The sequence below is a fragment of the Ursus americanus genome, chromosome 32, assembly GCF_024610735.1.
Source record: "Ursus americanus isolate L20-20 chromosome 32, mUrsAme1.1.p, whole genome shotgun sequence".
NCBI classification, from domain to species: Eukaryota; Metazoa; Chordata; class Mammalia; order Carnivora; family Ursidae; genus Ursus; species Ursus americanus.
The window spans coordinates 3984687-4207698 of NC_142158.1; the positions used below are offsets into that span (position 1 = coordinate 3984687).

Consider the following 223012-nt stretch of genomic DNA (forward strand, 5'->3'; position numbering starts at 1 on the left):
TAAGTGGACATAATGCCAGGTAGCGAAGGTATTTCCAACATCTCAAAGTTTTTGGACAACGTTGCTGTTCATTAATAACTGCTTCCATTGTTAAAGCATTTAGTTCAGGCACTGTAGTGAGAGTTTTAACCCTCAACACTGAGGTAGACGAACTCAGTATACGAACATTCAAGTTCTGTGAGGATAAATACCTTGCCTAAAGGAATCATTTAAAGCTTGACAAGCTCTTATTGCCAATCTACACAAAAAGTACTCGTATGCTTCTCACAGAATGTATTCCATCCCAATGCTATGTACTTTGTAAACAACCTCCTTTGTCCTTTTCTTCATTTGAAACTACATATGGGAAATCCCTATTAATTCACCCTCTTCTTATGCCTCAATATACATACTCTGTACTATATCCTACGTGAAACACGTGAACAGAAAGTTTCACAACCCTTGGCTTTTCTTCCCTGTGTCTAAGTGGATGTTCGCCTGGCCCCACTTCCCTAGAGAACAATCACCCACCATTTTCAGCATCCAAGAAGACTCTGATCATACCAGCCAATTGGGCCTTTTCCTGGTTAATCATACCCATGTGGGGAGCTTCCGATACTAGGTTCTCACACCATGATCAGAAGTACTGGGTAAGAGTATCTGGAAATCAATAGTCCCTACAATGAGCCTGACGTACAATCAGACTTGGGAGTAAAAACCTCAATCATCTCAGTCTTGAGAGAGAAATTCAGGGGCACCTGGCTGGCTCAGTGAGCAGAGCAACTGACTCAATCTTGGGGTCGCGAGTTTGAGCCACACACTGGGTGTGAGGCTTACTTACAAAAAAAAAAGTCTCCTTGTTTCCTCCATGATAGCAGAGGATTAGAAAGAAAACAATATAAAACCACAGAAGTGGACACACTTTCTAGAGCCTGGTTGTACTTCATTCTTCCCAGATACACACAATGCTCAACAAGCTGAAGTTTATTTCTCACACACACAAGTCACGTCTGACCACTGAGAAAAGCTATTTACATAAAACATCATAGATTAAAAATACATAGTATTTGTATTTTCATACAACGGGGTCCCAGGATTCAAACAAGGAGGTTTGATTCCAACTCTGCAGCACAGAGTGGTTTGCTCTGCTACGAAGAACTCTAGCGGAGGTCAACTCGGGCTGCAAATTCCTCAAGGTCACATACGAATGCCCTTCACACCGCCGGCTCTGCGCCCGTAGAGGAAGACACGGCTTCTTCAGCACACGCGCCCACATCTGCGGCTTCCACGCCCGTTGCCTCGCCGGTTTCCTCTTCCCAGTCACGTTCCTGACCAACGGGTGACTCAGAGTTACCCAGGGGTCCCCCGTGCAGTCTCTTTGGAAAGAACAAACCAACAATGTACTGTAAACACTGGAAGGCCCGAGTCTGCTAGCAGTATGCTGATACCACCGGCCCGCCACGCTCTAACGAGGTCCTTCTCCTAATGTCTCTCAATGAAATTCGCTGACCATCAGTCAAGTGTTCTGTCGACGTCTCCACCATGCCGGACCCCATTTCAGCAAAGTCACAGTGCCTAACGATTCGCTCGTTGTTTTAAAGCACTGACATGCCTTTGCAGACCACTTGAGTCAGTGCTTCTCAAGCGACCTAGAGTGAAGGACCAGGTTCCCTGATTTCCAGTGTGCTGTGGACCAACACTTTCACGGCAGTGAAGAGAGCTATTACAGTACTTCCAAATGAAAACGTCAAACAGTCATTCTGTCATGGCTTATAATGTAAGCAATTCAGTACCAGAAAAGCTTTTATTTGAAAAACTTTCTTCCTATCAGCAAGATGATTTCTTTGCAAACATGAGTACGTTTAAGACCTTTTTTTAGTCCAAGACTGTAAAATAACAGTCATCAGGCTAATTCTTTTTTCTTTAAAGATTTATTTATTTATTGGGGGAGGGGGACATGCAGTGGGAGAGGCAGAGGGAAAAAGAGAGAGAAACTCCAGCACTCCTTGCTGAGTTCGAAGCCCGATGTGGGACTTCATCTTAAGACCCTGATATCATGAGCCGAAACCAAGAGTTGGACACTTAACTCACTGAACCACCCAGGCGCTCCCTGCACCCCAGGCTAATTCTTATAAGCACATTTGCTTCTTCCAAATTAAAAAGTCAGGTAAGACCACCAAACTTATTTAGTGTACCAATTAAAAATTCTATAAATGACAGTAACGTCACACTGGCATTAAAGTTAAATTAAAACCTGTCTAAAAACTTGTCAACTGTGAAACAAAAATTTTCCATATTTAAGTAAATCCCTTTTTATATTTCTACAAAACAGATGTTTCTTTTGCTTCATAATAATAATATCTAACAGTTACTGGGCTGCTCTTACGTGCAGGGACTTCTCTCCACTTTCACCATTATGACTCCTTATTCTCATGACAAGCCTACGAAGTACGTACCATTACTCCCATCTGACAAAACACATAAGCTGCTTGACTCAACAAACTTTATGGGGCTGGGCAGGGAGCTAAGACTCACACCCAGGACATCTGATTCCAGAGCCCACACGCTTACTGATTACGCCGCCACCTCAAATGATTAGAAAGTAGAGGGTTCCGCAGCAGGTGATGTTGAAATCCCTACCTCGATCACCTCCGCCAGGTACTGCACATGCTCTGCTACTTCTGCCAACTCTTGATTTTCCTTCTTCAGGCGCGCAATTTCACTGTCCTTTTGTTCAATTTCTTTATGAAGCTATACGACATAAATACAGTTCAGTATTCCACAGATCGGCTATGCTACAAACCAAATCAACACGCCTCCAAGTCTGCAACTGACAGACACATTCAGCACAAAGCTCCTAACAGTGGTGCTAGCGTTGGCCCTCGGTGAGCTGCTTCTGTGCGATTCTGGTAACCGCTCCCTTTCTAATTACATTTTCCTTAGACCAACACTAAAGCTAGTTCGTACCACTCTACCCAAGCAGAAGGAACGTCATCCCGGAACGTTACAGGCCGCCACAGATTATATTCAGTACCTACTTTCTCATTTTCCTTAAGTGCTTCATAGAGAGCCTTCCTCCGTTTTTCTGCCACTTCTTTCCAATATTGAGAGGATGGATTTTCTAAAATAAATTAATGTTTTCATGTAAACCTTGAAAATAATTACTATCGTATGCTGCTGTAAAAACCCAGTGATTTTTCTACTAAAAAAAATGTTCCCACAATGCTTATAGACCATCACTAGCTTCCTCTGTTGACCCCCTGCCATTATGAGAAGAGCGAGTACGTACGACAGGCTTCCTGTCTCCTTCATTCTCCGCTATGTGCAATTTCCTTTCTTCAAATTCATTCTCTACATACCTGTCTTCTGAAAAGACGATTTCCAAGTCTTGTGACACTTAAGACAATCTAATATCAGAGCTGTCATATTAATCACTATCCTTTTCTTTAATATTTCATCCATATTTGAATCTTAGCAAACAGTAAAGCTTTTCCAAATTCACACAAATTTTAAATTATCAAAACATTTGGGTAAAATATCTAATAGTGTCTCCAGATTAAGAAGCTGTGGGCAGAATTCATAATAGTATAATCAATGATTTGTTATTTTATTCAATGTTTAAATACTAGTTACTAATAGTAATAATTTAAATATTAAGTTATTTATCATAACTAAGAAATTTAAGATAAAAGTTACATATTTTTTCATACCTGCAATCATTAGATCAAACGCTTCTTGAGTAACTTCACTAAAATTTTTGTTTTCACTATGTTCTGGGACATTAACAAGTCCAGAGCTGGAAGCCTTAGATGGTAACTGGTCGTTCCAATGTTTCCTTTTGGACAAGCCTTTAATCAACTATAACGAAAATACACACATCAATCTCATTTATTTTGATTTAATGAACGAGAAAGTTGGGTGGTTTTGTCACGTACGTATTAAAAATAGAGCACTCCTATGTCTCTATCTGTTTGAAATCTTTGGATCTTTTAAAAGAATCACACAAATTTAAAACTCTATCAAAATGTAGTTATTTTTAGGAATTTTATTTGCAGCAACTATCCTAGATTAGACTTGGGTCTAAGGCTTAGCTGAAATTATTTTTACTCTTTTAAATAACTGAGTACCACAGAAAGGCAGTGTTTTCAGACCTGCAAAAGTCTAGACACCCTCAGCTGTGATTTTATGCTTTACAGACAGGGGTAAATGAATGAATCTAACATTTTATTCCCAAAACATTAAACATTATTCCTGTATTCATCCATAACTTCTTAATCATCCCAGTGCTACGGCAGGTCTTCATACCAAGTCTGCACTTCCTAAATTGAACCATCAATACAAAAACCATTTTGTGAGAAACACACAATAGTTATTCTTGAATTATTTCCAAGTTTCAATGATTTAGGGATCTCTGATCAAGGAAATCTTGAAAATGTTTCCTTGATACTAACTAAAGTTAGTATCATCTGTACCCTATTCTAGCCCGATAACACATACCTCATTTTCTCTTCCCACAAGTGATCCGGCTGCAGAAGGCTGAATCATCTTCAGAGTTCTTCTTGGGACAGGACTATTCTAAAAGTCAACATAATTTATTATCTGGTTACTCAGTTGCTATATGGGTTAATACTCCTACTATAATTTAGGGAAAAGGAAACACTAAGAATACTAGTATTTGGTCTGCTATATAATATTATATATGAGCAATATATTGGTTTTTTTCAACTAGCAAACTTGTTATTTCCCTAAAATTATAAAGTTTAAAGAAATCCTAATGGATCACATTACCCAAACTTGACACAAGTAGCTTTTCTCCTTCCATTTCAATACATGCTGTATTATAGTCATCTTGTCAACTAATCGTATCTAGTTACAAGATAAAACATTTCTAAGCTCTAATACCTCAGACCATATGTGATGAAATTGCAGTACAACAGCAATATGTGTATTCCCTCTTAAAAAGATCTGCCACACAGAAACTAGAAACTTACCAGACATCATAACATCTATGGTAGAAACCCACAAAAGGGGTAAACTGGGGGAAAAGGTTGCTTACACTGCAAAGTATTTCTTCCCCTACTCAAAAAGATTCACCTCACGCTTCCTTTAAGTAGTGACTATCCCCTAACACATTTATGTGCATTCACCCAAGGAGTACAATTTTCAAGAATGTATCTTCCACAAAACCAAATACACATCTAAGAGGAACCCCCCGACAATCTTCAGAAGCAGTTCTGCTTCAAGCCCAGTCATCAGGAGCCGGCCACAAAGTCAGTGCCAGAGGCACACTGGAATGCTGTGACTTGCCCACACTACTTGGAAAAAACACAGCCTTCCTTAGAACATGTAAATAGCTTCCCGTATATTTCCTGATCTGAAAGCTCTCTCTCTTTTTGCAAAAAATCATTAGTTATCCTGCCGCCATGGGACAGCAAACAATGGTGAACGCTCAAACAAGGGCCGCAAGAACACGACACCCAAGAAGCGTGAGAAAGTTACTGCTTCCACGCTGTACTTCATGGCACGAGAGCTCACCTTTCCCACGGGACAGTTTCTACTGCTGATTATTATCTCACTCTTGCACTGAAGAACAAATGCCAACTACTCTGAGAACAAATATTACAACAACATTTCAGAGGTAATTTAGATTATAGATGAGTCAACAGTCTCCAGGCAAACAGAAGAAAACCTAACTCTGGACCCTTAAGAATAGGAGGTGTTAATTTACTTAAATGCTTGCTACTAATAATGGCCAAAGAAGCCAGATAAATCACTGTCACATACAAAATGACTATTTTCAAGGTTAACTTTTATACATGTGAGCTTGAAGCACCCAGCCCCCAAGACGGAATATGGCTATCAACCTTTTCTTTACACACATCAGGCATCAGAATTAACAGACTCCTTAGAGCCAAGAGGTTCAGGTTCTTAGGTATGAATGGGTGCTAGTCTTTTTAGAAAACCATCTGAGATTCTGGGAACCCTTCTTTCTCTCAAAAAAATTTTTAAAAAGCACACAAGAGCATTACACGAAATTTTGCATAACTGGTAGGAAACCCATAAACTCCTATAATTCACTCTTATAGATCTAGTTTTAGTCCAATTTCCTTCTTTTACAGAGATATATAAACTGAGACTGGGATGCTAAATAATTCACCCAAAGTCACAGTTTTGGAAGCTAAATCAAGAACCAAACAGAACCCAGTCCTTTTATATCCAAGATAGTTGTACTCTAGCTAGTAAATAGATTTTTCTTTAGATATAAGAATCTGCTGAAATAATATAAACTGTCTGGGATTTGCCTCAAAATAATTAGGTGGCTCAAGGAGGAGTGAATGAAAACGTAGATGAAACAAGATTAGCCATATACTGATAACTGGTGAAAATTTAGATTATTACACTGTTAACTAATATTTGAAAATTTTCATAATAAAAAGTTTAAGCACACACACAAAGTTCAGTGGGAAGATGTCATCATCCTAAATGGAAAGGGATAGACTCAAATTATCAATGCACAGTATTATTTAAGAAAAATAATGTAAGGACGCTAAGGCAAGGTAAACCATCTATCAGAAAGCATCTGCTATCACTTATGAAAGGCTTTTATTTACTCTATTTAATTTAAATCTGCAAAATGATAGTCTTCCTGAAGATGTGGTCTTGTGGCCAGGAATCCTTACCCTCTAAGTTGTGTGGCAGAACCTTGGTAAGTTGTAAATTCATTTAGAACCTTAACAGCAAAGTCAGTCAAAGTTACAAATTCAAAATTAAACTCTGTTCTTATTGTTATACAAATAAATATTTGGGGTAAGATTTCCAGTGACGGCATCGTATTGGGATTCAAAAAGTGTAGCAAAACAAGCAGGTGCACTGGTAATGAGTCTGATGTTCTCTGGACACATGTGCACTGTAACACAAAATGTGTCTCTGTGGTCAAAGACACCAATTCTCAAGATACAAAGGATTTTAATAGAGTCATTTTATAAAATGTAGGAGTGGAAAGAAAGCAATCACAATCTTATTTACAGAGAATCCTAAGGAATCTACTAAAAAACTACTAGGTCTAATAAACAAGTTCAGCAAGGTTGCAGGATGTAAGATCAAATTTAAAATGCAAAAATCGACTGTCTTCCATATAGTAGCAATAAACATGTAGAAAATTTAATTCAAGAAATAATTCTATCTATAGTAGCATTAAAAATAAAATACTTAAGAAAAAACTAAAAGGACTATAAAACTCAATACTCTGTTAACTACCAAAACATTGTTGAAAGAAATTAAAGAAGACCTAAACAAATGGACGGGGCACCTGGGTGGCACAGCGATTAAGTGTCTGCCTTTGGCTCAGGGCGTGATCCCGGCGTTACGGGATCGAGTCCCACATCAGGCTCTTCCGCTATGAGCCTGCTTCTTCCTCTCCCACTCCCCCTGCTTGTGTTCCCTCTCTCTCTGGCTGTCCCTATCTCTGTCGAATAAATAAATAAAAAATCTTTAAAAAAAAAAAAAAAACAAATGGAAAGATATCACATGTGATGGGATCACAGAACTTACTGTTCAACCATAATTAATTTTTTAAAAATTCTCTACTGTTACTTGTCCTCTGGTTAAAAGTTCGGCACTTCAAAGTTTATAGAAACAATAGCCAGATTACATTTAGTTAAATTATGTCAAAATGCTTCTAACCACATGCTTTCTCCAACAAATGAAAGTGATTCTATCACATACCTTTACATTCTCTTTGACTCCTTCTTGTTTCTGCTTCATACTGGGATTCATTATCCACCTGGTGAAGCACAAAGAACTAGTAATTCATGAACAGAAAATGGTTTGAACCTGAAGGTGGAGTTTATATTTTTTTTTTTGGTGAAAGTTTTACAATCATAGAAATCATACTACTGTATGGTGGAACTACTATCTTTTCTCACTGTATCCAAACTCAGCCCTATCAATGACCACAATGACTAAAGTTAGTGACTCTTAACCATCGACATTAAACACACACACACAATAATTCTGGTTTGGAAACATCCTGTTACAACAGGAAAATTAGGTATTCTAAACAAATTTACAAAACACTGTGGTGCCCTGGATTAAACAGAGGGCTCAAAAAAATCTGAGAAATGGTCACCAAGAAAGGCAAAAATGGTAAATGGTAACCAGGTACGCAGGTATGCTCAAGTCTGTCCTAAAGAATAGCATTCTAGGGGCGCCTGGGTGGCTCAGTGGGTTCAGCATTCGCCTTTAGCTCAGGTCATGATCTCAGGGTCCTGGGATCCAGCCCCACATTGGGCTCCCTGCTCAGCTGGGAGTCTGCTTCTTCCTCTCCCTCTGCCCCTCCTCCCTGCTTGTGCTCTCTCTCTCTCTCAAATAAATAAAACCTTAAAAAAAAAAAAAGAATAGCATTCTAACTTTGCTGTTTCAAAGGCAGTTTCAAGCTATAATAAAATTGGCTCTGGTAACTAGCAATACATTAGTGATTTAATATCCCATCTAATGAGATTACGTATTCACATTTGTAGGGAATGTTTAACCATCACCATGAACCGAGACACTTCGGGAAGCAAGGAATAGGCAGCAGAAGATAAAGGGATTATCCAATGTGGTTAATCAGACTCGCTCCAAACCCAACCTCTGAACCTCCTGGACAGGTCTGTGCCTGCCAAACACATCTCCTTGATTGCTGTAGATTATGCCTCTAATCGGTGCAGCGGCTTTCAAACTTCGACTATGACTCACCTCCTGTTCGTACATTTACGCCGTGCCCTAGCACAAGCACAGCCGAGAAAGTTTAAAATCCCCTAATTGTATGATGCACCCTATTTTCACTTCTATCTTATGATAAGCAAATACTGGCTGGGACCCACTAAACGGAGCAAATGTTTTTTTCAAACTGCAGGTCGCAGCCCGGGATCCCCAAATTGTTTACTTAGTCACGAACACTGTTTAGAAAAATGTAACTGAAGAGACGAGAAAACACCGAGCGCATAGCGTGTGAGGTGCAAGTACTGCTTCGTGAAACTTCTCATTCCTTGTTTGCATCCCGAATTGCGATGTACGAGACCTTTAAGTGTCATGGTTCAAATAGGTGGAAGCCCCTGACCAAGTGTAGTCTTTCCTAGGTTCATCACTCTGGTCCGCAGCCCTGCACCCTCCCCTCTCTGCACGGGGCTAGGTCCCCAGGAAACGCAGATGAACGGGAGACACCAGGTGACCAACCCCGGTCGTTTTCAACAGGCGACGCAGGACTCAGCGACATTCCCCGGGGGGCCCAGGCTACGGGCCCCTCGGACCCCGGCCAGCTGGAGGCCCACGGGGTGGAGGTTCCGCCTCACCCCGACAGCCGGGGACAGCCAACCCCCCGACGCGGCGAGCCGGAGCTCCCACCCCAGGCCGGGGGTCCGCCGGGCTCGGGGCGGCGCGCCGGGGCTCCCACCGGGGCTCCCACCCGCGCTTCCACCGCAGCGCACGCGTCCGGGACGCGCCCGCCAACCAATCGGGAGCGCGGACAGGAGAGCGCGCCAAAACCGACCCAGCCAATGGGGCAACCCTAGTCCGCGGGGCCCTGCCTCCCCCGCGCTCCCCGCAACGTCCACCCGGGCCCCGGCTGGGGCCCGGCAGCCGTCACGGCAGCGGCCCCACGTACCCACCTCCTTCACACTTAACGGACGGGAGCGCTCAGTCCCGTAGCGGACGCAGGAGCTGTAGCAGCAGCACCTTCCACACCGTCCACGGCCGCTGGAAAAGGCTGCGAACTCCGCCCGCCTGCCACGACAGCCACGTGACCAGCTGACGCCAGATGGATCCAGCGAATCGCCTCCTGACTCCGCCCCTTCGGCCCCGCCCCTTCCTGCGCCTGCGTGGTTGCAGTTGCGCGGATTGGGGCAGGGAAGGCCAGGGTTTTCTGCCCGGGGACAGTTCGCTGCCCTCTGACCTTTCCTCGGAGTTATCCTCTCGGTGCGGCGCTCTCCTCTTATTGCCCTTTGCGAGGGCAGGAGGCGGGGCAAGCCCTCCCACTAGACCCGAAGTCCGGAAAAACAAACTATTGTACAGAACAAACACGGCGTACCTTTCGGCAGAGCCGTGACTGCGCGGACCCCCGATTGTGTTACGGCGCTTACGATTCGGCTGTGTGCATCCTGACTGCGCTGCGGTTCGGTGGGAGGTCAGGAGGCCTGACTCGGCCCTCGGTTGCTCCTGCAGCCGCTCACCGAACGCCCGGCATGCATCCAGGACTGGTCTGGCTCCGGGAGTACAACACTTACTGCAGGCTTAAGGAGCAGGGACCCCTTAGCAACACCTCTAGCTTTGTTTTATCATTATTCTGCGAAATCCTCAACTTCCCTGTGGACATAGTACGTTTAGGTTCACCGGAGTCTGGTCTTTTGTGGACATCTACCGTAACGCAAGTCTGTTTTCCCATTCCTTAACTTTTCCTGGGATTTTCATTCTCGGAGGAATATTCCCCGCACCGCGCACAGCGCCGCTTTCTGGCAGAGCTGTCTCACCTGTGCGCGCACCTGCCCGCGTCCTCCCTCTCTCCCCGGGTTTCCCTTCCACCGAGCTCACAATGTGCAGAACACAGTCCTGTGATCCTGGCTTTGTTGGGGCGAAATACATAAAATCTAAATTCACAAAGGAAAGAGTCCATTGATTGGAAAAGTATCAGTGGACCGGATTTCCAAAGTGAGAATCCTGATGACCAGTGCTGAGTACAAGCACGGTGTCGTTTGATTTGAAACACCAGCCAGTCCAAATAGTAACTCTGACTTCCAGTTTCTTCATTCAGCCGCGAGATAAAAAGGGATCACTGGAAAGATCCCAAATGGGTAAGTGTTTACAAAGTTCTATTCAATTAGCTTGTACTAGGTAGAGTATAAAGCAGAGTTCATAGTGTTGTTTCTTAACCAAAAAGCTGGGAAAGACAAATCTCTTCCACGTGAAAATGGTAAGCAAACCAAGGAGGTAGAATCATGAAGTCACCAAAAAACCTAAGGAGCAGTAAGGGAGTTGGTGATTTTCACGAAGCCCACGTACCCAAATGTTATCTGTAGTTGCTACTAGTATTGCTTGGTTTTGGAATGGAACCTTATACATTTCAGCATTGTTTGACTTTTTTTTTTTTTTAACTCAACATACCAAAGGAGATGATGCCTACTTTAGGAAAAATCGTGAGGCTCCCAGAGTCTAAAACAACCGTTTTCCCAGCTTAGGTTATATCCTTTTTGCTTTGCCTGCTAAGTGATTAACTAGTTAATGTGACTGATTCAGATCTGTACCTGCCCTCTCCAGTTGGGTGGCCACTCGTCAGACAGTGACTATTGAGCACTTGAGATGTGGCTAGTGTTCATCGAAATATGCTATAATGTAACACACACTGGATTTCAAAGATTTAGTGAGAAAAGAATGTAAAGCATTTCCATAATTTTTTGTATTGATCACATGTTGAAATGATACTTTGAATATACTGAGTTGAATGCAAGTGTTGTTAAAATTCATTTCATTGGTTTCATTTTACTTTTTAAAATATGGCTACCTGAAAAAAAATTAATGATAGATGTGGCTCACGTTTGTGTCTCACGTTGTACTTCAGTGAGACGTGACTGTGCTTAAATACTGCAACGTGCGTTATCCCACTGAATCCTCTTAGTAGCCCTGTCAGGTATACGTTTTCTACTCCCTTCTTCACAAGACCGGAGGCTAAATTACAAGCCCAAGATCTCAGACCGCTAGCCAGTGACAGACTGAGACTTCAGATCTTTTGACTTGCAGTCCACATATGAAAAGAGAGAGGTTCTGACAATATTCCTTACTCCAGAGTCAGAAGATCCTTAAGCTCCCAAACTTCTGGGAATGTCTCTACAACGTACACTTTCATACTGTTTTTGAAGAACAAATTTATAGGGAAAACAGTTTTGTAGGAATCTGGAAGAAATTGACAAGTGGTTGTCATTTGATTAGAATTTGGCTCTAGACATCCACATATCCTGTAGTCTTACCTGCACTAAGGAAACCATGGGTATTGATCGGATTAAGAAGATGCAGTAACATTGGCTCACGGATAATCCTTCAGTTGACTGCAATGTTACACTGCACAAGTTTTAAAAAAAATCATGAATGTTTTTCTGTAATCTATTAGCCACTTCTAGGGGAGCACAGACTCCGTTGCTGTGCATTCTAGAACTGTTTGTTCGTGTCTTGCCTAAGAACATTTATAATCAGTTTACCGAAAGAGAAGGAAGGAAAGAAGCACAATAATGAACTGTAATAGAAAAACAAAACCAAGTCATTTAACATGATATAAAGAATAATGATAAATTAAGATGTTAATGAAAGGCAGTAGGACCAACTGAGGAGACATGTACCTTTTTAACAATTATCCTTTATTAAGACTAAACCACATTCCTGAGGTTTTTAGCCAGAGTTCAGAAGTTGCCTATTACATGATAATCCCTATTTTTCTGGGGGAAAAAGCTTCCCTGGGGGAACACATAACAATTTATTACATTCTTTTCAAAAAGCTCTTATAGGATCATTTGTAGAGTGATCTAGTTCCTCCACTCTGAATTATATTCAAATAGTTGAATTTACGTTTTAGGTTACCTGAAATGTGCACAAAGTTGAAAAAAATGAGAGCAGAAAAGAAATTCAAACAGTTTATCAGAATTAGGGTTTTAATTTTTTAATTTTAATTTTTTTATTTTCCTAAATGGGCTCTAGACCCAATGTGGGGCTTGATGGAGAACAAGAGTCTCATATTCTACCAACTAAGCCAACCAGGCACCCTGGTGTTTTTATTTTTAAGGTAACATTTTAATAATTAATAACATGAGATACATACTAATTTTAATGATGATAAATCAGCTTTAAGATAAAAGGCAGTAAACAGGTGATTATAAAGTACCAAGGAAATGAGAAAACACGAAGTGAATGCAGCCCAGGATGAACATACACCTTGTAGTTAAGCCATTATATGTAATTTTTCTTCTCATTGTATTTGTATTTTTAAATTTTTTTTTAAAGCTTAACTTCTTTTGTTCTCACTTTCTTTCATTCATTTTATCTAAGTAATCTCTACACCCAACATGGGGCTCAGACTCATGACCCTGAGATCAAGAGCCACACGCTCCTCCAACTGAACCAGCCAGGCGCCCCATAAAATTTATTATTATTTTTTAGTAATCTCTACATCCAGTGTGGGGCTCAAACTCAGGACCCCGAGATCAAGAGTTGCATGCTTTTCCTACGGAGCCAGCCAGGCGCCCCAGTGTATTTGTATTTCAAAAGGGTATTTTAATTTTCACCTTTCAGAACAGTGAGTATTGATCCTGAGAAGTTCTCATTATTTATAAAAGACATATCTGGGTCTGCTAGCTGTCATTTACATAAAGAAACTGCCGAAATTTCACAGTGGGCTGTCAGTGTTCCTTTTTCAAGACAAGTGCATTCCAAGCAGAAATTTTCTTATTTCTCTCTCTTTCCTTTGATATTTATTTACATTTTATTTCTTAAACCCTGACCATTTCTTTTTTTTTTTTGTTAGATTTTATTTATTTATTTAACAGAGATAGAGACAGCCAGCGAGAGAGGGAACACAGCAGGGGGAGTGGGAGAGGAAGAAGCAGGCTCACAGTGGAGGAGCCTGATGTGGGGCTCGATCCCATAACGCCGGGATCACGCCCTGAGCTGAAGGCAGACGCTTAACCACTGTGCCACCCAGGCGCCTCAAACCCGGACCATTTCTGAAAGGATTTGGGCATGGAGAAATTTTTCACAAAATTCACAGAGTTAATTTTACAAAGGTTAACTTGTTGAGTCAGCTTATGTGATGAGAATGGATTGGGACTACATAAGGGAGGACGGGTGTATTAGGTATTTGTTCAAGAGAAACAAAACCAGTAGGATCGATATAGACAGAAGGAATTCTCCCACATGATTATGTCAGCTGGCAAGTCCAAAATCTGCAGAGCCAATGTCCCAGTTTGAACCTGAAGGCCTGAAGCTCCTATGTCCCAGTTCAAAGGTCATCAGGCAGGAGAATTCTCTCTTATTGGGGGAGATTGAGGGGATGGGATTGGGGGAGGGTTTCATCTGATTGGGTGAGGCCCACTCACATTACAAAAAACAATTTGCTTTACTCAGTTTACTTATTTAAGTGTTAATCTCATTCAAAACACCCTCACAGAAACATCCAGAATAATGTTTGACCAAATATCTGGGCACCACATGGCTCAGTCAAGTTGACCTAAAATTAGGCATCACAGTGGGAAAGAAAGCCTTGCCTGGACCTTGACTGAGGGTGTACTGGGATCCGCTTCGAATGGGAAGGCTTGGAAGTACAGTACAGCCCATGCTCAGCTGATGGGTTAGTAGGAACATCTATGAAGTAGGGAGAGCAAATTATGCCTTAGGTCTTCTTAGTTTCAAAGGAACCAAAAACTGTGAAACATTATGTTCAGATGAAGGATTGTAGCTCTGTTTTCTAGTGGCAGACATTGGCTCCTTGTGAGGTCTGTAAGGGGAGGCTCTGTTCCAAGCCTGTCTCCTGTCCTTGGAGAGGGCACCTTCTCCCTCCTCCTCCTCCTCCATGGGTCTCTGTGTCCAAATTTCCCCATTTGTAAGGACATCAGTTATTGGACTAGGATCTGCTGTAGGCTGAATGTTCGTGTCCCTCCAGAATTCTGAAACCTAATCCCCAACGTGATACTATATGGAGGTGGGGGTCTTTGGGCAGTAATTATAAATGGAATCAGTGCCTTTATGAAAGAGACCCCAAGGAGCTCACTCCATCCACCATGTAAAGACACAGTGAAAAGGTGGCCAAGAAGCACCAGGAACCAGGCCCTCACCAGACAGAATCTGTAGGCATCTTGACCTTGGACTTCCCAGCCTCCAGAACTGTGAGAAATAAATGTTTATTTAAGTCCCCCAGTTTCTGGTATTTTTGCCAAAATAGCCAAGAGTAAGACAAGCTCTACCCTATTGTGTTCACTTGATTGCCTCTATAAGATCCCGTCTTCAAATAAGGTCACATTGTGAGGCACTGTGAGTTAGGACTTCAACCTATGAATTGGGGGAAGGGGGGCACACAATTCAACCCATAAGAGAAAGCTTTTCAGCTTTCCTCGTCTACCCTGCTCAACTGCCTGCTCCTCACTTCAGAGTGAGTAGCCAGCATGCACTCCAGGCCTGATCAGAGCAGTACCCGAGCAGTCCTGCCATGTGTGCGGTCTCTTCCTTTTTGTGGTCATTTCATTTCAACTTTATTGTATTAGAAGCAGAGCTAAGCAGTGCCTACATTTTGAAAGGACTCTCATGCTGCTCTTGATCTTAGGGTCCTAAGTTCTAGCCCCATCTTGGGCACAGAGCTTACTTAAAAAAAAAAAGAAAACTTTAAAAAGGCTCTCAAGAGGAGGAAAACCCTTTGAAAATCCGTTCATCTTGTTCTTAATGAAAAGAATACATTTTTAAAGGGTTTTTTTTGCACTATAATATTTATTTTTTGTTATGATTATTTTTTTAATTAACATATAATGTATTATTGGTTTCAGAGGTAGAGGTCAGTGACTCATCAGTCTTACGTAACACCCAGTGCTCATTACATCACATGCCCCCCTTAATGTCCATCACCCAGTTTCCCCATCCCCCCACCCCCCTCCCCTCCACCAAACCGTAGTTTGTTTCCTATGATTAAGAGACTCTTATGGTTTATCTCCCTCTCCGGTTTCCTCTTGTTTTATTTTTTCCTCTCTTCTCCTACAGTCTTCTGTTTTGTTTCTTCAGTTCCACATATCAGTGAGATCATATGATAATTGTCCTTCTCTGACTTATTTTGCTTAGCATAATACCCTCTAGTTCCATCCACGTTGTTTCATATGGCAGAATTTCATTTTTTGATGGCTGAGTAATATTCCATTGTGTATATCTACCACATCTTCTTTATCCATTCATCTGTTGATGAATATCTGGGCTCTTTCCATAGTTTGGCTATTGTGGTCATTGCTGCTATAAACATTGGGGTGCGGGTGCCTCTTTGGATCACTACATTTGTATATTTGGGGTAAATACCCAGTAGTGCAATTGCTGGGTCATAGGATAGCTCTGTTTTCAACTTTTTGAGAAACCTCTATCCTGTTTTCCACAGTGGCTGTACCAGTTTGCATTCCCACCAACAGTGTAGGAGGGTTCCCCTTTCTCCGCATCCTCACCAACATCTGTTGTTTCCTGACTTGTTAACTTTAGCCGTTCTGACTGGTGTGAGGTGGTATCTTATTGTGGTTTTGATTTGTATTTCCCTGATGCCAAGTGATGTTTAGCAGTTTTTCATGTGTCTGTTGGCCATTTCTATGTCTTCTTCGCAGAAATGTCTGTTCATGTCTTCTGCCCATTTCTTGATTGGATTATTCTTTTGGTGTTGAGTTTGATAAGTTCTTTATAGATTTTGGATACGAGCCCTTCATCTGTCATTTGCAAATATCTTCTCGCATTCTGTCAGCTGTCTTTTGGTTTTATCAACTGTTTCCTTTGTTGTGCAAAAGCTTTTTATCTTGATGAAGTCCCAATAGTTCATTTTTGCCTTTGTTTCCCTTGCCTTTGGAGCCCTGTCTAATAAGAAGTTTCTGTGGCTGAGGTCAAAAAGGTTGCTGCCTATGTTCTCCTCTAGGATTTTGGTGGATTCCTGTCTCACATTTAGGTCTTTCATCCATTTTGAGTCTTTGTGTATGGTGTAAGGAGATGGTCCAGTTTCATTCTTCTGCATGTGGCTGTCCAATTTTCGCAACACCATTTGTTGAAGAGATTGTCTTTTTTCCATTGGATATTCTTTCCTGCTTTGTCAGAGATTAGTTGACCATAGAGTTGGGGGTCCATTTCTGGGTATTCTATTCTGTTCCATTAATCTATGTGTCTGTTTTTTTGTCAGTACCATACTGTCTTAATGATTACAGCTTTGTAATAGAGCTTGAAGTCTAGAATTGTGATGCCACCAGTTTTGGTTTTCTTTTTCAACATTCCTTTGGCTATTTGGGGTCTTTTCTGGTTCCATACAAATTTTAGGATTCTTTGTTCCAGCTCTGTGAAAAAAAGCTGATGGCATTTTGATAGGGATTGCACTGGAAGTGCAGATTATTCTAGTTAGCATAAATATTTAAACAATATTTGTTCTTCCAATCCATGAGCATGGAACGTTTTTCCATTTCTTTGTCCTTCCTCAATTTCTTTCATGAGTGTTCTATGGTTTTCTGAGTACAGATCCTTTGCCTCATTGGTTAGATTTAGTCCTCGGTATCTTATGGTTTTGGGTGCAGTTGTAAATAGGATCGACTCCTTAATTTCTCTTCCTTCAGTCTCAGTGTATAGGAATGCAACTGATTTCTGTGCATTGATTTTATATCCTGCTACTTAGTGAATTCCTGTAAGAGTTCTAGCGATTTGGGGGTGAGGTCTTTTGGGTTTTCCACATAGAGTATCATGTCATCTGCAAAGAGTGAGTTTGACTTCTTCTTTGACGATTCGGTTGCCTTTTATTTCTTTTTGTTGTCTGATTGCTGATGCTAGAACTTCTAGTATTATGTTGAGCAGCAGTGGTGATAGTGGGCGTCCCTGCTATGTTCCTGACTGAGAGTTGTTCCTGATTGATAATGATATTTGCTGTGGACTTTTCATATATGGCTTTTATGATTTTGAGATATGCTCCCTCTATCCCTACACTGTGAAGAGTTTTAATCAAGAAAGGACGCTGTACTTTGTCAAATGCTTTTTCTGCATCTATTGAGAGTGTCATACGGTTCTTGTTTTTTATTTATATAATGTATCACATTGATTGATTTGTGTATGTTGAACCACCCTTGCAGCCCAGGAATAAATCCCACTTGGTTGTGGTGAATAATCCTTTTAATGTACTGTTGGATCCTATTGGGTAGTATTTTGGTGAGAATTTTTGCATCTGTGTTCATCTGGGATATTGTTCTGTAATTCTCCTTTTGGTGGGGTCTTTGTCTGGTTTTGGGATCAAGTTAATGCTGGTCTGATAGAAAGAGTTTGGAAGTTTTCCTTCCATTTCTATTTTTTGAAACAGCTTCAGAAGAATAGGTATTAATTCTTCTTTAAATATTTGGAAGAATTCCCCTGGGAAGCCATCTGGCCCTGGGCTCTTGTGTGTTGGGAGATTTTTTATTACTGCTTCAATTTTCTTGCTGGTTGTGGGTCTGTTCAGGTTTTGTATTTCTTCCCGGTTCAGTTTTGGTAGTTTATATGTCTCTAGAAATGCATCCATTTCTTCCAGATTGTCTAATTTGTTGGCATATAGTTGCTCATAACATCTTCTTATAATTGTTTGTATTTCTTTGATACTGGTCGTGATCTCTCTTTCATTTATGATTTTTATTTATTTGGGTCCTTTCTGTTTTCTTTTTGAAAAGTCTGGCTAGAGATTATCCATCATTAATTCTTTCAAAGAACCAGCTCCTAGTTTTGTTGCTCTGTTTTACTGTTCTTTCGGTTTCTATTTCATTGATTTCTGCTCTAGTCTTTGTTATTTCTCTTCTCCTGCTGGGTTTAGGCTTTATTTGCTGTTCTTTCTCCAGCTACCTTAGGTGTAAGGTTAGGTTGTGTATTTGAGGTCTTTCTTGTTTCTTGAGAAAGGCTTGTAGTGCTATATACTTCCCTCTTAGGACTGCTTTTGCTGCATCCCAGAGATTTTGAACAGTTATGTTTTCATTTTCATTTGTTTCCATGAATTTTTAAAATTCTTCTTTAATTTCCTGGTTGACCCATTCATTCCTTAATAGGATGCTCTTTAGCCTCCATGTATTTGAGTTCTTTCCAAATTTCCTCTTGTGATTGATTTCCAGTTTCAAAGCATTGTGGTCCAAAAATATGCAGGGAATGATCCCAGTCTTGGTACCAGTTGAGACCTGATATTTGACCCAGGATGTGATCTATTCTGGAGAATGTTCCATGTGCACTAGAGAAGAATGTGTATTCCGCTGCTTTAGGATGGAATGTTCTGAATATATCTGTGAAGTTCATCTGGTCCAGTGTGTCATTCAAAGCCCCTGTTTCCTTGTTGATCTTCTGCTTAGATGATCTGTCCATTGCAGTGAGGGGGGTGTTAAAGTCCCCTACTATTATTGTATTATTATTGATGTGTTTCTTTAATTTTGTTATTAACTGGTTTATATAATTGGCTGCTCCCATGTTAGGGGCATAAATATTTACAATTTTTAGATCTTCTTGTTGGATAGAACCTTTAATTATGATATAGTGTTCTTTCTTATTACAGTCTCTTATTACAGTCTTTGGTTTAAAATCTAATTTGTCTTGCTTTTTTATCTAATCTGATGCCCTGTGTCTTTTGATTGGGGCATTTAACTCATTTACATTCAGGGTAACTATTGAAAGATATGAATTTAGTGCCATTGTATTGCCTGTAAGGTGACTGTTACTGTATATTGTTTCTGTTCCTTTCTGGTCTATGTTACTTTTGGGCTCTGTCTTTGCTTAGAGGATCCGTTTGAATATTTCTTGTAGGACTCATTTGGTGATCACAAATTCTTTTAGTTTCTGTTTGTCCTGGAAGCTTTTTATTACTCCCTCTATTTTGAATGAGATCCTAGCAGGATAAAGTATTCTTGGCTGCATATTTTTCTCATTTAGCACCCTGATTATCTCATGCCAGCCCTTTCTGGCCTGCCAGGTCTCTGTGTCTAGGTCTGCTGCCAGTCTAATGTTTCTACCCTTGTAGGTTACAGACCTCTTGTCCTGAGCTGCTTTCAGGATTTTGTCTTTATCTCTAAGATTTACAAGTTTCACTATTAGATGTTGGGGTATCGGCCTATTTTTATTGATTTTGGAGGAAGTTCTCTATGCCTCCTGGATTTTGATGCCTGTTTCCTTCCCTAGATTAGGGAAGTTCTCTGCTCTAATCTGCTCCAGTATACCTCTGTCTCTCTCTTTTTCCTCTTCTGGGATCCCAATGATTCTAATATTGTTTATGTTTCAGATTCTCCCCTTGTGATCTAGTAGTTGTTTATCTTTTTTTTCTCAGCTTCTTTAGTCTCCATCGTTTTCACTAATTCTCTCTTCTACCTCATGTATCCTAGCAGTTAGAGCCTCCATTTTTTTATTGCATCTCATTAATAGCCTTTTTGGTTTTGACTTGATTGGATTTTAGTTCTTTTATTTCTCCAGAAAGGGATTTTCTAGTGACCTCTATGCTTTTTTCAAGCCCAGCTAGTATCTTTATAATCGTTATTCTGAACTTTAGTTCCAACGTGTTACTTATGTCCATACTGATTAGGTCCCTGGCAGTCAGTACTCCCTCTTGTTCTCTTTTTTGAGGTGAGTCTTTCCATCCTATCGTTCTGTCCAGAGAAGAAGAGATGAACAAGAGAATAAAATATTAAAATGGCGACAATGACCCGAGAGAAATATACACTAGACAAATCAGAAGAGACCCCAAACTGGGGGCACCTGGGTGGCATAGCAGTTAAGCGTCTGCCTTCGGCTCAGGGCGTGATCCCGGCATTATGGGATCGAGCCCCACATCAGGCTTCTCCACTATGAGCCTGCTTCTTCCTCTCCCACTCCCCCTGCTTGTGTTCCCTCTCTCGCTGGCTGTCTCTATCTCTGTCAAATAAATAAATAAAATCTTAAAAAAAAAAAAAAAAGAAGAGACCCCAAACTGAAAAAAATAAATTAAAATAATTTTTTTTAAAAAGAAGAAAAGAGAATATAATCCCTTAGATTATAGAGCAATAAACTGACTCTTGTGTGTGTTTTGGTCTGTTTGTTAGAAAACTAGATCCCAAAATTATAAAGAAAGAAAAACTTATATATGTACAAAAATAAAATTAAATATAATGAGAGGATAGACTGTAACAATAAAAATGAAAATTGAAAGATAAGAAAAAACAAAAGAGAAAAAAGCAACAACAACAAAAGGGAAGGGATATACACAGACAGGTAAACAAAACAGAGCCGTACGCTATCTCCTGAATGTATTTTGGTTTGTTAGAGGAAACAAAATCTCAAAATTGTAAAGAAAGAAAAACTTATATATATATACAAAAATAAAACTAAATACATTGGAAGAACAGGATAACTCTAAAGATGAAAATTAAAAGAGTTTAACAAAAAAAAAAAGAAGAAAAACAAGATGAGAAAAAAAGAGAATATGATCAGACAGGTGAGTAGAGCAGAGCCATACACTAGATTTGGGGTATATTTTGGTCTGTTAGAAGAAACTGCATCCCAAAATTGTAAAGAAAGAAAAACTTAGGTATATACAAAAATAAAATGAAATACAATGAAGGCATAGAATTTAACTGTAAAAATGAAAATTAAAAAAGATTTTTAAAAAGAGTTGATAAAATAAGAAATTTGTTGAAAATGGAAAGAGAAAAAAATGTTTTTAATTAAAGTTGAAAGACTAAAGAATCATGGGAAAAAAGCCATGAGTTCTATGTGCTGTATTCCCCTAACGCTGGAGTTTTGTAGTTCTCATTGATCGGTAAACTTGGTCTTGGCTGGAAGTTCTTGCCGATCTTCTGTGGGAGGGCCCTCTTGCAGTGATTCTCAAATGTCTTTGCCCCAGGTGGAACTGCACTCCCCTTGCCAGGGGCCAGGCTAAGTAATCTGCTCCAAATTGCTGTATGTGGCTTCTGTTCCCTGAAGGCTTTCCGTGCAGCTTTAGAGGATGAGCATGAATTTGGCAGCCTCCCAGTCTCTGCCCCGGAGCCGAAAGCTCAGGCCCCACTCCTCAGTGCGCCCTCAGAGAAAAGCAGCCATCACTCCTGTCTCCCTGGTCTCTGTCTGTACTCCATGCTCACCTGGCCTGTGACCGAGCATTTCTATCTCAGGCAAACGGCCCATTTCCAGTCTCCAAACCGTGCAGACTCCTGGGGCGTGCTCCTGCACCTCTCCTCCCAGGGGAGGAGTTGGGGGTCTCCCCGGTTCTGCCACTTGCTGGGCCCATTTGGGGAGCAGTTGCCCAGTAGTGCCCCGGGTCCTGGTTTATGGCAACCAGGAGCTGCGAGCCCACTCCTGAGCTTGCCGATTGCAGCCAGCTTCCCTGCTCAGATGCCCGGGAGCTCTTCCGCACCCATACACCCCTGGCCTTCCTGTGACCCTGGGGATCCTGAGACGACACTGCCCCAGCTAGGATTCCACCCAGCTTCTCCACGTCCCCCACTGGAGTAGACTTGCAAGAGTTCTGATTTTGTGCTCCTCTGCTCTGTCACTTGCCGGTGGCCGGCTGACGGAGGCTCCCTCCCCCCTCGGTCTATCTTCCCATATGTGGTGTGGGATTCACTTCTCCCTACCTCCTCCCTTGCAGAAAGCAGTCGCTTTTCTATTTGTAGAGTTGCAGCTATTCTTTTCCTAGATCTCCAGTTGAGTTCACAGGTGTTCAGAATGATGTGGTAGCTATCTAGCTGAATTCCTGGGACCAGATGAAACTAAGGTCTCCTACTGCACTGTCTTGGACTCTTCCCTCAATTTTATTTATTTATTTTTTTAGAAATCTTTACACCCAACACAGGGCATGAACTCACGACCCCAAGATCAAGAGTTGCATGCCCTTCTGGCTGAACAAGCCAGGTGCCCCAAAGGGAATAATTTTTGAATGAGTTTTGAATATGAGGTCAGAATTTCAGCTTTTGACCTCATACGTCGCCAACCTCAGGAAGTTCTGTCTTCTATGGTAATATGTTTATGAACACACAACATGTGTTCCTGTAACAGACCTGTCTGGAAATCTGGAGTAAATGTAAATGTAATACAGGAGTTATAGGATTTTATTCATGGACATTAGCAAAAAGCAGGAGGCTCATGAAAGATGAATGAAAATAATAGCATATATAAAAAAAAAATTGGAGATAGCGGGAAAGCTTAGGACTAGGTCAAAGGAAAATGGCCAGACTTGAGTTCGGAAAAAGGAAGGAGACCTTCTGGGTATATAGCTTCCCAGTGCAGGAAGAGTCTTGGTCAATAAGCTGTATTACATTTTCTAGTCTCCGTAGCTCTTGGGGATAGGTTTCCAGCAGCAGTAAGAGAACAATTCTAGTCTACCTCGTGGGAGAAGTTATATCCGTTATTATAGGTTTTAGCTTAGTAGAATATCTCAGGCTGAACGTGGCAGACATAAACTGGTTAACTTCAGGATAAGGGGAAGTTCCTGGGATGGGAAGAGAAGAAACCACGTGGACAACTCTGGGGACTCAGACAGCAGGCGTCCTTACCCTGTGTCTCCAGGATCCTGCTGTTCATGTGATGCCGCTCCAGGGACGGTCTCTGTGTCCCTGTGAGGGCTCAGGCATTAAATATAGCAAGATCACGAAACACCACCACGCTTACAGGTCGGAGGTAAAATGGCGACGAATGAACTTAGAGTGGACCTTTTAACTGAGCCGGGGAAAGGTTCTTCAGTCACTGAGCACTAAACCTGTCAGTTCCTTCTTGTCTGCGAAGTAGGATGAGAATGAAGATGTTTCTCAGGAAAATGAAACGTGGTGACCAGGTGACCAGCCCAGAAAGTGAGCCCGGAGTATTGAAAGTGGAAAACATAAGGACATATTTCAGGCTCTCAGAAGTAGTTGAGGCCAAGGACAGTTTTTGAGGGTCAAGGAAATGTTCTATATCTCGACTGTGGTGGTGGTTATGAGACTCTATATAATTACCCAAACCCATAAACTGTGCACTTAAAATAGGTGAATTCTATTGTATATAAGTTATATTGTAATAAAGCTAGAACATAAAGAAGCTGAGGTAAGGTAGGCAGGTCCCTAGGAGAGACCTCCTGGATGCTGGGGAGAATAGAGATAGAACTCCCTCACTCATGGAAGGTTAGAGCCCGCCTTGTCAGCCACCGAGTGTCTGCGCATCAGCAGGTAGCAAACCAGAGGGCAGAGCTTGGCTGAGGGAACCATCAAGTGGCCCAGAGTCTGAGAAAAGTCAGCAAAGATGGCGTCAGAGCACCTGAAACCAAGGAAGGGCATCCTTAAAGCCACATCATTTTATTTTATTTTATTTTATTTTATTTTATTTTATTTTATTTTATTTTATTTTATTTTTATATTTTATAAAATAAAATATTTTATATTTTATATTTTATTTTATTCGTTTCATTTCATTTTTAAAGCCATGTAACTTTAATTCTGTCGTAACATTTGTATCTTTAATAAAACATTTCACATACGCCATTTCACTTTAATCAGCACAAAAACCTGCTAAGTGAACAATGCAAATATTACCTGTCCGTCACACAGAGAAACCGTGAGCAGCAGGGCTGCTGTTCAGGAGGTGTGCCAGGCACCAAGTGATTGCCTCTCGGCTCCAAATTCACTGTCCTGTCATAGAGGGAAGATTCCCAAGTTCCACAGCGACTTCCTGCTAATGTCGCTTCCCCTCCAGTGAGGTCTGGATCCCAGAGAGGAGGAAATTCCTTAGGTGCTCTTCCTCAGCACCCACGGAAGCGAAGAGAACTCTCAAGAGTGCAGTATAAGGAGCGCTCTTGTCCTGCTAGCCCAAACCTGGCATTCAGTGCAGAGCCACCCGTGCTGAGATTTGGACCTTGTTGGAGAGGGTATGCCAGAGGCAGGAAGTCCTGTGGTGCTGCGCCCAGCGAACTTGCTGGAAATCCCTCTGGGCTTGCCTGAAATCCACCCTCGAAGGTGCCAGAAGAAGCTGCTCACTGGATGGTGTGTGCAGAGACCAGAGACGGTCTACTGCAGTATTGCCCCAGGGGCGGTGGGGGCACCAAGGAACCGTTGGCTGCTGGGTGCTGACAGTCTCTGCAGCCCGCCCTCATCAGCACTACCCGATATTACCAGGAAAACTGAGAATGTAGTTTACTCAGCAAAATCTCCTTCTACGTATCAATGGCCAGGACCGCTGTTGTGCTAATGAGTCACCGTCCAGTGACCTTGGGGAATGTTGATAACTGTGCACCTGTGAGCTCACACAGACACTTAATCTTCTTTAGAACTTGGTTCTGACCAAGTCCTTCCCTCTAAGGAGTAGGAAGAATAGCTCGTTTTAAATCAGATTGTCCTTCAGTCTCCCCAGAGTGGAGTTTATTCTGTACTATTTATTATGACCAAGAGACTAGATCCAAATTGCCCAGAGGCTGTCAGGAAATCAGAAGTCCTTCATCTTAGTCCCCAGTCACCTCACTTAGGCACTGAGCTGCTGGTAGGGACATTGCGTGGGACTCCCTAGCCTTGGGGAAGCCCCCAGAAGGCTCATCATCCCAGGTGAAGCTGCCATCTGAGAAGATGGTGGAGAGTGTGAACTCTCTCTGCTCCTAAATTTTCTAATATGAGAATGTCGAGAGTTCAAAATTTAGTTTTCAGATCACCAGGGTTATACTTACAAATGAAGATTCATTGGCTTTTTCCTGGAAACCTCTTTAAAGGTAAAGGTACCACCTACAACGTATTCTTGCTCCGAAATTGAATCCGAATTGGAAATCTATTACCAATTTAAGGAGATACTGGAGTAGAGAATTATGTTAAACACCATGGGGATGCCATCAGCAAAATCCAAAGTATAGGAAATTCTACAGAACAAATAATCTGTGTCTTTCCAACAACTAAATGGCAAGATTTTTTTTTTAAAGTAGCAAGAAGGATTTGTAGAGTAAAAGAAAAAATATTAACAAATGCGACTTGTGGATCTTGTTTGAATTAACCAACTATAAAAAATAATAAGGGAAATCTAGACACTGTATATTTTATGATGTTAAGATATTAGGTATGACAATGGTATTGTGGGTTCCACTCTAATAGTAAATAGTATTTGTAGTTTAATGGTATATCTGGTATTTGCTTTAACATCAATCAATGTAGGAAGGAAGGGTAAAGGTGTAAATCAGGTTTTCCTAACATGGGTACTATTGACATGTTGGGCCAAAAAACCCCTTGTTGTGTAGCATCCCTGGCCTCTACCCACTAGATGCCAGGAGCTCTCCTCTGCGGTGATGAACAGAAGTGCAGACGTTGAGGGGCACCTCGCTGGCTCAGCCAGTGGAGTGTGCGACTCTTGATCTCGGTGTTGTAAGTTCTAGCCCATGGTAGGTGTAGAGATTACTAAAAAAACAAAAAAAAATCTTTATTTTTTAAAAAGATTTTATTTTGTTTATTTATTTGAGAGAGAGAAAGAGGAAGCACAAGTGAGGGGGAGGCGAGGGAGAGGGAGAACAGGCCTCCTGCTGAGCAGGGAGCCCGCTGTGGGGCACAATCCCAGGACTCCCAAGATCGTGACATGAGCCGAAGGCAGACGCTCATCCAACTGAGCCACCCAGGCGTGACCAAAAAAAAAAAAAAAAAGTTAAAAAAAAATGCAGATATTGACAAATACCCCTGTGAGGAAAATCACTCAGTTAAGAGCGTTTGTCTAAATAAAACCGTATTGGCATTGTGTTGATAACAGTTGAGGCTAGCACATATGCATACGCGAGAATTTGTTATTTTATCCCCTCTACTTTTATATATGTTTGAAACTTTCAGTGATTTTTTTTAAAATAGTACCTTAAAAAGGATTAAACAAGGAGTGGGGGGGGTTGGAAATATTGGAAAATATTTGGCCATAATAACCTTGGCAACCACAGATTTTCATACCAGTTTATTTTTGACAAGCCATTTGATGTGCTATAGGCACAGCTAAGAGAAGTGAAGTGGCGAAACATTATCGAGGGAGGTTGAAAATGTATGACTCGAGTGATATTAAAAACTATGTAGCATATGTATATAAGTCAGCTGTTTTTAGCGGACACCGTTGGTGCAGAATTAAAAGACAAAGGATGGTGTGGATAGTAGCCCATGTGCTGTATGTGGGCCTTTAGGTATGTTTTGTTTAGCCTGTATATTAGTGGCCTATACATTGTCTTAAAAAATTGAATTTATCGTCAACATCTTAAAAACTGGGTGATTTCCATAAGCAGAGACAAAAGGCAAATGACAAGCTGAGAGAAAATGTATGCAATGTATTTCACAGATAAAGGCCTCATTTCCCTAATTTATAAAGAGCTCTAAAAATACTGAAGGAAAAAAAAAAGCCACCAACTCAGTGGGAAAAAGGACAAAAGACAGGAACAGAGAGCTCAAGGAAGAAGATATACAAATGGTCCTTAAATGTATGAAACAACACTCAACTTCACTCATAATAAGAGGTATGCAAATTAAAACACTGAGAAACTATTTCTCACCTAGCAGATTGGCAAATATAGAAAAACTTGACAACTGTACTTTCAGTAAGCAAAATTCTCAAGCAGCCCCCCATGATACCTGATCTTTGGAGTTATACCCTTGAATAGGTTATAGTGTATGGCAAAGGCAGTTGGATTTTATGAATGTAATTAAGGTTCCAATCATTTGGCTCTAAATCAAAAGGGACATTATCCTGGTGGTCCTGACTTACTAGTGGGGTGCCCTTCAACAGTGGGCTTAGACCTTTCCTGAGGGCAGAGACCTTCTCCTACTGGCCTTAGAGAAGCAGGCCACCGTGAGCGTTACAGCCCCAAAGAAATGAATTCTGCCAACAACCCGAACAGGCTTAGAGTCAGTCTTCCCCAGTGGAGCCTCCAGATGAGAACACAGCCCAACCAACACCTCATTTTCAGCCTTGTAAGACCCTGAGCATGGGGCCTGGCTAAGCTGTGCTCACACTGCTGACACATGGAAACTGAGATAATAAATGTGTTTGGTTTTAAGCTATTAAGAGCACGACAGTTTGCCACACAGCAACAGAGTACTAGTAAAATACTAATAAAACAGAATACTAATAACACACTCTCTAGGTGAGGCTGGGAGGATGCCATGTCCACATGCACATTGACTTTGGACCTAGCAATGCCGCTTCTGGGGGTTTACTCTGAAGGTATGCACCATAAATTGAAAACAACATGTGTGCAGGGCTTTTCAGCACAGCGTGATTTATAACGCCAAACTTTTGGAAACGACCTAAATTCCATATAAGTAGAAGGTGGGTTGAATAAATTGTGGTCTGTCTACACAATGTTACCATACTATGAAGCCATACACAAAGAATTAGGGAGATCTGCGAAATGGAGCATTCCCACGATATGCCATTAAATGAAAAGAGTAGAATGAGAGTGTATATTGCATTCTACCTTTAGTGAAGAAAGCACTGAGAATGCATGTCTCTACTTACATCTTCATAAAAAAGAAAGAGAGGCTCAATCAGGAACTAATGGAAATGGAATATGGTTATTTAATGGGAATGGGGAGGGATGCCTGGGTGCCTCAGTCAAAGTGTCTGCCTTGGCTCAGGTCAGGATTGCAGGGTCCTGTGATCAAACACCACATTGGGCTGCTTGCTCGGCAGGGAGCATGCTTCTCCCTCTGCCTGCCGCTCCCTCTGCTTGTGCGCTCTCTCTTTCTGACAAATAAATAAAAATGAAAACTTAAGAAAAAATAATGGGAGTGGGGAACGGGATGGGGTGTGACTTTTGAGCATCTACTTCTTTAGTTTTGAACTATGGGAATATTTCACAAATGGAAAAGATAAGTAAGAACTCTATTAATGATATGGATGTTGAAGTAGAGGGAAGCAAGCCAATATCTGCAGTTTATTTTGAAATGCTTCAAAAACAAAACAGATGGATGGATACAGGGATGTTTAGATGAATGTGGTAAAGCAAATATAGTAAAATGCTAATGGTAGGCTCTAGGTACTGGGTGTACAGATGTTCCCTGTAAAATTTTTTTCAGCTCAACTGATTGAAAATGTTATAATAAAATGTTGGAAAACATTACGTGAAAATGAACGAACAAAAGCAAACCCTAAAGCAATCCTAACTGTATATTAAGTTGGTAATGTAAACACATAGAGAAAAGAATGAATTCAAGTCCATTTTGAACACTGTACTCTGTGCACTCCAAGTGGAATGTATTTTTTTTATTAGAGAGAGAATGAGTGGTAGGGAGGGGCAGAAGGAGAGGGAGATGCAGACTCCCTGCTGAGCAAGAAGCCCAATGTGGGGCTTGATCCCAGGACGCAGAGATCATGACCTGAGCTGAAGGCAGATGCTGAACCCACTGAACCACCCAGGCGCCCTAGTGGAATATATTTTAAGGACAAAACGTTTCAAAGAAATCTTGAACTTTCCTTATTAGAAATTTCCATTCATGACAGGCTCCTCTGCTTTGAGCCTGCTTCTTCCTCTCCCACTCCCCCTGCTTGTGTTCCCTCTCTCGCTGGCTGTCTCTATCTCTGTCAAATAAATAAAATCTTAAAAAAAAAATTTCCATTCATGATAAGCAGGTCAGTCAGCTCTCCTAAGTTACCATAAATACAGGCCAACAGAATTCTTCCTGAAACAGCCTCTTTGGGTTCAGTTTCAGAGCATAAATAACCTTGTTCACAGTAATTTACCAAAAATAGACGTGGGCTGTAGTTCCAGGAAGAATTTTTATATTACCCAGTAGGTGGCAATACTATCTAATGTAACTGAAAGCAGACCTTGAATTTTAAAGACTCCTACATCTGATAAGCTATATACTATGTTGATTTTCTCACCTATTGAGCGAACTACACTTTCATTAATATCTCTGCAAAGTAATGTTCTTCAGAATTTTAGTAACAAAGAAAAAATAGATCCTACTTCCAAATTCAGAATCACTGGATTAGTAGGGACTGACGTCCATTTATCTACCTCCAACCAGAAGAGCCCTCCTACTCTATTATTTTTTATCTGCCCAAGAAATAGGACATTTCTCAAAGTTCTGTTCCAACATTTAGCATAAAGTCAAGTGGTTCATTCATTCATGTTTCCATTCATTCTTCAAAGAGCAGTTCCTGAGTAATTACCGAATACCAGGTACTGCGCTCAGTATCATGGATAAGACGGTGCCTGCGGACATAGTCCTGCTGCCCTCGATGAGCTTATCATCCATTGCCCAAAATAGAGGAGTCGGTGTGGTTCCTAGTGGCATGGCTTGCTCTATTCTTTGCAGCTCAAGCAGAGGAAAGATCTTACAACCGTAAGACATGGAGACCCCAGTGGGAAAGAATAGACAAGCAAACAATTACAAGGCATAGTAAGAAATGCGTGGGAGTAGGTAGACGGTGCTGTGAGGCACACAGGATGGCAAGAGCCCAGCTAGTCATAAGAGTAGTTAGGGAAGACATTGCAGGTGAAGGGACGTTTTAAACTGAGACCTGAAGCTAGACAGGCAGGGGCCCAATGGGGAAGGATGGAATGGGGGACAAGGGAAGGGCTATGGAGGTTGCAAAAGTTGGAGGGGGAGGGATACCATCTATTCTGATCTGTATCCCCAATACAGTGTCTAGCACACAGTCGACTTAGATTAAACACAACCCTCCCTCTATTGCTGTCACACAATGTGATCTTAGATCTCTCCTCTTCTTTGGGTCTAGGTGTCCTCACTCTGAAGGTACCTGAGATCCCTCGGACATTGTGGAGCGGGAAAGGTAAGGATCTCAGGATCTAAGTCTGAGGACCGATACGTAATACACAGATGGAGAAAAGAGAGCAACCCAAGAGGCAGGAGAAAGCAGGCGAGCGTGGCATCTTAGAGGTGGGTACTGTGGTCACACTGCAGCGGGTTGAGGATAGAGGAACAGGTGAACGTGTGGAACCAGCAAGCACAGAAAACTCTAGAGGAATCTGGCAGGGGAGGGAAGACAAGACAGGAAAATGCTTGAGCATGTTTATATGTTGCTAGAGAGGAGACAGGGAGAGGTTGCGGGGGGCAAGGGAAAAACAGATAAGGCAACCAGAAAGGCGGGAGAGCATGGGAACTAAGCACGGGGACTAGAAGAGGGACGCCCAGAGAGGTACTGAGCTCATTAAACACCCAGAGTGGATTTTTTTTTTAAGACTTTATTTTTTTAGAACAGTTTTGGGTTCACAGCAAAATTGAGCCAAGTACAGAATTTTCCCGAATGCCCTGTGCCCCCATCCCCTGGTTGTCAGCATCCAGGGCGGGAGTGGTACGTTTGTTACAACTCATGAGGCTACTTTGATACATCTTTATCAACCAGAGTCCACAGTTTACTCAGGCTTTACTCTTGGTGTTGTACATTCTGTGGGTTTGGACCAACGTGTCATGATGTGTGTACGTCATGTGACACAGAATATTTTCACTGCCCTGAAAACCCTCTGTGCTCCATGCACTCCTCCCTCCCTTTCCACGACCGCCGGCCACCACTGATCCTTTTCCTGTCTCCATAGTTTGGCCTTTCCCACAGCGTCATGTAGCTGGGACCCTGCAGCACGCAGCCTTTTCAGACTGGCTTCTTCACTTCGTAGCACGCGTTTTAATTTCCTCCATGTCTCTTCATGACTCATTTCTTCTCAGTCCTGAGTAATATTCCAGTGTCTGGATGCACCGGTTTCTTTAGAGTGGATCTTTTTAAACAAACAGTATTTTCAGGAATCGTGAAATGAAGCAAATAGTAAAACGACCAGAAAGCAAATGCAGAAAGTGAAAATTTTCTGTTTTGAGCTTTGTACATATGTGAGTAAGAAAAAATTTTTTGATAAAAAAATTACAGTACAAGGAAAGGGGGAGAGCAATACTTTGATACTTTTGTATTGCATGCAAAAGATACAGTTTAGGGGAAAATACTAAATGGTACCACTGGATATGTTCTTTTTTTTTTTTTTTAAGAGGAGGGGAGGGACAGAGAGGGAGAGAATCTTAAGCAGGCTCCGCACCCAGCGTGGAGCCCCATGTGGGACTCTATCTTATGACCTGAGATCACGGCCTGAGCTGAAACCCAGAGTTGGACACTCAACCAACTGAGCCACCCAGGTGCCCCTGACTGGATCTGAGTCACTTTCCAGTTTTAAACAATTAATTTAAAAAGAGGAAATGTCAACTTTATTTTATTATTATTTTTTTTTTTTTAGGAAATGTCAACTTTAAAGATTTACTCAATTTAGTAAATTGTTTCAAGTATGAACTAAAATTTGTACTTACCAAACACATATATCACACTTCTCCATTTGCGCTGTGTGACAATTTTAAATTTTATTTTATTTTTCTTAAAGATTTTCTTACTTATTTGTCAGAAAAAGAGAGAGTGCCCCAGAGGGGGGCAGGGGCAGAGGGAGATGACATGGGGCTCGATCCCAGGACCCTGAGATCATGACCTGAGCCGAAGGCAGATGCTTCACTGACTGAGCCACCCAGGTGCCTTTACTTATAATCACTGCGCTATCATTTTTCTTTCTCAATTTAGTATTTAAAAGCAAAAATATAGTACGCCAGGGGCTGGACACAGAACTGTACCCAAAGTGAACTGCAATGATTCACTGGATACGTACTCTCCAAACCAGCTGGGTGTGGCTGTGCCTGGGTGTGTGGGATGCCAGCCGCGTAACCACGAGGGCTCTGAACCCCTGCATGGAGGGTACAGTGTTTATTAACGGAATGATAAAAGTGCTCATTTCCAGTTTATACATATATTTTAGGAAAACCCAACAGTAACTGCTACAGTTGTTTGGAACTGACCGGCAAAAGATTGTTTTCAGGAAGGAGTATTTTATCTGATGCTGTGTAGAATTGCCAGCCCATGGCGATGGTTAGAGGACCAGCCTCGCAGTTTGGACAGCTATGCAGTCCACCCGGGGGCAGGCATGAGGGGTGTCCTATAACATCACCCCCTCCGTCCCCCTAGGTCGGCCATGCAGACGTTCTTCCCTGTGGCAGACGGAAAGGCCGGAACAAGGTTTAACAAGGGACAGGCTTGCTGCCGAGGCAGGGGTGGTAGGAGCAAGACCCCCTGGGAGAGAGGGGAAATGGATGCAGGTTGGCAAGTGTCGTGGACTATTAAGGCTCACATACCCTGCAAGAAGGAGACACACATGGGAGTACATGGCACGTAGGTACAGGGCCCAGACATGCTGTAGGAGCCCCCCGCAGCAGCTTGCCAGTCACTCTGGGTCACAGATTAGCAACAGGCCTCTGAGAACTGAGTGAATAAGCTGAGGGTTTTTATTTTTCGATTTTAATTTTATTTAAGTCATCTCTACCCCCAATGTTGAGCTCGAACTCATGACCCTGAGATCAAGAGTTGCATGCTCCACCAACTGAGCCAGCCCAGTGCCCCAAATAACCTGAGTTTTTGAGGCTCTTCCTTTCTGAGTACACCTAAGCGTTTGTGGGCCCTATGAAAGAGAGCGCCTGATTGGGTGGGTCTACCAGTATTCCCCAGCAGGAGCATCCCCACTGGGAAGAGAGCCACTGTACCCTCCTCTTGGAGGGGAGGTTCTCCCACTCCCCCAGCTGCCTTGGACTCCTTCCCGGACAGCAGGGTTGGCTTCTGGCAAAGAGCACAAACCACAAATATTTTACGTAGAAAGCCTGTGTTTGGGACGACTTTCCTCAGAAAGGTCTATGGGCTTGCCAAGAGCCTAGAGCGCAATGGAAAGCTCTTAGGCGCAGTAGAAATGGTTAGAAACAGCTACTATGCAGAAAGAACAGAGAGGAAACCCAGGATTCAGGACCCAGTGGAGGCTGAAGACCGCTTTTGCCAAAGCCTAGAGTAACTTTTTCTGTTGACTTCAGTGGAGAGGGAGGGCAGATTGTTACACTTCTTTAAATCCAGGGTTGGGAAACTTTTTTCTCTACAGGGACAGATACTAAATATTTTAGGCTTTCTTTATTGCATACTGTTTGTTTGTTTGTTTGTTTGTTTGTTTGTTTGTTTTTACCACCCGTAAAAAAAGAAAAACCATTCTTAGTTCTCAGGCAAGACAAAACCAGGCCATGGGCTGAATTTGGCCTGAGGACCATGTTTTGCTGACCTTTACTCTAGATAGTTGACACATTCTTAAACTGAAGAGAAATCATAAGGAATCAATCTATCAGAGAGAGCGAAGTTACTTTCTACCATCCCAAGAAAGGCTATTTTCTTGCAAGAAACTTGATAAATAATTTTGAAATGGATGTATGAAAGAATCACTTTCTTCCTACCGGAGCGAAAAAGAAAAGAGAGTAGTCGTGGGTGAGCAAAGTCCATCTAAGGAGGTGAATGAGAAATGAGAAGAGCTAAGGCCGCGCTACCCTCCGTGGAAAGGAGGAGGCCGGGGAGTTACAGGGTGTCTTATTTGTGTTACAGATTTGCTAATGCAACTTCTTTTCTTCGGAGAATGTATGGGTTAGATATGAAATAGATTTATGGAAAGTAGATTGAAAAAGAAATTCAATGAAAAGGAGCCACATATACCCCCAACCATGTTTATGTTGGATTCAAGACTCCAGAGTGTTTATGAAAATTAGAAAAACAAGCTCCAGTCCCAATCGTGCATGGCTGTGAAAATGAAGAGGAGGGAGGCGTCTGATGGACCAGTGTGAGCACAGAGTTTTCTCAGAAGTTCAGGATTTTAAAAGGCTTGTCGAGAAGATAAAAGGGGGCGTACCTTCCTCAAAATGAATACAATATGAGCAAAACCCTACACAGTGTTGTGAAACCTAGAATAGGTGGAGTTATAGCCTCCCCCTTAGAGGCCTAAGGTTTTTGTGAGCAGTCACGGCCAGGTCAGGACTGGCTGCGTGATTTGGGCCGGTCCAGTGCAAGGTGATCACGGGAGTCCCCGTGTAAAAGAACATTGCTCCTAATTTCAAGATGGTAAGACCAGTGCAAAAACCAAGCACCGGGCGCCCTGAGCAAGTGCTCGGGGGCACGCTCACGAAGCCAGTCTTGGGGGAGGACTCAGGACTGCCAGACCCTACCTCAGCCCAGCCATCTCTGTTCTCTCGAAGGTTCTCAAGATGTGTCAACAGTGTATATAGGAACCTCTACCAGCTTCCCCTTCATTTGTACTGGGTTCCTGTAATGCCCTTTGTAGCTCACTGGTCAACGGGGCTGCAGGACACAATTTAGGCTCAGGACCTAAATCTTTCTGCCAAGCAGGAACTGAGACTGCCTGAAGTTTTACGTAAACAGAGAAGACAAAAACAGCAAATGTCCGACCTGCCTGGAGGGCACCATGTCAGCCAGGGGGAGTAGAAGAGTGCCCTGTGGTGACCCCCCTTCCCCCCCACCAGCAGAGTATCCCAGCCCCTGACCTGGATCCCGGCAATTAGTAGCTTCTCTAGGACAACAGGATGGAGGTGACAACAGGGAGACTTTCTTAGACCTCCCACCCCACAAGGAGGGGAAGGGCTGGTAAAGGCGTATTTGGATTTACAAAGAAACAGGAAGAGCAGTATTCTGTGCTGCTTTGCTGGATTAACATAAATGCCAAGAGATAACAATAAGCCAGGAACATACCCCGTGATTTTTCTTCACCCCCTCGTAAAGCAGCGTTTATAGTAATCTGCCAAGTTTTAACAAAGGAAAGAATTGAGGCCCAATAAGTGTGTGTAAGAGCATCAAATGATAATGCAGGTGTTTAAAATGAATTGAAGTGTCTAGAACTATACAAAATAGGATAACGTAGGAATGGGCCCATATGATCTGAGTCGTGATTAGTCTTTGAGAAATCACAGGACACATGAGGAGAAACTGAAAGACTGGGCAAAGAAACAAATCTCAAATTTTGGGGGAAAAAAAAGGAGAAAGTTTAATTCTGAAAATAGGGACTAGTAAATTTGAAATTTAAATTGTTGGTAAAACTGTGAGCAAACTGCACTACACAAATAGTAAGAATGACGTGGGGACAGAAGCCCACCTGTGTTCTGTAAACAAGTCCCTTCAGTCCAGACTCTCTTAAAAAAGGGGGGTGGTGACGGAGGTGCAATCATCGTGCTAAATCAATGGAATAAAACTGGTAATTCCAGCAAAATGATGAGCAAAACCTAGCATGTTGTCCTTGGGGACAGATAAAGAAATGGGGACAGATGAATCAGCAGTTTAAACCATACAAACTGTGTTGACTAATGAATGTACCAGAGTCAGCCTGTGCAGGTGGTGTCGCACAGATCTGCCCGTCACTCACGTTCCAACGTAGCAGCTTTGCCAGTAATTTACACGTTGGCACAGGAGCTGTGCTCGTCAGGTTTAAAGATTATCCTCAAGCGAGGAAGGGATTCCAGCCTGTATAGATTCACCACTATCTCTACAGGCTGGAATCCCAATTCCAAACCAACAGGTTGATATTTTAACTAGAATAAATGTAAAGAGATATTTTTAGGTTAAAAAAAAAAAAGACTTTTGTTGGAGCGCCTGGCTGGCTCAGTGGGTAGAGACTGCGATCCTTGATCTCAGGGTTGTGGGTTTGAGCCCCAGGTTGGGTATAGCGATGACTTAAAAATAAATATCTAAAAAAAAAAAAATCACTGAGATTAAAAATAAATAAAAAAGATTTTTGTACAAATACAAGAAGGAGGAGACCAGGCTTGGTAACAATTCATAAAGCATACAGAAAACCTGAGAAGATTGCTTATGCATTAAAATGATTGCTTATGCATTAAAATGAAGCAGCCCTGCAGCTCTACAGTGTGATTGTTGAGAAAGCTGATACGGTGTTAAGCCAAATTATCAGAAACAAAAATAATCGTTCATTAAGAAGTTAGTTATGAGCCCTGGCTCTTGAGAGCCAGAATGGCAACCAGTGTTCAAATAGCAGCTCTGCTGCCTTGGGTGACCTTGGACAAGTTGATCTCTTTGTATCCACGCTCCTCTGTTCCTCCCTTTTAAAAATGAGGGTAATGGTAATACCCACTTAATAGGGTTCTTCTGAATATTCAGAGATAATACTTATAAAACCTTTAGATTAGGGGCGTGTGTGTGGCTCAGTCAGTTAAGCGTCTGCCTTCTGCTCAGGTCATGATCCCAGGGTCCTGGGATTGAGCCCCAGTGGGGCTCCCTGCTCAGCGGGGAGTTTGCTTGTCCCTCTCCCTCTGTTCTTGCCCCCCCCACCCCAGCCCCATGCTCGTGCTCTCTCTCTCGCTCATTCTGCTCTCTTTCTCAACTAAATAAATAAAACTTAAAAAAAAAATCCTTTAGGTTAGTATTCTATTAATATTACCTGTTACTGTTCAGTTCTGGACACTTTATATATGTTTGCATGTGTATGTGTGTGACTTTTTATTCAATCATATGTTTATTGAAAAATAACACACATATTAAAATCACATATTTATTGAAAAATAATACATCTATATTTAGCATATATAACATATATCCTAAAAGGTATATGCTGAAAAATTCTCCCTTGATTACCAGTTCTGGTAACCAGAAGATAACCCTTGTTCAGTTTCTTGCATACCTTTCATGTTAAGGTACAAATGGGCACGCTGTTCTATACCTTTGTTTTTCCCCCGTGTACTATGTATCTTTTCGTAGCAGCACATGTCGATCTGCTCCATCCTTTTTTAAACTACATGGTATCTCATTGTGTAGATGTACCATAATTGATTTCCCTTGTCTCCAAGTCCCGTTGAGGTTGTATTCAGGCTTTTGTTTTTGCAGACAGTCTGCCATGGATTTCCTTAGAGCTGGGACACTGGGGTCACACTGAATGCCTTTAAGTCCGGGTATTGTCACTGATTAACTCTGTGGCCCTGTCTTAGCTTTAGGGAACTGTAATCTCCTTAACTGTTAAATGCAAGCAGTCATGGTGCCAAACTCCCAGGGTTCTTGTGAGGATGCGGTGTAAAATGCCTTGCTTGGTCCCTCAGACACAGTAAGCTCTCGACAAATACGAAATACTCCTATCTTTTTGTTTTCCAACTTGATTTACATTTGAGCTTTTCTGTAAGGTGAGTTCTCAGAAGGCATATTGCTAGATCCAAAGGTTCATTTAAAACTGGTAGATAGGGGGCGCCTGGGTAGCGCAGTCGTTAAAGCGTCTGCCTTCGGCTCAGGGCGTGATCCCGGCACTCCGGGATCGAGTCCCACATCGGGCTCCTCCGCTGGGAGCCTGCTTCTTCCTCTCCCGCTCCCCCTGCTTGTGTTCCCTCTCTCACTGGCTGTCTCTATCTCTGTCAAATAAATAAAATCTTTAAAAAAAAAAATAAATAAAACTGGTAGATAGGGGCGCCTGGGTGGCTCAGTCAGTGAAGCATCTGCCTTCGGCTCGGGTTGTGATCCCGGGGTCCTGGGATCGAGCCCTACATCGGGCTCTCCCCTGAGTGAGGAGCCTGCTTCTCCATCTCCCCTCCTCCTGACTCTCTCTCTCTCTCTCAAATTAATGAATAGAATCTTTAAAAATAAATTTTTAAAAAATAAATAAAACCAGTAGATAGCGTGAACTTGTCTCCATGTTGGATCGTCCACTCGCCCCTCTGGATAAATACACACTACCTCTCTCCGCTCTGCGCTGTACCTTCGGAGGATGACCTCTATAAAACCGTATCAGACAGTGTCTTCACCCACCGACTTCTAGTCAGGTTCCCTGTGGGAAACACACGTGCAGGATGCCAGGGTGGGAGGAAGGAGCCCCAGGCTTGCTCCCCTCCCCCTCCCGCCGTGGTCAGAGCTCCCTCCCCTGGCTCCACGGGGGCCGTGGCAGCCAGTTCCTGCAGCTGCTTGGCTTTGCGGCTTCACCAACCCTCGGAGGTGCCCTCAACTCTGAGCACATCTATAAATAATCCTCTCTTCAAACTTCCTTCAGTTACCCTTTCACCATGCCATGTGGCTGGTACGCTAACCAATTTACATGCCCACTAATAAGCTGTGACAATACTTATTTTTACCATACTTTTGGCAATATTGTCAAGTCAAATATTTTTTGAGATTTTACCCAAAAATTCCCCTTGTTTGTTTTTTCTGAGCACCAGTGCTGTTATTTATCTTTTATCACAACACTTCCTGTTGAACTTCAGTTCCCCCCCTTTTTTTTTTAAGATTTATTTATTTATTTGACAGAGAGAAAGAGCACGTGCAAGCGGGAGGGGCAGGGAGAGGGAGAGAGAATCCCAAGTGGACTCGTGTTGAGCGCAGAGCCTGACACGGGCTCAGTCCCACAGCCCCGGAGATCAGGACACGAGCCGAAACCAAGAGTCAGACACTCAACCGACTGTGCCACCCAGGCGCCCCTAAAGATTATACTTTTTTAAAATAATGTCTACACCCAACGCGGATTTCGCACTTACAGCCCAGAGATCAAGAGTCACAGACTCTACGGACTGAGCCAGCCAGGTGCCCATGAAGTTCAGTTTCTTCAAGGCCTTTGCATAGGTTCAGACTGCTATAACAATACCATAGACTGGGTAGCTTATAAAAGGTGGAAATTTGTTTCTCACGGACGTGGAGGGTGGGAAGCCCAAGATCAAGGTGCAGGCAGGTTGGTGTCTGGTGAGAACCCGTTCTGAATTCATGCGCATCCTCGCGTGGTGGGAGGGGCAGGGGAGCTCTCTGGGGAGCGTTGTTGTTGTTGTTGTTGTAAAGTAATCTGGGGCGCCTGGCTGACTCCACCAGAAGAGCATGTGACTCTTCATCTTGGGGTCGTGAGTTTGGGCCCTACGTTGGGTGTGGAGATTACTAAAAATAAATACTTTACCGAGAAAAGTATTCAGGGGCACCGGGGTATCTCAGTCAGTCTTGGTTCCAGGGTCTTAGGATTGAGCCCTGTGTCTGGCTCCCTGCTCAGCAGGGAGTCTACTTCTGCCTCTGCCCCCTCCTAGCTTATGTTCTCTTGCTCACTCTCTTAAAAAAAAAAAAAAATTCATATATCAAGAAAAAGAAAAAGTAAGTTCTATACCAACATGAGACTCAAACATGACCCCGAGATCAAGAGTCACATGCTCTACCAACTGAGCCAGCCAGGCGCCCCTCGGGTCTTTTTATAAGGGTACTAATCACATTCATGGGGACTCCATCCTCATGACCTAATCACCTCCCAAAAGCTGCACCTCCAAATACCATCACTTTGGGAATTAGGTTTCAACACATGAATTTTGGGGGATGCAAACATTCAGCCCATAGCCAATACAGATATTTATTTCTTCAGTATTATATTACTTCAATCTTTAGAGGGCCAATTAAGAATATAAGAAAATCCAGGGGCGCCTGGGTGGCACAGCGGTTAAGCGTCTGCCTTCGGCTCAGGGCGTGATCCCGGCGTTACGGGATCGAGCCCCACATCAGGCTCCTCTGCTGTAAGCCTGCTTCTTCCTCTCCCACTGCCCCTGCTTGTGTTCCCCCTCTCGCTGGCTGTCTCTATCTCTGTCGAATAAATAAAAAAAAAAAAAAAACTTAAAAAAAAGAATATAAGAAAATCCAACAAATTATATTAAGAATTATTGGAAACTTAATACTTCACTCCAAAATATATGCTATTAAGGAATCACTATAAATTTTGTTAGGTGTGATGATGATGCTGTTGGCATATTTTAAAAAAAGGAAAAGCCCCTTATCTTTAGAAAGTATTCCTATACTTATAAGTGAGATGATATGATATCTATCTAGATTTACTTTAAAATGCTCCAGAAGAAGAAAACACAGTGCAGGGAACACATGGAACAAGCTGGGAAATGTTGGTAATCGTTGAAAGTGGGTGGGGGGTAGGTGGTGTTTATTATACCCATTCTTTCCCCCTCTATACCCATTCATTATCTCTGCTGTCATGTTTATTTGAAAATTTCCAAAATAAGTAAACAAGCAAAACCAATGGCAACCAGAAACAAAAAGACAACTAAAAAATTCAAGTAGGGAGAGCATGGCTAACAAAATGCAGCAGGGGTGGGGGGGGGCTCACCTGCCCCGGACTGGCCCCCAGCATCCGCCAGGTCAGCCCTGCCCCACCCGGCGGTCATCAGGGTGACCCTCATTTTCAACAACCTTGGGAAGCAGTGGCTGTCCGCATATTACCTACCCGACTGTGAAGACCCACAACAGCAAACCATCAGGGAGACTTTCCATCTGGTACCGAAGAAAGATGAAAATGTTTGTAAACCTCCTAGAAGGAGGGCTATTAATTTGAGGATCTGACCACAAACTGACTTATGGACATTACACACAGCATTATATTTTGTCTTCCATGTGGATTCTTTAGAGAGCAAAGTTGGTATTTTAGATCTAATTCGGATATTCTTAGAAACATTTGACAAGTATTTTTGAAAATGTCTGAACTGGATTTAATTCTCCCTGTAGACAAGGTTGACAGTATTTTGCAGAAATGGTGCTGGGGGAATGGTATTGGAGACCGACACGAATGAGATTGTTATATATACTGATGCACAAAATACCCTGAAGACATCTGAGGCTGGCGTAGCAGGAGGTCCAGTACATGCTGATCCACTGTAAAGAATATGAATCTTGGGGGCTCCTGGGTGGCTCAGGTCATGATCTCAGGGTCCTGGGATCGAGCCCCGTATCGGGCTTCTTGCTCTTGCTCAGCGGGGAGCTGTTTCTCTCTCTCCCTCTGCCCTTCCCCCCTGCTCCTGCGTGCACTCTCTCTCTCTCAATATATAAAATCTTAAAAAAAAAAAAAAAAAAGATTATGAATCTTCCTGCAATCCCAAGAAATATTAACATTGATGACATAAGTATAAAAATGCCAAGCCAGGCTTCTCTTAGATAAAAAATTAGAAAAGCTAAAAAAAAAAAAAAAAAAAAAGACTATTCCCAGGTAAAATCCAGAGGGAAAGGTCATTTAAGGTTACATGCGTTGTTCACCAAAAATAGGGGAGACTGTTAATTTGTGCTCTTGAATTTAAGTCAAAGTACCATACAGAAGTTGTGTAACATTGAGTAATTCTGTGTGTTTTTGTTTCTCTTCTAATCTGTATTCCTGTGCCCATCAAAGGCCAGCCTCTCATACTGGCCACTACAGTATTTCAGAAAATGTTTCTTTAATTATGTACAACCCAAAATGTTGCTGTTTCGAATGGATTACAAGTGTAGCATTCTTTAATTCTTTCTGCTATTTGTCACAGTTGTTATTTAAAGAATCAAGCATGTATTGCATGAAAACATTATGACCTTTTTCTCTTGGCTAAAATAAGCACCAACGTAACTGGGGGAAAAAATGATCTATGATCTGGGTTCCCTTAAGTATGACTGTGAACATTTAATCATAACTTTTCAGTTGTGATTTTATGTTCACATATTTGAGTATCTCCCAATATTTGTTTACTTATTTATTTATTTATTTAGAGAGTGGGGGGAGGGGAAGAGGGAGAGAGAGAATCTTAGGCAGGCTCCACCCCCATCGAGGAAGTCAACGTGGAGCTCTGTCTCACGACCCTGAGAACGTGCCATGAGCCAAAATCAAGTCGGACGCTTAACCAACTGAGCCATCCAGGTGCACCTCTCCCAATTTTTAAAAGAAAAATTTCAAATGTATATGGCCTATCCACAGATTTCTCATATCCTCTTTATTTTGAAAAATCTTGTAAGTACATGAACATTGAAAGAATACCATTATGAAAGCCTGTGTGCGCATTACCTAGATTAAACAACTGTCAACAACTTGCCATGTTTATCTCGCCGCAGACACTTTGTATGCTTAACTGACCATGTGATAAGGTTCATGACACTTGCTCCTTCTGTTGCTTCCTCCTCCTCCTGGCCCTGCCCAGAACCCTTCACCAACTCCCCTTTCTGCTTGGCCCTTGAATACGGGCATTCTAAATGGCCCCAGCTCCATCCTTTATCTCAAATTAAGAACCAGGACATTTTGTCTCCTATTAAAGGCCTATCAGGCACCAGAAGATGGAGAGAAATTGCTTCCTGTGGGAGAACCCATGAGAATGTCTGGCTCGTGAGCTACTCACTGTTCCTTCCTTTTGACCTTCCAGTCCTATGTCTTCTGGCCTTTGCATGTTTATTGAAAAACTATACCTGGAACTATTCAGAGGAAGGGATGCAGGTAAAAAGCAAAAAATGATTTTGCCTGTTAGAGGTGTAGGGGAAAGATTTGGTGGAGATTAAAGCAGAATAAGTATCATCTTTCTCAATTATAAAGTTGCGGGATGTCATTTGTGCATGATGAAGTTCTGTCTCCCCCCCACCCCCACACATCATCTAAAGTTGACAATTATAAACGCCATTAACAGGTTAAATACACACAGTACACATGGATTTCTGGTCTTAACGCTTCACAGAGCTAATGAATCTGTTTCGCTTGAAAGGACTACATCTAATCCTCTTAGCATCGGAAGGGAAAAGCTTATTCAACTAACTCCCTCTATTACCTTGAGTGAGAGGTGAATGTTCCCTTCAGAACTTCTTTGCTGTTGAGGGGAAATGCTTTCAGTTATGCTGAGAAGAAAGCCTGGGCAGGGGTGAGGTGGACCTTGAGAATGGGAGAGCGAGCGAGAGCATTATACAGCGCTGACACATCAGATAAGGAACAAGGGAGGAGGCTAGCCACGTCCTTGAGTGGGGTGTTTTGTTTTAAATGGAGTAAGAAATTTGGATGTTTCAATGAACAAAGTGCAGAAGGTAAACTAGCATATGAGATGCCCCTTAATAAGCAAGGTATGTTTATTATTGGAAAAGACAAGTTTAAAAAAAAAGGAACTAGCTTAAAAAGCAAGATAGTTTCCTTTTTAATTTTCTATTATTTCCCAAATATGGTAAAACTGTGGCTGCTGCAGATTTAACAGAAGTAAAACAGCTGATGTTAATAGGAAGTCGCAACTGCATTGGTTTTGGTCTTGGTTGGCTTTTTAATTTTCCATTCCCTATTATGTATTGAATACTCTCAAATATCTAGATGAAGGATCTCATTCAGACCTTTTTAATTATAAAATAATCTTGACAGGGCTGCTTTCTTATGAATTCACTGAAACAATTAAGAGGAAGGAATAGTTTTGGGGCGCCTGGGTGGCACAGCAGTTGAGTGACTGCCTTCGGCTCAGGGCGTGATCCCGGCGTTATGGGATCGAGCCCCACATCAGGCTCCTCCGCTATGAGCCTGCTTCTTCCTCTCCCACTCCCCCTGCTTGTGTTCTCTCTCTCGCTGGCTGTCTCTATCTCTGTCGAATAAATAAATAAAATCTTTAAAAAAAAAAAAAAAGAGGAAGGAATAGTTTTAAAAGATATATATCCTGGGATTATAATATACTTTTAGTCTAAAGACTAAACTAATCATTAATCTTTTGTTATAAAATGGAAGCACCGTTGTAATAATTTATCTTGATTTGATTAGCAAAAGTCTAGCACAGGTGATGTCTGAAAAGAAGCTTAGAGTTCAGTTAATGGTAACGTACCCATGTTGGTCCCTCATACTGGCAGCTGTGTTACAGTAATGTGAGATGTTAACCTTGGGGGAAACTGGGTGAGAGTTATATGGGAAACCTGTATTATCTCTGTGAGTTTTTGTAAACATGAAAGTATTCTAAAATAAGTTTATCTTTTAAAAAAAGTTAACATATGATGTTGAGTAAAACAATGGATGTATGGATAATGATCTGCTCAGTATTATCCCAGTGATTACTATAATCATGAAAATTATACGTTAAAAAAGCTTGTTAATTATGGGGCGCCTGGGTGGCACAGTGGTTAAGCGTCTGCCTTGGGCTCAGGGCGTGATCCTGGCGTTCTGGGATCGAGCCCCACATCAGGCTCCTCCGCTGTGAGCCTGCTTCTTCCTCTCCCACTCCCCCTGCTTGTGTTCCCTCTCTCGCTGGCTGTCTCTATCTCTGTCAAATAAATAAATAAAATCTTTAAAAAAAAAAAAAGCTTGTTAATTAAATATTTGACATTTTCTAAGTAAAATCCATGTTAAAATATTCAGCTCAGCTTGTTGATTCTAAACTAACAAGGAGCCAATCAAACACAATCAGATTAAGAGCAGTTCTCTAATATTTTGGGGACTTAGGACATCAGAAATCCTGTCTTTTTTGTGGCTAAAATGAATTAGAGGAGGCCATTTGAACAAAGGAAGGCTATTATCTGCCAGTTCCTCCTGCATTTCTGGTTAATTTTGAAAGAAAAACAAAGAACTGCAGGGGATCGGATGACCACATGTTCCTTCTTTTTCCATTTTCTGGTATTTAGATATTCCTGAACTTAGGGCAATGGTAAGATCCCATTGAGATATAGGACTCTTTCAATAAATAATTCTGTATCTCTCATTGAGGATATCACATGCCTTCTCATTAAGTAAACAGACAGAACTACAGAACCTGTGTCCATTAGGATTCTCATTGGTCTCAGCTCAGTGTTTGACATTTAGTTTGATAGACCAGACAGTGGCCAAGAATGGCCCGCAGGCCACATCTGGGCTGTAGTCTTTTTTTTTTTTTTTTTTTACAGTCCATGAATTAAGAATGGTTTTTACTTTTTTTTTTTTTTTACATTTTTTAAATAATGAAAGAAAAAAAGACCAAAAGGAGAATATTTCATGACACATGAAATGAAATTCAAACTTCAGCATCTGTAAATGAAGTTTTGTTGGAATCCACCATAGCAGGATGGCTGCTTTCCTCCTGCAAAGGCAGAACTGAGTGGTTCTGACAGAGACTGCATGGCTTGCAAAGTCTAAACTATTTACTCTCTGAGCCTTTTGAGAAAAAGTTTGTCAGTCAGTTGGAGACAACTTCCCCCATGCACACACTCCTCCTCCTTGGTTTTTGGACCAGTGTTCTCATTTTTTGGCTTTCCAACTAAGTGCTAATGTGGGATTAAAGCAGCAATGGGGCAGGCTTGGTCTAGTGAGGAAAGGACTAAGAGTGTGTCTAACCAGGAGGGGCCTGGTTAGACACTAACAGGCAGGAAGGTAAGATGTCAGGCACCAGAAGAGTTAATATATGGCCGAAGAGGCTAGGCAGGCAGATAGAAAGGAGGTCCCATGTTAAGAGGTCGGCTGAGGAACAGGAGACATGAGGTGTGAGTGGTCTAGGCAGAGTCTAGAAGGTCAAGGTTTGCAGGAGCTGCATGCACAAGCAGGGTGGCACCAAACCCAAGATCTAATCTTAGGGCAAAGGGGATTGCCCCATTTTACACGGCTATCTGGGGTTGGACAGCCTTAGGTCCCAAACTACTAGTGACATTCAGAAGAATGTCTGTTTAAAAACACAGACCTGAGGGGCGCCTGGTTGGCTCAGCCAGTTGAGTGTCCAGCTCTTGATCTCAGCTCAGGTCTTGATCTCAGGGTGGTGAGTTCAGGCCCTTCGTTGGGCTCCACACTGGATGTGTAGCCTACTTAAAAACGCAGACCTGAGGGGATCTGCATCTTCATTCAGATTAAGTCCTTTGGTGGTTGCTGAGTACGAGATGCTGGATATTAGACTCTGCTACCAAATTTTCCTTAATATTTACTGGCACACACTACTGATTATAAGATGCTGGTCCTTGTATATCTCAGCAGGATAACCTTGAGCCGGAAGCTGGTCCTTCCTTCATGACTAGGCCATGTATCTAGTTCTGTATCAAAGTGAAAAGCCATCTTCTTACCAATCTCCCAAGCAAGAAAATCTCCCTTGTACATCACTGGAAGTTCCAAGCGCCTTTATCCCAATTCCCATTTGACTAGACAGAAAGTACATAGTGAACAATAAATAGGGAGAGGAAAAGTGACAGAAAGAGGAAGGTCATTTAAGTTGTGCTGATTCAATCATTCTTAATAGCCAGTGATAATAGAGCACTTAAAATTCATAAACCAAGTATTATGGAATAGAATTAGTGTATTTTAAAATGTAAAGATAAATACTAAAAAGAGCAGAAGGAGGGAAGCAGTGTTAATACCCTAATTTCAGCAGTGCTCATAGTAGGGAGTCATTCGTCCTGTCTGAAGAAATAGAGGATCATATGTAATATATAAATTTATATTTATAAAGGTATTGACTAGAACAAAAATACAGATAGGTATTTCTTTTTTCTTTTTATGGTTTTATTTATTTATTCGACAGAGAGAGAGACAGCCAGCGAGAGAGGGAACACAAGCAGGGGGAGTGGGAGAGGAAGAAGCAGGCTCATAGCAGAGGAGCCTGATGTGGGGCTCGATCCCATAACGCCGGGATCATGCCCTGAGCCGAAGGCAGACGCTTAACCGTTGTGCCACCCAGGCGCCCCCAGATAGGTATTTCTTTATACCTTATTAGGGAAAACGCCCACATACCCTATAGTCATACCCACACAAGAAAATAGAGTCCGTGGAGTGAAAGATTTAAAAAGTCATAAAAAACAAAACCAAAAACCCCAGAAAACATTTTACAAAATGTGCTGCAGAATTAAGGTCAAACGTTTATGTGTATAGGTTGGATTCACTGTGACAGACACTGTTACCTACCCTACAGCTACCCCCCACTTTTGTTTTGGGGGTATACCCACCCCTTGGGATAAGTCACTAGTGGCCAAGACTTTGTCAGTCTCCCTAACACCTAAGAGTAGCCAGGCCTGTGATCTGTTTGCTTGGCCAGTGAGAGTTGAGGGGACACCCACTGCAGGGCTATTGGGAAATAACATTTTTTCCACAATGGCTTTTACGCTGTTTTCTGCCTTTGAATGTAGCTGAGAGGTTGGGAGCCACGGGAGCCATTTTGAGTTCATGAATCAACCAGAAGAAAGACTGGCAGAGCAGAAGGAAGGAGCTGCACGCTGAGGCCACCGCTGAGCCGTTGAGTGCGCGCCAGCTACCAAACTGCAGAGTGACTCATATCTTTACTTCCAACGTTCATTTCTTTCTGCGTGCACCGAGGCCTCGGTTAATCTTTCTTAGCAGAATATTCCTCTGCAAAGCTTTTAGCCAGCTGCCCTTTGCAGACCACTTAGATCCTTCACTTGGAGCAGAGAATAGTTGATTTTGTACTAAAAATCTTCCTAGCAGAGACTCTTCCTGCCGTTGGAGTATATAAATGGCCCTCAGCTTGTGGGATGGAATTCCAGAGCACTGGAAATGGCAGTGCAATCACAGAAAATGGTTCAGGAAGGAGCTTCTTGAGGGCACATAAAGGTTGCATAGACTGCTCCCGACAGCCCTGAATTCTTTATTCTTATGAGTTCTTAAGCTCCGATAGTCATGGGGTGTTACAACTGCTTGAGGTCTCTTACTGATTTCTTATTGACTTCTATTAAACTCATAATCTCTCTAACAGACTCTTTCCTTCCCCAGGTCCCTCTTCTGTCCCTGACCCTCCCAGTCACTGACTTCCTAATCAGTCTCAAGCTCCCGCAATTATCTTAACCCCTAGTTCCCAAGATATCCACAGCCTCTTGCGCTCCCTCCTTCCTAAAACAAACCCATTCCTCCTGCTCCTGCCCATCCTACACCACCCTGGAGGACTTCCCTGCTTTCTCTCTTCTTCCCACTTCGTTGGCTCCTTCCCCGTTTAGCAGTGGGTCCTTGGATACTCCCTCGTCACTCCCACCGTGCTCTTTCTCCCCGGGGCCTCCCTGACCTCCTAAATGCTCCTCCCTCTCTGTCCAAAGTCTCAACCCACTGCATAGTTGGCAATCCGGTTTCTTTCCCCACAGCTACACTGAAACTGTTCTCTTAAAGGTCAACAATGACCTCTTTTTAGCTAAATCCATTATTCTTTTCTGGTTTCTCAATCTCTTGACCTCTCTGGTGCATTAAAAAAAAAAAAAAAGATTTCTCCTACCTCAAATGCTCTCTTCTTGGCTTCCACATCCTTCTAGCTTGCCGTTCCTTCTCTGTATGGCTTCTCCCCCTCTTGCCCTCCCTCTACTGGATACTCTGTTTCCTCTGCCCCTGGGGCCCTAGGCTCTCTTCGCTCTTTCACTCCAAAATCCCGTCTTTCCTACAGTTGTTACCTTTCTGCCAGAAAGGCCTGTGCCCCTTGCTCACTTAGGGGGCTCCCGCCCTCACTGCACATAGTGCAGAAACTCTTGGCGAGCTAACTCGTACTGTAATTTGACGGTATCTGTCTTCCCAAACTCGCTCCTCCTTCCCATTGTCCAGCCTTGGGTCATGGCATGGCCATTTTCTTCGTCCGTATTAGTTTGACAGGGCTGCCATAGCAAAAACCCGCAGAAACAACAGAGACTGAAGGTGACTAACAACAGAAATTTACTTCCTTCCAGTTCTGGGGGCTGGAAGTCCAAGGTCAAGGTGCTGGCAGGTTTTGGTATCTCCTGCGGCCTCTCCTTGGCGTGCAGATGGCTGCCTTCTTGCTGGGTCCACACACATGCTAGTGTCTCTCCCTCCTCTTAGAAGGACACCAGTCACACTGCATTAGAGCCCACGCCAGTGACCTCATTTGACCTTAGTTAAGACTTGAGGGCCTTACCTCCAAGTGCAGGCACAATTTGGAGTACTGGAGGGAGGGCTTTAACACAGACATGCGGGGGGAATAATTGCATCCATTACAGCCCCCTCCCCGGCCAAAAAACTTTACTGTCCTCTTTACTTACCTCTGTCATCTACCCAGACGTTTGGTCTTCTGGACTTTTCCTATTAAATCTCTTTACCACCAGTCCAGTGCCATCATCAGGCCTGAATCTAGTATAAATTTCCCTGCCTAGTCTTTGTAAAGCCATCTATAATCTGATCCCCCTCATCTTTGCTTTTGGCATTTCTTAAAAAAGATTTACTTATTTATTCTAGAGAGAGAGCACACAAGCAGGGGGAGGGGCAGAGGGAGAGGGAAAGACAGAATCCTCAAGCAGACCCCCGCTGAATGCGGAGCCTGACGTGGAGCTCGATGGTTCAGTCTCACGACCCCGAGCTCATGACCTGAGCCGAAATCAAGAGTCACACAGGTGCCCCTCTTTGGCATTTTTATCAAAACCATTCATGTACGTAATAAAATAGAAGTGATAATATTAAAAAAAAAAATAGTCCTGTCCTAACCCCAGGCCCATTGCCCAGACGTAGGCTTCATGTAGTTTCCTTGATCTAGAATATGCTTGAGTAAATTACTTTCCACCATATTTCTTTTTTTTTTTTTGTTTTTGCCCTGCTGGTTACTCCATAATTCTAAATAGCAATATTATATAAGTATTTTTAAGTTGCATGTATTTTTTTATCTATTTAGACATCCTGCTCTTTATGAAAGATAAGAGTTAGGCTCAGAAACACTGCCCCCATATCATCTCGTCTCATTCTGCCTCCCAATTTTTGATAGCTGTAAATTTTTCGTCCTGAGCTTTATTCTTGCCATCAACATTTGAGAGTATTTCTTAATTCCTTACAAAGTAAAATGAGATTACTAGTGCCCTTGCTCTTCCATTTCTCTTTCTCCTTCCACTTTTCAACACTTTTTAAAGAATTTTTGGAGGGGCACCTGGCTAGCTCAGTTGCTTGGGCATCTGACTCTTGGTCTCAGCTTGGGGCTTGATCTTGGGGTCATGAGTTCAGGCCCTGCATTGGGCTCCATGCTGGGCACAGAGCCTACTTAAAAAAAAGAAAAAAAAGAATTTTTTTATGTGACAGTAATTTTATAATTTATTATTATTATTATTATTATTATTATTATTAAAGTAAATTCTATACCAACATGGGGCAAACTCACGGCCCTGAGATCAAGTCACACGCTCCACAGACAGTTTCTACCAGGTAGATCTGTAAGGTGACATTGTCAAGGATGATCACATTGACAATCTGTATTTAAGAGCTCTGTGTTTATGGGTTTATTCTGAAAGTGTGATGTCAATGCATAGGCCTTACATTATTATGACTACGTAAATATTGTTCACAGTACAGCCAAATGTTGTGCCAGGAGTAGATTTTTTCCTCTAAGATCCATTGTTAACCATCCCTCAACCGTTCAAAACACTGTGCTCTTAACGTCTGTACAAATACTTCCTCTTCTTTCATTCTATCAGTTGCTCAAAAATCTTGCCACATTTTGGTTTGCTTCACGTGTGGACATTTTGCTCTTAGCATTTCTAATTTTCTTTTACCTTATTAAGAGGTATGTTTGTTTCCTAGGATGACTATAACAAGTTATCCCAGACTAGGTGGTTTAATGCAGCATCAGTTTATTCTCCTACAATTCTGGAAGCTGGAAGCCAGAAATCACGGCTTCGGCAGGGCCATGCTGACTCTGGGCTCTGGGGAGACTCCTTTCTTCTTCCTAGCTTCTGGGGGCTCTGGTAGTCCTGGCATTCCTTGTCTTGCATCTTCAGTACTCCAGTCTCTGCTGCCCTCTTCACATGGCCTCCTTCCCTGTGACTGTGTGTCCTTTCCTCTTCTTAGAAGGACCACCCTAAATCCAGGATGCCTTCATCTACAGATCCTTAGCTAGTTATATCTGCAAAGACCCCATGCCCAAATAATGTCACATTTTGAGGTTCCATGCGGATGTGAATTTTAGGCGGGGTACTCTTCAACTCACGACAAGGGGAAAATATGATTGTCTCACTATATTATTAATATTTGGGGGGTGCCTGGGTGGCTAAGTCAGTTGGGTGTCCAACTCTTGGTTTTGGTTCAGGTCATGATTTCATGGATGGTGTGATCAGCCCTGCATTGGGCTCCATGCTCAGTGGGGAGTGTGCTTGAGATTCTCTCCCTCTGCCCCTTCCCCAGCTCACGCATGTGTGCTCTCTCTCTTTCAAGTAAATAAACATTTTTTTAAAATACACAGTAGCCAAAACATGGGAAGAGCCCAAATGTCCATTGACCGATGAATGGATAAAGAAGATTTAATACACACACACACACTGGAATATTACTCAGCCATCAAAAAGAATGAAATCTTGCCATTTTCAATGACATGGATGGAGCTAGAGGGTATTATATGCTTAGCGAAATAAGTCAGATAAAGACAAATACCATATGATTTCACTCATATATGGAATTTAAGAAACAAAACAGATGAACCTAGGGTAAGGGAAGGAAAAATAAAATAACATAAAAACAGAGGGGGAGGCAAACCATAAGAGACTCTTAACTGTAGCAAACAGACTGAGGATTGCTGGAGGGGAGGTGGGTGGGGGGATGAGGTAACTGGGTGATGGGCATTAAGGAGGACACGTGATGGAAGGAGTACTGGGTGTTATACGCAACTGATGGATCACTAAACTCTACCTCTGAAACTAATAATACACTATATGTTAACTAACTTGAATTTAAATGAAGTCAATAAATAAATAAATACATAAATACATACATAAAATAGATATTTTCTCCACTGTAATTTAAGGAAAGAGAGAATTATGATCCAAAACAAATCCAGGAGCTCAAACACTGTCATCACTGCTTTGTTGCTTCCTCTCCATGCTTTGCCTTTGTTCCCTTCTATGCCAGCTTCATGCTCAAGCAAGCTTACCTCCCATGCTGGCAAAGATAAGTTCCAGCATCTCTCCAGGCTCGGGTCTTCTTCACAGACTGTGATCCTAGCAAAAATAAAACTATTTTACTGACAGTTCCAGTAAAATACCCGAGGAAGTCTCTTAACGGACTTTGCTTGGTTCATGTCTGAACAATCACTGTGGCCCAGGGCATGAGGTGAGCTTAGTTGGCCAAACCTGGGTCACCTGCCCACCCCTAATGTTGAGAGGTAGGATGACCCTACCCCATTGATAAGAAAGGGATGGTGTCCTAAGAGATTCTGGGTAGGCAAAAAAAAAACACATGATTCCTTGCAAAGCTGAAAATAGCTTTATCAATAGCTTGATTGATAGTTCAGCTGCACATAAAATTCTAGGTTTATAATTTTCTTCCAGAATGTTGAAAGTAATATTTCATTGTTTTCTTTTATCCCTACATTTCAGAAAAATTTGAAAGTACAGAAAAAATTGAAAGAATTTAATATTGAACACCCATATATCTATCACTTAGATTCTATGATTAACATTATATTTGCTTTATTAAAATCCCTTTATCCATCCCTCTGTTCATCTATTGATCCCTCTTATTTTCTCAGAATTTCAAAGTCACAGACATCCCCGCCCTTTACTCCAGACCCTTCAGCATGCATATTTGTTTACGTTTTTTTCATTTGAGCTAAAATTTATAGACAGCAAAATGCAAAAATTTGAAGTGTACCAATCACTGAGTCTTGACACTGCAACCCAAACCCATATCAAGATACAGAACATTACATCTTCCCTCCTGTCCCTTCCCAGTAAATCCCTGCACCTGCCCCCCTGCAGAGGTAACCACTGTTCTCATTTTTTTCATCATCGATTCGCTACATCTGTTTAGGACTTCATGTAGATGGACTCAAACAGTAGTCACACTTTTGTGTAAGGATTCTTTCATTCAGCATCATGTTTTTGATAATCATCCGTGTTGTAGTCTCTATCCATTCCGTTGTATGACTGTACCACCGTTCATCCATTTTCCGCTGATGGACACACAGAGACTGTTTCCAGTTTCCAGCTATTGTGAGTGAAGCTGCTACACACATTCCTGCACACATCTTTTGGTAGGCAGTTTCCATTTTTCTTGGACAGATGGCTAGGAGTGGAGCTGTGAAGTCATAGAGTAGTTTCATTTTATGAGGACCTTCAGATCTTCTGCCAAAACAGTCTTCCTATTTTCTAGCCCTACCAACAAAGTATGAGAGTTCCGGTAGCTCCGCAACCCTTGCCAACATTCGTTGTCAGTCTTGCCAATTTCAGCCATATTGGTGAGTATGTAATGGTATTTCATTTTGATTTTAGCTTTTAATTCCTAATTTCTAATGATTTTGAGCAGTTTTTCATGTGTGATCCATGTATTTTCCTTTAGGTAGTATCTAATAAAATCTCTCTCATTTAAAAACATGGATTATCTAGAGCAGCTGGGTGGCTCAATCGGTTAAGCATCAGACTCTTGGTTTCAGCTCAGGTCATGATCTCAGGGTTGTGAATTCGAGCCCCACAGAGTCTGCTTGGGATTCTTTCCCCCTTCCTCTCCCTGTTCCTCTGCTCCTCCCCCCCAGTCACACGTACTCTCTAAATAAATAAATAAAACTTAAAAATAAATAAAAATAAAAACATGGATTATCTTTTTTGAATTATAGGGCTCTTTTTTTTTCTTGCAGGTTCTTTATTCTGGATTTTAGAACTTTGTCAAGTCTGTTTTGGAAATATTTTTTTCCCAATCTGTGATTTGACTACTCATTTTCTTAACAATGTCTTTCGATGAATAGAAGTTTTAAAATTGATGAATTTATGAATTCTTCTTTTTATGGCTTTTGCTTTCAGTGCCCTTCCTACCCCCAAGTCATGCAGATATATATTCTCCTGTGTTTTCTTCCATCTTTTTGTTGTAGTTATTATGTTTAGTTGAGATTTCATCTGAGTTTATATGTATGGTTTGAGGTAGGGCTCAGTATTTTTCTTTTTCCTCTATATGGATATCCATTTGTTTTAATACATTGAAGAAAATTTTTTGTGTTTTCTGATATCTAATAACTGCAGATAGCCTGTTGCCAGTCTGATTTTTATTCCTTTGAAGGTGACCTATTTCTTCCCTCTTTCAGTGCTTTCTGGAGCTTCTTTTTTCCTTAGTACATCTAGTATTATCCTGCTAATCTTTCAGTATCCTCTTTCAGTCTGAAGATTCATGGTATCTTAGCTTTGGTAGATTTCCTTCAGTGATTTCTTTTTTTTTTTTTTTTTTAAAGATTTTTTATTTATTCATTTGACAGAGAGAGACAGCCAGCGAGAGAGGGAACACAAGCAGGGGGAGTGGGAGAGGAAGAAGCAGGCTCCCAGCGGAGGAGCCTGATGTGGGGCTCAATCCCAGAACGCTGGGATCACGCCCTGAGCCGAAGCCAGACGCTTAACAACTGAGCCACCCAGGCGCCCCTCCTTCCGTGATTTCTATAATAACTTCTATCCTTGCATTTTCTCTGGGCTCTCTTTCTGGAACACGTATTGGTTGTGTCATGGACCTGGATCAGACCTCTAGTTCTTTTGTATTTTTTCTTTACTTTTTGTCTTTCTCTTTTTTTCTCATGTCATATTTCTACCTTTCTAGAAAAAAATTAAAGTTTGGCAAGCATATTTTTAATTTCTAAGTACTCTTTCTTGTTCTCTAATTGCTCCTTATTTATGGTATCTTGTTTTTAGTTTAGGTATTTATTGTATCTAGACTACCTCCAAAAATATTAGTTAGAGGTTTGGAAAATTATTTTTCTGTTACCCAAATTGGCCCTTGTGAGGTCATCCTTTACTTTTGCTTCTTCTGTTTTTTGTTTTGTTTTTTTCTTTTTTATGTAGCTGATTTCCCTCCTGTGCCCAGTGATGTGGGGGTGTTTTTTATATTTAAAAAAGAGAAAATAAGCTGATTTTTTTAAAGATGCGTTTCCTGTACTATTGCATATAGAGCTGTTTTCCTGCTAGTTAATTACCCAGAAAGCAGAAGAGGCTGACAGGAAGTTCTGTGTTCACGAGCAGAGCTTGCTACATAGGGAAGCTTCCTGTTACAATGAAAAAATGGGGATCCAGAGAGGAGGGCTTTGCTGGGCTGCTGCTACTCACCCCCCCAGCGTCAGCCCATCAGTATTATATAGAAGCTATTGTCTGCTGATTGTCCTTTTCTCATTTCTCATAGCTGTTATGACTTTATTCATTTCAAAAAATTGTATGCTGTTCTTTTTAATTGTGTTTTGTAAGGGAGGGGAGACAAATGGCTGCCATTTAGAACTAAAGCTTCATTCTCGCTTTACTAAATTATTTCCTGCTCTTTCTAAATGGGCGTCTTTCATTGAATTTGGGTTGATATCTTAACTCTCTCATGGATATGCCAGACTAGCACCCACCTTCAGTTATTGTGCTCCTTTTTCCAGAAACGTCCTTCTTCTCTTCCCTCTTCTCCCACCTTAACCTAGTGAAATTCTTCCCAACTTTTGAAGCGAACTTGAGCATATTCGTCCATGAATCCCGTCTATTTAATTCATCTTTCATTGGCCTCCCTTTTATTTTACTGTTATTCAACTCAATGCCTATTGTTCACAGTTCAGCTCTTAATTATACAGTCCAGCATTGCTCACTCTTATTTCAAATGTTTATTATTATGTTGGTAACTATTAAAAAGTCTTTGGGGACAAGAATTTATTTTTCTCTATCCTTCAAAACACATAGCAGAGTATACATATATAATAGGTATTCAATAAGTATTTGTAATTGGTTAACTTCTCTGCTATTTGCAGAAAGTAGATAATAGCTTATATTTCTTTCTGCTGCAAACAGTAAAACACTTATCTTTTAATTGAAAGCTGAATTAGGGATGCTCCATTTCAGGCAAAGGAAATGCTGATTTTTCTTCCCTAAGGAAAAAAAATTTAAGTTATTAAGTGTAAATGTCTGCTGAAAGCCAAATAGATCCACCAAAGTTGAAGCAATTGAAGTAAGAGTGGTTTGGGAGAAGCAAAACAGCAAAATGTGATTTAAAAGTAGACTTTATAGTTTTAAATTTCCATACCATTGCTAGCAATGTCATCTTTAGTTGAAAAGTGGTAGAATAAGAACAGATAATAAGAAATAATATGCTTCTGGGGACACCTGGGTGGTGGAGTTGTTTTGAGCGTCCAACTCTAGGTTTTGGCTCAGGTCGTGATCTTGGGGCTGTGGGATCTAGTCCCATTTTGGGCCCTGTGCTCAGCAGGGTGTCTGCTTGGGTTTCTCTCTTCTTCTCACTCTGCCACCCCCCCAAACCACGAGCTCACTCTCTCTCTCTCTAATAAACAAATCAAAGAAAGAAAGAAAGAAAGAAAGAAAGAAAGAAAGAAAGAAAAGGAAGAAAGAAAAAGAAAGAAAAGGAAGAAAGAAGAAAGCAAGCTTCTGGTAGTAATTACTACTGTTCACCAAATATATCTGCTTCCCTCTCTTCTGGGCACATGGTACGGTTATACTGCCTTGATCCAGTGAAGTTAGGGGTAGCCATGTGGCTTGCTTTGACCAAAAATGAGCATTGGAGTGATGTCACTTTCAAGTGGAAGTTTTCAAAGCCAGCGAGAGATTCGCCATATTCCTGTTCTCTGCTTCAGTGGTTGTGGAAGCATGCGGTATTCCACAATTCCAAATTCCTCAAAGTCTGTAATGAGCAGTCTCCCTGCAGACCTGTTTTGGAAATAGTGTGAGTGATAAACCTTTGTGTTTTAAGCCACGGAGTATAAATTATTGCTGTTCAGGGTCAGCAAACTCCCACCTGTGGGCCAGCTGCCTGTTGTGATGAGATCTGGTTGGAACCCACACATGCACATTTGCTTGTGTCTTGTCTATGGGTGCGTGCATGCTGCAACTGAACTGACTAATTACAACAGAGACCACATAGCCGCTAGCTGAAAATAGTTACTATTGCTCTTTAAGAAAAAGTGTGTTGACCTCTGGCCTAGTCTGTCCTAACTATGGTAGAACTGGAGGTCTTTGGTAAATTCCCTCATGTGGCTACTTTGTTTTGTACACAACACAGAAGATATTTACAGTAGCCAGCCTCCAAGATGGCACCAGTGACCCCCAGCTCTGAACACAAGGGGACTCATACCCTCGTGCACTTCCTTCCCACCCCGATAGAGCTGACTTGTGGAGGAGCAATTTGGGAGTCATGGAGGGTGACTTCCAAGTCTGGGTCATAAACGATGGTGTGGCTTCCATCTCTCTCTGAGATCACTCATTCTGGAACAAGCCACTACCATGTTCTGAGGGCACTCAGAAGTCCTACGGAGAAGCCCATGCGCTGAGAAGCCGAGCCTCCTGCCAGCAGTTATGTGAGTCAAGCCCTTGGATGATTGCAGCCTTGCCAGCGTCTTGATAGCAACCTTATGAGTGACTCCAAGCCCAAATGACCCAATTACGCTACTCCTGAATTCCTGACTCACAGAAATTATAAGATCATAAATGGTTTCTTTTTAAAGATTTTATTTATTCATTTAACAGAGAGAGAGAGACAGCCAGCGAGAGAGGGAACACAGGCAGGGGGAGTGGGAAAGGAAGAAGCAGGCTCCCAGTGGAGGAGCCCGACGTGGGGCTCGATCCCAGGACTCCGGGATCACGTCCTGAGGTGAAGGCAGACGCTTAACGACTGAGCCACCCAGGCGCCTCATAAATGTTTGTTGTTTTAAACCACTAAGTTTGGGGATGATTTGTTAGGCAGAAGTAGATGTTTAATGCACTGTTCAAATGAGAAAGGGCGCTAGTCCTCTATGCTTATACATAGTACATATTTGCACATGGACTTTTACACACACACATGCAGTGTTTTATTATTTTATTACTAGACAGAGAATTTGTGGACTTCGTAATTAGGGTCTACTTGTGTGAATATAGACAAGGTTCCCTTACCTGTGGAAGAAACTATTATACATGTATATATCTTTCCCATTTCCTTCTCAACACCTAATCTTTGTGGAATAGAAAGTGAGATGTTGTCTGAGAAGGAAGGAAAAAGAACTCCTAATATTACAGTATTTCTTGATATGGTAACTGCTCAAATTTGACTTAAGTTCTTTGTATGTAGGAATAGAGTGGAATGAATGGCGCAAACTCTTTGTGGTATTTTACCATTTTATTTCTAAGGTGATGATGCAAAAGTGTCAGAAGCCAGATTTTTCCAATTAACTACTATAACCTTTATATATGCATTAATTGAAATAGTTCATAATAACACCTGGAATTGGAGGAGGGACATATGGAATCCAGAAAGATCTTTTTTTTTTTTTAAAGATTTTATTTATTTATTTGACAGAGAGAGAGAGACAGCCAGCGAGAGAGGGAACACAGGCAGGGGGAGTGGGAGAGGAAGAAGCAGGCTCCCAGTGGAGGAGCCCGACGTGGGGCTCGATCCCAGGACTCCGGGATCATGTCCTGAGGTGAAGGCAGACGCTTAATGACTGAGCCACCCAGGCGCCCCATAAATGTTTGTTGTTTTAAACCACTAAGTTTGGGGATGATTTGTTAGGCAGAAGTAGATGTTTAATGCACTGTTCAAATGAGAAAGGGCGCTAGTCCTCTATGCTTATACATAGTACATATTTGCACATGAACTTTTACACACACACATGCAGTGTTTTATTATTTTATTACTAGACAGAGAATTTGTGGACTTCGTAATTAGGGTCTACTTGTGTGAATATAGACAAGGTTCCCTTACCTGTGGAAGAAACTATTATACATGTATATATCTTTCCCATTTCCTTCTCAACACCTAATCTTTGTGGAATAGAAAGTGAAATGTCTGAGAAGGAAGGAAAAAGAACTCCTAGTATTACAGTATTTCTTGATATGGTAACTGCTCAAATTTGACTTAAGTTCTTTGTATGTAGGAATAGAGTGGAATGAATGGCGCAAACTCTTTGTGGTATTTTACCATTTTATTTCTAAGGTGATGATGCAAAAGTGTCAGAAGCCAGATTTTTCCAATTAACTACTATAACCTTTATATATGCATTAATTGAAATAGTTCATAATAACACCTGGAATTGGAGGAGGGACATATGGAATCCAGAAAGATCTTTTTTTTTTTAAAGATTTTATTTATTTATTTGACAGAGAGAGAGAGACAGCCAGCGAGAGAGGGAACACAAGCAGGGGGAGTGGGAGAGGAAGAAGCAGGCTCCCAGCAGAGCATGGAGCCCAATGTGGGGCTCGATCCCAGGACCCTGGAATCAGGCCCTGAGCCGAAGGCAGATGCTTAATGACTGAGCCACCCAGGCGCACCCGGAAAGATCTTTGAAATGAAATTAAGCAATAATCAAGGGGCAAAAGTCAGCAGAAATGAGGATTAAAGGAAAACTAAATAAATTCCTTCTCAAATGGTATCAGCAGATTTGTCTGGATATCAGTTTGTATGTTTTTAACCCAACATATAAACAAGGGGGGCTAAGTAATATCTTTGGATAATACTGGTAGGCATAAAGCACGAGAAGTAGAAAATAAAAAAACAGAAGTTAGAGAGAGAGAAAGGAGTGAGGAAAGAAAAAAGGTTAAAAAATAAAGAAAATCCATGCTATGGTATGAGTATTCACATGCATATTCCTTGGATTCTCAGCCACGTTCCAAATTCGGGGACAATGCTGGTAACCTGGCCAAATCTCATTTTCCAAGCCTCTGTCTTGCTTTTGGCCTTCAGTAAACAAATAGTCCACTACGAGCCTGCAAACAAGTACTGACCTCCACAGGTTGGGCCCACATGCAGTTAGGCTCAGGCTAAAAGAGAATTAAAAATTAATTAAGAGTTAAGAAACTTGCCACCCCAGTAAAGTCCTCAAAACGTAGTTTCTTTTTATATCATTTTTTTTAAAGATTTTATTTATTTATTTGACAGAGATAGAGACAGCCAGCGAGAGAGGGAACACAAGCAGGGGGAGTGGGAGAGCAAGAGCAGGCTCCCAGCAGAGGAGCCCGATGTGGGGCTCGATCCCATAACGACGGGATCATGCCCTGAGCTGAAGGCAGGCGCTTAACCGCTGTGCCACCCAGGCGCCCCTTTTTATATCATTTTTGTTTAGTAAGCGTGTAACTCTATCGTGGATGGGAAGGCTGTATGTGCTGGAGTATATGCCACGAATAAGCCCTGTTGGACTGTGCAATTTTCTCAGCCCATATTATCATAGTTATCTTAGGTGATAAACCCATACAGTTGAAATTTGGAGACCAGGTCCCTGGTGCCGCTGCTTCTAGGATCAAACTGTAGAGTATCAGAAATAGTTCTCCAGGGCTGCATAGTTTAAGCATAAACTTGTCCTATATCGTGATTATTAAGCTTTGTATCATGAATATGACCAAAAGTCAAGACCATGTCTCATAAATTTAATAGCACTAATGAAGGGACAACATATTCGAGAATTCCTGAAAGATCTAGCATGCTTGCTGGTCATAAATATGAGGGGAGATGTTGAGAAAACCAGATTTTTTCTAAGACAAAAGAAGGTGTGTGCAGACAGCGTATATATTTTCTTAAAGATTTGATTCATTTATTTGAGAGAGAGAGCGAGCGAGGGAGCAGCAGAGGGAGAGGGAGAAGCAGACTCCCCACTGAGTAGGGAGCCCGATATGGGGCTCAAGCCCAGGACCCTGAGATCATGACCTGAGCTGAAGGCAGCCATTCAACCAACTGAGCCACCCAGGCGCCCCAACAACGTGTATTTTAAAGGTGAATTCTCTGGTTCTTTTTAGAAGAGTGAAGAACGATTGTTAAATACTTCATTGGCTTTCTTATTATCCTATATGTATGCTACGTAAGCATATGCTTGAGTAATCATTTCCTGACTCGAACTGAACCCAGAAGAGGTGGCTTACCTGGGGGTCAGGAGATTAGCCTTGGAGCCGTCTGGATTCAGGGAGGAAGCTAGCACAGAATCTTCATAAAGTGTTCTTTTATTAAAAGTGTAACCTGCGGTGGTACCCGCTTTCCAACTAAGAAAATGTTACACAGTGTATGTAATGGTGCAATTTAAATCCCCCAAGGGGAGATTAATCAGGTATTTTTAATCAAGGTGCCACCATCATCACTCCACAAATCCCACTGTTAGAAGCAGCCTAACTCAAAGAAGCCATTTCTAACGTGATTGAGTGCTTTTGCCATAATTCACAAAGGTAAATTTTAACTGAGTTCTATCTGACTTTTATCTGAATTTCATCAGAACATACGGTCATGGCTTTTTAAAAATGTATTTCTTTTGATTATCCTTCCCATTTTACAGCCCTTCCGAACAGTAGAGAAAATTGAGCTAGAAGTGTTTTCTTCCTCCAGGCACATTTCTGATATTTCTTGGCTCATCTCTCTGAGACCTGACACAGACCCACAGCACAGTGTCATAGGAGTCGTTCAGCTGTGACCAAGAATTTCCAATTCTGCTTCATAGTAGTTGAAATGGAAAACTTCATTCTTTACCTCAACATCTGCTCCGTCCTGTGTTTTCATGATTCATGATTGTAGTGCTGTAAAAACTTTTCAGTGGTTCCTTAGATAAGACACCACAAGCATAAGCAACAACAAAAGAGAAAATAGATAAATTGGAATTCATCAAACTTCCAAACTTTTGTGTTCCAAAGAACAGCACCAAGAAAGTGAAAACACAACCCACAGAATGGGATAAGATACTTAAAATCATATATCTGATAAGGGACTTACATGTAGAATAAAGAATTTTTATCCCTTAATAATAAAAAGATGACCCAACTAAAAAAATGGGCAAAATGTCTGAATAGAGGAAACAGCAGATGTTGGTGAGGATGTGGAGAAAGGGGACCTTTACACTGTTGGTGGGAATGCAAGCTGGTGCAGCCACTCTGGAAAACAGTATGGAGGTTCCTCAAGATGTTAAAAATAGAGCTACCCTATGACCCAGCAATTGCACTACTAGGTATTTACCCCAAAGATACAAATGTAGTGACCCAGAGGGCCATGTGCACCCCAATGTTTATAGCAGCAATGTCCACAATAGCCAAACTATGGAAAGAGCCCAGATGTCCATCGACAGATGAATGGATAAAGAGGATGTGGTTCATATATACACAATGGAATATTACTCAGCCATTAAAAAAATGAAATCTTGCCATTTGCAATGATGTGGATGGAACTAGAGGGTATTATGCTAAGCAGAATAAGTCAGAGAAAAGACAATTACCATATGATCTCACTGATATGTGGAATTTAAGAAACAAAACAGGATCATAGGGGAAGGGAGGGAAAAATAAAATAAGACGAAATCAGAGAGAGAGAGAGAAACTGTAAGAGACTCTTAATCACAGGAAACAAACTGAGAGTTGGTCGAGGGGAGGGGGTTGGGGGATGGGGTAACTGAGTGATGGACATTAAAGAGGGCATGTGATGGAATGAGCACTGGGTAGTATATAAGACTGATGGATCACAGACCTCTACCTCTGAAAGCAATAATACATTATATGTTAATTAATTGAATTTAAATTTAAAAAATTAAAAAAGAAATTTCTCCAAAGAAAATAGAAAAATGGCCAAAAGCACACGAAAGGATGCTTCACAGCCTTAATCTTCAGGGGAAGGCAAATCAAAACCACCATGAAATACCACTTCACATACACTAGGATAGCTAGAATCAAAAAGAGGGATAATAACAAGGATGTGGAGAAATTGCAGTCCCCATACACTGCTGGTAGGAATGTAAAATGGTGCCATCACTTTGGGAAACAGTCTGGCAGTTTCTCAAATAGTTAAAGATAGAGTTAACATTTGCCTCAGTAATTTCACTGCTAGGTCAATTCATTTCTCCCCGAAGAGAATTGGAAACATATGTCTCCACAAAAACTTTTTTTTTTTTAAAGATTTTATTTATTTATTCGACAGAGATAGAGACAGCCAGCGAGAGAGGGAACACAAGCAGGGGGAGTGGGAGAGGAAGAAGCAGGCTCATAGCAGAAGAGCCTGATGTGGGGCTCGATCCCATAACGCCGGGATCACGCCCTGAGCCGAAGGCAGACGCTTAACTGCTGTGCCACCCACGCACCCCCACAAAAACTTTTATACAAGTGCTCATAGTAATATTATTCTTCATAGCCAAAAACGAGGGGAAAAAAACCCTTAAATATCCATCAGCTGGTGAGTGGATAAACGAAAGATGATTTATCTGAAGAATATGAAAGCACTAATTGGAAAAGATATATGCACCCCTGTGTTCATGGCAGCATTGTTTGCAATAGCCAAGTTATGGAGGCAACCCCAAGTGACCATCCATAGATGAATGGATAAAGAAGATGTGGTGTTTGGGGTGCCTGGGGGGCTCAGTCGGTTGAGCGTCTGCCTTTGGCTCAGGTCATGATCCCGGGGTCCTGGGATCAAGTCCCACTTAGGGCTCCCTGCTCAGCAGGGAGTCTGCTTCTCCCTCTGCCCTTCCCCCTGCTGTGCTTTCTCTCTCTTTCTCTCTCTCGAATTAATTAATTAAAAAAGAAGATGTGGTGTATAGATATAGTAGAATACATTTCGGCCTTAGTAAAAAGGGAGGTAATCTACCATTGCGTGACATAGACGGACCTTGAGGGTATTGTGCTAAGTGAAATAAGTCAGATTGAAAAAGACAAATTCACTTACAAGTGAAATCATAACAACAAATGAACCAACAAAAGGAAAACAAACTCATAGATACAGAGAGCAGAGCGGTGGTTGCCAGTAGGGAAGGGGGTGGGGGGACTGGATGAAATGGGTAAAGGGGCTCAGCTGTATGGTGATGGGTAGTGACTAGACTTATGGTGGGATCACTTTGTAGTGTATACAAATATCGAATTACAATGTTGTATACCTGAAGCTTATATAATGTTATATACCAATTTGCCTCAATAAAAAATATGAAATATTGAGTGGTCTATTATTCAGCATTAAAATGGAATTAGGTACTAAAGCGTACTACAGCACAACATGAATGAACCATTATGCTTAGAAGCCAGTCACAAAAGAACACACATTGTGTGATTCCATTTATATGAAATATTAGAGAAGGCAAATCTGTGGAGACAGAACATAGACTAGTGCTGTCTAAGACTGAGGGTGAGGATGAAGGGGGGTACCTGCTAATGGGTACGGGGTTCCTTGTTTGGGTGATGAAAATGTCCTAAAACTGTGGTGATGATTGGACAACTCTGAAAATACTAAAAACCATGGAATTTTACTTTAAGTAGGTAAATTTTATGGTGTGTAAATTACACTTGTAATGTAGCTGTTGTTAAAAGAACTCTTCTATGGAGATGACATAGGTACAAATCAGGGCCAGACCAAGAAGCATGAACCAGGGACCTGTTGTCATGGGGAAGTGGTGCGCATGGTGGTGACCGAGGGCCGAGTAGCGGCATTGGCTCTGGAGTTGGGCGGGGGCAGGGCAGACTTGGGGCTTGGGCACCTTCTTCCAGGGAGGAGGCCCAGCGCAGCTGCTGTTGTGACCCAAGACCTTGATCCACATCCACAGATCGGAACATCGGTGTACCAGCCGTCCTCAGACACCGCACTGAGGACAGGTGAGGCAGCTGAGGCTTGGGGAGGTTATGAAGCTTGTCCAGAGTCACACAGCTTGTAAAGGACACAGCCAAGACTCAGCGCCAGCTTGTAAAAATTAAAATGCACACACCTTGGCAAAGTGTTAGGAGAAAGAAAGATGTTTACGTTCCAAAGGCCAGTCGTCCACATCAGTGGCAGAGAGATGAAGAAGGGGCTCATGCTGGAAAGTGTCGCTTCCCAGTGAAGGACTGTGGGCACGCAGAAGTCGATGAGTCAGAAGGAACGCGCATCAGCGAAGATGCCGTGGAAAGGTTGAAAGCTGAAAGGCAGGCCTTCCAAGGCTTCTTTGGAAAAACTGGAAAGAAAGCAGGGAAGGCAGTCCTGTGGGCATCAGCAGGTAGACTCAGATTGTGGATGAAAAAACAAAGACCTCACAGTTGAGCAGATAACACAGTTTCTTCCTGTGGCCCAGATAGGACCTTTGATAGAGGCTTCTCTGACATAAGTCGTGACGGCACCGCTGGGCGCTGGATCTGTCATTGCTTCCTGGCCATCAGGGACACGGGTGAAGGACTGAGCCACGCAGTCGGCTCTGCTTTTGCGCCTGTTTAGAACGGAAGCAGAACAGGAGAAGGAATATGGACTGACTGCTACTTATGATGCCAGTTATGAGAGTTCATTCCATGTCACAGCAGCCACCAAGCAAGCAGTAAGAGACGAGATTATGAAACAAACCCAAGATGCCAAGAAGGGGCCAGGAAGCAGAGAGTATCAGCTCCCCATGCTCACAGATCCCTAGTGCCTTCAGCACACCCTCCCAGGAGCCCTTCTCATCTGCCCCAAGGACCGAACCAGGGATGGGGTAGCGTTGCAATCTCCTGCCTTTCAAGCCACTCAGCCTTCCATGCGCCCGCTGCTCAGCTAGACCATACTGCTCTTGCAGCGCAGCAGTGCCGGTGTGTGAAACCAACCCTTGGGCTCAGACCCCCGAAGCTGCTAACAAGGGAACTGCAGCCACACATTCGGGGACGGAGTGGGGTCAGTGTTCCGGCGCCGCATCTCCTGGTCTCTCCCAGGTTAGTCGCAGACACACTCCCTCCGAGGCTGACCGCTGGTTAGAAGAGGGGTCCGAGAAAATCCAGGCTCAGCAGCCCCAGACCTCAGCTGTCCTTCTGCAGCCAGTTCTCCAGTCTCCTCCACTCACTGCCATGACCCTGCCAGCCTGCCTTTCCCAGGGAATGCATTGCTCACCTCTCAGCCCATGCCAGTGGGTGTGGTCCCACCCCTGCAGCCTGCCCTGTCCTATCCCGTGGCCAATGGGATGCCCTACCCAGCCCCGAAAGTGCCCGTGGTGGCCGTCACTCCCAGTTTGGCACTGCAGGCTACCCTCCGGCCGCCCACCCCCATCCATCTCCTGGCCCGGTCAAGCGGCAGACATTCCCTCAGTCTGAGACAAGCAGGGCTTCTGCTAGTCCCTTCTTGAAGCTGCCTGCTCAGCACCTCAACGGTTCTGTAGCTTTCAGTGGTGTAGACTATGGCAGGTGGTCCTCAGAGATAAGCACGTAGAGGTTCCTGCGGGCACCTGCCCAGTGGATCCTTTCAAAGCCCGGTGGCTGCATTAGAAAGCCAAGTTCAAGCAGCACACTCACCCCTCTCCCACCAGCCCTTTCTCCAGTGACTTACAGAAGACGTTCGAAATTGAGCTTTAAGCAGTCACTGTGGCTTCTGTATTTTGTCTGTACTTAGGCAAGGGCAGGCGCAGAGGTCAAAAGAGCAAAGGGAACTTTGTGTTCCCAATCAGTATACTTTTCACTAATACCAAAGCTCCCAAGGAGCATGTCCAGGCAGAGTTCCATGGGAGGTGATTTTGAGAAAAATGGAAAAAAAAGCCATTCCTAGAGAAGAGCTGTCTTGCAGTTAGGCTAAAGAAGTCAAAGAAATGTTGCCCTCTGTTCCCGTCTGACTCCTTGTAGCCCCTTACAAATTTCTGATAATAGAGAGCCCGAAGTATCTGAACAGGAATCTGTATTTAAAGCATATTTACTGGAATATAAAACAGTATGGGAAGCAAAATGATTTCCCTTTGTTTTTCAAGCCATTCACCCGCCACTCCTCAGTACCAGCCTGTCTTAGCGATCAAGAACATGGTGGCCTGTGCTTGGGCTGGGGACAGGAGGGAGGCAATGCAGAATTCCCAGGAGGGCACATCAGCAGCTGCCCAGCAGAGCTACATTTTAGGGGTAAAGTTGAGCTTTGAGTAGGAGTAAATATTATAAATATTTATCAAAAAAGCCAAAATATTTATTTTTATCCATTAAGAATATTTTAAATAGTTCTCAATATTAAAAAGTTGTAGGAGTTGTAAGTAATCTTGCCAAAGGTAAAAGGATTAGCTGTAAGATTTATCAGTGATGCCAACTGAAGTGGGGGGAAAGGCTGGGACTTGCAGATGGGGCCCCTAGCTTATTTGGTATCGTTCATTTTAAGTAGCACATTGCAGCAACAATCATGCGTATGACCAATAGAGCCACTAGGTTGTAGTTTTAAGAAAATCAGGGGCACATGGGTGGCGCAGTTGGTTGTGTGGGCACCTCTTGGTTTCTGCTCAGGTTGTGATCTCGGGGTGGTGAGATTGAGCCCATGTTGGGCTCCACACTCAGCATGGAGTCTGCTTGAGGTTCTTTCTCTGTCTCCCTCTGCCCCTCCCACTAGTGTGCTCTCTCTCTAAAATAAATCTTAAAAAAAAAAAAAAAGAAAGAAAAGAAAATCAAAGAGCAGTATTGTCCTGGTTTTAAACCCTGTGATGAAATTCTAGTGTCATTATTTTAAGAGGATCAATCTAAATAGACTCTATAGAGAATATGTATTTCCTTTTATACAGTGCAGCAGTTTCCTTCTGTTAATTCTCTACTTCGTTTTAACACTAAGGTGACAATGACAATCATATCAATAGACTGGAGTGCAGATTACTGGTGGTTTGTCATGTGAGTTTTGGTAGGTTTTGTTTTGCCCTTTATGTTTTGTCCCCACAAGTCTTGTGGACATGGAGATTCTAGTTTTATTAGCTGTGTGTGTGTTTGCCCCCCACTTGTGGAGAACAGAACATCCCTGCCAGTTGCAGCCACTGGACCTCTGGTAACGAGAGATCCCATCTCATTTTTACTTTTGAACGTTGGTCTTACAAGCAAATGTAAGGTATATGTATTTATACTGATGAGAATTTATCATCTGCTGTAACAGAAACAAATGTTTGTGGTAGGAAAAAAAAGACATGAACCAGTGTTAATTTTTTAAGTATCTTTTTTTAGTAACCAAATGTTATAAACTACCCTAAATCTTCAGTTGTGATAATCTACAATTATCATTAGTATGTGATTGTGAAAATCGGTCAGGGAAGCACTAACAAAATGTTAGCTTCATCTTTTCAAGGTCAGCAATAATTTGGAAACCGTTCTTCAGTTCTGTACAAGAATTTATATCGAAGGGTGGCTCCCAATTATTCTTTTGGCTCATGGGTGAAAAAAAAAAAGTTACTGCGGGTAATCTATTTTGATTTTCCCAAGTGAAGGGCAGTAATTTGAGGACCCAATAGACTTCTAAATTTCACCACAATGAGTAGTTCAGAAAGGAGCATAGCTTTACTACTGTCAAGTATTGACCTTTGCTGATTACTGACATATAACTGCGTTATCAGCACACCAGGGCTCTGAAAAATGGCACTCAGCGGTCTTTGGAGTCAAGGACGTGTGATTCAGCGAGCGGCAAACGTCCAACAGTACCCTCTTCATATTTTCCTAAGACGGTGAACCACATAGGGGACTTGGACAGAGGTCCTAGAGGATCCCAACAGAAACTGTCTCTTGACACAGGGAGTACGGATTCGCGGGGCAGGTGCAGCTGCCATTCTCCTAAGTCGCAACGGCCACGCTCGCTCCAACGGCGTCTTTGACCTTCCCCAGGGCTTGAGGCCCGCCCTCCCTGCTCGCGCACGTGGCGAGGTGGGGACAGAGCCACGTGGGACCAGTGGAAGACACTCTCCGCAGCAGCACGCTGCTTACACTCCAGGAACTGGAAGTCACTTGTCAGCTTGTTGCTACAAGATCCTGCGGTCGGTTAGAAATCAAGCGCAGACAGGTGACACGGAGATCTTCCCCCGACCTTCCAACACACACTTTTCGTTTTTCCGTCACCCCGCCCCCGCCTTCGCCGACTCTCCGCCTGCAGGCTCGGCTTGGTCTCCAGGCCAGCACTATCAGAGGGGCTGGCCAAAACCCCGGAAGAGCGATTCCATCCGGGTGCTTTGTCCTGGAGCGAGGAGGGCGTGGCTTTATGACGACTGCGGGGGAGGGGCGAGAAGCCAACTCAGGAGCTGGGACAGCCTGATGGAGGGGGGCGGTGGAAGTATGGGTTGTCCCTTGCCACGCCCCGTGGAAGCTCCATACTGCAGGAGAGGGGAGTCTCTAGCCTCAAACTCCCCTTTGAGGCGGGAATATCAACTAAGAAGTCTAACTTCAAAGACTCCCACTTTTCAAAGCTTCTTCAGACCCTCTCGCCCTGCCCTTCTTTCCTCTCTGCTTGAGACCCGGGAAACACTTTCCGCCTCCAGCCTTTCCCCCCCCATCGCCCGGCGCAGGTGGTGGCGGCCCGCACGGTGCGCAGCCGCAGAGGGTTCTGGGCGGTGCCGCTGAGGGGCGTGTGACGCAGCGGCCGTCGCTGCCATTTTAAGTTGTTTGTTCTTGCTTACCTTCTCAAACGCGACTCTGCCCCGGACCCGGGAGGCGCCCGAGGCCGCCGCGGTTTCCGCAGCCAGCGGTTGGGGGGAACGAGGCTGTGCCACCGCGGACGCTCACCCTCCGCTTCGGCTTTCCCCCTCCGGGTTTCCTCGACCTTCCTTCCTGAGAGCCGGAACCCGACCGTGGGGGGAAGAAAGACTCGAGAGCAGATGCTTGAACTGAAATAACTTTATTTTGGGGGGTTTGCTTCGCTGACAGACCCCTTAGCGCAGGGCTCCCCTCCCCTTCCTCCCCTCCCCCTCCGCCGCCAGTACCAATCCTATCCCTCTTTCTCCTCGTTTCTCCTCCTCCTCTCTCTCTCGCCTTCGCCGCCGCCTCCGCGTCCTTCCCTCCGCCGCCGCCCGGGGCGCCGAGCCAGACTATGGGTCCCAGGTGGGGGCTGAGCGGCGGCAGCAGCGCGGGCGGCCCGGTCACAGTGCGCACTGCAGCGGGGATGGAGGGGCTCAGTTGGCTGGTGGTTTTCTCTTGACATGGCTCCTGCCCGTGCTGCGAGCAGCGCCCCCGCCGCCGCCTCCTCTTCTGCCGCCGCCACCGCTCCGCCCGCAGGTTGCGGCTAGAGGGCCCGAACCCCGCCCGAGAGTCGGTCAGTGAGTCCCGGTCTCCGCGGGGACAGGGAGGGGATTTCCCCGTCACCCGCCCCCGCTGCCTCAGTTCCACCCCCTGCCCCTCGGGAAGCAAACTAATGACCCCACCCTAAACTATCCAAACTCGGGAAACATGGTCTGTTCAACGTGAGAGAGAGAGCGAGCTAATCCAGAATCCGGGAACTTCAGGGTTTTTTTTGGGGGGGGGTGGGCTGGGCGTACTTTCAAAAAGTAATTAATATTAACACAACTATTTTCTTTTTTTCCCACTGATCCTTCCCATTTACCCTCTCCCGCCTACTCTACCCGGGCGGGAATTGTTTCCACGATGAAATGAGTGAAAACCTGAGTGATCCTGTGTCTCCCGTGGTGCGAGTGAGTCGCTGCCGCTGAAGGCAAAGGGTGGGGGTGGGACCTGGGGGGTGGAAGGCAGGTGGTCCCTGGGCACTGCCTGGGATCTGGGAGAAGACCCGCCACCTTTGCCTCAGCAATGCTCGCAGGAAGATAAGTTGCACTCCCCACGATCTTGAACGGGGGCAGATTCCTAGGGAAGGCTCCCTTGGGGAATGTAGGACTCATTGCAGGGCTGGGGGTTTTGGGATCCCGGGCATTAATCAGGTCTAACCACAGAGCCGGAATAATTATTATATCGTATTATATACCCCCTTTCTCTCTGCCATCATGATTTTCCATGGCAGCAGCATTAGCAGCCGCCTGAGGGTGAAAATGTGGGTGATGGGGAAGTTGGTAATGACTCCGCTGTTTTTTCTCATGGCTCCTTTGGGCAACAGCTGTCCGCCCCCGGTATACACTGTAGTTGATTGCAGGGAAACCCTGTACCTCTCCCCTTCCTTCTCTACCGATTTTGCACTTTTCTCTTTGCTCACCACCAAGTGTAATCAATAACAAGCACTGACAATACATAGCAATAGTGAAATCTGAAATAACTTAAGAATTAATTAGGTACTACAGCCATGGATCTGGCTGGGTAAAATCCAATTGGATATTTCAGTTTCATTCACCTACCCTGTTTTGGGGGGTTTGGGGGCTTTTCTTTTCTCCCTTTTTCTTTGTAATTTTTTTTTTATTTTGGTATTTGGAAAGCAGGGATCATCACACTTCCCCTTCCCGTTCCTTCTCATAATACCTTCTCTAAAGAGGGGGGGAAAATCCGTATGGATTTGAAGGATTGGACTGGTGTCAGCTGTGTTTTATTGCACACCTAAATCCTGATAATAGGCTTTTCGTTCCCCCCCCCCAAAGCCTTTATTTTGGCGTTTAAGCCAGATGTGTTTTCCAATAAGTTAGTTCCAAGTATTTTCTCCTCTCTTTCTTTCCTTCCTCCCCTTCCTTTTCCCCATAACCCCAAACGTTATTGTCCAAACATGACTGGACAGCAGCTTTTGTTTCTTGACCCTGTAATATGACAGTCTGCTAATATTGCCAGAAGGTGCAGTTTTTGGGTTACAGTCGTGATTTTAGCTATTCAATCATATTAGCAGGAAAAAAATGACTTGTTTCTGTTGTACTTGAGTCTTAAGAAAAAGTGCCCATAGTTTAGTGACAATTTCCAAAGGCTTTAGTACCACCTGTATTTCAAAATGGGGGACCCAAACTCCCGGAAGAAACAAGCTCTGAACAGACTACGTGCTCAGCTTAGAAAGAAAAAAGAATCTCTAGCTGACCAGTTTGACTTCAAGATGTATATTGCCTTTGTATTCAAGGAGAAGGTAATTTAAAATTCTTAATGTGAATTAGCACAAGTGATTTTTGTAAGTGTATATTAAATTATTTGTTACCCGTAAATAACTGCATATTAGGTTAAAGAGTTGTTGACAAAAGTCTACGTGTGTGCTTTAACCTGCACCCTCCCGGGTAGTTCTTTGCATGTGTAGTTGCGGTCTGACTACGAATGGAAGGCTTGAGTACACCTTGATTTGGAAATACTTGCTAAAGCTCAGTAGGGTCCTTTTTAGGTAACCTGGGGTGAGCAACATTGTAAAACTCAATTATGTTTCACAAGAAATTTCATTTATGTGGAGTTACATAGAGAACATTATAGCTGAATTTAAAGATTGTCTGAAGTATGAAGTGGGATATTTGAAAGTGGTGAATTAGAATCAAAATGTTTATATGCTAAAAGTAAATAGTCTGTTCAACCTCATGCTAAGGGTTCCTTTCTTACAGTACATTTGATGAAATATAGTAACTAATTTTTAGGAACAGTTACATACTGAAATGGTTAATTTGTGTTTAGAAGTGCAATTTTTTAAAATTCAAAAGGACCTGAAGAGGAAATTTAAATTTTGAGGGGGCTGGCAGACATAATCAGAATTAATTCCACGGTTAAATAGCAAATAATGAGTTGTGAGTAGTCAAGGAGAAGATGATGAAAGCAGTATTTTTAAACGATGTCTGTTTGACGTGAGATTAGGTTATGAATATAAGGAAATGCTACTTTGAATTTTGCACTTAAGTTGTGAGCTAATTTCAGATTAGAAATATATTCTTAGTGGTATGTACTTAATGTTTGGAAGTTTATCCCACTCTTAACTCTTTTAGAGGTTATTAGTACAGGCATACCTTGGTTTTATTGTGCTTCACTTCATTGCACTCTGCATATTTTGGTTTTTACAAATGGAAGGTTCGTAGCAACCCTGGGTTAAGTAAGTCCATCAGTGTCATTTTCCAGCAGCATTTGCTCATTTCACGTCTATCCGCCACATTTTGGTAATTCTTGAAATGTTTTAGGTTTGCTTCTTATTAACGTATTTGGTATGGTGACCTATGATCAGTTATTACAACTTACTGAAATCATGATGGTTAACATTTTTTAGCATTATTTTTCAATTAAGATATATACATTGCTTTTTGGACATAATGCTTATTGCACACTTACTAGACTACAATGTAGTGTAAACATAATTTTTATATGCACTGGGAAACCAAAAAATTGATTCAGCTACCTATGATACTTGCTCTGTTGCTGTGGTCTGGAACTGAGCCCGCGATATCTCCAATGTATGCCTGTATTTAAGAATGCTCTTAGCAGCTCGAGTATAGTATTGTAAAGTGGTTTCAGAATGGTTTGTTTTGAAGTGATTATCCATCTCAAGATTGGGTAGTACCAGGATTTTACTTCTCCATTTTGTCTTGTTAATCTGTTGACTGCAGAATTGATATGATCAGGTTCTAATTGAAGATATTATAATGTAAGTTCACTTGAAATCCAAGATACAGGTGGTGAGATGAGTTCTTTATATTTAATATGTGAGATGCCCCAAGTTGTACTATCTAGTTCTTTCACACCATACAACCCTGTTTTTACTCTGTGAATGGACAGTACTCAGGCGATTGTCCTGAGTAGTTAATGAGTTTTACAACCTAAATTGATGAGCACTTGGTCACAACTAAATTTGAAGCTCAGTTTGGTAGACTTTTTTTGTTTCATATATTGACAGTTGTTATATAATATCTAAAAGGAGTAATGACCCTTTTAAGGAGTTAAAAATGTTTGTACATCTTTGTTTTTAAACTGCTGAGATTTTAATTTAGCTTATGTAGAATCAGTTAAATGAAAGTACATCAAGAGTAAATCACTTTTTTTAAACATTAGGTATTTCTCAGTGTTTAAGAAATATTGTTTAAAACAAGTTATCTGTTATTGATACCATAATACTATAAAACCATGCAGTAAAACATTCTGGTAATAGCCTATTTGTGTTAGTTGGGTAGTGGGGCTCAGGGAAATAATAGGATCCACCTATTTGAAAATCTGTACAAAAATTATCTGCATTAGTAATTTTGCTGAGTTAGAATAAAGGTACATGGCATTGTAATATGAACTGGGTGTTAAAAGACAATGTCCTACTGGTGGGTTAATACCTTTTTTTTCCTTTTAGAAGAAAAAATCAGCACTTTTTGAAGTGTCTGAGGTTATACCAGTTATGACAAATAATTACGAAGAAAATATCCTGAAAGGTGTGCGAGATTCCAGCTATTCCTTGGAAAGTTCCATAGAGCTTTTACAGAAGGATGTGGTACAGCTCCATGCTCCTCGATACCAGTCTATGAGAAGGGTAAGTTCTGTTTTTCAGTCTTGATTTGGAGGTTTTTGTGAGTTAAGCTTGCATTTTTTCCCCCTAAGTATGGGTAGTTAATATAGTCACGAGTCTCTTTAAAAGTTTACTTCAGGGGCACCTGGGTGGCTCAGTCTGTTAAGCGGCTGCCTTCAGTTCAGGTCTAAAATCTTTTTTTTAAAAAATGTTGACTTCAGATAAAACATGGATAACTTTTCCTATGTGGTATTATGGTGATAATGGTGTGTGTTATTGCTGGGAATAATGTTTTGTATTACTGTTATTAGATTTTTCTTTTTGGGGAGAGAACTAACATCATGCTCCTTATAAATAAGAAACAAGGTAGAAAGTATTATTGTTCCCAACCTTCTAAACTTCTGTAACTCTTTGGAAGTTAAAATGAACGTATTTAAACAAGAGATCCCAATAATTACTGGGGTTGGGGAAGGCTAGAGATAACCATGTACTGGTCTGAAAGAGGTTTATTGGCCTTTGAAAATTAATACACTGAACTCTGATAATAAGGAACAAGAATGAAAAAAAGTTTATAATCAAAATAGCATTTCAGCTGTAATAAGAATGTGAGTAATATTAGAAGTTTCAAGACACCTTTGCTTAAATATTAACTAGGTTCTGATTTTGAAGAACGGAAAAAAAATACACGGACTTCACAAGAAAAAAACATCAGCTTCAGTTGGAGTTTTTACCATGTGCTGATTAATTTAGGTTTTGGTGTGAGGAACATTGAACTGGGTGACTGTAGGTGGACTCTTACAAGATAAAAATTAGAATTAAGCCATGAGCTATTCAGATTATATACTCCTGTTACCTCTTGGAATATAAAATGATACATAGTAGGCCTTTTGTACTTGTAACATGTTTGTATAATCAAACCTATAATTTGTGACATAGCTTGTTATAGCTTTTTTTCTTTGAAAGTAATTTTTTTTTTTTTTTGATCCTTTTATAGGATGTAATTGGCTGTACTCAGGAGATGGATTTCATTCTTTGGCCTCGGAATGATATTGAAAAAATTGTCTGTCTCCTGTTTTCTAGGTGGAAGGAATCTGATGAGCCTTTTAGGCCTGTTCAGGTATTTTATTCTAAGTGTGGTGCGCTGAGTGAGTAAAAACTCCTGAAATAGGGCCTAACTTAAGAAATTGGAGGGGGAATATGCATTATTCTAATCAGTTTTACTTCAGAAGTTGCTCCCATCTGTTTGAATATTGTGATGCAAGAGGAGAACGCATTTGAGTGACAGAATCTCTTGAGAATGAGGTAGTCCTAACTACCCCAGTGTGTCTTTAAAATAATGGTGAGAGAAAATCTTTCAGGGTAGACATTTGTTGATTTGTAGAGGGACCTATGGATGAACTTGAGAAAGTCTCTCCCCTGCACCACACACACTCCTGAAATAATATACTTAACCATCTGGTTCTCAGAAGAATCTGATCTATGAAATGGGTTAAGAAACCCTTTTCCCAGGGGCACCTGTGTTCAGCCTAGGTTGTTAACACACACACACACACCCACACACACACACACACACCCACACACACACCCCTCCCCGGTCCTGGGATCTAGTCCTGAGTCGGCTTCTGACCCTCTCCCCCCAATTCTCTCATTCTCTCTCTTGCTCTCAAGTAAAAGCTTAAAAAAAGAGAGAGAGAAAGAAAGAAACCCTCTTCCAGGCTTCCAGGGGCATTTCAGTGGCTCAGTTGGTTAAGCTTCTGCTTCTCCCTCTCCCCCACTCATTCTCCCTTTCTCTCTGAAATAAATAAAATCTTTTAAAAAAATCATTTTCCAAAAGTAGATTTGTGTATAAAACTGTACAGGAGAGAAGTAAATCTGGTAGTGGTTCTTAAGTAATCTTCCTTGATATTGTGCTAACTTTAGACTTGTCACTTGATGTACTAGACAATTTCCAGTTTTTAAGAGCATTTGCCCAAGTGATATGATCCTAACTTTATTCATAGTACTTTTATATGCAGAGGAGAAAGTACAGTAATATCCACCAAAATGTTAGTTATGGTTAGTTCTAGGTCAGGTATAGCTAACTTTTTTTTATTGTGTATATATACATTTCATAACTCTACAATGATCATACTTTTGTTTACAATCAGAAACCTAAATAAAGACATTTAGACTAATTTTAAGCATACTAAACTACATATCAGAATGCCTATTTTAGGCTAATTGCTTAGAAATATGTAAGTTATTTAAAAAATTTTACATTCATCCATTACTATGAAGCATCTTTATGGTGCTTTTGTTTATGATAGGCAAATTGGTATACTTGTCTTTTCCCCATGGTAATGTTCTACACATCAGCTCAAATAAATTACCGTTCCTTTTTCTAAGATTAACTTGACAGAAGTAAGTTTCAAAGAATAAATATATAGCTTAAATATAGGTAAAAGTATTAACATATTTATGTTTGTATTCAGTGGACAATATCTGACTCACATGAACTTGCTGGAGAATGTAAGTTGGATATAAAAAGCAGGAAGACAGGAGTGGTAAGGCATGTTTATAGTTAACCAGAGCAGGTCTTGCACCTCAACTGTAACTGCTCTCCAGAAGCACTGTTAGGATTTTTATTATTATTTTTTTAACTCAGAAATTTCCATTGGAAAAATTTTGGTCCATTACTCATCGTATTTTTTAAAATTTCTAATACTCTATCTTTCTCTCTCAGACCTTATTTGAAATAGTTGTATTAAAATAGTCTTGTCTCAAGTTAAGTCCTACTTTTTGAAGTCATGGCTGTTTATTGACTGTTGCTTGTAACTAGGCTGTCTCCTGAATACTTTATATACATTTAATCTTCATTTTTATAAGAACTATGCAGATAGGAACCTCCTTTTGCAAAGGAAGAAACTGAGGCAGTTAGAGATTAGGTAAACAGCCCAAGATCATGCAGTTAAGTGGCAGTCAGGACATAAATCCTGTAGAGCTTATGCCCTTAATTCACTCCTATGCTGTATCATGAAAAACCTTAAATTATGGACTGAATATAAGCGCTAAGTAGGATAGAGTTGTAATATCGTGTAATTTTGGAGTTCAGCTATAGGAAACAAGTTCAGTGTAAAGATGAATTTACTTCCCTAGTAATTTAAAATAAATGAATATCCTGAATGAGAAGCTTTAAATATAAATAACTTCTTAAGGCAAATGAGAAAAGGAAACGTAAACTTAACTTGAAAACCTTTTTTTTTTTTTTTTTTTTTTTTTTGTCTTGAAGCACTTGAAAATCTGGATAGTGAGATTTAGTAGGAACCAGAGTAAAGGTGGCTTTTCAGTAACAAGTTCCTGCTATATTCAGAGTACTGTGAAGTGCTGGGAGGTGCTATTAGAATCTCTTCTTTCTCTTTACCCCTAAATGCTCTTGCTGCAGGTTAGTTCTTCATAGTATTCACATATTTCGTTACTTCTGGGCATTGCCTTCATGCCACTTATTAGAGAGGTTTTTTTGTAGTGTGGACTGTTCCTTCCCAAATCTTTGTATATTCAATAGGGAGACAGTGAATGAGTGGGGAGCCGGGGCGGAGAGTGAAGGACAAGTAAACTCACCGATGAGCGTGGAGCCTGATGCTGGGGCTGGATCCCAGGACTCTGAGATCATGATCTGAGCCGAAGTTAGATGCTTAGCTGACAGAGCCACACGGGTGCCCCATGCAGTATTCTGATTTTGACACATTAGTATTTATGTTGGTCTTGTTCCAGGAATGGCATTTCCCAAATTACCTTTTATTAGTGCTTTCCCCAGGGAAAATTACTGTCCTCTTTCAAGGCCCAGTTCAGAATCACCTGCTAATACTGCCCGTAGTGTCCACTGTGTTAGTTATTTCTCTCTCCTTCACATAGCGCTTTGAAGATAAGAACCCATTTTAGGGTTTTACAAATAACGACATCTTATTCTAGAAAAGATCTGAAGCAGGTTAGGTTTTATATTTGCATGTGCTTTGTCCTTTGAGCAGTATAAGAGCCCCTTAAGGGTGGGATAACCTTATTCATATTTTTTGGTATTTAATAACATTCTTTTCCTATATGGAGTGCAGTAAATATTTGAATTTGTGTAGAGGTACAATTGAATATCATATTCATACGGTCGTATGTAGCATATCATCTTAGGTTATGGGTGCTAAAATTCTAGATAGCAGGAACGGATGATTTTTCCATGGTAGTATTTCCTATAGTCTTTGACATAATGGGAGAATAAAAACTGTTTGAATCAAGTGGACTAACAATCTTTCTTCTTTTTTTTTATTTTTTAAAAATAATTCTGCATTATCTAAATACGAGATTGTTTAAGGTTTCTGTTTCTTGAATTCTCCATTAGCCTAGTCATTTCACCCGGCATTTGGTCTCCACAGACATTTTGTGGGAGTATCGAGTTGATCTTTCTCATGTTAGAAGAGTAAAAGAATGTCCTGATTTGGTAATAGTTCTTCATAACTTAAAATTTTTTTAATCTGAAAAAATTGTGCATAACATTTTTAAAAATTTCGAGGGGTTCATATATCCTCAAGCCCATCTGTGTGAGGACTGGAACTATATTTCAGGTGTGGGCTTTGTATTTCATTTAATCCTCTTAACTGTTCTGATGGGTTAGAGCCTATTTATTTTACAGGAGAGGAAGCTGAAGTTTAGAAAAGTTAGGGGATATATACAAGGTCACATAAGTAGTGAGATGTGCAGCTGAGATTGGAATATATTTCTTGGCAAAAGCTATCCATAGCGTGTATTCTTTGTAAATAGAAAGGAGGGAGTTATCCTTGCGCATAAAGAACTAAGTTGGGAATCTTGAGACAAATAAGTTTGAAAAATCTCGTTTTAGGGGCATCTGGGTGGCTCAGTTGGGTAATCACCAGACTCTGTTTCGGCTCAGGTCATGATCTCAGGGTCTTGAGATTGGACTCAGCTCAGCGGGGGGGTCTGAGATATTTTCTCTCCCTCTTCCATCCTATGTTCTCTCTCTGTCTCCCTCTCTAAAAAGAATGAAAGAAAATTTCGTTTTATAGAATTTGGCCTAAAATCATTGAGAATTAGGATCTAGTCACTCTGATGCAGTTTTTCTTGAAGGTCAAGTTCTATAATGGAGTGCTATCCACTAGAACTTTCTGTGGTGAAGAAATACATCTCAGTAGACTGTTCAGAATGGTGGCCGCTGGGCACATGGGATTATTGAGCATTTGAAATGTAGCTGGAGTTACTGGAGAACTGAATTTTAAATTGCATTTAATGAATTAAATTTAAGTAGGCACGATTGGCTCTGCCATATTGGATAGCATATGGATGCAATAGATGTTTCAGGTAGGGTGACATCTTTGTAGTTACATGTAAATGTATTTCTTCATTAGGCCAAATTTGAGTTTCATCACGGTGACTATGAAAAACAGTTTCTGCATGTACTGAGCCGCAAGGACAAGACTGGAATTGTTGTCAACAATCCTAACCAGTCCGTGTTTCTCTTCATTGACAGACAGCACTTGCAGGTAAGCTTTGTTTGTTTAACTACTTAACAGCTCATTTAAAAAGCTAATTTGTTAGGAAACTATTTTCTATGTATGTTAATTAATTCTGTTTTGCCACTTCAGCACTGCATTATTTTTGAAGTTATTTAAAAATCAAACAGTTAATCCTGGGCCTCACCCTAGAACATGCTTCCCAAATTTGCTGCATAGTACAACTACCTGGGAGCCTTTAAAAGTCATGATTCCAGTGTGCAGTAGCGTTTAAGAAACGTTCCTGTAGAGCTTTTCTGTGTCAAGTATGGTCAACATCGTAAGATTCTTCAGTATGTAGAATTTCTTGCCCTACTCCAGTCCTACTTGGTCAGAGAATCTGTGTTTCGAACAACATCCTTAGATGAGTAGTAACACATTCTGTTTTGAGAAGCTTTGGCCCTAGACCTTTAAAAAAAAAAAATCTAAAAGGATGAAATATATCTGTATTTAAAAGATCCGTATGTGTTTTAGAGAGGCACTTCCAATTTAAGCAATCCAGGTATTCCAAATTATTTTTTATTCTCTAGAACATTATTTTCATCAACCTAAACCTGAATATCCTCACTTGGAATTTATAATACATACCTTGTTATTTAACCTTTAAAAATAGCATCATTTTAATTACCATTCATTCACCAAAGGAGTGCCAACTTACTATGTGCCAGGCGCTGTACAACGGTGAACAAGACAGAAATTCTGTCCGTGTGGATTCCTACTCCATTGTAGGGGAGGCAGTAGGGCAGAACGGTATGCAGTCGGTGAGTGCTCAGAGGAAGTGGGTGCGGGTGTCTAAGCTGTTGGGTATGAACTCTGATGCAAAGGAGGCCTCTCTGAGAAGGCGGTTTAAGTAAAGACTTTTAGAAAAGTATTTGTGATACTAATTTTGCTTTTTTTTTTTTTTTTTTAAGATTTTATTTATTTATTTGGGAGAAAGCAGGAACAGGGAGGGGGCAGAGGGAGAGAGAGAAACAGACTCCCCACTGAGCCAGGAGCCTGAGATGGGGTTTGATCCCAGGACCCTGAGATGATGACCTGAGCCAAAGGCAGACACTTAACTGACTGAGCCACCCAGGCACCCCTAATTTTGCATTTTAGAGCATGGGTTTATTTTTACTTAGAGTCTGCAAGGTAGTAAAAAATACAAAGGTGAGGGGCGCCTGGGTGGCGCGGTCGTTAAGCGTCTGCCTTTGGCTCAGGGCGTGATCCCGGCGTTGTGGGATCGAGCCCCACATCAGGCTCCTCCGCTATGAGCCTGCTTCTTCCTCTCCCACTCCCCCTCCTTGTGTTCCCTCTCTCGCTGGCTATCTCTCTCTCCGTCAAATAAATAAATAAATAATCTTAAAAAAAAAAAAAAAAAAGGTGAATCATACTGTTGTGTTCAAGAAAAAAAAAAGGTGAATCATACTGTTGTGTTCAAGGAGCTCAAGACCACTTCGCAAGATTACACATTGACTTTGTATCTTGTAAGAAAGTGTTAAGTAAATGTGGTATTATATGTACAAATAAGAGCTTTGGGAATTAAGAAGAAAGTTGATTTTAGTGGAGGCACCCCGTAAAACAGGAAAACTATGACTTGGTTGGGTTTTGGAGGTTTTCTTTTCCATTTTGTCTTTACCTTAGCTCTCCTATGGTGGATTTTTAAGTTGCCTCATTTTTCATTTTTAACTACTTGTGTCTTTAATTAATTTATTGTGATAATAGTATATAGCAGGCTCTTGACTCATAGGATGGAATCTACAACAGAGACTTTTAGTCTTAGAAGATTTAATAATGACTATATACTAATGTAGAAACGTCATTTTCCTACAAATATATAGATCAGTAATATATAGAAGTGACTGGTGACTTGAAGGAGTTACTTTGTTAAATAAGTAAGTTGTCTCCTGTTTTATATCAATGTCAGATGTTTTCTGTGGTTTATGAAACAAATAACTTAAATCTTTTAATGAAAAGAAAATTGTAAGCTCATAAACTAAATTTGGGTTTAGGTAGGTGACCAGCGGTCAGTCTGTCTGGAAGGCCCTGGTTTTTGTGCTGAAAGTCCCAAGTCCTAGAAACCTCAATCCTCATGGCAAAGTGGGATGGCTGGTATCACCCTCATTGTAGATGCATTTGGTCTTCAGTGCTCTTAGGTCCCCCTTCTTTCAGGATCTGTTCTTGATCTTCCTAAACAGGAGATGTGTTGCCATATTTGCACTATATAGAAGAATGAGGGAACTGATAGGAGAGTGGCCAACACAGGGCCTATTATGTACGAGATGCAAAGAGCTTTACAAGTAGCTCAGTTAATCCTTACAACGATCCTGTGGGGGTAGGTCTTACTACTGCCGTTTTATAGGTGAGGAAATCAGGAAACTCAAGAACTTGACTAGCAGAGGGGCGCCTGGGTGGCACAGCGGTTAAGCGCCTGCCTTCGGCTCAGGGCGTGATCCTGGCATTATGGGATCGAGCCCCACATCAGGCTCTTCCGCTATGAGCCTGCTTCTTCCTCTCCCACTCCCCCTGCTTGTGTTCCCTCTCTCGCTGGCTGTCTCTATCTCTGTCAAATAAATAAATAAAATCTTTAAAAAAAAAAAGATCATCTAGCAGAGATCTTGTGTCCTTTATCATAACCTAAGATGTATAAAAAAGCTAGACCAAATGATAATTTTGGATGGGCAAGTGGTAGAGAGGCACATTCCTGGAGTCTGGATTCTAATCCACATGCAGCCATCTACTGGCTATGAAATCTCAGACCAGTAACTTCTGTGAACGCATGTTCTTTGTTGAGCAAACGATATAAGGTTGTTGTAACATTGAAAATGAAAAAAAATATGTGCATAATGTAAAGGTTCATTACGTATATAGACTGCTTTTGCCTTTTTTTAAGAGGTGCTGTTATGAAAAGAAGGACTTTAAAGGCGGGTCTGGGGGTAGCTTCCATCTTCATTTACTAGCAGTGATGATTTGTGAAGGCACCTAGCACATTTTGCCATAAGTCAGAGGTGAAATAGTAATAGTAATGGTAATACCTTCTCTTTCTTCCAGTCCTTCACCCCAGGTTATGCTTCAGTCTATCTTTTCCCTCACTTCGACTCTGACTACATTTGTTGTCTTTTGTGTATACAAACAGGACTTCACACCTCTATGTAGATCCTGTCTCTGTGAAATGCCTTTAAGCTTACTTTCCATCAGCAAGTTGTCCATGCTTGACTTTCCAGACTTTACATTTTTGTTTTGAATAAATTCTTTAAACATTTATTTAGTTTATAATCATGTTTATTCTTTCTGTATTTTATATGGCAAGGTTTTGTCTTCCTGACGAGACTGAGGTTGCTGTGGGTACAGACCATAATTTATTCCCTTACTCCATATGCTTGTTACTGTGTCCATAAGTGCTTAATGTAATTGTGGGAGATTGACTTCATGTGACAATTGAGCAGTTATGATAAAGCCTTACTAAGATTATTAAAATTATTCCCCTTTCAGACTCCAAAAAACAAAGCTACAATCTTCAAGTTATGCAGCATCTGCCTCTACCTGCCGCAGGAACAGCTTACCCACTGGGCAGTTGGCACCATAGAGGACCACCTCCATCCTTACATGCCAGAGTAGAGTGCTGACCAGCAAAATGGACAAGATCGGAGAGTGCAGCAGCATTTTTTTTTCTTGTTTTCTTACACTTATTCTTTCAGAGTTTAAAGAAAATGGACTCATGCACAGAACACTATGCATTTTGAAACTTGTTCATCCTGGATTTTTTTTTTTTTTTTTCAATTATTTGTGTCTCAGAACTTAAAAAAAATTAGGTGTCTTCTGCACGGACTGTGTGAAAGAAGATGCTTTGCATATTTGCTGCACTGCATCAGCATCTTACTAAAAATGTGAAATGAAAGGACTATTGTACACTGAAATGCTTAAATGTATCTGAAAGCACAAGGTGATACTCATTTTTGATGGTCTTTCCATTTGTGCTGGTTTTTGCCTCTTTGACATCTGCCATCAGTATTTAGAGGGTGAGAAGTGAATGTAAAAGGTATAAATAACATTTAAAAAAACTTAATAGCTTTGCTGTAATCACCGTTGTTCCAGAGCACTGTCAGATTCATTCTAATGACCAGAAGTGGTTGTTTAAAAAAATATATATATAGATACACAACCACGGGAAAGAAATCTTAAATGAAAGAAAAAGCATCTCATTGTAGGCATTCTTGCCTCATGTTTTACTGGGCCATGTTTGTTTCCTGGTACTCATAAATGTGTGTATTTTATTTCTAGATCTCTTTCCCCAAGTTGTCGTTATAAGAGTATTCTGCTGAATGTGGATACAGTTTATACACATTAAAGCAGATCTGGAGTCTGAAGTAGCTAAAGCAGCTATAAAACTGAGAAATACATTCATAGCTGCAGAAACCATGATAGGTAGCGGACTTTCCTTTTTGGTTTTTGTTTTTTGGTTTTAAAGAGAAGAGATTCTTACTACAAAGAAAGAAAATCCAGTGAATTGTGCAGAAATACTGGTTTCTACACCATCCTAAAGGAAAACTTATGAGGGTTTTTTGGAGTAGAAAAAAGTTACTAAAGTTGGGATCTTAAATTGTTTAAAAACCATTGAGTGTCAAAGCTCTAAAAGCAGAACTCATTTTGTGCAATGAACATAAGGAAAGACTACTGTATAGTTTTTTGTTGTTTTTTTCTTTTTAATGAAGAAAAGCTTTGCTTAAGGGTTGCATACTTTTATGGAGTAAATCTGAATGATCCTACTCCTTTGGAGTAAAACTTAGTGCTTACTGGTTTCCAATTGTATTTAGCTTCTGGTTGGAATTTGAAAAAATGAAAACCTAAATAAAATAGGTGAAAGTTCCCTGACTATTCAGGTGAATACACAAAACTTGAAGTGGTAATTTTTTTTTCCAAGTCAATGGGTAAGATGTTACTGATGACCTTGGGGGTGGTTTTACAGTCCATAGTTAAATGGCAAATTCAGAAGGACAAAAAATGGCAGATGGGTTTGTAATTTCAGGAATAGGAATCAAAGACATTTTGTCAGCCTTAACAGTTACCAGGTTGGCTTTGTTCCTTGCCTCATTGTAAAGAAAAATAGATTTTAAAGTAGGCTGTATACCCAGTGTGGGGCTCAAATCATGACCCCAAGATTAAGAGTCACAGGCTTCACTGACTGAGCCAGCCAGGTGCCCCAGAAAAGTATTCTTTATTTCAAAATGCTTTCACATGTTTTCTCATCAGTTGAAAATGAGAACCTATTTGAACCAATGCCTTTGAATGTTAACCATGGGCAGGTCCTGTTCAAAGCTCTGGCCTTAGAACCCTGAGTGGAAAGAGCTACAGAGGTTTAGTAACTTGCCCAAGCTCACATCCAGAGTAGGGAAGGATTTAAGACCAGGCTGGCTGGCTCTAGAATCCAAGCTCTTAACTGTTTTACTATATTGAATTATATTGAATTACACTTGCTATAGTTATTAAGTCAGGCATTTCAGCAGCCCTTGGTTTTTACGTTTTTATTTCAGAATAAATTTAGAAAAGTCGTAAGTAACAGAAAACTCCTGTATAACCTTTGCCCACGTCTTAGCCACATTTTTTTGCAGTTCTTTGACACATCTCTTCTGATTCATTTGAGAGTTTGGTACATACACCATGCATATATCTTTACTCCTTATCCCCTAGTACTTAGAATATGTCCCAAGTACAAGGATATTCTTGCATAACCACAGTAAAGTCACCAAATTCAGGAAATTAACACTGATATACCTTAATCTAGCGTCCATATTCCAGTTTTGTTAATCGTCCTAATATCCTCAGGTCCTGTCCTAATACCCTGTGTTTTTTAATCCCCTACGGTTCACTACAAGGCCCTTGCATTTAGCTGTCAAATCTCTAGTGTCTCATCTGGCCTTTAATGACCTTGACATTTTTGAAGAGTAGGCTAATGTTTTAAAATAGTGTTCCCCATTTTGCATTTGAATGATGTTCTTCATGGTTAAATTTGGGATTGTGCACTCTGGCCAGTACCCAATTCAAGTGACCTCACTCCCTTCTCCAGTTAATATCCAAAAATGTACTGTCACTTTGCTCTTGGTTAATGTTAATTTTGATTGGTCAAGGTGGTGTCCTGTTTTCTGCATTGTGTAGTTAACTGTTTTTCTCCTTGCAACTAAGAAGCAATCTGGGGAACATGGACGTGCCCTTGCTCTTCATCAGGAGCACCACTGATGAATTTGATTTTTGCTGTAACCAGTCTTTACCATGATAGGTGCAAAATGGTAGCATCTACTCCTCCCCTCCACATTTAGCAGCATTCTATCATAAGGAGCCGCCTTCCTGTCTCTGCCACATATTATCTACCTAAATGAAAAGGACGCAACAATTCCCTTTTTCTCAGTGCTGCAGTTTGCATCCTCTCAAACCATTTTCTTGAACATTTGCTTACTTTCAAGCACAAGGTATGTTAACATCAATTTCCCTATCCCAGCCTCCCAGTCCTGAAATCAGCTATTTTCTCCAAGAAGTCCACGTTCCTTTTATTTTTAAAGATTTTGTCAGAGCACAAGCAGAGGGAGCTGCAGGCAGAGGGAGAAGTAGGTTCCCCACTGAGCAAGGAGCTGGACAGAGCTGGACGTGGGACTCAATCCCAGGACCCTGCGATCATGGCCCGAGCAGAAGGCAGCTGCTTAACCGACTGAGACACCCCAGGTTCCTTTTAGAGGGAAATAATTAGAAGAACTGCGTGTCCGCCCTGTGTGCTCACTGCTAACTGGGAAGTCTACATCTGACCTTTGAGCAGACAGCAGCATGATAAACGATAAATCAGCCTTTAACTATGGATAGTGTTTCCAAATTTATTTAACGTTGCTTCCTATATTTCTCTAATAGCTTAATATTGGACTTTAGTTTTAAAGTAATCTCATCTCAAAATGGCCTTGCTAAGTTTTCAGAAACCCTTTCAGCTAAGAATTTTTTTCATCCAAGTATCATCTATGTAAGATTACAAACAAACTGAAGAAGTTTAAAATGAAAAATAGAGACAGTCCCAGCCTATGGCCCACTTGGTTCCTCTGTCATTTTCCCCAAAGAAAATAATTAACTATTTGTGGTTGTGCTAATTTATTTTGACAGTCACGTTTGTTCAAGTCAAATTTACGCTTGGTCTTCATTGCTGGATGTCTTTAGGTCAAACTACTGGGCTCCGTTTCCCAGGTATTTTGTGTGTCTGCCTTGTGCTACTAATTTTCCCGTGGTCTTGTTCATCAGATCCACAGAGGTAAATGCCAGTGTTTTCCCTTGCTTCAGAATATGTGCTGTTATCACTAGGTCTTCTCCTACTTTAGCAGGTGACATGTACCTTGAAGGGAAACAAGTTTAAATATAGTTAACAGCAAATAATTTTTACTTTTTGAATTTTTAACCACAATATTTTAAGAGGGAAAGTTGTGTGCATCTCTCAACTGCCTTCTTAATGTGTTGCTTATTTTCCTCCTCAAAGTAGTTTAGGAACAGTGTCAGGTAGCTTTCTGTCCTATCAAATTTGAATGGCTGGTCCTGACCAAGTTCATCTTCCCCATTCCATATCCACGCAAGTTTCTTTTACCATAAATATGGGAAGGCATTCCCCCCACCCCTTCTTTAAGTTTCCCATCTCATATTTATTTGGGGCTGGTGAAAGATTTCCTACAGCTTTTATTTAATCTACTTAACTTCACGGGTAAAGTATTACCTGGTGCCTATACTGTAGGTCCCTCTTACCTGGGGTCCAGAAGAAGCAGACGGTCCTCCTGTTCTATTGTTAGAAGGTCAACAGTAGCCTAACGCTACAGCCCTGCCTGTCACTCCCCTCACTTCATCATGCAGGCAGTGCATCTCCCGTCCTCACTAGAAGGGTGCACACAGTACAAGGTAATTTAAGAGAGACTGTGTTCATATAGCATCACAATGTATTATGCTTGTTCTATTTTATTATCATTGTTAATGTTACTGTGCCTGGTTTATAAACTTTATCACAGGTATGTATGTACAGAGAAAAACATACATAACGGGTTCAGGACTATCTGTGGTTTCAGGCATCCACTGGGGGTCTTGGAATGTAGCCCTGTGGGTGAAAAGGGGACTACTGGATCTTGTCTGATCAGTGTTTAGGATTCACTCAAGTGCACTGGAGTAAATTCTGCCCTTTAATGCACTCAAAACGATTTAAGAACTATAAGAATTGATATGAGGCCCTTAGAATCCTGGTGACGAGTTGCATATATTTTTTAAGAGACACCTGCCTACTTACCTTAATCATAAGTTGTCACTCATTTATTTTTGAAATACTTATGATAAATCTTTGAGACTTTGTGTTTCTGTTCAAGTGAGTCAGTGTTTGAAGCTCAGGCAGTTCCTGATCGTGACCAGTACTTTGACCACATGTATGTGAAACGATGTTTGACTACTAAAAATTCCTTAGGCTTGTGAGAGCAAAGTTGTATCTCAGGAGATCATGAGATGCAGTGCTCATTTTGAAGACCTCTGCTCTTAACAGAGGCTCCTGAAGCAAAGTGGAGTCATCAGCGGGCCTTACCCTCACCACGTGGAATAAGGTAAGGACTGCAGAACCTTTGTAGATCTTAATTTCAAGAGCTTTTGCCTGTAGTCCTGTGATTGGCTAACTACACCCTCAATTTATTCCGATAGTAAAGAAGGGCTGAATTTTCCTAAGGTAGCCTAATAAAAGATTTACATTGTTTAAAAATCTGATAACTGACATTATTTCCATTGCCCTCGTGTTGCACCCTAACCCTGCCTGTCCCCCCAGCAAAAATCGTTGTGTAGGTGGAAAAAGCAGTTGTCTGGAAGCTAAACCCCTGGGTCCTGCACTCTGATGGACCTGCAGTGGCACTAGTTGATGCTAGAAGTGAATTTTTTTACACTTGAGAAGAGATGACCCCTGTAGGCACTTTCACAGTGGTGAGTGACAGCCTGACCTCTGGGGGACTGCCACCAGATCACGTAGTTGATGTCTGCAGAGCACGTTCGCAGTTGCAGGGAGAGATGCAGGACTGCAAAACTAGACACTTGTGTTCACTTGTTACAAGGCAGTGGCAATGTACACTTTTTGAAGGTTTATCCAACTTCTCTCTGAAGTTTATTCAGGCTTTTTTCCAGGCACTCGGTACAACCCTCAGAAGACATCTGTACAAGTGGCAGTTGTAAGGACTGTGGGACAGTTCCCCCCAGGGTACATAACAGGAGCTGCATGTTCGCTGTCTGGAATGTTTAGGTCATTAGTTCCTCTAGTTCTAGATTCTAAGGCTAGGGGATCTTTCAGGGCACATCTAGAGCTACATTTCAGGACGAGCAGCTCAGGGCCCCTCCAGTTTTATTTATGTTATAAATGTATTCGGTCTCAGTGGTTTGAAGTGAGTTTTCACATTAAAGTTATTTGTAGTACGGTCTGGATACATACGTTATGTTCATATCCACACTGACTCCTGGTGCCCCCCTTTCTGTGCACATCAGAGCCATCGTTGATATGTTATCCACTAAGGTGGCTGTCATACCACCGTGGAGAGTGCCGTATTTATTGGTGTGGACCTCTTCTACTTTCATTTCACAAATCACTTTCCCAGGGGCAGCAGAGACAAGAGTCACCTAAGTGTAAAAAAATAAATAAAAAATTGAACATTCTTTGGTATTAAGAAAGCCCAAACAGCCCGTCAAGAATTATCATGGGATTAAACGGAGTCACTCCAGCGGCACCTTGCTGACTCACCCGGTAGAGCATGCAACTCTTGATCTCTCAGGGTTGTAAGTTCAAGTTCAAGACTGCTTAAAAATAAAATCTTAAACTAAGTCATCCCAAAAAAGTTGATTAGAAATTCAAATAAGTTACCAATATCTCTATGATGGAAATTAACCCATATGTCAATTATTCTTAAAAAGGAATATTTAGGGAAAGAGTAGTTTTCGTTAATCTCCACTCTGCAGAAATATTCTGAGATTTTCAGCCTTATGTGTGACAACCTGACATCTCTTAATGTCTCCACAGAAATTTTGGAACAACAAAGCTAGCTGGTTCCTGTGATCTGTTAACCCATGATAGGTTTAACTTGGATGTTCCCCACTTTTTGCAGAGTAATTTTTATAATGACTTTGTAATGAGCGATTTAAACAATTTAAAAAACACACTGGAAGAAATTCATTAATTCAGTTATTGCTAGAATCAACAAACTTATACCATAAACTCATCTTAAAATAAAAAGCTTAACAATACAATCCAGCAGAGTTGAACTTTGGCTTTTAAGGTCCTGCCCATTTATAGTAGTTTAATGAAAAAGAATTAAGTGTCTCAAGCAAATGGTTAGATTCCAGCTAACTGCTACCTTAGCATTTTCCTATGCGAGGCGCTGAACCAAACACTACTAACATGTGCTACGCAATAAGGAAGGGATAATCTCCATTCTGTAGGTGACTTAAATTCAGAGTGATCTGTTGTTGGGGTCACCTATGATGTGAGAGAACTGATTGAGATCTAGGTCGGTCTTCAGGTCTCCCTCGACACTTAACTATGAAGTCTCTGGGATATACAGTGGCCTTTAAAGGCTCCCACTAGGAAAACACTTTGGAGTTTCACAAGCCACAACTTTAGTGGTTTTCCTGTTGTTTACCCCTGAGAAGTAGGCCCTGAAGTAAAACAGAAACAGAGCCATCCAATATAAATCATCCTAAACAATTTTATGTCATATTGTGCCTAACCCGTACATCAGTGGCAAGTAAATACTAGAACAGATCAAGTGTATTCATACAACAAATGATCTAGCCACAAGATGTCCTCATAAACTAATATACACACCAAGCAGGACGACGGTGTCAACTCCCCTTATTCGGGCATTGACATGAGTATAGCAAGCACTGGCAATGCGAAGATGAATGAAATCCAATCCCTGCTCTAAGGGGTTCACAACCTAAAGGAAGAGGTGAGTACACGGGGGAGGGACTTCCTAGAGACAGAATAAATACAAGTTGCTAGAGGGATATCTAACTTATAAAAGTATGTGTTTTCAGAGAACAGACATTAGTAAGCTTTCTCTCTTACACAGGTTCTCTGCCGCCTTGAACCTGGAAAAGGGGCTACTGGAGAAGGACCGTCCCCATCCCATATGCACTGAGGTCTGTGGCAATGTCTATTCACATCTCCAGATCTTCTCTGCAGGGGGGAAAACACTGACTTGTGTAGAATTTCTGCAGGTGATCTAGATTGGAACCTAGAAGCTGAATATGGAGCCGTTCGCAGGAAGGGACAGTGCCCCGCAGGAAAGTAAACATGGTGAGCCAAGGACCAGCACACAGCTTAGTTGTCCTACGACAGTGACACGAATAAGATGGCAACAAAGAAATTTTAAGTAATCTCTGTTCACTGAGGAACAGCATTCCAGAAATTCCTGCAACTCCTATGGTGGTTGAATAAAAATTACACCGTTTTTTTTTTTTAAAGTGTTCTGTGCTGAATTTAAAAAATATATACATTTAATTTTTATCAAAGCTCTCAGATCACTTTCTGAGTGGAGGACTTGGATAAAAGGGCGATGTAGACAAGCGGTAGAGCATTTCACCAGCATGCCATTTCTGAGTGTGCAGGGAGCATTAAACCTCGACTGCTTCCATGGCAGAAGAAATGTAAATTCACCATTTCCTTGAACTGGTCCTCCATTCACCACTGCTAAAATTACTGATGTTCCAGATATTTGTAGTTGCTCTGAATCGATGCCAAATCCCTTTCCCTTATGGTATCAGCAACTTTTGATGAGTCCATACTTTCACTAATTATATCTTACAAATCTTATTTCTGAGCCATCTAAACTGCCATGTTCCTTCTCTTCCTTAGATTTTTAATTACCAACATTCATTTTATATGAAAAAGCAGTGTAGGGATGCATTCCCCTACCTACCACTCCTTCAGTGTTGTGTCTCATTCTCCAGGCTTATTCAAACACGTATGCGTATATAGGGTTTTTTCCCCCTTCTTTTTATAAAATGACAAAAACGGAATCACATTCTACACATTACTTTGCAACTTCCATTTTTCTCTTCCTGGTGTATCAGCCGTGCCTCTAGCTCCAATCACAGAACTCTCTTTTAATTGCTTTGTGGTATTCCCTAGTATTGGATATATTCAACTCCTGCTCCATATGTATGTTCTTTCCATATTTTTTACAATTACAAAGGTACTTTTATTTGTATAAGATAGATCACCAAAATTAGATAGCTGAGTAAAAGGGTATGTAAATTTTTAACAAGTCTGCCAGATTCCTTTTCAAAAGCAATGAAGAAGAGTGCTTCATTCCCTAATTCCTCATCAGTAATGTATATTATTACTCTGAATTACTCTTTTTACAATATGATAGGCAAAATAATATGGTATCTCACGGTTTAAATTTGCACTAGCCACATTGGGAGTGCTACTGAGCACCCTTTCACGCTTACTGGCTGACTACATCTGTTTTGTAAACAGCTTGCTGATATACTTTGGCCCACTTACAAAACTGTTTTTACAGCTCTTTTTACCATACCTGATTTTAACACCTACTCATAGAGAAATTGTTTTTCAGATAATTGTATTTTGACTTTTATTGTATCTTTTGCCATGAAGAGTTCATATTAGTAAAGTGCAGAGTGCCTGACACATAGTAAATGCTATGAAAATTTTAAGATAAAAATTTCTAATTTTATAAAGTCATACACATCATTTAGTGACATGCTCCTGTGATAATAAATCATTTTTTAAACTGACTCCTTTACATGGAGCTACAAGTGATTTCTTTTATCCATTCTTCTGTGGTTAAACATTTAGGTTATTTCACATTTTTGATATCACAAATAATGTTACAACCAGCGTTTTTGTATCTAGGTCTTTAAACAAAGCTTGCTTATTATTTTCTAGATGATTTTAATGGCCAATAATGAATTTGGAAATATCTGTTGGTATGTCATGTTGACAGATTTTCTAAATAACATCACTGCCCTTTTGTCGTCCATTCAAAGCCTCTTGGCTCTTCTAGTAAGTACAAGGTGTGTTCTTACCTTCCTACCCATTCTTGCAGTCTTCAAGGTTCAGTCCTAAACCTTAATGCTCCTCTCTAGTCTGTGTCCTTCCTCTTGAGACATCTCATTTACTTGCACATCTTCATCTTGTTTCCACAAGGGTGACTCTACACAATGTTACCTCGCGTCTGAACTCCACTCCCTTATTTCTGTGTTGGATTCCACGTAGTCTTTCCAGACCCTAACACAGTGCCTGTCACTTGAAATCCCCAAGGCATGTTCCTCCACAGGTGATATTGTGGGACTTACACATGATAAAGTGAAACATGTTTACTTATGGCAGAACTAGTCAATGTTTTAATATATAAAAATGATAGAACATCTCCACCTATATGAAGTACCTAGAGTAATCAAATTGAGAGGGACGGACGGTAGACAGTGGTTGCCATGGCGGTGGCAAAGGGAATGGAGTTATTGTTTAATGAGTACAGAGTTCCAGTTTTGCAAAATGAAGAGTTCTAGATGGTGGTGATGGTTGCACAACAGTGTGAATTCAATTAATACTGAATTGTATACTTTAAAATGGTTAAAATGGCGAATTTTATGTTATGTATATTTTGCTGCAATTTGTTTTTAAAAAGGGAGGATACAACATCAATGTTTCCTGAACTTTTTATTCATGGGACTCTTTTTTTTCTCAGGGAACATCTGATGGCAGTGGTATGTTCCCTGGATCCCACTTTTCTCCTCTCCCAGGTGATGAACTCATGGAAGGCAAGGGACTGTGGTTGGTATTTCTTCATTATCTCATGGTACTTGGTTTGTTGACTAATTTTAAAGTGATCTTATAGTAAGAGCAGGACATTTGACTGTTAGTTCTTCTATATTAGTGTTTTATAAAAGATAGGTTTTGTGGGTGTTTATAAACACTGAGAAACCGGAGGTTTGTATTTTTTTTTTTTTTTTTTTTACAAAGAATAGCCTTAAAATAAACATGTTCTAAGGTAAGATCTTGTGTGCATTAATTTGACATCTGAACCAGGACTGAGTGCAAAGTGCCTTCTTCAAAAGTCACCATTATTTAGCAGATTTGATATGCTGGTTCTAAACATTTGTCCAAAATCTAAAACTCCCATTGGAGTATTATCAAATTTTCAAGTGTTATCCTACTTTATTCATTGACTTAAAAAAATAATTAAAATGGGGTGCCTGGATGGTTCAGTCGGTTGAGCATCTGACTCCTGGTTTTGGCTCAGGTTGTGATCTCAGGGTTGTGGGATCGAGCCCCACGTCAGGCTCCACATCTCAGTGTGGAGTCTGCTTAGACTCTCTCTCCTCTCCCTCTGTCCCTCCCCACTCCTCAAAAAAAAGAAAAAAAAAAAAACTTCAAAAGAATGAGAGGTTAGCACTCAGGATAGAATTGTCTTTCTTATGTTATCAAGAAAAAAAAATGCACCTCTCTTTTGGTGAGGTGGTTGTCTCTTTTGGGGTAGTTAGCTAGTAGGGCCATTGTAGGATTGGATAATGGGGCAGACTTAAATAGTACTGTACATCTTACTTGCTTCTTACACTCAATAATAAGAAGAGGGGCACCTAGGTGACCCAGTCCGCTGAGTATCTGACTCTTGATCTCAGCCCAGGTCTTGACCTCAAGGTCATGAATTCAAGCCCTACACTGGGCTTCACACTGGCCATGGAGTCTACTTAAAAAGAAAAAGAAAAAGAAGAAACATTATCCCTCCTCATCTTCACAAAAGCACTAAAGTAAGAGCACAGGAAGATCATATATACCCTTACTCCAATTTAGTTTTAACAATACACTTGCTTTAAATGCTTAAAAATAAGCATTCTTGTCTTGAAAAATCTCTAGTTTCCTGTTTAAATAACCAAAGGGCAACTATTTGACATAAAATAATTTCGTCAGTCAAGGACCAGTGAGGCAAGAAACAACATACCAGTTATTTTAACAGAGAATATAAATAATTGTTAACTAGAGATTTAGAAAAAAAATCACATTTTGTTCCACACCAAGACATGTGGGAAGGAGGTGCCACGATCTGAACAACCAAAGTTCAGTGCAAAGACATGGTTTATACTTAGAACAAAGGAGTAGCAATTTATCTAGTTTTACCCAGGACAAAGTGAGTGAGTACGAAGGTTTTTCAATGTCAGCACTGTTGACATTCGGACTGGATGATTCATTATTGTGGAGCGTGGGGGCGAGGGAGCCTGTGCACTGGCAGACAATTAGTGTCTGTGGCCTCCACCCAGTAGATGCCCCCCATGCGGTGCCTCTTCCATCCCACTCCAGTCGTCCTCAGACACTATCAAATGTCCTGTGAGGAGCAAAATTACCCCTAGTTGGGAACCACTGGTTTAGGTCACGTTAACCTTTAAATTTACAATAAAAGCAAGGGAGCCAAGTTCACAACTAGCCTTATGGATCACTACGCATAAATATATATTCTAGCCCAAGCAACTGTGCCCACACAAAACACAAACAACCACAAATCCTACTTTAGATCAAATTAATACAGAGCACCTACAATGGTATTGACCTGCGTGCAGTTAGTGTGATAGCCACTAGCCTGATGTCAGTATTGAGCCCTTGAAACACGGCCAATGGCCAGTATGAACTGAGATGTGCTGTTAAGCGTAAAATTCACACTGGGTTTCAAAGATGAAGTCCCAAAAACAGAATACTCTTGTATTGATTGCATGCTAAAATAGTATAATTTCCAATATAATGAGTTGCTTAAAATACATTAGTAAATTCATTTTACTTACTTTTTGCTCTTTTATAATTATATATATATATATATAGTATGATACATGTGGCTTGCATTTGTAGCTTGCACTGTATCTCTCTACTGGACAGTGCTGGGTCTAGAATCATGGGTACCCCTATTCAACCTTACTACAACTTCTGAGAAACTCTGTACATGAGGTTTAATAGGCATTTCTTCTTGGAAGACATGGTACCACCAATGCCAACTCAGGCATACACAATTTTATGACTGTTACAGTGTATCTGTTTAAGGTATGAGATTTTTAATCAGACCACCCAAAGGCAAATCCAAACCATGGCAAAATTATCATGACAGGACACACACCCAAAATTTGGTTGTTGAAAATTTAACAATGAAAATGGCTATTGATGTTTTTAGGGAATTCAAACTTACCCTTAGTCCAATACTTCTTTTGTTGCATAATCTCTCTCTCAAAAAGTTACTGTTAAAAAGTAGCATATCCTTGGATTTTATAGTGTTTGCTATTTGAAAACATTAAATACATTTGTCTATTATTTTCCATGTTTTTCACAAAAGCCCTTGGATATAATCAGGGAAAGTTACTTACATGTTGAGAAACATAGCCCAAATGTTGTTTCCAGGAGGAAGACTTTGGTCCAACAGCCTACATTCTTCCTACAAATGATGGCAATTGGTCTGTGTTTAAGCTCCTCTTTTACATTATGTATTTGCAAATTTCCCAATACTCTTTCCTAATAAGAAGGAAAACCGGCAGGGGCGCCTGGGTGGCTCTGTCAGTTAAACGTCCGACTCCTGATTTCAGCTCAGGTCATGATCTCAGGGTTGTGGATCAAATCCCACATCCGGCTCTGTGCTGGGCATGGATCTGCTTAATTAAGATTCTTTCTCTCCCTCTCCCTCAGCTTCTCCCTGACCCAACTCCCTCTCTAAAAAGAAAAAAGACAAAAAAAGAAGGAAAACAGGCATGCATTCTTTAAAATATTTAGGAAAAAAACCTAAAGGTTCTTAAGGTTGTTAAATGCCTTCCAAATCTGATATAACCAAGGGCTTCTGTTATTCATGTTTATTTATAAATGATTCCTACCTAACATGATTTCTACAAAGACACTGAAAACTAGGAATCTGGGCTAATCTTTTCATGTGCAAAGGAGACAGAGGCTATCCCTGCCTGACTCCGAAGCACCACGCTACCTGGAATTTGGCTTTCCTACCTTACTGCAATTATTTATTTTCTAATCCTCTAGGCTGCAAGTGCATCTTAAGTGTAGACATTGTCTCATACTGTTTACCTCAGAGCACTATAGGCATCTGTTTGTTGAAGGCTCGAACTTTAAAGCCCTTTCCTGCTCTGAAACCAAGCAATTCTGTCTCCACAACTGATAATCATTTAAACATTCCCTGACTTATGACGGTTTAAGATTTTTCAACTTTTGATGGTGTGACAGCGTTACATATTTCAATAGAAACTTCGAATTTTGAATTTCAATCTTTTCCCAAGCTAGTCATATACAGTACCATGCTCTCGAGATGCTTGGCAGTGGCAGTGAGCTGCACCTCCCAGTCAGCCCCTACAGCAGGAGGGTAAGCAACTAGACTTAAAATTATTCTGTAACTAAGGGTGCCTGGGTGGCTCACGGTTAAGCTTCGGACTCTTGATTTCGGGTCAGGTCATGACCACAGAGCGCCAGGCAGGCTCCATCTCACGTGAGAGCGAGCCCTGCTTTGGGCTCTGCGCTGGACCTGAAGCCTGCTTAAGATTCCTTCTCTCCCCCTCCCCCTCGCTGGCGTTCTCTCTCAAAAAAAAAAAAAGAAAGAAAGAAAGAAAGAAAAGAAACAAATTATTCTGTACCTATATGACCATTCCGTTTTTCACTTGCAGTACAGTATTCAATAAACTACGAGATAGTCAACGCTTTACAAAATAGGCTTGGTGTTAGATGATTTTGCCCAACTGTAGGCTAAGAAATGATCTGACCACATTCAACATAGGCGAGGCTAGTTTTATTAAAATGCACTTTCGATTTACCGTATTTTCAACTGGCAGTGGGTTTAATCCGGAAGGAACCCAATCCTAAATCAGGGCAGATCTGAATTTAGTTATGTACATCCCCCACAAAGGAAACCATGCGCCCGACCTAACATAGAATGACGCTCTACGAAAGCAGTAATCATTACTACTAAGGTGAATTTACCCGGGCAGTCCAAAAGAATCTAGCGAGACACACTCAGCGCAACCCGCACCAAGCATCGTGCATTCTCTAGAAGCCAACGCTTCGACTGCAATACCTTTTCCAAAACTCTATCAAAACCGGGGACACGGGTCATCGACTTCATCAGCTCCAGCACTTCCTGAGTCAAGCGGCTCATCGCGGGCGGCTGCGGCTTCTGGGCACAACGCAAGAAGGAAGATTGGGCAAGCCAGGCGGGGCCCCGAAGTCCGCGAAGGAGCAAGGACACGCAGGGCGAAAGAACCCACGTCCTCTCCGTCCGCTCTGCGCTCGGCGTCTGGCGTGTCGCGCACCCGCCGCCAGCGCCCCTGCAGCTCGCACTCTGACGTCCCGCCCCCCTCCCAGTTGTGACCGCGCGCGCGCACGCGCAGTGAGTCACCCGTCCCCGCCCCGGCCGGCTCTCCCGCGGCGCGGCCGCGCCTATCGCTCTCCGAGGGCGGAGCGCGTTTCCGGCCGGGCGGCTGAGGTGGGTGCGCCGGGGCGGCGGGCGCCTGCGCAGATCCGCGCGTCGGCTCTCCGGCCCTGCTGAGGGGCGCGGTGCGCCCTGGGCGAGCCCATGGAACGGCCGAGGGACTTGGAAGCGGAGCGGGCAGAGGGCGAGCCCGAGGTGAAAAAGCAGCGACTTCTGTGTGTGGAGTTCGCCTCGGTCGCGAGGTGCGACTCCGCCGTGGCTCAGTGCTACCTGGCCGAGAACGACTGGGAGATGGAAGTACGCTTCGTTGCTCTCTTCCTCCTCTTTCCCTCGGTCCGGGGGGCGCCCAGGTCTCACCGCCGTGTGTGTTTTTCAGAGAGCGCTGAACTCCTACTTCGAGCCGCCCGGGCAGGAGAGCGCCGCGGAGAGCCGCCCTCAGACGGCGGCGGCGGGGCCCGAGTCCTGGTGAGGGGGCGGGGGGCGGGGGGCGCGCGGGCCGGGCGGGGGCGCGGGGCTGGGGCCTTCTCCCCCGGGCGCTGCGGGCCGGGAGGGAAATCTCTGAGCGCTTCGGAATGAATGAGGGAGGCAGGGTCCTCTGCTGAAGTCCCCGGCTTCCTGTGTTCATTCATTCTCCCTGCCGGCCGGCCAGGGATGCTCTGCGGTTCTGAAGTCCAGGTGCCTTACGCCTTCCAGCGGTTCAACCACTACCTATCTTTCCCGGCTTGTCTCCTCTCCCCCTCTCTTTCTCCTACCCCGCAAGTTGTTACTGGGAATCAAACTTTCGCTTTCTCCAGTGGGCGTTTTCTCTTGCCTTGCATTCTTTGTAAAGATACTTATTGATGTAGAAATGGTTGGGGTTTGGAGCCCATGGCCAAGGAAATTTTTTTTTTTTTAAGATTTATTTATTTCAGAGGGAGTGAGAGCGCGAAAGCATGAGCGGTGGGAGGGGCAGAGGGAGCAGCAGACTCCTTGCAGAGCTGAGAGCAAGGTCCTGGGGGATCAACACCTGAGCCAAAGGCAGTCTCGTAACTGACTGAGCCACCCAGGTGCCCCAAGGAAGAATTCTTGAGACGTCTTTGGTGAAAAAAAGGTAGCTTTATTAAAGCACGGGGACTGGACCCATGGGCAGAAAGAGCTGGACTGGCCCATTATATGCTTTCACGTTGGGAGGGGGTTAGGGACAGCACAAGCCTTCAAAGTATTTTGGAAGCTAGGTTTCCAGGACCTTGAGGGGGCTAGCTTTTGATAGGAAAAGGTCATTTGTTACTGTCTAATAAAACCTGAGTCATGAGACCCTTCAGATATATTTGTGGGTCATGTGCTTGGGGGATGATTGCCAGCATGTATCTTGGGGGAGAGTGGTAGAGATAGAGGAAGTCTCCAAGGGAATTTTTATATGTTAAAGTAGATTTATAGGATCCTGTGGGGGGTGGCTAAGATTGACTTTTGCTCTTAGCAAAAGTACTAACATCAGCGCAGCTGAGTTCCTAGAGAAAGGTCATGGTGCCTGTTTCAAAGACTTGTCAATGAGCTGTTGGTAGTAAGGAAATTTAATTTTTCTTTTGCCTTTCTTTCCCACATCATTTATTACCTTTGCCTAGAACCTTCTCTTCGATCTTTCAACGCTAAGTAATATTTACCTTAAGGCCCAGCTTAGACATTACTTATCTCCAAGAAGCTTTCCCTGATCTCTCAAGTCTGGATAGGTTTTCCCTTGTAGGTATTCTTAACAGCATTCTGCATGATCCCGGTTATAGTAACTTAGTTTATATTATAATTGCTGTTTAATATTTTCTGTCTCCCACTAAAGTATCCATTTGGCGAAGTCAGTATCTGTTTTACAGATTGTTAATTTCCCAAAGTCTAGTACAATATTTGGCATGTAATAAACTCTGAATAAATGTATATGAAGTTCTCCCAGATATGTGGGCAGCCTGTAGAGTTAACTGTTCATAGTGAAGACACTTTTCTCCGTATGATCTCTTCAGCTGCACCAGTTTACAGATGTAATAAGATCATTTCATTAGGCTCCTTTCTCTGACTAGCCTTTTAGGGGAGTTGCCCCCCTCTCCTAACTGTGATAGAGCTCTGCCTCCCATGTTGTATTTGCCTAGCTCAAGCTGGCCAATCAGATCCTCTCTCCTGGGATTTCCAGATTGGGAGGAAGAGAATTCAGTCTGAATCTTCCTGTGGAGCTGGAACAGTAACATGTTAACCTAGTATTTGTGGGGAAAGTTGAGAATGGTGGTCTGCAGAAGGAGAATGAAGCCGAGGGAGGTTGAGTCAGTGGAGTCAGATCAGGAGAAAACGTTGATTGCACTTCCTCAGGGATAGCTGCATTCCCATACCTGGCTCTGTGACAGGTTTCAGTTTCCTTCTAAATTCCTCTGTTTTGCTTATAGGAGCTTGAGTTACTTTCTGTCAGTTGCAACCTAAAGTGTAACTAGTAAAGAAATTGGAACAAAGGCTCTTGATCTCAAGATGAGTTCAAGCCCTCACTATTTTGGGAGTGGAGCCTACCTAAAAGAAAAAAAAAAAAACAAAAAGTATGTGCTGGGGGTGCCTGGCTGGCTCAGTCGGTAGAGCATGTGACTCTTCATGGTATAGCATGCGACTTTTGATCTTGGGGTTGTAAATTCAACCTCCATGTTGGGTGTAGTGCCTACTTAAAGATAAAATCTGAAAAAAAGAAAGAAAGAAAGAAAGGGAGAGAGAAAGAGAGAAAGAAAGAAAGAAAAAAAAAAAAGAAATGGGAACAGAGGAGGTAGATTCCCTGAAATAGTCCCACAGAAAAAATGTGAATCCAGCCGAGTAATGGTGGCAGGGAGAACCATTAGGAGTTCCCTAACCCAGAATTGTAAACTGGAGCGTTAGTGGCGCAATTGGCAAAACTTGAATAGGTCTTAAAATTACATAATAATGTTGTATCAGTGGTAACTTTCTGATGTTCAGTAATGCTGGGTATATATGTAAGCCCGTCCTTGTTTCTAGGAAATACAAGGGTATTTATCCAGCCATTTCAGAATAAAAAGAGCAAAGCAAGTAAATATTAAAGAAGTGAAGTGTTAACATTTATGTGGGTGAATGGTGAAAAGAATTCTTTTTACTGGTTTTAGTGTTTTACTGAAAGTCTGATATTATTTCAAAATAAGTTAGAATAATAAGTTAAATAGATTTATTGTGGTGGTCACTTCACAGTGTATACAAATACTAAATCATTATGTTGTGCACCTGAAATGAATATAATGTTATATGTCAATTATATCTCAATAAAATATTTTAATTGAAAGTTAAAATATTGACATTAAATTTATTAAAGTTATAAATATAGAAACCTATTTCTTAAATTTATGTATGGTGTATAACTGCTCGGCAGTCACCCTTTAATAATGGTTTGTCCCTCCACACAAATATCTGTGCCATGGTGGGGAGGGTGTGAGGTGGTGTCAGGACCATGGACTGGGAGCATGTGCGTGTGGCCTCTCCAGCATGGTGGTCTCAGGGTAGTCAGACTTCTTAAGTGATCTCTCAGGAGAGAGAAAGTGTTAGAAAACGCTTGAGTGAAAGCTTCGAAATTTCGTATGACCAAGCCACAGAAGTGCCAGGATTTCCTTTCCACCATATTGTTGTTGGTTAAGCAAGTCAGTAAGGGCCAGATTCAGGGGGAGAGGTTTTAGACTTCACCTTTCAAGGAGGGGACTAACAAAAAATTTGCAACTATTACTCACAGTGAGATCTTATTTCATATGTTTCAAACATTTCACATATGATTTAAGGTGACTCCAAATTGGGAAATCTTACACTACGTAGTCTAATTTCAGGTCATAGTTTACAAAATCATTTTAGTGACTGACACATGTCATTGAGGGATATTGAGTCGATTCTAACTATATAAGTGAGCAAACAAATAACACAGTAAGAATGTATTTTTCCTTAGTTGTATGACTTCTGCTTTTCTATAGGCAGATACTTCTGGATTCTTTTAAAATTTATTTATCTGTACAATGAGGGCTACAAATAGTTAGAAAATAATTTAAAATTAATCAGTTCAGAGATAATTGCCGAGTTGTGTTTCATTGTGATCTTGCCAGTGTTGACCTAACGAACGAAGAGACAACTGATTCCGTTAGTTCTAAAGCCAGTACATCTGAAGGGATTCAGCAAGAAGATGGCAGCGTGTTCTCTTTCATTACCTGGAATGTTGATGGATTGGATCTGAACAATCTGCAAGAGAGGGCTCGAGGGGTGTGTTCCTATTTAACTTTGTAAGTATTACTACTTAGGTCCGATGGTAGCATGATAACGTGGCTTACCTATCTACAAAGAGGGTGACGGTCAAGATTATGAGCTTTGGAATCCGATCTGAGTTCAAAATCTAGCTCTCAGAAGAAACCTGTAAAAGAATGGAGAGTGATTGCCTCTGTGAGCGAGAGTGTGGACAAGGTGGGGAGGGAACACTTAATTTTTGTTAGAAGCCTTCTAGTACTGTTTCACTTAATAAACTTTGTAATTATTGCTCTGAAAATGAAATTACCAAAATGGTCTATATCTGCTGCGCACTGGCTCTATGACCTTCTGTAATCCCTTGGGAACCACTGAAGTTCTCGGCAGCTCAGTTTTCTCATCACGGTTAACTGTTTCATGAGGATTAATAACTTGTAAGGCATCTAATGGAGTATACGACCCTTGTAGACTCTCCATATACCGATTTCTGTTGTCAGTGATTCCAGTTCTTTTCACTTTAAAGTGTTATGACGTATGTTTTTCTGACTTAATTTGGTCTTTACGGTATTTATTAAATAGCACAGATCTTTCTCATTTTACAGTTATGAGGTATCAGTACAAACATTGAATATTAGGTGCCCTAGGAGGCAGTAGTTTTGTGTTTCTTTTATGGTGTGGTATTTTGCTAATCTAGGTGTCAGCAAATGAAATAGTATAATACTTGGTATTTATTATAAATTGATGTTTTGAATTAGGTACAACCCAGACGTGATATTTCTACAAGAAGTTATTCCCCCGTATTGTAGCTACCTAAAGAAGAGAGCAAGTAGTTATGAGATTATTACAGGTAACAATTTTCCTGCTACTGTCTTTGTCTTTGAAAAACAGTCAATAAAAGAGATAAATCAAGGTTAGCCAATAGGAGCACACACAAGAAAAAGTAAAAATTTTAAAAAGTTTGAGAAAAGTAAGCCAGACACAGGATACTAGGAAAACCATAGGAGAATATGTTATAGAGCTTAAGATATGTGAAAAGTATTGGAAATGGACGGTTTTTCAGGAAAATGTAAATTGCCAAAATTTGAGACCTGGAGTAGTTTTTTGGTAAAATTAATTTATTAAAAAATTTAAGTGTGATAATTGCATTTTGGTTATACTTTTTCAAAAAGTCTTTCTTCCTTTTAATTGATTTTGGGTTTTTTCCTATCTTTTTGCCCTGAATAGTTTTTTGATTTTCCATCTTGTTGTTGTTGTTGAGTGCATTTAATGTACCACACACTGGCTACATTCCATAACAGTTGGCTAAATCTTATGTTTTCTTTGACTTTCACTTTTACATAATGTGATTTTAATTTTGATTTATTTTAAATTCTCGGTTGCTAAGGAGAAGGTAATCTCTCAGTTTCTGTCTTTTGTGTGTGTGTGTCTTTGTGGGACAACTTTTGTGCATTCTCTTGGGGATTCTTTTTGACTCTTGCTTTAGATTTCTTGTTTTCTGAATACCATGCTATTCCTCCTCCTTGGTTTCCTTCCTTGTTTTATTGGGTCTTTTTTTTTTTTTTCCATTTATTGTGCTAAATATGTGGTAGGAACTTTCAAACTGAAGGATTGTCACCTTCAGTTCTGGAAAATTCTTTCCCTCTCTCCTCCTTCTCTGTCCCCCTCACCCTCCCCTACGTGCTTGCACAGCGCCATTTTTCTAGGCTGCCTGCTGTCCTGCTTGGCCCTCCCTTTCGAAATTTCCCTTGCTTCTTCCTTCTCCTTCTTTCCTCTTTTCCTGGTTTCCCTCTGCTCCAGTAAACCACTTTGCACTTCTTCAGCTACTTTATTTTCTGAAAAACAGTTGGAAGCTTTCATTAACTGCCTTTCTACTTCTATTCTTTTCTCTTCTTACGATTTTATACCTTTCTAAATTTTTTATTCATTTACTATAATTTTTCTAAATGCATGTTACTTTGGCTCAGTGTAAGTCTCATCTACTCTTTCAGAAATTTCTCAAATTTTCTTACTTGATATTGGCATCATTAACTATTTTTGGCACTTATGTGAATTCTTTTTTATTTTTATATTTCTTCAATACATCCAGCTACATTGTGGGAGGGGGCAGGTAAACATAGGGACTCAGTTGGCTATCTTCACCTATTTTGAAATAATAGTTTACTTTGAAGATTCAGATCCATTTAAGTATCTGTACCTGTTATAAAACCTTCAGTAGGGGAACTTGTGATAAACTGCAAATACTCTTGACTTCTCAGCCTAAATTCTTTTCCACAAACATTTGAAGGTCATGAAGAAGGATATTTCACAGCTATAATGTTGAAGAAATCGAGAGTGAAATTTAAAAGCCAGGAGATTATCCCTTTTCCAAATACAAAAATGATGAGAAACCTTTTGTGTGTGTATGTAAGTAATTTTTTTAATTGACTTTTTTTTTTTTTTAATTTAAAGAATGAGTTGTTTCTTATAGTTCCATTGTGGTATCATTTTTTTTTAATTGCCACTAGAGAAAATTTTGTCTCCTCTACATTCTTTTAAATAGTCTTAAAGAACATTGTAAGTTAAGTTTTTACACAAATTTCAAATACAAATTTGTAAACATAAAATCCTGATCCATTAGGTATCTTCCTAAGAATACTCAAGAATTTACTAACAGTTCACATTTGCTTCCTTAAGTTTTTTTTTTTTCCCTAAACGCATCGCATATGATACTCTGTTGTACAATGTAAGGCTTATGAGAATGAATCAAAAGATCTTACTCTCCTAGAGTTTATAGATTAGCAAGGGAAGGATTGCAGTATATAGTAACTAAAATAAAGGAAAGGCATAAGTGCCCCTGGAGGAGGTGTGTGCCATGGAAGTTTAGAGATAACTTTTAGCTAGATTGGTTGTGTTTGTTTTTAATTGAGGTGTAACTGGCACGATGGTTAACGCTTTCAGGTGTTCAGTGCAAGATTGGATGTTCGTGTATGTTGCAAAATGATTACCGCAGTAGTCCATTTAACAGCTGGTGCTGTACACGATCACAAAATTGTTTTCTTGTGATGAGATTAGCTAGGTTGTTTAACGAAAAGTTTCATGAGGGAATTTGTATTTGAATTGAGCGCTGAAAAATATGTAAGATGTCGGCGTTAAGAACAGTCCCGGTGGTAGAACCACCACGCGCAAATTTTGGCAAAGTGCGTATTGCGGGATGTGTGTGTGTATATAAAAGTACGTGAAAAGGGACACATATAAGTATAAATGAACATTATATTCAGTTGGGTGTAGAGGGCATGGAGAGGGGTAGTGTGACAAGAAGTTGGTGAAGTAGGTTGGATCCAAATTATAGAAGGTCATGAATGCCCAGCGTGAAAGAATTTGGACTTGATTCTGCAGGCAGTTAGTTTAAATAATTAACAGATCCTGTGTTATTAGTATCTTAACTGCAAAATGGTAAATGATTCTCAGTCATTCATTTAACTGACTTTTTTTGAGTACCTATGTGACGGGCTCTTGGTAATAGCAGAAAATAAAAGAACCATCTTTGCTTTCAAATGACTCATGACTTTTAAGAGAGAAATAATTATGCTGTAATTCAGTGTAGGGAACTTTAAAACCAGTCTTTCCAGGATGCTGTGGGTTGCTTGGGGACACTGGTGGTGGTGACATTTGAGGTAGGTCTTGAAGTATCAGTGGGCGCTCGCTAAGTAGTCTTCTTCGGGAGCAGGATTAGCATGTTACACCCTGACCGAGGAATAGGAGCACAGTGCTGATTTTGCTTTGGTAAATACATACCAGTCATTTGAATAATCGGTTGATTCTGTTATCAAATTTCAGATTAGTGGTTAGTGAATTTTAACAACTATAATTATTTATCCCGTTGCAGGCAAGTGTGTCGGGAAATGAACTTTGCCTCATGACTTCTCATTTGGAGAGCACCAGAGGGCATGCTAAGGAACGAATGAATCAGTTTAAAACGGTTTTAAAGAAAATGCAAGAGGCTCCAGAGTCAGCTACGGTCCTGTTTGCAGGAGATACAAATTTAAGGGATCACGAAGTGAGTGACAAAGTCAGTCCTGTGCCTGTGGGCAGATTATTGCTGTGGGAACTAACTTAGGTTTCTGTTGACCAAAGCTGTTAAAATGCGTAAGTGACCTTGCGGATGCGATTCATGTGCTGTAGGCCTGGCACTGGGGAAGTGGAAGCGGGAGGAGCTCTTACATTATTGGGGGAACGCAAAAATACTGCATCTAAAACAGACAACACAAAACAATATATGTTGATCAAAAAGAGGGGTATAGAGAAAACAATAAAGAGTTAAGAAAAGATTTAAGTTTATTTGCAGTATCTCAAGTTGCAAGGTGAGAAGAACAGAAAGATTTGGCCATCACAATTGTCCCTACCTCTCTTCTGAGTTTTCTTTTTTCAACTTTTTTTTTTACCCCCTTTCCCTGGTATACCATCTCCAGGGCTGAAACAAAGTCTCTTTCCCCTTAGTTCATTTGAGACACTGGGATTTTTCCGGACCTCTGTAGACTTAGATCATACTAAATGGTGGTAAGTTGGCCTTACCTTTTCCCCCAACTCTGGCTGAACTCACATCAGATTAGAAGTGAAGTGCATGGTGCACTGGGTGTTATACGCAACTAATGAATCATCGAGCTTTACATCGGAAACCGGGGATGTACTGTATGGTGACTAACATAAAAAATCATTTAAAAAAAAAATTAGAAGTGAAGTGAAACATTCATTTCACTGCTACAAGCTCCAGGAGTGGAGGAAGAAGTGAAATGAGAAATGAAAGCCTTTCAGGACTTCCAAAGTGAAGGCAGTAGCCTAAAGAAAGGTGCTGATCTGCTTCTCTGTGTGATTTCGTGCCCTTATACACAGATCATTTTTTTTTAAAAGTCTAACTATTGGGCTGTTTGCAAATCAGTGACTTCATGGTAGCTGTTTTGTGGTACCTGGTTGACTAACTGACCTGCTTAAAAGAAAAATCCTGTTTTTCAACAAATGGTGTTGGGAAAACTCGATATCCACATGCAAAAAAGCAAACTTGCATCCTTGCTTTATACTCTATACAAAAGTTTATTCAAAATGGATCAGTGACCTATAAGTAAGAGCTAAAACTGTAAAACTCTTAGAAGTAAACAAAGGGGAAAAGCTTCATGACATTGATTTGCCAACGACTTCTTGGATGTGACACCAAAAACACAGACAACAAAAGAAAAAAAAAGATGAACTTTATCACAATGAAAAACTTACGTGCATCAGGGAACATGATCACAGAATAAAAAGGAAACCCACAGAATGGAAAAAATATTTGCAAATCCTATAGATGACAAGTGAGTAATAATAATATAATTGATATGCTATGATGTTATATAAACAATTTCTGCAATAAAGAAACAACCTAATTTAAAAATGAGCAAAAGACTTAAATAGACAGTTTTCCAAAGAAGATATACAGATGGCCAGTAAGTACAAGAGAAGATGCTCAGTGTCAGTGGTCAGTATAGAAATGTAAATCAGAGCCATCATGAGGTATTACTTGATATCCATTAGCAGGAGTATTAGCAAAATACCAGAAAATAACAAGTGTTGGCAAGGATTTGGATTAGAACCCTTGTGCAGTGCTGATGGGAATATCAAATGGTATACCTGCTGTGGAAAACTGTGGTGATTTCTCCAAAAACAATTTCCATATGGTCCAACAATTCCACTTCTGGATACATACCCAAAACAAAGAAAAGCAGGGTCTCGAAGAGGTATCTGTACACCTGCATTTGTGGCAGCATTGTTCACAATAGCACAAACATGAAAGCAACCGAAGTGACCACTGACAGATGAATGGATAAACAAAATGTATATACATGCAATGGAATATCATTCAGCCTTAAAGACGAAGGAAATACAACATGCTACAGTATGGGTCAGCCCTAGACATGATGCTAAGTGAAATAAGCCAGTTTCAAAAGGACAAATATTTTACAATTCCTCCTAAATTCCTCTAGTTTCCTAAAGTAGCCAAATTCATAGACAGAGGGTATAATGGTGGTTACCAGGGCTGGGGGAGGATGGAATGGGTAGTTAGTATTTATTGGGTACAGAGTTTCAGTTTGGGAAAATGAAAGATTCTAGAGATGGATGGTGGTGATGGCTGCAAGTTAAGTGGATATACTTAGTGCCATAGATCTGTGCTAACTTCTATGTTACGGATACAGGCATACCTCAGAAATATTGCAGGTTCGGTTCCAGACTACCGTAATAAAGTGCATATCATAATAAAAGTCAAATGAATTTTTTAGTTTCCCATTGCATATAAAATTATGTTTATTCTGCTGGAGTCTATTAAGTATGCACTGGCACTATGTCTAAAAAAACAATGTATGTACCTTAATTAAAAAATACTTTATTGCTAAAAATGCTAACCATTATCTGAGTTCTCAGCCAGTCATAAACTTTTTTGCTGGGAGAGGGTCTGGCCATGATGTGGATGGCTGCTGGCTGATCAGGGTGGTGGTTGCTGAAGGTTGGGATGGCTGTAGCCATTTCTTGAGGTAAGATGATGAAGTTTGCTGCATTGATTGACTCTTGCTTTCACAATTTCTCTGTACCGTCCGTGCCATGCCTTTTGATAGCATTTTACCCACAGTAGAACTTCTTTCAAAATTGGAGTCAGTTCTTTCAAGCCCTGCCACTGCTTTATCAACTAAGTTACATAATACTCTAAGTCCTTTGTTGTCATTTCAGCAGTTTTCACCAGGCGTAGATTCCATCTCAAGAAACCACTTTGCTCATCTGTAAGAAGCAGCTCCTCCTCATTTCAAGTTTTGTCATGAGAGGCAGCCATGCAGTCCCATCTTCAGGCTCCACTTCTAATTCTAGTTCTCTTGCTGTTTCTACCACATCTGCAGTGACTTCCTCCACTGAAATCCTGAACCCCTCAAAGTCATCCATGAGGGTTGGAGTCAGCTTCTTCCAAACTCCTGTTCATGTTGATATTTTGACCTCTTCCCATGAATCATGAATGTTCTGAATGGCATCTAGAATGTTGAACCCTTTCCAGAAGGTTTTCAATTGATTTTGCCTAGATCCATCAGAGGAGTCAGATGTGCTGTCATCCGGGCTTTGTGGTTCCACTTGTAGAACACAGAGTAGATTTAGCATAATTAATTCTTTTTTATTATTAAGCTTTTATTTTAATTCCAGTGTAGTTAACATACAGTGTTATATTAGTTCCAGGTATAAAATGCAGCGATTCGACAATTCCATACAGAGATCGCATCATTCTTAAGGGTCCTAGGATTTTTGGAATGGTGAATGAACACTGTCCGCTTCAAGTCAGCAGCTGCGTTAGCCCCTCGCAAGAGAGCCAGGCTGTCCTTTGAAGCTTTAAAGCCAGGCACTGACCTCTGTAGCTGTAAAAGTCTTAAATGGGATCTTTCCATAGAAGGCTCTTTCACGTACATTGGAAATCTGTTGTTGCGTGCAGCCACCTTCATTAACTCTCAGCTCGATCTTCTGGAGAACTTGCTGCAGCTTCTCCATCAGCACCTGCCGCTTCACCTTGTACTTTGTGTTATAGAGATGGTTTCTTTCCTTAAACCTCATGAACCAACCTCTGCTGGCTTCATGTTTTCCTTCTGCAGCTTCCTCACCTCTCCGCCTTCATAGAATTGAGAGTTAGGCCTTTGTTCTGGATTAGGCCTTGGCTGGTGTGATCTGTCTAGGCCACTGGAGCTTTCTCCGTATCAACAGTAATGCTGTTTAACTATCATTCATGTGGTCACCGGGGTGGCACTTTTAACTTCCTTCAAGAACTTTTCCTTTGTATTCACAATTTGGCTAACTGCTTAGGACAGACAAGAGGCCTACCGTTGGCCTATCTGGGCTTTAGATACACATTCCTCTCTAAGCTTCATCATTTCCAGCATTTGATTTAAAGTGGGAGACAGGTGACTCAATTTCCGTATTGTGTCTCAGGGGATAGGGAGACCTACGGAGAGGAAGAAGAGGGAAAGGCTTGTCAGTGGAGCAGTCAGAACACACATATTAAGTTCACCATCATATGGGCACTATTACAATAGTAACATCAAAGATCCTAATCACAGATCACTGTAACCAATATAGAAATAGAAAGTTTGAAATGTAAGGATTACCACAATGTGACACAGAGACACCAAGTGAGCAAATGCTGTTGGAACAATTGCACCAGTAGACTTGCTTAATGCAGCGTTGTCACAAACCTTTAACTTGTAAAAACCGCAATGTCTGTGGAGTGCAATAAAAGGAGGTATGCCTGTATTTTACCACAATAAAATGTTTTTGAAATCCTGGAATGTGAAGAGGGAGAAGGAAGATTTGATAGTAAATTTCAAATGAAACTGAAGGCAGTTGGCCTTAGTCAATCATATAAATGGTATATGTCTACATTTATAGACTAAAATAGAGTAAGTTTTGCCTACTTTTCAGTTGTGTTCATTTTTCAAAAACTAATAGCAATAAGAGAGGCTGTGGGTTTTCAGCCTTCTGTTTCATCTGCTGCCCAGAGTTAAAAATCTATTTATGGCAGAAGAGAAGGGCAAATTCCAGACCTCTCTGGCTGTTTAGATATTTTTATATTACCTGCTTATTACCATACAGCAAAGTACTTTTTAAAGTATATTTAATATTCATACATAGTCTTGCATTGGTGCATTAATTTGTGACATTCTGATTTGAATTGTTGCACTTAGACATAATAGTGAAACCCTTTTTACTTTAGGAGAAAAAGGACTGAATCTTAAAGAGTTTTCTTTCTCTTTTCAGGTCACCAAATGTGGTGGTTTACCCAGCAACATTTTGGATGTCTGGGAGTTCTTGGGCAAACCTAAGCATTGCCAGTATACATGGGATACACAGATGAACTGTAATCTTGGAATAGCTGCTGCTTGTAAGCTTCGTTTTGATCGAATATTTTTCAGGACAGCAGCAGAAAGTGGCCATATTGTTCCCCAAAGTTTGGAACTCCTTGGGTTGGAAAAACTAGACTGTGGTAGATTTCCTAGTGATCACTGGGGGCTTCTGTGCAACCTAGATGTAATCCTGTGAAATGCTTTTCAAATAAGAGTTTTCTATCTTCTGAGTAATTTTGTTCTGGATTTTTGCAATTGTAATTTCTACCTGTCTGGAAAGGTAGGTTATACGGAGGAATTAATATACTACGTCATTGTAACAGAAGAAAACACTACTGTGATTTTTATTTTGTGGATTGTGTCCTCAAATTTCAGGACTAAATATTGATGTTTATTTAAACTAAAGCATACAGAATATGAGACTTCTTAAAGGCCACCAGGACTGTCTGTGCTTGTAATCAGAGGTGCGGCCGGTTCTCAAGCAGGGCCACATGGTCTCTGGGCAAGCCTTTATAGTTTATTTTTAAAATCAGGCACCCAGTAGTTTACATTTTATGTAAATCCTTAAAAATAAAAATAAGAGTTTATTGTGTTTGGGGGATTGGATCTTTTAATTCAATTATCTTAAATGAAAAAGCCATGATTATGTGCATTTGAGTAGATGGCAGCTATCCTATAGCAGACCTTGTTTTTGTCAGCTAACAGTACATGATTGGTAAGCTATAAATGAATTCTTTCAGTTTGAAATTCCTTCACTTTTTAAAATCCATCTTTGTCAACATGTCACCATTCATGTTGCCAACAGAGGTAAATTTAAGCTTGATAATGATTAAAGTTGGTGTTATAGCTGCATTGGGCTTTTTTCCTAAGAGCAAAATAAGTATTTAAAGAGGAACAGCCTTTTAGTTTTACTTCTTATAAAATTGAATTATTTTACAGGAGAGGATAAGGAGCACTTTTAAATGTGCTTTAAAGAAACTTTTTTCTCTGTAAAAGAAATGTACTTTAAATAAAGAATTTTACTTGTTTATAGTTTGTTAAATTTAGTATGCTTTTGAGCCCATGACGGGATTGAAGTTTTTACCTGCTTCCTGTTTCTGGCCCACTGCTGCTACTCACCTTTGTGTGGAAGAAAACCGCTTCTACGAAGCTTCTCAACCCACCAAGAACTACGAAGCATACATCGACATCCTCAGTATAAAAAAGGAAAGCCAGGAGGAGTAATTAGAATGAGAAGTCACAGAGCCTCATTTTCATTGGGGGTGTCAAAATTAACAGCTAAAACACCTAAAAAAAGACAAACTGAATTTATATATAACATTCCCTTTGTAGTGACAATGGAAGGGAGATTTGTATATACTTATTTAATCATTTCAAATGAGAATGCTAATATCTCCACATACATTATGGAGGCAATAGTTCATTTATATAGGAAAAGGATGTTTCGGGTATAAATTGCTTACTCAATTGGAAGAACAATTGTTGAAAGAACCATACCTTATATCACATTACAAAAAAAATTTAGATGAGTGAAAGGCTAACTATAAAAAATAGAATATATAGGGCTGTGTATTAGATTAAATAATTATCAAGTTGTTTGAAAACCTTGAAAGGAGCATCATTTTTTTTTAAGATTTTATTTATTTATTAGAGAGAGATAGTGACAGAGATAGCGAGGGAGAACAAGGGGGGGAGGAGAGGGAGAAGCAGACTCCCCGCTGAGCAGGGAGCCCCACGTGGGGCTCGATCCCAGGACCCTGAGATCACGACCTGAGCTGAAGGCAGACGCTTCACCTACTGAGCCACCCAGGCGCCCCGGGAGCAACATTTATATGACTCTGAGCGTTCAAGTGAAGTAACTTACCATTTGCTGTTTATAATGACGAAATCTAAGAAATCAGTTTTAACTAATGTGAATAGAAACAATTAAATCACTTTTTTAAAAAGTTTACTTATTTTTAAATAATCTCTACACCCAGCGTGGGGCTTGAACTCACAATCCCGAAATCAAGAGTCGCACACTCTTTTGAGCCAGCCAGTTTCCCTACGAGTTTTTTTTTTTTTTTTTTTAAGTAGGCTCCATGCCCAGCATGGAGTTCCATGAGGGGCTTGAACTCCCAACCCTGAGATCGAGACCTGAGCTGAGATCAAGAGTGGGACACTCAACCGACTGAGCCACCCAGGCACCCCTAAACTATTCTCAACTAATGCAAGAATTAAGAACCTACTAATTTGCACTATCTTGAATTTTTTTACTTCGAATCTCAATTTTTCCAGCATAGGAGGTCTGAGTACCTTACTTCCTTGGGGAAAAGCCAACTCAGAATCTTGTATTTATTTCAGTAGGCTAAACACCACCTTTGCCACTGTGGAATAGATGTGGAATATACTTGAAGCTTGCTAGACCTCAGTTTCTCCCACCTTCAAAATAGGGTAATTCCAGTCTTTCTTGTACAGTTTGGTAAGACAAATGTCCCAACCAACAGCATATAAATAAGAGCAGATGAAGTCAGAAAAGCTATACTAAGGATACATACTTGTATCCTTAATATTTATTACAGTCTCTGGCATGTACCAAGAGCTCAATAAATGCCCATTAAATGCTGAGAAGTGGAGAGGGTCCTAACATTAGGGTCCTAGGGAGCTGACTAACATTTTCATGTAGTACCAAAATAGATTCTAAATTTATATATGTATCAATGAATAGGTATTCATTGTAATGGCACTGATTTAAAAAGATGTTAAAAGTTGAACATCTGGGCTAAGCCCATGTATATTAAAGATCTTTGGGAACAAGCCTGTTGTCTAAATGAGGTTTGTTGGTGCAGTGAGAGGGCACTCGGTATTGTAGAATGCCAGGTGAGAGGAGAAAGGGAAGTGCCTTTTGCAAGGTTTGGTTTCCCACTGAAGGATTGATTCTGTGAAGGTCTTAGGATCGGAAATTGGTCCCTGTTAGTTACTGTTTCGGAGGCAGATCGGAACAGAAAGGGGTTAACTAGAGATTGGGTTCTTTCGGGAGGGGAGGAGAGTGTAGCAACTGGGCATCGCCAGTCTGGGTGGGAATAGCAAAGCAAAGGGGACGGCTGGGGTAAGAAAGCAATAGTCATTTACAGAGAGGATTGTTATGTCATTTATGGTGTGAGTTTAGGAGATGAGTTTCTTCAGGTTCTTCTGATATCTGGGGAAGTCATCCTGATTGCATGACTTTGGGAGAAACACGATTTCCTCTTAACTTGCTTCTGGCTTTATCTGTGTCTTCCAAGCCTGGTCAATGGTAGGGTTGCTTTTTTCTTTTTGGTCCAATCTGATTTCCATTCTTTCAGTCCTGGACAGGTTTTTCTTTCAGTGTTCATTATTTAATTCCCACAATCGTCCTATGTGAGTGCTAATATCTCCATTTTATAATTGAGGAAACTGGGGTTTAGCAGGATTATGTAAATCGTCCAAGGCCCATCCGCAGCCATCGAGAAACCTAGTGTGTATGGTCTTGCTCATTGGGTCTGTGTGACTCAGTGCTGTGTGTTTCCCAGTCATGGGAATGTGCTAGGAATGCTCGAGGAATGCCCCGGCTTCTTTTTCTGCCCTATGTTACCATACCTAGATGCTTGAGCATCTTCGTTATAAGAAAACAGAATAAATGCAAGAAAGAGTCTTTCTCGTGTGTTTTCTGTGGTTCAGATCATCACCTTCCCATAGACGCAAATGTAGTCTAAATACGTTGGGCACCTTTTAACCTAGAACGCATGGAGTTGATGGGGCCCCACCCAGCACCGGCGAACCTAAATCAGAAAGTAGCGCGTGCTCAAGACATAGTAGGGCCCAAAGAGGCTCCTGCCAGAGGAGTGGGACCTATGCTTGCGGGGTACCTTCCCTTGAGGGACACACTCGCAAAGGGTCTTTAACCCAGGTGGTGCGCTCTTGGCTTCCTTGAACCACTCTGGCCCGGGCATATGAAAGGCGGCTCATCCCCGAGGCCGTCTAGGATCATGGCGACAAAGGGAAGGGGTCCGCGAAGGAGAGGAGGTGGGCCTACAGACCGCCCTCCCTCGCAAAAGCCTTCCGCTAAGTCTCGTGCTCCTGGGAGCACCCAGCTGGGCAGGGACCGCGGCCCGCCCCTCGCTAGGGGCGCGTGCGCGCGCGTCGCCGTGGTAACCGCGCGACGAAAAGGCGCTGAATCACGGGCGCGCGCTTCCCCAGCTCCCGCGGAAGCTGCTGCGGGGGCCGGGCGGGGATCCTGGGCTGTGGCGTCCTGGTCAGACAGCGGCTGACCCCCGCGAACGCTGCTGCTGGGTGCAGGCGGAGCGCCGGAGCGGCGGCCGGGCTCACGTTCGCGGCTGGAGGTAAGCGCGCCGCGGTCGCCGCCGCGGGTCGCGGTTTGGACCAGAGTCGCTCCTCCCGGGCTCCGTCCTGGGGAGAGGAGGCGAGGGCTACGCTCGGCGGGGCGGCACCTGCTGTGAGGCAGCAGCGGCGCGCGCCTGCGTGCGTGTGCGAGCGTGTGCGAGCGTGTGTGTGCGCGCCTGGCCGGCAGATGACGCCGGCGTGGAGCAGGTGGGACGGCAGGTGATGCTCCCCGCGAGCCAGCCGCGCCGGCTGGGGCTGTCTGGCGTCCGTGTCGCCTGCAGCCCGGTGGCCCAGTGACGGGAAGCGAGGGTGGCGGGGAGCCAGGTTCTGCCGCAGACACGCAGAATCAGGACGCCCTGAGTTTGGGAGGTGAGTTTCTTCGGGCTCTTCTGGACGTCTCGCGAAGAGCGTTCTCGGATGCTGCGCTGGCGGATTGTTTCAGAGTAGGGTGGAGTCGGGAAAATGTGCGTCTTTCCCCAACCTCGTGAATTGCATTTCTTAGACCTGTGGAATCGCTTTCTTTAAACTCCGTTTAGTGATATTTATGGGATATTTGCTATCATCTGCTAAATTCATTTTGTCCTTGTACCTTACCGTAATCTGAACCTCTTCATGGCTTTTCTCTCTTCCCCTTTGAACTTGCTGCACGGAATGGGTGTTAATCAAGATATTATTAAACAAGAGCATTGGCCTGACATTACGGGAGTCATCGTTCTTTCCATCATCATTTGTCTTAATTATATGGAAAGAGAAAAGAATATGATATAGATACTCATGTCCATTTTTATTGCTAGTTTCTTCATCTAAACATTTTTGTTTCTGGGTTAAATGTTAGGGGTTTAAAGGTGCTTGTGTAAAAAAGTTGAAGGATGTTTTTGATAATAGAAAAAGCAAATCATAGACAACCCTTCTCAAAAAACAAGAATTTCTGAGGTGAACGTTAGTATTGATTCTTTATTCATGAAATGCATGTTCACTGTCTGAACACTCCAAACTGTTTATGATAAGAAGCACAATCATGGAGACCACTGGACTTATGACAAATACAGTATTTTATTTTGTGTTTATTATTTTATACCACTTTTCATATAAATGAGGAAAACTGGAGATAATCAATTCAGTCACAGACTTAGGAGTCATAGAGAAATCTGAATTCCTCTGTAATTTGAAAAGGAGAGATGTGAACATGAATCAAGGCTTTTTAGAACCACAGTAGACTAATCACACCTTGCCATGTATAATGCCAATGCGGGGACTTAATTTTCTTTCAGAAAAACAAAAATAATTCAGCCAAAATCTTTACTATTGAAGTAATTAAATATATTAAAAACATATTTTAAAATAGTCAAAAGAGAGCTTCAGTGACTTTTTAATGTAAAAGAATGGATTTGCTGTCAAATTTTCTTGACTTAATTTTTTCTAGCCAAGCAGAGAAGACACATTTTCTTTAAATAAATATATGGAACCAGGCATGACTCTTTCATGTTGGGGGACAGTTGATGTACATTGCCAGGTCAGGTGGCCTGGGTTTGGTCGTGGCCTTGCCACTTTGTGGCTCTGTCACATTTGGCAAATTCCCTAATCCCTCTCAGCCTCATTTTCTTTATCTGTAAAATAGGGGTCATAATAGGACCTACTTAATAGAACTCCTCTAAGAATTAAGTAAAGTAATGCTTATGGGAACATTTGCTCACTGCCTGGCCTGCAGGAGCACTTCAATAAAAGTTATTATCATTCTTGAAATGAGGTTTTTTTTTTTTCAGGAAATATTTTCTGTCTTCAGAATAACTTGGCAGTAAAAACAGAATTATTTTGATGTGACAGAAGCTTGTTCTGATTTATAAGGTCAAACCATCATAAAATGCATAATTTTTCTTTGCAGTATTCTTATAACAAAACAACAATGCTAAATATAATCACAATCTTAAAGGCATGTAATTTCAGATAATTATATTTAATACCACAGGGAGGGAGTTTTGTTTTAGTAGGCCTAGAGTAATTAGTAGGTTCTTGTTCTGTTTGTTTGCTTTTTTTTAATCTGTATTTTTAGACACTATTCATGTGAATTCAATAGTGAGAAATTATTTTATTTCTAAGCGGTAAAAAGGGTTAGGCCAAAATAACATCTACTTTGGCATCATTTTTCAGACTTTTAACTATTAATAGATGTTTGAGTTTCAGAGCAAAGCTTCTTATAGAAATAATACACAGGTACATAAAGATACAGTGTTGGAGTTTAGCTCTGTGCCATTCCAAATAACCTTGGTAGAATTACGTCAGCTGCTGGAAGTTTTCGTATGTCCAACCAGCTACATTTTCTTTTCCTGAAGTTCAAAAAAGCAAGGGATTCTAGTAAACATCTATTTACTTTAAGCAGTGTAGCTAGAGGAAGGGCATAATTCAGACCTCAACATGAATTTTTAAAGATGGGGTTGTTCCGTGCTGTAATTTAAAGCATCAGAATCATGAGACTCAAGGGGAAATGAACAAATGAACTACAGTGTTGCCACCCACAGATTTTCTGTATTACGTGTTGCAGTTTGTTTCTTCATGAGATGAGGAGGTACAGATTGTTCCTTTCTAGGACAACATGATCCTACTTTTCTAGGATTGTGACTATCAGCATACCTTTCCTTTTTTTTTGGCTATTGTCATTAAACTCAAGTATAGGCTATATAACCGCACTGCCTTCTGGTCAATAGAACATACTTATCTTTCTTCAAAATTTTTCAGAATAACCTCTGAAGATGTCTTACCTTTAAAAGAACTATTATCTTTACCATTTCTCTCAAGCGTATTTGTACTTATCAAGAGGTTGAAATATTTTGTTAGTTCAGCATCTTCAACCTCCTTGTCCTACAGCCACGAAGCCTCCAAATTCTTGGTGTCGCGTGCCTCACATTTTGCTGGAGTCAGGCTTCTCTAGGTAGAGGCCTGAGATCCCCACTCCCTGTCATGTGTGTTCATGCGTCTCTGCTGACTAACGAGTCTTCACCCTCTTGCATTTGGGCTTTTCTATCCACTGCTGTGCTGCACCTGCTTTTGCCAAATCTGGAGAAACTGTTTTGACCTTATTATACCAGTCTTCTTCCACTCACTTGACCATTCTCACTTTTTTTTTTTTAAGGTTCATTGATTTAATTTAAGATTCATTGAGAAAGAGCTAGAGACCGGTTTTGCATTGTTTCTGCCTAGAAGTTTAGCCGTATGCAAGGTACTGGGTTGTCAGAGCGGAGTCCCCGTGAGGAGGCATGCCTTGGCAGTCCCAGGTTGCTTTCCACCTCTCCGTGGCGCGCCTCTGGTTTCTTCTAGCCCCTCGGCGTCAGCCGCTCTAGGCTGCAGTGACATCTGCGAGGCTCTCCGTAGTATTTCACGATGTCGCTAGATGTCCGCCGTCTTTCCTGCTGCACCACTTCGCTGGTGCTGCAGAACAAAATACCACAAGCTCGGGGGCTTCAAACAATACCCATTTATCAGCGTGAAGTAGGGTCTCCCTAGACCCACAGGTTATCAGCTGAGCGCATTCTCATCTGGAGGCTGTGGGGAACACTCTGTGTCCCAGCTCATTGAGGCCGTTGATGGAAGCCAGTCCCCTGTACCTCTAGGGCTGAGATCCCCCCTTCCTGCGGCCATCCCTGCGGTTGCTCTCAGCTCCTGGAGGCAGCTCTCAGGTTCCTTCCAGATCGCTCCCTTCATCATCAGAGCCAGCGACAGAAAGTTTCTGTCCTGCTCAGTGTCTTCTGTCTGACTTCCCCTTCTGTTAGCGGAGGGCTCTAATGATAGGCTCGGATGGCTCCGACGGTCTCCCTGTCTTCCAGCCAACCGATTAGTAACCTTCATTATATCTGCAAAATTATCTTTGCCAAGAATCCTAACGTAATCACGGAAGTAACACCCAGGGATGAGCGTCTGGAGGCCGCCTTAGAATTTCTTCTGTCACCCTTGCTGATTACTGTTTGTCTACCTGACCGTTTTCCTGAGTGCGCGAGGAGTCACAGTCAGCCTTGCGTTTTAATCTTCACTGTGATGCTCCTTCTTCGGTTCTGGTAGGTCCGGCAATAGTACTTGTACTTCTTTTATCATCGTTTGTGGGTCACCACTTTTCCAGAACACAGATTATACCCCAGAAAAAGAGACTGTGGCAGATAAAACAAGACCTCGTGTTCTAGAACTCACTTGGCTTGGAGCAGTGTGTGTTACGGGGAGTGTGGGAGTGTTGTGTCCTGCCTGTTTGTCTTTTGGAAGGAGGGTCCCCACGCTGGCCTGTCACGCTAGTCCCCCACAAACCCGCCTTGTTCATCTGTGTATTCCCAACATTTAGCACCGAGTTCATTCATAACAGCTGTTAAATTAATGTTTTTTGGAGAACACTTTTTAATTCCATGGAACTTGAACATTTTTGTGTTTATCTACCTTGTCTTTCATAGCACCTAATTCCTTAATTGTCCCAACTTACTTTGCCCCTGCATTTGAAACCAAATTGTTTTCCGTCCTTCTCCCTCAATTTTTTCCCCCACTATTGACATTAATTATGTTGTTGGTCTTTTGAACATTCAGGTAAGTCTTCCTCCTCATGAGTAACATACAGTTGTCACGAGAGCATTTATTACATCATAATTCCCATCCCGCTGGTTTTGGGTTATGTTTTTGTTGTGTTTTGTTTTTGCTCCTAGTTTGTTATAGAGTAAGCCATAATTAAGTCATTTTAGTTCTTATATTTCAGACGGGTTTTGTTTTATAATGAGTATTGGAATCTACCTTTGCTTTTTCTTCTAATTCCCAAATATCCTTACATAGTTTTGCCTGTTTATTTTTGCAGATGAGTCATATTAAGTACTTGAAAGCATTTTGCTGAGTTTTGGTTCATACTCCATTTCTTTGCGGACCTAACGCCCTGTCATCTTTGACATCTGTTACCCTCCCAGGACCAACCACGTCTCACCCCCACTTCCGTCATCTCTCTCAGTACGGTCTTCGTAGTTGTGTTGAAAAAGAGATTGATTCTCTGTCGCATCTTTGTCGTGCCCCGGGCCGCGCACCCGTGTCTGTCAGTCTGTGTATTTGTCCGCCGTGCGCAGAGATGCTGCTGCTTGTAAGAAGTTCGCTAATCATCACCGGCCTGATCGCACTAACCCTCACGTCGGTGTTTCATTCATGTGGTGGATTTAATGACTCGGAAACATCTTGTGTTTCTCTTCCACCATTTCACTGGTATGATTCTTACGAAGCAGACAAAGCCGGGGAGGAAGTCCTTTTTCTCTGCCTGTATTTTCTTCCCCTTGTTCCCTGATCTGCCCTTGGGGGCCCCACAGAATCTGCTCACTCCCCATGCCACACCAATGCCCTTCTTTTTTTTTTTTTTTTAAAGATTTTATTTATTTATTTGACAGAGATAGAGACAGCCAGCGAGAGAGGGAACACAAGCAGGGGGAGTGGGAGAGGAAGAAGCAGGCTCCCAGCGGAGCAGCCTGATGTGGGGCTCGATCCCAGAACGCCGGGATCACGCCCTGAGCCGAAGGCAGACGCTTAACTGCTGTGCCACCCAGGCGCCCCACCAATGCCCTTCCTTGTTTAAAACCCAACACTGGCTGGATCGTGTTTCCCGTAAAGCTGTTTGATCTCCTAAGAGGGCGTCATTTTATACTGTAATTGAAAGGCATTCTTCTGTTGCCAGTAAAGTCCTGGGTAATCCTCTGTGTTGATTGGCACAGGTTTTCTATAACTTACTTTACTTTATCAGCTTCCAGGGGAGAAAGTTAGAGCGTAGAATACGGTACTGACACATGGCCAAGTTTTCTCGGTCTTGGCTTGGCCCGTAGCTGAATGTATCGTCTAGATCGCCTCCCATCTCCTTTGTTTGCCGGTGAGGATGTGGGCGCCTGCGAGCCCCTCGTAGACGCAGCAGCAGCGCCCTGTCTCTCCTGCAGGTACTCTGAGCTGCGTGTCCACACCTCTGTCCAGGCCCTGGCCGGCCAGGGGTGAGGGGGTGTGACTCCCGAACAGTTCCTCACCTGCTTTGTCAAGGGAGAGTGCTGGGAGTGAGACAGATCAGGGCTCACTTTTGTCTTCTATGTTCCCTACCCATTGAAAACTTCGAGGCTCGTTTTGGAGAAACTGGAAACTTAACTTCTGAGTGGTGAGCCACGGAACTTCAGCCAATTCACCCAGAATGTTCTGTGCACCTGTTGAGGGTCACAGTCTCTGTATCACCTCTCAGAGTGTTACTGGGAGGCTCAGGCGATGCAGAGTGTGTAAAAGTACTTTGTGAGTATAAGCACTATTATAAATGGCTGCAATATTGATGGTGATGATAAATATTACAAACCATTTATTCCCTTGTTGTTAGAAGGATAGATTAGTAGCTGACAATATTCCACTTTCTTTCCTTTGCTATCACAGGGAGTAAGTGAACTTAATGCCAGAAAGTTAAATTATTTTCTTTTCTTTTTTTTTTAGAGATTGTATTTTTAAGTAATCTCTACGCCCAACATGGGGCTCGAACTCACAATCCTGAGATCAAGTCACACGCTCCACCGACTGAGCTGGCCAGGGGCCCCCAGAAAGTTAAATTCTAAAGGAAAACTTTATGGCTAGCTGGTCCTAGGCCTGCTGATAAATAGAATTGAAAGATTGCCTTCATCTCGACAAAGCAGGTGATGAACTGTTCAGAATTGATGAATGGTTTGCCAAATTCAGAAGTTTAGTAACAAAGAGAAGGAAAAATTCTTCTCTATCCATCAAGATCTTCCAGCTAGACTAAAAATTAAGTTGACGAGAGACAGACTAACAGGAGAAAAAAAATCCAGGTTTTATTACATGTGCACCTGGAGGCCCAATGATGAAACGGAGACCTAAAGAAATTACCAAGGCAGGCAGCTTTTATACTTTTTAGACAAAGAGACAATAAATCTTTGAGAAATTGATAGGATAAAGAAAACTTAACTTTGGGAGCTTGGATTAGTAAGGAATTCTAAACAGAATTTGGGATGGGGTAGTAAATTAGTAAACAGTAACAAGGGGTGTTTATACAGCCTTCTGGGCTCTGAATTTCCTTTCTCTGGTGCTGAGGATGTCTCCTTACCTGCTGGTACAGAGAGGTACCTTTCACATAGGAGATTTATTTCCTGCTTTCAGGGGGCTGGAGAAAGGTCTGAGTGTCCTGGTTATACAGGCTGTCCCTTAAGTCACTTTTATTTAAAATGATCAACATGACAGAGTGGCACGTTTTGGGGCAGCCCACACTTAGACCCTACAGTAATCACCAGCTGTGTTCAGAATTTGACACAAAGCAGATTCACTTTCGTTGACACACATAGCACTGAACCCCTGGACCCAGCTATCACCTCGTACTGATGGGGCTTTCCTGCACAGTCACTGGCCTGCCCTTGCTGGGTGTTTGAAAGGTCCTAATGTAATTATTATAGCACAGGACTAAGCATTTACTAGGTAGCGGTGATGACCCCATTAAGTAAGAATTGAATTTAGGGAGAAATAAAAGTGCTGAGCCAATTGAAAACTAAGCTATTCCCATAATTAGAGAGATAATTTAAGGCCCCATGATGAACACTCAAGGTTTTACCTGCTGGAATTTTTCTTCTTAATGGAGGAGCAGTGTCTCCAGGAGTATAAAGCTGGTGTTATTTGCGGTGTGAGGGCTGTGAGGCAGCGTCTTAATTTTGCAGCAGTTTAGAAAAGGTGGTAAAATATTTATTCTAGCAGTTGGCCGATCGGTGCCCAAATAGATATAAATATAAATGTCTTTTTACCTTTTCTTCCTCCCAGCATATACCCTATCACTAAATGGTGTCTGTCCGTCCTTTGAGTTGTTCTTTCTGCTTTATCCGTCACGCCCAGAATGAGCAGGAAATCACCATGTTCCTTTCTAGCTGTACTGTTTCTTCGACTCCCTGAATCCGAGGTGTTTAGGTGATATGCCCAGGGCCTGCGATCCCCCCTGAGGTTGAAGCCTGCCTCCGAAAAGACAGTTTTTGTCATAGTGGCTGAGAAGTACGGGAGGAGGAATCATAAAAAAAGAGAACATCCCAGGCAGCCTCAGCGGCTAAGTAGTGGAAATAGAAATGCAGCCCTGGCTTGTTGGAGATTGCTAGTTCTGGAAAGCAGGAGTTTGCCAACTTAGCTTTGTTAGTCAGTAAACTGCAAAGGGACAAGCGATTAGCCTGTAGGAAAATGCTGTCCAGCAGACACGTGTGGGTCTCCGAGATGAAGCCCCTTTGGGCAGTTTTCCTTGCTCTCAGGCAGGAGAGCTGCGACTGGCTATTTTTCTGAGCCTGCGGAAGCATTTCACTCCAGCATTATTTATACAAGTCAAAAACATAACATAATAAAAAATTATTATGAAAAAAAGAAATTATAGTAAAATTAACGAAGAATTGTGTATTTAACTGATTCTGGCAATAAACTATATTATTCTCTTACAGAAATACAAAAAAAAATCAGAAACAATGTTGATTGCTTAGCAGCGAGGAAATGGTGAAGTAAATTATAATAAGCACCTCGGTGGAATGTTGTGAAATAACAAAAAAAGAATAATTATGCAGAATGTAACAGCAAAGAGTTGTTTTTGTAGCAGAAGAGTAAATGAAAATACAAACTGTATTAATCTCAGATGATCGCTTCGCTGACGTTAGTGTGTGAATAAACGGAAGGAGAACCTAAAGGAAGAAAACAGTCACTCGTTGGTATGATTTGATCATAACTTTTCTAGCTCACGTTTTTGTTTTGCTGTTTCGAGCCTCGGTCTGGGCAGTGTGCTGGAACTGTGGACACAGATACAACCAAGAAAAGCCAGTTCTTCTGGCGTATACCTCTTTGGGGTTTAGCAATATGTAATTTTTAAAAATCATATTTATTCCCTTGATCAGAAATTTTAGCTCAAATACAGTACAGCGACCAAGGGACAGCCGTGTTTCAGTGCCGAGCATGTCTCTCGTACCTTATTTCACCTTTTTATTTCAAAAACTGGTGTCTGCCATGGTTCAGCGTCACTGTTCAACACCTACAACTTCTGGCCATGAAGAATCCTGTTCTGGAACAGGTGTTTCACATCTTCCGAGCTCCTTTGTCATGGATGCCGCCATGGTTCTGTGTTGGCCTGCAGAGAGGAAAGGAAACCCCCAGTATCTGAAAGCCAGAGTTACTTTTTCTTCTCACCGTAAGATACTTGGCTTCCTTCACCCCTACACTTAGAAAATGCTCTCTGCTCTTGGTACTCCATGGGTTAGGAGAAGGGGGCAAATTCCAGAAAGCCCATCTTTTGAAAAGTACAAAGGATGGTATTCCGGCTTGGACCGTGTCCCCCAAAGATAGGCTGAAGTCCTAACCTCTCTACCTGTGGAATGTGACCTTATTCAGAAACAGAGCCTTTGCAGATGTCATCGAGTTAAGATGAGGTCATTAGGGTGGGCCCTTAATCCATAGGACGGATGTCCTTGTAAGAAGAGGGAGATTTGGACGTGGAGGCACACAGGGAGGACACCACGGGACAACAGAGGCAGAGATGGGAGTGATGTCACCGCAGCCAAGGGATGGGAGGGACTGCCAGCCACACCTGGTGCCAGCAAGAGGCAAGGAAGGATTTTTTCATTATGTCATGTTAGTCACCATACAGTACATCATTAGTTTTTGAGGTAGTGTTCCATGATTCATTGTTTGCATATAACACCCAGTGCTCCACGCGATACGTGCCCTCCTTAATACCCATCACGAGGATAGCCCACCGCCCTGCCCCCTGATTCTGCCCAGCGTCCGAGGGAGCACAGCCCTGCTGACACCTGGATTTCGGACAGTTCCTCTAGAACTGTGATAGGATGGATTTCTCTTGTTTTAAGGCACTTACTTCGTTGCACTTTGTTACTGCAGCCCAGGAAACTAACACAGATGGCAAAATGCAAGGATCGTATTAAATAAATATGTACTTTGCTGAGTACCTCGTGGCAGCATAGAAATGGGGAAGGCATTCTGGACCTTGGCCAGGCTTTTAATAACAACCTGTAGGATGATTTTACCTTTCATAACTTTTGTATGAATCAGATACGATGTATTAAAATTAAAGCCACGTGAAGAAGAGAACTTCGAGGCTAGGTGTCAGGAAAACAGAGGGTTACTTTGAAAAATTATTGCATTGAAAGCAAAAAAATAAAAAGTGAAAATACATGACATTTCCAACCAGTGCTTCCTCTAGAACAAGTTAGACTTCATAAAGGCAAAAATCCACTAATTTATTTACAGAGGAAGTGTTGATTTTTAGGAAGCCGGATGCCATCGTACGATGTTTTCGTGGCTTACGTTCTGCAGTCGTTACGGATGCTGTCTAGCACTACCTGTTTTTTTCCCAACTATTCTGGTGATGTTTTATGCTGTTATTTGTGGTGTTTAATACTTTTTGAATAGTGAATATAGATGACCCACACAATTAAATGTTCCTCTTTCATATCATCTGTGGGTATTAACTAATAGTTGGTCAGATAATTTTGTGTATTTTTAAAATTTGACAGAGCGAGCACAAGCAGGGGGAGCAGCATGCAGAGGGAGAGGCAGGCTCCCCGCTGAGCAGGGAGCCCGATGTGGGGTTTGATCCCAGGACCCTGGGATCATGACCCACAGACACTTCACTGACTGAGCCCCCCAGGTGCCCCCATTTTATCTATTTTTAAGACCATGACATTGATCCCTGAACCAAACTAGCAGATAGATTGCTGGAGGTCCTGGCCTTTTTCTCCAGTTACAGAGTAGCCAGAATTACCATGGTCCTGGATGGAAACCCCAGTTTTCAGGCTATATATCCTGTTGGTTTCTTAATTCTGCCAGGGCCACACTTGCTGTGGATCCCTCCCTGTATCATTCATTCCTTCATCCTGATTTGTTTATCAGACAATGATCATGTCTTCAGGAAGGAAGGACAGATGGAAGGAAGGCAGGAGGGAAGGTGGGAAAGAAAGAAATATGTTTGCCCAGACCTGACCACCCTCCCTCCCAATTTATTCTCACTGTGGTTCTGTCCATGGCTATGACTGAGCTCTAAATAAACCCTCAGCAGAAATCTTGAGCAGGAAATCGCTACGTCCAGCTGGCAGTGATCTCTCATGGTGCATTTCTCCACCGCATACGTAGGGTATCTTGTCGTAGCCTGTCAGCCTGTCACGCTTATAGCATTCTTTCCAGCAACATCCTAATAGCCAACTAAAAAGAAGAGAAAGTCCTCTTTTGTCACTAAAGATCTATCACTGTTATCACTATAGAAAATTTAGAAAACAGAAAAGTAGAAGGAAGAGAAAAACAATTGAGTTCCGCCCACCTGCCCCACTCTTTGAAAGACCACACTTAACGAATTGGCCAGCTGCTTCCTTTCTGAAGTGCTCATGAATGATCTGTTCAGTGTCTCACTCTATCGTGTTGCCGGAGTTTGGCATCCAGATCTCAATCTGCAATTTCTAGAAATCCCCTTTATTGCCTTCCTGAAAATCAGAACTTCTATCTTAGAAGCCTCCTAGAACCTCCTTTTTTTCCTCCTAGAACCTCTCTTTTTCTCTATAATTCTGCACAATTTACCAAGACTAATTACACAGTCAAACCGGCAAACTCTTTGTGTATCTCGAGACATAACTTTATCTGGGCTCCCACTGGAATGTAAGCTCCTCCTACTCTTGCATATGTAAGTGCTCAATACACTTAAAAATTTTGGTTTTTTTTAGAGATTTTATTTATTTATTTGAGAGAGAGAAAGAGAGTACAAGCAGGGGGCTTAGCAGAGGGAGAGGGAGAAACAGACTCCCCACTGAGCAGGGAGCCCGATGCAGGACTCGATCCCAGGACCCTGCGATCATGACCTGAGCTGAAGGCAGACGCTTAACCAACTGAACTACCCTGTGCCCCTAGTACACTTTCTTTTAAATAACAGCTGTATTGAGCTATAATTTACACACCACAGAATTCACCGTTTTATATAAAAGTATAGTATTAGTATATTCACAGACATAACACACCTCACCCTATCTAATTTCAGAAATCTTCATCACCTCATTAAAAAAACCTCATACCCACTAAGCAGTCCTTCCTGTCAGTCCCCGGTACCACTAATTTACTGTCTATTTTTATGGATTTGCCTATTCTGGACACTTCATGTAAGTGGGATCATACAATGTGTATGAGGCCTCTTGTGACTCTCTTTTCACTTGACACAGTGTTGTTAGGATTCATCCCTGTTGCAGCATGCACCTAGTCTTTTTATTGCCAGTAACCTTCCATTGTATGGATATACTGCTGTAAACCACATTATGTTTAGCCATTCTTTTTTTTAAGATTTTATTTGTCTAAGAGAGTGTGTGTGCAAGTAGGGGGAGGGGCAGAGGGAGACAGAGAATCTCGAGCAGACTCCATCCTGAGTGCAGAGCCCCATGTGGGACTCAATCTCATGACCCTGAGATCAAACCAAGAGTCAGCTGCTTAACTGCCTGAGCCACCCAGGTGCCCCTGTTTATCCATTCTTAATTTGGTGCACACTTGGGTTATGTCTACTTTCTGGCTACTGTGAATAATGCCATTGTACCATTTTACATCCCCACCAGCAATGTACAAGGGCTCCAGTCTCTTCACATCTTCCAGACTTGTTTATTAAAGCTATTTGATGATGTCATCTTGGTGGTTGTGAAAGGGTATCTCATTGTAGTTCGGGCTTGCATTTCTCTACTGACTGATAATGTTGAGCATCTTTTCATGTGCTGTTTGGTCAATCTGTGTCTTCTTTGGAGGAATGTCTACTCAGATCCTGTGCCCTTTTTTTTAACTGGGCTATTCGTCTTTTTGTTGTCAAGTTGTAATTCTGGGTAGAAGTCCTTTATCAAATATATGGTCCGTAAGTATTTCCTGCCATCTGTCAGTTGTGTGTTCATGTTCTCAATAGTGTGGTTTGAAACATAAATGTTTAAAACTTTGGCGAAGTCTATTTTGTCTAGTTTTCCTTTTGTTATATGTGCCTTTGGTACCATACCTAAGAAACCATTGCCCAATGCAAGGTCACAAAGACATATATATCTGTTTTCTTCCAAGAGTTTTATAGGTTTCACTTTTATAATTTTGGTCTTTGATTCATTTCAAGTTAATTTTTATATATGGTGTGAGGTAGGGGTCCAACTTCATTCTTTTGCATGTGGCTATCCAGTTTTCCCAGAACTATTTATTGAAAAAACTATTTTTATTCAATTGTTCCACCTTTGTTGAATATTAGCTGACCAGAAATGTAAGGGTTTATTTCTGGATTCTCAGTTCTATCCCATTGATCTGTTTGTCTGTCTTTATGCCAGTGTCATATAGTCCTGATTACTGTAGCTTTGTAGTAATTTTCGAAACTGGTACGTGTGAATCCTTCAGCCTTGTTCTTTTTCTCCCCCAGATTTTTGTGGCTATTCTGGGTACCTTGTATTTCTGTATGAATGTTACAATAACTTTGTGCAAAAAAGACAGTCATGATTTTGACAGGAATTGTGTTGAATCTGTACATCAACTTAGGGAATAGTGCTATCTTAATCATATTCAGTATTCCAATCCATAAAATAGGTTATCTTTCCATGCATTTAGGTCTTTAATTTCTTTAAAATACTTTATGGTTGTCACTGTGCAAATTTTATACTATGTTAAATTTATTACTAAATATTCATTATGATGCTATGGTAAATGGAATTGTTTCTTAATTTTATTTTTGCTTGGTCATTGCTATAGATATACAGTTGACTGATATATTGATCTTCTATCCTGCAACCTTGCCGAACTCTAATAGTATTTTCATAGACTCCTTAGGATTTTCTATATGTGAGATTGTGTCATCTGCAAATAGAGATATTGTTACTTCTTTCTAATCTGGATGCTTTTATTTTACTTTCTTACTGATGTCCCACCTAGAACCTCCAGTACAGTGGAATAGAAGTAGGGAGAGCAGACGTCCTAATCTTGTTCCTGATCTTGGAGGAAAAGCCTTCAGTCTGTAGTGATGAGTCTTCATAGATTCTGTTTATCAAGTTGAGGAATCAATATATACTTGAGAATGAACAGATTTTTATATAATCATTTATATATTCTTTACACTTGTTGCTTTTTCAGTCTTGTTAATAGAGCTATTTCTAATCAGAGGTTATAAAGATATTTCTGTTATATTTTCTTTTAATCATAAAACTTTGCGTTTCACAGGTCTGTAATTCATCTAAAATGTATTTGGTATATGGTTTGAGGTTGACATGATAACTTTATCATTTCTCTAGAAAGCCAATTTTCCCAGCACTGTTTTTATTCTCATTCTACTATCGTCTACTCAGTGGACGATTTGATTGAAACATAAAAGGAAAATAGGACTGGTTACAGGAAGCTGTGCCATGTAACTCTCAAGGCTGAGCACAACTCTGAGTAGGACGGGACCGTGTGGGAAACGACCACAGGTTCATTATTCCTTCCGCGCTGAGGGAAACCAGGAGGGAGCCAGGGTTGCACTTCCAACTTCCAAATCTCACTTGAGTGTATTTCAGCGGTTCTAAACTACATTCAGAAGCCTAAGTGCAAGGAAGTCTGAGCAACATAATTTTTACATTTCCATCTCTACTCTGGGGAGGGATAGATGACAATGTACAAATGGATTCGGAGTGTTAGGGTTTTTCCATTGATCTTCTAAGGGTCATCTTCTGTTTTCTTTTCAATGATTTCCGCTTCTGCACTGCACTGTTTCTCATAGATCGGTTCATTCATCTTTATTTCTCAGGTTGCCTTTTTCTCCCATCTGTTCAAATGTCCTGCCTGCCGTCTCCCTTTCTTTTTATTTTTTATTTTATTTTTTTTATGGGAACGTTAGAAAGGGGAGATAGATCGATGTGCAGTCTGCCATGTTGAACTAGAAAGTTTTCTTTTTATTCTTAGCTTGCCAAAGTTCTTTTAACGAAGCTGATTTCCCCCAGAAAGATTAGCATGAATCTATCTGCTGCATGTGCTGTGTCTCTGGACAGTCCCTGGAATAATGGTGACCTTGTCTCCAGGACCTGCCTCTTTACAGAGATCCGATATTTTGAACATCGAGGATGGAACCATCCCTCTGTTCATCCCAACCATGGAGTGAACCCCTGGGTATTTGGTCTGTTACTACAGCATCCTGGTTCCCTCAAGCTTTGATGATAACATAGGCATGTCAAGTAGTAGCTGTGATTAGAGAACCTAAGACAAGTACCTGTCCCCCCACATCTCCCATACCACCGTCTGCCAGAGGTGCCTTTGGTGCCCAGGAGTCTCCTTATGAAATTGCTAGCATCCTCAGAAAGAATAAGACTTCAAGGCTTCCATAATAGTCACAACCAACACCTCTCCGGAAGCTTGGGTTTATAGAACCCTAAAGGAAAGGAATCGTGGGAGGGGCTGAGGAGGACCTGAGTGAGACCCCCTCAGAGGAGAGGTGAGTGTAACTCTCTGCTTCTCAGCATCCTGTGAGCCAGCTCTGGCTGATATCATGTTGCTTCCGTTTCTTGCTGTGAAATGAAATAGCAGAGAGACTTGGCGGGAGGTGAGTCGTCTGCATGCACGGGCGTAAGGCTAGGAGTTCCTGAGGGATAGGCTGAGGATAGAAAAAGCAAAACACGATTGTGAATGGTCTGCATTTCCTCCACGGGAAGACTGAACAGGCCCTCATGTTTGGAATCTTCCTAGCTAAGATGAAAACTAAGCTCCGGAGTGCTGCAGCCCTGCTTGCAAAAACCGTCTTTGAAAAAAATGCCCAAGTAGGATTGCGTATCGTTGCGTGTCCGAACGTTGGGTTCACGGAGCTCAGCTCTGCTACTCCCCACCACAACGTGGATGAAATAGACGGAGGAGGAATTGCTAACTTTACCCCCCGCCCCACTGGTGTATTATTAACCGAGGAAGCACAGAACAGGGTTTGAAAGCAGGGATGCTGGCCATGTTAGGATTAGCAGAGCTTGGAGTCCGCTTCCTTGTCCTTTCCGTCAGTTGCTGCTTTGATTCAGGCCAGCCCTACGTTTGGTTCGCGTCGGCTGAAGCAGCCGGGGAATTGCCGCGGTGTGATTGGCACCCCTGCTGATGGCAAAGTGGCGCTCTCCATGTCAGAGGCATTACTTTGAGTTCCCCCCTTGCACATGAAGGCCTCCCTGCAGGCCCGTCTGACGGGGTGAGAAATGTTGTTTATAGACTTGTTTGAAGACAGGCCATCCCTCCACCCACACACGTCCCCTCCTCTCCCATTCAGGTTCCTGGCTAGGGCACTTCTCCCCTCTCCTCCCTTTCCTTCCTACAGCAGGCCCCCCTTGCCTGCAGTCGCAGGAACTGGAGTCCACGGGTCCCAGAGGCCAGCCGGCCTCCTGTGATGTCAGCAGGTCAGTAGCAGCCTAGCCCCGCGGCACCCCGCCAGCGCCCCTCACCTTGCTTCATCCGTCTCACTTCATCACAAGGAGCAGGTGACCAAAGCGCATAAGATATTTTGAGAGAGAGATCACAGTCACATAACTTTTATTACACTATTGTTATAATTGTCCTGTTTTATTAATCTCTTGTCATTAATCTCTTACTGTGCCTAGTTTATAAATTAAACTTTATCGTAAGTATGTGTGCCTGGGAAAAAACAGAGTATATACGGAATTTGGCACTATCCGTGGTTTCAGGCTTCCGTGGGGGGGTCTTGGCATGTATCCCCCACAAATAAGGGGGGGGATATTGACACTCCCTCAGTGCTGTTAACCAGTCTTGACCAGCTCTGTGGTCATGATTCTCCAGCTCCTCTCTCTGAGCTCTGCGCAGATTTCTCCCGTGGCCTGCTCAGTGGCTCCACCTGGACTGGACGTCTTGCATTATTTTGGGTCATGGCCACGCCTTTCTTCCCGTTGCTCAATCATCCTGGACTCTCGTCTTTATCTCTTACCCCACACCCTATCCAGCAGCTAATTCTGTAGGCTCTACCTTCAGAACAAAGCAAGACCTGCACCGCCACCACCTTTCTGCGGGACACCGTCCTTCACCGGGATCACTGCAGGACCTCCTCGCTTGTCCCTCTTTCTGCCCTTGACCTGGATTACTTCCTTGACCTCTTCTTCACCTGGATCACTACCTTGTCTCTCTGCTTCTGCCCTTGACCCCTGTGCTCTCTTCAACACGGAAGCCGAGGGAGCCAGTCCTACAGCACTGCCCATCTCAGAGGACAAGCCAGAGATCTCGTATACTGATCCACACGCTGCAGTGGCCTCCTGCCACCTGCCTACCCTTACCCTCCGGTGCTTTCCCTTCTCTCTCCAGGCTGCTTCCTTGCTGTCCCTGGGATACAGGGCACGTTCCCTCCTCAAAGCGTTTACATTCATATGCTCTTCTTTCAGATGCCCACATGATTCATTCTCTCATCTCTTCTAAGTCGTTGCTCAGATAAGACTTTCTAAGGTTGTTAATTCTTCACTGCCTAGTCAAGTCTGCTAGTTAACCCATCTATTGAGGTTTTTGTTTTGTTTTGTTTTGTTTTAAGTAATCTCTATACCTAATGACATGGGGCCGGAACTCACGACCCCGAGATCAAGAGTCGCTCACTCTACTGACTGAGCCAGCCACTGCCCCCTATACATTGAGCTTTTGGGTTTTTTGTTGTTGTTGTTATTGTTGTTTTTTTGTTTTGTTTTTGTTTTTAAGATAGTATTTATTTGAGAGAGGGAGAGAGAGCAGAGCGGGGGCGGGGGGCGGGCGGAAGCAGAGGGAGAGGGACAAAAAGACTCCCCACCGTGTGAGGAGCCCAACACAGGGCTCAATCCCAGGACCCCACGATCATGACCTGACCAAAGTTGAATGCTTAACTGAGCCACCCACGTGCCCCCCGTATTGAGCTTTTGTTAGCAAAGATGATATCCTCTTCTTTTTAGAATTTGTGCTTGGCTGTTTTTCAAATCTGTAAGGGTCTTTTTGTTGTTGCACAAATCTTACACCTTATTATTGATTTCCGTAAACATTTTAAACATCTTATTTTCTATTTCTGTGTGCCGGAATTCTGTTGTCTGAAAATCACCGAGACCTAATCCTCTTGTCTTTTCTGCTGCCTCTCTCAAGGGTGCCTGTGTGTTTTGTAATTTTGAATTCTAGGTTTAGGTTTGTCTGGGTTCTCTCTGGGAGTTAAGGAGAGCTCTTCCAGAAGGATGTATCATTACGTCTGCCAGGTACCCGGGGTCACCACCAGCCCAGGGCCACTTTAAGCTAATTTCTCCTCTTGGGAGACCAAACTTGCAATGAAAAGTTGAGCCAAAACCTGTGGTTGCTAATTCTCGAGAGGGAGTTTTTTCTTCACACAGAGCTCTGGGGCCAGATTTTTTCTTTCTCCTTCATCCTTTCATCTGCAAGGATCTTTCTCAAAGGTTCCTGGCTCCACAACCCCCAGACTTGAATGTGCCCATGGCTCTGACCTGTGCCCTCTTTGTATCCTCAGACTCAGGTCTCCGGGTTCTAGAAATCTGCAGTCTCTCTGGCAGCCCCTGCGTCAGGGCTGGCTTTCCACCCTGCTTTCTAGCCGCCTCTTTGTTTTAGTGCTTTTTCTCTGTGAGCGCAATTATGGATTCAAAAGGGTGTTTTGTACTGTATCGTATTTTCCCCAGTAGCCTCAGTAGTTTAGTGGGTTGCCATCTTGCTAGGAATAGAGATCCAGACTTTTCCCATACATGTATAATACTGTGTTTTCTGTTCCCAGATCGCATCTTTCATGTAATACTGTGTCACGGACTACATGGTAATACGTGAATATTGTATATCCGTGTACTTAATCATACCTTAATATGGGACATTTGGGATCCCAATGTATTATTTATTATTATTATTATTATTATTATTATTATTATTATTATTATTATTATATTGTGCTTTAGTTATGACGAGACTAATTTTATTTAAAAGATTGCTCCTTATTATGATATTATATCTTTCCTACTTTTATGCTATTAAAATATCAATTTTTTAGATGAAATGGTAGGAAACTGGGTTTTTGATGTATCTGTTTAAATATTTATCTATTTGTTTATTGGAGATAGAGTGCATGCAGGGGGAGGGGCAGAGGCAGAGAGAATCTCAACTTCACTCCCCACTGAGCCCCACAGAGCCTGATGTGGGGCTCGATCTCATGACCCTAAGATCTCTCATGACCCTGAGATCATGACCTGAGCTGAAACCAAGAGTTGGGCACTTAACTGACTGAGCCACCCAGGCGCCCCCTCTGTTTAAGTATCTTTGCTGGACTATCCCTTCATCTAATCCCCTAATTTTTAAATTCATTTTCAGTTTGGCATTTTATTTATTTCTTCATAATGTGAGTGATGAGTTTCACTGACTAAGAAACATTTTACAGCTTTGTCGTCACATTTGGGAAAGGAGAAGTGACAGGTACATAGAAAACTAAACAAGTAAGCAAGACATTTATTAACCACAGAGGGACCAAAGTTTTTAAAAGAAAGATGTATGATTATATGCAGTTCATTCAAGAAGAATGTTTACATAGTTATAATAAATTAGACACGTGGAAAATAAAAGTTATTTTAAAAGTCTATTTTGCACGTATGGGTTTTTAGAAAATAAGCTGACATAAATCACCTTATGAAAAATCCACTGCGGTGAGAAATTATCAAGTAAAGTATCCATCTTAAAATCCCATCCTCTGCTGGGACCCTGCTTCTTCCTCTCCCACTCCCCCTGGCTGTCTCTCTCTCTGTCAAATAAATAAATAAAATCTTTAAAAAACTTGTGATTTATCCAAAGTTCACATTGAATTGGGAATCCTGTACGCTTATCCGCTAAGTCTGGCTGCCCTGTTCATCCCGTCCCTCTGTGTGTCCCGTACACTTCCTGAGTATAACCTCGTGTGGGCTCTCTAGTGCTGTTGTGATTTCCTGAGGCTCTCGATGTTGAGTGGATCTCAGCCTCCAGTGACCAACTGTAATACAAGAATATTAACTTTATTTATTTATAAGATATTAAAGACATTCACATGACTCAAAGGGTACAAAAGGCTATTTGCTAAAAAAAAAAAAAAAAAAAAAAGGAAAAAGAAAAGTCTCTGTCCCTGCCCTGTCCCTAGTCATAATAAATATTGTGGTTTCTTGTATGTTCCTCCAGAGGGTAATTCATTTTCAAGCAAATTCATATTTATATTTCCTCCCACCCCATTCCCTTTTTGCACAAATAGTAAAGACCATAATCACTATTCTGCATTTTCTTTCCTCACGTATCAATAGATCTTGCTAGATGCCAGCACGCTAGGAGTTTCCTCTTTCTTCACAAATGCAGGGGATTTCGTCATAGGAGCAGACTGTAAGTTATTTAACGGATTCCCTGCTTACCGAAGTTTGGTTGCTTCCAGCCTGTTGGTTAATACCACTACTGTACCCAGAAGTAGCCTACTGTGCATATGATTGCCTAAGTGCCCAGGCAGGCCCATGGCATAAATTCCCAAAAGTGGGATTGCTGGAAGTACGAAGTGCCGTCCTGCCCTCCAGAGGGACTGTACCAATTACACTCCCGTCCGCGAGGATTGAAAACGCCCGGGTGGCTATACTCTCACCGATAGAAGAAAGCGGGGAGGTTTTTTCATGTATGACCATCTCATAGGTGAAAAAATGATATCCCTGAGTTTTAATTTGTGTTCCCCTTTTTATTACTGACTTTGAGCATCTTTTGAGATGTTTAAAAAGCATTTATATTTTCTTTTCTGTGTTCTTTTCTTTGTTGATGGACTTTCTTTTGGATGATTAATGATTTGAGGGCATTCTCGTTTATTAGGGAAATTATTCTTTGTCTGTAATGTGAGTTGCAGATATTTTTCCCACATCGTTGTTGACACTGACTTTATATATGGTGATGTTTCTATGAAAATTATTTATCCCTACCTTTTATTAATGGGTCATATGTTTTGTTGTTGTGACTTCTGAGTTCGTATCATTCCTAGGTCTTCCTCACTCAAAGATTATGTAGTTATATAATCATATATAGTCTCCTGTAGTTTGTTTTCTTTAAAAAATAACCGCTTTATTGAGCCATAGTTCATATAGCATACAGTTCACCAGTCTGAACTGTGCAGTTCAGTAACTTTTTGTGTATTCACAGAGGGGTGCACCCGTCACCACCATGTGATCGAGAACTTTTTCGTTACCTCAAAGGAAATCCTGTGCATGTTAGAATTTGCGTGCCATTTTACCCCAGTCGGGAGTAAACCCAGGCAACCATTAATTTACTTTCTGTCTGTATAAATGTCTCTTCTGAGTATTCCATACAAATGGAATGATCTAATTCGTGGTTGTTTTTGACTGGCTTCTTTGAGTTGATTTTCGTGTATGGTGTGAGGTAGAGGTCAAATTTCGTTATTTTGCATGTTGATATCTGGTCCTTGCAGTAGCATTCGTTGGAAAGACTGTTCTTTCCACACTGAACTATCTTGATACCTTTGTCAAAAACCAATCCCATGGTTTATTATAGTGCTTTGAGGGTTTTGTTTTTTATGTTAGGAGTTTATCTTAGTAAGGTGTGAGGGAGGCATATAACTTAGTGTTCTTTTCAAAGGTCTAGCCATTTTTCCCCATCTCGCTTACTTTAAGTATCAGTCTTTCCCCCGTTGATTTGACATGCCATTTTTAATCACATCGTTTAGTCTTGTAAATATTTGGACCCATTTATTGAGTATTCTATTCAGTTATCTATTTTTGCACCTAACCAATCTGTTTTAATGATTGTCACTTTATAGTATGTTTCACTGTCTGACAGGACTAATTTCCCCTTATTTCTCTTCTCTTTCAAAAAATTCTTGCCTCCCCTTCTGGTTTATTCTTCCATGTGATCTTTGTAATCAGTTTTGTCCAGTTTCCCATTCCCCCAATTAGAATTTCTGCCAGCATCATTCTTATTGGGAACATAGAAATGTATAGGTTTATTTAGGAAAAACTGACATTTCTGATGTTGATCCTGTCTGTCCAAGAACATCTGTTCAGGTTTTTCTCCATTTATTTCATGTGTTTCCCACAACTTCCTATTTTTTCAAATATCTTGGTGAATTCATTCCTAGGTCTTCTGCTTTTTATTATTTTTTTTGTTTGCTGTTTTTGCTATACTTTTCTGTTATATAATTTACATTCTCTTCTTTTTTTAAAGATTTTCTGTAAAGATTTTATTTATTTATTCGAGAGAGACAGAGAGAACACAAGTGGGGGAAAGGGACCGAGGGAGAAGCAGGATCCCCACTGAGCAGGGAGCCTGCTATGGGGCTCTATCCCAGGACCCTGGAATCACGACCTGAGCCGAAGGCAGACGCTTAACCAACTGAGCCACCCAGGTGCCCCCATTTATGTTCTTTTCTTGTTGCTATATTCTCCCATTATTTCTTCTAACTGGTTATTGTGAATGGTAAAAATTCTAAGAAAAACTAGACACAACTTAATCTTTTGTTTATTTTTTTAATTTAATCATTTGGTCCTCAAGGTTTAAAGATAGACAATTAGGTGTCTTCTTTCTACTGTACAGTCACCTTGTTCACTGTGGGGGAGTGCAAAGTTCTCTGTCATGCATACCAGCAGTCTTGAAATCGCCTGTCACTTAAGTGGTTTTGGTTTTGTTTTTTTTTTGAAGATTTTATTTATTTATTTGACAGAGATAGAGACAGCCAACGAGAGAGGGAACACAAGCAGGGGGAGTGGGAGAGGAAGAAGCAGGCTCATAGTGGAGGAGCCTGATGTGGGGCTCGATCCCAGAACGCCGGGATCACGCCCTGAGCCAAAGGCAGACGCTTAACCGCTGTGCCGCCCAGGCGCCCCCACTTAAGTGTTTTTAACTAAAATACCCATATTTTTATTTAAAATGTGTGCTTACAGTAAACATTAGCTTTTTAAAAAACTAAAATCATTAATAGGTGAAAAATTTGTAAACTAGAAGTCAAACTGTATCAATTTATGCTTTAAGATTAACCTCTTAAGAAGTTTATAATTTAGTTGGAGAGAAAATATACATATACCTGAAAAAATTAATTGCCCCCATAAGGAAGCATATGCTAACCAGCATATAAGTGGTTTCAGAATTCTTGGGCGTATCGGCCACTTTAAAAAATTACTAAATTCTCATAAAGTTTTGGTCTTATATAGTATTTGAAATCTTTTTCTTTTAAACTTTTAAAAAAGAGTTTATTTAATTGAGAAAGAGAGTGAGAGAGAGAGAATAAGTGAGCCCAAGTGAGGGGAGAGGCAGAGGGAGAGGGAGAAGCAGACTCCCTGCTGAGCAGGGAGCCCAATGTGGGACTCGTCCCAGGACCCCAGGATCATGACCTGAGCCGAAGGCAGATGCTTAACTAACTGAGCCACCCAGGCGCCTGTATTTGAAATCTTCTGATAAAGTTAATTTATATATTGGGACCCAGAAAATGGAGGCTGCCCCCTTGGACCAGCCCACATTACAAATCTAAACCTGAGTTACAGGAAACACCTGTCAGAGAACCCTAACACATGCAGGTGGCAGTCCTCCAACTCCGCTTTGGCTAACTTGCCTTACCTAGAAAATAGGACCTGCTAGCCTGAGAAGATGCTGGACCTCCCGGCCAGCCTCCCAGCCTCTCATGCCTTTTGTGCATTGCTGCTTCTGATGCTCGGTAAAACTGTCTCTTGCCCACAATGTCTCAGGAAGAATGCTCCATTGCTTGTGAGGAACTGTACTCCTCCAATCCAAGGACCTTGAACTTGTTGCTAAATTGTATTACTTTTTATTTGACATTCCATAAAGCATCTGTTAACTATGTCTCTGCCATGAGCTTATCTGAACCAAAGCATTTTATAGCCATGAACTGAGCAACAACAAAAATGCCTGAGTAATGTTACTTATTAACTAAAATGACATCTAGGTCCTTATAATAGAAAGTTCAAGATGGGCAGTGGCTTAAAGGAGATAAGTTTATTTCCTCCTCAGAAAAACGCGAAGGTTGGCAGCCCAGGGCTGCTCCGGCAGCTCCCTGTCCATGCTTTCTAGCACTGGCTTGCATTCTCGAGGTTTCTTCATGGTTGCAGAGGGCCGGCTGCTGGAGTGCTGGCCCTCATGCCCTTTCTAGGCAGCAGCAAGATGGAAAGAGGAGGAAGGCAAAAAGAGGCTTCCCTAGAAGTGCTCTCCAACAGTTTTATTTTATATGCCAGCAGAACAATCACACGACCTCACGAAGCGGCAGGCAGAGGAGGCAGGGCTGGAAACGCAGTCTTCTAGCCGGCACTCCACTCCAAATAACAATCTGAGTCTTATTACTAAGGAGTAAGGAAGAATGTCCACTGCAAAGACAAGGGGGTCTTGGCCATGGTCACCCCCACCTTATCCTTGAGCCTCTCTCTTTCTGCCTCCTTGATGCTCATCTTCCGTTTCTTGTCCAGGCCCTGGCACAAGAAGTACTCCATTATTGCCTGATGAAACATTGCTGTGCTTTGCCCCCCCTGGGCCACCCCATTCCTACATGTCATTCGTTCTCTGATCCTGTTCCTGAGCCTTACTTTCATCGTCTCTGAATGATCACTATCATCCAAAGAGAACGACTGCATTTGGGGAAATCTTCCAGCATGGTCTAGGGGTCATGGACAAGACACTCAGAGAAGGAGGGAGGTTTAAGAACAGAATCGGGCCAGAAATATCAGGGGTCAGAAGTATCCACTCTAGGAGCACCTGGCTGGCTCAGTCAGTAGAGAATGCAACTCTTGATCTCAGGGTGGTAAGTTCAAGCTCCATGTCGGGGGGAGAGGTGACTTAAAAATAAAATCTTAAAAGAAAGAAAGAAGAAAGAAATATCCCTCCTATATACCACTTGATAACTTTTTAAATAGCTGCCATGTTAGAATGACCATGTTGAAATACCTAAGACTTCTTTAAAAATGAAAATTATAATTGTATCTTATTAATGCAAAGGTAAGATGTGTTTGGTTTAGGAGAAAGAAAAAATACAGGTAAGAAAGGAAGAAAAAAAGGCAGAGGAACAAAATCATGAAAGGAGGAGAAAAATTATTCTCACCAATTTTCACCTTTGGAGGGAGTTTCTTTCAGATCTTTACGTGCATAAAGTTGATCCATGCAGAGTTTATTTAAGGATATATGGGTTTATACTATTTATAACGTTTTGAACTTGTTTAGCCTTATTTTAAAAGTCCTATTTTATCATTCAGATGCAACTTTACCTTTGACAGAAATTTTCTTTGGAAGGTAGACAGTCTTTCTATGTGAATTCTTAAATATTTTTCTTCCCCTTTACTGAAGACATAAAACAACAGGAAGGTGGGCAAAAGGCAAGCAGCAGGACAGAATGGGACCCTTATCAAGCAAATTAGCAATTCAGAGACTGAACAGGTCAGGAAGGTCTTGGTAAGGAACCCAGAGTGGAATATGCTTACTTTCCAGAACCATAGTTGTGGACGTGGGGGCTGCTGCAGGGAAGGCTTGAGATCTGACTCTGAAACTCGGTTTCCAATGGAAATAAGAACTATTTCAGAGAGCATTGTTATGAGGATCAAATAGGAAAATATGTCAAAACATAATTTAACACACAAAGTACTATCTATATTTAAAAACACAAAACTTATAAACTGTTAGAGCTGAAAAGACTTTTGGTGACATGTGGTCCATATGCCTGTTAATGTTGAGGAAAAGGAGGTCCATTGTTTGCTTGTATTAACGTACTAAATAAAGAGAACCTTAACTATGGTATTGAGACTAGGAAATGCCCTTTTTACTGAGAACTGTTTGCCCTGAGAAAATGACAATGACTTGCTGTCCAGGCACAATATGATTGTGAAAGTACATTACACAAGGGTGTCTGCCAGAGCGCTGAGGGGTTGGAAATGGGGCACAGTCTGTTTGCCAAGCCGTGAACCCCTGGAGTGGTGTCTGCCCAGAGCGGTGCCTTTTCTTAATTTGGACAGAGGTACCCAACGGAATGGTAGAGGACTGGTCTTCATCCATGGGATTCTTGACCAACTCTCCCTAGCTGACGGCAGCATTGCTGTGCTGGGCAGCGTCTTGGGCAGCTGACTGAATGCTCTTACTGGAGACACAACTGCTCTTCTCTTGCCTTTTGGGTAGAGTGAGTGGTCAGTTACTACAGATGGGAGATGGCCAGTCCTCCCCTCTATCCACTTGCCATCTCAAACCACACTTTTCTTGCTGGAGAGAGAGGAAGTTATTGGTGGCAAATTGTTTGCACTACCAGGTTTTCTTCTTCTGGGGTCTTAAGTAGGAAGCTTATGGGACTCTTACTGAATGCTGACATTCCCCACTTGACCTTATGGAAGTTAGTGTTCTGATGGCGTCTGTTATTGTGACACGGAGAAGTGTTATAGCCACCTGCTGACTTTACCTTAGGTCACCTTCACTCCTTTCTGGTCTCTTAGTCTATGTCAACGCAACAACACTAGGCCTTTTGAGGCCCCCTTCTGCCTCCCCTGGGCACGGGCCAGTGATGGTTGCAGGATGGGCAGCAGCCTTATTCCAAGGGGTCAATGGCAGAGCTGTCAGCGAAGTTGAACAGAGGCATTCTCATGATTTGAGTTGTTTCCTGATGAAGACTCAAAAGCAAGGTCTACAGTGATGGGTAGTAAGGAGGGCACGTATTGCATGGTGCACTGGGTGTTATACGCAACTAATGAATCATCGAGCCTTACATCGGAAACCGGGGATGTACTGTATGGTGACTAACATAATATAATAAAAAATCTTAAAAAAAAAAAAAAAAGCAAGGTCTAGCAGTTCTAAAACACTTCTTCCATAGAACGCGGTGTTCAGTGTTGTTTGTAGACTCCTTGTCCTTCCCAGGTGCCTCTGATAAAGTAAATTTGTTATGAGGACCCACAAATGGAGGCTGCCTGAGTGGCCCAGCCCATCGCAAATCTAAACCTAAGTCAGCCTGCCCTTATGGAAGTATCTGTCAAGGACACTGACATACACCAATCACAGTCTTCAGACAGCTTTAGCAAGCTTACCTTACCCTAGAAAATAGTTCCTGCTAGACTTATAAGGAATCCCCCGTCTCCTAGCCAGTCATGCCCTGTTCTCTTGTTGCCTCTTCTAATGCCTGTAGGAGCAGAAAATTTTTCCTTCTACCCTTCTAGATTCTTTGGCTGATCTAATAATCAAACTGACATAAGGCAGATCAACAGGAGAAAAACCAAATTCCTATGTGTGGGAGCCCCGTAAAAATATGAGAATATGAGACCCAAAAAAGCAAGCCAGGTAGTTAAGGCTTATATAACATCCTGAGTTAAGGAAAAAGTAGCCATTTAGGGATACAAAGGGGAGAAAGGCCATTTACAGGAAAGAAGGGGATGTTTGGAATACAAAGGTTGCCCTGTTATACAGGTAAGTTTCTTAGGTAAAAAGCTATCTCTAGTAATAGCTCTCTTCCTGGAAGTGGCTGCCTTTCCAAAGTAAATGTAGACAATTGAGGGGGAGGTATAGAATTTTTCCTGAATCTGCTGGGTATTGATTACCTTTAGTTCAAAATAATCTTCACGCCAAAGTGGCATGCTTTGGGGTGACAAATTCTGCTCCTCCTCATGCTCTGGAGAATTTGCTCTTGCCCACACTCCTTGGGAAGAGTGCTCCAGTGATTTCGAGATACCGTATGCCCCCAATCCATGGATTGTTTTCCCTTGAATAAAGGACATCAGACTCATTTTGAAATTGTTTTAGTTTTGTCATTTGAACCTCTCCTGTCCCCTAGATTACCACATTGCTCTTGAATGATGACCAGGAGGCCTGTGTCAGGGCATAACCCAACTCTTTGTTATCCCTCCTCCCCTTCTTCTACACTCTGAAATTTCTAAATGTCCTGGGTTGCTTCTAGAAAGGGTGGTGGGAGGAGGGAAGACGAGGAGTCTTGTATTCTCCTAAAAGGCCTGAGTGTATGTGTGAAAGGGAAGGGAATAAAGGTGTGGGTGGGGAAAGAATGGTTTGAACTGGAACGACAACCTCGTTTACAAGAACATAGCAACCTGCAACCCCCAGCAAGGTTCTGACACACTCATTAGGAAGCCCTTATCCAGGTGTGCTTACTCCTGGAAGCCTTTGTTACATACTTGGAATAGCAAGTACTTGGAGTCCAGACCTCCTAGTATCAGCTAGTCCTCTTACTCGACCATAGACCCCCAACAGTTAAAACCAGAAATAGACAAGACCCCTTAACTGATGCTCTACCTGAAACCCATTGTTCTTATTCTTGAGGCATTGATGAAGATGTTTTACAATGACTGGAACATTCCAACCACCAGAAAAGCCCTAATAGTGATGTAAGGCCTAGAATTCCATACCCCACATGTCCCCTTCCCCGCCCATGATCGTGTGCTGAACTTCTGACCCCCATCTACGATCACATGCTCTCTACCTGCTCTCTTGCACATACCCCCTCCTCTCTCCCTCTCTCCCTCTCTCCGTATGAAAATTTGTCTCTCTTGCCAGCAGAGAGCTCAGTTGTTAGGGCTTTGAGCCTGCCACCTCCACCTGCTGTGGGCACCCGAAATAAGTCTCTTCCATTCTCTTTTCCAAACCCTTCTCTCGAGTTACTGACTTCTCTTGCAGTAAGTTTACCTTAATTTGTTCAGCAGCAGTGTTGGAAAACCCAGCCAGGAACTGTGTGTTCTGTTTGTCTAGCATCCTTGAGATTCTCTGGGAGGGAACAGGTGAGGCAGTGCCCAGGGATTACCCATTCGTTTCCTGAGTTAGTGATGACCAGTAACACTAGTACTGGTTTTTCAGCCTTGGGCAAATCAGTGGACATTTTTTTTTTTTTTGAGATTTTATTTATTTGACCGACACAGAGAGAGAGCACAAGCATGGGGAGGGGCAAAGGGAGAGGGAGAAGCAGGGTCCCTCCTGAACAGAGAGCCTGATGGGGGACTTCATCCCAGGACCCTGGGATCATGACCTGAGCCGAAGGCAGATGATTAACCAACTGAGCTACCCATGCACCCCTCAGTGAACTTTTTTGAGCTTCAATTTCAACTTTTTTTTTTTTTTTAAGAGAGGTTGAGGGAGGAAGGGCAGAAGGGAAGGGAGAGAGAAAAGCTCAAGCAGACTCCACGCCCGGTGGGGAGCCTATTGTGGGGCTTGATCTTATGACCCTGAGATCATGACCTGAGCTGAAATCAAGAGTCAGACGCTCAACCGACTGAGCTATTCAGGTGCCCCTCATCATTTTTAAAACAGAGATAATAATATTGCCTGGGTTGTTACGAAGATCACATTGAAGAAAGTGCCAGACAAAAATAGAAGTGCCAATGTTACATTTTGTTGACTCTACCATGGTAATGATTATAAGAGGCATCATTATTTTAAATACCACTAAGGAAGAAAAAAAATCCTGTCAGTTATTCACAGCACATCATTTTCTTGTCAGAAAATTTCTGCACATTGAAATAGATTTATTTGGATAGATTTTTATCATAAATCATCCTTGTGCATTTGTAAAAAGGAACTATTAAGTGAATAGAAATTAAGATATTCTTAAAGTTCTGTACAGTCTTGATCTGCTGAAACATTTGTCAAGGTGGTCAGTGCTATCTGAGTTTTTCCCCATACAGCATTGCCTGTGTACCATCATGAGCACTGGGAATGCAATATTTCTTAAAAGAGTGCTTCATACTGTCTTTCTTCCAAGCCTCTGATACCAGTTCTGCATAATCAATATGCAGGCACAAGTAATGGCATTTATTTCCTGCCCAGCACTTGGCCAACTGAGGACATCCTGATTTCAGGGGTGGTACAAGTATGAAAATATGTACCTATTAGAATTGACAAAATATAGTAGTGTGATTGATTTCATCTTATTTCATAGGTTTGGGTTTGTAAGGGAAGCAAGTGTTGGGGATGAAGAATTTCCTCTGCCCTTTAAGGTTCTTCTAGCTGACTAAGAGTCAAATTGACAGGAAACAGATTAACAAGGAGGAAATCAAATTTAATAGTGTATATATGGGGAATCCACAAAGGCATGGAAATTCCAAAGACAGGCAGAACAAGGCTTATATGATGAGCTAAAGAGAGGGGTAGGGGTCTGAGAATACCAAGGGGAGAAAGACAGGAAGGTGGAAGGCAGGTGTTTGGAAACCACAGGTGCCCTATTATGTAGAGAAGTTTCTTAGGTAAAGAGGAATCTTTGTTAATATCTCTCTTCCCAGGGTTCCTGGGAGGCTCAGTTGGATGAGCAGCAGACTCTTGATTTCAGCTCAGATCATGATCTTAGGGTTGTGGGATTAAGCCCCATGTCAGGCTCTGTGCTCAGCGGGGAGTCTGCTTGAGGTTTTCACTCTCCCTCTCTGCCCCTTCCCCTGCTTGCACGTGTGTGTGTGCGCGCGCACGTGCACACGTGTGCTCTCTTTCTCTCTCAAATAAATAAATCAATAAATCTTTTAAAGAAATAGTTCTCTTCCTAGTACAAGTAGGCAGTTGAGAGGAGATAAAAAGCTTTTCCTGAATCTGCTGGGTTTGGATTGCTTTTAATTCAAAATAGTGTTGATGCAAAGTGGCGCATTTTGGGGCTGCCTGCCCTTGGCCCCTACAAAAGCATGAAAGTCTCTGCCTCATCTCAGGAACTGTACTTTCTGTTTGCACAAACTTAGGGTAGATGGTTTGCCTGGAATATGGCCCTGTGGCATTAGGACAGGCTTCCCAGTGACATGAATAAATCATAGAAATAATTTTGTATGTTTCCTCATTTACCTATTCTTTTTCTTCCTTCCTGTCTGCTTTTTGATTTCTTTTGAAGTTTCTGAGTCCAAATCCGGTTCCTAAGAAACATCAAAGGAAGCCTGCACCAGAGGCCTCCCAGGGTCTGTTTGGAAGCCGGCCTCCATCCACTGTGTAAGACGGAATGACACCCTCTACCAGTGTGCTCTCTTCACTGCTGCTGCTGGCGACTGTTGCAGGTAGGAAGCCATCACCCTGGAGACCCTAGCATCACACATGAGCTTCCTGTCTTTGGCTTAAACGACTCAGATCAGAACCAAAACAGATGAACCTAGGGGAAGGGAAGGAAAAATAAAATAAGACGAAATCAGAGAGGGAGACAAACCATAAGAGACTCTTAATCTCAGGAAAAAAACTGAGGGTTGCAGAAGGGGAGGTGGGTGAGGAGATGGGGTAACTGGGTGATGGACATTAAGGAGGGCACATGATGTAATGAGCACTGGGTGTTATATGCAACTGATGAATCATTGACTTCTACCTCTGAACCTAATAGAAAAACAAACAGACCCTAACAGAAAAACAACTCACATCATCCTGAAATGAGGTGCTATGTGTTTGCTTTCCAACAGAATTATTTTACTTATAAAAGGCACAAAGGCAGACCTCCTGCACAAGTGGTTTTCTGGAAACAGGAATTTAAATAGTTTTTTATTGTCATCACAACTTTTGAAAAGATAAAGTCACATTTTATATATACTAGGAAAACTTTATATATTTATTTAAAGTAATTACATAGTCAATCTTTTTGGAAAGCAAATGACCACACTCTCTCTTACCATAAATCTTTATTTTCATATATTCTGCTCTGCTTGCTTACTGTGGACATACCCACGAAATCACTAGTGAACAGCAGTTCTGGTGATCTGTGTCCTGGCTAGGCCAGAGAGGGCTCCTTTGAATTTACCGAGGACTGAGGGCGGAGATAAAGCCAGGGAAACGGATTTGATGTGCATGGATTAGCAAAGTGTGGCGAAGCTGTCATGAGGCTTACCTGTGTTAAAATGAAACAAAACAGAAATTCCACCGAGTAAATGTAAAGATCTAATTAGCTTTATTCAAGGATTCATGACTTGGGCAGCGTTCCTTCTAGAAGGTAGAAGGGAGCTCTAAGGAGCTGTAAAAAATGGAAGAATTTTAGAGGCAGAAGTAGACAAGGTCACCTTCCCTTAGGGAAAGGCAGGCAGATGACCTCAGGAGTAGGGTCAGGACTTTCCAGACTGATGAGTTTCAGTCGCACTCCTGGAAGAGGCTGAATCTGCCGTTACAATCAGGTCATCTCAGTGAGGCTTAATATAAGTGATTCCATTTTGGACCTCTTTCTTTTTAACACTGACAGTGACCCTTGTTAAAATGCAGTTTTACCTGCATCCAGACCTACTGAACCAGCACGCCTAGCAGGTGCGGCTCAGGGGTCTGAAGCAGCTGAATTATCATAAGCCCCATTGTAGAGTATACAGGGGCCCCTTCAGAAAACGCTACCACTGGAAAAGCCCTGTCATTCCCACATAGATTACTAATGCTCGAGCACTTTTTTTTTTCTTCTCTCAAATCCCCACTTTTTCATTCCTTTTTATCTTTTTCTTGTGATTTTTCCATTAATTTAGAAATTCTGAGTTACTTTATTAGTAACATTATTTGCAGTTTGCCTGTCTTCCCTCTCTCTCCTCTCTACCTTTGACAAAATGCTAACCAATGGTTTCATTGACTTGTCAACAGTCATGGAGTGACTATGTCCACATATGGGGCTGGACAGTGTAGAGGGTACAGACGTGGGTGAGTCTTGTCTGGTCTCTTCAAGAGCTTTTGTTGAGTGAGTCTGATAGAGTCTGAAGTAATTATGGCCACTTGGCCCAACAGAAGCATGGTTTTGTTGTTGGAAACCCTCTCAAACTTCTTTATTGAGCGCTAAGACCTCTGCATAAGGTATGTCTGTCCATACAGATCATCCAGGTGATTTTTTTGCAGAACAAAGGGATGTTGGACCCCCAGAAGTGTATGGCAGTCTCCACCTGACTGAAAACTGCTTTAAGCTTTTCCAAGGCTTCTGCCATGGAAGGTTCTCCTTAGCCGCTGAGACAGTTCACTCACTTTAGGATCACAGCCTGCCTTCTGGACAGTGGCATCTGACGCCGTTTTACAAGTTGGCTTTTAGGCTGCCTGGTGGCCAATGCCAGAGATGAAACATGGCAGTTTCTATGGATCGAACTGTCCCAAAGATTTCAAGGGAAATAAAGCCTATCCTCCCATGTGTGTTTGAGAGAAATTTCTAGCTTAGGTCTTCATTTAATGGCCACTCAGGGATGTAGTGGTATCTTTACAAATAAAGGCAATATTTTTGAGAGTAGAGGTGGGAGTCCGAGATTAACTGTCTGCTGTACACCCTTCATCTCTGGGTTTTAGTTAGAGATGCTGTTTTTTTATGTTCAGCTGGAGGTTTTTCTCCCCTCTCTATATCCGATATTAAGCTTTTTGTTAGAAAATAATAGGCTAAAACTATAAAGTAGATTTGCATTTGAGAAAATATCCTTTCAGTTGAATTAGTTTGTTGGTAGCTTATTCATTTGGAAAGACACATATCCATTACATCTAATTCCTATTAAATTGGACCAATTAGACTTTCCTGCAGAGTCAGTGTTTGGCACTGAACAGCCCTTAAAGATTTATAATGATGATCACATGCACACAGGTACGAATGACATGACTCCTGCACTCCGTTTACCCACTTCGCTTCCTCCAGGTAGAAGTGCTCTCTGAGTGTCGCTATGAGGAAAGTAACCGTAATTTATAAAATTGTCAGTGACGAGCCCTCATTAGAAAAAGATCTCTACCAACAAATAAAGAACAGAAGTGACTTTGCCCTTGGATTTCAGGGAATGGCAGTCTGCTGCGGACGGTTCTGAAAATCTCAGTTGCTGTCATTTTGTCTTGTGGGCACCACTGTGTCTGCAGAGCTCGGGGGAAGCGCCGCCCTCATGCCTGCCGTTCGCCGCCTGGAAATATTTGTAGCTGTTTAGAATCTGATGAACGCTGGTTGTTACAGGGGCGCCCGGGTGGCTCTGTCGGTGAAGGGTCTGCCTTCGGCTCAGGTCGTGAACCCAGGGTCCTAGAATTGAGTCACCTGTCATCGGGCTGCCTGCTCAGCAGGGAGCCTGCTTCTTCCTCTCCCTCTGGTCCTCCCAGCCCCCCCCCCCCGCTTTTGTTCTGTCAAGTAAAAATCTTTTAAAAAACCCCAAAATACAGATCTGTATTGAGAACGAGTTTTTCTCTCCTTTGATATTTCCCTGTCAGTTGACCTGTTGACCTATCAGCAGAATAATCTGTGAAATTTTTTTAAAAAAAGCAGTTTAACAGAAATAATATGTTATCTAATGTAAACCTTTATAACTGAATTTTGGGTGAGGACCAAAATATCATGAATAATATAAAAGCAGTACACAGATGGAAAAGAACACTTCTGTTCACTCCATGAAAGAACGTGGAGAGGCTGGAGGGTCCCATGGGCAGGAGGGTGAATCTCAGGACAGACGGCTGGGGGTGAAGGACGGGAGGACGAAGGGTGGACAGGTGCGGCGAGGGAGGGACCGTGAGATAACACAGGGACTTCGTGATGGACCCCCTGGGTGTTGATGTGCTCGCCAGACAGGACTCGCCTCCCTTCCTCATCTGAGACTGCGTTGTTTGCAGGTGGGGCCTGTGGCCCGTGCAGCGAGGGGAGGACGTACGCCAATGCCATCATTTCCCCGAACCTGGAAACGACCAGAATCATGCGGGTGCCTCAGAGCACCCCCGTGGCGGACTGCACGGCCGCGTGCTGTGACCTGGCCAGCTGCGACCTGGCCTGGTGGTTTGAGGGCCGCTGCTACCTGGTGAGCTGTCCCCGCTCGCGGAGCTGTGAGCCCAGGAAGATGGGCTCCATCGGGTCCTACCTCACCTTTGTGCTCAGGCCGGCCCAGAGGCCCGCGCAGCTGCTGGACTACGGGGAGCTGATGCTCAACAGGGGCGCCCCCTCCGGCCTCTGGGGGGACTCACCCGAGGATATCAGAAAGGACTTGCCCTTCTTAGGCAAAGAGCGGGGCGCAGAGGAGACGCCGGAGTACTCGGATGACTACGCGGAGCCTGAGCGAGACCCCTTCCAGCCCCTCGGCAAGCAGCCGCCCGGAGCAGGTGCCCAGGACGCCGACTGGGGCCCACCCCCGGGCGGCCGGGTGGCCGGCAACTCCTCAGCAGGAGACGGCCCTCCCGCGGCGGCCGAGAAGCGGGAGGACCCTGCGCCCCGTCAGCTGGACGAGTCAGCGCGGACTCTGGCCCTCAAACAGTCCTCGGAGAGCAGGTCGTGGCCTCCCTTGGCGACAGCTCCACCTTCAGGAGAGGCATTGGGAAAGGAGACTTCTCTCCAGGAACCACCTGGCAATAGCTCTGGAAAAGAGGTGGGCCTGGTTGCTCAGGGCTGGGGGGCCGGCGGGAGGGGCTGGAGGCTGGAGGCTGGAGGCTGGAGGCTGGAGGCTGCAGGCATGGGAAGACAGCTCTCAGCGCCTCCCAGGTAACAAAATGCCCTGTTCCTCTGCTGTGCCTTCAGGACCGAGTACGTAAAAGAACCGTGTTTCTGCCCTCACAAGCCAGTCACCTCACGACCACTTAGCACTTCTCCCTCGGGGTGCCTCTCCCAGTATCTCAGGAAAACGATGATATTTACTGATGTCCCGGGAGCCAGCCCGTAGGCACAGCACACTTTTCCAAAGAAAACCCGCAGGGTTTGTGTTAGGCCCGCTTCCCCAAACCAGGGCTTAATACCTAACCTGACTGCTGTTCAACCTTCCCCAGGGAGGTAGTCTTAATGGGTCATTCTGGAACTTCGCAGCCTGCACCAGTGAGGTAATCCACTAATGAGACCCTTTTCCCAAGGAGGTGACCCTCCCTGAAATAATCCTTTTTTGTTGTTTGCAATTGCCTTGTCCTGCATTTAAAAACTTTTCTTTTCTGTAGCCCTATGGAGCTCCTTTCTATTGCTAGATAGGGTGCTGCCGGATTCATGAATCTTTCAGTAAGGCCAATTAGAGCTCAGAAACACACTCAGTTGAATTGTGGATTTTTTTTTTTTTTGAGATTTTATTTTTAAGTAACCTCTACACTGGATGTAGGGCTTGAACTCACAACCCTAAGATCCAAGAGTCATATGCTCCACCACTGAGCCAGCTGGGAGCCCAGAATTCTTATTTAACAGACTTGGCGGCAGTCACGGTGGGCTCTGAAGCGCACTGCTGAAGGCAGTCAGGGACCATGGGAAACACAGCCGTGGCGCTCATGGACCCCTTTCTCAGTTCTCTTCCTCGCCTTCCCCAAGGGCCTGGGAAAGCTTCCCTCAGTTCTGGGCTCTGCTCTCCTTGCATTGAGCTCCCGGTCTCACTCGCTTCCCGGAAGTTCTCCTCTGTTGGAATCAGTAGCTCCACACTGAGCACTGATGTGATTTTATGTGAAGTCGGAGAGCCAACGGTCAAGATGGAATTCTTGAGACATTCTCAGTGCAAAAGAGGTGGTTCTGTTCAAGCTCCGGGGCAGGACCCTTGGGCAGAAAGAGCTGCCCTGGGATTGTGAAGAGCCATTGGTTATAGACTTTCCAGTTGGGGGAGTACAGACAAAGGAAGTGTTCAATAGGATTGCCCTGTCTTAAAGACTCCCAGGATCCTGGAGGCCTCCCTATTGTCAAGCTAAGGTTGTTTTTGCCTCTAGCAAAGCATTACCAGGAAGACAGTGGGGGGTTTCCTGGAGGAATGTTCTACCCTGCCTGCCTCAAGTACTTGTCCGTGGGCTGCGGGAGGTAAGGACATTGAATTTTATCTACATTTCCTTTTGCCTTTGTTCTCCACATCAGGACCTGCAGGCACTTTGGACCCCAGGCCCCCATTTGACTGGAACCCTTACCTTGGTTCTGGCCCGGTGGCAGCTACAGCCCCCATTGGTTGAGGTCTGCTGCTTCAGCCCCTTTCCCGAGCCCGGGTTCCACGTTGGGAAAGGTTGGAATTGCGCACAAGCCTTCTCTTGGCCAGGACGCGGTGACGTCACCCGGTACCGGCGCCCGTAGTAAGGCGTGCACAGGCTGGTCTTGTTCTGTGTAGATGGAGTCGGCTGAAAGAAACGGGGTCCCTGCATTCTAAAGCATGAGGCACACCGACTCTGGCACACCTGCCTACTTCGTGTGGAAGGACTACAGTCCCCGAAGCTGCAGACGTCTAGACACACGGCAAAATCTAACTCAACCTGGAATCGCAGTGGCCATTATGAGGAATGTTGCAATGAACTAAGATCTCTTAGGAAGTGCCCTTGGCAGCAAGGATTCCCAAATTAAGCAAACAGGATGGGGATACCCGTTTTAACTGACAGCAGCCTCCAAAAATCTTCAAAATTCCCAAATAGCTTCATTAAAAGACTCATTTCAAAAGGCTAATAAAAATTAAGTACTCTTACTTCTTCCCTCCATCCTCCTTTAATGGAGTACTCGTTCCAGTAGTAGTCTCTCTGAATTGTCTTTACCGGACTGTAAACAAAAGTTGGCCCAGTGAATGACTTTACAGACACCTGGATATCTACTCTTAAAGGAGGGCCCCTTAGGGGCCCTTCCCAGAGTTGAGAAGACTCTGAGGGAATTTCCAGTAGACTGCTACCTTATTCCCCTTAAACAGCCAAGGGACACTAAAAATTAGTGGAAAATCTTTTTATTCATTTTTTTTTTTTTTTTAGATTTTATTATTTGACAGAGAGCACAGCAGGGGAGTGGCGGGCAGAGGGAGAAGCAGGCTCCCCTCGGAGCAGGATCCCGATGCAGGACTTAATCCCAGTACCCTGGGATCATGACCTGAGCCAAAGACTTGACTACCTGAGCCACCCAGGTGCCCCCTAATTAGTGAAAAATCTTGCCAAATTCTGTTAATTACCAGAGCTACAGATGGGACCCTGGAAAAGCCAGACAAGCCAGCGAAGGGGGACCAGACATGGGTTCCCTGCTCAGTGGGGAGCCTGCTTCTCTCTCTCTCCGTCTCTCCCCCACCTCCCCACTTGGCTCTCTCTCTCTCTCTCTCTCAAATAAATAAAATCTTTAAAAAAAATAGACTATACAGCCTACAAATATTATACAGTATGGAATAAATACATTAGAAAAAGAAACATAGCTTGGGATGATGTCTGACTTTGTATCACATCTCATCAAGTTTCTAAACATAATTAAGAGCAAGTAAATAGATGTAAGTAGGATAAAAAAGTGTTTAAGTGAACTTTTTAAATAGTTTCCCCTAATCTGTTTGGTAATCTAAGACTTTAAAGTTTTGCTGTTAAATTACATAATGGACAGTCATTAAGTATCTAGATCATTTCTAAATAAGATAACATACTAATGCATTATTTAGTAAACACAGGTTTCCTTTTGCAGAAGAGCTAAAGATAATTGGGTCCATTAGTAAACATGTCCTGTGTCACACTGAGAAGTTCTCTATGAGAAAACGTATGTTTCTAGAAATAATAAAAGTATTTTAAAATTTGCCAAGCTACAGGGTGCTAATATAAAAGACAGTTCATAATTGTTTACTTGTTTATTTTCACTCAAAATTAAGGTTTTATGGTTTAACATTGTAATATATATATATTTTTTATTTTTATTTAAAGATTTTATTTATTTAGTTGACAGAGAGAGCACAAGCAGGGGGAGCAGCAGAGGGAGAGGGAGAAGCAGACTCCCCGCTGAGTGAGGAACCCGACGTGGGGCTTGATCCCAGGACCGTTGGATCATGGACCTGAGCCAAAGGCAGACTCTGAACCAGTTGAGCCTCCCAGGTGCACCAAACGTTGTAATATATTTTTAAAGTCACGAGAAATACTAAGGGAAACATCTCTGTATGGAAGGAAAGTAGGATGTGTTTTTTCAGTAAAAGACGGTATGAGAAATGGAGATATATTTTTATAGAGGAAAAAGAAAATTGTCAAAAGTTTATAGAAAAGGAATCCTTGAAAGGGATTTTATACATGAGCAGGGCTGGTTAATATTGGAATAAATTTAAATAAGTTAAATGAATTCTAATATCAAAACTAACGTGGTGCAAAATTAGAATTTGGTTTTCTCTGTGTTAAAAGGACAAAGTTTTCTTGAACTCTTGGTCTGCTCTTAATAAGATTATAAAAGATTTTTCTTTACCTTCTAAGTAAAATGCCTAGAAAACAAAGATTTCATCTTGCCAAGTAACTTCCTCTGTCTTTACGAGTTCTTTGGGTACTTAATTAAAAAAGCTGGGTGTTGTCTATTAAAAGAACTAAGGTACTTTCTGTCAGTGTCTTCAGTCTGTCACTGTGGTTACAGGATAACTGAGTATTGTTTTACAGTGCCCCGTGATTCTCCTTGAAATTCCTAGAAATCCGACCTGTTCTGCTATAATGTTATCAGTCAGGATTCTAGTTACTATCTTAAAATATTATATGTCACAGAAAAAAACAGATTTCCTTGTCAATTCCTTCATAGGGAGCTCTCACCTGATCCCTAACAATGGATCTTTTAAAAAGTCTTTTGTCATTTATGTATGAGAATTACTGCTTTTCTCTGATACTTTGCAAAGGCGTTCCTGGAAAAGTATTTCATCCTGAAGGAGATGCAAGGAAAGGACTTTGGACAAGCAGAGGTTTCTGACAACCAAAGTTAGAATACCATAATGCTGAACTGATTAAGAGTTTCCAGAACTGATGGAACACCGGGATTCAAGGAGAACAAGAATTAATTATATGGGACTGAACGAACTAAGGCGGGTGATTGTGATTTTTACGACTTCTTGTTTGAAACAGTGCCATCTTTCCAGAATCAAAGAAACCTTTCCTCTGAAGCTGTCTGTATGTTTCTTCACCTGCAAAATCTGGATGGTTTTGTAATTAGTATATTCCATTTGATTGATGAAAAAGTCACCTTTTTTTTTTTTAAAGATTTTATTTAGGGGCACCTGGGTGGCTCAGTTGTTAAGTGTCTGCCTTCGGCTCAGGGCGTTGATCCCAGCGTTCTGGGATCGAGCCCCACATCACGCTCCTCCACTGGGAGCCTGCTTCTTCCTCTCCCACTCCCCCTGCTTGTGTTCCCTCTCTTGCTGGCTGTCTCTGTCAAATAAATAAAATCTTTAAAAAAAATAAAGATTTTATTTATTTATTAGAGAGCATGAATGGAGAAGCAGACTCCGTTGAGCGGAGAGCCCGACACGGGGCTCAATCCCAGGACCCTGAGATCATGACCTGAGCCAAAGGCAGACGCTTAACCGACTGAACCACCCAGGTACCCTTAAAAGAATCATGTTTTTAACCCAAGTGGCTTGCTCAGTGATCTTACTTAACTGAGTTCCAGTTTCTCCAGAAGTCATGATCCAGATGCAGCAGGTGGTGGTGTCCCCAGTATAGACATCTCGTTCAGCTAAAAGATAACAAAGCATAACTTTGGCCAGAAAGTCTAAGCATTTTTGCTGGTCAGGCATTGTTTCAGCACCAGATTATGCAACGTGTTCATGAGTTAAGGTGTTGTTCCGGGTCACAGCCTCATCTGCACTCCAAGGAAATGGTGACCTACCCACAGAAGCTAATTTCGAATTATGAATGCCCTCTGGTTGACCTTTTTATCTCAATGGTGTAAACTCAGGGAAGTTGACCAGCGAGGTGTGTCAGCCTGTGAACAGTTAGGACAACATTAGATAATCCGAGGGGTACTGTTCGGTCATGCCCACCGTCTAGGCATTCATGGGCCAGGGAGAATGAGAACCCTTCCAGACAGACAGAGGCAGACCCTGTGAGGGCACAGACTTCCCGTGGAGGTGGCTGCAAACGGATTTATTCACGGGGATTGTTACATTTGCCCATTGATGCCAGCGGTCATTTAGGGGTTCAGAGCATTCAGCCTGAAGTAACATGTTCTGAGGTCGAGGTTACCTGCATCAGCAGTGGCCTGGGAGATACACGTGACGGCATTATCTTCCCAGGCCGGTGCCAGAGCACAGGAAAGAAAGAGGAAGAGAGGGTTTCACGTTTAGTTCAAGGATGGAGTATCGATCTGGCCTCTTGGGGGGAAGCAGTCTACCTAGATGTCCACTGTTTCTCTTCCTCGCGCATTTGATTAGAGGTCTCCAGGGTCTCCAGGACCTGATGGCAGGCGCAGCCTTCTTCAGCTGTGACACGTGTATCCAAGGTTCGAGTCCGTAAACTTCAGTGAGGAGCTGGTCTTGGCCCTTCAGAGGAGATTCAAGGGGGCCTTGTTCTTAGTGGTTCCTCATCAAGGTGGGAGAAAATTGGAAAGGTTAGTTTGGTGAATCCTCGCCAGGTATTTGAGGAAACCAGAAGAATTCAGGATTCAGTCCAGTTGAACAGGTATATAACAAAATCTCAAAGACAATTGACAGGACTAGATGTCTCCATGTCGACAGAAGTGCAAATGTAATTTTTCTCTCTACATTCGCCCCCATTTTTTTACCAAAGATAATCATGGTAAAAGTAGTTCGTTTGCATTAAACTTGGCCTGATTATTTACATAAGTGTAGCGAAAATAGTGATGGAACATATAAGCTGTTTTAAAAGATTGCTTTGCTGGTACCTTTTAAACAAGGTACCAGGCTGATTTTTTTTCCCCAACGGGCTTTATTGGCTCCGGAAAGTCAGTTCTAGTTCCTTAAAACTGCCTGGCCATATTTGAGTCTATGTGCATCTTTTTCAAATATGATAATCCAGTCTAAGCCTTGGTAACATAACCAATGTTGTCAGCTGTGTCCTGTTACAAGAACAGATTGTTATAGGCCTTATGCAAATAACTATTGCCATAAAAAAATACTCAAAAGCATTTCAGAAGTCTGGAGGGGACAGGTAGGGAGACAGAGTAAATATTTTATCTTTGTTTACAGAGGTGTACTTTATCAAATTGTTGTAAGTCATAGATAGCTTGAGAGAAAAGGTTTCCTTAAATCTGGAAGACCAAAACATCGGAGAATAAGCAATGTTTCATAAAGATCGTTATCACTCGCCTCAGTTCATTCGGTCCCATATAATTAATTCTTGTTCTGCTTAAATCCAGTTTTTCCATCAGTTCTGGAAACTCTTATCCAGTTCAGTTTTATGATCTTAAAGTTGTCAGAAACCTGTGCTTGTCCAAAGTCCTTTCCTCGAATCACCTTGAAAATGAAATACTTTTGCACGAACACCTTTGCAAAGTATCAGAGTATTTTTTGCTGCCTGACTGCCGCTCTCCTGGGTCGCAGGCACACTCCCCGGAAGGGCCTGCCCCAGTCGGCTCTGCCTTAGTGCTGCAACGTCCCCACCTGTATGAAGCTGACATCTGATGCCCGGAAGGAGCAGCTGGACAAACTGGCCAAGAAGGGCCTGACTCAGAAATCAGCGTGACCCGGAGACACTCACATGGTGTTGCATACTTATGTTTTGTGACGGGCAGTAAAACCTCGAGAATTCTTACATCCGGAAGACTTGCTCCTGATTTTCCTGAGGATCTGTACCATTTGAGCAAGAAAGCTATTGCTGTTTCATAACGTCTTGAGAGGAACAGAAAGGATAAGGATGCTAAATTCCGAGTGATTCCTGAAAAGTGTATTTACCAGTTGGCTTGATATCTTAAGACCAAACGCGTCCTCTCCGGTACTTGGAAATAGGTCATCCACAGCCGTTGGTTGCATTAAATCTGTGTACTCGACCAATGAAACCCTTGTCTAACTAGAAGAAAAAGTATCGGAGTAAAACAGTTAACTGTCAGGGTGCCTGGGTGGCTCAGTGGGTTAAGTGTCTGCGTTGGCTCAGCTCGTGATCTCAGGGTTCTGGGACTGAGCCCTGCCTCAGGCTCCCTGCTCAGCGGGAAGCCTGCTTCTCCTTCTCCCCTGCCTGCCGCTCCCCCTGCCTGCCGCTCCCCCCCTGCCTGCCCCCCCCCCCCCCGCCGCCTGCCGCTCCCCCTGCCTGCCGCTCCCCCCCTGCCTGCCGCTCCCCCTGCCTGCCCCCCCCCCCCGCCTGCCGCTCCCCCTACCTGCCGCTCCCCCCCTGCCTGCCGCTCCCCCTGCCTGCCCCCCCCCCCCCGCCTGCCGCTCCCCCTGCCTGCCGCTCCCCCCCTGCCTGCCACTCCCCCTGCCTGCCGCTCCCCCCCTGCCTGCCGCTCCCCCTGCCTGCCACTCCCCCTGCCTGCCGCTTCCCCTGCCTGCCGCTCCGCTCCCCCCCTGCCTGCCGCTCCCCCTGGCTTGTGCTCTCTCTTCTGTCTGTCAAATGAATAAAATCTTAAAAAAAAAATTCTCTCTCCTTCTGTCCCTTCCCTGTGCTCTCTCTCTCTCAAATAATAAATAAATCTTTAAAAAAAAACAGTAACTAAAATAAATGTGAAAAAGACTTTTTAAAAAGTCCATTGTTCAGAGATCTGATGAGAGTTCCTGATAATGGAATCAACAAGGACAATTTGTTTTCTTTTGTGACATCCGCCATTTTAACATAATGACTAGAAAAAGGGTATTGTCCGTGTACAATGAACATTATACCAAGATATATCAGACTTCAGGCATTTCGTAAAATTTCTAGAACACTTATACACAAATACAACATAAAGAAAGCTTAGTATTACTTATGATTTGGCAGTATTTCCCGTGTCATTTAACATATCAAATAAGCCTAATTAGTTTAACATCTCCCTTCTATAAGGAGGGAAAATAATTTTTTGGTGTGATTTTTCCAGGGACACTCTGGAAAATCCCAAAGTTAATCTGAGTTCAAAAGGATTTAGAACTTGATTTTTGAAAGTTTGTCAAACTATGTCAAAAGGTTTTAAGACACTTAGTCAAATATTAAGTGAAGTAATACTTAGTTATCCATTTACCATAGTAACAAACGTTTCATAGGCAAATATAGAAAATTTTTAAAAAACCCACAAACATAAAAGACCTCTGATCTTTTAATAGAGAAGAGTCAGCTTTCGTGAGTAACCAAAAGACCTGATCATGAAACGCAGGAAATTATTTTTTGACAAGATGCGAGGTCCTCATTTCTTCTAGGCAGATTACTGAAAAAGGTAAAGAAAAAACTTTCATGATCTCTTATCAAGAGCAAGCCAGTTGGGGGCGCCTGGGTGGCACAGCGGTTAAGCGTCTGCCTTCGGCTCAGGGCGTGATCCCGGTGTCATGGGATCGAGCCCCACATCAGGCTCCTCCGCTATGAGCCTGCTTCTTCCTCTCCCACTCCCCCTGCTTGTGTTCCCTCTCTCGCTGGCTGTCTCTATCTCTGTCAAATAAATAAAATCTTTAAAAAAAAAAAAAAGAGCAAGCCAGTCGTCCAAGAAACCTTTGTCCTTCTAACAAAGAGAAAATCAAATTCTAATTTTGTACTAATTTTACTTATGATATAAAAATTATCATTTATTATAATAAATGATAATTTATTATATATAATATATATAATATATAAATAATATATATTATTTATATTATGTATTATATTAATAAATATATATAATATATATAATAAATGATCATTTATTATAATAAATGAATTAAAACTCATTTATGTAATTCATTCCAATCTTAGTCCTGATCACACCTAAGATTCCTTTCCCTTTTATTTCTAGTAATATTATTTCTAGTTTTAATTACCTATATTAGATTTTTAACCCTGAAAATCTTTTAATTTTTCGTGAAAATTACGAAGTGAGCAATTATGAACTTTTTCATTAGCATCCTGTCCTTTGCTTTATAACTTCTAGAAACATGGGCTTTCTCAGAAAATTTCTCAGTATGGCTATATAAAACTTACTTAGTAATAGACCAAAATATCTTTAATCCTCCATAAAAGGAAGAAAAAGTGGATAAACCTGTGTTTAGTAGTTAATGTTTCAGTATTTTATCTTATTAGGAAATAATCTGGATGGTCAATAAATTTAACTTAACTTAGCAAAACTTTAAGATTTCAGGTCACAAAAGAATTTGGAGAAACTGTTTTAAAAATGGACCTAAAGGGCGCCTGGGTGGCACAGCGGTTAATCGTCTGCCTTCGGCTCAGGGCGTGATCCCGGTGTTACCGGATCGAGTCCCACATCAGGCTCTTCCGCTATGAGCCTGCTTCTTCCTCTCCCACTCCCCCTGCTTGTGTTCCCTCTCTCGCTGGCTGTCTCTCTCTGTCGAATAAATAAATAAAATCTTTAAAAAAAAAAAAATGGACCTAAAAACTTTTTATCCGACTTACGTTTATTTAATTTAGTTGTTTTTAACAACTATGTTTAGATGACCTACAGAAACTCCCCTGGACATTAGACAAGATGAGTCATCACCCTGGGTTATTCTTCTAGCTGACGGAGTTTGTAATGGAGATGTTATGGGCTTGGTTGATGAGTAAACCCGGCTGGAACTCTAATGCTCTTAACTCCAAAGACATGCCTGTTTTCAGGAAGCCAACAAACGCAAAGTAGCTTTTGTATCAGATATTTCCTACATCATGTAAACCTGAAAAGCATTTAAGTTAGTTTCTATTACATTTTCAGAACTTAATTTAAATAAGTGTTTATTTGTTGAAGCCAATTAAATAGAACTCTTTTACAGATTAATTTGGGCATTGCCATCCAGAGATAGAAACCACCACACAGGTGCGACACACATGTGCAAAGCTACACGTAAGCATACAGACAGATGCAAACAAGCAGAGACTTTATATGTTTATTTTAAAAATTTAGCCATGATGGGGCACCTGGCTGGCTCAGCAGAGCATGTGACTCTTGATCTCAGGGTCGTGGGTTCAAGCCCCACATGCAGCACAGAGCCTACTTAAAAATGAATGAATGAATGAATGAATGAATGAATGAATGAATGAATGAATGAGTAAGTAAAAATTTAACTATGAAAGAGATAGGCTAATATACACTCACTCACCATAAAAGATCAGAAGAAGCACAAAAGGTGGAAAGGTCATTTGAAATTCAGGTCGATGAAAAATCCATTGGAATAAGTTAAGTTTATCTGCCCAGATGGCTAAAACTTTTTCTATCGATATTTACAGAGAAGACACTGATTTTTCATTGGCCGAAATTTCAAATGACCTTTCCCTCATTTGTTCTTCTGATAAGCATTGTCTTACCAGAGGCACCTGGGTGGCTCAGGCGGTTGGCTCCAACTCTTGATTTCAGCTCCCATCATGATCTCAGGGTCGTGAGATGTGGGGCTCTGCACTCAGTGGGGAGTCTGCTTGAGATTCTCTCTCCCTCTCCCTCTGCCCCTCTTGGCTCCTGTGCACGCGCGCCCTCTTTCTCTAAAATAAATAGGTGAATCTTAAAAAAAAAAGAAGAAGAAGAGGAAGAATTGCCTCACTGAAGTTTGTATAACATTTCAATCTCAAAGGGACAGGGAGGGAATGTTCCTTCTTCCAGGAAGTTTTCCATCAGGATAATCCTATTCCTGGCAGCACTGAATGACCCCTGGACTCGAGAGGCATTCCTAGAGAAGGTGTAAAAGATATTTTATTTTTACTTTTCTGTAGGACACTACAGACAGATCTGTGAGAGCTAACTCTGGTACAAATCTTATCCTGAGCCAGCTCCTCATTTTTCTAGAATCCTACCTGGAGGGACTGAGTGGGTTTTAAAGTGGAGAGTATAGCTGTGGCATTTGGCCAGAATTTGGCAAGGTTTTTAAACAGTTTTAATTTTAGTTTCCCCTTGGCTGTTTTAGGGAAATAATAATAGCAGTTTACCTGAAAATCCCTCAGAGTCTTGTCAACTCTAGGAGGGGCCCATACAGGGGTGTTTGAAAGGCCATCAAGTCAGCAAACTTGAAATGAGTCTTTTAATGAAGCTATTTGGGAATTTTGAAGATTTTTGGAGGCTTCTGCCTGTCAGTTAAAATGGGTATCCCCGTTCTGTTTGCTTAATTTGGGAATCCTTGCTGCCAAGGGCACTTCCTAAGAGATCTTAGTTCATTGCAACATTCCTCATAATGGCCACTGCCATTCCAGGTTGAGTTCGATTTTGCCGTGTGTCTAGACGTCTGCAGCTTCGGGGACTGTAGTCCTTCCACACGAAGTAAGCAGGTGTGCCAGAGGCGGTGTGCCTCATGCTTTAGAATGCAGGGACCCCGTTTTTTTCAGCCGACTCCATCTACACAGAACAAGACCAGCCTGTGCACGCCTTACTACAGGCGCCGGTACCGGGTGACGTCACCGCGTCCTGGCCAAGAGAAGGCTTGTGCGCAATTCCAACCTTTCCCAACGTGGAACCCGGGCTCGGGAAAGGGGCTGAAGCAGCAGACCTCAACCAATGGGGGCTGTAGCTGCCACCGGGCCAGAACCAAGGTAAGGGTTCCAGTCAAATGGGGGCCTGGGGTCCAAAGTGCCTGCAGGTCCTGATGTGGAGAACAAAGGCAAAAGGAAATGTAGATAAAATTCAATGTCCTTACCTCCCGCAGCCCACGGACAAGTACTTGAGGCAGGCAGGGTAGAACATTCCTCCAGGAAACCCCCCACTGTCTTCCTGGTAATGCTTTGCTAGAGGCAAAAACAACCTTAGCTTGACAACAGGGTGGCCTCCAGGATCCTGGGAGTCTTAAGACAGGGCAATCCTACTGAACACTTCCTTTGTCTGTACTCCCCCAACTGGAAAGTCTATAACCAATGGCTCTTCACAATCCCAGGGCAGCTCTTTCTGCCCAAGGGTCCTGCCCCGGAGCTTGAACAGAACCACCTCTTTTTTTTTTTTTTAAGATTTTATTTATTTATTTGACAGAGAGAGAGACAGCCAGCGAGAGAGGAAACACAAGCAGGGGGAGTGGGAGAGGAAGAAGCAGGCTCCCAGCAGAGAAGCCTGATGTGGGGCTCGATCCCTGAACACCAAGGCACACGCTTAACGACTGAGCCACCCAGGCGCCCCCAGAACCACCTCTTTTGCGCTGAGAATGTCTCAAGAATTCTATCTTGACCGTTGGCTCTCGGACCTCACATAAAATCACATCAGTGCTCAGTGTGGAGCTACTGATTCCAACAGACGAGAACTTCCGGGAAGCGAGTGAGACCGGGAGCTCAATGCAAGGAGAGCAGAGCCCAGAACTGAGGGAGGCTTACCCAGGCCCTTGGGGAAGGCGAGGAAGAGAACTGAGAAAGGGGTCCATGAGCGCCACGGCTGTGTTTCTCATGGTCCCTGACTGCCTTCAGCAGTGCGCTTCAGAGCCCACCGTGACTGCCGCCAAGTCTGTTAAATAACAATTCACCTGAATCCGTTTTTGAGATCTAATTTACCTTACTGAGGATCCATAAATCAGGCAGCATCTCATCTAGCCATAGAAGGTCCTGTTCAATAAGGAAGGCTTTGGAGGCAGAGGGGGTAAAAGAATGGTTTGTTTTAGGCCAAGGTAACTTACCAGTGGGGGCCAGGCTGATGACCTCATTGGTGCTGACCAGACACTCCAGGCTGACCAGTGAAGACTACATGACTGGGAAAGCTGTAACTGCAGTTAAGTTAGGCGTCGAGTCTTGGTGTGCTAACTTGGGGCTTAGTGCAAGTGACTTCATTGCCTGTTGCTACTTTTCAGAGTTTCCAGATTTTTTTTATACTTGTCATTATCTTAAAATTTCAAAAACTTCCAATTAAAAATAATCCGAAATTATCGAAGATTAACCATGTTCTTACATTACTAAAGATTAACATAATTTAATTTCTTTTATGTTCTAAGTCATTTACTTTGTAGCTTCTATGGATGAAAGTGTCTCAATTAAGAGTCTGTTAAGAATCTTATGGCTCATTAGTTCTTTGAGGTTGGTTATGTTAAATGATAATGATCGAAGAAAGGTAAAATCAGGAATTGTACAGATATAAATTGAACATGTGTTTGTTTATCCTACTCATTAATCACTGTTATAATTGTTTTACAAGAGAATTTACAGAACCCCACATTCCTAGATCAAGAACATTGAAATAAATATGCACACGGAGACAAAACTGGTTTTTATAGGAGAAAATCTACATGTCTATAGACAAGAGTTATTTTGCAATAGTATCAGTTACCTACAACTGGTAGAGTTGTCAAATAGCTCCAATACGAGAAAGTCTAGAATCAGAGAACTGGGAGAGACTATAGACGTATTTTATTTTCACTGAAATATAAATTTTGCCCTACATTCGAATTAAGTTTTTTTTTTAACTAAACTGAGTTGTAGATAATCCTTCAATTAGTGTTGATAAACATTAGATCTGCAGCATAAGAAATATAATTTTATTCTGCTAACATAGAAAGTTTGGAATTAATGACAAAAACTAAGATTTCTTCTCTCACCAAAAAAAGTATTTGAAATAGTACAATTGTATTTATTAATAAGGGTGCCGAGAAAATTCCATGGGGAAAAGAATAGTCTTTTCAACAAACAGTACAGGGACAATTGGATATTTCCGTACAAAAACTGAATTTAGATCCCTACCTTACGCCCATAAATTAACTCAAAACGGATTGAAGGGTATCAGAATATGTGATCTGAAAATATGCCCCTTTTTGATATAAGGATTACTTCAACTACTTATTTTTGAGACAATACACTAACAAGAGAAGCTCTTAAAAACAGAAGAATTTATCCTTTTGTAAGGGACGTTTACATTTGTAAGCATCTCCTCCTCTGAATCAGGAAGCAGGTGATTCCAAATCAGTAGAAACATATATTATCCAGATTGAATTGGTAGAGGATAAAGGACGTTTCCTGTGGTTTTGTTTTCAAGCGGGCAAGACCAGACGGGTGCACCTCAAGGGGGTGTTTCAAAGTAATTAAGAACAGAAAAAAGAAACAAGACATTTGAGATTCTTGTTGACCAAGCCAGGCTGTAAACTGAGGGCTGAAATGGGGGGCTGGGGTACCCATTGCTTCCATGGAGGATCCGTTTTCTTTGGGTGGGGTATGTCAGGGAGGCCTCCATGCCGAGGACTTAGCAAGGAGCTCGCTGTGTGGAGGTCATGGAGACAGGGCCCAAGAGTGAGTAAAGAACTGGCGTGCCCCTCCAGCCTGGAGAGGTGCCATGTGGGAAAGGAAATGGTCTGGAGAGGAGGCAGGAGTGGAGTTGTTGTCCGCTCTGCCATGATCTGGTGGTGGCTGTGAACCCTGCGAGAGGCACCTTAATGTTTCCCACCGGTGTCTATGGACTCCATTCTTTATTGCTACTTGGTAGTAATTTTTCAAGACTCTCTCAAACTAAAAAAATCTGGTTAATCTTGTAGAATTTTACAGAGGCTGTGGGGGTCTCCCAGTTGGATGGGAGGTGCCATCAAATATGGGGCAAGCTGATCAGGGGGAGGCCAGCAGCGCAGGTGGTGAAGAATTCACCCGGGGCAGAACAAAGAAGAAAGAAGTTTATAGAATACACTGCAAGGGAGCTGTGGCAGGACAGCAAAGCAGAGTGGTCTGCCAGGAGGCAGTGGTGGGGGGCTCTAGTGAAGGGGGAAGGTGGGGAGGGGGAGGGGGAGGAGGTATGGGGACGTATGCAATTTTCCCTTTTTGGTACCTGTGTTCAGGTGTAAGTAGCTCATTGGTCACCTAGGGCTTATGGATATTTTGAAGTGGGTTGCCTTAGAGGCTGTCTGTATTCAGCCAGGGGGTTGGAGGTCACCGTGGGCCCATCTACCTTACTCAGGTTTCTGTTGTTCAAGTTGGTGCCCCAAAGCGGCCTCTACAGAGGCTCCACTATCATGTGCTGTGGACACCTGTTCTAGAGCTCTGGTTTGCAGGGATTCTGAACTTCCTACCATTCTCAGCACAGGTGCGATGGACTGTCTCTTCCATTAGTGCTCACTTTACAAACCTTGGTGTCTGAAACCTCAAAGAAACCAAGCATCTTAACATTACGGTCGACCCTGTAGGGGCTCAGAATGTCATCCCAAACATGGCACTTTGGCATACTGATTATTTTGAATTAATGGCACCTAGGAAGTGGTGGTACAGGAAGGACATCTGCGAGCAGGAGAGCAGTCTCTCCTGGGAAAGGTAGCCTCCCTGTACCAGGAGGGCATTTAGGGGAGAGAAGACTGTATTCAAGAAGACTTTGTACAAAAGCCCTGTTCCTTCTTTACTGTTAACTACCCCCAAGTCCAAACCCCTTTGTCTTGTCAATTCTCCACAAATCTGTTGTTCCTTGGTCTAAAATGTATGAAATCTTCTGTTTTAGTCACTTCTTTGCGTCTCCTATCTTTATGGGGCACCTGTGTATACATTTGTACATACATAATTAAGTTTGTTTTCCTTCTATTAATCTGCCTTTTTATTATGGGGAGTGGTGGTCTTAGCCAAAAGCTAGAAGGGTATAGGGAAAAATATTTTTCCTTCCCTGTAACCCACTACCTGGTTTTTAAAATGGTTATCAATTGATTTGTCGTGGTCTGATCAATATATTTAAAAATGTATGCTTCGTCTTTTTTGCCTTGGCTCCTGAAATTTGTTGTTGAAGGTTTTACCAGTTGTCTAGTCATACCTGATACTTTATGAACTGAAATATCTGGTATTCAGTGAATATTAGCAGTGATGTCAGTTATCAGGTATCCAATCACAGAACATCTGCTGTGTCCTCACTTTTCTCAACTGCAGTCGAGATGCCAGTGTGCGATTTCCATGAACGCCAGTGACCCCTTCCCTGGTTTACATCTGAGTTTGAGCTTTTCTTTCTGTGGATTTCTCACTGCACCTTCCCCCTTGGGTCTCCCGTGTTCTCAGCCTGACTTTTCTTACCTGGCTCCTACAGTCACAGGCAGATGATGCACACAAGAGCATTTTATTATCACATTTTGCAACTTTCCTCTCCGACACATCATATATGATTTAAAAACTTTAAGTTGGCTGGGGCGCCCGGGTGACTTAGTCAGTTAAGCGTCTGATTCTTGATCTCGGCTCAGGTCGTGATCTTGGGATCATGGGATTGAGCCCCACATGAGGCTCCGTGCTTAGTGGAATCTGCTTCTCTCCCTCTCCCCCTCCCCCACTCAAATAAATAAATCTTTAAAAAAAACCCAACTTTAAGTTGGCTAACTAGAACTGTAACTTCCAGTTACAGTTTATGCACAATAGATGGTACAAATAGAGGTTGTTTACTCTAGAAGCCTGGTTGTTGAATTATCTGATTGTCTTCAGTTTTTGCCTTACTGACTAGTTTAGGGACCAGCTATAGTTATTTTCTCTCTTTTCATCTTGAGCGATTGCGTGTGTCTGTTCACTTATAGTAACTGTCCAGCCCACAGTTTTCTTACATTTTTTTAAAAGATAGCAGAGAGAATATTTGAAAGAGATGGTCTAGGGGCACCTGGGTGGCTCAGTCGGTTACACGTCCAGCTCTTGGTTTCAGATCAGGTCATGATCTCAGGATCCTGGGACCGAGCCCTGTGACAGGCTCTGCACTTAGCAGGGAATCTACTTGAGATTCTCTCTCCCTTACCCCCCTCCCGACTCACACGCACATGTGTACATGCTTGCTCTCTCATAAATTAATAAATCTTAAAAAAAAAAGATGGTCTAGAGTTCTAGTGTTTTGGGATATTACACATGGTGTTTTGAATGTCACTGAATCTCATTTATGTAAAAGGTCAGTGACATTGTGTTGCTCAATGAGGTCAACATTTTTTGTTTTTTTTCTTTCATAACAGTTTGTCTTTGTGATTGATCTCCTAGGTTCTAATGCCTTCCCGTCATCCTCCTCTAGCCAGACTGGAATTCAGCCCAGACTCCACAGAGAAGAGCCCACTTCTCACAGTCCCCACACGGAGCCCAGAGCATGGCGCCCCGACCACTCCCGCTAGCCTCGTCCCCGCTGAGCCCACCCCACCAGAGCAACCTGCGTCTCCGACCACTGCTCCCAGGACAGGTAACCGTGAGCACGATCCAGCTGGAGGAAAAGTACAAAACCATGCTGTCGAATAGAGTAGTGGCAGCATTAAGGTTTACTCGTTCCCTCCAGGCACATCTTCAAGCCTCTCTCCTGTGCTAGAAACATGCTCCACACCAGGAATGAAAACATGAACTTAGTCTTTTCCCCTCAGTGATCTATAGGGCAGGAAATGCGAGTGACAGGTGAATAGCTGGTTTTCGTATCCTATGGTAAGTGCTGTGACAGGTGCGATGGGAGCGGAGGGAGACTGACCCTTCAGAAGGGCCAGGGAAGCTTTTCCAGATTTAACAATGCTGGGATAGAACAAGTCAGCTAAAATGGGGTTGATGTGTTGTTCAGGTCAGGGCAGCGACGTGTAATAACAATAATGGCAATTCTATTCAAGGAGTACTTACTGAGTGATGGCCTATCCATCCCCTCCTCCACGGCCTGTGCAAGGGAACAAAGATACAGAAGCACTGTGACATTTTGGGACAGCTGTCAGGAGGTCAGGCTGGCTGGAGCTAATCATGCGAGTGAGAGGAAGGGCAAGCATGAATCTGGAGTGGTAAGCAGGGCAAGATTTCAAAAGATCTGTAATCTGTGGCTGAGGAATTTATGCTTTATTGGGTAAGTATAGAGAATCTCTGAATGATTTTAAGCAGGAAAACGAAATGATCAGATTTCTTTTCAAGAAAATAATATGGAGTCGACTGAAGACAAGAAGATCCATTAGGACTAGAGGGAGTGGTTGCTAGGATGGAGAGAAGGAACCAGACTGAAGAGCTATCAGGGAGCTGGGGTCATTAGGATTTGATGAGTGGCTCACTGGCAGGATCTCAGGACTCTGAGATTGAGGAGCACGTGGGACTGAAAGTTAGATAAGCAGTGGGCTGAAGATAAAGGGTCAGGAGTCGTCAGCACAGAGGTGATAACTGAAGGCTTAGGGCACACATGAGACCTTCCAGGGAGGGTGGCAGGTGAGCTGGGGAGAGGCCTGAGGAGGAACTTTGGAGATGTCATTGCACTAGGAGCCGGAGGACCAGAAGGAGCCTACAGAGCTGCCTGAGTGGTCTTGCCAGAGAGGCAGGACATCAGGAGGAGGGCATGGGCAGAGAAAAGGAAAGAGACTTCCAAGTAGGAAGATGTCATGAAAGAGCCCGGGGTTGCAGAGATCATGGCCAGCGCTGACGAACTCCCCTTAGATTTACTAATAAAGGAGGTACTGGAGACCCTGTTTCTGTGGGAATGACCCTCTCTGCCTTGTTGATGCACTTTGATCCTGAGTTTGAGTGTAGGGAAAGGTAATAGCAGAAGAGAAGCCGTGTGGTGTTTTGGAAAGGAAACCAGCCTGGGAATTAGGATCCTTTGGTTCTAATAGGACCTGCTGCATGGAGTTGTTAGAAGCTTAGATGAAGTGATCGTTTTAAAGTCCTTGGAACCGAGCCTGGCACAGTGTCATCTGGTATGTGTGTTTGTTGAAATAAATACATTTAAATTAATCAAGTATTGGTGGATCTATTACTGCTAATTATTCGTATAACTTTGAGCAATTACCTGGCCTTTTAGGGCTCGGTTCCCTCATCTGTAAAATGATAGGTTGGGACCGGTGTCCCCCCTGGGTCCACAATTGCTGACTTTCAGGGCAAAGAGTCTGTGGAAGTGATGGAGGAGAGAGCCCGAGACGCCAGGCGGCCCCTACCACTGGTCGAGGAAGGCACTAGAAGGACAGGATACTGACTCTGAGGGCAGGAACAGGTTTAAGTGAGCCACGTGGCCCGCCAGCATCTCCAAGTAGCTGAGACCTCTGAAGAGCACTCAGCTCTAAAAAAAAAAGAAAGAAACAAAAACAAAACTTTGCTTTTCTCTGAGTGATATCTTGACCTATGTCAATTGTATTTTACAAGTGAAACAAACATCCAGTTGCATCCAGCCAGTTGAATACATCAGGGTTCTGCTGGTTGTAGACAAGGTGAACGAACATGGTTCTAGTGCCGGTTTAGTGGGTAAGTGCTTCTGATGAGAGTGAACGTCCCCGCTGCCTGCGTTCAAGTCGCCTTTTTATGGAGGTTGACGGGGTTTTCTCTTGGGAAGGTTCCAAGAGCAAGGCCATTAGCGATAACTCAGGAGGCTGCTATCAGAACTGAGTGGTATGTGACTAATGATACAGAAACACTTACCATTACGCTCAATTGTTTAATAAAAACCGCACATACCAGGGAGTCAAGAAGCTCTGATGGTAAGAGAGAAGAGAGACTCAACACACAGCACCCTTGTTACCCCACACGGTGCTCATCAATCCAAATCGTAGTTTCTTCACCTTGTCAACTCCCACGGATGACTTGAAGTTTAGGAAATCTGCCCTGCAGAGTAATACAGGTCACGGTGCAGTTGCTAGCCAGAGGAAAGGAGTGTCTTCGATAAAATCAGAGGGAGAACTATTTCAAAAATATGTTATGTTCTATTATCTAAAAACAAATCTAGGGTCGAGCACCTGGGGGGCTCAGTCAGTTAAGCACCTGCCTTCGGCTCAGGTTGTGATCCCTGGGTCCTGGGTTCAAGCCCCGCCTCGGGCTCCCTCCTCAGCGAGCAGCCTGTTTCTCCCTCTGCCTCTGCCTCTGCCTCTCTCATGAATGAATGAATGAATGAATGAATGAATAAAATCTTAAAAAAAATAAGTAAATAACAAATCTATCGTGGGGCAGTAATATAACATCACTACTGTATATAAAGGACTGTACTATTTCTAATCAACTCGTAGCGGGAGAGCTCGCGGTGTCCGCTGGGCAGAATCTGGTGGTGACGTTACCGGAGGACGCAGTGGAGCTGAAGGCGTTCGTCGTGCCAGCGCCACCTGCAGGTGAGAGCGTGACTTCCCTTCGTGACGCCAGAGCCGGGCCGCGGGGTTGCTCCTCCCGGGCTCTTCCCGGGTTACCCGCAGCACGGATTCACTTTCGCAACACTGCGCAAGGTCGCACCGAAGGCTCGAGCGTGCTGACGAGGCTCTGGTGGCCAGAAGCAGTCACCTTGCTGAAGTCGTTTACGAGGGAGGAAGAGTGTGGGAAACCGAACACCGGCATATCCTTCCGTCGGTCCGCCCGCAGTCACGCACTGCTGAGGGCGCAAAGCGAGAGAGGTGTTAGAGCAAAAGTGTCCCCGTCCCAGAGCTGACCTGTGGTGACCCACAGAGCAGGAGTGCCCCGTGAGGAGACGGGGACTGTGCCGCAAGCTCTGTTGATAGTACGGTGTCCACAGCGGGGCTCCGAGCTCCCACCCGCTCTCAAAACGTGTTGCTCAAAATGCCCTTTCTTCTGCTCGAGCAGCGCTCGGCTCTTCCGCAAACACCGAGCGGTGCCCCTGACCCGTCCGGGGTATTCTCTCTTAGGGCATATTCGTGCTTAGAGTGTTGGGTGTTTCCCAGCCGGGCTAGCTCCCTCGCTCGTGTCCCCCATCGCACGTGTGCCGACATCTGAGCAGAGACGATCGCGTTCGCCATGTGCCGTTAATGCTGTTGTCCGAGCCCTTGGCGCTTGCGCTGCTGGCGTCTCCGGCGGGAGACGGCTTCGGCTTGGTGCGGCGGGGCTAGTCCGCGGCTGTGTCCTTGAGCAGATCCGCACGACAGGGGAAACGAGTGGAAATCTCCTTGCCTTTTGTTAAAAGGAGGAAAAGTACAGTGGATTATACTATGTGGAAGTGTATATATAAATAGGTAGTCGCCCTGAAAGGAAAGTCATCAAATGCTAAATGTGAGATCAGGGAGATGTTTTTCTTTTTTTCACTTTCAGCATTTCATGAATTTTCCCATAAGCTGTATGTTCTTCTCATAAAACAAGTTTCACATTAAAAGGATAGACTTGCTATCCCTTCGGTGGAGGAGCGTTGAAGGCGGGTGCAGAATGTCCGAGGCAGCCGCCTGCCGGCGTCGGGCTGTCATCCTCTTCCCTCTGCCCAGACTGTGTGCGGCGCCCTTTCCGAATTTCTGACGACGCATTTCTCTCTGTTGCCCTCAGAAACGTCCTACCGCTATGAGTGGAGTTTAACTAGCCACCCGGTAGACTACCGAGATGAAATAAAGGAAAGACACTCGCAGACTCTTAATCTCTCTCACGTAAGTAACTGGAGAATTCCGCCAGCACTCGGGCTGTTTCTTCACCTGATTGAGATCAGAAGAAGGTGATAAATGAATAAAGCTTCAACCATGTCACAGGCCGATGGCGAAAGGAGGAGACCATCGGGTAGCTTTTATTTGAAAGACGCGGCCCATCAGCTTGGAGAATAGAGGCCGGTTGCCCAAGGGTCTCTGGTGAGGCTGCCCAGTCTGTCTCCCACGGCGCGTCCTCTTGGTAGCGTAGAGACGTTCTGCTTGTCTCTGCTTCCCAAGCAGGCACGTTTCTAGAGCTGCCGGTACTTCCGTCGCCTTGGCCCCTCACCGGAAGAAACACGCCCCTTCCCGGACCGCAGGGGAAACCAAGTCCGCGAGCTGCGGGGGTCTGCTTTCCCGCCCGCTGCTCAGCGGTCCTTGCTCCTGGCCACACAGCCGTGGGCGCAGCGCCAGCCGCCCTCGGCCCGCGTCAGCGCGCCCTGCGTCTCCGAGCGCGGCAGCCGCACCACCGACAGCCGCACGGGCGCCGCTCTGCAGAGCAGCGCGAGTCCCACGCGCACGAGCTCACGAACTGCCCTCCCTCGGCCGCTCGGGCCAGCCGCGCGTCTGTCGGCCCGTGAACGTCTGTAACTAAGCTGCGGCCCTTTCTGGGCGACCCGCGCACCCGGGCCGTGTCTGCACGGCTCCCGAGATGACACTCCCCGGCCCCTGCGCTCTGCTCGCGCGGGACGTCGGCTCCCGCGACGTGTTCGGACTCTAGGCAGTGGACCCATCATGTCTTTGCGTGTTTACCCGTGTACCTGTCCTTTCTGTTGCAGTTGTCGGCAGGACTTTATGCCTTCAAAGTAGCGGTTTCTAGTGAAAATGCCTTTGGAGAAGGATTTGTCAACGTCACCGTGAAGCCAGGTAGGCCTGCGTGAGAGAAGGGCCCGTGTTGTACGGGTTTACCTCTGTTTTGGGTCCTGAATAACATGGTAATCTATTTTTTATTTTTACATTTGGCTCTACTATAGAGAAAATATGCAACGATTGTTGTTGGGTTTTTTCTTTCTGAGTTCAGTGTGAGTTTTAGTACTTGCTTCACCCTGCTGTTTAAGGTTGCCAGGTTCCTGCTGACCTGCGGGGGTGGCACGTGGCTGCCCCTTGGCCTTCTCCGTCAGCATCCCCCACCTCCCTTCCCCGTGACTCAGCCTCCCCTTCCGTGGGGGGGTTCAGATAGAGTCAGCTGAGCACCTGAGGGGTCAAAGGGATGTACGCCATGAGCTTTCAGGCCGCCACCAGCCCACGGGCTGGTGCACTTGTATGAATCAGGAACAGGGGGCCCTTCGTCCTGGTGAGCACAGCCTGCACCCCGAGGCGGCCCACCTCTCTGCCGGCTCTGCCTCCCTGCTCAGGCTTTGCACCCTCTGCCTGAGGGTCAGCCCCGCTAGAGCAGGTGCTGGGGGTATGGGGGGCCTGCCAGCAAGGATTTGAGACCCAGGTGACCGCTGTAGGAGCCGGAGCCGTACTGCACGGCTTCTTTCCTGCAGTTAGCGCTCACGTTCTGTGATGAAGCCCCGGGTTGTTACTGCACGTGTCCCCTGAGCCTGGGCTCACCTGCAAAAATGGAAGTCTGCAGACAAGCTCCTGAAACTTAATAGGAAGGTGCCAAAACTTTCAGAAGTACTCTCCACACTTGAGGCTTGTAGGATAAATGCCTTTTTTTTTTTTTTTTAAGATTTTATTTATTGGGACGACTGGGTAGCTTAGTCAGTGAAGCGTCTGCCTTCGGCTCAGGTCATGACCCCAGGGTCCTGGGATTGAGTCCTGCATCGGGCTCCCTGCTCCTTGGGGAGTCTGCTTCGCCCTCTGCCTGCAGCTCCCCCTGCGTGTCTCGCTCTTTCTCTCTCTCTGACAAAATAAAATAAAATAAAATAAAATAAAATAAAATATTTTATTTTATTTTATTTTATTTTATTTTATTTATTTATTTGAGAGAGAGTAAAAAGCGATTGAGAGAGTGAGAGAGAGCATGAGCAGGAGGAGTGGGAGAGGGAGAAGCAGACTCCCTGCTGAGCAGGGAGCCTGATGTGGGGCTTGAACCCAGGACCCTGGGATCATGACCTGAGGCTAAGGCAGACGCTTAACCAGCTGAGCCACCCAGGCGCCTCAGGATAAACACCTCCTTGATAGGAAGCAGATGATTTTATTGGGGTTATGATCTGTGCACACATAACGGCCTCCGTCGGTGTCCCTTCCTCTGTCTCACAGCCAGAAGAGTCAACCTGCCCCCGACAGCGGTTGTTTCTCCCCAGATGCAAGTGCTCACCCTGCCTCTGACGTCAGCCTTCATCGACGGCAGCCGTGGGTATCTGTGACGCTTCAGGGCCTCTCCTCCCCGCGTGCTGCAAGGTTTCGTGGTGCTCTGTGTGGCGGCTGGGAGGGCTCGCACACCAACGCGGACGCAGGATTGTCTCCCTCGTTGGTGTGGCTCACAGCCCTTGGGTCCCTTCATCACAGCCTTTGTCCCAGGCTCACCTTGCAGTCAGTTGTGTCCCACCTGTCCGGGAAGACTTCTTTAGGGCCTAACTATTTGATTGGGACTGAAGGCAATTCTTAGAGAGTCTCCTTTTGATGAGGTGTATGTGCTGAGCACCTGGAAAATCACCTGAACAGACATGAGAAGGGCTACCTTCACGGGGGGTGGGTAGCGCTTTGTTAATTCAGTCAGAGTTGATTCCTTCTCTTATATGTGGAAGGGGCCCCATCTGACTCCAGGCGTCCGTGCAAATGAGAATACGTGAAAACATACCTTACGTTTGACGGTGTATTAATATAAATAGATATAGATATATGACAGTATGTGAAAAGATATGTTCAATCTCGGTGTAACGGGTATTTGCATTTATGTACGTTTAATCACAAAGCTAATACCAGACCCTGTGGCGTAAAGAAGAGCTGCCTTGGTTGTTGGGAGAAGGGTAATTGTCCACTGCTAATGCTGCTCCAGTCTGCAAGTCCGCAGATATACAGAAATCACGCGGACACGATCATTCGCACTATTCGCATATAAATATCCACATTTCCCCCTTGACAGCGTGAAAACGAAACATATTTTAGATGAAAATATTTACCTGAGGAAACGTACCACATTTTGATTTCTCTAATGCAGGACGGTTTAGGTACAGGAAACTGGGGTCATTAATCTGTCACTAGAACTAGATCGTTCTTTCACTGAATTAGATGCAGCTGGCTCCCTTCCAGGTCTGTCTCTGTGGTTGTATGGAGCACATTTTGTTTGCTGTCTTCTAGAGTAGAAAGGGAAGTTTTCTTGTAGGATACTGCCTTTCTCTGGATTTATACCTTAACCATGTAGGTAGTAAAAGCTGTGTTGTAGTGTATATAAACATCTCTTAATTCCTTATCAATCTGTCACTTCAGATACCTGTGGAAGATACCAGGAAGGTATCACGTGCTATAGTTGAGATGAGTAGAAGTGGCATTTCCATAGGGTACATCTGCTTGACTCCTGTTCTTACAAAAGCAAGACCTCCTGTCGCTGTGTGTTTTTAAATTCACAACTGAGTAAAGACAGCCTCACTCAAATCTGGTAGAAATTCAGGGGGAAAATAGTGATGATAGTTTAGGGAGAAGAAGAAATCCATCCATTGAAATCTATGTAATTGTATAATTCCATGAAAAAAACAAATTTAAGCATGAAGATGATAAATTACAAAATCTGTGTTTTCCTGTTCTTGCTTTCATTCTAGCCTTCGCTTATTTTTAAATCTTTCTAGAAAGTACAGATGACACTAAAATTGTGAGTTATCACTGGGAAGAAATTCGCAGCCCCTTCCGAGAGGGGAAGCCCCCAGCTGACTCCCCAGTCCTACGTCTGTCTAACCTCGTTCCCGGAAACTACACTTTCAGGCAAGTGGTGTCCCCACCTTTGCTGTGCTTTCGGTACTTATGCTGTGGCTATTTCCTTAAGTCGATGCCTCTCCACTACACTGTGCTTCTTTTCCTTTTGATCAAGAGGTCAAGGCCGATAGGTTTCCTTGGGGGTTTTGGTTGGCAACCACTTCAGACTGAGATGCTCATGGAGCAGTATGAATTTTAGGTCCCTGTTTACTTTGCCTGTCTTCTTCCGCTCTACAGATGGTGCTCGTGCCTCCATGTTGTCTGTATCACCAGTTTGTTCCCCGTCATTGCTGAGTACTACTCCAGTGCGTGGATGTACCGCAATTTGTTTATTCTTCTGTCTAGTACGGACTGTTTACAGTTTTGAACTACGACAAATAAGGCTGCCAGTAACACTTACTTTAAGTCTTTGTGTGGAGAGAGATTTTTATTTTTATGGGGTAAATCGTGGAATAGTAGAAGGGTCCGGTTCTATGGTGAGTTTATAACATTTTAAGAAATGGCTAACCTCTTTCCTGACGTGGGGGTACCATTGTACATTCCCACCTTCAGTATATGAGAGTTCCAGTCTCCATGTCCTCACCGATACTTGGTGTAGTCAGTCTTTTTAATTTTATGTAATTTGATGAGTGGTAGTATTTCATTATGGTTTTAATTTACATTTTCCTGATGGCTGATGATATTAAGCATATTTTCAGATGCTTATTGGCCATTCACATAACTTCTTCTGTGAAGTATCCTTTTCCTATTTTATTTTTTTAAATGTCCCCTTTATTTTTTTAGGTAAATGACCCCCAACCTGGGGCTCAAACTCATGACCCCAAGACCAAGAGTCACATGCTCTACCAACTGAGCCAGCGAGGTGCACCTCCTTTCCTTATTAAAAAAATTGTATTGTTTGTCTTATTTAGTTTTAAGAGTCTTTATACATTCTGAAATAAGCTCCTTATTTTATATATGTGCTGTGGATATTTCCTGCCAGTATATGATTTTTTTATTTTATTAATCTTTCAGTCACTTCTCAACCTTTTGACTAAGATCAAGTGTATTTTCTTAATCTTTCAAAGAGCCAAATTTTATATTTTGGTGAAGTCTAATTCATAACTTTTTTTCCTGTTATGTTTTATGCTTTTTGTGTTCTATTTAAGTAAACTTTGCCTATCCTAAGATTGTAAAGATTTCCTCCTTTGTTTTTTCTAGAACCTCTGTAGTTCTAGGTTTTATAATTAGATCTGTGATCTCTTTTGAATTATTTTTATGTACTGTGTGGTATTTTTAAGTGTTAAATCAACCTTGCATTCATGGGGTAAATGCTAGTTGGTCATGATATCCTTTTTATATAGCATTGGATTAAACTTGCTAATATTTTGATAAGGGTTTTTTGTCTATCTTCATGAAAGATATTGGTCTATGGCTTTCTCTTTCTTTTTTTGCAATGTCTTTGTCAAGTTTGGGTATGAGGATCACACTGGCCTAAAGAAACAAGGTGGCCAGTGATCTATCTTCTACTTTCTGAAACATTTGTGAACAAATGGTGGTATTTCTTCCTTGAATGTTTGATAGAATTCACCAGTAAAATCACCTGGGCCTGCAGTTTGCTTTTTGGGAAATTTTTTGATAGCAAATGCAATTTTATTTTATTTTATTTTATTTTTAAAGATTTTATTTATTTATTTGACAGAGAGAGAGACAGCCAGCGAGAGAGGGAACACAAGCAGGGGGAGGGGGAGAAGCAGGCTCCTAGCGGAGGAGCCTGATGTGGGGCTCGATCCCATAATGCCGGGATCACGCCCTGAGCCGAAGGCAGACGCTTAACCGCTGTGCCACCCAGGCGCCCCACAAATGCAATTTTAAAAATAGCTGTAAGGCTATTTAGATTTTCTGTTGTTGTTGTTTTTCTTGTGTAGGTTTTTGATAAGTTGTATTTTGTAAGAAATTTGCCTATTCCATCTAAATTGCCAAATTTGTTGACAAAAGGTTTTATAATATTATCCTGTCATATCCATAGAATCTGTGGTGATAACCCCTTTTTCATTTCCTGTATTGGTGACTTGTGTTCTCTCTTTTTTCTTGATTAGTCTAATTAAGTGTTTTGTTAATTTTGTTTATTTTTCCAAAGAACCCCTAACTAGAGCTGTGTTAATTTTTTCTATTTTCTAATTTGTTGGTTTCTGCTTGTATCTTTATTATTTCTTTACTTCTATTTACTTTTTATTTACTTTGCTCTTCTTCTAAATTCTTAGAGTAGGATCTTGGATCGTTCATATTAGATCTTCCTTAAATGTTTATAAAGCTTTTAAAACTATAATTTTCCTCTAAGTACTCTTTAACCATATCCCACACATTTTGGCTTATTATATTTTCAATGTCTCATACACCCCTTTAAGAATCTAACCTAACATTAGCTTTCTTTGAAATCATCCATCCATCTATCCATGCATCCATACATTTATGAACCTTCTGAAGTCTGACTAGGTCAAGAAACTTCCAAGCATCTGACTGGATTCATCTTTGACTAAAAAGTTCACAGAGGTGTTCTAGAGTGTTTTACATTGTATATGTTTTGCAAAAACGTCTGTTTTGGTTTATTTGAAATCTCAGCTTAAGAAGTAGTTTGCCCCATTAGGATGGCTATTATTTTAAAAAGGGAAAATAAGCGTTAGTGTGGATGTGATGAAATGGGAACCCTCGGGCGCTGCTGGTGGGAAAGTAAAATGGTGTACCTGCGTGGAAAACAGTTTGTCAGTTCCTCAGAACATGAACCGTAGAATTACCATGTCTGCAATCTCACTTCTGGGTATATACCCAAAAGAATTGACAGCAGGGACTCAGATAGTTGTACACTCATAGCCTGTTTGGGCTATTATAACAAAAATACTGTAAAGTGGCTGGCTTATAAATGACAGAAATTTGTTTCTTGTGGTTCTGGAGACTGGGGAGTACAAGATCAAGGTGCTGGCGGACTGGGTGTCTGGTGAAGGCCTGTTTCCTGTTTTATAGATGGCTGTCTTCTCCCTGTGTCCTCACATGACAGAAAGGATGGGCGTCTCTCCAAGGTCTCTTTACAAGGGTGCTCATCTCATTGTCTGCCCTCATGACCCAATCACCTCTTGAAGGCCCCACTCCAAATACCAATCACATTAGGAATTAGGTTTCATCATAAGAATTTAAGCAGGGGGGACACAAATATTCAGTCTATAACTTCACCAATGTTCACGCCACTTTATGAGGTGCTTTTGATTCTTTTTTTCTAATTTCAAGTTTTTATGTAAATTCTAGTTAGCTAATATATAATATAATATTGGTTTCAGGAGTAGAATTCAGTGATTCATCACTTACATATAATACCCACTGCTCGTTACATCACATGCCCGCCTTAATGCCCATCACCCAGTTACCCCAACCTCCCCATTCCCTTTCCCTCCAGCAGCCTCAGTTTGTTCTCTGTAATCGAGAGTCTGTCATGGTTTCCCTCCTTCTCTTTTCATTTTTTTTCTGCCTTCACCTATGTCCATCCTTTTTGTTTCTTAAATTCCACATATGAGTGAAATCTAATGATATTTGTCTTTCTCTGACTTATTTCATTTAACATAATACTTTCTGGTTCCATCCACATCATTGCAAATGACAAGATTTCATCCTTTTTGATGACTGAGTAATATTCCATTATATATACATACACCACATCTTCTTTATCCATTCATCAGTTGATGGACATTTGGGGTGCTTCCATAATTTGGCTATTGTTGATAATATTGCTATAAACAATGGGGTGCATTTCCCCCTTTGAATTAGTATTTTTGTATTCTTTGGATAAATACCTAGTAGTGCAATTGCTGGATGACAGTGTTGTTCTATTTTTAACTTTTTGAGGAACCTCCATACTGTTTTCCAGAGTGGCTGCACCAGTCTGCATTCCCACCAACAGTGCAAGAGCGTTCCCCTTTCTCTACATTCTCACCAACATCTGTTGTTTCCTGAGTTGTTGATTTTAGCCATTCTGACTGGTGTGAAGTGAAATCTCATTGTAGTTTTGATTTGCATTTCCCTGATGATGAGTGATGTTGAGCATCTTTTCATGTGTCTGTTAGCCATTTGTATGTCTTCTTTGGAAAAGTGTCTATTCATGTCTTCTGCCCATTATTTAACTGGATTATTTATTTGTTTTTTGGTGTTGAGTTTGATAAGTTCTTTATAGGTTTTGGATACTAACCCTTTCTCAGATATGTCATTTGCAAATATCTTCTCCCATTCCGTAGACTGCGTTTTAGTCTTGTTGACTGTTTCCTTAGCTGTGCAGAAGCTTTTTATCTTGATGAAATCCCAATGGTTCATTTGTGCTTTTGTTTCCCTTACCTCCAGAAGTGTGTCTAGTGATAAGTTGCTATGGCCGAAGTCACAGAGGTTGCTGCCTGTGTTCTCCTCTAGGATTTTGATGGATTCCTGTCTCACATTTAGGTCTTTCATCCATTTTGAGTTTATTTTTGTGTATAGTGTAAGAAAGTGGTCCAGGGGCGCCTGGGTGGCACAGCGGTTAAGCGTCTGCCTTCGGCTCAGGGCGTGATCCCGGCGTTATGGGATCGAGCCCCACATCACGCTCCTCTGCTGGGAGCCTGCTCTTCCTCTCCCACTCCCCCTGCTTGTGTTCCCTCTCTCGCTGGCTGTCTCTGTCAAATAAATAAATAAATAAATAGGAAGAAAGAAAGGAAAGAAAGGAAAGAAAGAAAGAAAGAAAGAAAGAAAGAAAGAAAGAAAGAAAGAAAGAAAAGGAAGGAAAGAGAAAGAAAGAAAGAAAGAAAGAAAGAAAGAAAGAAAGAAAGAAAGAAAGAAAGAAAGAAAGAAAAGAAAGAAAGAAAGAAAGAAAGAAAGAAAGAAAGAAAGAAAGAAAGAGGTCCAGTTTCATTCTTCTGCATGTAGCTGTCCAGTTTTCCCAACACCATTTGTTGAAGAGACTGTGTTTTTTCCATGGATATTCTTTCCTGCTTTGTCAAAAACTAGTTGACCATAGAGTTGAAGGTCCATTTCTGAAGTCTCTATTCTGTTCCATTGATCTATGTGTCTGTTTTTGTGCCAATACCATACTGTCTTGATGATTACGGCTTTGTAATAGAGCTTAAAGTCTGGCATTGTGATGCCACCAGCTTTGCTTTTCTTTCTCAAGATTGCTTTGGCAAGGGCTGCCTGGGTGGGTTAGTTGGTTAAGCATCTGCTTTTGGCTCAGGTCATGATCTCTGGGTCCTGGGATCAAGTCCTGCGTCAGGCTCCCTGCTCAGTGGGGAGTCTGTTTCTCCCTCTGCCCTTCCCTTCTCTCGTAGTCTCTCTCTCTCAAGTAAATAAATAAAATCTTTAGAAAAAAAAATTGCTTTAGCTATTCAGGGTCTCTTGTGGTTCCATACAAATTTATGACTATTTGTTCTAGCTCTGTGAAAAATGCTGGAGGTATTTTGCAGTCAGATGCTCTACCACTGGTTTCTACCCCCAGCTGTGGATATTTTGATAAAGATTGCATTAAATTTGTAGATTGCTTTGGGTAGTATAGACATTTTAACAGTATTTGTTCTCCCAATCCATGAGCATAGGATGTTCTTCCATTTCTTTGTGTCATCTTTGATTTCTTTCATAAGTGTTCTATAGTTTTCAGAGTACAGCCCTTTTACCTCTTTGGTTAGGTTTATTCCAAGGTATCCTGTGGGTTTTGGTGCAATTGTAAATGGGATTGACTCCTTAATTTCTCTTTCTGCTGCTTCATTATTGGTGTATAGAAATATAACAGACTTCTGTGTGCTGATTTCCTGATAGTAGAAGAAAAGCTCTGTTTTTCCTCATTGAGGATGACATTAGCTGTAGGTCTTTCTATATGGCCTTTATTATGTTGAGGTATGTTCCCTCTATCCCTATTTTTTTGAGGGTTTTTATCATGAATGATTGTTGTACTTTGTCAAATACTTTTTCTGCATCCTTTGACAGTATTGTATGGTTCTTATTCTTTCTCTTATTAATGTGGTTAATTAATCATGCTAATGGATTTGCAAATATTGAACCACCTTTGCAGCCCAGGAATAAATCCCACTTGGTTGTGGTGAGTGATTCTTCTGATGTACTGCTGGATTCAATTTTTAGTATTCTATTGAGAATTTTGCATCCATGTTCATCAGGGGTTTTGGCCTGTAGTTCTCTTTTATAGTGGAGTTTTTATCTGGTTTTATTATCAGGGTCATGCTGGCCTCATTGTATGTGATTGAAAGTTTTCTTTCTGTTTCTATTTTTTTTGGAACAGTTTGAGAAAAATAGGTATTAAGTCTTCTTTAAATGTTTGGTAGAAGTCCCCTGGGAAGCCATCTGGGCCTGGACTTTTGCTTGTTGGGAGTTTTTTAATCACTGCTTCAATTTCCTTGCTGGTTACAGGTCTGTTCAAGTTTTCTGTTTCTTCCTGTTTCAGTTTTGGTAGTTTGTGTGTTTCTGGGAATTTGTCCATTTCTTCCAGGTTGTTCAATTTGTTGGCATTGGTGGTTATTTCTCCCCTGTCATTTCTGATCTGATTTAATTGGGTCCTTTCTCTTTTATTTTTGATAATTCTGGCTAGGGGGTTATCAATTTTATTCATTATTTCAAAGAACCAGCTCCTGGTTTCATTGATCTGTTCTATTGTTTTTTTAGTTTCTGTATAATTTATTTCTGCTCTAATCTTTTTATTTCCCTTCTGCTGGATTTAGGCTTTATTTGCTGTTCCTTTTCTAGCTCCTTTAGGTGTAATGTTAGGTTGTGTATTTGAGATTTTTCTTGCTTCTTGAGGAAGACTTGTGTTACTATATACTTCCCTCTTAGCTCTGCCCTTGCTGCATCCCAAAGGTTTTAAAATGTCATGTTTTTATTTTTATTTGCTTCTCTGTATTTTTTAATTTCTTCTTTAATTTCCTGGTTAACCCATTCATTCTTTAGTAGGATGTTCTTTAACCTCCGTGTATTTGTGGTATTTCCCAATTTTTTCTTGTGGTTGACTTCAAGTTTCATAGTATTATAGTCTGAAAATATGCATGGTATGATCTCAGTCTTTTTGTATTTGTTGAGGGCTGATTTTGACCCAGTATGTTATCTGTTCTGGAGAATGTTCCATGTGCATTCAAGAAGAATGTGTATTCTGCTGCTTTAGGATGAAATGTTCTGAATATATGTTAAGTCTGTCTGGTCCAGTGTGCCATTCAAAACCATTGTTTCCTTGTTGATCTGCTTAGATGATTTGTCCATTGATTTAAGTGGGGTGTTAAAGTCCTCTACTATTATTGTATTGTTATCAATGAGTTTCTTTATGGTTGTTATTAATTTATACATATATATACATATATATATACTTGGGGCTCCCAGGTTGGGGGCATAAATATTTACAATTGTTAGATCTTCTTGATGGATAGACCCCTTAATTATGATATAGTGCCCTTCTTCATCTCTTGTTACAGTCTTTGTTTTAAACTCTAGTTTGTCCGATATAAGTATTGCTATTCTGGCTTTCTTTTGATGCTCGTGAGCATGACAGATTGTTCTCCAACCCCTCGGTTTCAATCTACAGGTGTCTTTAAATCTAAAATGAGTCTCTTTTAAACAGTATATGGATCTCGTTTTTTATCCATTCTGATACTCTATTTCTCTTTATTGGAGCATCTAGTCCATTTACATTCAGAGTGATTATTGAGAGATACGCAGTTAATGCCATTGTGTTACCTGTAAAGTCATTGTTTCTGGAGATTTTCTCTGTTCCTTTCTAGTCTTTGTTGTTTTTGGTCTTTCTTTCCCGCTGTTGCTTTTGGTTTTTCTTTCCCACTCAAAAGAGTGGGACCCTTTAGTATTTCTTGCACGGCTGGTTTATTGTTCATGAACTCCTTTAGTTTTTGTTTGTCTGGGGAACTCTTTATCTCTCCTTCTCTGCTGAATGACAGCCTTGCTGGATAAAGAAAGTGTTCTTGGCTGCATAGTTTTCTCATTCAGCATGTTGAGTATATCGTGCCACTCTTTTCTAGCCTGCGAAGTCTCTGTGGCTAGATCTGCTGCTAACCATATTTGTCTTCCCTTGTAAGTTAAGGATTTCTATTCCTTTGCTGCTTTTAGGACTTTTTCCTCATCTCTGTATTTTGCACATTTTACTGTGATATATCTTAGTGTTGGCCTGCTTTTGTTTTTGTTGGGAGTTCTCTGTGCTTCCCGGTTTTGGATGTCTGTTTGTTTTCCCAGATTAGGGAAGTTTTCACTCAAATAACCTTGTGTCCCTTTTCACACTCTTCTTCTGGGACTCCTGTGATATGAATGATACTGAGCTTTATGGAGTTGCTGAGTTCCCTAAATCTACATTCGTGATCCAGTATTTTTCTTTCCCTCTTCTTTTCAGCTTCATTATTTTCCATAAGTTTGTTTTCTGTGTCACCTATTCTATCTTCTTTTTTTTTTTTTAAGATTTTATTTATTTATTCAACAGAGATAGAGACAGCCAGTGAGAGAGGGAACACAAGCAGGGGGAGTGGGAGAGGAAGAAGCAGGCTCATAGTGGAGGAGCCTGATGTGGGGCTCGATCCCATAACGCCGGGATCACGCCCTGAGCTGAAGGCAGACGCTTAACTGCTGTGCCACCAAGGCGCCCCACCTATTCTATCTTCTGCTTCCTCCATCTTTGTGGTCATTACATCCAGTCAGTTTCGCATCTCAGTTACAACATTTTTTATTTTGTCCTGACTAGTTTTTAGGTCTTTTGTCTCTGTGGTAAGGAACTCCCTGATATCTTCTGTGCTTTTCTCAAGCCCAGCTAGTATCCTTATGGGTGTTGTTTTCAATTCTGGATCAGGCATATTGTTTATATCTGTTTTGATTAGATCCCTGGCCATGTCCTTTTCTTGTTCTTCCTTTTGGGATGAATTCCTCTGTCTTGGCATTTTGGGTAGGTCTGTATCTTCTTCTTTGTGTTCGGAAAGCCTGTTATGTTTCCTGCTCCTGAGAGTAATGGCTTTATTAAGAAGAGGTCATATACTGTCTAAGGCCTGGTGCTATGGGAAGTGTGTCTGGTCTGTGCTACGTGCACTCTGCTGCTGTGTTTTGGAAACTGCTCTTTCCCTCAGGTCAGTCCTCTGCTGAGTTTTTCCTGCGTATACTAGTGAGTGTTTGGACCTTGTCCAGTGTGTGACAAGTTTTAACTAGGTGTGCTTTGGTCTGCTTGTTAAAAGAGGCCAGATCCTATTTCCACTAGAGCTGAAGCTTTGCAGCACTCTATGATCAGTAGACTTGGTGCACGCGGGGGACTTGTGCTGGTTTTCTGGGGGAGAGGTCTGCTGCCCTGGCTCTTAGGCATACTTGCTCTAGCATAGAAGCACCTGCAGAGTGTGGGGGGGTAGGACTTGGTGTAAGTGGCTCTAGCCTCCCCTGGGTGGGTGTGTGGGGGGGCACTGTGCTCCTCTCTCAAATCCAATGGTGCGGTTGGGTGAAGGAAAAAAAATGGCAGCCACCCTCTCCGTTGGCTCCCGACAGGTGAATTTGAACCCCCATCTTCCAGGGCACCCTCACAGAAGAGTGAAGAATCTCCCCTCATGTGCCAGGCATCCCTCAGATCTCTGCCTTCACTGTGTCTGCGTCTGAGCTGTCTGCCCACCTGGTGGCATAGTGCTTCCATGTTTTATCTCTGGCGCCTGGCGGAGTTTCAAAACTCCAAATTTTAGGGACCCGGCAGTGCCTGGACCCATGCTGATCCTCTGGGGGAGGGTCCTGGAGCACTGGGGCTGGTGGGAGTTTGTCCCAGAAGGGCAGTTGCAGGAATGCACAGGTGCTTGGAGTTTAGAGTAAAGCACAGCAGAAAGCTGGCATCCAGGTGAGCTGCCCTCAGCAGGTGCCTCTGCCTCTATGCTAATGAATGGGGCAGTGCAGTGACGCTCACCCGCTCTTTCCTCCCCTCTGAGGCAGTACCACCTCTCCCAAATGCACTCTAAGAAGGGGAGCTGTCTCTCCCAGTGCGATGCAGGGAATCCCTAGGCCACGCTGTCCACTCCCGGGCCTCTGCCCTCCTTCTCCACAGGAGCACCACTGTGCCCACCAGGCTGCACACTGGCTGCAGGGCAGACTTCTAAAACTTCAGTCTTTGAGCGCTGTTGATTGTAGAAAATCACAATAAGCAGCCTCTCTCATTGTCCTAGTCAGTGGCTTTGGGGAAGTGTTTTTCTTATGCAATCCCCTGTGCACCTCTCACATGCTTGCTCACTCTCTCTTTCTCTCTCCTCTCTCTGTGATCAGGGCTCCCTCCCCTGGGATTCTTTTCTCCCCCAAGTCACATCTCTGTACCTCCTACCTTGCACGATGTGGCCTCTTTTCTCCTACCAGTTGTGCAGTTTGTTCTCTCTCAGCCCTCAGATCGATTTCTTGGGTGTTCAGAATGATTTGATATTTACCTACCTGTGTTTTAGGGACAAGGCAAGCGTAGGGTCCCCTTACTCCTCTCCATTCTAACTCCTCCCCAGTTCATTTTTATTTAATTAATCATCTGGTTGAAGCAAGTTACTGCAGCTGTCCCCATTTTACCATGAAGAAATTCCCTTAGGGGCCTGGGATGTGTCTTGACAGCCTGGCTGAGAAGGAAGGACCTTAGATACTTGGTTTGCTGTGAGAGCCAGAACCAGAGTTCGGATCTTGGTTGTATGGAGTGTGTGGGATAGTGTAAAAGCATGCACAGAATACACATGCCCCCATACACACACCTTACTACATGTAAGGCCTGTGTTCTTCCCATAACTTCATTATCATATTCCTATTAACATCTGTGTAGCATTCATCACTGTTCAGAACTGACATCTTTACTTCAGAATGATGAAGTGACCATATTTCCTGATCCATGACCCCAACAGCAGTGAGTTTACCACAGGAGGTCCTGAAGGAGTGTCTACAAGGAGGGTTCTAAAAACATAATTATATTAAGTCCTCTAGAAAAGAATAAAAGCTTTGTAGATGAAAATTGATGAGTGATATACTGTCTCACATGCTCAGACCTGAAGACAGGACCTAAACCTGACACATTCTTTGTCTCAGGAACTAGAGGGAGGCTCCTGTATTCACTGAGGAAGATTTCTTCATCTGGCATCTCCAAGACTAATCAGAAACCCATATAAGATAAAACTCCATCATGTGACTCTATTACTAGCTAAAAATACAATAAACCAACAGCAACAAATTTAAAAAAAAACCCTTAGGTGCTCTTTCTTTTCTCAGCCTTATCCTCAAATTTCTGTTTACACCTCTTCTGAGTTTTTCTGAGAAATGTACCTTGAGCAGACTAAATGGACCATTTGCATTAAGATTTGGCATCTTCTTGCAACATGATGGCTTCCTCTCCTTTTTGTAGATTGACTGTTACAGACTCGGATGGAGCCACTAACTCCACAACTGCAGCCCTAATAGTCAACAGTGCTATGGACAATCCTCCAGTTGCCAATGCAGGACCAAATCAGACCATAACTTTGCCCCAAAACTCCATCACTTTGAATGGAAACCAGAGCAGTGATGATCACCAGATTGTCCTCTATGAGTGGTCCCTGGGTCCAGGGAGTGAGAGCAAAGAGGTGGCCATGCAGGCAAGTTCTCTATCCTGCCTTCAGACTTCTACTCGTCTATCCAACCACCCACCCACCCACCCACCCACCTACCCACCCACCCACGCACCTACCCACCTACCCATCTATCCACCTACCCATCTACCCATCTATCCACCATCAATCCATCCATCTATCCACTCACCCACCCGTCCATCCATCTACCCATGCACCCATTCATCCACTCACTCACCCACGCACCCACCTACCCATCTGTCCAGCCATCCATCCAGCCATCTATCCACTCACCCACCCATCCATCCATACATCCATGCCCCATCCATCTCTCCACCCACCCACCCTGCCATCCATCCATCCATCCATCCATCTGTACATCTGTCCATCCATTTAAAACTGTTCACACATCTGTCTTCTTATCTGTCTGTCTTATTGATGTGTGGTATAAATCCAGAAAATATGTTTTATAAGATTGTCTGATATATTACAATGATTAGAAGAGCACCTAAATTCAAGAGGGGGACAAGATGGTGGAGGAGTAGGGGACTCCATTTCAACTGGTCCCCTGAATTTATCTGGATATCTACCAAACCATTTTGAACAGCCACGAAATCAGCCTGAGATTTAAGAATATATATCTGGATCTCTACAAGCAGAAATTCTCCGCCAGTCACAAGGTATGAAGGGCAGAGTAGTGATTCTGGGGGCAGATATCAGAAGATAAACAGAAGGGGGAGGAAGCCGCCATAAGCTGGCCTCTGGAAAGTGATAGAACACCAGAGCACAAAAGCATCCTGCTGGAGGACTGGTGATAACTTGCGGAACCCTGGTAGTGGGCCGGGAAGGGCTTGATAACAGCACTCAAACAGGATCCAGGAGCTGCATGCACGCGAACCCAGGACCCCTCAGGGTTTTAGAAGCACAAAGGGCAGAGACAAGCAGGGCCCCTGAGTCCACCGCTGAGTGTCACCGGGGGCGTGCACCGCCCATGGGAGGCTGCAGTTTTCAGTGGAGCTTACAGAAATGGAGACTGTATGTTCTGGAGGGTTCAGAGAGGAGCAGCCTGTGATTTCTCTGTGCTGGGTCAGAGGTCTGCGTGCGGACATTTTCCTTTGCTCTGACCCTCAGAAAAGGTGCAGGAAGCTGCCAGAGAACAAAAGCCCAAAAAACCGGTTTCCTCAAAGCCTAGCCCCCTGACAGGGGGCAGGGCAACTCCGCCCGAGCAGGGTTGCCTGAGTAGCAGCGCAGCAGGCCCCTCCCCCAGAAGACAAGCTGGAAGAACAAGAGGACGACAACCTGAGGGTCCCCATAAAACTGTAAAACCCCAACACCAGGGGAAAAGAGTATATTGAGCTCCAGGCGTTGCCTCACGGCTGCTGTATTTCTCAGATACAACTTTTTTTTTCTTTCATTCTTTCTCATGTTTCTTCTCTGTTTTTTCTTTTCACCTTTTTCTCATTTCAACTAGATGTTTAATATGACATATTGCATTGTAGCTTTTTAACTTGTACTTTTTCACACTTATTTGTTTTTATATAGCTATAAGCTTCAATGTAGTCCTTTTTTCCCTATTCAATGTTACCTTTATATGCATCCCCGTTTTATTTTCCCTGTAACTCTGGGAAGTAGTGTCCTCTAACAAACAAAACAAAATACACCCAGGAAGAGCTGAAACACCCTACCTCACCCACATTGAGAGATTATAGCCTCCCCTCCCCTCCCCCCCTTTTTAAAAATTTTTATTTTGTAATTTTGTTTTAATTTTTTAACTTTATAAGTCTTATTCTTGGGTTTCATTTTGCCTTTGTTTTTTCTGTGGTGACTTCTGAACACTCTGGGTTTTGCCAGGGTGCATCTTGCCTGGATCGTGGTTGATATTTTGGACTCTGTACACTCCCTCAACCACCCTTAACAGAATGACTAGGAGGAGGAACTCCCAACAAAGAAAAGAACCAGAGACCATGGCCTCTCCCACAGACCTAATGGATATGGACCTAAACAAGATGTCAGAGATAGACTTCAGGATAGCAGTTATGAAGTCAGTAGCTAGGCTTGAGAAAACCATTAGTGACAATATAGAATCTCTAAGGGCAGAAATGAGATGTAATCAGGCTGAGCTTAAAAATGCTATGAGTGAGATGCAGTCTAAACCGGATGCTCTAACAGCCAGGGTAAATGAGGCAGAAGAATGATTTAATGCTCTAGAAGATAAGCTGATTGAAAAGAAGGAACAGGAGGAGGCCTGGAACAAACAGCTTAAAATCCATGAGAACAGACATAGAGATTAATGACTCCATGAAACGTTCCACTGTCAGAATTATTGGGATCCCTAGGAAGTGGTGGAGGGAGAGAGAGAGGACTAGAAAGTATATTTGAGCATATCGTAGCTGAGAGCTTCCCTAATCTGGGGAAGGAAACAAGTATTCGTGTCCAAGAGGTAGAGAGGACTCTCCCAAAATCAGGGAGAACAGACCAATGCCTCGTCATATAATAGTAAAACTCGCAAATCTCAGAACCAAGGAAGCCATCTTGAGAGCAGCCAGGAGGAAGAGATTTCTTACCTATGGAGAGAGGAACATTAGAGTAACGTCAAACCTGTCCACAGAGACCTGGCAAGCCAGAAAGGGCTGGCAAGACATATTTAGGGTACTAAATGAGAAAAACATGCAACCAAGAATACTGTATCCAGCAAGGCTGTCATTCAGAACACATGGAGAAATAAAGAGCTTCCAGGACAGGCAGAAACTGAAAGACTATGTGACCAGCAAGCCAGCCCTGCAAGAAATACTAAGGGGAATTCTATAAAAGAAGAAAGACCCCAAGAGTAATATAGACCAGAAATTTAGAGACAGTCCATAGAAACAGAACTGTACAGACAATAGGATGCCAATAAATACATATCTTTCAGTAGTTACTCTCAGCGTGCATGGCCTAACTGCTCCCATGAAATGGCACAGGGTTGCACATTGGATGCAAAGACAGGACCCATCCATCTGCTGTCTACAAGAGACTCATTTTGAACCTAAAGACACATCCAGACTGAAAGTGAGTGGATGGAGAACCATTTTTCATACCAATGGACTTCAAAAGAAAGCTGGGATAGCAATTTTTATATCAGACAAATTAGAATTTAAACCAAAGACGGTATTAAGAGATCCAGAGGGACACTATATCATCCTTAAGGGGTCTATCCAACAAGAAAATCTAACAATTGTAAATATCTATGCTCCCAACATGGGAGCAGCCAACTACATAAGCCAGCTGTTAACCGAAATAAAGAATCAGATAAACAATAATACATTAATAGTAGGAGATTTTAACACTCCAATCTCAGCATTGAGCAGATCATCTAAGCAGATCAACAAAGAAACAAGAGCTTTGAATGACACATTGGACCAGATGGACTTCATAGATATATACAGAACATTCCACTCTAAAACAACAGAATACTCATTCATCTCGAATGCACATGGAACTTTCTCCAAAATAGATCACATGCTGGGTCACAAATCAGTTCTCAGCCAATATCAAAAGATTGAGATTATTCCCTGCATGTTATCAGACCATGATGCCTTGAAACTGGAACTCAATCACAAGAAAATATTTGGAAGGAATTGAAACACTTGGAAGTTAAAGAGCATCCTGCTATAGAATGATTGGGTCAACCAGTAAGTTAAAGAAGAACTTAAACAATTGATGGAAACTAATGAGAACACAAACACTTTAGTCCAAAATAATGGGAAACTGCAAAGGTAGTCCTAAGAGGGAAATACATAGCCATCCAAGCTGCTCTCAGAAAATTAGAAAAATCCCAAATGCGCAAGCTAACCTTACACCTAAAGGAGCCGGAGAAAGAACAACAAATAAGACCGAAACCAAGCGGGAGAAGAGAGATGATAAAGATTAGAGTAGAGATCAATGAAATAGAAACCAGAAAAAACAGTAGAACAGATCAATGAAACTAGAAGCTGGTTCTTTGAAAGAACTAATAAGATCAATAAACCACTGGCCAAACTTACCCAAAAGAAAAGAGAAAGGACCCAAATTAATAAAATCATGAATGAAAGGGGAGAGATCACGACTAACACCAAGGAAATAGAAACAATTATTAGAAATTGTTACCAGCAGCTATATGCCAACAAATTAAGCAACCTGGAAGAAATGGATGCCTTCCTGGAAACTTATAAACTACGAAGACTGAAATAGGAAGAAGTAGACAGTCTGAATAGACCAATAACCAGTAACAAAACTGAAACATAATCAAAAACCTTCCAAAAAACCAAAGCCCAGGGCCAGATGGCTTCCCAGGGGAATTCTACCAAACATTTAAAGAAGAAATAATACCTATTCTACTGAAACTGTTTCAAAAAATAGAAACAGAAGGAAAACTTCCAAACTCCTTCTATGAGGCTAGCATTACCCTGATCCCAAAACCAGGCAAAGACCCCATCAAAAAGGAGAATTACAGACCAATATCCCTGATGAACATGGATGCCAATACTCAAAAAGATCCTAGCCAATAGGATCCAATAGTACACTGAAAGGATTATTCACCTCGACCAAGTGGGATTTATTCCTGGGCTGCAAGGGTGGTTCAACATTCGCAAATCAATCAGTGTGATAGAGCACGTTAATGAAAGAAAAGACAAGAACCATATGATCCTCTCAGTTGATGCAGAAAAAGCATTTGACAAAATACAGCATCCTTTCCTGATTAAAACTCTTCAGAGTATAGGGATAGAGGAACATTCCTCAATATCATAAAAATCATATATGAAAAGCCCACAACGAATATCATTCTCAGTAGGGAAAAGCCCTCAGCTTTTCCCTTAAGGTCGGGAACACGACAGGGATGCCTACTCTCACCACTATCGTTCAACACAGTGCTAGAAGTCCTAGCCTCAGCAGTCAGACAACAAAAAGAAAAGGCATCCAAACTGGCAAAGAAGTCAAACTCTCTCTCTTCACAGATGATACGATACTTTATGTGGAAAACCCAAAAGACTCTACCCCCAGTTACTAGAACTCATACAGCAATTCAGCAGTGTGGCAGGATACAAAATCAATGCACAGAAATCAGTTGCTTTTCTATACACTAACAATGTAACTGTAGAAAGAGAAATTAAGGAATCAGTTCCATTCACAATAACAACAAAAACCATAAGATACCTAGGAATAAACCTAACTAAAGAGGTAAAGGATCTATACTGTCAAAACTACAGAATACTTAACGAAAGAAATCGAGGAAGACACGAAAAGATGGAAAAACATTTCATGCTCATGGATTGGAAAAATAAACATTGTTACAACGTCTATCCTCCCCAGAGCAATTTACACTTTCAATGCCATCCCTATTAAAATACCACGGGCATTTTTCAAGGAGCTGGATCAAACAATCATAAAATTTGTATGGAACCAGAAAAGACCCTGAATTGCCAAGGGAATGATGAAAAAGAAAAACAAAGCTGGGGCATCACGATGCCTGACTTCAGGCTATATTACAAAGCTGTGATCACCAAGGCAACATGGTATGGGCACAAAAACAGACACATAGACCAATGGAACAGAATAGAGACTCCAGAAATGGACCCTCAACGCTATGGTCGGCTAATCTTTGACAAATCAGGGGAAAATATCCAATGAAAGAAAGGACAGTCTCTTCAATAAGTGGTGCTGGGAAAATTGGACAGCTATGTATAGAAGAGTGAAATTGGACCATTCCCTTACACCACACACAAAGATAAACTCAAAATGGATGAAAGACCTCAACGTGAGACTGGAATCCATCAAAATCCTAGAGGAGAACATAGGCAGTAACCTCTTCGACATCGGCTGCAGCAACTTCTTTCAAGACACATCTCCAAAGGCAGGGAAACAAAAGCAAAAATGAATTCTTGGGACTTCATCAAGATAAAAAGCTTCTGCACAGCAATGGAAACAGTTAACAAAACTAAGAGGCAACCCATGGAATGGGAGAAGATATTTTCAAATGACATTACAGATAAAGGGCTGATAACCAATTTCTATAAAGAACTTCTCAGGGGCGCCTGGGTGGCACAGCGGTTAAGCGCCTGCCTTCGACTCAGGGCGTGATCCCGGTGTTACGGGATCGAGCCCCACATCAGGCTCCTCCGCTATGAGCCTGCTTCTTCCTCTCCCACTGCCCCTGCTTGTGTTCCCTCTCTCGCTGGCTGTCTCTATCTCTGTCAAATAAATAAATAAAATAAAAAATCTTTAAAAAAAAAAAAGAACTTCTCAAACCCCACACTCAAAAAACAAATAACCCCGTCAAAAAGTGAGCAGAAGACATGAACAGACACTTCCCCGAGGAAGACATACACATGGCTAATAGACACATGGAAAAATGCTCAACATCACTAGCCATCAGGGAAATGCAAATAAAAACCACAATGAGATACCACCTTACACCAGTTAGAATGGCAAAAATTAACAAGGCAGGAAACAACAAATGTTGGCAAGGATGAGTAGAAAGGGGAGCCATTTTCCACTGTCGGTGGGAATGCAAGCTGGTACAGCCATTCTGGAAAACAGTGTGGAGGTTCCTCAAGATGTTAAAAATACCCTATGACCCAGCAATTGCACTACTAGGTATTCACCCCAAAGATACAGATGTAGTGAAAGGAAGGGGCACATGCACCCCATTGTTCATAGCAGCAATGTCCACGATAGCCAAACTGTGGAAGGAGCCGAGATGCCCTTCAACAGATGAATGGATAAAGAAGATGTGGTTCATACCTACAATGGAATATTATTCAGCCATCAGAAAGGATGAATACCCACCATTTGCATGGACATGGATGGAACTAGAGAGGACTATGCTAAGTGAAGTAAGTCAAACAGAGAAAGACAGTTATCATATGGTTTCACTCATATGTGGAACATAGGGAAAGGGAGGGAAATCTGAAGGGGGAGAAATCAGAGAGGGAGATGAACCATAAGAGACTATGGACCATGGGAAACAAACTGAGGGTTTCAGAGGGGAGAGGAGTGGAGGAAGGGGTAACAGGGTATGGGTGTTGAGGAGGGCATGTGTTGTGATGAGCACTGGGTGTTACATGTAACTAATGAATCGGTGAACACTTCATCAAAAACTAATGATGTACTATACAGAGGCTAACTGAACATAATTTAAAAAGATGAAAAATAAGGGGAAAAAAAGAGCACCTAAATTCATAGATCTTCCAAACTTACATCCTTTCCCCTCACCCACTCTCTATAAGCACAGGATAGAAACCAAGTAGGTCCTGTGTTGACAGCTTGACTTTGTGGCTAGTTTGGGGAAAGTCTGACCCAACATTTGCTATAGAAATATTATTTTAGTGTTGGAAGAAACTTTAGAAATAATCCAACATAAACTTTATTATCAGGAAATTTTTCCTTATTTTGTAGCTCATATTTTTAGAAACTTCATTGTCATTTTTTCTGGATCTAGTGGTCTCTTTAAGAGCTTTTTGTATCTAAATTTTAATTTGCTCAAATCTTTATTTGTCCAAAGACATAATACCATGGACACTTTTGCTATGAGTGGTATGTGTGCACATGAGTGTGTATGAGTTACATGCTGCTTCTTTTGGTGATGGCCAGAAGTATTTGTTTTTATTGCTAACCAGCTTGCTATTTTTAAGTTACTATTTGACAGTTTTTGTTAAGTTTTTATTTTATTCTTTTTTTGTTGTTGTTATTTTATGTATGTATGTAAGCAAGCCCTACACCCAGTGTGGGGCTTGAACTCACGACCCCAAGAGCAAGAGTTTCAAGCTCTATTGACTGAGCAAGTCAGGCACTCCTTCAGTTTTTATTTTAATTCTAGTTAACATAAGGTGTTATGTTAGTTTCAGGTTATTATTTGTAAGTGTAATGGAAAAAAGGTAGGACCTTACATTGCCACCTTGCACTTCTCCTTCAAATTGCATCTCATCTGTCCAACATAAATTTCTTGTTCGTATTTTAGATGAAGTCAGATCTCCCATGAAACCTTACCTACTTTACTTTCTGTTTCTGGACAGTATTTTGCAATTATGATGAATTTAAAATGACTGGTTGGGTTTATGGAACTTGAGAGGGCCATGCTGTAGCGTCCACCTCTGCCTAAGGCTTGTGGCAAGTGCTGTGTTTGCTTCTGTTGTGCTAAGAATTCTGATTCAGAGGGCTTTGGATGCAAAACAGAAAGATGGGATATTGTGTGTATCTTTGGTTAAAAAAATATTCCAGAGATGCCTGACAGGCTCAGTCAGAAGAGCGTGCGACTCTTAATCTCAGGGTTGTGAGTTAGAGCCCCACATTGGGTGTGGCAATTACTGAAAAATAAAATTTAAAAAATCCAAATTTTCTTTCCATTAGTTATTGAGAATTGTGTGCCCAAAGCTCACACCCCAGAATTCATGCATGTCTGCCCCACATGTGTCCCAGGGAATCAGCGAGCGCGTCTCCACACCTGCCCTTCTGCGGCGGACCCTCTGAGATCAGTAACAGGGTTATTGCCTTGTGATTGATGGATTAAGATGGTAAAAGGGGTGGTCTTCTTATTAACTGGGGCCATCACAAAGATGACTCTGTAAACTGGAGTCTTAGTCTAAACATCGTGCAGGGCATCCTGCCAAGGCTCTGCTTTAGATGGGGGAGGACCACTGCTCTCTCCTGGAGCATACGATGGCTTTGAGGGTGCTTGGTGACGTGTTTGAGTCTGCCCACTTCCCATTTGCCACATTCCCTCTAGCATGTGCATAAGCACTTATGTAACCATAATAATTTTGAAGTAAGTACTAGGAAATTATACTTCTGTAGAGCTTTTCAGAGCAAAATGCTTTGCTTTATTTAGTCAAAGTAGGGAAAAGCACCTTTTCTAAGTTCTTAGAGGTATGTATTTCAAATTTCACTGGTTCCCCTTCTTTTTTTTTTAAAGATTTGATTTTATTTATTCGACAGAGAGAGAGACAGCCAGCGAGAGAGGGAACACAAGCAGGGGGAGTGGGAGAGGAAGAAGCAGGCTCATAGTGGAAGAGCCTGATGTGATCCCATAACACCAGGATCACGCCCTGAGCCGAAGGCAGACGCTTAACCGCTGTGCCTCCCAGGCGCCCCCACTGGTTCCCCTTCTGATAACACAGTTGATTCTCTATCAGTTTTCTTTGCAATTTTCCTTTAAAACCTTTAACAAATACATGCAGATACATTTATCTTTAGACAATCTTCGCATCTATAAAAGTAAATACATTATTATAGATTTTAAGATCAAAAATCCTTTCCATGATGCCATGAATTTCAAACATAAGCAATAATTGGGAATGTTACCAGCAGCAACACAATAGCAACAAACTGAAAGGTTATTAACCTGGAGATGAGTGTAGCTATTATATACTCAATTGAAAAAAAAATGTCTTACTGAAAAATTTTGTTGTCTTAGAGTTTTAAAAAATTATTTTTACTTATAAGAGTAATGCATGAATTGCTTCTTGTACTTAAGAAAAAGTTAACTTCTGATGAAGTACAAACACACTTTGATTGTACCCCAATCCCCGTATGGAGATAATTACTTTTATCAGTTTAATGTCTGTCCTTACAGAATCCTTTCTATGTGCTCTGTGATATGCGTATGTACACATAGAAATACCTGTCACTGTGCACTGTTCTGCGACTTTCTCTTTTTGCTTGATGATATGTCTTTGACATCTTTATTTCATTATTTATAAGCTACAGACTTTTTTTTTAAAGTAGGCTCCACACCTAGCATGGAGTCCAACTCCATTTCAATATGTAAAAATCTTCCTTATTCTTTTAATCTTTCTCCTTTAAACTAGCACTGTAGTGTGTCATGGTGGGTCTGACCACACCCCGTTGATGAACGTTTATTTATTTAAAGATTTATTTATTTATTTCAGAGAGCGAGTACGAGCACTGCGAAGGGGCAGAGGGAGAGCGAGAATCTCAGGCAGACTCCCCGATGAGTGTGGAGCCCAACACAGGGCTCGATCTCATTACCCTGAGATCCTGACCTGAGCCGAAATCAAGAGTTGGCTTCTTAACTAACTGAGCCACCCAAGCGCCCCACTGTTGACGAACATTTAGACTGTTCCCGTTGTTTGCTTCTGTCAGCGTCCAGGTGTGAGGCTCATTGTGTGGGTGGGCATTTCTCTAGGGTAGGTAGTAAGAAGTAGAATCACTGGTTGAGGGGTGCTCATTTAACGTGTGAATGGATGTTGCCAGATGGGCTTCCAAAAAGGCCAGATTAATTTGTGCTTCTTCAACAGCGTCCGAGGATACACAGTAAACTTTAGATTGTGTTTTCTTGGGGCACACACATTTCTTTTTCAAGCAGGATCTCCATATTTGGCAAAAGCATTCATTTTTCATTACATCGTGCTACTTAACTTCTTAAAATTATTTTTTCTTTTCTTTTTCATTTCTATTTGCTATTACTTAGGGCGTCAAGACACCCTACCTTCATTTGTCTGCCATGCAGGAAGGAGACTATACGTTCCAGCTGATGGTGACAGATTCTTCGAGGCAGCAGTCCTCTGCTGTGGTCACTGTGACTGTCCAGCCTGGTAGGTGAGATGAAACAGGGCTTTGGCCCCAGATATCAAGGCAGAAATGACACCTGGGCTTCTGTGCTTCAGACAAGCCAAATTTGGAGGCAAATTCTCTAAATCTTGTAACTATCAAGAAATCGGGGCTGGAGGAGCTGAATCAGTACAAAGCCAGGTTTCTGTTTGGTTCTGAATCTTGTGGTGACTGTGTCTTTAAATCATGGCACAGAGGCCCAGATGGACATCCTAAGGGCCCCATAAGGGCTCTACTTGCCAGGTAGACACTCCCCCATGTGTCCCACTCTGCTGCAGAGCTCCAGGGGCTTTTTGAAGAGTCTGGTCATGAGATGTGGCCTGGTAGCTCAATGGCTCGTAGCCAGATGGAGAGTTGACTCCAGGTCAGCTCACAATCCATTAAAGTTTCATGAAAACCCAGGACTCTGCCTTCCTGCAGATTTAAATAACCTTAAAGGTAGTTAGGGTTTTGCTTGATAGTGCTCTTTGCTTTAGAACTTTTCTAGAAGATGCTGCTAATCCCAGTAACTGTCCAGTGTCCTGGCAACTGAAAATATACTCAACTTATAGGCAATGCATTTATTTATTTTATTTATTTATTCAGTTAATATGTAGTAAGTGCTATCGTTTAGACCCCAGGGATGTGGAATTAAACAAGAAAGACTTGGTCTCTGTCCCCCCGGCTCATGGGCAAGTACGGTGAAAACCACATGATCAGTGCATTTCTAGGGAATGGGCACAGTGCGGCTGGAGCCCACGAAAGGACACTCCTACCTGGGCTTGAGGCATCTGCAGAGAATCTTACTGAGCTCAGGGCTGCAGTTGGCCAGGTGAATTTGGGGAGAGAAGGGTAAGAGGAAAGGTTTTTTAGGCAAAGGAAACCGTCTGCGAAAGCCATGTGATGAAAGGGTAGTTGAAAGAATTAAGAAGAATTTAGTGGAACAAGAGAAAGCAGTGAGGACGTGGGAGTGTGAGGCACAGGGATTCGAATGCCAACAGATGCTCTGGAGAGAGAGAGGCAGGGGCTCACCATCAAGGGCTTTGTAACGGATGGTCACGTGAGTGTTTTATCCTACAAGCAAGAGACACCATTGGACCACTGAACTTTACTGAGTAGCACGGCGAGGGTTGGATGTGGTCCAGATATTCAGCAATAGCTGCTTCGGGTTTTGACTCTATGACTTTTATTTTAACAGAAAATTTGTCTATTTCAATATTAATATCAGCAATATTTTATATCTTTTGCGTTTTTATTTTTTTTAAAGATTTATTTATTTATTTATTTATTTATTTATTTATTTATTTATTTGACAGAGACAGCCAGTGAGAGAGGGAACACAAGCAGGGGGAGTGGGAGAGGAAGAAGCAGGCTCCTAGCGGAGGAGCCTGATGTGGGGCTTGATCCCAGAACGCTGGGATCACGCCCTGAGCCGAAGGCAGACGCTTAACGACTACGCCACCCAGGCGCCCCTCTTTTGCTTTTTTTAATCTTTTTTTTTAAGATTTTATGTTTAAGTAATCTCTTAATTGATTGTGGGGCTTGAACTTCCAACCCCGAGATCAAGAGTTGCACGCTCTACTGACTAAGCCAGCCAGGCGCCCCTTATATCTTTTACTGTTGTTCAACATTTAACTGAAATGTTTTGAGCATTTATTATTTACCAGGCACTGTGTTAGGCACTGGGGCTACAAAGACAAAAGGAGATAAGTCCTGCCGGACAAAGCAACTGTCAACTAACTTCCTTCCAATTCCTGCCTGCCTGCCTCCCCCCACTCTCTCCCCAGTCCTTCTTCCCTCCATCTGCCCATCTTATTCCTTTTCCTTCTCTCTTGACTCCATGACTTTTGAGGTCTTTTGTTTGTTTGATAGAGAGAGTGCAGGCCCACACACATGCACAAGGTGGGGGGGATCCTTACACAGACTCCCCACTCAGTGTGGAGCCTGACGGTTGGGGGCTTGATCTCACAACCCCAAGATCATGACCTGAGCCAAAATTAAGAGTCGAACACTTAACCAACTGAGCCACCCAGGCACCCCTCGAGGTCTTTTAAAGAAACCAAACATGTGTGATTTTAGGGAACAATATTTCCTGCTGTCTGGACCCCCAGTCTCACCCTCGAAACATTGAAGTCCTGGCTCAGCCAAGAGCCTGCAGCGTTTCTCCCCAGGATTCCCCCAGGATGCCACACGCTCTAGTAGCCGCCTGATCCAAATAGGAGTAATTTGCTTCAATCAAGAAATCAGGGGATCGCAGATTTAATGCAAAGACATAATAGTGTTTCACACCATTTCTGTAATTCTAGAAAGCAACAGGCCTCCGGTGGCTGTGGCCGGCCCCGACAAGGAGCTGGTCTTCCCAGTGGAGAGCACCACCCTGGATGGCAGCAGGAGCACTGACGACCAGGGCATCGTCCTCTACCACTGGGAGCACGTCAGGTAGGCCCTATTACCGCTGAGCTGTGGGGGTCACGCCCCTGGCCCAGGGCTAACATTGCCCCCTCTCTGGAGGGTCCAGATTAAACAGTGAACTCAAGCCTGCTGGGGAGTCAGGAGCAGTGTTGTTGAAGTGTAGGTCAAGTGTGGACGCACAAGATAGATATTCGCTGGCAGTGGGGGGAGGTGATGCCTGCCAGGTGGGCAGGGCCGTGGGGGTGTGGGCGAGCTTCACGACAGACGAGGTGCTGGGAGACCGGTAGGAGGCCCCAGGAAGCCTCCTGTCTACGCTCACGCAAACCATCTGCTCTGCCTGTCAGAGTCTAGTAGGGTCACTAGCCTCGGTTTGCCCAGACAGTAAAGGGGGAGCTGGGTCTTTCTGACGACAGGGCCCACGATCTTAATGACGGCACCACGTTTCCCCTGAGAAGAACCGTGATCTGGCTCATCCCCTCCTCTTAACGTACTCTCTGTCAAGATAGATGAGGATTTAACCTAATTTCATTCAAAGAGGAAATGGGAGTCATTTCTAAGACTGTTTTGTAAGGACAGATCATTTCACTGACAGCTCAATTTAAAAAAACAGGTGGTGGGGCACCTGGGTGGCTCGGTCGGTTAAGTGTCCAACTCTTGATTTCGGCTCAGGTCAGGATCTCAGAGTCATGAGATCAAGCCCCGTGTTGGGCTCCACACTCAGCAGGGAGTCTGCTTGAGATTCTCGCTCTCCCTCTGCCCCTCCCCCTGCTTGCGGCTCTCTCGCTAAAATAAGTAAATAAATAAAATCTTTAAAAAAAATCCTCTTCCTAGGAATCCCACAGGTCAATTTAAAATAGGCATTAGCTTATGACCCATACCTTGGCCTAGAGAATATAAGTGGGTAAAAAGTTATCTTAGAATTCTCTAGATGCTATGTTTTAGCTGTGAAAAGGGGCTTTTATAAGGACAGATACCATGCGGGCTGTAATGCTCCATGTTGTCGTTCACTTCCCTGTCTCACAGAGGCCCTGGTGCCGTGCAGATGGAAAGTCCCGACGACGCTGTAGCCACTGCGCATGGGCTCCAGGTGGGAACCCACCGCTTCCGTCTGACGGTGACTGACAGGCAGGGGCTGAGCAGCACGACCACCCTCACTGTGGCTGTGAAGAAGAGTGAGTCCTGGCTCCGCGGCGAGTGGGTCTGCTTTCCCGTCTCACAGACTCTCAGCCACGCCGTGATTGTTCAGAAACGCTGCTGTTATCTGTTCACAGCAGACGCTGAACTCAGGTCGGCCAAGGAAAGGCCATTCTTCCTCCGTGCGTGTTCGCTGAGTCTCCCTCTGTAAAAATATAGCATTTCCTTTTATGTGTCGAGTGAAGAGCCCTCTATGGGCTTCACGCTCCTTCTGTGACTACTGGCAGTGAAAGACCTCTGTGCACGTGACGGCATTATGCTCTCTCTCTCCTCCCTGGGAATCAAAGAGCAGAGATGTTTTCAAGTTCCATATGGTTTCTTACCTCATGGTCTAGTCTCGTGCCACGCTGCTTGAGGACCTTCGTTCCAGACATATCTGTGTCCTCTGTGTCACAGTGCTAGGCTCATGGCAACTCGCAAATGCTGGGTACTGGAATGAGTGAACGAGTGAGTGAACGAACGATCAAGAGGTGTCGAAGCACAGAGGTGTCAGAGAGCTGCACAGAAGAAGTCAGGTGCTGTAGATCAGCCAGGTGTGGGCGTGCTGGGGAGTGGCAGAGCTGCTGCCTCAACCCCGGAAAGGTCATGTGTCAAGCCAGGAGGCTGGGATTTCATCTGCTGGCCAGGGGGGAGAGGCTGAAGCAGTTTGATCAGCAAAGTGACATGGATTTGTATGTTTTCAAATGTTTTATTGTGGACTTTTTCAACCATATATAAAAGTAGAGAAACTAGGCTCAATGGACCATTATGTCCCCATCACCCAGCTTCAACAGCCAAGAGCAGTTTGCCAGTCTTGTTTCATCTAGCCATTCATATTTTCTTTCATTTTGGTTGGAGTATTTTATTTTATTTTTTTCTTTTTATATGTTGTTTTATTTTTTTTTAATTTTTTTTTTATTATATTATGTTAGTCACCATACAGTACATCCCTGGTTTCCGGTGTAAAGCTCGATGCTTCATTAGTTGCGTATAACACCCACTGCACCATGCAATACGTGCCCTCCTTACTACCCATCACCAGTTCATCCCATTCCCCCACCCCCCTCCCCTCTGAAGCCCTCAGTTTGTTTCTCAGAGTCCATAGTCTCTCATGCTTCATTCCCCCTTCTGATTAACCCCCCTTTCTTTATCCCTTTCTTCCCCTACCGATCTTCCTAGTTCTTATGTTCCATAGATGAGTGAAATCATATGATAATTGTCTTTCTCTGCTTGACTTATTTCACTTAGCATTATCTCCTCCAGTGCCGTCCATGTTGCAACAAATGTTGAGAACTCGTTCTTTCTGATAGCTGAGTAATATTCCATTGTATATATGGACCACAACTTCTTAATCCAGTCATCTGTTGAAGGGCATCTCGGTTCCTTCCACGATTTAGCTATTGTGGACAATGCTGCTATGAACATTGCGGTGCATATGGCCCTTCTCTTCACTACGTCTGTATCTTTGGGGTAAATACCCAGTAGTGCAATGGCTGGGACATAGGGTAGCTCAATTTTTAACTTCTTAAGGGACCTCCACACTGTTTTCCAGAGTGGCTGTACCAACTTGCATTCCCACCAACAAAGTAGGAGGGATCCCCTTTCTCCACATCCTCTCCAGCAATTGTTGTTTCTTGCCTTGTCAATTTTTGCCATTCTAACTGGCGTAAGGTGGTATCTTAGTGTGGTTTTGATTTGAATTTCCCTGATGGCTAATGATTTTGAACATTTTTTCATGTGTCTGTTAGCCATTTGTGTGTCATCATTGGAAAAGTGTCTGTTCATATCTTCTGCCCATTTTATGATTTGTTTATTTGTTTCTCACGTATTGAGTTTGAGACGTTCTTTGTAGATCTTGGATACCAGTCTTTTATCTGTAGCATCATTTGCAAATATATTCTCCCATTGGTTGGAGTATTTTAAAGCAAACCCCTAGCACCATGTCATTTTACCTGAGACTTGTCCATTTTTAAAAAAGGGAATGGTTTGATGGGAAGAGAGGTCAGCGGTAGGGAGAGGAGAGGGGAAATGACTGCCTAGAAAGACATCTTAGAGCTTGAATTCTCAGGACTTGAGAACTTCTGGAGGGAAGAAAGATGGTGGGTGTCTCGATGACTCGGGGACCGTGACGTCAGTGCACAGGTGGGTGGTGGTGCCAAGCTCTGACCTCGGTCCAGAGAAGAGCAGCAGCGGGTGTGCAGGGCGTTGAGTTTGGACATAGCGGATTTGTGGTGATGGCGTGCCCAGAGACTGCCCAGGGAGCGTCCTGATGGAGTTCGAGCCTGCGGGGACGTAAGCATGGAAGGGGGCGGCTGCCTTAAGTCCAGCCTTGAAGTGAGAGAGGGTCTAGTGATCACTTCTCACAGAAGGATTTTCGGGCCGACGCGGTCCACGGCCGGTCTGTTTCTGTCATTTCCAGCCTCCCCCTTGGTCCACAGTGGAATTAAGCCTCCTTAACGCCAGGTTCTCCCCACGAGTCCTCCCAGAAAGGGCGTGTGGTGAACAATGTGGAAATGCTGCCCATGGTAGCAGGTGCCTCGCTCTAACCTCTGGGGTGTTCTCTCCGGAGGAAGGTGGCTGGTGATTGGTGGGGTGCTTCCTGCTCCCTTGGATCAACGTCTGGCTGGGGTGACCATGACTTTTGCTTGACTTGTTTTTAAGGGACATTTGCAAGGGCTCAAGTAGGTTCCCAGAGCGCCACCTGAACAACAGGATTTCCCTCTCAGCAGCCTCATCCCCCAGTAGGGCTGGGTCTTATTATGGTCTCCCCCTGCACCCCATTCTCCCTGGCCCCTCTATCCAGAGGTGATTTTATCAGAAATGTTCATACATATTAACACCCAGTTGGAGGAGTGAAGGCCTGGTTGGTTTTGACTCAAGTTTTAATTTACTTAAGCAAGATGTGGCACTAGTAGAAATAAATATTTCTATGGCCAGATAGTGTAGACCAGTACATAATGATTCAGAAAGTATTTTAAACTAAAATATTAGTTTAATATCTTAAACTGGACCCTGATAAGTAATGTCATTGTTTCTCTTTTTCAAAAAGAGAAAAGCTGTCATGTTATTAGAAACATCCCAGTGTACAGGCTGCCACCTTACAGCTGCGCATAAACAGAGCTTTGAGAACGTCTGTGTATTACGGGTGGAAAACAGCGCCTCTTGGATATTTTAAATCTCCATATGTGCAGGGTGGGGCCATCGTGCGTCGTTGACAGCACACTCCTGCCCCAAGCATTTCAAATCCATCTCTGCTTTCGTTTTTGCTGTATCTGACTTAGAAAATAACAGTCCTCCCAGAGCCCGCGCTGGTGGCCGCCATGTGCTTGTGCTTCCCAATAACTGCATTACTTTGGACGGTTCGAGGTCTACGGATGACCAAGGAGTTGTGTCCTACCTGTGGGTCCGGGGTGGCCAGAGCCCAGCCGCTGGGGTGAGTGCCCGACGAGAATCGTCCTGCTCACATCCCGCGGAGTCCGTCTGCTCGGACTGCTGTACGGAAGTACCTCGGGCTGGGCGGCTTCCACGACAGACAGGCGTGTCTCCCGGTTCGGGAGCCCGCGAAGTCCAAGGTTAAGGCTCTGGGTGATCTGGCTCCTGGTCAGAGCTCTCTGTTTGGCTCACGGGTGACTGCCTTCTCGCTGCGCCCCCACACGGCGGGGGGGAGGGAGGGCTCTCTGGTGTCTCCTCTTCAAGGACATTAATCCTGTGGAATCAGGGCCCCACCCTTATGACCTCCTGTAACCCTCACTACCTCCTCACAGGCCCTGTTTCAAACACAGTCAGTCACACCAGCAGATGAATGTGAAGCCCGCACAGCTAACCCCTTAGCAGCAGTTCTGTTATGACCTCATCTGCCTTTCCATGCTCCCCACTGCGGTGTTCGTGCTTCCCCCTGTTGGACGAAGTGAACGGTTTGGTAATGGCTGGGCAGCCCTGGGTAAGCGCAGCTCAGAAGTCCCGTCTGAGGAACCTGTGCGACCCGGCGCTTTCTGTGGAAGAGTCGCTGCGGATTCCCCCGTCTTCCCTGACGCACCAAACGCCTTCCCCTTCAGCCTGCCCCTTACAGTCACGCACACACTAAAAAGATGGGCCCCGGAGGTCTGGGATCCGCAGTGCGCCCGAAGTTGGGAACCGAACGTTGACTCGCGAATTGCATTATTTTGCAGGATGTCTTCGATGGCTCCGACCACAGCGCGGCCTTGCAGCTTACCAATCTGGTGGAGGGCGTCTACACGTTCCGTCTGCAAGTTGTTGATGGTCAGGGGGCCTCGGACACGGACACGGCCACCGTGGAAGTGCAGCCAGGTGCGCCTGGGCTAACGTGCTGGTCTGTGATCCGGGCGGCCTGCTTCCGGGCTCCTTGCAAAGGGCAGGGTCCCCCCGGGTGAGGTGCCCCCCGGGGCTGGCTTCAGCTCCTGGCCAGAGCCACGGTGCGGCTTTCTCTGCTCTTCGCTGTGTCTCCCCAGACAGATGCAGCCTCAGAACTCATGACGGGGTTTCAATGTGGCAGCAGGGATCTCGTCTCGTTTCTGTGTTCCTGCCGGAAAGTGAGGCAGACACAGCAGCTTCAGTGCAGGAGTGAGGAGGGCGGCAGCTCCGGTGGGGGGCCTCTGTGCCCCGTGTCCACGGGGCTACGGCAGCAGCCGCCACAGCAGAGGCTGAGGGAAGGGTGTGGGGCCACAACGTCAAGGTAGCACAGAGGCTGTTTAGGTGCCCTGATTATCTCCGGGAAAATGAACAGACAACAAATTTGGATAAAACAAGGAGGAAGCGCGCTCAGACAGCAGCCGCTGTGCTGTTGGGAAAACTTCGTCTGAGTCACATAAAACCTAAGAAATGACCTAAGTCCTAAGAAGTTACCCAGGGGTCATCTTAAACTCTTCAAAGCCTTGTGCAGGCCTTGCTCCTTGTGTGGCCCAGCATGACTTCCAAGTGGAAATCCCACGTGTTCTCTTTCCCCAGACCCCAGGAGGACTGGACTGGTAGAGCTGATCCTGCAGGTGGTCGTGGGGCAGCTGACCGAGCAGCGCAAGGACACCCTCGTGAGGCAGCTCGCGGCCCTCCTGAACGTGCTGGACTCGGATGTTAAGGTTCAGAGGATCCAGGCCCACTCGGACCTCAGGTGTGAGCTGCACACCCGTCCAGCAGGGTCCTGTTTGTTTCCTTTGTTGTCTAGTTCTGCACATACTTGTGTCCCATCCATACTTTCTTTTTCTCAAAGGACAGCATCATTCCAGGTCCCTCCGACAAGTCTCAGTAAATGTTTGTGGACCGAGAACGTTCCAGATGAAGGAGTTAGCAAACATCAGCCGGAACTGGTAGTGATCTCTGCTGTTGTCAGAGGTCATGCAAATGGCCTGGGGCTGGCACAGAGGCGGTCTCACAGCCAGACTCCCTCCCTGCCCCACATTCCCAGGACTGAGGCTTCTCTCGTTGTGAGAAGAGCATTGATTACCATTGCTGTCTTCTAGGAGTCTAGGAGGAAGACCTCTGGCCTTTGTTTCCTCTAAGATTTATAGATTTAATTGAGCTTTTATTTTTGAATGCTTGTCCAATCTATGAGTAGTAGGGTAGGGAGGGAGGAGAGAAAGAATATGGGAATGAAAACCTACCATTCACAGTAAATCCATTGGCCGGTTATTGTCAGCCACTCCGTTTAGGTTTGTTTTCCAGACAACTGAAGTTTACTTAGAAAAATACCAACGTAAAAGAAAATTCTAATTATTTTTTCATAGAACTCTTTCAAAACAAATCACACATTTCCCTTCCTTACAAAATATCAAACACCGAACTGAACAAGTCTGAAAATTAACAAAACCAAAGGCTATTTCTTTGAAAAATCAGCAGAATTGATAAACCTTTAGCTAGACTGACTAAGAAAATAGAAGACTCAAATTAGTAAAATCAAGAATGAAAGGGGATATTCCTACCAACCGTCTAGAAACAAAAAGGATTATCCTGTAAGTCATTATATGTCAACAAATTAGTTAGCCTGGATGAGATGGACACAATCCTAGAAAGACACAACTATGCCAACTGACTCAAGAAGAAATAAAAAAATTTAACAGACCTCTAGTAAGTGAAGAGGATAAATCATTAATCAGTAACTTCCCACCAGGCCCAGGACCAGATGTCTTCACTGGTGAATTCTACCACCACTTCCACAAGTTCTTCCAAAACAGAGAAGAGGGGGAAGCGCTTTCCAACTCATTCTAGGAGGACAGTTTTTACTCTGATATTGAAACCAGAGACAGGGGCGTCTGGGTGGCTCAGTCAGTTAAGCGTCTGCCTTCGGCTCAGGTTATGCTCTCATGGGATCGAGCCCCATGTCAGGCTCCCCTCTTAGGGGGAAGTCTGCTTCTCCCTCTCCCTCTGCCCCTCTCCCCCGCTCATGCTCTCTCTCTTGCTTGCTCTCTCTCTCAAGTAAGTAAATAAAATCTTTAAGAAAAATAAAACTAAAAATAAAACCAGGCAGAGGCATCCCAAGAAAACTACTGACCAATGTCCCTTATGAATATAGAAGCAGAAATCCTCAACAAAATACTCTGAAACTGCATCCAGCAACATATTAAAAGAAGTAGATACCATAGCCAAGGGGGATTTATCCCAGGCATGCAGGATAGGTCAATCAATAAATGTAATAAGCCCTATTAATAAAGGACAAAAACCACATGATCATCTTAGTAGGCACAGAAGAAAGCATTTGATGAAATCCAACAGCCTTTCCTGATAAAAACACTTGTAGGTTGAGTTGTGTCCCCTCAAAAGATACATTTACATCCTAACCCCTACTACCTGTGTGACCTTATGTGGAAACAGGATCTCTGCAGATGGAAATAGTTGAGATAGGGTCATACTGCTATAGGGTCAGCCCTTCATCCAATGTGACTGTGTCCTTATAAGAAGAGAAGAGACTTAGAGACAGACACACAGAAAGATCACCATGTGGCAGTGGAGGCAGAGATCGCATTGACGGGTCTACGAACACAGAATGCCCACTCCCGAGAGCTGCGAGAAGGGCGTGGGACAAGTTCTCCTATAGCACCTTCAGAGACAGGATGGCCCTGACAACACCTCGATTTTGAGCTTCTAGCCTCCAGAACTGTAAGAGAATAAATTTCTGTTGCTATAAGCCACCCAGTTTATGGTACTTTTAATGGCAACCTTGAAAACTAATACAGATTTGAATGAAATGTTTCCAGAGAAGACAAACAGATGGCTAATAAGCCCTTGAAAAGGTGCTCAACATCATTAGCTATTGGGAAATGCAAAGCAAAACCCCTTTGAGATACCACCTCACCCCCACTAGGATGGCTGTAATCTAAAAAGTGGACCATAACAAGCATGGGTGAGTATGCGGAAAATTGGAACACTCTGCATTGCTGGTGGGAACGTACAGTGGTGCAGCTGGTGTGGAAAACAGTTTAGCAGTTCCTCAGAATGCTGAACATAGTTACTATACAACCCAGTAATTCCACTCCTAAATACGTACCCAGGAGAAACGATAAATGTGTGTCCGCACAGAAACTTGCACACAAACGTTTATACATCCAGCCAAATTCATACAGCCCAAAAGTGGATGCAGTCTAATGTCATCAGTTGATGAATGGATAAATTCAATGAGTAATGTCCGTACAACGGACTATGATTTGGCAGTAAAAGGGAAGGAAGTCATGGTAGACAGTACAACGCAGATGCATCACGCAAGCCCATCATGCAAAGTGGAAGCAGCAGGACGCAGAACGCCTCATGTGTATTTCATTTATATCAAACACACAGTCAAATCAGGAGAGATGGAAAGTGGATTTGTTGTTGCCAGGGGCTGGAGAAAGGCGGGAATGAAGACTGACTCCTTAATGGACTCAGGGTTCCTTCTTGAGGTGATGACAATGTTCTGGAGTCAGATGGTGGTGACGGTTGCACGAGGTAGCGAATATACTAAAAGCCACTGAGTGATACGATTTAGAAGGGTGAATTCCAATGTAAGTAAATTGTATTTCAATAAAAGATAAAAGTAAAGACACCGCCCTGTGTACAGCTGAGTCTGTTTGCACACATTGTCATGTTCCTCCTCTTAATCTCAAGGTCTATCTCGTCAGCTGAATAGAGGGCTCCGGGACTGAAGAACCTTTATTTGTGAATAGAAATGGATCAGGTCCTTGGCGCATGAGATACGCCCCTGTGTCTTTGCCAAACCACCCATCTGGGGTAGTCAGAAACCTCACAGGTCAGACGGCTCGTGCGGCCGTGTCATGTTGGTCACTGCCTGACCACGTGGCTGTCCTCTCCCCTTGTCTCTTGTGCAGCACCGTGATTGTGTTTTACGTCCAGAGTGGGCCGCCTTTCAAGGTTCTCAAAGCTGCTGACGTGGTCCGAAATTTGCACAGGCAGCTCTCAAAGGAGAAGGCCGATTTCTTGCTCTTCAAAGTCTTGCGGATCGACACAGCAGGTATGTGGGGCTGTTCTTTCTGTTAGGGTCCAAGTAATCGAAGTATTTGCTGTCTATTCAGAATTGGGTAGCACTGAGCAAAACATCCCATCAAATTAAATGCATTGAGAATCCTATAGAAACCTAAATTACTACCCACTGAGGTTAAAGTGACAGATTTCTTGGAAGAGGTGGTAATAAGATCTGTTTGAGTCTGATGGGACAGTAGTGAGGTCACATAGACTTTTTGGACTGACTGGGCATGAAGTCCAATATTTATCTAATTAGAAATTAAATATTGAACTTAATTCCTCCAAGAATATGCATATGGGATGGTTCCTCCGGGAGTACTCTAAAAGAACCCAAATCAGCCTTGCCAGTCATGGCTAAGTTTTCGTGGCATGGAAAGAGGAGTGAGGTATGACCATTTTCACATTAATGTCCAGAGACTTATCGGCATCTGTTTCTACAGTGGCTTCCTCCGAAACGCTTACCAACTGCTCTCTGTCTCTGAGGGAAGCAAGAGCAACAGTGGTCGTGGGTTGGTTTTTAAACTATACTCCAGATAATGGTCATTGTCAGAAATTTCATATTTAAGCTGTCAGGACAGTGTTAAAAACAAGTGTTATGGGCTGGAAAAGCTGTGTTCATGTAATTTTTTCCCTGGACGTCACGGGGGTGTGACGGTGGTGTTTCATAGACAACTGGAAATGCAGGGGCTTCCAAGTGCCTTCCATTGCACCTCCGTCTTAGTCCCTTGCTTGCTGCCCCGTCCTGGCACCAGACTGACTCATGGGTGTAGTCGGAAATACGGTCTGGGCCGGAGTTCTCGGTCACGACCTTTTGAGGACCGTGAACCCCGCATGATGTTGAAGCGGCTCTTCCAACAGGTGCTGAGGAAGGTGAGCGTCGTGAGGGACATGTCTGTCCACGACTGACATCCTCAACACGCACTAACTTCGTTTCTTTAATAATCCCTTTTTTCTAGCTACAAAAGTAATGTCTGATCTATTGTAGGAAATTGGAAATATCCAGAAAGGCAAAAACACTTTAACAATCCTCTAGATTCTTGAGTGTAGAATCCCCACCCTTCAAACAACTTCTGTTAATATTCTGATGCATTTCCTTTCCTGGAAACATGTGATACAATCAGGATAACTGGATAAATATTTTTAATCTGCTTTTTACCTTCAAATTGTATTATGATCATTTGTTTCAAATCTTTTATAATTTCTCCCTCAGTGGACTATTTATGGCTGCACAGTCCTCCATCCTCGATGTGTTCAGCCCGTCCTCCACTCAAGGACTTTAAGGTTGATTTTAAAGAATGCGATAATTGAAGACAAATCTTTGTGCATATCACCAATTATTTTCACTGGGTAAATTCTTAGATTTTCTCTCTCTTAGGCCAGAGGGTACTAAGTGTTGGCTACATTTTTAAGGCTTTTATTACCTGATATGGATTGGCTATTTTCTGCCGTTTGCTTCCTGATGAGAGACCCCCTGCAGCCCCTCCATACCCTAAGAGGCTCTTGATTCAGCAGGATGTGTCTGTCAGGGCCCTGCTCATGAAAATCCACAGCGGGCAGAAGCCAGGCTCTCCCTTCTCCTGCTGCCATGCTAGCCTCAGCCGCGCCCGCCTCTTTGCAGGCTGCCTTCTGAAGTGCTCTGGCCACGGTCACTGTGACCCCATCACGAAGCGCTGTGTGTGCTCCCAGCTGTGGATGGAGAACCTGATACGGCGTTACATCCGGGATGGGGAGAGCAACTGCGGTGAGTCCGCGGGCTGGGGGTGCGGCTGTGGGCGAGGAGCGCGGGGACACCCTGTTTTGAAATACCAGAAGTGTCTGCCCCCCTTGGCTGCTGTAAACCTTCGCCCTCTCCTCGCCTGAGGCCAAGGAGTAGTGCGTTAAGATCCTCCCCCCCACCTACCATCAATGCATCAATGCGGGCAGGCCGGGCAGGCCGAGGCTTTTCTGTAGTACTTCCTGACGAGGAAATCCACTCGGGCGGAGCAGGGTTGGCCAGCCACCACCGGCATTGCTGAGACAGTTGCTTCGCGCCGCTTGGGCCATTTTCCGGGTGCACCTACCCCAGCTTGGGCTCAGTTGGCCTTCTGGTGCAGTGTTCCCGGTGCGGGACCTGCTGCACACAGATGAATGGTAGAGTCTGGCCCAGTCCTCCTGGATGTCTGCCCAGGCGGTCACCAAGAATGGAGCTACTTTCTCGGCTGGTCCAGTGGGTGCCCTTATGTCTCTTCTGGGGAGGAATCTATTTTAATGTCCGTCTATTTCCAAGAGTAATTTTGTTGCCTTTGGAATCCAGAAGGATGTATTTGGCCGAGAAATTTGAAAATAGCCAGCCCTTGGATTGTTATTCCAAGGAGCATGTGTAACATTTAATAGCGCCTGTGTCTTGGGGCCCTTAGTTTCTCTGTCCTAAATTGCTATTGCAAAGCTTCTCACATTGGATTTATGCAAGGATGTGGAAGGAATACAGATCGCTGTCTGGCTCTCTGAAAAGTGTCTTCGTGTCACAGGCAGCCATACAGATATTTTATTTGCCTTATTAAAACTAAGCCAGAACTATTTTGGTGGGGAGGGTTGTGTTTCTTGTGATTACGGAATGAATATTTTGATGTGTCATACATGAGTGTTCACAGCATTACTTCTTAATTAATTTGCTTTTGATGATTCTGTCCTTAAGTCAGCATGAAATATACCCCATGAGGTCCCTGAACCAAATGGACAAAAGTAGGGTGCTTGTAAATTGTTCTTGACTTACTTGCGTTTTATACTGTTTATGCTCTGCCGCCAGCCCGGTGAGGCCACAGGTGGCCTTCGCTCATAAGAACTCAGAAATACTCATTGTCAGTCACTGAAATAAAGTTGTTTTACAAATCGCGTGTAACCGTGTGCACCCCGGCTTTCTTGTCTTCCAGAGTGGAGTATATTCTATGTGACGGCGTTGGCTCTCACTGTGCTGGGGCTGATCGGGGGCTCGCCCTGGCTTTGCTTCTACTGCTGCAAGAGGTACTGGCCTGCTCCTTTATTCATGTGCTGGAAATGGGACTTGACAGCTGTAGTAGCTTCTGCTTGGGTTTGTTAAGCTGCTGAACCATTTGACAATCACTTTTATATGAAGACAAACTAGGCTTCCTAAGTCCTTTATAGGGGGCGCCTGGCTGACTCAGTCGCTGGAGCAGGCAACTCTTGATCTCAGGGTCGTGAGTTCAAGACCCACGTTGCGTGTGGGGCCCTACTTAAAAAAAAAAAAAATCCATTATATTGTCCTGTCCCCCACAAGGCATGTGTGCCCAGATGAATGGGATAATACCAAAGGCAGCTTTTTCTTATGCACCTTTCCTCTTCCCGAGAAGGCTCCGTGATTGCATATCAAATCTGATGTTATTTTCCATCAGTCTCACGTTGTGTTTACTAAGACACTCCTGGAGTGAGTGGCCTGACTGATTGGCCCTCCGCCAAGCCCTCCTTGGGAGAGGAAGGAGCTCCAGAAACACACCAATGCAAATTTAGGTTTTGATTCTTTTGTGTGAAGCAACAAATGGAATGTACCTCAATCCTATTGAATAAATGCAAAACTTTAATCCAGGCCATAGGATCACCAAAAAGTCTTGCGTTAGGTGTTTCCTTCTGCCTTCTTCCATGGAGCTGACCTCTGAGAAGCCCCTGAGCTGCCTCATCGTCTGACTCTTCCAGAACCCTGTGCCCAGCCCTCTGTGAGGAGATCTGTAGGGTCAGTGATTTCTCAAGTCCCTAGAAGACAGTGTTGGTGACCCACCATCTCACAAAACACTAAATGCTCTCCAAAGAAGACATGATAAAAAAAATAATAATGTAACCAAAATTAATAGTTATTTTTTGAAACCACTCACATTTTCTTGGTTTTATTTGTGATTATTTTCCCTATAGTGAGGATGGTAAAGGGGAACATAGACACTCAGAGGCCTAAATCCCAGTAAGCTTTCCCAGAGCCATTTGGGACCATGGGCACCCTACTGTGCTTGCTTTAAAAATTCTGCAAAAAATAACAATAAATGAAAAATTAAAGAAAATACACATTCTGCAGTTTCGTGGCAGATGTATCAAGCAGATGACAGGATGAAGAAAGTGGTTGACTGTGACCATTTTAAGTATTAATAAGTGCTATTAAGTATTTGCCATTGTGATGAATGGCTCTCCGTGCTTTATATATATTATTCAGTCCTCCCACCAACCATATAAAAAGGGACTGTTTTTACTCCCATTTTACAGGTGGGAACGTGGAGTCACGGAAGTATCAGAAGGTTATCTCAGAGTCACTCAGCTAGTAAGCACTAAATCAAGGATTAGAGGCTCATGGTCTTAGCCACCAACCTGTCAGAAAACTGTCCGAGTGCTGTGAAACTGTCCTCAGCATAACCTTCCCATGGCTTTGATGTGTGTTTTCAGATAATCCTCTGAAGTTGAGGATGACGCACAAAGGACCAGCCCAGTTGTTTTCAGCCTTTGTGAAAAATGAAATCCTGGGTCGTTGCCAGTTAATTTTGGGAATCTGTTATATTTCTGTTTTGTTTTTTTCCTGGTTGCTAGTTATATCATCTTTGCATCTTTGGACCTTCTAGGCCAGGATAGGTTCAGGGGGAAATGTGTGCATCTGGGTTTTTCCGAGTAAAGAATTACGGGGAAAAGCTCGCTGTGCCCGCACACAGGTTCTGAGAGGATGGCTCTCCAGGGCCCCGGCCCTCAGCCCGGGCTTAGCTGAGAGCCTGCAGTTAGGTGGGCACTGGGGGTCTGGCTGTCCTGCTCCTATTTGCTCAGAATGCGTGCTGTGCCTTAGTCCCACCGAACCAGACCTGGCCACGTACGCACATTGTTCATACGAGTGCCGAGCCTTGCATTCTAAAAGCAAACCACTTCCTTTAGTGTTTTAATTCCTGGCTCCCGGTTCCCTTGCTAAGAATTTGAGTCGAACTTTTTGTTGTTCCTTTCAGACGAAAAAGGACTAAAATAAGAAAGAAAACCAAGTATACCATCCTGGATAACATGGATGACCAGGAGAGAATGGAGCTGCGGCCCAAGTATGGTAAGGTGGTCTGCGAGATGCTTACCTGGTGCGGTGAAAGGATTGGATCCGGGTGTTTGCCTGAGCGTTACCTTGGGTGAAGGGGGAACAGCAGGCTGGAGCCAGCAATTTAATTGGGAAGGAAGAGGGAGCCTGAGCTTCTGGGAAGAAAAACCTGCACCTATCCCAAGGATACGCAACAGGGAGGCATCGTTGTATTCTAAATTTCATGAAATTTTGGGGACGCACTTTAGGTTTTAATGGGTGAGGGATATAAAATGCCTCCTATCAGCTGAGCCCCCACTGAATGACTGCAGGCAAAGACTGCTTTTCAAACAGGTTTCCTCTCGTCATGGTTGGGGTGTGGGACGTGCGGCACCATTCCCCCCCAGCTCACCTCCGAGCACTGTGCCCTGCAGGTCTGCTCCCTGGGAAATATGGCCAGTAACAGGTGGGCTTCGGCGTCAAGCGTTCCCTTAGCTGACCAGCCATATGCAGGTGAACGCAAAGCTTTCACACAACAGGGACTTTCTTCATAAAGTGAACCGCCTCCCATCCACCCCAGTGAACTGTCTGAGCCTCCTTCCTCAACCCTTAGAGACTTTCTAAACCTTCCCTGGCCCTCGGAGGCTGCCTAGCACTCATTTGTACGGGTTCTTCGTAATTCTGAATTTGTCACTAAATTCTCACAGAGGGACATAATCACTTTCAAAGCCGTGAGATGTAAAACGTTGTCCATAGTAAATGCTGAGCACCTGCCGTCCGAGCCGATGCTGATGGGTCGCTGGAGGTGGGCACTCCCTGCAGGAGCCAGGCCGGAGAGGGTGATCCCACGGAAGCCGGCTGAGCTCGGAGGCCGCGTGGCTGGCTTGTGGGGAGTGGAGTTAGGGGCTCTGGCGGGGCAGGCTTTGCGGGAAGCGGAATTGAGAGCATACGTAGCCAATGCACACATGCTCGCCGTTCACGCGTCCTGTAATGTGAGGTCTGTAAAGCGGCTTTAGGCCCAAGAGCGTAACGTGCCTTCAGGTTGCCTCACGTCACCCGCCTTCCTCCTGAAGGACCCTCGTCCTTCCGCCGTCCCTGCTCCACTCAGAGAACCCCCATTCTTCTTCCTGCCAGGCTCTCAACCTCCCTCTGCACCCACCCTCTCGCCTAGTCTCTCGTCCCCTCCCCCCGACATTCTCATGACCCCTTCGGAGTCTCATAACCTCGAGCATGAACAGTAACTCTGTTTCCTACATAAATAACATCCCGCTCCAAGCACGTCACCCGTTTAATTCCAGGGCAACTGCCAGCTCTGTGAGACAGGTGCTGTGATGATCCCCATTTCACAGACTGAGGAAACTGAGACACGGGAAAGCTTAACCACTTGCCCTAGTGACAGAGCCGGCGAGGGCCCATGGTGGGTCAGGCCGGGCCACCCGCTTCTCCCAGTATTTGTGGTGCATGTCTGCATACTCCGTGCCCTCCCCGGTCTTCCTGTCCAGATCCCGGCCTGTGTGAGATACCGCTGAGGCCATGCCAGCCGACCCGGCTGTACTTACCCATTCTCGATTCCCGTAAGATTGACTTTTAAACGCTTCTTGCCCGTTTTGAACCGTCTTCTCATGAGTCTTTGTCTTAAGCCCTTAGCTAGACACTGTCCATTCTCCGAGAGCAGGGGTCACATCTTATACCTCTTCTGTCTCTTATTTTGACCACCAGCAATCACATATTCTACCAAAAATACTTTGATTGAACCAAACAGTAAAACCGTAACAGCTTTCACTTAGTGTCTAGTGAGCGCCAGCTGCTGGGCAGCTGCTTCCCCCGTGCTGTTGCATGGAGTCCTCACCGTAAACCTGCGCAGTGCGTGCTGTGTCGTCTCCCGGTGTTAATGGTTACAGAGACTGAGAACTCAGGTTAGTCATCTTGTCCAGCATCACACAGCTAGCTGGTAAGTGCCAAAGCTTGGGCTCAAGCTCAGTGGTGACTCCAAAGCCCCTGTTGCTGCTCACCGGGCCCCCAACCCTGCTGTGTTGTGAGTGAGGCTTTGCAGGTGCAGAGAACACAACTGGGTGCATGGGACCCACAACCAGAGCAACAACTGAGAGCGAAAAGGCCATTTCCCCCAAGATGCCTCTGTCTGCTTCTCCGTAGGCATTAAACACCGAAGCACAGAGCACAACTCCAGCCTGATGGTGTCCGAGTCTGAGTTCGACAGTGATCAGGACACCATCTTCAGCCGAGAGAGGATGGAGAGAGGGAATCCGAAAGTCTCTCTGAACGGTTCCCTCAGAAATGGAGCTCCCTTCAGCTCCTGCTCCAAGGACAGATAACGGAGCAGTTTGTAAGCTCGAGGGCCACCCGCAGGAATCGCTGAATCCAGGACCAGTGAATGGAAGTTAAAACACAGAACTAACTCATGTTAGAACCGTGCGGTGATGTCCTTTCACACTGGGCTGGATGTGTGTCCCTATATTTAAAAGATCTCTGCTTGGGGTGTTTGAGACATGAAACAAAGCAGAGACGTTGCTCTTTTAGCAGAGATGCTTGCTCATAGGGATAAAGGTTGGGGAAGATGCTGGGTATATCCTTAAAGGAGTTTTGTGGCTGGCACCGTATTTATATGACCTGTGTGAAAATAACACCTAACACCTGTGTCCACTGCAGACCTTTAGGTAAGTTAAACACTCACTTAAAGAGGGCTGATTGCTCTCCGAAGCCGTGTTGGCCTTTGAGGACGACGTTCCGAACGCGGTTTCTCTGGTAGGACCCACACAGTCACATGGCTGTATATATTACAGTAGCTTATTTGAGGTGTGGGTTGTGGTCTGTGTACCGAGTTTTCTGTGCTGACCGAGACACCCATACACAGCAAAGCCCCCCAGTACGTTTACTCCTTGCTATGGCCAACCATGGTTTCTGTGCGCTCTGTAGGCCACAGCTCCTGGGAATCTGAGAGCTGAGTAAGAATCGTGTGATGAGGACCAGAGGCATAGCAAGCGAGGTGGGGGTGTAATGATAGGTGGAAATTGAAGGTCGCACGGTAACATTCTTTGCCTTTTCTTTCTCCCAGAAACACAGACTACCCTGAAGCCTCTCCTAGCCCCAGTGTACATTAAACACGATAAAAGTGATTATTAACCAGTGGAACATTTATTGAGTATGTCCATAGGCCATGCATTTGGATTGCCATAGATAGGGATAATGACTCAGCAACTTTGTACATATTCTCAAACTCAGAAATATGGTCCTTCCTAATCAGGGTGGTATGCTCATGGTAATTGGCCCCTACAGACACTTTCCATGGTAACATTGCCACATTCACTTCATATGCTTAAAAAAATGTATTAAACCCTTTTTTTTTTTTTTTGGCCAAATCTGATTTTAAATGTATGGGGAAAAAAACACAAAACCATCCCTAACCAAAGAGCACCCCAGAGCAGTGACCTGGAGTGAACTGTAGCCTAAGGAGGTGGCTGGTTCACGGTGGTTCTCTGTCCATCCACAGTCCCGAGGCTGTTGGCCTGGGAGGCGCCCTTGGCATTCTTCGGAAAGATTAGAATAGAGGTGGGGCGCATCACAGATAGAAGCAGTGTTGTGGCCTCAGGCGTGAACACACCTAAATAGTATCCTGGTGCACAAGTTTCTGTGAAACTAGGATTGCTTTATCATGATTATGTGGAAAAACAAGACGATTAAACCACCGGGTTTAAACCATCAGGCCGGGACCAAGAGAGAAAACTGGGGGTCCCTGAACAAAATGAAACTTGCAGATGCTTTTGTCCTCTCTGGTCATATTTATCCTCATGGGATCATCTTGTTTTTAATGTTGGTACTTTCTGGGGGATGGCAGAACTAAAGAGTATGTAAGACTGTAATTTTATTTAAAAAAATAAGTTCTTGGTTTATGCCTCAGCTTTTTGTATTGCTATTCAGTTCAACCTACTATCTGTGATGTTGGAAAGAAGATGTGATGGTTTTTACACCAATATTTATCTTCACAAACTTAATATCTGGCATACCTAGTGAACAGAGTTATGTTGTTTTGTGTACAACCAGAAATTTCTGGCTTCGAGGAATGCAGAATAGGAGGTGGGTAGAGTGCAACGATAAAGAAGGGAGCGAACGGAGCGAACGTTTGTTAAGTGCTTAACGTGCATAATACATGTATTATATATACCCAACTGGTCCTTACAGTCAACCTTGAAAAGTAGATAATATTATTCTCATGTTGCAGAGAACGACCTGGAGTCCCAGAGAGGTTAAGCCATTTGTGCAAGGTCACACAGCCAGAGTGCTAGATCTGGGAACTGAATGCAAATTTTTCAAGCTGTAAAGCCCATGTTTTTACCCTCTTCCCTGACGACACGAAGAACTCCCACCTTCAGCTGTTGGACAGCAAATTCTGGCGGGCCTTTTGGATCATTTGTTCCTGGGACCCAGAGAACTTCCTTCAGATGGTGGAGAGAACACAAGACACAGAGAAGCTTCCCTCGTCCCTCCTGCGGGATGACACCCTGTGCCACAGCTCTGTGTTTCAGAGTGCCGCTTCCGCCTCCCCTGGCCTCTCTTCCCCACAGGTGCACCTTGACCTCTAGTGCACCAGGAGGCAGTCCACCGTGGGTACCTCTCAGGCCACGGGCCGGGCAGAGCTCGGGGTGAAGAAGAGCCGCCTGCTGCCTGCCCTCCCATGGTGCATCCCCAGGGCCAGTGGAGAGAAGTGTTAGGAGAAGCCCGCCCACGAGACCCTTCCAGCCAGTGCAAGAGGATGTGACCTGGGTACTAAGAGGCCAGACGTGTTTGTGACTGAAGAATGCACCCAAAGACGTGTAGCGCGTCAGGCTCCTCAGCCTGGGGGTGGAGGGTCCCGGACGGTCTGGGTCACCCTGCGCTCTAAGTTATTTCCTGGGTCTGACCAGGTCTTACTTGTAGGACAGCACGTATGAGACATGGCCAGTCTAAGTAAAGGTGTTTGTATTTCCGCAATGCCTCGTCAGAGCTGGGGGCTTCGTGTGAGGGGCTTCCCTTGGGTGGGAGTCGCCAAGCTGGCCTGCAACCTGTTTTGTGCCGCCCTCGAGCTAACAGCGGTTTCCAAATGTTTGGGGGAAAAATCGTAAGGCTGTCTTGAGACTTCGGTGGAGTTTGGGTTTCAGTGTGCACAAAGAAAGCCGTGATGGAACACCCACCCCTCGCTCCTGCTTCTGCGGACATCAGTGGAGCAGTCTCCAGAGCCTGTCCCAGCCCCAAATATCCACTGCCTGGCCCTTCACAGAACAATGTGCCCAAGCCCACGTCCCGGCACTTCCTACCTTCTTCAATGCACTCAGCACGGAGTCTGCTGGAGTTTCTCTCTCTGCCCCTCCCCCTTGCATGTCTGCTCTTTCTCTCTCCAAAATAAATGAAAAAGCCTTTAAAAACAAAACAGAACCAGTCATTCCAACGGGCACAGGCAGGGGCGGGCAACGTCCTGTTTCTTGCTCTGGGTGCTGGTCACAGGGTGTGCTCAGCTTATGAAGATTCAGCAAGTTGTTCACTTATTCACTTATGTACTCTTCTGGGCATGCATGTTACACTTGAATGAAATTTTAAAATTTTTAATTTAAATTCAATTTAGTTAAAGTATACTGTACTATTAGTTTCAGGGGTAGAATTTAGTGATTCATCAATTGCATATAACACCCAGTGCTCAATAAATCACATGTTCTCCTTAATATCCATCACCCAATAATAAGAAACCTTGCCAAGTGATTTTACTTCCAAAGCCAACTAAGTATAAAGGGATAGCAGGAGGGATTTCCTTGGTGGTGGCGGCGGAACAGTTCTGTATCTTGATTGTGGTGGTGATTATACAAACCTTCCTACTGATGGGATTAAGTTGGATAACACACACATTCACATAAATGAGTGTACAAGAAACTAGGGAAACTGGCAGAAAGCCTGTATTAACAGTATGAAACTAATGTCAGTTTCCCAGTATTAGTTATGTAAGATGGTAACCACTAGGGGAAAATGGGTGGAAGGTAGAGAGGAATCCACTACTTTTGCAACCTCCCATGAGTTTATAATTATTTCAAAATAAAAAGTTGAAAGATGTTGGTAAGCAGCCAGATTCATGATTAAGAGTCAAATACTAAACGTTGTTCCATTAAAGTCAGCAACAACAACCACAACCAGCATTTCTCCAACTAAACAGTCTCCCTTTTTGAGATGAGTTTAGGGAATGGCCAGATTTCCTGTATTTGAAGCCTACTTAGTATTATCACCTCAGTCTTGAAGGTGATGAGCCCAGAGTTGCAGGCCTGCGGTCTTAGCACAACAGGAAGAAAGCACAGTCTTACCCAATCTGACACAACACCTGCAAAAACATCCATGTCCCCTGAATCACCAGGACAGAGGCTTGTCTGTGGCCCACACTGTGGCGAGTCCTGCCTAGTTAGCTGATAGAATGGATGGATGATAAATAAATCTTCAGACTGCCGATTTCCAAACCCATTTCCATTCATTTATAAATAACACATGCAAACAGAATATGCTGGTAGCCTTTCAACGCTCTTAGATGGAGCAGGACCTACTATTTTTCCAGAGAGGTTTCCCAGACTTCATCAATGAAAACCGTACTAACTTGCTTTTTAATTTGTTGCAGGCTAAATTAGAAAGAAAGAAGCGGTAGCATTTACATTTACTGATAGAGAATGGAAGAAATAGGAAGATGAAAGTAACACTTGCTTTTAAGCAGAAGCCTAGGCCAAGCATGTAAAGAACCCCCGAATTGAGAGGTAAGTGGATAATTTCTCCCAGGAATAAAGTAATTTTAAAAATCAACAGCAGGTTCAGTAGAACAGTAGGCATCATCTACACATAGCAGGCCTTCCTGCGTTCTCTGATTCCTGCATTCAGTGCCCTTGAGGCATTTTCTGACCCTGTACCATTGTAGAGAAGAGCAGCGCAGAATGCAAATTCTGGCATCTTGGGAGTCTGACCAACTTCCCTCCCACACGTGGAAGAAGCTAGTGTACTTCCATTTGCACATCCGTTTCAAGGTTCCTCATCCATATAAAATTTGTGGGAGTTTTTGGCTTCTCCTTTCAACTAGTTATAATACCCTTACCAGCTTCCTCATTAATGAATTACATAAAATACTTACCATATGTTCATTTTTTAAAAAAACCAAAGCAGATGAAAAGAAATGCATGAACTCGGTGGAATGACAAAGGGAGACACATATCCAGTGGCACTACTCTTTCTTCCAATGAGTAACTTACTTTTGTTCAATGTCAGATTCAATGAGGCCACATGAAATTTCTTAAGAAGTAATGAGCACTGGGTGAAAATATAGGATACACCGTTAAAATAGTTAACAGTAATTATATCTGAATAGCAGGATTTCAGGGGATTTTTTCCTCATACTTCTCTGTATCAGAAAAGCCCAAACTTGAGGAAAAGTACATGAGGAGAGTGGAGGGAGTAGAAGAGACTGGCAAATTTGAGAAAGCTGGAGTATACTCCTTTCTCACACAACCACACTTATAAACCATGTAACGTTTCAGTCTGGTTCAGCAAACATTTAATGAGCACAAACCATGGGACAGATCCCCATGAAGATGCTATGGTACAAAATTTCACAGGCAGGCTCCTGGCCCACAGCATTCACTGACTAGCAGCTCTCTGGGGAGGGAGCACTATTTGCACCTGCAGGAGAGGAAAAATAATTTTCCTTCTACCCTTCTGAGTTCTTGGCTGAGACCTCTGTAATAAAAGCTAGAGGAGGGGCGCCTGGGTGGCGCAGTCGTTAAAGCGT

General features: G+C 42.9%; 5 protein-coding genes and 3 pseudogenes across 7 annotated transcripts; 6 read left to right on the forward strand and 2 right to left on the reverse strand.

The window, feature by feature from the left end:
• Positions 1-948: 948 nt before the first annotated feature.
• Positions 949-9769, reverse strand: GMNN (geminin DNA replication inhibitor). Its single transcript, XM_045800505.2, has 7 exons — positions 9627-9769; positions 7705-7762; positions 4477-4554; positions 3690-3837; positions 3018-3100; positions 2620-2730; positions 949-1355 (listed from the first exon to the last, which is right to left on the reverse strand). Exons 2-7 carry the CDS (start codon positions 7753-7755, stop codon positions 1194-1196), a joined length of 633 nt encoding a protein of 210 aa, XP_045656461.1. The 5' UTR covers positions 7756-7762; positions 9627-9769; the 3' UTR covers positions 949-1193.
• A 179-nt stretch (positions 9770-9948) lies between these two features.
• On the forward strand, positions 9949-83328 carry C32H6orf62 (chromosome 32 C6orf62 homolog). Of its 3 annotated transcripts, XM_087858172.1 has the most exons (6): positions 9949-10805; positions 30376-30536; positions 73886-74062; positions 75033-75155; positions 79426-79560; positions 83041-83328. In XM_087858172.1, exons 2-6 carry the CDS (start codon positions 30477-30479, stop codon positions 83164-83166), a joined length of 621 nt encoding a protein of 206 aa, XP_087714298.1. In that variant the 5' UTR covers positions 9949-10805; positions 30376-30476; the 3' UTR covers positions 83167-83328. The 3 variants fall into 3 exon arrangements, with proteins under 3 accessions (XP_087714298.1, XP_045656463.1, XP_045656462.1); XM_045800507.2 differs by lacking the exons at positions 9949-10805; positions 30376-30536 and adding an exon at positions 70219-70358; XM_045800506.2 differs by lacking the exons at positions 9949-10805; positions 30376-30536 and adding an exon at positions 70382-71713.
• Positions 40582-41428, forward strand: LOC123794156 (AP-3 complex subunit sigma-1 pseudogene; annotated as a pseudogene).
• LOC148107301 (protein numb homolog pseudogene) lies at positions 58561-70358 on the forward strand (annotated as a pseudogene).
• A 1727-nt stretch (positions 83329-85055) lies between the features above and the next one.
• Positions 85056-97920, reverse strand: ACOT13 (acyl-CoA thioesterase 13). Its single transcript, XM_045800508.2, has 3 exons — positions 97644-97920; positions 89012-89196; positions 85056-86911 (listed from the first exon to the last, which is right to left on the reverse strand). The coding sequence occupies exons 1-3, from the start codon at positions 97722-97724 to the stop codon at positions 86746-86748; spliced, it is 432 nt and encodes a 143-aa protein (XP_045656464.1). The 5' UTR covers positions 97725-97920; the 3' UTR covers positions 85056-86745.
• Positions 97921-98062: 142 nt separating this feature from the next.
• On the forward strand, positions 98063-112125 carry TDP2 (tyrosyl-DNA phosphodiesterase 2). Its single transcript, XM_045800509.2, has 7 exons — positions 98063-98294; positions 98374-98462; positions 102089-102262; positions 102977-103068; positions 104506-104624; positions 106087-106257; positions 111012-112125. Exons 1-7 carry the CDS (start codon positions 98142-98144, stop codon positions 111291-111293), a joined length of 1080 nt encoding a protein of 359 aa, XP_045656465.1. The 5' UTR covers positions 98063-98141; the 3' UTR covers positions 111294-112125.
• A 3177-nt stretch (positions 112126-115302) lies between these two features.
• On the forward strand, positions 115303-219831 carry KIAA0319 (KIAA0319 ortholog). Its single transcript, XM_045800510.2, has 21 exons — positions 115303-115437; positions 146202-146361; positions 149867-150609; positions 167825-168017; positions 170782-170880; positions 172031-172128; positions 172941-173028; positions 174373-174465; positions 175899-176031; positions 187385-187613; positions 198031-198154; positions 200456-200588; positions 201585-201733; positions 205016-205167; positions 205904-206042; positions 206700-206859; positions 210044-210186; positions 211816-211938; positions 213107-213197; positions 215159-215250; positions 217369-219831. The coding sequence occupies exons 2-21, from the start codon at positions 146307-146309 to the stop codon at positions 217545-217547; spliced, it is 3216 nt and encodes a 1071-aa protein (XP_045656466.2). The 5' UTR covers positions 115303-115437; positions 146202-146306; the 3' UTR covers positions 217548-219831.
• Positions 157322-157945, forward strand: LOC148107302 (small ribosomal subunit protein uS15 pseudogene; annotated as a pseudogene).
• Positions 219832-223012: the final 3181 nt, after the last annotated feature.

What these genes read in the sequence shown, in the direction of transcription:
- ACOT13 (XM_045800508.2), bottom strand. Translation starts at nt 97,724, where the DNA reads ATGAGCCGCTTGACTCAGGAAGTGCTGGAGCTGATGAAGTCGATGACC. An exon ending in TTGATAGAGTTTTGGAAAAG is followed by an intron (nt 89,197 to 97,643) that starts GTATTGCAGTCG and finishes TTTTACACTTAG; the next exon opens with GTGACTCTTGTCTCTGCTGC. An exon ending in AGTGTGGATATGAACATAAC is followed by an intron (nt 86,912 to 89,011) that starts GTATGTATCCAG and finishes TTTCCCTTCAAG; the next exon opens with GTACATGTCACCTGCTAAAG.
- C32H6orf62 (XM_045800506.2), top strand. Translation starts at nt 71,585, where the DNA reads ATGGGGGACCCAAACTCCCGGAAGAAACAAGCTCTGAACAGACTACGT. An exon ending in CCTTTGTATTCAAGGAGAAG is followed by an intron (nt 71,714 to 73,885) that starts GTAATTTAAAAT and finishes TTTTCCTTTTAG; the next exon opens with AAGAAAAAATCAGCACTTTT. An exon ending in AGCCTTTTAGGCCTGTTCAG is followed by an intron (nt 75,156 to 79,425) that starts GTATTTTATTCT and finishes TTTCTTCATTAG; the next exon opens with GCCAAATTTGAGTTTCATCA.
- GMNN (XM_045800505.2), bottom strand. Translation starts at nt 7,755, where the DNA reads ATGAATCCCAGTATGAAGCAGAAACAAGAAGGAGTCAAAGAGAATGTA. An exon ending in GTTTGATCTAATGATTGCAG is followed by an intron (nt 3,101 to 3,689) that starts GTATGAAAAAAT and finishes AATTTATTTTAG; the next exon opens with AAAATCCATCCTCTCAATAT. An exon ending in ACCTGGCGGAGGTGATCGAG is followed by an intron (nt 1,356 to 2,619) that starts GTAGGGATTTCA and finishes TTCTTTCCAAAG; the next exon opens with AGACTGCACGGGGGACCCCT.
- TDP2 (XM_045800509.2), top strand. Translation starts at nt 98,142, where the DNA reads ATGGAACGGCCGAGGGACTTGGAAGCGGAGCGGGCAGAGGGCGAGCCC. An exon ending in GAAACCTTTTGTGTGTGTAT is followed by an intron (nt 104,625 to 106,086) that starts GTAAGTAATTTT and finishes ATCCCGTTGCAG; the next exon opens with GCAAGTGTGTCGGGAAATGA. An exon ending in CAAATTTAAGGGATCACGAA is followed by an intron (nt 106,258 to 111,011) that starts GTGAGTGACAAA and finishes TTCTCTTTTCAG; the next exon opens with GTCACCAAATGTGGTGGTTT.
- KIAA0319 (XM_045800510.2), top strand. Translation starts at nt 146,307, where the DNA reads ATGACACCCTCTACCAGTGTGCTCTCTTCACTGCTGCTGCTGGCGACT. An exon ending in GCCAGAGCCCAGCCGCTGGG is followed by an intron (nt 205,168 to 205,903) that starts GTGAGTGCCCGA and finishes ATTATTTTGCAG; the next exon opens with GATGTCTTCGATGGCTCCGA. An exon ending in CTTGCGGATCGACACAGCAG is followed by an intron (nt 210,187 to 211,815) that starts GTATGTGGGGCT and finishes GCCTCTTTGCAG; the next exon opens with GCTGCCTTCTGAAGTGCTCT.